At 43.0% G+C, this 274,189-nt stretch overlaps 14 protein-coding genes across 23 annotated transcripts; 8 read left to right on the top strand and 6 right to left on the bottom strand.

Moving 5' to 3' along the window:
• Nucleotides 1-6,408: 6,408 nt before the first annotated feature.
• pyurf (PIGY upstream open reading frame) lies at nt 6,409-7,887 on the top strand (the record flags this gene model as incomplete). Its single annotated transcript, XM_080874250.1, has 2 exons — nt 6,409-6,687; nt 7,752-7,887. Exons 1-2 carry the CDS (start codon nt 6,485-6,487, stop codon nt 7,885-7,887), a joined length of 339 nt encoding a protein of 112 aa, XP_080730376.1. The 5' UTR covers nt 6,409-6,484.
• Nucleotides 7,888-8,070: 183 nt separating this feature from the next.
• Nucleotides 8,071-8,562, top strand: LOC308391596 (phosphatidylinositol N-acetylglucosaminyltransferase subunit Y-like; the record flags this gene model as incomplete). The annotated part of the gene is made up of 1 exon (XM_080874251.1): nt 8,071-8,562. One exon carries the CDS (start codon nt 8,071-8,073, stop codon nt 8,281-8,283), a length of 213 nt encoding a protein of 70 aa, XP_080730377.1. The 3' UTR covers nt 8,284-8,562.
• Nucleotides 8,563-11,285: 2,723 nt separating this feature from the next.
• tat (tyrosine aminotransferase) lies at nt 11,286-33,096 on the bottom strand. Of its 3 annotated transcripts, XM_080867328.1 has the most exons (14): nt 32,795-33,096; nt 29,117-29,256; nt 27,728-28,689; nt 25,803-26,107; nt 25,596-25,700; nt 25,393-25,460; nt 25,053-25,211; nt 24,475-24,613; nt 24,332-24,384; nt 13,835-13,987; nt 13,568-13,696; nt 13,283-13,366; nt 12,076-12,174; nt 11,286-11,985 (listed from the first exon to the last, which is right to left on the bottom strand). In XM_080867328.1, exons 3-14 carry the CDS (start codon nt 27,730-27,732, stop codon nt 11,845-11,847), a joined length of 1,440 nt encoding a protein of 479 aa, XP_080723454.1. In that variant the 5' UTR covers nt 27,733-28,689; nt 29,117-29,256; nt 32,795-33,096; the 3' UTR covers nt 11,286-11,844. The 3 variants fall into 3 exon arrangements, with proteins under 3 accessions (XP_080723454.1, XP_080723456.1, XP_080723455.1); XM_080867330.1 differs by lacking the exon at nt 27,728-28,689; XM_080867329.1 differs by lacking the exons at nt 27,728-28,689; nt 29,117-29,256 and having other exon boundaries at nt 32,795-33,094.
• A 919-nt stretch (nt 33,097-34,015) lies between these two features.
• Nucleotides 34,016-44,560, bottom strand: LOC308392178 (uncharacterized protein). 2 transcript variants are annotated; one of them, XM_080875095.1, is made up of 9 exons: nt 44,219-44,560; nt 42,288-42,409; nt 41,848-42,071; nt 41,643-41,744; nt 40,323-40,424; nt 39,476-39,589; nt 39,097-39,205; nt 36,869-38,829; nt 34,016-35,464 (listed from the first exon to the last, which is right to left on the bottom strand). In XM_080875095.1, the coding sequence occupies exons 2-8, from the start codon at nt 42,391-42,393 to the stop codon at nt 37,313-37,315; spliced, it is 2,274 nt and encodes a 757-aa protein (XP_080731221.1). In that variant the 5' UTR covers nt 42,394-42,409; nt 44,219-44,560; the 3' UTR covers nt 34,016-35,464; nt 36,869-37,312. The 2 variants fall into 2 exon arrangements, with proteins under 2 accessions (XP_080731221.1, XP_080731222.1); XM_080875096.1 differs by lacking the exon at nt 44,219-44,560 and having other exon boundaries at nt 42,288-42,542.
• On the top strand, nt 43,663-47,319 carry pdf (peptide deformylase, mitochondrial). The gene is made up of 3 exons (XM_080875101.1): nt 43,663-43,808; nt 44,588-45,198; nt 45,299-47,319. The coding sequence occupies exons 1-3, from the start codon at nt 43,804-43,806 to the stop codon at nt 45,454-45,456; spliced, it is 774 nt and encodes a 257-aa protein (XP_080731227.1). The 5' UTR covers nt 43,663-43,803; the 3' UTR covers nt 45,457-47,319.
• A 140-nt stretch (nt 47,320-47,459) lies between these two features.
• Nucleotides 47,460-51,304, bottom strand: spata2l (spermatogenesis associated 2-like). Of its 4 annotated transcripts, none has more exons than XM_080875097.1 (4): nt 51,169-51,304; nt 49,685-50,034; nt 49,309-49,602; nt 47,460-49,003 (listed from the first exon to the last, which is right to left on the bottom strand). In XM_080875097.1, the coding sequence occupies exons 2-4, from the start codon at nt 50,030-50,032 to the stop codon at nt 48,119-48,121; spliced, it is 1,527 nt and encodes a 508-aa protein (XP_080731223.1). In that variant the 5' UTR covers nt 50,033-50,034; nt 51,169-51,304; the 3' UTR covers nt 47,460-48,118. The 4 variants fall into 4 exon arrangements, with proteins under 4 accessions (XP_080731223.1, XP_080731224.1, XP_080731225.1 ...); XM_080875098.1 differs by lacking the exon at nt 51,169-51,304 and adding an exon at nt 50,701-50,836; XM_080875099.1 differs by lacking the exon at nt 51,169-51,304 and adding an exon at nt 50,696-50,834.
• LOC308392181 (peroxisomal trans-2-enoyl-CoA reductase) lies at nt 51,197-58,671 on the top strand. Its single transcript, XM_080875102.1, has 8 exons — nt 51,197-51,317; nt 51,465-51,598; nt 52,349-52,632; nt 53,785-53,892; nt 55,834-55,973; nt 56,103-56,199; nt 56,792-56,916; nt 57,798-58,671. Exons 3-8 carry the CDS (start codon nt 52,548-52,550, stop codon nt 57,972-57,974), a joined length of 732 nt encoding a protein of 243 aa, XP_080731228.1. The 5' UTR covers nt 51,197-51,317; nt 51,465-51,598; nt 52,349-52,547; the 3' UTR covers nt 57,975-58,671.
• A 6,917-nt stretch (nt 58,672-65,588) lies between these two features.
• vps9d1 (VPS9 domain containing 1) lies at nt 65,589-93,856 on the bottom strand. The gene is made up of 17 exons (XM_080876382.1): nt 93,699-93,856; nt 91,710-91,782; nt 89,705-89,902; nt 89,369-89,540; nt 89,046-89,157; nt 84,971-85,033; nt 83,685-83,737; nt 82,929-83,016; nt 82,473-82,555; nt 81,373-81,521; nt 80,787-81,155; nt 80,555-80,684; nt 78,282-78,487; nt 77,079-77,163; nt 73,329-73,433; nt 71,253-71,369; nt 65,589-67,391 (listed from the first exon to the last, which is right to left on the bottom strand). Exons 1-16 carry the CDS (start codon nt 93,789-93,791, stop codon nt 71,258-71,260), a joined length of 2,091 nt encoding a protein of 696 aa, XP_080732508.1. The 5' UTR covers nt 93,792-93,856; the 3' UTR covers nt 65,589-67,391; nt 71,253-71,257.
• A 1,450-nt stretch (nt 93,857-95,306) lies between these two features.
• LOC308389187 (aldo-keto reductase family 1 member B1) lies at nt 95,307-102,365 on the top strand. The gene is made up of 10 exons (XM_080870396.1): nt 95,307-95,689; nt 96,726-96,902; nt 98,009-98,125; nt 98,767-98,844; nt 99,124-99,240; nt 100,891-101,003; nt 101,581-101,668; nt 101,734-101,817; nt 102,078-102,160; nt 102,233-102,365. Exons 1-10 carry the CDS (start codon nt 95,600-95,602, stop codon nt 102,264-102,266), a joined length of 981 nt encoding a protein of 326 aa, XP_080726522.1. The 5' UTR covers nt 95,307-95,599; the 3' UTR covers nt 102,267-102,365.
• Nucleotides 102,366-102,421: 56 nt separating this feature from the next.
• Nucleotides 102,422-107,898, bottom strand: klhl36 (kelch-like family member 36). 2 transcript variants are annotated; one of them, XM_080870374.1, is made up of 9 exons: nt 107,425-107,898; nt 106,895-106,972; nt 106,273-106,467; nt 105,995-106,117; nt 104,772-104,993; nt 104,381-104,686; nt 103,962-104,189; nt 103,714-103,871; nt 102,425-103,608 (listed from the first exon to the last, which is right to left on the bottom strand). In XM_080870374.1, exons 2-9 carry the CDS (start codon nt 106,970-106,972, stop codon nt 102,885-102,887), a joined length of 2,034 nt encoding a protein of 677 aa, XP_080726500.1. In that variant the 5' UTR covers nt 107,425-107,898; the 3' UTR covers nt 102,425-102,884. The 2 variants fall into 2 exon arrangements, with proteins under 2 accessions (XP_080726499.1, XP_080726500.1); XM_080870373.1 differs by lacking the exons at nt 106,895-106,972; nt 107,425-107,898 and having other exon boundaries at nt 102,422-103,608; nt 106,273-106,888.
• Nucleotides 107,899-110,537: 2,639 nt separating this feature from the next.
• cotl1 (coactosin-like F-actin binding protein 1) lies at nt 110,538-123,964 on the top strand. Its single transcript, XM_080870407.1, has 4 exons — nt 110,538-110,970; nt 111,840-111,922; nt 117,914-118,071; nt 122,443-123,964. Exons 1-4 carry the CDS (start codon nt 110,894-110,896, stop codon nt 122,551-122,553), a joined length of 429 nt encoding a protein of 142 aa, XP_080726533.1. The 5' UTR covers nt 110,538-110,893; the 3' UTR covers nt 122,554-123,964.
• A 22,546-nt stretch (nt 123,965-146,510) lies between these two features.
• Nucleotides 146,511-160,057, top strand: meak7 (MTOR associated protein, eak-7 homolog). 3 transcript variants are annotated; one of them, XM_080871900.1, is made up of 10 exons: nt 146,528-146,579; nt 148,077-148,191; nt 148,949-149,101; nt 149,377-149,640; nt 149,718-149,862; nt 149,963-150,174; nt 153,921-154,107; nt 156,260-156,378; nt 157,223-157,402; nt 159,277-160,057. In XM_080871900.1, exons 3-10 carry the CDS (start codon nt 148,955-148,957, stop codon nt 159,400-159,402), a joined length of 1,380 nt encoding a protein of 459 aa, XP_080728026.1. In that variant the 5' UTR covers nt 146,528-146,579; nt 148,077-148,191; nt 148,949-148,954; the 3' UTR covers nt 159,403-160,057. The 3 variants fall into 3 exon arrangements, with proteins under 3 accessions (XP_080728025.1, XP_080728026.1, XP_080728027.1); XM_080871899.1 differs by lacking the exon at nt 148,077-148,191 and having other exon boundaries at nt 146,511-146,579; XM_080871901.1 differs by lacking the exons at nt 146,528-146,579; nt 148,077-148,191 and adding an exon at nt 148,733-148,836.
• Nucleotides 160,058-168,476: 8,419 nt separating this feature from the next.
• plcg2 (phospholipase C, gamma 2) lies at nt 168,477-219,844 on the top strand. Its single transcript, XM_080871889.1, has 33 exons — nt 168,477-168,837; nt 185,999-186,190; nt 187,365-187,514; nt 187,843-187,936; nt 188,866-188,913; nt 189,702-189,786; nt 189,906-189,986; nt 190,080-190,123; nt 190,224-190,296; nt 195,735-195,836; nt 196,109-196,227; nt 196,341-196,426; nt 197,407-197,524; nt 197,785-197,953; nt 198,042-198,137; nt 198,544-198,630; nt 199,068-199,237; nt 201,517-201,717; nt 202,466-202,588; nt 202,878-203,058; nt 203,693-203,761; nt 203,861-203,970; nt 206,322-206,418; nt 206,513-206,585; nt 206,835-207,007; nt 207,912-208,014; nt 213,239-213,442; nt 216,633-216,772; nt 216,912-217,020; nt 217,506-217,670; nt 218,430-218,518; nt 218,604-218,767; nt 219,175-219,844. The coding sequence occupies exons 2-33, from the start codon at nt 186,007-186,009 to the stop codon at nt 219,215-219,217; spliced, it is 3,750 nt and encodes a 1,249-aa protein (XP_080728015.1). The 5' UTR covers nt 168,477-168,837; nt 185,999-186,006; the 3' UTR covers nt 219,218-219,844.
• Nucleotides 219,845-221,346: 1,502 nt separating this feature from the next.
• On the bottom strand, nt 221,347-267,505 carry cmip (c-Maf inducing protein). The gene is made up of 21 exons (XM_080861631.1): nt 266,513-267,505; nt 243,570-243,695; nt 240,358-240,408; nt 239,053-239,214; nt 238,872-238,913; nt 238,440-238,502; nt 238,254-238,334; nt 237,590-237,693; nt 234,816-234,920; nt 233,353-233,808; nt 233,192-233,257; nt 229,767-229,793; nt 229,625-229,673; nt 229,418-229,525; nt 229,205-229,321; nt 228,034-228,174; nt 226,632-226,679; nt 226,394-226,540; nt 226,185-226,290; nt 226,023-226,093; nt 221,347-224,760 (listed from the first exon to the last, which is right to left on the bottom strand). The coding sequence occupies exons 1-21, from the start codon at nt 266,834-266,836 to the stop codon at nt 224,707-224,709; spliced, it is 2,448 nt and encodes an 815-aa protein (XP_080717757.1). The 5' UTR covers nt 266,837-267,505; the 3' UTR covers nt 221,347-224,706.
• Between the last annotated feature and the right edge of the window lie 6,684 nt (nt 267,506-274,189).

Here is a 274,189-nt window from a genome sequence, read left to right on the forward strand (position 1 = left end):
ACCCTTATCGTGCTGTGTGATCTGTCTGTGTATGCTTAGGTTGTAGTCTCAGTTTTGTTACCCTTTTGAGTTAAAGCTGTTTAAAGTCTGCACTTTGGGTCCTTTTCCTGCCTGCACACAGCCGATTCATAACAGAAGATCGCGACCAGAACATGGACCCGGCAGACTGTTCCACCTCGGACTTTAAGACTGAGATGAAGGGGGTGATTGATTTGCTGAACCGCATCGCTCAGGCCGATAGCTTACAGGCTATGGCTGTGGGACTGAGCGCGGTGGAGGCAATGAGTATAACCAACCCCCAGCTTCATCAGTTCTCCATGGACACTTATCTGAGCCACACCATAGCCGCGTGGAGGGAGCACGTCAGAGCCACCGAGCTTGCTATCTCTCTCTCTCCCCACACCAACGCAGCAGCAGCAGACGGAGCTCGCTGTTACGCAGCTGCGTTCGCCACAGGACGGCATTTCTGCTCGAGGTTCTGGAGAACCGCTCCTGTGTGATGAGCCAGAGGATTTGCAGCCTGTCTTCGCTGGAGGGTCCGGGGAACCGCTTCAGCCGTCTGTTCCCGCTGGAGGGTCCGAGGGGCCCGTCCAGCCATCTTCCGTCTCCACACAGCCGTTTCATAACGTGCTGTTGTGTTGTCCGTTTTGTTTTTTGTTTTTCTTTATATCAAAAATCTTAATAAACATATTTTTAATAAATAAATAAATTATGATTTTATTTGTTCTTTACTTTTGATTTACTAAAACAAACCACTTCAGTCGCTCCCTTGTGCTGTCTCGGTGAGCATTCAGTGAGTGCATCTTCCTCTTTTTAAACAGTAACTTTCTGACTGCGTGCATATACTCATATGAAAGTCATAAGTATAAAACACGAAAAAAAATGAACCTGGCTAACAGGGTCCCCGGCAGAGCCCTGCACTACTTAGAGTAATGAGCGTAAGTGTTCCATTATGTGACGCAAGCCTGTTTAAAGGTGTGCAGCCTTCACGGATTCACTGTATCGTTCTTAAAACTGTGCGCTCACCATGACAGCTACTTAGGAGGAAAAAATGTGAGAAATAAAAGAAGCATCATATATCACCACTGAGCTGTGAAAGCTCTGCCGAGTCTGTCGCTGTTCGTCACTCTTAAACCTCCTCCCGGTAAAAAGACAGACCGTCTGAAGCAGCCACAGAAGATATCAATGAGAACTTTGGTGCACAGGTGAGTGGCTGTGGTGAGTTCAGAGGAGGCGTGGGATTGATGAACGTTCAGTCAGCCATCGCTGGGAGGATCAGGTTTGATGAAGAAGATATCGTTCAAGTTGTGAAATGGCCCACGCTTTGATGCCTTTCAAGCACCGCTCTGTCCCCCACTCGCAGGGAACTGCAGAGACTTGACTGTCTCTGAGGATCTCCTTTACAAAGAATGCACACCTCTGGTGAAATATGTCGCAGCCAGTCTTTCAAACTGGGAAATGTGACCTTATGCATGCAGGAGTGAAGGTCTAATTCTGCTAGCCACTTCAAGGTGAAGTGTTGAGTAGAGAGATTACGAGAGCTCTTTTTCCCAGGCCAGAAAGCTTCGAAGTTATTAGCGTTGTATCAGCTCTGGCAGGGACCCGTTAACTTCACTGCCAAGTCTGCGCTGCCTTTTGGTGAGGCCGCTGTGCTGTCAGCGGAGAAGCGCGAGGCCGTTTTTACATCAGACTCCAAGGTTTTCTTTAGAGGATGCTTTGATTGAGGGCCTAAAATCAGGACTGCCCACCGTGTCGCTGAGGTCCAGCTGTGAGGTCAAAGCACAGGCATGTTTTATTCAGCAGCCACCCAGCATGTGCAGCAGCATGATTCTGGCAAAGGCAGCTGCAAAGATCACCTCAGCTACTGGCCTAATAGAGACTCTTCAGGCCAGAAGCTCAGGGCTTGCTCAGCAGATGGATTTACTGTCGCTCGCTGTTAATATCAAAACATCAGCTGATTTAGACACCGCATGGTTCGTCCTCTTCTGACCGATCAGCTGTTGCCCAATCTCTCCAGGCAGGAGTAAACCGAACAAAAACTCAACTAGCCCTGACAACTTGTGGCTTTCTTACTTTAAGTTTCAGACTTAATTTTCAAATGTGACAAACAACACTTTCATCTCTCTCTGTCTTATATCTGACTCTCTGGCAGTTCCACTCTGTGTGTCACTGAGTGTTATTTGTTTGAAGTAGGCATGCAAAGCCTCTCGGGAAACTGTAAGAGAAACAAAGCACAGATGGTGTGTGCACTGGTAATGCACTGGTGAGCTAACAGTAAGTACAAAATATATTAACGCAAAACATTTGCAAAGAAGGGGCTTCTTAGATGCCTTCTTTAAACTCCTAGTACACTATTCCTATTTTTAGGTGGTTTTTTCCAGCATCTGTACAGATTCAAAAGGAAAGAAGTTAAATGCACAAGTTGAGCAGAGTAAAAGTATATAATCCAAATCTTTAACCCAGGCTAGCAGGCAGTCGATAAAGCAAACAGTCCAGGTGAGGAACAGAGACCTGTACTATGAAGCAGGATTAGGGGCTTATCGAGGTAACTCCACGTTAAACATGTTTTCAGTGCTGCGAAGGTCCACTTCTGTAACAGCATGGATTACACTGCACACTGTGGAGCGGGTTATGTTTGAGATTAGACATCAACATGTACAAGAACATCGCTGCCTGACCACTATCACCACTCATCACTTTACTGTAAAATCGTGTCATTGTTCCTGAATGATGCCTCAGACGTCAGTGTGCAGGTGTCAGAGACAGTCCAGTGACTTCGTCTTCTTGTGACGAGCACTGAGGTACACCTTGCTCGTACTGGACTGGCTCTTTGCCTTAATTCTTCATAGCATCAATTTAATAACGTGCTGTAAAGGTTTTCGTCCATATCGGCATTATAGCATCACACAGTTGCTGCTCTTTGATTCACATTTCCTGTTTCACCACATCCCAGAGGGACTCTGTTGGACTCCACCTGAGTACAGTCGACTCACTGTCATGTTCAGGTTTGAGAAACCCTGCACCTGTTTAACTGCTTATTATTGCAAGCATCTAATCAGCCAATCACATGGCAGCTATTCTATGCATTCCGGCGTGTAGACATGGTCGAGACGACCTGCTGATGTTCAAACTAACAATCAGAAAGGGGAAGAAAGGGGATTTGAGTGATTTTGAATGTGGCGTGGCTGTTGGCCTGAGCGCGTCAGAAACTGCTGATCTGCTGGGATTTTCCCGCACAGCCACATCTGGAGTTTACAGAGAGTGGTCTGTAGAAGAGAAACTATCCAGCGCACTGCCGTTCTCTGGGTGAAAGTACTTTGTCAATGCCAGAGGTCACAGGAGAATAGGGAGACTGCTCCAAGCTGATAGGAAGGCAACAACAACTCAAATAAGCACTCGCTAAAACCAGCGTTGCAAAGAGGCATCTTTGAATGCACAACATGTCAAACCTTGAAGCAGATGGGCTACAGCAGCAGAAGACCACACCGGGTCCACTCCTGTCAGCTAAGAACAGGAAACTGAGGCTACAGTTCACACAGACTCTCCAAAACTGGACAACAGCAAATCGGAAAAACGTTGCCTGGGGATCTGAATGTTGTGTTAAAAAACACGAAGTCATCCTGCCCTGTATCAGCAGGTCCATGTAATGGTGTGGGGATGTTTTTGTATCACACTCTGGCCCAGCTGAGCATCATTTAAATGCCACAGCCTACCTGAGTGTTGTTGCTGACCGTGCCACGTGTGTGTGTGTGTGTGTGTGTGTGTGTGTGTGTGTGTGTGTGTGTGTGTGTGTGTGTGTGTGTGTGTGTGTGTGCTCTGTTATTTCCAGGTGAAAACACAAATGCCAGATTAAAAACAGAAACGTGATCATTATCAAAAATAATCTGTGGAGGATCAGAGGAATTCCTCTTCTTCCAAAAAACATCTCATGACCCCTCAGATCAGATTGTTTCCTCGTCCTCTATATTTATACCCAAACCCTGTACAGTCTTGGCCTCATACAATCAATAGTCTTTTCTAATGGTGTTGTATCTTTGCCTCTTTGCCTTAGTGAGAGCGTGTGGTTGTCTCACTCTGTGTGTTAGTCCTGTCGCAGATCGGCAGCCTGTCCAGGATGTACTCCGCCTCTCGCTGGATGACAGCTGGGATAAGCTCCAGCCCCGCAGTGTGGCTTTGTAGCCACTGTGCCAAAGATGTGTTGACACCTGTTATTTCAAAATGGATATAGTGTGAAAGCGAGATATTTCGAATACCGCAGAAAATCGGTTAAGAGATATGAATGATGTGTTATGAGTGAGGCCCACTCATAAAGGTTAATGAACCTTTAAAACATTATTTTATTTATTTATTTTACTTCCTACATTACCTTGGTCCATTTTTTGTTTTCTTTGTTTGCTTGTTACAATTTCTATCCTTAAAAATTCATAAAACCTATGAACTGAATTGATGACAGAATAGATGATTCTCCCACCGTGGGAGAATCCAGCTGCCACTCGATGTGAGCCAAGCTCTCACTACAGTCCTTCAGGGAGGATCAGATCCCTCATATTCCCAAACAAGACTATATCTAGACTGGTTGGGCACACGCTTCTATACCTTGAAATATGTATGAGACAATAAAAACTGAGACTCTGAGATTTAACCAGTACACGGACTCTCCAGGACACCATGAAGTTGGAATACAGCCAGAACCAAAGGGCAGAGGGTGGTCAAAGGATCTCAAATGTTTTTCTCTGATTTTCATCAAGTGTCTGAGTCCACACGTCTCAGTTGGAAAAAGTAGGAGTTCTGATTGTGTCACATCAAAGAGTGAGGGAACAGTGGAGCAGGAGACTGACAGACAGATCTGTGCAGTGTCGGCAGTAATGTGGATCATCCACATGGAAAGGATCCAGTTGCGATGGTTCGGGTATCTGACTAGGTGAGGTGTTTCCAAAATTTCCAAGCAAGAGAAGATTCTGGGTCAGGCCCAGGATGCACATAAGAGAACATGTCTTTGGGAGAGATTATGTCCCCCACAGGAGCTGGAGGAGGTGGCTGAGAGGCACAGGGAGGTGTGGCCAACTCAGACTGCAGCGCCCCTGCTCTGTGTCGAGCACCCAGAAGATGGATGGATGTGTTACACTGAAAATGTCAATGTGATTTTTAATGAGATTATTTTCTATTAAAGCAAAACACAAACTTTTAAAATCTGAGTCTGTTCATTCATGGTATAAATAACCTCATGCTCCTCCCAAACAGCTCTGTGAACCCACATCAGCACTTCAAGAGAAATGTTCATTTAGAGCAGGATGTTGGTGGCATGCCGGTCATGTCCAGATGTTCCCCAGAATTCATTAGGCAGTGATTTTTCTGCTGTCAGCAGACATCTTTAGTGTGATCTCTTTGATAAATGGGACATTTTGAACATCAGAGCATATTTTCTTCTGTATTATTTTCAACATGTCTGCTTTACTTTGTTGTTAAAGACCAATAATGACAATCAGCCAGTCATGTGCTGCATTTTGGCTTGAACAGGTGTCGACCTTTTTCAGTATCATTTCAGCCTCAGTCTGTGTTAGAGATGATGGATGCTGGATGCCTCTCAAGCAGGCCCATCTAATTATATATATATATATATATATATATATATATATATATATATATATATATATATATATATATATATATATATATATATATATATATGGGATATATTACAGCTAGAAGCAGTTTTAAAACAAGTTGGTTGGGGCCCTGCCAACAAAGTCTCAGAGCAATATCTTCAGCCACATGGATGGGAGGGAATGCATTCTGCCCTGGCTGGCACTGAGCTCTACCACAATGTTTAATATTGTATGGCTCTAACCTGCTGGGAAATCATTCCTGGGACATCTACGGGGCTTAAAAGAAATCAGACTCCAAACAGCAACTGTTGCAAAATTCACAAAATGTGTATCTACATTAGTTTCCTTCACTTAAAGCCACTGTTAGGGTGGCCGTGACTTTTATTATTCTAAGGATATTTACCACAGTATGGTGGGCAGCATAGAGATCTCTCCTTATGGTGATGTGGTGTGTAGTCTAGCTGACCAAATCAGTGCTTTTCACATTCATTTAATGTTTATTGTTTCTTTGTATGTTTTGTCATTATTTTATTTCCACATCTGGTCAAAGCCCACACACAGAATACGTTTGAATGAAATTAACACTGGGGCACTAACAGTGGAACACTGCCACCATGCGGGCAAATGTGGAAACTGCGCGAACAAACGTTCACCAAATGACATGTACGACTAGCAGTGGTATCTACCGTGTTAAATATAGTATGTTAGTTTGCATATGTGAGCAAGCCCGTGGTAGATATTTTTATTGAATAAGTGAAAAAGCGGAACATTTTAAACCCGAAAGGGCCAGGGAGTCACAGGAAGCGGACTGATTTCACGGTTACACGCGTACTTATGCTTCCTGTAGGAGACTTGGACGCGGTAGGCACTTTGTGGTCATGTTTAAGAATGTTTTGAGCAGATTGCTGACTGAAACCTTCTTTGTTGAGCGTAATGTGAGAAACACGCCGTTATTACGGAGGGTAGCTGCCGTCTCCGCGCCGGTGAGGAGCTTTACGGACGTGAAGGACGAAGCGCAGCCGCCTTTCGACACCGCCCTGCTGGAGGTCCTCGTATGTCCGCTGTCCAAGAAACCGCTCAGGTAACACACACAGACCTGTGCTCAGGTTATTTACACGCTCTGGTTTACTCTCACTGTATTCTGCTTTTTTCTGTTCCTGTTGTTCAGCCGCGTTGCTCTCTAGCAGGACAAACGGCACCACCTCACACGCACTTTCTAATGTGTAAAACAGTTTGAGCCTTTTAAATTGTTCAGTTCTTGTCCAGTTTGAAGACGCAACACTGCGATGTACTTGCTGATTGGCTGGCTTATTAGGGTCTGTCATTTGCCTTCGCAGATACTTTACATCTGTGAAAACAAATGGAAATTATGCCTGAATCTGATTTAGCTGAACATCTGTGTGGCTCTCAACACAACCCCTCACTCACATAGACAAACACAACACCTACGCCAGGAAGCTCTTTGTGAACTACGGCTCAACATTTAACACCATCACCAAACAGACTGGAGTTCAGATGAACCTGGATATTAGATTTCCTCACTAATCGCCCTCAGATTGCTGTTAACCACGAGTTTTGGTTGTTGTTAAGTTTGCAGATGAGATGATGCAGTTGGAATCTGCCAACAGTGATGATACAAACAGCAGGAAGGAGGTTCACAATTTGACCCCATAGACTGATGATAACCTGCTCTTAAACACCACAAAGACCATTACAGACTTCAGGACCTTATGTGTATATACTTCTCAAACTTTATACTTTGTAATACATGTCAGTAAATTGTATTATTTAAGTACTGTCCGTATCCTCCACTGAATCTTTTTTCTGAAAAGTTCTCTGAGATCAGATTTAGATTTTTAGGTTTATCTCCTAAAACTTTTAAATTAATGATCATCGAGCTTCCTGTTGTTGAGTTCCTGAGGACTGCACACGAGCACATCTGTGCTGGTGTTTTTTACACACACCCATTGTGGGCAAATGCTTACATAAATATGATAACATAAAACAAGCATTGCATGTGTGTGTCATGGTTTTATTAAGTTCAGATGAACTACAGCTGCTACTGCTGCTGCATTCACAGTTTGTAGGAAATGTCAGCACTTCAGTGCTATGAAAGACTTATTCTGCTATGTTATTCCTCCACAGATACGAGCCTAAGACCAACGAGCTGATCAACGAGGAGCTCGGCATTGCCTATCCCGTCGTCGACGGCATTCCCAACATGATCCCTCAGGAGGCCAGACTCATTCGGAAAGATGCTTCAGACACACCTGCACAGTAACAGAAAAGCCTTCACTTTGAGTTGACCTGAGCAAAAACAAACTGGACGCTGGCTTTAAAAAAACTGTTTGACTAAATAAAATTGAGGTGTTGGATTCTTTCAGTTGTATTTTGGCATTCTAACCAAAGCGCACGTAACACATCATCATCCGGCAGCGCGTTACCTCCGAGCCCATCTGCAAACATGTTGTCCCTGTCTGTGATGGTGGGACTGGTCCCCATAGTGTCCCTCTTTGGTTTGTTCTACTCTGCGGCGGTGGATGAGAACTTCCCTCAGGGCTGCACCAGCAGCAGCAGTCTGTGCTTCTACAGCCTGCTGCTGCCCGTCACCATCCCCGTCTACGTCTTCTTCCACCTCTGGAGCTGGATGGGGATCAAGCTTTTCAGACACAACTAGGCTGGCAACTCAACACAGATGTGTTGAGTTGCCAGCCTCACACAGTTGTAAAACATCTGTGGCTGAAGTGGCTTTCATTTCTTTAAGCCCTTTGGAGGAAGGTAAAGACGGATGGTGCATGGATGCTTTTTAAAGCTGAAAATATTTTTGTGTCTCATTTAGAGTATGAGACACAGTATGTTAGTCAATACAGCTGTTAAACAAACCCCTGGATATCATTTGCACATAAAGTAGAAGGCTGTATATTTTCTGAGCAAATAATAAAAATCTTTATGCAAATCCACTGTTTCCATACTTGAGTCCTGACTTCACAAAACGGGAACATCTACTCGTTTTAAATGAATGCATTTGAATATATAACAGACTACATTTGTGCAGAATCGACTGTGCTGTGATCTGCAGTGTGTCTCAGTTTTATTGCATTCAGAAAATTCACAAGCTGACATTTAAAAGTGGAACTCAGACAAACTTGCCTGACAGCTCAAACATGACAGAGCACCCAAAACTTTTAAGTCGTGCTGCACAACACCGTCCTCATGTGTTTTTCTACCACAGTTCATGTTGAACTCATGAAAGCGTGATTCCTCTTGTGATGAATGTTGGGAACGTTCAGCAGGAGCCTTCAGCGTGCATCATAGAGGGAAACGCGATCTGACAGCATTAGAGCTGCTGACTTTCTGCTCAAAGTCTCGGGTTGAGCTCGAGGTTCAGGAGCAATGCAAATTTGACACACGCTGCTCTTCACCTGAAGCCACGAAAACTGAACTGGTGTTGCAGAAATGATGCAGTGTCTGCTGGAAAAGTTTTGGGAATGCACAAACTGTGACGTCTAAGGACTTTTATCTGAATCAAGAGTTACGATGGAGGCAGGTCGGAGTGTAGAAACCTAAAGATTCCTGCTTTTGAGTTTCAAACTTTGATTTTAAAGTTGTTTCTTTTCTTCTGTGTTCTCACAGTCATGCTGTTTCTTCTCGATTTTCTTTCCTCACAGCTGCTCATCCTTCTGTGAAACAGAAAGAGACAGGTTGGTTATTTTATTGAATTAGCGTGACTTAGTGCTCTTTTGGTATGAGCAGAGACGCCCAGCACTGAGCTGCTGACGGTCATTTTAAGTTGGAGAAAGTTGAAAAGAGTCACTGCTTGTTTGATTTGTCAGTTTTGCAGACAGCAGCACACAGAGCACTTGTATCATCAGTCATGAGCAAACTTCCACTGGCTCTACTACGTATATATCAAAACAAAACAGAAATTTGATGCCTGTGATATTCCAGAGAAAGACCTCAGGCTTTATGTGGCCAGGCTCTGTGTAGTTTGACATTTTACTGAGCACATATGTGCACGTCTATCCATAAACTGGATTAATCATGCAAACTGCACGAACGTGAGATCCACGTGGCTGCATGAGGAGCTGTCAATGCTACGTTTGGTGCCTTTAAAGTTACCCTTCAGGATAGATATTGCTTTTATGACTTATTAGTTTCCCAGGTGAAATATGGATATGGCATCCTGCAGTTGCACCAGCAGCACAGTGGCCAGCAAGGCTTGCAACGCCTGCCCTGACCTCATTCATTAATGAATCTGTGGAGGATGGTCATCATTTCCTCCACAGTGCTTTTGGTTATCCTGCACAGTGTGGCAAGAAAACAAACCTTCCCATCGCCCAGTAGGAGGCTCCACAGACCAGCCAAAAGTTATTACCAGCTGTGTCACGGCTCCATCACTGTGGGCAGGCAGATGGAGCAGCATGTGAGTGTTGTTGATAGTCTGAATGCTGGTTTGAGATCAGCTTCAGTGATGAAGGAGGACATTCGGTGTGCATAAGGAGATTAAAGGCAGTCTTTAGGTCCCAGCTAGCTCAAACATGAGATAAAATACGCTGCACAGGTAAACTCGTGTTTTCTTTCTGAGCAAATCAGTTAAGCCAGGACTAAAGTTAAGCTTCATAACTGCATGAATGTAAGTTTTATATTTTACTGGAGCAGTGCTAGTCAATCCTTTCTTTTTTATTCCCTAAATATAGAAGTGTGTTGTTTGTTGTAATCATTTGTTTTGCATCAAATATTTTTAAAAATATTTTAATCCAGAGACAAAACTCGGCTTCTGGAAAAGAAAAAATGATCATGTTATGAGTCCTAATATTTGTTCCACTGTGTTGTAAACACAAGTTCTCCAAAATATTTATAAGAATTGATAAGAAACGAAGATCACTGAAACTATTAAAACCTCATTTTAACATGTTTTTGTTCAATAAGCCTCATAAGTTATGGATAAACCACATGAACCTTGTGTTTCTGTCATGTAGTGACTGATGCTGATCAACTGTATTTGGCTTTGCAGTTGTGCAAAAGTCTTGAGTCACCCCTCGTTTCTTTATATGTTGCTTCCTAGGAATCAGACAGACTTTCTTGTTGAGCAGCAGTTCTCTTTCTGAATCTCTTTTAAAGTTTTTCTTTGTTAAATCATTTACACTGATCTATGAATCAATTTTGCATAAAAAATACTCCGAACCCAAGGGATGAAAAGGGGTTGTGTAGATACAACTTAGCAAAGAACCAATTTGAAATTGTATGTTTACACTTTGTTACTAACTGCCTGTAGCAAAAATATCATTTGTTCCAGTTTCTTTAGTTGAATCTCTGCAAAATGCCAAAGATAGCACACTTTGAACTGAGGACTGGTGGGTCTAAAAATACTGTCTGCAGCAGATAAACAGTATCTGAAAGTCATGAGGAAAACGTCCTGCAGAGACCCGACAGGACCTGAGGGATGCATTTGGATGTTCAGCTGCTCCATCTACTGTTCACTGAAGCCTCATCAGAAACGTTCTCCGTGGAAGAGTGGCTGTCGAGAAGCCATTCTTAAAGAAGGGAAACGGGAAGAAAAGGCTGTGAAAGTTACGCAGGAACTGGACTGAAATCATGGAAACAGGTCTGATAGAGCAATGAATCCAAATGTGAAATTTTTGATTCAAATCATCAGAGGAGGATTATTTTGTTTCTGTTTATATTTTATTCTGCGATTTTTCTTTAACATTGAATATTTATCCTTTACTTGTTATGTCAGTACAGTTTATTATATTAACTGTTAACAATGGCACAAAATGCTGTGTCTGAAAATAATGCACAATATTTATACTTCGTCTATCTACATAGATAGATAGATAGATAGATAGATAGATAGATAGATAGATAGATAGATCGAGCTCATGTATGGAGGTGATTATCAGTATACAAGGCTTATAAAAATAAACAAACACATTCACTTCCTCTACTTGTAGCTCAGGAAAAAAAGCAAGCATAAGCTAACAAAGAAGCTAGCTGCAGATTATATCAAAGAGGTGTGTAAGTGAAATACAATGTATATAAATATACAAGTACAGGTTAATACAAGCTGTCAGTATAAAATATAAATATCACATTTGTTCATTTCTTAAGAGTTTACATAAAAATTACACCATTAGATATGCTGTTGCATGCTTTTTGTTGCCATGGCAGCTTTTGAAAAAAAGATTTCAGGGTAATGTTGTGGTGGGACAGCTGTAAGACTGGTACAGCCCCTGCATTACTGGTCCAGGTCATTGCTGTCACGGCTGGGGGGGCGATAGTGGCTCTGGCAAAACTCCCTGATCCGAGCACAAGCCTCCAGCATCATCTCCTCCGGGACTGTCACCACAATGCGGAAGAAGTTGGGATACTCAAACGCCTGTGAAACGTCAGGAAGGATGGAGTTTAGAAATATGTCGGTGTGAGGACCGACGAATCAGCAGTGAGAGGAAAGGTGATGGCGTCTTACCGAAGCAGGCAGACAGAAGACAGACTGCTCAGTCACCAGCCGTTCGGTGAAGTCCACATCGTTCTTAAAATCTGGGAAGTGATCCATGTCGATCCCAATCTGGAAAATGTAAACACCATGGTTGGTCTAACCTCTGAACTCTGAATGCTGACATCATTCAGACTCCTTTACTGTGTGCACGCTTCATTTGTAGTTTCCCACCAGTCAATGAAATCTTTCATTTTCAAAGGTATTCAGACCCTTTTAGTGGTTCCGACGTGTTCTCAGCTGTATTCCATTTGCCTGAATCATCCTTAATCATCTGACTGGAGAGACTTGAGAATTTCTCACATGGGATATCAAATCCCAGGATTTTTATTTCACGTCACCAAAACTTTATCTCTTTGATAAAACTATGGTGAAGCAGAAATCTGCCAGCAGTGTCCCCGGGTGCTTAGCGGCCAAACTTTGGGAGAAATTTAAAACCATGAGGATTCTTCCTACATCCGTCAGTCTGGCCAAACAGAGTAGCCAGGCAGGTAGGTCCTTGATCACAAAGGTGACCAGGAGCCCAAACAGTCGCTCTGATAGAGTTTCAGAAGTCCTGGAGAACCTGCTGGTAGCACCACCATCTCACCAGCACCCCATCAATCAGACTTTTATGTTATGGGCAAAGAGAAATGTAAACTATGACAATCTGTCCAAAAGGCCATAATGTAACTATTTGTTGCCATAGTAGAAGCACTTTGTCCATGTATCTACATCTCACATCTGCACATGGACACGCCTAAACTCATTATAAACCCCAATACACTCATTACCTGCTGACACTAGCCCCACAGAGAAGCACGGCGGTGGTATCATCGTGCTGTGGGGTGCAGCAGGTACAGGGAGATGAATGATGAATGCAAATAAATATAAATATTGTAGAGATTACCTAAGCTGTAACTGCTGCTCAAAGACCTCATTCAAAGTATGAATTAAAGGTCTAAAAGCTTCTGTAAAGTTTCTGTTTTAAACTCACAAATCTGATTTTTAAAGTCATTTAAATGGTTAAGTGTGAGTCATTTGCAAAATCCAGACACTGTGGAAATTTCCCATAAAATGTGATAACCTGGGCACAGAGCACAGTTCACTGCAAAAATGATGATGCTAAGTAAACTAAATGTGACTGAGAAAATGATCATGGCACAGAAATTTGAATGCAAACCACACGTTCAACACTCACCATGATGTACATGGCTCCTGAAGGCATGACAGGGTTCAGGCCGGGGACTGAGGACAGCTCGCTGAAGCAAATCTCTGAGTTAGACTGAGGAAGCAAAGGATGATAAACCGTTCACACAGTGTCATGTGATGCATATTAATGTGCATTACTATGTGATTTCAGACAGAATTAAGACATAACAACAAGAATCTGGACTGAAGGAACAAAAAAGGAACCAGGGTCAGCTACTGCTACTCAAAGTTAATTATAAAGGTGGAATATATTAAAACAACTTCTCTCCATTACCTTAAGGAAGCCGATGGTGTTGTTGTAGAAGCTTTGAGGAGTGCTGTCGAGGATTTGCTCCAGCGCCCCCTGAACGATGCTGCAGGCTCCCAGAATACGCTGGCTGAGTTTTACCAGACCCTGTCGAATCTGAACGAAGAAACGTGTCAGTCGGGTAAATGTAATGTGCAAATTATTGTATATCATTGTGTGTTTGGGTTTGAGTATTGGAACAATCGGTCAACGCTTCCCCCATCAGGAACTGTAAAATAAATAAATAAAAAGTACCTCAGTTCCAAATATATCATCCCTGTCATGGATGAGGATCCATCCCATCCTCCAGCCAGGCACCAGCCAGCGTTTAGCCAAACCGCCACAGGACAGGATGGGAACATCACTGCTGAGGGATGCCATTGAAGGAGAACTGCATCCTGGGAAAACCTGAGGGCAAAAACAAGAATAAAAACTTTATATTACATATGCAGATATTTGACGTTTACAGATGTTTCATTGAGGCAAACTGACGTGCAGCCGTTTTAATTCATATGACTTAAAAGGAGAAAATCATCATGCTGTTGTTGTTTGGATCAGTTTGGGTTTCCCACAGACTGACACCACAGTGAAAAAAACGAGAGGGCTTGGAGATAAGCGGAAAAAAATCATAGGAATTCTTGGTCATTTTGAAATTATGTTATTAACACGAAGGCTCGGTGTTAAAGAGAGACCAAACTTTCTCAGGCAGATCAGAGGAAGGACGGGAAGACCCAGGGCTGGAGGTGGGTTGCAAAGCAAGTTGCAGATGCACAGCAACTATTGCTGACTGAAGCAGCTCAAAGAGAGCACTTGCTCAAAGAGATCAGCTGATGTCTTATTTATTAATTAAGCATTTCTGTAGTTATGCTTTCTTCATTTCAACTTGTGTCTGATGCCCTCCTTAAAAAGAAGAGGAAACAAACTTCTGTCATTTACACAGCGATGTATAGTCAGAACTACTTTCATCCTCATGTTCACTAACAGCATGACAGCAGCTGTTTACAGAGTAAAACACAGCAGCGAGGAAAGTGTTAAAAGACACAAACAACAATTACATCAACTTTTTGCATAATCTTGCATAATCTTCTTCCTGAAAGTCTCACAAAAATACCAGAGAGAAACAAAAGGAAGAGAGTTAAAGAGGGAGGCCGATGCTGAGGTAACCACAAAGAGAAACGTTTCACCCACAGAAAGCTGGTTCTTATTAAAGCTGCGTGACATGGAGAAAAGACACTACCCCGCATCCTATTGGCCAGACTGAAGTGAATGACATAACAGCAGCACTAACGTGATTGCATAACTCGTTTTCTGGCACATAGAGCTGGGCGATATGAGATTTTTTCATATCACGATATGTTTTTTTCATTTCAGGCGATAACGATATCTATCACGATATAAGCCAAATAACTATATTTGTAAGATTTAAATGTGCCGTTGCTCACAAGTAAAATGTGAAATAATCAGCAGCTTGTTTTTATTTAAATATTTATTTCCCATAATAAGTTCAACAGGGTAGATGTACTTAAGGAACACGAGACTTTTTCAGATAAATAAAGGCAAATATTGCAAACTACACAAAAGGCAGCCGCTAAAGCGTTTAGGTTTCAAAATAGAACAAACGAAACAGACTAAATTGTCAATTCCACTTAGAAACAAAATATTAATTCTAAAAATAAATCTTAGTTTGTTTTACAGAATAACAGACAAAACTGACTAACTTTTGTCAATATCAAATAAACTGAGAACTAAAAGGAAATTCTCAATCTCTCCTTGTTGTATAGCTGAGCTTTTCAAACAGTTTTGTGCGGTCAGTTGTGCGGTCAGCTGAGCGCACCATCCGCTCCGAGCTCCCTGACCTGCACTCAATCTACAGCAGGCGGTGCTGGACCAAGGCCAGGAAGATGGTGAAGGACCTCAGCCATCCCAACAACAGACTGTTCTCTCTGTTGAGGTCAGGAAAGCGATTCCGCTCCCTGAAGACCAACACAGAGGGACTGAGGAGGAGCTTCTTCCCGCAGGCGATACGGTCTCTCAATCACACCACCACACAGTACTGACCCACACATATGGTTCTTACACACACACTGGACTTTCTGGACTTTGGTTTTGCACAACACTGGTCACTATATTCTTCATTTCCGGTTAATACTTGTACAGCTGCTGTTAGTGTGTATATATTTATTTATATTTAGATTTCTTCATACATTCTTATATAGTTCTATATTGTGTATTTTGTTGTACAGTTATTTTATTTTCAACTTTAATTTATATATTTTATCTTATTCTTCCCAGTTAAATTTACCCTTCATTCTAATTTGTGTTGTACAGTTATTTCATTTTTAACCTTAATTTATATTTTATTCCTTCCTAGTTAAATTTACCCTTTTTAATTTTTCATATTTATTTCCTATCTTATTCATAGCCTTTTCCTTTTTTGTTTTCTTTAGGTCACGAGCAGTTGTCCAAGCATTTCACTACATATCGTACTGTGTATGACTGTGTACGTGACAAATAAAATTTGAATTTGAAATTTGAATTTGAGTTTTAACAGTTACTTTAGTCTGACAAAAGCCGAATGACGAATTAGTGCTTCCAGTCAGAGACTGAGGCTACGTCCACACGTACACGGGTATTTTTGAAAACGGAGATTTTCCGTTTTCGTTTTAAAAAATAATCCCGTCCACACATAAAGGCAGAAATGAAGGAAAACGCTGCTATGAACATGCCAAAGCAGCAGGTGGCGCTAGATTCCTAACCGTGCAGAAATGTTGGCCAATCAGAAGTCTAGAAGCCTCGGTGGGAAAAAGTAAACAAAGCTGGGGCATAGAAGCAGAACAGAGTCGTATGTGTGGAGGGACAGTAACTGTGTGTATATATGTAAGCATTTAAACACTGCAGAGAGTAGAATTAACAGTAACAGTATTGTAGAAATTCATTTCACCGAAACAATAACGTGGCGCACAGTGTGACGCATGCACCAGTTTATTGTATTTCCAGACTTGCTTTCGGCACAATTTACAGTGCACGCTACTCTGTTTTTTGTCAGACTTGAAATAGCCGAAATACCTTCACCCTACGGAACTTCTATGGCTCTTCCGTTCGACAATCTCTCCGGCATTGGAACCATCATCTGTTTTCTCTTCGGTCACGCTCGGTTGATTTTTCTAGTCGGCACACTCATTTCCTCCATTACGCGCTGGCTGCTTCCCAAACAAACACACGTGCGGCTTGGCACTTGTGCTGAACAAGTCACGCAACGTGACGCTGCGGCTGTGATTGGTTCGGCTCTGCGCTACTTAGTTTGGATTGGCTGACCTTTTTTTAAAAAATTTTTTTAATTTTTTAATTTTAAGAGGACAAGAGCGGCGAGGTCTATCGCGATAGCTTAATTTCTCTATCGAGTAAAAGTTATATCGCGATACATATCGTTATCGTTCTATCGCCCAGCTCTACTGGCACAAATGTCTTAAACGCCTCTCAGATCAAGAGGAGGACAAATGTAAAGCATTGATCAACATAGATGCAATGAAAAGCTTGATGGAGACAATGGAGTGAATGCATGTGCAGCTGTGTGCATGGCTTATAACTGTGACTCATAGGCAGGTCAAACATCTCCACAGAGAGCATGTTGACTGTTATGTTGTGGCAAGGATTTGTCCACCAGGGGGCAACAGTGGTTGGGGAGCTTTCAGTCTGTGGGGGCGCATGCCCCGGTTCTCTTAATAAAGAAGCAACTGTGAGCTAAACATGGTCTCCGTGGTTCCTTGGTCTTAGGATATCACATATGGCGACGAGGGTAAAAGCCAGGTTTTGCTGTGAAGTTACACCGTGCTAAGTGACTTATGAACTGAGGTTGGCAAGTGGTACAGCGCTAGCATCTGTGGGAAGTGGAGCGTAACCCTCAGTGTGGAATAATGGCTACCACTTTGGGCTCGGTGGCACCGTTCGACAGCGAGCTGCAATCCTGGGAGGAATATTGTGAGATTTTGGATTACTTCTTTGTGGCGAATGATATTAAGGAGGAGGAGAAGAAGCGAGCGGAATAGAAGGCCGGAGGAAAGTGTGGGCGATTATGTAGCGGAGCTGAGGAAGCTCGCACAGGACTGTAACTTTGGTGACTCCCTGACGGTGATGCTGCGGGATCGTTTAGTATGTGGAATAAGCGACGACAGAATACAGCGCAGATTGTTAGCAGAGGATTCGCTAACATTTGAAAAGGCGCTGAAGTTTGCTCAAGCAATGGAGGCTGCTAACAGAGACATTGTGGATTTGAAGAGCATGACAGAACAGTCGCGATTCACTAAAGGATTAGGAGCCGTGAACAAGATGGAGGACGGCGGCTCGACGTCACAACAGGTTGTCAGGAAGTGCTACAGATGTGGAGGACTAAATCATGTGGCCAAGGACTGCAGGTTTGTTTCAGAAAAATGCCACAACTGTGGAAAGGTGGGACACATAAAAAGGGTTTGCCGAATGAAAATGGAACAAAAAGGAGGGCGTGGCAGACAAGGTAAACAAGCCCATTTCTTGGAAGAGGAGAATGTGGAGAGTGAGGAAGAAGGAGCTGAAATGCACCACATAAAGGCAAGTGTGACTATGTATAATGTGCATGAGGAGATTAGCATCCCAAGGGAAGAACCCATCAGACAGAAGCTAAAAGTAAATGGACAGAATGTGACATTTGAAGTAGACACAGGCTGTGGTTACACTATCATGTCGAAGGAGTCATTTAAAAAACTTTTTGAAGGCAGTAAGGCGCCCAAAGTAAGCAAGTGTGGAATCAAACTGAGAACGTATGGAGGCCACAAGGTACCCGTGTGGGGAGCAGCCCAAGTGCAGGTGGAATTCAGAGACAGTAAGAAAACACTGGATGTGGTGGTGGTTGAAGGGGCTGGAACTAGTTTGATGGGTCGGGGATGGATTAAGGCCCTCCAATTAGACTGGCAACCTGTACATAAGATCGAAGGCGGAGAGGATGCCTTACAGCGGATACTGGCCAGACATGAAACAGTGTTTAAGGATGAGTTGGGAACGCTGAAGGGGTTTGCAGCAAAGATACATGTAGCCAGTGATGCCAAACCGTGCTTCTATAAGCCCCGATCAGTTCCGTTTGCTATGAAAAAGAAAGTGGAGCAGGAACTGGAGAGACTGTTGGAGGAGAAAATCATCCAACCAGTGAAATTCTCAGAGTGGGCCGCACCCATTGTACCCATACTAAAGCCAGACTCCAGCGCCAGAATTTGTGGTGACTACAAACTGACTGTTAACAAGGTGTCGCCTGTAGAACAATACCCCATTCCACGAATGGAGGACATGATAGCGGGGCTGGCGGGAGGAGAAAAATACACCAAGTTAGATATGAGTCACGCATATCAACAGGTTGTACTTGATGAGGAATCTAGAAAGTATGTCACAGTGAACACACACAAGGGTTTGTTTACATACACCAGGTTGCCATTTGGTGTGAGTTCAAGTCCTGCCATTTTTCAGCGCACCATGGAGAGTGTGTTGCAAGGTCTGACCAATGTCGCAGTGTATCTGGATGACATCATCCTGACGGGAAAGAATGACAAAGAACATCTTCAAACACTGGAGGGAGTGCTGCAGCGCTTGGAGGAGGCGGGCCTGCGCTTAAAAAGGAGCAAATGTCAATTCATGGAGAAGGAAGTGACATTTTTAGGACATCGGGTGGATAAGACCGGTTTACATCCAGTGCCGGCAAAAGTGAAAGCAGTGCAGGAGGCGCCACCCCCAAAATCAGTGACAGAGCTCAAAGCTTATTTGGGGTTGTTGAACTTCTATAATAAGTTCTTGCCAAACTTGTCCACACTGTTGGCCCCACTGCACAAGCTTCTGAGAAAGGGGGAACCATGGTGTTGGGGACCAGCACAGGAGAAGGTTTTCGGCAAATCAAAGGAACTGTTGCAGTCAAGCAGTGTATTGGTACACTATGATGAGCAAAAGGATTTAATTCTTTCTTGCGATGCGTCCCCCTATGGAGTGGGAGCAGTACTAGCTCACCGCATGCCAGATGGTCAGGAAAAACCCATTGGGTTTGCATCGCGTACCCTGAATGCAGCAGAAAAGAACTACTCACAGCTGGATAAAGAAGGATTGGCTGTGATATTTGGTGTACAGTATTTTCATAAGTACCTGTACGGCAGGAAGTTCATGATTATCACGGATCATAAGCCATTGATAAGTTTGTTCCATGAGTTGAAGGCCGTCCCTCAGATGGCGTCACAGAGGATCATGCGATGGGCAGTGTTATTAAGAGCCTATGAGTATGTCATTAAATACAGAGAAGGCAAAAATAACAGTAATGCTGATGGTCTGAGTCGTCTCCCTCTTCCAGAGAACCTCCCTAAAGAGGTGGCAGCTGAGGACCAAGTGTTGATGGTAGATCAGGACCAGGAGGGCGTGATGACATCTGAGCAGCTGCAAAGATGGACAACCAAAGATCCCATACTCTCCAGAGTGCGTGAGTATGCTATGAGAGGATGGCCCACTACGCAGCATCCTAATTTTCAGCCCTACAGACAGAGACAACAGGAGCTGAGTGTGCAGGATGGGTGTGTGCTGTGGGGGGCGAGGGTGGTGATACCAGAACGAGGTCGACGCCCCCTTTTGGAACAGCTACATCAGTCACACCCAGGAATGAGCCGCATGAAGGGCCTGGCCAGAAGCTACATGTGGTGGCCGCATATGGAGAATGACATTGAAGACAAGGTGAGGTCCTGCAGTACATGTCAAGAACATAGACACAGGCCACAAGAGGCACCGCTACACCCCTGGGAGTGGCCAGAAAAGCCCTGGAGAAGGATACATATCGATTATGCTGGCCCGTTTTTGGGTAAAATGTTCTTAGTAATAGTGGACGCCCACTCCAAATGGTTAGATGTGTATACAGTTCCATCCGCTACAGCAGCTGCAACCATAGACTGCCTGAGAAATTGTTTCAGCACGCACGGCCTTCCTGAGATGGTGGTCTCAGATAATGCCCAGTGTTTTGTAAGTGCACAAACTAAAGAGTTCATGGCAAAGAACGGAATCACTCACGTCACCTCCGCTCCATATCACCCCGCCTCCAATGGGTTAGCAGAAAGAGCAGTGCAAACGTTCAAAGAACTCATGAAAAAGAGTACTGGAGACACACTGGCAACCAAGTTAAACAGGGCTCTGTTTAGTTACAGAATCACACCACAGTCCACAACAGGGAAGTCTCCCGCTGAGTTGATGATGGGCCGGAAGTTGAGGTGTACTCTTGATCTCATACACCCTGACTTGAAACAAAAAGTGACAGCAAAACAAGATAGCCAAAGACGGTATCATGATAGACATGCCAAGGAACGCATGTTTGTTATTGGAGACACAGTATATACCAGAAACTATGGCAGAGGACCCAAATGGATACCAGGACTTATACAGGAGATGACGGGGCCTGTTTCCTACTTGGTGATGCTGGGCAATGGGACAGTGGTGAGGCGTCACGTCGATCAGCTGTTTGCCCGCCTGGAGCCGTGCCTGGCAGCAGGAATGCCTGAAGGCCACCCAGGCGAGCCCCCAAAGGCAGCCCCAAACATCAGCGCTGAGACAGGAGACGAGGATGAGAGACACATAGAGGTGCAAGTTACACCAGTGGTGAAGCCACATATGGAGAGTAGTGATTCGCTGGAATCACCTGCCACTGGGTTACGGCGATCGCAAAGGACCAAGAGAAAGCCGGAGCACCTGAGAGACTTTGTGCCGTGATTACGGTGAACTGTTATAGGTTAACCTAAGACTGTTGGACTAAAGGTTCACTATTCCGGAGTGAAATTTCAATAAAGGCTGGGGACGGGGTTGTTGCATTTTTTTTATAAAGGTGAAGTTTTTGGTTATGGGTATTTTCTGTAGTGATTAAAACTACAGAGTAGTTCCAGTTTAAGGGGGGAGGAATGTTATGTTGTGGCAAGGATTTGTCCACCAGGGGGCAACAGTGGTTGGGGAGCTTTCAGTCTGTGGGGGCGCATGTCCCGGTTCTCTTAATAAAGAAGCAACTGTGAGCTAAACATGGTCTCCGTGGTTCCTTGGTCTTAGGATATCACAGACTGTGCAGACGTGCCCCATAAAACCACAATTTATCACTGAAGGGCTTACAGAGGTGAGGAGCAGGGGCACTGACCCACTGCCTGAAACGTCCTAGGTGTTGCAGCTCACAGTCGCCGCTCACTGAAAAACAGGCCTCACCAGTGCACCCTGAGGCCACGTCTCCACCCACCACACGGCCCCCATTCCTCCCCAGGTTCTGCGGTAACAAAACCAGACAGCTGCAGTAATTGCAAGCACATGCAGCCAAAAAAGTGCAAAGTCATTCTGGTCTGCACATGCTCATTATGGAACGGTCCAATGGTGGCGAGGTGGTTTGTGGAAGCACCCAGTAACCCCGACTTTAAACTATTACACTCACAACAGCTCCCACAAAAACAAGCTTTCAAAAGTTGTTTTTTGTTCAGCTTTAATATCATCAAGCAGGCGAGTCAGCAAGTCCACTGCGACACAAGGCCTCCCAGTGTTTTTCCACAAAAGCACACATCTTCATCTCAACTCCAGAGCTGAGATGAAAACGTGTGAAGATGGCAAAGGAAATATCACAGACGATGCAGTGTGCAGCATGCATGTACTAAATGCCTCTTAAACGACTGATCGATCGATTGTTTTAGTTTGCACTCATTAGACAGACCAACACATTGTAAAGTGCAAAAGTCAAAACAGCTCAGATGTAACAAAGGACTGGAGGGAATAAATCCGAACAAGACCCAAACTGTCAACTTCAGCTGAGACAAAGATGATCGGAAACTCCTCAAAACGAACCCCCACGAACTAAAAGATGCTAAAGCATCATAGTTACTGTCTACTGCTACGTGAGTTTTATTTAGCAGAGACATGCCTGGAGGATAAAGGTGAGGCAACAAAGAAAGAAAGAAACGAGTGTAAGTTCAAATATTTCGGGAACCATTTATGTCAGAGGTAGAACACTCTATATGTACATATCATTTTTAAAATAATAGTTAGTATAAATGCATATGATGCACTTATAGCCTATAAAAAGGAAATAAAGGTGTTCTTGCTGATCAATTTGAATTCTCAGTGGAAAATTACTGCACTGTTGCCTCATCTCCATTTGTTGCGAGCTGACAAACAATATGATGGCTGCCAGAGAGTGTGTCTGCTTATCTGTGGACATATTTGCATGACCTTCAACTAAACTTTGACCAGTACAGATTTTCCCAGACTGATGGTAAATGGCCTGCATTTGTATAGCGCTTTACTCAGTCCCTAAGGACCCCAAAGCGCTTTACACTACATTCAGTCATTCACCCATTCACACACACATTCATTGTTATAAGATATGCATGTTAAAATGTGTTGCATCACTGACGGTTTCAAGAAGAGTTGCAGAATAAGAACTTTTCACATTTTATGAGCGGAGATCTAATTTTATTACTTTCAAGTGCGAGAAAATATTTTAGCAAATGTGAGGACAATAAGCTTGTCCTCATAAACGTTACGTTACATTATTATTCTTATTATGAGCAAATGCAATACTGCTGATAATGAGCAGAGAAGGATTTGTAACTGGAAGGTTTATATAACATATTTAGTTCTGAATATAACAATATTTAAGACCCTATTATCCTTCGATGTACAGTAGACATTGATTGGTTTTAATATGTTGGAAAAGTTTTGCTTTTGAAAAAAATATCTGAAAGAATCTTGAGAAACAGGAATATTTCACAGTTTCTGATAATGCAAAGCTGATGAGCAATCAAACTTTTGAAAGAGCTCCACGATTACACCCACGTGTTCAGAAAAACAGTGTGACTGGTCCAGTATAGACCGAGCTGTCACTATATACTGATGATTTAATTCTGTTTATTAGACAAAAATCTGTTCTAGCTTTATTCCATTTAATCAAACCTGAAATCTTTAAAGAAAACCTGTAAGTCACTGGGCCTAGAAAAACAGACCACAGTTTTGCTGCATAGTTCTACTGGAAGTCTGTTCCTGTTAAAAGGCAGGTCTTTCTCCCCACCATCACCAAGAGATGTTCAGAGAGGATCGTCTGATTGCTCGGGTCTTTACCTCACTATTTAAGGTGCCCTGAGAAAACTGCTGTAAATTGGAATGAAATGTAATATTCCACACAGGTGAACAAACCATACACTTATTAGATAATGTCAACATAACTCCTTTTGGAGCAGTGCTGGTTATACAATGCTAGTACTATTTTGTGAGTGTACACTCGATACTTGTTCAAATGTTCAAATCACATGTTTTTGCTCCTTTTTGACAAAAGTTGCTTTAAATGTCCAAAAACATTTGTGTGACAATTTGTGGCTTTTACAGTTTTTACAACCAACATGACAAAATGATAAAATAGAAACATGTGGGACTTACCTTTTATATTTAGTACTGGACTGTATGTTTTAACATGCATGCGGTCTCACTTTAAATCTTTATCTATCCACTGCTTGTCCTTGCTGACCTCCCGGCCACTGGCCTGCACAGAGGCACTAATCCCCCCCATGTGCTGATGTGAGGTTGTGCACGCACATCAGCACATGCAGAGCCAGGGCAAATGCCACCAATTGGAACAGAACATCTACTGTCATTGTGGTTTAAAACAAAAAGAAAGTGCCTCGCTGGTGTTGCACGAGCCAAGCCCACCTGTGCTGAGATGCAGCTTGTGTCGACAGCTGCTACACTCACCATATCACTGTAGATCTCATCAGCCAGGATGGGGACACAGTGTCTGGAGGCCACTGGACAAAGTAAGAATGGAATTGTTTGAGAGATGTTGTGTTTGTTTGCTTACAAAACTGGAATTCTTCCCCACTCTGAGTGCAGCCAACCTTTGAGGATCTCCTGCAGGTGCTTCTTGTTGAAAACAGAGCCACACGGGTTGGATGGGTTGGTGATGATTAGACAGGAAGTCCTCTCATCAATCAGGCTCTCCATGTGCTGCAGGTCAACCTCCCACGACTTCTCCGGCTGTGAAAATAATCATAATACATGTTTATGCACCGATGAGTGTTTATTATCATTACTTTACTTGGATATTATGTTCATGCCACTTTTACTTTAGTAACTTTACAAATTACATGCTCATAAAATCTGATTCTTTGATATAAATGAATCCAGTTAACAGAAAACATAAATGCTGTGTGTTCCACAGCCTTCACCGTCACCAGCCTCATTCACATGTTTCCTGCTCTGTTGCTCCTTTGAGATGTGGTCATTAAAATATGTGAAATCTTTCTGGGAGAAATAACAGATAAGCTGAGTGTGGCAGATCCATTTGAGTTTACCCATGATTGATGTACTTGAAAAGATGATGCCACTAAAATGTAATAATCATAACTGTTCCAGCCCAAAAAGTGTTTAGTGCTTAGGCCAGCATTAAAAACAGAGAAACTGTCCCCACACTTACAAGCAGGTTGTAAAGTTTGACCTCGATGCCCATGGAAACAGCCAGAGTTTTATATAAGGAGAAGCCTGGGCACGGTACCAGGATATTGTCTCCTGGGTTGCACAACACACTGATAGCCAGGTCGATGGCCTGACTGCATCCGCTGGTCAGAATCACATCCTGGAAGAGAGACAGGGTCTTCTTTAGTTCGGAGAATCTGTTAATTTCACACAGGAACTCAAAACAATCCACTGTAACAAGCAGATTGACGCCAAAGCCATTTGCTACTGAGTTTTTAGTAAAAGTGTAGTTCACATTTCAGATTTAGGGGCAGACGGTAATGTGTGTGAGGAGTGAGCACCTCTGCCTCCAGTGGAGCCTCAGGGCAGCTGTAGAAGTTTGCCACCGCCTGCCGACTCTGCAGGTAACCTGTCAGTGGACGCAGAGAAAGGATTCATGATTGTATATGTTCAACAGTTTCTTCTGCGCTTTGCTGGCTCTTAGAAAAACATATTCATCTTTGCATCTATCTTTTCACATCATTTCACTTTAGGGATGGCTCACCGACAGAGGGAGCATAGCCGTTGTATTTTTGGGAGTCTATGGCATCCTTCATGGCCTGAAGCACTGCACCATCGGTGGGCAGGTTTCCAAACACGGTGGGATCCCCTGAGGAGCAAAGGTGAAGGTAATCAGCAGTTAGAAAAAACAAAGAATAAGCATGATGCAAACCCCCAAATCTAAAGGGAATTTTACGAGGAATCTCCTCACCGATCGAAAGTGCGATCATGGGTTTTTCCGGGTTCGGGGTGAGCTTCATCCCATCCACGATGGCCCTGATGGGGTTGAGCGTGTTGTTAGCCATCTCCGAAGGCTTCACCTCCCACCTCTGCCTCCGGCTCTTAGATTTGATCGGGTATAAGGCGCCTTTGATGTTGACATGGTGGACGCCATTCCCGTGCACCCCGTTTCTGTTCACTCCATTTTCATTTAGGGTTTTTCCATTTACCGTAGTTTTGCCACAAACTCCATTCCCGTTCATCTGAACCATGTAAGACTTGGTCTCCATCCTGGAACTAAAGAGTCCAGCACAGGATTAACAAATGATTCATTTAATCAGACTCAGTCTTGTAATGTGCCGTACTTTGTATCTATACTCTCCTAGATTGCAGAGGTGTCAATTTCATATACAATATTTATATATTAAATATATAAAAATATGTATTGATATTTATCATATTTATATCTGTAACTGTATTACAGACATATTTATTAATATATTTATTTAATGTAAACGTATGTATTTTTATTTATTTTTCCCAGTTTCTGTAAATATGTAAATTGATACAAATGCATATAAATACCAACGCAGAAAAATCCTAATTCTATAAATTCATTAGTTCCTTTGTTTATTTTATTATGACTGATTTCATCATCAGTGATTCCTCTGCATTATAGAATGTTTATTTATTTCTATTTATTTATTTGTTTAGGTATTTACTAAAGAGAGAGCTCTGAGTGTTTGTGATGGTGCAGTCACCAACAACTAATAATATATAAATACATACATGCATACATACATTTACCAATTAATACATAAAGTATGTCAAATTAAAAATTTATTTTAAAAACAATTAAATCACCACAAAAATTAATTCAAATGAATACGAACATTTTACATTAATTAGATTAATTAGAATCTTTATTTGTATTTTTTATGCATTTAATTGCTCTTTGTGTTTTTAGTACAATGACATAAGTTGAGTCCAATGAAATAGAATAAATGAATTAATCTGGGCCTTTGGGTTCGCCTTCTGATGTTGATGCATTTAGTTCCTTTCTATTAAATACATTTAGTTTATTTAATTGTTCAATTCTGTTTTCATTTCTTTAATTTGGCTCCGTCATCTCCGGTATATGAACAAAGGGCTCCAAAAAAAGGGGGGGGAGGGGGGTTCTTGGTGTTTATTGGGCCTGATTACTCCTGCTTACTTCCAGCTGTGTGAACTTTGTGTTTGGAAAATACTAAAATAAAATACTAGAAATACTAAAAATCTTCCACCGACAACCTTCATACATCAGTATTATCTATGGGGTTTTTTTTTTTTTTAAAAACGAATATATATATATATATACACACACACACACACACACACACTCATATATATATATATATATATATGTACTATACTATATATACTGTAACAGTTGTTAATGGTCTCACCTACATTGTGAAAAAAATCTTTTTCCTGAGGTACAAAAAAAAAAAATTTGTAAACTTTAGGTTTTGTGCGTAAAAAAAGAAAAAACAAGAAACAATTTATATATTTTCCTCATCAACGTGAATTATTGATCTGCTCAGATTTTGATCTCTTTTGCTGGATTACACTTTAACTTTCAAAGCTTTTCTGTTCAAGATTGTAATAAATGAAAGTGACCGCATTCACAGGTTAATATTTCATTGATAATTCATTCATAGATTCATCGGTCTACAAAGAAGCTGAGGTTTAGTATTAAGTGGTTTAAAGCATAAAGTTATCCAGTCGTAATAAGAGTGCTGTAATGTGTAATATAAGTCTTTGAAAACTTGTAATTTATCAGGATGACACTCAATTCATACATGATTTTAAATCTGCCAATTAATGAAATTACATAATTTTTTAAAAAAAGAAAGAAAAATAATGTTGTTTACTTACCTCATGATTTATTCAAAGTCTCCAAAAAGCAGCAGCGCAGTTTAATCGCTCTCAGTTAAATTAAAGAACAGAAGCCAGGATGTACAAACCCGGCTTTATAGCGAGATCCCTGAAAATGGGTGTTGAGCCCTGCCCATAATTCCATTGGTGGAGGTTGAGGGTTGTACCATCACACCCCTCTAACATCACTAACCAGAACCATACGACCACAAAACCTTAACAGCATCAATCAGCATGTAGGAGCAGTGAAAGAGAGGAGCTGGCCTCACGCACAGGGAGACCGCCTCAGTGCGTGACGCCAGAATCAGCTGGGGCCAAAGCGAGGGTCTGACAGCAGGGCAGAAATCTATTGATCGTGAAGGCAAATATGAGTCCCACAGCCGGGGATATGAAGGTCTGCAGGAAGTGAAAGTCATCTTCATCTCATGCCAAAACATTACTAACATTTTAATGCTTTTAATGACCTAAATACACTTTTGTGTGTGTGTGTGTGTGTGTGTGTGTGTGTGTGTGTGTGTGTGTGTGTGTGTGTGTGTGTGTGTGTGTGTGTGTGTGTGTTGTGTCCTTTACATATTGTTGTGATTTACATTGCTGTGCTTGAGAGTCACCATCTACTGGAACCAAATTCCTTGTATGTGTTTGTGCATGTACTTGGCCATTAAACGCACTTTCCATGGAAGAGTCCTTCTTCCATGGAAATGAATGAGTCTAGTTTCCAGCACTGATCAGAGACCATCCAGATCAAAGCTTTTCCCAGGAAATATCAAAGAGATGTCATCACCTTCCACTGCTTCCTAACTTATAAACAAGGTTTCTTCTTTGCTTTATGCACATAAAACCATAAGACAACAGAAAAAATATGAAAGAAAATTGTGAGAAAACAAACTAGGCTCTGCCTGTGAATCACAGTCTTCCTCCTTCCATCTCCTTCTCTGGTCTTTCACTCTCCACTTGCTGTCCACCTGAGAACGAGGCACAATCTGCTATTATTTAATTATCCACACTTAATAATAATAATGATGGACTGGATTTATACAGCGCTTTTCTAGGCACCCAAAGCATTTTACAATGCCACTATTCATCCACACACTGGTGGAGGCAGCTACAGTTGTAGCCACAGCTGCCCTGGGGCAGACTGACAGAAGCCAGGCTGCCATATCGCGCCATCAGCCCCTCTGGCCAACACCAGTAGGCAGGAGGGTAAAGTGTCTTGCCCAGGGACACAACAACCAGGACAGAGAGCCCGGGGATCGAACCGGCGACAGATGCGCTTCCTGACCCCCTGAGCCACGGTCGCCCCACTTAACAGCTCTTGCACCTAATCCATAATAAAGTAATGACAGGAAATGTTATAGAACCAAGAAATTGTGTTTATTATTGTTTTTATACCTGAATACCTCTGCGATGCAACAACTGATGGGTGTGTTATTGTGACCTGTCCTGTACTCCAGCTGCTGAGGGATTCACTGCTTTAGCCTCACACAGCTGCTTCTGTCACTGTTTCCTCCTCGTGTCCTTACGGGGCATGTCTGGACAATAATATAACATGAGTAATAATTTTAAAAAATCGATACACATAAAACACACACACACACGCACATGCAGTGATCTCCAGAATACTGTATATACTGTATGGCCACAAGTTTGCATCATGGTGCTGATCCATAATCCTTCCCTTATTGGGCGATCGTAGCTCAAGAACTGGCAGTTCGTCTTGTAATCGGAAGGTTGCCGGTTCGAGCCCTGGCTTGAACAGTCTCGGTCGTTGTGTCCTTGGGCAAGACACTTCACCCGTTGCCTACTGGTGGTGGTCAGAGGGCCCGGTGGCGCCAGTGTCCGGCAGCCTCGCCTCTGTCAGTGCGCCCCAGGGTGGCTGTGGCTACAATGTAGCTGCCATCACCAGTGTGTGAATGTGTGCGTGACTGGGTGTGTAAAGCGCTTTGGGGTCCTTAGGGACTAGTAAAGCGCTATATAAATACAGGCCATTTATTCCTAGTGCTATGATAATAAAGTAAAAATAAACAAAGTAAAAATTATAAAATAATGTATTTATGATGATTCAGTTTGTTTGGCTGTCCACCCTGTGCAGGCAGCAATCTGACTAAATGTTTAAACTAAAGAGATACAATCATTTTGCTGCTGCAGCATTTTGTCATATTTAAAATATAAATCTAATCTATAATCTGTTTACAGATTATATATACAGTGTGTGCGGTTTTTTGAATATCATAATTATAATATTATAATATTCCATATTTATGTGGCAGGGAAAAGCCCTGTAGCTCTTCACGACCTCCTTCCCGGCTCGTAACCGGCACACACTGCTGTCAAGGGCGAGCATTGGTTAATGGACATCATGTGACTGATGCAAGCCTTTTATTTAGCAAAATTGTGAATAATAGTTAAATGTTTTTGTTGAGGGGCACAGGCAGGACTCCACACGCACACACATAGAAGAAAAAATGCCTCAAGAAAAGGGCACTTGGGGCACCCAACGTGCTCAAGCCCCCTCCACCCCCTCTGCACGTGCCTGGCGTGAACACTAAACTGATCATCACGTCTTGTCTTGTCAGGAAGCTGGTAAGGAGTGTGTTGTGGGAGCGGAGCTTTGCTGTAAATATCGAGTGTTGGATTTCCACCTTTCACACCACGGACCACAGAAGGAGTCACACTTTTGAAAACTCTTCAGACTCTCTGTTCATTATTCAGTGTAAATAAACTGACTGTCGCTCACCGGAACTACCTGGTTGGATTTTATAAGACTTAAATTTATGGTTGTGCCCTCTTTGTTCCAGGCCCTGGATACATAAATCATAGTACAAAACACAGGAAGATGCAAAACACTGGGTCAAATGACCCAGGACCATGACACGCTCAGCCTTTCTCGTCCTTTTTAAAGGAATGAAAATGTACAAGTCCAACCTTAGTGATGTAAAGAGTGTGAGCAGCAGCCAGATGCTGTCTATCAAATGCACTAGATTATCTGATCATCGGTAAGTGATGAGGTCCTGGCAGAACCAAGAAGGAAAGACATCAGAAAGTGCTGCTGCTCATCCATCTCAGAGGTCATTTCAGAACAAGTCCATCATTCTATAGCAAGAACTCCCCAACGAATTCACCCCAAGGTCAGACTACGCAATACTCAAGTAAACAGCAAAAAACAAAGCACAAAACTTCTGGAACAGACAAGACCAAAGTGGAGATGTTTGTCTATGATACACAGCAGAACGTTCGGAGGAAAGGCCTCAGAGCAGCTGTCAGCACAGTGGAGGAGGAGTGATGATTTGGGCTCTGTGTGCTCACTGAGTGGTCAGTAGAGCTGGGCGATATGAGATTTTTTCATATCACGATATGTTTTTTTCATTTCAGGCGATAACGATATCTATCACGATATAAGCCAAATAACTATATTTGTAAGATTTAAATGTGCCGTTGCTCACAAGTAAAATGTGAAATAATCAGCAGCTTGTTTTTATTTAAATATTTATTTCCCATAATAAGTTCAACAGGGTAGATGTACTTAAGGAACATGAGACTTTTTCAGATAAATAAAGGCAAATATTGCAAACTACACAAAAGGCAGCCGCTAAAGCGTTTAAGTTTCAAAATAGAACAAACGAAACAGACTAAATTGTCAATTCCACTTAGAAACAAAATATTAATTCTAAAAATAAATCTTAGTTTGTTTTACAGAAGAACAGACAAAACTGACTAACCTTTGTCAATATCAAATAAACTGAGAACTAAAAGGAAATTCTCAATCTCTCCTTGTTGTATAGCTGAGCTTTTCAAACAGTTTTGTGCGGTCAGTTGTGCGGTCAGCTGAGCGCACCATCCGCTCCGAGCTCCCTGACCTGCACTCAATCTACAGCAGGCGGTGCTGGACCAAGGCCAGGAAGATCGTGAAGGACCTCAGCCATCCCAACAACAGACTGTTCTCTCTGCTGAGGTCAGGAAAGCGATTCCGCTCCCTGAAGACCAACACAGAGAGACTGAGGAGGAGCTTCTTCCCGCAGGCGATACGGTCTCTCAATCACACCACCACACAGTACTGACCCACACATATGGTTCTTACACACACACTGGACTTTCTGGACTTTGGTTTTGCACAACACTGGTCACTATATTCTTCATTTCCGGTTAATACTTGTACAGCTGCTGTTAGTGTGTATATATTTATTTATATTTAGATTTCTTCATACATTCTTATATAGTTCTATATTGTGTATTTTGTTGTACAGTTATTTTATTTTCAACTTTAATTTATATATTTATCTTTATCTTATTCTTCCCAGTTAAATTTACCCTTCATTCTAATTTGTGTTGTACAGTTATTTCATTTTTAACCTTAATTTATATTTTATTCCTTCCTAGTTAAATTTACCCTTTTTAATTTTTCATATTTATTTCCTATCTTATTCATAGCCTTTTCCTTTTTTGTTCTCTTTAGGTCACGAGCAGTTGTCCAAGCATTTCACTACATATCGTACTGTGTATGACTGTGTACGTGACAAATAAAATTTGAATTTGAAATTTGAATTTGAGTTTTAACAGTTACTTTAGTCTGACAAAAGCCGAATGACGAATTAGCGCTTCCAGTCAGAGACTGAGGCTACGTCCACACGTACACGGGTATTTTTGAAAACGGAGATTTTCCGTTTTCGTTTTAAAAAATAATCCCGTCCACACATAAAGGCAGAAATGAAGGAAAACGCTGCTATGAACATGCCAAAGCAGCAGGTGGCGCTAGATTCCTAACTGTGCAGAAATGTTGGCCAATCAGAAGTCTAGAAGCCTCGGTGGGAAAAAGTAAACAAAGCTGCGGCATAGAAGCAGAACAGAGTCGTATGTGTGGAGGGACAGTAACTGTGTGTATATGTAAGCATTTAAACACTGCAGAGAGTAGAATTAACAGTAACAGTATTGTAGAAATTCATTTCACCGAAACAATAACGTGGCGCACAGTGTGACGCATGCACCAGTTTATTGTATTTCCAGACTTGCTTTCGGCACAATTTACAGTGCACGCTACTCTGTTTTTTGTCAGACTTGAAATAGCCGAAATACCTTCACACTACGGAACTTCTATGGCTCTTCCGTTCGACAATCTCTCCGGCATTGGAACCATCATCTGTTTTCTCTTCGGTCACGCTCGGTTGATTTTTCTAGTCGGCACACTCATTTCCTCCATTACGCGCTGGCTGCTTCCCAAACAAACACACGTGCGGCTTGGCACTTGTGCTGAACAAGTCACGCGACGTGACGCTGCGGCTGTGATTGGTTCGGCTCTGTGCTACTTAGTTTGGATTGGCTGACCTTTTTTTAAAAAAATTTTTTAATTTTTTTATTTTAAGAGGACAAGAGCGGCGAGGTCTATCGCGATAGCTTAATTTCTCTATCGAGTAAAAGTTATATCGCGATACATATCGTTATCGTTCTATCGCCCAGCTCTAGTGGTCAGTGAACTCCTCCAAACCGAACCACCTTAGAACGATTTACAGTCTCTGCAGCTCCTGCACATCATTTACGCTTTTACGTCACGTACCAAGACAAAAAGTTACTGGTTCATGGAGGCTATAAAATACTAAGACTGACGTTTGACTGAGAAAAACATGTTATGCATTCACGTGTGCGGACAGCCAGTCACTGTGTTCTCAATCAATAGCCGACAAACAAACAGAACTTCAAACCAAACACACTTAATGCTCGACAGCTACAGTGAGCACTCTGACTGGCTGACAGTGAAGAGGTGGAAACTACTCTTTATGCAACGGCCCATCAGTCAAGCATCATGCAGTCATTTCAAAATAATGTCAATGAAAAGGAGACTCTCCTCTAGCTTTCAGGTCTGAGAGGTGAAGCCAGCGTTCTGCCCACTGACCAGCAGGGAGTGACTCCTGTTTACAAAAAAGCAACAGCCTCTGCCCCATCTTTAATCTGCTGCTGTGCTGTGGATGGTTTTGTCCTTTCACAGAGGGTGGATTGTTTTTGTGGTGGTGATCTCCTCCATATGGAGCTATGGGCATCTGAGTGGCGTCTGACAGAAGCAGCTGTAGCAAACGAGTTTTATTGAGGGGACCATGACGTTAATTTGTAAATAAGATTTTTCTGTGGCATCTGAATGAGAAGGAAAGCTAACATGACAGTGGCAGAAGCACTCAGCAGGAGGTTTCATAGCAGGACTTCACTAACCAATGAAAGCTACAGTGGCTGCCTTTTATTTTCAGTTCAATTCAAATCAGTTTTATTTGTATAGCAACAAATGACAAGAACAGTTTACTCAAGGTGTTTTATACTGTGAGGTAAACACAATTTACAAATAATAGAATACTTTAAAGTCTCAGCAGGAAGACTGAAGAATGCCTTTTCAATGTTATTGTGTGACTTCTGTTTCTCTTGTTTTTGTTTCATGCTTTTGGGGAGATCCTGCAAAATCCTGCCTCCTAATCTGAACGAACTCGATGTGTTAGTAAAAAAAAAGGTTTGCAAAGTTGGCAAGTTCTTCAAATGTCCTGCCTCAAAATGCTAAAAAACTAAAACTGTGTTTATTGGCACAAACAGCCAGAAAAAAAACTGTTTTCCCTGTTTAATTTCTATCTATGTGAGGAAATGAGCCAGATAAATCTATACTTGTAAACATTTATAAAACCCTGTTTCTTGTTAATCCCTTTAACTCACAGATAACCATAAAAAATATTGTTTGAGCAAATAAGAGAAAGAGTTACTAACCAGATATTTTGGCTTCTTGTGTCACCTTGCAAAGTTTCGTGTGGCTGTCGATCAACAGAAGGCCAAGAAGAATAGCCGAGACCATAATCCTTATTTAAATAAAGAAGAATTACTAAATTCATTTTCAGCAGGGATGCACCAGCATCTGGTGATATCAGCCAATAGACTGATGTGAGTGCTTCATATGAGTCGCTTTATTTTAACATCAGCAAAAGCTCAGAAAGTTAAAAGATGATTAAAGAAGCAACAACAACAATGAAAGAAAGGACTTAAGGTCTTATGGGAAAGCTCAGAAATGACCGTCTCTGGGACTTACATCAGACACACGCAGCAAAATGAAAATAAAACAGGACGCACTGACAGTAGCTGAAATCATCATCATCGTAATAACTCCGCTTTGTTTGTAATGGTGAATAACGGTTACTGTCACCTCGATGTGATTTAGATTGTGTTGTAGGTGGTAACAGGTCACATGCTGATCTCTGTGGCAGATATATTGGATTATAGAAGGTGGCAGCATGAGGCGTGAATGTTTTCTGTCTCTGTGTTTGAGGCAGCAAAACTGAACCGGTCTGTTTGAAAAGGAGCTCTGCTGCCTGTCCAGTATGTCCAGTATGTCCAGTATCCGTCATGGAACAACACTGTCACGTCCTCTCCACCACAGGGTGGAGGGTACCAGCTCTCATCATTTTGGTGCACACACTGAAGGATCTTAACTTCCTTAGGAAGTAGAGCCTACTCATCCCCTTCCTGTGCTTCTCCACATCACTGATGTCAGTAAACTCTGTGTCTGTGTTGGCCTTCATCTCCATACAGAAAACACAAGGAAGAAAGAAGCACGTCTGACATCTGCAACCTGTTAGCTTTGCAGGTTCTGATTTTACAGGTTAAAAAGCCTCTGGGGGCGGCGTTTAGCTGCACACAAACTGTGGTTAAACCACATCACAGGGTCCGAGTTCATCACGTGACGTACATCTCATCTTCCTTTGTATCCTGTCCTGCAAAGACCTGTATTCAAGCACAAACGAATAAAAAAAATCACATTGCAAAAGATAGTTACTGACAATTTCTGAATGGCGTTTAATTATATTTCACAAAAATGCAAAATAAAGCAAGTCCGTGATCATTTCAGGCTTTCATCGTTAATGGTTTTTGAGATATACGAGCACAAATGTGCAAAAGGAGACGACTCAAAAACCACAGAAGAAAGTAGCAGTTCCAGGTAACACTGCACTAGCTGTTTGCTCTGTTTATCTTTTTATCCTGGCTCCATCATTCAAGGCCAGGATGAGTTAAGCTAGTTAACAACGTCCTCATTTTACCCCCACCATGACGCTGCGCTTATTTACTGTTCCCTCCAATAGACCTGTGTAAATACGCATCTGCAAACAGAGTGGGTGGGACGATGGTTGACCTCGGTGCTGACCCGTGACTTGTAGATGTCCTGCAGAGGAAAAGTATACACGACTACCAGTGATTGGTCCTTGGAGTACGGAGAGGAAAACCAACTAGAAGCAGTGCTGGCAGTGACGCCAGGCGATATAACCAAAAGCACTACAGCACAGCTCAGCAGTAATACTGTTAAAGCCACACGACACCACCAACCAGCAAATATTCATCTGTTTTAGTCGCTCTGTCATCATCCTGCAGTGGTTTGCACTGTTGCCTCGCAGCAACAAAATCCTGGTTTTGAACCCCACGCAGGACCTTTCTGTGTGGAGGTGACATGTTCCTCTGTGGGAGTACCCAGAGAGTCCAGAGTCATGCCGTTAGTGGGGTTAGGTTAATTGTGTGTGTGAATGTGAGTGCGATTGTCCGTCTGTGTGTGTTAGCCCTGGACAGACTGGTGTCATAGCTTAAACAAAAATACAACATAAAAATAAAGAGGTGTTAGGAACCAGATGAGAACTGGGAATACAACTGGGTTGTACGCTTCTCTGTTCTTCCTCCAAACATAAGCAGCGTCTCTGTGGCCAAAGAGCTCTAGTTTCACCTCATCTGAACAAACGGACGAGCTTCCAGTCTGCGCTATCTTCTCTTAGTCTGCAGCCTCACAGTCCCTTCCTGTGCATCAGCTCAAAGCTTCCTGAGCTTTTATACTGTGTGTAAACTGAAGATAACCCTCAGGTGTAACTTGATTTTACAGCTTTGACCATCAGAGTTAGAGCACATCGTTACACAGCAGTGCTCTGTGCTGTGGCTCAGTGAAAAGGTTTGCACTGGTGCAAATAGAAGTGATGTGTGCTTTCTATAAGAAGCTGGTTCCCCACTTGGAGAACGTTTTGAGAAAAACTTTAAATTTAATAGGGGGTTAAAAAAAAAGCGTGTCCTTGTTTTTATGTCGTGTGAAGTGAAAACAGGAAGCCAAAAGTTAGCTGTGCAAATGGAAATTATATAATCAGAAACATTTACCTCGGTCTGGACTTCCAGGTGGGGTAAAAGTCCTGAAACGTTGGACCTGCCGACGGAGCCAAACAAAACACATTACGAAAACACAACGATCCCCTCTGTGTTGTTTATTCTCAATTATATAATCAGAGACCTGTTATGATAAACCCGAACACTCGATACACACCTGCTACAATAAAGCTGCACCATACAAACGTTTACAAGAAGCTTTTCTTTCCTTTCAGTTGAACGTGTTTGAGTGCTACCTTCTTCACATTTTAATAGGGAGACAAATCTATTTAAAACAATTCTATGTTCTGTGTTTTGCACATCTACATTCAGTTAGCGTAGAGGAACCGTGTTGGCTCACAAGAACAGACAGATCATTAGAGAGCACTGATGGCTGTATCTTCACGCGGCATCTAAAAATACTCTAAAAACTCGAGTACTCGAGTAGGAGAAATTAGTTCAACTGCTGTCACCGTGACTGAGCACTCTCGCATTTTCATACTCTAACAGAAGTCTTTTCTTTTTGATGTGAGGTCTATAATCAGGGTCACGGTCAGGTGACTCCTCTCCGTCACTGCTTGAGGAATCAGTGGAGTAAAGAGCGTTCACATCGAAGGAAGAGTCTTCCTCCTCTTGCTTCCTCCTTTCCTCGCCGTCGCTGCCTTGCTCCACGGGCTCTTCCGGCCCGGCTGAGGCTTTCCTTCGGGTCAATAGGTGACACTGCTCAGAGCTCAGCCTGGTAAGACTCACGTAGGGTTGTAGCAGCTTGGAGTGCAGCAGCACACCCTGACTGGGCAGCGATAGCCTCAGCTGAGCTCTGAGGCCTCGGCTGGTTTTGTCCCTGCCTGCGGCAGAGGAGGAGCGTGAGGAGCGCCGGGCGGTTCCTGATCGAGGTCTGCTGTTCTTTTGTGGCTGACGATGGCGAAGAGAGCTCCGAGGGACGACTTTTTTAGATGACTTGGAAGATGGTGTGATTTGATTGGCAGCACAGGCGGAGAACAAACTCTCTGACTGAGCACCTTTCTGAGGAGGTCCAGAGACACTGATGTCACTGGCTGTGGCTGGAACACCCATCTGAGAGGTACTTGGGTCCTGAACAAGCTGCTGGGGGGTTTGAGCAAATGCCTCCAAATCCTCCTTGTGTCTGTTGGTACTGCAGACCCGTCTGAGCTTTCTCTGTTCAGTCGGGGTTTGACACCAGGCAGAGCGAGATGAACTGTTTTTGTCTTTTACGTTTCCTGAGGTGTGATGGTGTGGAGAACTTAGCATCTCCGAACTGGAAGAAGCTGCCAGAAGAAGCTGCTTTGGTGATGCTTGCTGGTGTTTACAGCTCGTCCCGAAGGAGCCGATGTTCACCAGTCGGACCACCGGTGACAGCAGAGCAGGCAGCGGAGAGCCCCGAGCAGACGAGGCCTGAGGCAGAATTTGTGCTTGTGAGGTGTCGCCTGAGGATCCGAGTGACCCGGAGCTGCGCCTGTATTTGGGTTTTGCTGTTCTGGATGCTTGGACTGCTGCCCGAGGAGGGCTGGGGGTCTGCGAAGGTGGCTGATCGGACGGACAGGGGATGAGGTCAGATGGTGTGAGGTCCTGCGATGAAGAAGTAGAAGACGACGACGGGAAGAGCAGGGGAGATGAGGAAACGTTCGGCTGAAGGAGAAGCTCCTCCGAGCATCCCCGCAGGATGCTCTTCACCCATCGCTGGTGTTTGGAGCAGAACTGAGGGGTGGGGGCCGCCTCCTGAACACTTGTGCTGCTTCCCTGACTGCCCTCTTCCTCCGCTCTCTTGTTCACCTCATCTTCCTCCTCTGGTTGCTGATGTCCTCTAACGTCTGAGCTCCTGTCCGAAAAACTGAAGCCGTCTTCGGACACGTCGCGAGGAGCCTCCTCTGGATGAACATCTGGATTAGTTTGGCTTAAAGCCGACTTAAAGAGTTGAGGCGACCGAGATATCGACGACTGACGACAGGAAGCAGCATCTAAAGAAAGAAAACAGCGACACGCTTGATACTGATAACAGTGGATATTCATAATTTCACACAAAGATCTAATCCTGCTTGTGTCCTAACAGTAAAAATATACAGTTTAAAAGGAGAAAATTACATAAATAAAAAGAAACAGCAGAAATGGTAAAAGCCACGACTCAAAGCTAAAGAAATCTACCCTAAAATAAAATAAAATATAAAGTTATTATCTTTTTATGATGTAAACTTGAGGTGAACTTTTCGTGTTGAGCTGTTTCTTACCGCAGTGCAGCAGCTTCTTCAGGGTCGCAGCTATGGTGGTGGAGTCAGAGCTTATCACCTCTAAAAGTAGCTTCTCCTCTTCAGTCACAGGGCTCTGTTTCTTCAGGATCTAGTGAAGCACAAATGTTCAGTTATCACAGCGAGACATTCTCACTGCTGGCATTTCTGCTCGTCTTCATTTCCCTCATCAACAATCTTAAAGGAAACTTGTGGAGTTTTTGACCACATGAGGTCGCTGTAGAGCCAACGGGACAGTTTATCTACATTCAAACTCTCATTTTTACAAACACATCTTTAAACCCTGCACACACACACACACACACACACACACACACACACACACACACACACACACACACACACACACACACACACACACCTTATCAATGTAGGTATCTCCTTGTAACACAGCATCCAGCTCATGGAGATAATGCAGCAGCCTGTCCTCGACTTTCTGGGCATACCGTTCCCCATACTGCTCGTCCATGTCATTCTGCAAGACAGACAAAAGGCATCATCCCATGAAATTCAGCATAATAAGTGCAAAAGTCTTGAGCCACACTCCGTTTCTACGTCCAGATGGGCAGAATCAACTTTTTGGGATTTCTTTACCTGGATGACTGAGCATGCAATCATGAAAGACGTGTTTGGGAATCACTTTGTTGGTGCAAAAATATGATTTTATGTCTGTCAAACTGCTTGAATGATTCAAGCTAAGTGTAAAAAAAAAACCATTCCTCTGGAAGTGGTGCGAGGACTGAGAACGAGCAGCCAATGTCCAAAGTTCTAGCACATTACTGTTCCTCCACGCTTGATCACTTTTTCAGGTTGGCAGCCCTACGACTCTGCAGCTCACGGAAAGATTTTGTACATCGTAGCTCTGCAGCGCACCCTGCTGGCCACAGTTAGGACCGCTTCATTTTTGGCCCAGCTGGGATGAGTTTTTCTCTACTAAGAAATCTAGTTGTACAAATACATGCAGGGTTGCCTTTATGATAATTCCAAACATTCGAGGTTTGATCAAACCCGACTGATTATTGTGAACAGCACTGTGTCTCAAAGCATAACTTTGGGGAAACTGCAATGCCTTTATCCAACAAATCCCAAACTGTATGATTTAGAAATGTGCTGAATGTGCATGAATCACGTAGGCCATGAATATATTGGGACTGAAATGTATATAGAATATTCTGGATCTGTCTCATAATCACTTACAGGAGATTTACCTTAATGTAATGTTCAAGTTTGTCTTTGTCCATAGCAAGTGTTTGCGCCAGAGTCCTAAAGTCCAGGTGGTTCTTCCTCATGAGGAACATTTCTCGTTGGCTCTGTGCAAAAAACACCAGAACACATAGAATCACCTGTTGATATAAGTAAAGTTTTTCATGCAGGCAACTGTAACTGTTCCCAAAAGCCAATTCCAGGTATGCTATCACATTTTTCAATATGCAACAACACAAAATGTTATGAACGATTTACTTTATTCACAGAATAAAAGTGCCTCGCTCGAGGCTTCAGAAAGAGGACTGAAGGAGAAAGAACGGGTGAGGTCACAGCGATGAAGTACATCTATTATATACAGTCTATGACAGCACACCACCAGTGTGCCATCTGTGAGGAGGCAAAAACTAACAAATAGTTCGATTCAGTTTTATTTATATAGCGCCAAATCGCAACAGCAGTCGCCTCACAACACTTTATGTTGTCAGGACAACATACAGAGAAAGCTCCATCAGTCAAACAACCCAGTATGAGCACTTGGCGACAGTGGGAAGGAAAACTCCAGCAGAGCCAGCCTCACAGACTGAGGGAGGGGCGGCCATCTGAGCAACCGGTTGGGGGGTGAGTGGAGGGAGGCAGGAAAACCCCCCCACAAACTATGGAAGACATCCAGAGCTTGATGCTTCCTGTCTGGTGTCTGAACTTTTCCTTTACCTTTCTTGAATATTTATTATAAAAATGTATCATTTATATTCTTAATCCTGCTGTAACACAATCATTTTCTATGTGGGATCAAAAAGTATCCATCCATCTATCTTTCTTCCTGATGTCTAAGGGGTTCATTTAAAGGAAACAATCGATGCAACATGTATGAGACATTTATGAGAGCTCAATCAGCCACAATAATAAAATCATTGACAGGTGAGGTGAACAACAGCCATCACTGTGTTCCAGTGCTGAGTTCTGCTGGGAAACCTCGGTCTCGACATGTTTTACCACCCAACCAAACACCGCAGCGGACAAAACACACTCCAACGGACAACAACACTGCTCAAAGGTAGCAGCCTCCCTCAGCAGGACAAGACAGCAGCAGCACACACAAGCTCATGAACATAACAAAGCCTCCGACTGGACGTGCCAGGACAAGTCCGATCCTGTAACCCACTCAGACCCAACAGGACACCCCCGGAGGCTTTGTGCCCCAGTGGTTCGGAGCTGTTCGGTGAGTTATGCATAATATAAGGCAGGTACTTTTAACTCAGTTTTGGTCTCCACCAGTTCAACAGTGGCTTCCAGTTAGTTCCGGTGCAGGGCAGGTCACTTACACACTGGTCTTGGTACTCGGGGAGTTTGCTCGGGAAGAACTGGCCAATTTTTGACACGGTGTCAACCATTCCCCGGCCCTCTTTGAGCATCCACATAATGACCTGGAAGGAGACACAGGAACCACCAGGAGGTGAACGTTCACGAAGAAACAACCCCATTTGACATTCCTGTACATGCTTACTGGACCACTACTTATTTCCCTACCGTGGTCTTGAGGCCAAACATGATCTTCATGTGTTTGATGGCAGGAATCAGTCTGGGTAGAAGTCGGTACGTGGTTTCCAGAAACCCTATCACCCTCTCAAAGTGCTCCAGGTCCCTGCTCTTTATGATGGAATAGACCTGAGCAGAGACGACGCGCAGCCTCCACGAGTCTTCCAGACTCAGAGGTTGGGAGTCCACATCTGGCCAGCTGGACAGGTCCAAAACTGTGAGCACACAAAATGAAGCCAGCATGTCACAAGCAAACGCAAAGGCATGAATACTTTTGTTTCTAAGACTTTCTTTATCTCTGCTGTTTGAGATTAGCTTTGCAAGTTTCATGTATATGTTTCTTCTACATCAGTATAAAAAACACTCAGACAAAGGAGTTCAATAAAGTTTTTGTTGTGTTAAAACTTTTTATTAAAATCCCCAGAACCAACCTTGTTGTATATCCATCATCTTGTGAGTCCAGACATGCTCTATGATCCACACAGGCAGCTTAGAGAAGCTCTGCATGCGTCCAGCCCGCAGCTCCCCTCCGTCCATGGCTCAGCTCCGCGGGCTGTGTGGAGGGAGACGGAGGAGAGCATCAGCCCGCTGCACCTCCTTAAACCCCCGAACCACCACAGCTGGACATGTACCGGCAAGTTGAGGATGTCACGCATCTGAACATCCCCGGCTTTTTTTTTTAAAAAAATGTTGCAAATAACTTCCTTTGCATGCCTTTATTTAGCATTTCAAAATAAAAGCTTAGGAAGCAAGAAACCCCGTCTCTCTCTGTAACACCAAGTGTGTCAAATTTGCTTCATGTTTGAGTTTTTCAGACTTCGTCATCGGTGTTATTTTTTCCCTCCTCGAAAAACTAATAGATTGCACAAAGATTCAGCAAACATGATACCAGGTAACCTTTTAAAACCTGAACCATAAAATAACAGCCAGAAATCTTTCGTTTTTTGATAATGGAGTGTTTGTTGAACCTTTAGACTAATATATCTAAAAATATATCACATTTTAATCTGCATATATGAGTTTTAATTTGTATCACATTTGCTACATTAGCCGTATGTTTGCAATTTAGGAATTAAAAATGTGTCATGCAATTTATATCATTTTTTGAGGGTAAAAAAAGTCACGCTGATGATGTAGAAGTCTCAAAAACTCACAAAAACACATGTATCAAATACGATATGCTTGGCTTTAAAGGGTTAAAACTCAACTACAAGTTTTTTAAATTGTGAGGAGATTCAATTCAACTCGATTCTAAAATAAAAAGTATCATTATTATTTGTCAACTATTTAATGGTTCAGGCTTTAAAGGCCTAACAGACATTTACCAGTTTGAGATGAATCTGCTGTAAAGTTGAACACAGTACAATATGAAATAAAAAGGAGAAATAAATGTTAAAGCAGTATATGGATATATAGAGATATAAACTGATGAATATTATGGTGTTCCCATCTTTCTTCAATAAGTTTATACGTTATTAAATTTGAACTAACTAGTTAACTGTATAAAAATTGCTCAAAATCAGTCATCAAGATTTAATTTCCTATGATAATTAATATCTATGCAGCCAATAAATGTGTCTATTGATTCTATTTGTTTGTTTTTATTACAAAACATGTTTACGTGATGCAATCATCTGATCCGAGCCACGGTCTGAGTAACTCACTCACACATGCACTGTATACTTAGATCAAGTCCTTTGCACTACTTTTGAGCACTTTGTTCTCCCATGTGTGCCTTTTCTATTGGCCATAATTGGCCCATATTTCGTTGTACATGCACAATGACAAAAAAGGGCTGCTCTATTACATAGGTAAGCACATGGACTTTTATTGTGAAAGCGTGGTTGACCAGGAAGAACTTTACCGGAGCCGTGAATGTCTCTGCCCTGACTTCACCCTCCAAACTATGCGGTCTTGTCTAATCCACAGCGGAGCTCAGACGGTTCTATGAGGTAACGGGAAGCTGCAAGGCTTCGTTTTTGTTGCGCTCAGTCAGTGCTGACAGTTATCTGACTTTTTATTTTTATTCATTGTTACATCAACATGCTAACGACCTAGCTTCAACAGCTCACGGTCGCTCTTGAACTGGCGCGCATGTTTCGTTGCACCTGGACAAACCGCTAGGTGGTGTCTGACTTAACGCTAAACAGGTGTTTCTCTAATTGATGTGTGCTGAGGGTAATATTAAAGAGCGTGATGTAAGAAATCACGCGGCGATATAAACAAGTTCAAGGGTGGCTGGTAATGCTAGCAGCAGTTTGTAGCTCTTGGGTATAAGCTTATATTTCAATGACAGAGCTAACCATCGAGCTCTCTGCATCAAACGGCGATGCTTGAAAATATAGAAAGCCATAAGACTTACCGGACGTGTTAGTTGTAGTCATTAAAATAAAAAGGGTGTCCACTAAACACTTAAAAATATTTTTTAAAAATTCCAAGTTGCGGCCCTCTCGTGTTAGCCGGTGTCCGCCATCTTTGTTTTGGTTCGGAAACACAGGTGCGACTTGGGAAATTGAGTTTTGCTGTATGGTTTGAAGATGGTGGCACTAGCAAAAACAGGCATGGGGATGCTAGAGATGCGGTGGCAGATGTGATGATCTGTGGTGACCTCTTAAAAGAAGAATGAGCAGTATTTTAAACCTTCTTACTGATGGAAGTCAACAAAGTGTCAAAAGATGTCTTTGCTTTCTCTGACCGACCTAAATGGCCTCCTTTTGTCTCTTTGTCTCAGTCCCACCATGAACACGTCCTCAGTGTCTCTGCTCCAGCTCTCCTGGACCGGGCTCAGACTGTATGCATCTAAAGGCCATCGCTCTGGAGCCCTGAGCCTGATGGCAGCAGCTTCCACCCGTCTTCCACACACCTCACCCTGTAGACGCTCCTTATCCAGCAACGTCAAAGTGCGCTCCTACCTGCAGTACGTCAAACGCAAGATCATATCCCCCCCCAGTCCTCCGTACAGCCATGTGTGTCAGGTAGGAGACCCGGTGCTGCGTTCACATGCAGCTGCTGTGGACCCTTCAGCTGTAACAGGACCTGAGATCCAGCGTGTCATTAAAACTATGGTGGCAGTAATGAGGAAGCTTGAGTGCGTGGGACTGAGTGCGCCTCAAATTGGCGTGCCACTCCGGATCCTGGCTCTGGAATATCCCCAAAAAATGTTTGAAGAGAGCGCGCCTGCCACGAGGGAGGTCCGCGGTCTCTCCGTCCAGCCCCTAAGGATCTTTGTGAACCCACAGCTGAGGGTGCTGGATGGTCGGACGGTGCTGTTTCAGGAGGCCTGTGAGAGCATCTCGGGCTTCTCTGCCACGGTTCCCCGCTACCTGTCTGTGGAAGTGTCTGGTACGCATGCTTAAAGCTCAACAGTGACACGTCTCATTTAAGAGTGTCCACATTTGTAAGGTGTGCCTTTGTCTCGGGCTTCTGTCTTCTCACCCTGCAGGTCTCAATGAAAATGGCGAAGCTGTAACGTGGCAGGCTAGTGGCTGGTCGGCCCGGATCGTCCAGCACGAGATGGACCACCTGGACGGCGTCCTCTACGTCGACCGCATGGACACAAAGACCTTCATTAATATCAACTGGCAGGCACACAACGAATAGAGTGAACACCTGCTCAGGGCAGACTGGCTAACTGGCGATGCACATGTGAACGTGTCTTCTGGTTTCTGTGGACCACAGATCTGTACTTTGACAATAAATGCTGAAAGGATGCAGAATGGATCTTTAAATGTTGTTGCCTTCCATCATAGTGAAGAAAGGATACGATTGGGCAGGACTCAGTTAAAAGGCTCCAACAGCTGGAACACCAAAACACTGATGTGGGCTAAAATATTGCTACCTTATAAAGCGTGGAAACTGCTTTTCAACACATAAGCAATTATTTGTGTCATTAAAATGTTAATTATAGAAGTTATGAAAGCTGGTTTTTTGTCTACAGGATACCTGAGGGCTGTGGTACGAAGCAAGATGAATGATTTAGCCAGCTTCGTCAAGCTTAAAGAGTTTTCTGTGTCACAAACTTCTAAACCACCGTGGTAATGATGAACACATAACCTGAATTTCAGTTTAAAATGAACTGAATTTGAATTAAAATGTGCAAAAATCACCAACTTTCAACAGTTTAGCATTTTACTGTTATATTTTTATTTTCTGACAACATCCCTGTTTGGAGTAGGGCAGCGGTCTCCAACCTTTTTTGCGCCACGGACCGGTTTATGCCCGACAATATTTTCACGGACCGGCCTTTAAGGTGTTGCGGATAAATACAAGAAATAAAACTAGTACCGGTACCGAAAAAAAGATTCATAACACACGTGAAAAGACCCAGGAAAACAGAGCTAACGATGACAAAATAACGCTGAAAACCGATAAAAACCCTGAAAACTATACATTTCACACCTGAGCCTCAACTCTCGCGGTCCGGTACCAAACGACTCACGTACCGGTCCGAGGCCCGGGGGTTGGGGACCGCTGGAGTAGGGGACACTCACAAGGATCATTATGTGGAGGGAGGAGTCACATGACCCCACAAACTGCCCCTTATTATGTGAGCACGCATCAAACCCGAAACAAAAAGGCTAGCTTAGCAAAGTGGCTAACCATTGTGTTTTTCCTTCATATCTCAAACTGAGGTTTCAGGTTTTGTTGAGCCAGCTAAGGCAAAGAAAGCCTGACTGTGTTCAACTTCATTCTCAGGCATTTAAAAATTTAAAAGTAAATGTGGGTAAATGCCAGAAGTTCCTCTAATGGCCACTGGGGGCCGGTTCCAAAAACGAGTCGATCCATGATGTCATCTGCTGTTAAAGCAGCGGCACCAATGTGAGAGCACTGTAACATCATGACATCAACACCACTGGACAATCCTGGCTGCTGTAGATGAGTTAGCAAAATATAATATCAGAAAAAATGATCCTAAAAAACATTACAACTATATCTATAGTTTATTTAAGTGTGCTGTGAAGACATTTGGGAGTGCTTGAGCACCTGAAAAAGGACGAAGCAGCACCAAGCTCTGGCTACTGTGATCTTTGTCCAAATATGAACATTTTTGGTTCCAAAAAACCCCAATAACAAATAGATATAATATCACTTTGAACCACGAGATGATGCAAAGTCCAATCTGCCCTCAGTCATCATGAGATATTCTAACATTAGTAACTATGTGCTAACGCAGCATCTGTCACAGTACAACAGCAGGAATGGTTATAAAAAACAGACTCGGATTAGTTACAAGACGTCTTTAAAGACAGCAACACAAATTCATTTCAAACAGAAGTAAACATAACGCTCAGTGAATTACTGCAGGAAAAGTTTCTGGTAGAAGGCTGACCGGGTGGTTACAAAAGGTTTTTACAGAAAGAAGTGTTATCCTTTTGTTTTTGCACCGTGTATGAATATCACACAGACGCATGACCGCCGCCGAGGTCGGCGCTGCCGTGCAGCTACATTTCTGGGAAGGGTGCATGTCAGGCTACATTGCAGCATTAGCAGAGTACAATGCAGTTTGACAAACATTTGGTGTAAACAAATGTTTGTCCTAAACGTGGAAAGACTCCCTTAAAGTGTTCCTGAGATGTTGCATTAAGGCGACAGTGGAAAAGCTAGGAAAACAAAGCTTCCAGCTGCCACTGACATTTCAGAAAATGTGCTTTAGACAACAGTGAAGTCACCTTAAAGGCAAAAACAAGCAGATTTCAGCACTCGGCCAAATGATTACTCGAGAAAATAATTTCATAGTTACAACAAACGTTAGTTTCAGCTGTTTTTACCTTTCACAGCAAATTACAACAAAAGAAAAGAAAAGAAAAAAAATGAGGAAAGCCACATAACCTGCCAAAAAGTAATATTTGAAAACTTCTCTAATACAGAAAAATGAAGGTTCTTAGTGTTAGTTATGAAGCAATTACATTTTAAATGCTGTGACTGATTTTATATTAAATCATACCCACCACACCCGGTGATCACGCCAATTCATCCCATGTTACACATGTTTACCACACATACACTTTAATGGCACATTGACCCTTTTACTGCAGTCTGCTGCAGGACACAAACATAAAACACTTGCTTTTGCGTCATGAGTTACCGCAAAGCAACCTGCGAGCGCAAAACCACACCACACAGAGGCTGTTACATGCAAATATCAAATAAATGGCACAATGGCAGAACTTCAAGGCAGCGTTTTCAGTTCCAGTACGCAGATTTAAGTCACTGTAACTTTTGCTAAATGCATCTCGTAAGTGCAAAGCTTTTCAGACCTTTATCACACAGATGTTGACTGGTCAAATGTTTGGCCGCAGCTGCATGCAAGCGGATTTCTGAACCAACAGCCACTACAATATTCGTTTCCACAGTATCTGCACAGGACCAGAGGCTTTCTGGAGCACCACTTTTTACAGGAGGAGCACTTTCCCAGATGTGTGCTGTGATGGAGTGACAGGCAGCATTTCGCCATGTTGCAGGATTTCAAGTGGAAGACTCTGCACTCGTGGCACAGGATCTGAGGGTCTGGATTGTTGAGATCGCAGCATTCGTGGTAGGCGATGGCAGGAGGGAGTGCAATTATTGATGCGGGGTCTTCACTCAGAGGTAAGGAGCTCACTGCTGCACTGCTGCCAGTGAGAGTGGGTGATCCGAGGCCTCCACTCTGCATTTTCTTCACTTGTTTCACGTTGTGGAGATTCTTTCTGCAAATCTTAAGGACTACACAGGTCTCATCGTGCAGGGTTTTGCATTCAGAGCAGTAAGAACAAGAATCTGAGTTCTGGACGCACCTGCAGAGGTTGTGGTTGCCATCCTCGCTCTTCAGAGCCTCGATTGGATCTACCTGCAGACTTTGAGGCTCAGAGTTTGTTTCACCCAGCCTCGTAGCACCAGGGGAACGCCAGCTTGGCCTCTTGCTGTCCGCGGAGTTTCTGCCGGTGAGCGGCTCTCGCGGTGGGAATGATGCTGTTGTTCCGTTGCTGTGTGTTTTGACAGTGGTGGGTGATACGTTGTCCGCTGTCGTCCAGATGAATGAGCAGGGACTCTCTTCCTTGTTGACAACCATCTGCGGGTCCCCTTCATTAACCGGATCGGTGTACAGATCCACGTCTCCATCGGGCTGCTCGCCAACCTCCAGCATCTTCTTGGTGTTCTCCACAGCAACCTGTAGGGAGGTATAAGTAATAAAGTCAATTAAGGCATTTCATATCCTACTGTTGCATTTATTAGCAGGAAGAAAGAAATCATACAATTGACACTTTTCTTTGCTAAACATTTTGCCTCACAGTACACCCTCCTGGACCAAACATAGTACGACAAAGCAAGATTAGTGGGTTAGTGAGGAACGTTTTCTATGATTTTAAAGGGTGGAAGTTAAAAACAGCTTGCTTGAGGCAGACAATGAAGCGATTGGCTGCACCAAGGCTGAAAGAAAACAAAACAAAAGATCTCAGCATCAGCGTCACATACCTGCAGGCCGTTTCCTCGCTGCCTCTCCATCACTGCGCTCAGCTCCCACTGGGTGTCACCGCAGTGCTTCCCCAGCGCTGTTGTAAGAAAGTGGCACTCGCAGCGGGCCAGGAAGAAGGCGCAAGACAAACAAAGGAGGGTATCCGAAGAGGTGGAGTTCACTCTGTGCGTCTGGAGATGGAGCTGCTCAGATGATGACGCGCTGAGCTCGTAGCCCAACAGGTTGAACAGGTTCTCGATCTGAGCCGTCGACAGCACCGGGGTGATGTAGTGCGTGAACGTGCCGGAGTACATCTGGGACACAAAATGTGAAACTTTAAAATCACATTTGATTATTTTAACTGAACACATGAACTTTTTTCTCCTTCTGGCCCACCTGGATTACAGTGTACTCCTTCCTCCAGGGACCCAGGTACAGGTTCAAGGCTGCTTGCTCCAGCACCTCAAAGGCTTTGGCCAGGCCTTGCAGGCCTCCTCTGGTTCCAACTTGTCTGCTCCATCCTGCTGCTGTGACTGCCTTGAGCGACTCCTCCATCACCCTCAGTGGATCCACACCCAGGCAGTGGATCTCCTGAGCATTTCCCTCCTTCATAAGTCCCTCCACCTTTCTCCACAGCTCCTCATCTCTGCACGGCAGGCTCGAGCCCTGTTCCACGATTTGGCGCTCCAAACTGCGATCGTAGGCGCCCGTGAGATCTACGTCTCTCTTCCGGGAGAAGCTCATCTCTTTCATCCATTTATAAGAGAGAGAGACAAAAATAAACCAAGATGATCCTAATAACTGAGTCACACCTTTTTTTTTTTCTTATTGCTGTGCATCAACCTAACAGTGCCCACTGGCAACGGATGTCACTGAGGGAGTGTCCTATGAATTGAATTCCACCTCATTTCACTCCAATGGGATTGACTATATTTCTCTGTTCTGTTAGTAACTATTCAATAAAGAGTTACAGTGTGACTAAAGTTAAACACACACACACACACACGTGTTTTCCAGGCTCCTGCTATGTCTGCAGCACATGCTGACGTAACTGTGGCCACTGGAAATATAAAACATTTCGACCTTTAGCCTAATTAAATAGCACACTCTGTATCAGCTGCGACTCGCTTTGAGCACATGTTAATAACGAAAGTGAAACTTTGCCATAAGTGAAAATAAGTTGACTCACTTTGTTTTTTTTACATCTACCAAACTTTAACGTGTTTTCAGGGAACATCTGGGAACTTAAAGCTCATCAACGAGAAAAACGAGAACCTTTTTTTTTTAACAGCCCCACTTAGCATTAGCTTAGCCGCGTCTACTACGTTAGTTACCCAAGAGAACTTACGGGTCGGACAGTGAACGCACCCCCCGCCCGCACATTGTAAACCGGCTTGTTTTCCTTACTTTACCCAGTTTGCGGTGAAGTGGCGCAGGGAAGCTTGGTACCGAGCTGTTCTTCAGTTCGGCCGATATATAATCCGTCGACGAAAGCGAAATCAACTTTTATCAACCTTCCAGTGTGATGTCAGGCTCAGTCTGTGTGGGAAAATACCCAGGAAGTGCGAGGAAGCGGCTGAACCTCCCCAAGGAAGATGTACATTTTTCATATTAAGAAGACATCTATGTCGTTTTGAAAACACGCCGAATTACACGTACGCTCCCGATAAACTTGTAAACGTAACGATTTAAGTTTTAAAATGTGTGTTTTTAAGCCAAAGCGCGAGGCAATAGAAAACCGGTATAATTTGTAGGAAAACTCGGACTGAGAGAACATGAAGGTATGTTCGTAGGTATGCGAAGCTAACGTAACGCAGCGGGCTACAGGTGGGCGAGTCTGGCTTTGTTCGATATAAAACGTGTCTGACACACAGACTCACCTGTTCCTGGCACGTAATCAGCTGTTTTGGCGAGTCCGGCCACACGACAATCTGCTCGATTATCTGGGTAACGTAAACATTGTCACGTGGCACGGGATTTCCAGTTTATACAGGGTGTGTTTGGCAGTTGTTCCTGGATGTGCCGTTAGGTGGGTGGAAACAATGGAACAATTGCTTTAAATTAAAAGAAAAGTGATGTAAAAACGGGCTGAAATACAGAAAAGGTGGAAACAGGAAGAAGCTGCAAAGTGTGCTACCGAATAAATCGATTAAATCAACAGTTTTCTTGCGTGTAGTTTCAGCCACTAGATGGCAGCATTTCACCTGCTGCGGCAGCCTCACCTCTGCATGAACCACTGACACGGCACACGCAGACACACAAACACACGTCTTCCTGTCTTTGTGAGGACGTTTACTGACATGATCACAGGTGAGCAGCTAGTTTAAACTCTTTAGCAGAGTTTTTCTGGTGCGATGGGAACATATCCATACATTATACAAATAAACTGTAAAAGTATTTGTTCTGTGGTTGTTTTTAGGGCGGATTTAATGTGTTTCTGTTTATATCTAGTTCTGAGCAATAGATTTGTGAGAAAAGTATAAATGTATTGCACTAACGAAATATAATTCCTGATAATATACCACAAGTTCATTACCCAAAGTGACAAGAGGTCACAGAATGTCCCAATCAAGGCTGTAAATTCTCTGTCAAAATCTTGTAACACTTTCGGGGTTTTGTTTGTTTTGAGCCCATTTGATGCAGAGTTCAGATTAACATAGACTGTATATAACAGATGGATGTAACCATAATCTCTGGTTTACAGAAACCTTTTAGTGAAGCCTTGAGATGAATGTTTTTGCTGCTCCCATCTTAGTTTGCCACAATCTGACATCACACACGGGGCAGACCTGACTGCACACTCATAAAGCGGTGTACTTATGAATGAACAGCCAGGCCCATCATGGAGCACATGCTGCTTTACCACCTTTCTAGATCATTGTGTGCAATATTATGTTGAACTCAGTAGTAACTTAAACTGGTCATCGAGCCAATAAACTGACTGCCTGAATTAATGGTCACAGATCTGAATTTATCCTCACCCCTGAAAGGTGCCCTCACGCTCAGTACATGTTCCCACTTCCCACATTTAAATCTCTCCACCGGTCCTTTCAAATTTAGCCGTGCCGGGATACACATACACACGGAGACAGAGTATGGGCGTGGCTTCAGTGACCCCGTAGACAAGGGCGGACCCGTGATCCTTTAAAGCATCCCGGTCCGGCCAGGATGCTCTGCACAAGCCAGCAGCTTCACTTCGCATCGACAGAGTCATCCTCCACCCTCCATCCTCCAGCAGGTCTGTGCAGCTACAGTCGGCATGTCGAACTCGGACAGGGTTGTGTTAGCTCTCGGAGGAGCGGGAAAAGTGGGCTCCGGGATCGTTAAAGGACTGCTGGATAAAGGTAAGCTTCTCTGTAGCTCGAAGGACATTTGGCAGGGAAAATAAACTGAGTGAAATAGAGGAGGACAAATCTTTGGGGCATCTATGCGTTTTTACGCGCAGGTGTCTTTCCCCTGGGCTTTTACGCGTGAGGAACTCCATCATTATAAACCGCACTGTAAACACTTTATGGGGATTTTTGTGCGGTATGGCCACTTTTAATAAATACAGTTATTACTTATTTATACTTTATACTTATTATTGTTTTATTGTGTCTGAATTGTTAGACAATTAAATAATGACTCGCCATAAGTCATCCGCCCGCGTGCGTAAAACACTGTATTGGGCTTTCTATGCCACGCTCTACACCGACAGGTCCGCTTATCACATTTTTATGAGGGTAAAAATAAATTTGAGCGCGCAATGTGACAACTGATCGACCAAAAATCCCCTTCCACTCTCATAAAACTAAACTGCAACACAAATGATCTATAGTTGATAATAAAATGTTGGATTAATAATCATAGACGTGTCAAAAACAACAGGCTGTTCAGCCTACTGTACAGGCTCCTTTAATCTTCCTTTAATCAAGACTTAGGGGGAGTTACCAAAATGACACAATGGAGTTCTCATAATAATGCTTCATTGTCAATAAAAGCATGTCCCATCAGGAAATCTTTGGAACAGTAAAGACAGAATAAACATTCTCAGGCAGTTGTGTGTGTGTGTCATTGTGTGTGTCATTGTACAGTTTGGCTTTGTCATATCTGGGATTGCTGTGTGGGTGGTTTTATCAGCACAGTCTCATAAAATCATATCGAAATTGATCTGAACTCCTATCATCATCATCTTAAACTAAATTACAGTTTATGGCGAGAGTTAAAAGAGCATAATTTCAGTTCAGCTTCATCCCTGTTTGGATTCTGTTGTGTTCTTAAAGCTGAAATCTGTTGTGGGCATTTACCGTTCTGTGCCTCCAGGAAGGAAGAAGCTGAGATGAGAGTTTATTGGTTGCATGCTCACAGCTTCTTTGTTTGAACTGAGCAGTAAGTTACTGTCGACATCCCGGTCAGATTTCACTTTCTGATGACCTTGACAGAAGCAGCACAACAACACAGGTTCACTCCATCCTACTGTCTCTGTATTAAAGGTCTCTGTGTGTTTGTGTGTCAAGGTTTTAAAGTTGCAGTGATCTCCAGGGACAGCAGCCGCCTGGAGAAACTCCGATCGTTTGTCTCTCCCAACACAAAGGATAACCTCACCACTATAGTGGGAAATGTGGGTAAGTCAGGTTACTTATCCTGCCCGTCTCTGCTCTGAGGATTGTTTGCGCTTGTCCACAGCCCTTATCGCATAATTACTGATTCCCCCCCGGCAAACACTTTAAATACAAATCCAAACTGTGCAAAAGAGAGCCTGCAAAGTATGGGAGTGGCAACATACTGCACCAGAGCTGCACTAAATCTGTAGAAACCCTCACATGTAGTGCAGCAGTGAACTTAATGTTGCAGGGAAACCTTTCTCAGGTGGATACAAGCACCATAACTGGCTCATTTACTCTTTTATCAGAAAGCCGGTTAGAGATCTGAAAATGAAGGACTGATTTTCTGTTTTGGTTGTTTTTATTTCCAAGATGGTCACCAACTCTGATGAGAAAATCTCATTTTACCATCATTCTTAGTATCAGGTTGTTTGTGTGTATGAGCTATCTTTAGAAAATACTCAAAAACCTCTTTGCGCCATTTTTTAACAGTGAGCTCAGGAATAAGGGTGTAGAGGCAGTACTTATGTTTCAGCCACATCACCTGAATGAACTCCAGGCACTCCTCATTACTAACTTTCTGTGGGGCCATAGGTGAGAGTTAGAGCTGATCATCTACTCATCAGAAGGTGGGTGGTTCAATCCTGGCTTTTCCAGTCTGCATGTTCAGCTTGGACTAAAGCCCAGATTGCCAAATTGGCACGTTCCACTGTTTGCTCAGTAATGGAGGGCAGACAGCGTCTTGTGCAAGTTCACACTCCGCAAGTTAGAGTTTGGTTCATGCAGGTTAAAGCGAAGCTGCATGAACCGAATTCATCATTTAGAAGTCTGAACTTTACAGGTAAAAAAGCAAAGCTTCAGGAACATTCACCATAGTTGTTCATGTGCACTCTCTGGTAATGAGTTCTTGTTATCATCACACACTCTCAGGTCAGGTATTTCCTATGACTCCAGTGTGACCCTTCAAATTTGTGCCAAGTGGAGCTGATGTTGTAAATTCTTATTTCAGACTCGGGTCGTCCAGCTTGCAAGTAAATGTAAAAGAGTCTGCACTCGTTCACTCACACAGTCTCCAACTGCTCATAGAGCAGTAATGGTGCAAAGCCTGTGAGCTAGTTCAGGCAGGCAACCTCAGGCACACCAACACACCTGCCTCTCCTCACGTCCAACACCAAACACACCCTCTCTGTTTGGCGGCCAATTTAAGCTGCAGAATTTTCCATCTGAGCCTCTGACATGTCAGTGCTGCCCTGCATCACCGCCTGCTGGTTCGTCCCCTCGTATTTGTACTGAATAATCAGCTTAGAGACATGACACCAAACTCTAACTAGAACATTTCAAACTGCTGTAATTGCACAGTGGTAGTGAGAGGGGGGGATTAAACCCAACCGACCTCCTGTCTCAGAAGTCTGTGGGCTTGTATTCAAGTACAAATCCTCCACCGTACAATGTGATAAAGTTCCCATTTCTTCGGTCATCATTTGTCTGCATCTTAGCGACTGTCTCAGAAATGATTTACTGACCTGATAACTGCTTGTTTGGGTTTAGCAAAAGACTGCACCTTGGGGTAACGAACATCAGCGACGTCCACCTCTGCCGTAACCTATCAAGTGTGCGTCCTGTGCAAAAAGGAACGTTAATGGTGATTTGTTATTTTCAGATTTAGTCAAATTATTGTTTTCAGCTGCTGATTTATTAGGTGGAGGTGCAAAAAAAAATCCTGTATTTTTTCCAGTATGGAAAGGGCTTACACCCCATAAACACACCAAACATTATTAAGAAAACTTCAGTGATAGTTGAGATGACATCACAGCAGCAGGTGAGGAAGGTGTTTATCTTCTACTGCGATGTTTTGTTATTCCCCAGTAGGGCTGAAGTTCTATATCGATGCCGATCTCAGTGATTCATTAGAGAAAACAAGTTTGCCTGTCCTCTCCTGAAGTCCAGCGTCTCTGTGTTCAGGCTCAGAGGAGGAAGCCGAGCAGGCGAAGCAGGCCCTGCTGAAGGAGGTGGGGAAAGTCACCGACATAGTTTCCTCTCTGGGCTTCAGCTGGTGGCAGGGAGGACCCCCACACACCCAGTCCCTGAAAGATCTACACTGGGTCAGTACACACACACTTTCCAATATACTTATTTAATTTCTTCTCCCTCACTTTAAACTCATGCAGCATGTAAACACTTGCAGGAGTCATTGGGGTGCTGTGATGTTTTCTTTCCTGTGAAATCTGCAGGTAATTGAGACGTTGCTTTTCAGCACATTTGTGTCATGGAAGGCCTTCTACCCCCTGGTGAGGGACGACTCCAACTGTACCTATACGTTCATCACAGGTGAGGCATCGCAGACAGCACCCTCCGTCGCCACGACGTCCACATTACAGAGAAACGCAGTCGTATTGCTGATGTCGCCTATGTCCTGTAGTGAAGACGTGTGTTTGCTCAGTGGGATGAGGCGGTGTGTGTGTGGCGCAGTGCTACTTTGCCTTTGTTCTGCCTCTCTCTAGTAGTACTGAGGTAGCATCTGCCAGACCTCAGGGCGACGTTGCTGAGCTCTGCTTCACCGATGCTTCTTCTCTCTCTCTGTGACTTTGCTCAGAAGTGATTGGGTAGCATGGAGACTGTTTGTGGTTAGTGGTAGCTGGATGGTATTACCATCTTTGGAACGATAGATTCAGATTCAAATTTACCAAAAGGATGAGAGAAGTTTTTAGTCTGGCTGAGCTGTTTGGTTTTCTCTCTTTATTCTCTCTGTCCACTTGGGGTCAGCAAAACAGCTGCCATGTTATTTTACTCACTGCATGTTCTCCGACTCTGACAGACTGCGTCCGTGGGTGTGCCCTGCCTCTCGTGCAGGGTCACCTGCGATAGCTGCTCGCCTTGCATTCCTGGTGTGTTTATGTAGTGTTTTGCTGCTTTGCCACAGGAGGAGCAGGAGAGAAGCTGCTGATGCCTGGTACAGGCTTCCTCACAGTGGGCGCTGCCAGCACCCTGGCTTTCTGCCATGTCCTCCGTGAGGAGTACCCCGAGGTGCCCTGCAAACTCAACCAGGTGAGATATTAATGGGATTGCACAGCAGGGCCTCAGATAAACTGCACAGAGTCGGCTAACATGACTCATGACCCTTTAGACCTGACCAAAAGAAGTCAGCTCACAGCTCAATTCACATGCCTGCCTCCACAATCATCTACGTATGTAATTCTCTCTGCTTTCTAGTGTTCACATGCACAGCCCTGAATTTCTTTGGCATTTGCTCACTCGGGGGAAATCTGTAATACTGACACCACTTTACCACCCATGCAGATTCAGTTCTTCCTCGATGCCTTTGTGAGAACCAGCTCACATTTCAACACATCCACATTACATAACCTTATTCTGTAATCTTGCATGACAGAAGTTAATCAGGCATTTTATCTAAATAGTGCATGTGCATATTTCTGCCTTTGTGCAAACATGCATATTTAGTCAGGAATATGCAAAAAGCTTCGTGAACTTGGCTGATAGAAAAACAACTTTGATGAAATCAGCCCTTATTAATCAAAACTTTACCTGATCTCCTGTATAAGATCAGATCAAACTAGATGAACTGCTCGTCTCTACCTCCACGATGTCTCTGAACCTGATGCATCAGATGTTTTCGTACATCTCAGAAATCGCCTTTGGAAACTGTTGAGAAGTGGACAGGGACTTGTGAGTTGTGAGATGATTGGATGAGCCATTTCACAGCTAAAACTTGATCTTACTACCAGTGCTTCCTCACAGGACGCTGACTAATCTCCCCACAGCTTTAACTCAGAGGTTGAAACCTGTTTTATGAGGACAGGAGGAGCCAAAGCTCGAAGCACAAACCCCGACATAAGTAGACGACCTGCTCTACATCCTACAGTCATCCCTCTATTGCATTCAGCCCCTCTCCTCTTCTCTTCTGACAGGTGAAGATTAACACAGGTGTAGCCACTCCTGATCACATGGTGCCCGGCTTCCTCAATCATCTGGACCTGGGCGAGGCTGTTGCCGCCCTGATCGAAAGACGAAACACTGCCCACAACGTTTTCACCATCAACTGCCCTGCAGACTTAAAGAGCGTCCTTCTGGAGAGGAACCTTTAGACTCCAAAAAAAAGACCCCACCTTCCTCCAGCCTCACCTGGACAGGATCGCACTGCTTCTTCTCCTGCACTTTCCAGAAATAGTCTCCTTTGGTTTCCTGTCATACAACTCTGAAACCTTGCTAGGCGTTGCATATTTTCCTGCCTGTTCTCACATCGTTAGCAAGTTTTCTCTCAGCATGTGCTTTTTATAGGATATGTAAGAAAACCAACGCCTTCTCCCTATTATCTGTTTCTGTGTGTTGTTACATAGTCTGTTCTGCCATCAACAGAAGACGTGACACACAGCTCCTTCTGCTAAATATTTTTGGTATAAGTAGACGTCTTAAGGCCAAATAATCAGACAGAGCAGGTAAAGAATGACTTCACATTGATAACGACTGTAGCCAAGTTAGCCAAGATCGCAACAACTGGTCCAAAATGTAAATATATCTACAGACAGAGACTGTACTGAGTGGAAGTTTTGACCACTACGAGTTTAACAGAATAATGTTTTAATAAGCTAGCTCTACAGCAGCATGCAGGTGGCTGTTACTACCAACAACGCCCCAATGTCCAAACATAGCTGTTAGGAAATCGACGCAAACATGCAAATAGCGCAAGACAAAAATCTTCTTTGTCTTCAACGAGGTCGCCGGGCCTCAAAGAAGCACTAAATGTAACTGTGTTTCCATGGCAACACCTCCCGGTACAGTTAAAAAGCTGAAGAGAACAAACTCTCACACTTCAGCTGTGGATGTATCTTGACAGACTTTTATGGAAGCCCGTTTCCGCCACTAAATAAAAACAAAAAAGCTAGTATCCATAACAAGGAAATGACGTCATTCACGTAGATTACTGATTGGCAGCGCTAACTCGAAATTTCGAGTTGCTTTTCTCAAAATTTTGAGTTAATAAATCGAAATTTCGAGTTAATATGTCGAAATTTCGAGAAAATAACTCGAAATTTTGAGTTATGGATCCTTTCTTTTTTTTTTTTTTTAGTGGCGGAAACGGGCTTCCATAGACTTTAGGAGTTCTGTATGCTTGAAATTTATCATCCACGACTAAAGAGAACGTGTTGCTACATGATCCCAGTGGTGGCGTTAAAAGTTTACCATCGCTGCATCCACTTTCTCCCTCTCGCTTCTCTGAGAGCTTCAGTGTTTCCCGCTGGTGTAATCGCACTTCACTCTGTGAAGTTTCTGCATTTGTTTTAAAGGAGTGAGAGAAAGTTACATCACATCTTTTTGCCACCTCTGTAAATCATTTCAGAAGCTTTTAGATCATCGAGGAGACGCTTTGTTTGCAGCGTGCTTCAAATGAGCAAGTTCATACAACATGTCAGACTGTTGGTTTTGGAAAGCTCAGATACAGTCAGATGATCCATCCAAGTATAGCAGCTAAACTGGATGAAAATTGCAACATTTGCCTGGTTACAGATTCAGCAGCTTGAGCAATTTCAGCCTCTTTGTAGCGCAAAAATAACGTTTTACAAACACAAATAAACAAGATATAGACAATACTGCTGACCCTGTGTACTTTGTTTTCAGGTGTATCACTGCTCAGAGGCGTGGCGTTCCCTAGAAAACTTCCCTCAGCACTGGTTAGCATTGTGGCTTGTAGGATGTTCTGCTTATCCAAACTCTCCGGTTCACCCCATAGTCCAAAGACATGTACAGCAAGTTTTAGTTATTGTAAACTGCTGTAGGTGTGACCTGTGGTTGCCTCTTACTCACTGTTAATCATTATATGGAGCTCAGGGTGTACCCACCTCCTGTCCAGCATCAGCTGGGACAGGTTAAAGCCTCCCATGAACCAAATCATCGTAGACGGAAGATAGAAGACCTGAACAGACTTCTTGGGGAATATCATGAATAGTTTCTGACACTTTCTGTTGGTTACAATTGGTATTTTCTTTGAACCCTGACTTGGGTAAAATCAGTAAAGTAAAACAAACCAGTTTTAAGCCTGGGGTTGGACTCATCAACGATGATGAGTTTAGACCTTTAAGGCAGCATTTTTCACATTTGTCCACCATGATCGGTGAGATGGCATCACACCCATCTGGTTTATTCGTTTTAACTGGCTCGAAATCACAAATGTTTGTGTCCAAAAACCTCTCATTTAGATTTGTCAGTGCAAAACTTAAAAAACAAAAGTAACTTCCTGTGTCCAGTGTCTTTCTTATTCTCCCCTCTTACTCTTAACTCTCATCTAATTGTCAACACCATTAACAAAACTGCCAGAGACAAAAAAATGAGCAGAAAATAATATTTTTTCATTTTAATTTACAGACACAGAATATCAACCAAAAGTTTTGTTCATGTCACTCAGTTCGATAAAGAAAACCTGTCTTAGTACTTGTTGGAAAAACCATTGTTGGAAAGCGCAGTGTTTGTTTCTTGTAGTGGGGGCAGGTCGGTTCACATCTCAGGAGGGAGTTTGGTGCTTTACAGAAACTCTAAATCCTTCAGGTTTCTTGGCTGCTGCTTGGTGACTCAACTTTTCAGCTTCTTCCACAGATGTGTGAAAGGATAGATGTCTGGAGACTGGTTAGTCCACTCCATGACCCTAATGTGCTTCATGCCAGAACACCCATCCATGACCATCTTCAGTGTCCTGGCTGAGGGATGGAGGTTCCACGGTGGTGGGAAGGTGGGAATGGAAGATTCTGTGCAAAGGTGTGCTTTCTACATCTAACAAGTTGAGATCAGGAGAATCTGTAACTGATTTCCACACGAACACACTCTGTGGGAGCCAGAACCGTGGCATGATCTGAAAGCATGAAAACCTTTATGTAATGTGCTTTTCAGCATTTTGGGTCGAGATTCTGCCTCCGTCCATTAATATGAAACTACCATAACATTTAGAGACTGTTCATGTCTTTTGTAAGTGAGCAAACTGAAGTATGCAAATACTTCAAGGCATTTGAGTTGATGCTAGGGTGGGGCGGCCAGGACATATTTACATCAGGCCTAGCGTGACTCTCTGTCCCGTTCACAAGCACCGGCTCGACCCCCTGTGGCCCCTTTATCTGCCAGCCATTATTCCAGACAGTGTGTCCCTTAAATAAACAGCGGATTGCGAGATGGCATTGTTGTCTTGTATGTCGTCACGCAGACATGCTGGCTCGAGAATGTAAACTTCTCATGCAAACAGATTTTTGCCAAGGATAACTGGAACTGGACCAGGAAGCAGAGAGAGGAAAGTGAGAGTAGGGTAGTAGTAGCCTCTGGAGGGGGCGGGGAGCCAGTGCGCCACAGTTTTTGTCATGAACTTGTCGGCTGACGGCCCAATTAGGCCAAATTATAATTAAGCAAAGGGAAACTCATTGGGCCCCATCTCCTCTTCGAGCTCCCTGCTTTTCTCTCCCTTCTGAAAAGGACAAAAACGGTCAAATACGCCAACGCAAACGGCCACGTTTGCTCTGCCGGTGATTCACGTCAATCTAATAGAAGAAGAAAACCGGCTTTTGTTTTAGGGGGACGAGGGGGTCACAGTCTTCTGGACTGAGGAGCGGGCAGAATGGAAATGTGGGGGTAAAGATTAGATGAAATGAGGAAATTTAACGAAGGAGATATTTCAGCGGTGGAGCTGAACCACTTTTAGTGGCAATCATGTGGTTCATGATGAGACCTCTTGCTTAAGTTCACTTGAGTTTGGGGACATTAATCTATGCACAGCATCTCAGTCAGGTCAGGTCTGGACTCTGACTGCAGCACTTTGATTCTTTTCTTCAGTTTGCTCCAAGCTTCAGCTGTGGGACAGAGTTCATGGTCCACAACTCATCATCCACCCACCACCAACATTCTTATCCTCGAGTCAAGTCGGAAACAGTCTTCCTTCTGTAGGGCACATGAAATCACAGCCCATCCAACCCTTTCACTGTCAGAGGATGTGCTATAAACCACAACACGCTACAGTATTTGCAGGGATTTTTATTTTTTGGCTGTGGTGCAGGAAGTAGAGCAGGTACTAAGTGAAAGGGCGGTGGTTCAATCCCCGGTTCCTGTTGTAAACACCGGCACCGATGAATCCCCGAGAGTGTGTGGTGTAGAAGCACTTCAGGCAGGGACGGGAATGGGTGAGCTTGCTTTAGTAAAAGCCCTCTGAGTGCTCAGCTAGAGCAGAAAAGCACACAGTCATTTGCATTTTTGAGGATAAAAATGTTTGAATGATAAATGCCGGATAAATAGATTTATTTCAATAGTGCTGAGCTGAGCAGGATAAACGGTTCCAGAAAAGCAGTTTGGTGGCGTGTGTCAAACTTCCCATCTGCTTCTGATTAAACACTGGAGCAGCTGAGACGAGAGGAATTAAAATTTTATATCAGAAGTTAAAAACAAGCCTCGATCTTGGCAGCGCGCTGCTCTGCCTTTCGTGAGAGCGGCGAGACCTCACTGAAGCAGCGCTGCAACTTTCCATTTTTGACAAACCGACACACCGCATGTTGACTCATGGGGCGACACCGTAGGCTGATAGTTTAGCTGGAGAGGCAGGTTTTTCCCTCCTGACATATCATCTCTCCCTGCCTGAGGAGGCACTGTGGAAAACAGGGTCAGAGAAGTCACCAGCCCATAAACACAGTGTCTGTGCAACAACAGCTGTCAGCATGCTCGATACTTTGGAAGTGATTAATATCGGTTTACTCACTGCAGAAGCTCGTGTCGTATCGGCGGCCAGCTTTGAGATGAGGGGAGCAGAGTCGTGCTGTCTCCACCGGAGCGTGCTCCACAGCAGCAGGACGCAGACGCTGCAGCGCGGCAGCGCTTCATATTAACCGTCTCCATTATGAACTCATTGGTTCAAAATGTGGATTGTTAAAGCGGTTTACAGCGTGACAACAGACTGAGAGAACATCTCGTGACAGCAGCCGTGTTTGGTGGAGTCACTTAGACCCAGATCTGTATCAGGACCACAGACAATGATCACGGCGGGTTTTTACTCAGTAAAACATTCACACGAGAAAATCTTTTGCTTTGGGACCATCGCACTTTGACTCGAGGTGCATCGGTCCCTGGACCTGGTTATGTTTTGGGATTCTTGTTTTGTGACTCCTGTTCAAGTTTGGGATTTTTATGGTGAAATCTGAACGTATATAAACTTGAAAGCCAGGCCAGAGCTGTTGTAAAATTTCGCTTTTTTCATTTGAGGCAATGAGCAAAATAAAGCCCATCTTATCAAAGCGGCTTTTTGAGACAGTAATCCATGCCTTTGTTACATCTAGGCTGGATTATTGTAACGTACTGTATTGTGGGGTTAGAGATGCGTCCATTAGGCGTCTGCAGGTTGTGCAAAATGCTGCAGCACGTCAAGTCTGAGCACATTACTAAGTATAAATTTAGAGGTGACCGTGCTTTTGCTGTAGCTGCTCCAAAGTTGTGGAACGATCTGCCCGTGCACATTAGGCCTCTTCTCTTTCTGAGTTTAAAACTCTTCTTAAAACATTTATTTGCTGAAGCCTTTGGCACTCTTTACGGGGTTGACTCAACTTGTTTTATCAAATTGTTTCATCGAGGAGCTCGCTGCCCTTGTTGTCTTGTTGAGTTGCAGAGTAAAAGTTACGATTCATGTTCTGATTTTTTTATTCTTTATAGCGGAAGTGAGCAGATTAGAAATGAGAATATCAGAGGGACGGCTCAGGCCGAGCAGTTTGGAGACAAAGTTAGAGAGGCGAAGCTGAGATGTGCAGAGGAGGGATAGTGGTTGAAGATGGAGCTGCCAGGGAGGAGGACAAAAAGAGGAAGACCTCAGAGAAGATTTATGGATGCGGTGAAGGAGGCCGTGCAGAGCGAGATGGACGAGGAAGCTGGGATAGGGTGAGAAGGAGGAAGGTGAGCAGCTAAAAGAAGAAGAGAGTAGTCCCGTAACATCCAGCCCTCGACATGCACAGGCAGTCCTCTCTTTTCTTGGTCCTTTCTGAAAGCCTCCCTGACATTCGACCCTGGTTTATCATTTACCTTCTTTAATCTGGACACTTTAAAATGGTCTAATAAATAATTTCACTTTGTTTTCTCTCACACATGCTTTAGTTATTCCACCACCAACAATGTTAGTTAACCAGGGAAGGGTGCAGAAAAAGGAAAAGCACTAACGTCTCCCTTTTAGCTTCAGCTACATTTATGCTGACAGTCGTGTTTGTTTGCTCTTCATGGGAACAAAATCCCCAAAAGGTTCAAACTTTTTCAGACACGACGTGTGTAACACTGCTGTTCTTATAAACGCTGCTCTGATCTTAATGTTCTCCACACCTTGAGTGAGAGCGAAAACAGCAGAACACCGGCAAGAGAGAAAACTTAAAGCGAGTGCATGCGCTCAGGTTCATGCAGCAGCGTCAGTGATGAGCCACTTGTCCTGGGTCAACTCTGTAAATGAATTGGAAAAGGGACAAAAGACACGGAGCGAGGATGGAGGGCATGCTGGGTGCTGCAGCGGCCTCTGATTCGGAGTGGCATGTTTTTTCCTCGAGTTTACAGGCTTCTGCTGTTATTCAGCCATGTGCCCATCACATCCTCCTGCTCGATCCAGGGTTCATCCTCACACAGACACCCGAACAACTGAGCGACTTAAAAACCAAACTAGGAAAAACACATCAGTGACTTTTGTTTCCCTCTGTTAATAAAGACCAGACATCTTCCAGGTTGTATCACTGATTAACGGATCACTAATTAGAGGTTACCAACCTCCATATGGCTTCTTTTTTAAATTGCAAAAGCAGGAAACTCTCCTGCACGATAATCAATAGACCAGATGTATGAAAACACACTGATCTTTCAGCTACACTTTGAACCTGCTGTGATAATCATCTGAGCTCATGCACACTGCTTAAAGAAGTTAAAAGGAACATTTTAGGAGATGAAAAAATAAATCATGCTGGCCATCTTTACTGATATGGACTCGATGTGTTAGGGATGAGCAGATGGCACATCACTTGATGGAAATGAAAATTATCAACCTACAGAGGGCCCAGAATTCAAAGTTAAAAAAAAAAAGAAAAAAAAAAAAGAAAGATGCGGTAGGTAGGCTAGTCCGTTTTGCCAACACGCAATTGCAGCAACTCAAAATAGCTCTGCCATGCTTGCATGCATGCCAGGGCGTGGCTCCTAGTTAGGAGACTGATGGTATCCTGGGGGATCACCTCTCAGGTGTGGACCAGGGCATCACTGAGCTGAGGTGCAACCTGACTGATAACGTCCCAGAGGTGTTTTATTGGATTAAGGTCAGGGAGAGGGGGGTTCGTACAAACGCGTGAACTCCAGAGAGGTTCTTTTCTATCAGACTGCAAATGTACTTATTAATGTTGTAAACTTGGATACTTGAACATGTGAAACCAACTTGCTTCCAGTGGTCATCAGAGGAACTGCAAGTTTTACAGCTTCTCCTGAAATTTTATACATTTCAGATCTTTTGAAGTTTTACTTCAACAATTTCAACATGTTGTATTCATACACAGTCAAACATCTTTACACGGACAGAAAGGGAAGTTTCACTCGTCTGGCACACTTAAGATAAAAGTCTGACATCGTTGCTAGGCTCGGGGTATCATGACTCAAAGTCAAACGCATTTTGACCATTTCATTTGAAATGTAGTTTTCCCTCTACAGGAACAAAAAAGAAAAGGAAACAAAACAAATCAACATTTCTTCTCTTTATTGTCTAATTTGTCCAACACATTCATCATTTTTAAAGTTTCACAGTACAGCAGTTCAATAAAACCGTGACTCAGTGGACAATAAATCATTTACATTAAATCGACGCCTTAGTCGTCTTTACAAAACACATTCTGACATTTTTATTAACTGTGTAAACGTTACAGAGGCAAGTCTTTATGTAATTGTCAGAAATTGTAGGCAGTAGTAAATTCTCCCCAAAAATGTCACATGTTTTGGGAGGATACAAAAAAGGGAAAAAAGATACATCCAGTAAACTGAAGTGTAAATGATTCAAACAGCTGAAGTGTAGCTCACGTTATTTGACCTGCACTGAGGATTTCTGGGATTTAAAGAGCTACTGGTTTCCACCAAATATGCAGGAAATTAATCTAAAGAAGAAAAGAAAGTGGACCCAACTGATTCTCATCCCAGCACTGAAGACTCAGCTTCCAGAGAAAAGACAAGTATCTAATATGTGTAGATGTGAGGGGAGGAAGGAGTCAAAATAAGGTTTAAAACTCTATGAAGATACAAAAAAAAGCTATGAAATAACCTGGATAATGTGAGTGTGCAGGAAAACATCCACATGAGGAGAAAAGCAACCCGAGTGCCTGCAGTTAGTAAAACCCAACCTAAACACTGCAGAGCTCCTCCTCCACTACATCTCCACCAATCACTGAGTCCGTCTGAACATCCAACACAACCTCACCTCTGAATGCCTCAAAAACACACACAAGCATTCAAAAATTATAAATGTGCGTCATTCCTTTAAAAAGAGTTTCTCTAGAACAGATGACTTTCCAAATCTCAGTCTAAGCACGCACACCCCACACTGTAAACTTCAGTAGTGCTTTTCAAATCAAACTCCTTCACATTTTAATCGTTTCCTGAATCAGATGATTAAGTTTTGACACATTATCCCTTTTCCTCATTAAAGCCCCATTCACACTGCTTTTCTTTGATGTCGATGCGACAGTTTTATTCGTCTTACTGTACGTAAACATCACTTCACTCCAAGCCTCCTGTGGATAAATGCTCAGCCCCTCCCCTCTGGAAGCAGAGGAAGCTGAAACACCAACGTGCAGCTGTGCTGGGGACTTGTAAGTCGATGAGTTTAGGAAATCTGAAGTTAAAGTCATTCATGCATAACTGGAATGTGAGCTACAAACAGCAACTGCTCTTATTAAACTGCATTTTAATAACTACATACTTGAAATAGAGCAACAATTAGTCCAACTGGTGCCAATAAAGGTGGAAATCAGCATTAGCAACGCTGTTTTCTTTCATCAGCTGGAGAGAGTAAATGAAGCCCACGGTAATTATTCTCAGTAACATGTTAACACATGAATATTTGCTTTCTGTTACAGCATTTGCCTCAGACATAGTTGGAGGAGCCTGTCAGTCCCTGCAGGGAAGCGGTCATCGTGCCGCGCTCAGGTCGCGGACACAAAAAGGTCAAAAACATTTGAGATGGAGAGAAGTAGTAGTTCAATCCTTTCTGCAGAGAAAGGCGTGTCAGAAGAAGTCTGGACAGCAAACACAGCAATCCTTGGATAAGTCCAACTTCAACCAGTCTGAAAACACAACAGGTCCCAAAGCAGGCGCTGATGGGGTCAAAAAGGCTCACCGGCACCAGTTTAGTCCCTCTGGTTGGTTAAATGTAACGTACGTCTGTATGTGTGCAAGAAAATATGCATATGCAGTTTCAGGGAGCTGCAGGTTCAGCTGGAGCCTTTATGTACTGCAGCAGGGGTCACGGGGTGAACGGAAGGATGTGCAGCAGCCTACAACACACAATGGGGAAAGATTTTACTGGCAATACATTTATAATATAATATCTACACTGCATGAGCTGCATGAGGCCATTTCTGTATCCTCCCGGATCTTATTGAAGAGGATCAAGGAAACAAGTATCCCATCTTGCAGGGGGTTTGGGTGGTGGTGGGTATTACCAAAATTCATAATACACCTTCTGAACACCAACCAGGTCAGCGGTGAGTACTTTCAGGGTAGGGTTAGATTAAAATACAAAACACAAAGCTACAAAGCTTAAATATACACATTAAAAAACACAAGGAAACAAACTAGTAGTTAAGCGTGTGCCTAACATGAAACGGGTCACTAGAGGACCAGCAGACGTCTTCTGATGAACACAGATTCATCTTTCACACTGATGAGCTAATAAACGAAACTTGTTTTGTTGCTTTCATCAGGGGCCGACTGCTCCAAACACAGTGACTGGAAACAACCAAGTGAGGAAAGGCCAAAAGGACTCTTCATTACTCTGAGCGCCTCAGAGCAGACAGCGGCAACAAGTAGAGCCATCACGTCGTTACGCATCCTCGATAATCCAGAAAAGGAGCGACTACAATACCCCATCGGCCTTTTATGGTTGAAGGGAAAAAGTACTGCAAGTAACTACAAGCAGTCTTTTATTTTAAGTTGACGTTTAAATTCAGTCAGATAATTCAGGCGTAAAGCTGTAACCACAAGGGGAGCTGTCAATGCAGACTGCAAGTCATCACGATGTAAAAAGCGTTGGTTCGGTCGTCTGTTGAAGTCCACAGATCTGGAACACACTGTTCATTTGATGCTTGCGTCTTCAGACATTTTGCTGCCGTTTCCAACTGTTTGATCTCATATTGGTACTGATTGGTTATTCAGCCTAACCAAGGACAAGGTCTGCATATTAGCTGCGGGTAGAACTACGTGCACAGTACTCACAAATATATCAAAGCTTATTTGTTATGGAAGTTTCTTTGAGCCAATTTGTGTTGCTGATGTTTTTACCAGCTTGGTGGAAACAATCACAGGTGGTACAGCTGCTCTTGGGTGATGCCTGCAAATGCAGGAAGATTGCGACTTGAAGCTCTGCAGTGATTGGTCGATAGGAGGAGCAGTAAGACTCGGGGATGAAGGAACTCTGCATTGTTATTTTTGAAATGCACGTTACAGATTTTTGAGACGGCTGCCGTGTGAAATTCACTTTGCTGCACAGGATAAAATGTTTGTAATGTTGCAGTAACATGAGTAAGCTACTCTGCAGCCACGCTAACATTTCAGTCCGGGTCAAAAACATGACGTTACCATTTTAAATCAACCGTCTGCCGTTGCCGTGTGAGCAAATTAAACAAGTATTTAACAATTTTTTAAAACTGTCAAAATCAAACTATTAGGTATTGACAACCATGAATGTACTGGTACCCACTAACACATCGTGGCATGCCCAGCTACAGTAATGTGTCAAACAGCTGCTTTTTGGTAAGCCAACATTGTAATTTGTTAGGCTTCTTGCAACAGTCGCCTAAACTCGCTGCACATTAACGATAAGTCCTCCAGTTTCCTCTGACCTGCACTTGATGTTTTGAAGGTCATATCTGAGTACAGAGAGAGACGGGCATTTGACCTTTTCAGCATTTTGCTGCAGATTGATGACTTGTAAGTCTGCTTCGTGGTTGTGTCTCTGCTCCACTGTCAGTGTTGGTAACTTTGAGTGACTAGGATTAAATACGCAGTAAGAATAACTGCTGACAGTCAGACATAACGCATGTCGACTCGTGTTTGATGACCGTTTCTTACTTCAGAGGCGGTCTGGGATTTCTATGGTACATTATTAAAAAGAAGCATTCAAATACCAATCTGAACTTTGATCATCTTTAAAGCCAAAGCCACGGAAAAGCATCTACACATCATATATAACCAGACATTCAACCTAAATCTGCTTCTCCGGCACAGAGCTGATTGCGGTTGCTGACAGCTCTGTGCAGCGCAGCAGTCCGCAGAGTTCAATACTTGGCTGTAGTGGAATGATTGTGTCACTGGGAGTTTTGGGAGACGCCAGTTGAGAAATGTCACATTTTGTAACGTGCAGTGTCATCACGCCCCATCCTGCAGAGCAGCACCTTGGGTGCCAGACAGGCCATTCAGTGACACTCTCATCCCTCGGTGTAATGCATCAGTCTCAGTCTACTTCACTCCGGCTATCGCTCCATCTCAACGACCTCTTTTCACAACTGCATCCACACTTCAAACCTTCCTCCAGATGAGCTTTTCAGAACGATGCCAAAACTGGAAATGTGTTCGCTCGTTTAACAGCAGATCAAAACACAACAAGAAGTATCCATCGGTCTGCTCGTTCAGATGAAACTGCATCATATATTTCAGGATCTGCACGTGTGCGGCACTTCCAGTGTCAGTCAACTCAGACGGGTCGTGCTGCAGCATTTTGCTGTGAAATTGGCGGCGTTCTCATTTTTCCGTGACCAATAGCACTGAATTCTGTCAGAGCAGACTTCTCTAATGTTTGTGTATAATTTTTTAAAAACTGTTTACAAACCAGACTTCTGCTGGTGGCTGACACGCAGTCCCTGAGAGCACACGGTAAGCAGGAGACAAACGGCACAAAGGAGATTTGGTTGAAGAAAAACAAAAAATAAACAGACTGGAGTCAATTTGTTCATCCGAGTGGTTGCAGGGCCTCCTGCTACAGACTCAGGTTTTACTCAGTTTTGGGACGTGAAGGCTAAGTGAGGCAGAAAGGACTTCTCACAGAGGGCTGCAGAGGGGCTAGCAGTAAAGGCTGACTCCCTGGTAAAGCCACGACGCTGAGGATGAGCTATAATAGACACAGACATGGCACTCCATAAATCCACTTTTCTTCTTTCAGTGTTTGCATGGCTTCTAATGCAGATGAAGTGCTAGCTATCTAAAGCAGAAAACTTCTGTCACGACTGGATGACTTGAGCTAATTCATCCAAACTCACAAGTTTGATCAGCCTTGTAAATTTGCCAGGCTGACAACTTCCTGCAGTACGAGCTATGCAAGCTGGAGGCAGTTAGTTGTAACTTGGCTAGCTATCCAAGGTTGCATTTGAGTTCAACTTTGTGATTAAACTAATCAGAGAAACCAGTTGTTTTTCAAACTCTAAACACCGGTCAGAGGTCACAGGTATAACGTGGTTATTAACTTTTTGTTAACCCAGGTGTTCTGGTTCAGGCTCTGCGTGCACTCACATAAAAGGGGGCAAATATATTTATTTTACAGTGACAGCTGCAAATAAACTGCACGCAGTTCAACATTAAAGGTTACTCAGTATGTTCAGCGCCGACTCTGCACCAGTCTGTGTGTTTTAATCTGTATTCTTGTAGCTGCCACAGCAGAAGTGTCAGATTCAGTGTCAGCGAACTGTTTTAGCGTCACCATCTGAATGGAGGCAAATTCCAGTGACACTTTGCACTGCTGTAACTTTACAGCTGGGCTTCATTTGGCCGCATCAGTCAGGCATGGCTCAACAGTACATATGTGATAACACCAAGATAAATTTTTACATGATTTTAATAAGTTGCTATACCAACACTATGTGTTTATGTTCCCTAATGCACACAACAATGAGACGAGCCCAAACACGTCTGACTGTCAGAGGCACGTCAGGCTCTGATGTTTTACTTGCAGCTGACCAGGTTGCGTTCACAGGTTACCTCACTGACCCATTAATCTCACTGATGCATCCCTCAGGTAGATGGTAATGAAAAGCTTATTCTCTGCAGGATGTTTAAGTCACTGTGCAATAACACGAATGTCACAATAACCTTTACAGAAAAGCTCATCTTCAAAGCATCCATGTTATGTATGGATATCCCCTTACCTGTTTCATATAAGCTTTCCCGCAGGAAGCTGAGCTACGCCGGGCTGCAGAGACTCAACATAGGCCAAAGCACTCTGCATGGAGGTGAGGCAGTATCCCTCCTCTCCTATCAAATAGCTGAAACAGAGAAGTGGATGATAGTAAAAGGTTTTATAGTATTACACTAACAATTTTTCTCCACTTTTGGAGTTATGAACACATTACACGGTGAGCAGGCTGAGCAAAAGAAAGTCATGGATGCTATATGAAAAGATCAAGTCATAACCAAGGAGGTTTTTAGAGACAGCAGACGAGATGCAGACGAGGCCAGGACTCAACTCTGAGTCCGGGGCTAAGAGGATCGAGACACGAGAGGGGACAGAAAGAGGAAAGCGATAAGATGCTTATCGCTCAGCTGTTATCTGGAAATTCTGAACAAAACGTGCATTTGAAGGAAAAAAGGAGAAGAAACATTTTGTGAAGCCACTACAGTTAGCGGGATTTCTGCATCAATTACTCATAAAATGCTCTCCGATCTTTATCCAAGTCACAATCATAGACAAACTGATCAGGGTAGCGGCGCACAAACAGTTGCACTTTCATGTTATCAGTGAACACAGCGTTTAATCCTTCACACTGCAGACTAAAAACTAAGTTAACTCCTTAATTAATGAATTTACAGTCAGCTTTTTTTCCCTCAGATGAAAATATCAGAGACATTTGTGGCTGAGTTTAAAGTCAAACTTCTTTTTACTGCTCTGATTTGAGTTAAGTGTACGTTGTGATTCGAGGTCAGTTATTCTTTTAAAAACCCATCTTTCTATACTTTTCATGCAGCTTTTACTTCAACGCATTTCTGTGAGAACGGGAGTCTCTCCTCTAACATGAATGATCTAAACTCAAGGACTTTATTTGCACTTTTATAGAGAAGAAAACCAAATCCCAAATATCCTGACATTCCTCAGCCAATGCCAGTCTAACCAACCGGCTTTTACAATCCACTCTTTTTGGAGATATGACGAGACCTTTTGGGTGTGGTGTGTAAACTCACATGCTACTCTGCCAAAGACGTATGGCTCAAGCAGAACAGCACTTAGCTGCTTCTGGTGACATGAGCGTGCTCTGCACCGATCATCATCAGAAAAGAACAAAACTTCAGCCTGAAAAACATTTGATTTGGATTTTTAACCCTGACAAAGATGAAAACTGGAAGCACTGCTGTTGCTTTGTGTTTATTTAGATCTGCACAGAAGACCCAGTGTCAGCATCATTTCTCATGGTCAGTGTGTTTGCTATTTATTGTCACGTTTGTGTCTCCAGCAGACATCGAGCAGTCAGATTCTAATCAACATAATTCTGAATTCCGTTTTATTTGATGAAATATTTGTGACTTCGATAACAATAATGTTCTCAAGTAAGGATATTTTTAGCCAGCTAGCTCTAATTTAGCTACTCTGCACAAACAGGGCCAACGTTAGCTGCCCAGTTTAAAATAACCATCAGCAACTTCTCAGATGAGTCTGAATGAACTAGCAGGCTAGCTAGTCTTCAGTATCATTAGCTAGAAGAAAGAAATTTGGTTTAGATTTGATTCCAAAATCCAAACTCTCCCTCCACATAAAGAATATACAGCCGATGCCGACTGCAGTCTTCACCCGAGGGCCTGAAACGCTACAGCCAACTATCAGCCCCTGTTTGTTTGCTCACTAACGCTGTCACTGGCACCACCTGAAGCCACAGTGTTTTCTTGTCCTTTTGCGGTGGTGTGCTGGTTGTCGTCAGTGATTGGCTGACTCTGATCTACCTTTAGCCATTGTTGCTCACTGCTGGATGGAAGCGCGACGCAAAGCAAAGCTTTAGTTTTGTCCTTCATATAGAATCACTACAAGAGGCAACTAAGAGAGCTGAGGAAGGTCTCATTACAGCCTTTCAGACAAAAAGTTTCTTAATTTTAAACTTGGGAATAAATAAGATTTTACTGAGCGGCAGCATGTTAACAAAATACTCACGTTTTACTGTTATTTTATGTATTTATGCACCAAACTGTAAGTTTATCTGCTCCCAGGGACATCATCACTTTCCATGCGGATGACTCACCCTTCATGAATGAACTCCTCCAAAGCAGCACATTCAGACACCAGCTGAGGACACTGACACCGCAGAGCCACGTAGGACAGGATGGGTAACAGGTCGTCTGCACCGCTGTCAGAGGAAAGGAAGGAAGGAGGCGGTAAGTTCAAGTAAGAGGGAAAAACAAAAGCAAATAAATAAAGATGAAGGGAAAAAAAGAGTGACATTCACAGAGTATGACTGCATGCACTCTCCAGGGGACTGAAAGGAAACTAAATCAAACGTAGCTCTTAACGGGATGCCTGTTCGGGGATGGAAATGATAAAGCTTTTTTTCCTCCCCCCTCCTTCCCCCTTTGCTCCCTTTCTGAGATCTGTTGGGAGGACAAATTGCAGCCTGGGAGATGATGACAGCTTGATAGCATTTTCCCTGTGTGCAGACAGTGACCATTTGTTTATCAGGACTCACACGCAGGGCTAACTGCTCGTTTGCTAGTTTGCGTGAGAAGGCAGGTTGCTGGCCCTCCACTGACCCGGTGCACATGCAACTGGATACTCTCCTCCTGCGGGTTCTGGAAGGTGTGGACGAGCTCATGTAACCGCTGGGAGCCGGACCTCACATACTCACACAATCGCAAGCCCTGAACTCTAATCTTCAGAGTTCACTACTGTAAACATACACATCGATCGCTCACACGAAAACTGGTGTCTCTGCATTCCAAGGATACAATGCAGTCCAGCCACATGCACAAGTACTGATCTCTCAGGGAAGATTAGGCCACATTATGGCTTTGCAGGGCTCTTTAGTGGACAACAAGTTTAAAAATGCAAACGGCAGAAGCAGAAAGACAGAAAATTCCCCGATTAAACGGATGTAGAGGGAATACAGAGGATCACAATAGAAGAGGAAGGAAAAAAAAGGACTAGATGGCTTTTCACAGAATAAAAAGACGACAACTAGTACAAAAAACAAAACAACAAACCACCAACTAAAACTAGATTCTAAAGAGTAAGGGTAAAGGCCAGGAAAAATAATTCTAATTTGGTTATACAAAGAATTTATTTTACAGTGAAAGCAAAAAATACCCCAAAGGAAACCCGTCTAAATTCTGAGGGAATATTTAATTGAACTAGTGTTGTTGGGTCAATGATCAATGAAAAGACCAACAACATTCGGAGGGATCTCCAACAGCCTGTTAACGATCATCCTGAATAACAGCCAGAATCATTTTTTAAATATATCTGCCACACTAACATTTCAGGTCGTGTCTGGTAATATAAGTGAAGGAGACGTGAGCCAATATGCGCACACGGCACCATTTGAAATTAATCCATGTGTGGGTAGCAGCTACATTAGTCCATCATCAGCATCTCAAAACTAAAGCAAGAAGAACAGAATGAGGATGTTTCTGTCTGCTTTGATTTTAAAGTAGAGCTTAACGGGCCTCCTCACTTGCAGAGACACTGGTTTGTCCAAGATTTACTGGTGAGAGATTCCACTGTGTGCAAGGGGTGGGTATGGTGAAAAATCAGAGAGGCAGGTGAGCAATTTTACAAATACACAGTAAAATCAGACTGAATCACTTCAGGTAACTGTGGACCAAAAGTAGAGAAGAGCCTGGAAAATGTTGCGAGGTACTAGCACTTAAACTGTTAGGCTAGATCCTTTATTATATGTGAGCGAGACTCTGTTGGTATAGCACACCTTCGCCTTTATCACACTGGAAATGGGAAACAGTCCCAACCCTAATCCCAGTGCGAGTCTGGGTGAAATAGGACAAAATGGCTATGATATAAAAATATTAATTTTTAAGGTAAAGCAGGAAGCGCCGTGATGTGAAGTTTAAATTACATTTTGTCGCTGTATTTTTCTTAAACAAATTTTCTATATACTGAACAACAAAACACCAGCTAAAGCCAAAGCACACAAATAGTGACCAGATGCATCTTTGGAAGACAAAGCTGGGGGACCAGTCAGGCACCGAAACGCTGCAGCAGATCAATCCATACGGAAACACGCAGCGAACAATAAATAGTGCGCTTCAGTGTTGTTGCACTGGTGTACTCGATATACACAAGGAGAGATAAATATGCAATATAAACATAAATATTAACACATACACACACACTCTGTCTGTGAAACATCTTGATTAGATTTTTAAAAAACGACTTTCCAATCTGAGTCAGGCCTTGGATTAAAAACACCCACTCTGTGAGTCACAGTGACATCCACAAAGGCAACCTGTATTTAAAAGGGACTAAGAAAAGCAGTCACATATGGCCCTGCACTGAGCTGCAATCAGCAAAGAAAAACATGCCAGCGCTGGCAGTCTGGGGCCAAAGTCCAGTCCAACCTGGAGATTTCATCTTTACTACAAGATGGTAACAAAGCTCTGTGAAATCTAAAATAGTCACCGATTGAAATGTCTGCTGTGGCAGGACACAGCGTGATTCGTGTTTCCACATAACAAGTGCAGCGTGATTAGGTTTGCATTTCTTGGAGAGACATTTGTTGCCCAGTTGTTTCTTTTAGCGTCGTGAGGGTACACATCAAAATCCCTCAACGTCACAACTTTTCTGGATCAAAAGCTTTGAGAAGTGCTGCGCCCAATCAACTCTTCCACTGCCGTGTCTCATCACGTCACAAGCGCTCCGATGCAAAGAGACAGATATGGAGCAGGAGACACTGCCTCAGCCGCTCAACAACAACAACAACTGGAGTGTACAAAGAAGAAAACGTATCCAAGAGCTTTCTGAAGGAGGAAGATGTTTTCCCCCTTGACTCTTGGAGCAAACAGGATTTTTACAAGCATTAATCACACATAAAACCCATTTAAAAGCTGCTGACATATCCCCCCTAGGTTTTGAGTCGACTGTTACGAGTCCTATTATAAAACGTCTAACCTTAACTTAAGTGTGGTCCTTTTAACAGCCTCATAAATGCTCTTATTCTAGGACTATGATCCCCACCCATTCAGTAAAGGAAATCCAGCGTCTGTTTGTTTACTTGCGGTCACTAGAAGTCTCAGTCTCTGTTTGCATAAATAATAATGCCAAAATACTGTCAGCCCAAATTACAGATGAAGCCCAAACTCATGCTGATTTTAACACGTTCTCTAGCGGATACAGTTCAGCGATAATACGAAGCCACGATGAGAAATATGCAGAGCTCGGCTGCCATTTATTTTACAAAGTTTTGGTCCAACTCTGTCAACAAAGAACGCGTTTAATTTGCTGAACCCTATGCATGCTACAACCTACTGAGCATTTGTCTCTGGGTATCACTGTTCAGTCCACAAAACTCCATCCCTTTTCATTTATTCCCCAAACCTCCTCACTGGACCATGGTGTGTTCCAGGCTCAGCCAGGACGACCCACTTTTGGGCCTGGTCAGGAAGAGGCGCTCTACAGGAGGGTAACAGACCCAAGACAGCGCCTGCTGTGCCAGACCTAAATGAGCAGTGATGAGAGCTGACAGGGCAGCTACCAAGGCAGGGACCCCTTAAATGATGTTTGGGTACTTATGAGCGGATCTCGGAAGAGTCTTTCCCTTCCTATTAGGAGGAATATGCAATGAGGAAAGGGCTTTCATTTAAGTTTAATGAGGTGTACTTTATAGCAATTCAACTAAAAGAACAATACACCACTGTGTTGTATAACTGTTGCATTGTTTCTCAGTTACATTTGTCATTTTTGTGTGTTAGTGAAAAAGAAAGATTGGTCAGTGCAGTACCACAGTAAAGGCCCAGATACTTACTGGAGCTGATCATTTACTCACATGGCCGCTGTTTTGGGAGTCGCGTCCCCTTCATGAAGACACCTGTAATCCTCGGCACAGGCACAGATCAGGCGTAACGTCCTCACTGGAACAAAACACAAGAAACGATAAAACTCATGGAGCACTGCAATACAGACTGAATGCTTCAAATATAATATAAGATATCGAAGTATTGACCCAGTAATTAGAGATAGCAGCCAGAGAAACAGGTTTGGATGCAAAGTTGAGAGGAAAGAAAAAAACAAAGGGCGCATTGGGACATTAAACAGATGCGTTGGGACAAAGTGTTACAGACAGATGAATCTTATTTGGAGTTTGAGGTATTCTGATGAGAAAGAACGTGCTCGGAAATATCTGACATGTTACATGGAGCAGGTGTGAACGCCTCGGGCGCTGCAGTGGAGGGAACGGCCATAGACCTCGCAGGCTATTTCCCCCTACAGCAGGACAATGACCTAAAGCAGACTGTGTGACAGGAGCAGGCAGTAGGCTGATATTCTGTTTATAATGAGTCAGCCCACACAGTCATTAGATTTCAGCTGCTGTGAGAACAGACCGACTGTCAAAGGTCTGTGAGACTGACAAAAATGGATTCAAAGCAAAGTTTAAGGTACAAAATTATTATTTCAATCATTTACTGAACAAAATGTTTTTTTCTGGGTTTAGTGCAAATACATAAATGCTGGTTTAGAGTGACATCAGAGACCATCTGGCCAAGAACTGTTTATCTTTAAAGCTCACAAGAAGAATTGACTTATGCCTTCTTCACTCTGAGGACGTGCACCTAACGGCTGGCTGCCCTCACACTTTACAGATGCAGAGAGCTTTTAGTAAAGTTTAATGCTGATGAATAATAACACTTAGTTTTCTATAAATGTGAGGTCTTATGATTAAAAACAGACTGAATTTAAAATTCAAAAGGACACGTCACCAGTCACCAAAGAGTTTCGAACAAACATGAAACCCTTCTAACGAAGCAAAATTAAATGTTTTTTGTACCTTTCAAAACCTGCAAATACTAAAATAAAAATTAGCGTGAGGAGGTTAGAGGCAGAGCAGTACCAAGCCTCAGGCCATGGTTTTCTGCCAGAAAAGGGTGTATTTCTTCTTTCAATTGGAATTAATCCTCTCTTAAGAGCAGCTTTCCATCCCAAAACTCTGCCTTTGTGTAAACGAGAATAAAAACAACACAATCTGACTCACCAATGCATTCCAGTTTCCTCTGTGGACATCGGTCATGAATGAGAAGTTTGAGCTCCTGGATAGCAGACCCGTAGGGGTAGGAACCTTGTGGGGAACCGGTATTTTGGGGAAACAGTTTCAAGGGAATGCCGATATCTCTAGGTGAAACATCGCTGTACAGCTTCACACTGGTCTCGTAGGCCTCCTCCCTTTCTACATACACCTTCCTGAAATCAAAGACATATGGCTCCAGAGCGAAATCCAACAAACGGACAAATAACTAAATGATGGAAACGGAGCAAAGAATGATACAAGTCTGGGAAGCGTCACATGAAAACCTGGTAGTGGTTGTGTAGGGGGTACATTTTGGATATTTAAACTCCAGGTTATTCCTAGTCGATGGCAGAATGAGGAATAATTTTTTAAAGCTTTCCTGGAAACTAAGCTGGATAACTGTCACAGACTGAGCTCCTGCTGTCTAATTGATTAAAAACATACCCTAAAGTGGAATAAAAACCCCAGAATCAAGAAGCTTTTCTTATTTCTTGACGTGGTTGTTAATATTTAGAACATGAGCACAACACATCGCTCTTCCACAGGATCATTGTCTGACACCCTCATACCTGCTTAACATAAAACTCAACAAAAATAGTTCCACTTTAGCTTCTAGCTAAAATTAGGGCACATCACCACGAGACACTGCAGAGCAGAATTCTTGCTATTCCACTTCTTATTTCTGCAATAAAGTAAAAAGTATAGCAAGTTGATGCATAATTATTAGTATCAATAAAACTTAAAATTCTCCTCCGTCATTCAAGAAACGATACAGCTTCCATGTGGTAACAGTGGACTGTATATAAAGGATGAACACAGCCATGGTGATGCAGGTGATGTCACCTTTCTGAAGTCTCCAGCTGAGCGTTCGTGTTTTGAAATCATGCATCAGCGCAGGGCGGGTCTGACCGACAAACACAGGGATACTGCTGAAGATCGGATCTCAAATTCCTTTCAAGCTGTTTCTGACATAAAATCTTTAAACTCTAATTTTCTGGCTTCTTGCAAGAGCTTTTTTAAATTTTATTTTAAACATATTTTTTATATTTATCTTAATTATCTAAATCACCCAGCTCACTTCAGTGCCACGACACCAACTACCACTGAATTTGTTTGAATCCAGCTAAACTAAAGGTTGAGTATAGGAAATGCGGAAAATTAATGGCACAGCACACAACTGGGAATCAAATATAAACCACAATAATGTTAGAAGTACCATCACAGTCAACTACAGCGAAATCTGCAACACAAACAAGTTGAGAACCCAACCAGAGAACAGCAGATGAGGGAAGCTGAGCAAAAACAAGAGCAGCACTGCCCCATGCTGGTCAGAGACCTTGACCCACTGGTTAAATGAACTTTTTAAGTGTTTTTACACAGTCTGAAAGCTACATTTGTAGCAGCCTTTTCCATCCAGTTTAAGCAGACAGCATAACATACGTCTAAGACTCATTTCTCTCTGCATGCAGCCTGTTTTGATCCATTTCTCTACTCTGCAGCAACCTTTTAAATTCAGGTAAACGTTTTCACAAATTACCTCTAGATCTGAACCGGCACGTGCACTGCACCTGTGTTTTCCTAAGAGCACCGTCTCACACCCTACACTCTGTGACAGAAGAACATTTTGCTAACAGTAAGTTAGTGAGTTTAATTAAGGCTGTAAAAAGCTAAAATTGTGTATTATTATTTGCACTAAGTAGCAGTTTGCATGACTGCTCAACAGTGAAGTCATTACTATACAGTATTTGTCACATTTCTTTTACGTGACAATAAATGACTCTTTGAATTTTGTTGGGGATTTAAAGATGTCACCAACACTAATTAATGCCTCCTAGTGTTTCGTCCCACACTAAAACTTAAATTTAATAAATATGGGTGATAAAGGGACAACAATGTTAGAAACATGTTAACTTGTTTTATCTTATTTTTTCTTCACAACCTTAAAAATATCTGTTTTATGGGAACTCAGACTTTTAACGACCTGCAGGAAGCCAAGCTTAAATTTCGGTGTTCAAATCTGGATGAATAATCTATTAGAAGCAGTAAGGCAGTTACTTAATAGTATGTATAATTTAATATTTAATAGGAAAGCAGTTTCTATGCACTATATTTCTCAAGAATTTGGTTACATTTGGCCATAGTGGATTATAAGATCTCTATTATCTAAACAGCTCTTTGATTATTGGTGTTTCGGCACCTTTGTGCCTCTGGCACAGAACTGAGGATTACAGGTGCACTACCTGAAAAGAGCCACTAGGGCGCTCCACAGAGGTGTGAAGAAGGCTTCCTCAATGCTGGCGAGACACAGGTCCTTAAAGCTGGCAGTGTTTAGGCACTCAAAGGACAGCAAACACAAAGACAGAAGCTGATCTGAAAGACAGAACACAGCCGTATCATTTAACTCCCATCAATGAATGCAAATGTCGTGACAAGAGAAGAGTTTGCTGTTCCAAAACAACAAGCTGTGCTCACCGATTGCAATATGAACGTCCTTGACGACAGCTTTCAGGTGTTCTTTAAGCGCTCTCTTCTCCAGCTCCTGGACGTGGCTCTCATCCTGCTCCAGCGGCACAGAAAAATCGCAGACCGAATCTGAATCCGAGGCAGTGTCGTCTGTGCTGCTGGGGGGTTGAACCCAATCCATCTGAGTCACAAACTGCTCCAGATCTTCAAATGAGTTCTCCCGGTCCATTGTCCCCTGCTCGCTGGGCTCCTCCGCCTCTTCCTCCTCATATTTAGGGATGAGGTTGTGGGAGCGCGAGGGAGAAATCAAGGAGTCTGTGCTGAAGCTCTTTACACTTTGGGTACTACATGCTGTCCTGACTGGTCTCTTCGGAGTCTCTGTGTGATTCAGAACATGTCACCATTAACGTAACTTGGTTCACTCCAATTAACAGCATCACGAGTCCAGAACCTCTAAATGCTGCCCATACAGAGTAGAGCTGAATCCAGTGTTCTGTCTCAAATCCTCATTAACAAAAATTTAAACTAGTTTGCACAAAAAAGAAGCCAAGAGAACATAAATATGAACCCACTGTCTTCCAAACCAACCCCTTACCTGGATGAAGTGGGTTGTGAATGCTGTGACGTGGTCTCAGTGGCATGGCGGGACTCTTAGGGAGACCTTTACTAACGATGGGGTACAGCCGGTTGTAAACTCGGTACTGATGTTTCCTCAGCAGCTTCACAACTGGGTGGTCGGACCGGCTGAGGACACAGTTAAGAGCGATAACAGAATCCACTGACGATGCAAAATCAGAAACGGCTGTGGGATAACACAATTTAAAAACTTTCCAAGTCCACAGATTAATAACAAACTGTGCTCCAGAAATCATTAAAGATCATTAAATGACTGAACATCTTTTAGAAGGTTCATTATCATTCATCTGTAAATACTCTGCACTACATTGTGTTTCACTTGTCTTAAAATGGATTAGAGCTGAGTGTTTCTTCATTAAAGGCATGCAGCTCTCTTCAGACTGCATTCGTTCTAAACTCTGACAAACGTGTTTGCTTTGTCATCGCGCGGTGCTGTGTGTGTACACGCATATGAGCTCCTCTACCAGAAGTCCAAACTACTCTCAGTGAAACAAGTACATGCAGGATTAGGACTGCCTAATTCTGTAGCACAGTTAAACCATCTGAAGCAAATACACAACCGTTTATGCATATTCTATAAAATCTGTGCTGTATATGATTTATTATTGTGTTTAACTTTACTGTAAATTTGATAATAATAAGTGAAACTTTTATTAACTACATGTCAAACCAAAGGACAAAGAGAAAGTCAAATCAATCCTCGAATTCAGCTCAATTTCTCTGGTGTTGTTGAAGTCGTGGCAGACAGTTTTTTGCCTTTATGCATATTTCCCTATTCGTTACTTTAGTTTCGGCTTACTGCCTGGTTTCGTCTCTTTGCAATTCTCCAGACACTCAAGCCAAACTACCCTTCTGATTGACAAAACACCACTTAAACACCCCAATACTTGAATAAAACCCAGAAAGGACAATCCTGAGCAGTCACAACATTTGAATGCTTTGACTGTGTCTTGTTGTGTTAAAAAAAAAAAAAAAAAAAAAAAAAAAAGCACAAATAAATAGCACAGGTATTTCTCCACACAAGAAAAATAAACCGTTTTCCACCTTGTTGTCAGTTACCTGAGCAGGTAGGAGACCAGATTTGACACTAACGAGACATCAGGAGTCTTCTTCATTTTGGCTTTCCACTGTTTGGGCCAATCCTAAAGAGGCCAAAACAAAAACGTCATAAACACATATATAAAGGTCTATTAAGTGATTAGTCATTAATTAACCAACATAAAACTCAATACTTGAGAACTTGTGAAAGAAAACAGAGGGGACTGCTGAAACGTGGGCTGCCTGTAACTTGCTGTGCATCGACACTGCATCAGTAGAAAAACAACAACATGCAACTGTGTGAGATTTGGAACAAACTAAGATACTTTGCTGGAAACTGGAGATTTGAAGAGGAAATAAATATGTAGGTCCAGAGTTTGCCATCTTGTTTACTGTACTTGAATTATTTGCTGCTATGCAAAGTCTTCTAATCTTCATTTACACCTGCCAACACTTTTTAATAGCATTTAAACTTACATGGTCCTGTTCATATTCCAGAACATTGGTGTAGAGAATACGCTGCTCTCGCTCCTCTGGAGTCATTGCCCCAGACGCTGCAAATCTCCTGGAATGACGAACGCACACACAGGAGAGGTTACTGAAATTGTATGCCTGCCAGTGATCGCTAATTTTGGAAGCAGATCCCCTTGTTGAGGTTCCAACAGCCACTATGTTTTTGTCCTGACTGCAAAACCCCAGCAAGAAACCTGCAATCTCTGGTTTATTATGCAGTAGGTTATTTACACAGTTTATAAACACTGTAATTTGGTCAATAAATGCTATAAATAACAGCACAGAAGTTATACTTAATACAGGATCACTGTCATGTCTGGTTAACCAAATGTGCAAATAGAAGAAGGAATTAATTACATGCAGGTGTGAAGAAAAGAAATGAGAAATATTATGGAAACCTATTTATAGCTACAGAGTTCAATCTGTGCATTAAAAAAAATAAGTTATTTACAGAACTTTTAAAAAATAATTTTCAAAAGTGTGTCCAGTTTTCCTGACATCTGTGATTTATTGCAGGGACTTTATACTTCTGTATGAAATTCACAGTGCAAACCTATCGGTCATCATATAACACCTCCCTAGAAATATAACTTCCTGTCCCAGCTTGCATCAGGCATGAGCACAAAGAGGAGTGCACAGCTCTTATACATTTACATTTAAGGTGACCAAAACAAAGATGCTTTAGTTTAATTCACTGTGTTAATGAAAAGCTCACTGTACCTGTTGGCCTCTTCCTGCAGCCTCAGTCTTCTGTCCTCCATCTTCCGCTGTAGCTAATGTCAACATTAAGGAAATCTCCAAACCATTGCGTGGATAAGACGTGAGTATATCCTGGGAAATCTTATAAAGTTCATTAAAGCTTTAGAGAGTTATACTACTCACATGTTGCCACTAATGTCCAAACCAATGGATTTTTCTTTGATAAGAAGCTTGTAACAACTTTTTAGTATTACAAGTATAAACTTAATCAGCAATCAGTAACTGATTAAAAGCTTCAGTCATTTTTCAAGCAAATGTAAAAGAGCTTTACAAAAAGCTGTACGACCTACAGATCAGCTGATGAAACACAGGTGAGCTGCATTATCAGTGTCACCACGTTTTACATTTGTACGACCGTTTAACCAGAGAGATTTCCAACACACTGGGAAGTCTCATTTGAGTAATATGGATCAAAAATCTGTTGGTTTTTAGTCTGAATGTAAAATGCACATCTTTGCATTTTCTGCTGTAGCAACAGGTCAACTTTACAAGTCATTTAAAAGCAGCTGGTTACTCAGAACTTTCAATAAACTTTGTCAAAGCATATTTAATATCTAACAATAATAACAACAACGATTGTGGGTCAGCATCACTGACTGAGGAAAGTGAACTTCACTGGGAAAGTGAAGCCACTACACTCCACCAGCCTCCACTGACAAAAAACACTCAAATCACCTTACACAACACAGAGTTTGGCTCAGCAAGTTAGTTTGCTATTGTGTGATTTTGGTGTTTTGCAGTGTTAGTGTGGATCCAAACTATCCACAGCACTGAAGCCACACCGTGGCTGGAATCTAAAAGTACTGTTTATGCCAGTGGAGTGGGTGATTCTGCAAAGAGTGATTTCTTTCTTAGTGTGTTGTTTCCACAACTAACTCTGCAATTTAAACAAGGCGATCCAAAAAGGACCGCTTAACTCAGAGAGCATAAAATTTAGGATACATCAAACAACAAAAGCAAAGCTTATTCAGCTAAAGGATGAACGTAAAAAAAAAAGCAAAAATCAACATTCCTAAATCAGAAATCCGAAGTTTAATGTCCTTTTCCGCTTTAACCATTCTCTCTTCTCCTGGCCCAATTCCCAGCAATGCACCACCTACTTCATTGGCATTTGAACATAATGCAAGCATCAAGGCGGGGATTGTTGCTCAAAATTAATACACATCTTTGTTTTTTTGCATTTGGATTGCTACAAACCTTAAAGCCCCATGCAGTAAATCCAACTGTTTACCATATTCAAAGGATACAGCATCCTGCCTGGCTTTGGCTATGATGAGGTTCTCCATCATCTGCCGCTGGAGAGAGAGTGTCTGAATGGGGAAAATGGAGAGAAGGCTATTTACTTATTACTTTACTTCACTGTATGCATCTGTTCAATAAAATGAGATCTAATCTTGGACTCTACTAAAAAAGCTTAACATAAATCAAAGTTCAAAATATTCCCCTGGGCCTTAATGCGGCCTTTCCTCTATTTGAGAAAAAAAAATGATAGCAACCATTGATGAATCTTTCTGTAAATAAAACAACCGCGACTCACACATACCTTAAACTCAGATTTCTAAGTACTAGAAAAATAAAGGTTTTTCCTGCATCGACTCAGAAATGTGGAGGCACATATGGGCCAACAGGGGACAAAATCCACACCAGAAATGTCAATGACACTGCCAACCACCACTTAAAAAACTACAGGATGCATCATCCAAGTTCCACACAACATGAAAGTAAAGTATTTGTTGGTGATACCAACACAAACTAGTTCCCTCCACTCCAAGTGTGCAGCCACAAAACTCTTACTTTACTTTACAACTATATCATGTTGTGGTTCTGTATTAAAAGGATATCTCCTGGTTTACATGTTTTGTAATAGCAGTTACATTAAAAACTATTTAAGACGCCCCACGTAGTTTTAATACCATTCTGTAAATAAACGTTAAATATACTGGGAATCCCTGATGTGCAATTTAAAGTGCAAACCTTGAAAATACTTCACCTTTTTCCATAAACCACAGAGCATTTTCAGTTTATTTATATTGACTTAATTATTATACTGTGTATTTTAAAACACAATGCCCTAATTATTTGCCACGGTAGTGTCATTAAAAGCTTGTGGGGGGGACGCGTCAGTGGCGTTAATTGGCTAACAAAATTAGCCATTATGACTTTACCTTTACAAACGCCTTCAGTTTCCTCCAGAAAACACGAGGCTCCGCAGACTGTCGAAACATATTCCGCACCTAACTGACAAGTTAACGTTACTTTAAAAACCTACAGCTCAAAATAAAAAAGATCTCTACAGAAAAAGAAGTGTTAGCCTACAACCGAGCCAATTAAGAAAATAGCGAGCTAACCAGATGTAAGCTAAACTTGGCGGCATTTTGCTTACCATTATATATTATATATTTTTAATGTAGCGAGTTTCCCACTAAAATTATAAAAAACGACGAGAGAAAGTTCTGCTTTGTAGCTCACACGTTACCCGGCTAAAATAAAACGCTCTCAGGTAGCCTGCTCCCTCCGCCCGTCACACTCACCATTAACAGCAGCGGAACCGCGAACCGGAAGACCAGAATACAAAATAAAAGCACAGGTAGCGCGCTTTAATCCACCAGAGTTTCCATTATTTTTGATTACCATCGCAGAAAATGATTCAGTACTTAAACTGAGGTCAAAGTTTGTGACATTAAATACATATTAAATACAACTATTAGGCGAATAACAGAAGAAACTGAGGATATTTTATTCTAAATCAATAGCACTTAATCAATGTTTACCACATCTCTGTAGTAGAATTGCATTATTTGCATTTGTATGATAAATGTCCCTAGATCTTAGATTAATATAAACCACTTGTAGATGTCAGTATCCACAAACCAGGTGGTGCAGCACAGAGAGGCTTTGATTAAGTATCTACACCCCTATGTAATTCATATTTCTATTTACCAACTTATTTGAAGCATTAACTTTAATTTCAATGGTCACCAAAATGTAAAAACTATTGGTAGTAATACATCCACCTGTACATTCACCCACCAGCTGGTGAAAACTTCTGTCTGCAAGGGGCAGCCAATCAGAAGAAAGCCTTAAAAAGAAATGAGCTAAATCTAAGTTTTAGACAAAACAAATGAGAATAACAGGTCCTTTTAAAGAAGATTCAAAGTGCATGAGACTAATGTCTACCAGGCAGTCAAAGAAAGTTTAATTTACAAATGCAAAGGCAGAAAAACATTTTACTGACAGGGTGAGCGACCACAGTCAGGGAAAAAGTGTGTCAAATTTCTGTTTAGGCTGAGCAGAGACAAAAAAGAAAGAGCAATCACATAAACACTGTTTTCCCACAACCGTTCCCACACTCACTAATACACGTCATTTAAGGATTTACATTTTGGCTGCTGCCTGAGCTTTTGTTTGGAGCTGATGAAATACATGATGTAATGGAGCATTATGAATGTGAAGAGTAATGCTGGGAAAACAATGAGATGGTGAGTGAGTCTGGCATTGCGATGAAACTTGACTCGGCTAGCTGCGTTTAGTTCGCATAACCGAAATAAACACTATTTTTGTGCAACATTAAACTTTTATTTTGATAAATTCTTTCTTTGCCTCATTTACAGGTAACAAAATCAAATCAAACACAAACGTAAAATGTGAATATGTGTGTTCTTATCTTTAAATTACCTTTGAATGTACATTCACAGCATGCTCATATGTTAATGTTAAATACTTAAAAAGCACCACTCTAATGCTGCTTGCCATCAGCTCTGACCTGTTCTTTGGCATGCTCCTCACATCTCTGTTAGGGTGCAGCACCCTGCTGAAGAGCCCATTGCTGATGAGGGCGTTACATTAAGGTGGAGGAGTTTAGTAAGCGGGAATATATTGAAGTAGCATCAACATGAAGGTGAATTTCTGAGATTTACACTGAGCCCTGTACTGCCTCCTCAGGCCTGCCTTCTTCTGGTTCATTATGGAAACTTTGGCTCTTCTCTCATTGATGCACACTATAGACAAGTGTGAGCAATGCACTTACCAAGAGCTAATCCATCTAAAACACGCCCAGCCTGATACTGGTGACAGTGACAAAGATGTCAGGAAAGACGGACCAATCCTGCGCACTGAATATGTCACCTGCACCGTCCGTCAAGCATAGGCCATCTTTTCAGTAGGAGAGGAAACACTCAGAACCACAAAGTGAAACTAATTAGAATAAAAACCGTTTGTCTTTCTTTGTCTTCCCTTTTATCAAAATATAATCTTCACTGTTACTATGAGGAAGTGACTGGGTAAATATGCTAGCATAAAATGAAGGTTTTACAGTTTAAAAGGTTATATTAAGATTGATATAAAAGTGATTAAAATTCTATTTATTTTTAACTTTGTTGAAGTTGAAAGTTGAAGCACATTTATGAATCGCCTCCTGTTTTAACAACACCTTGTATAAGTTCTGGGACTGAAGGTTTCAATATGTGAAATATAGAAGTCCGCATGAAAGTGTAAAACCTGTATATGTTCCTCAGCATCAACAGTATCTTCACATAATCGCGACACTGCCATCAACCAGAGCTTAATAAAAACCCAACAACAACAGAATTTTACATGTTTTTAGATATCGTCACAGGCTGGGCTCTGGCCTCCCTCTCACACTTCAGTTAAAACTTTACTGTTGCCCAAATTTGAAGTGTTTTCAATAAACTTTACCTACCAATTTTTAGACCCTTTTCCAAAAAAAGCCCCCCTTTGTTTCATTTGTGCCACACACATGCAAATTGAGTGTGCTGTGGTCATTTAGTGACAGGGAACAACAAACTTCAGCGAGTACGGGAGACAGAAAGTAGCAATCAGAGCGTGACCATTATCATTAAGTTATGTCTATGATAACTCTGTCAGATGACATCACGGCAGCCTCGTGGCTTTAGAGGGGGAAAAAAGATTAAGTGTGATTGAATATCCAGGCAAATCGGACCAAATATGTATACACATGCTGCAAAACTGGAAGGAATAATATCAATAATTGAATCCCTTCTTTCAGGTGAAACTCTAAAAACCAGTGGGATGTTTGGACCGACTCTTCCTCAGGAAGTTTGTCCTCTGGCTAAGAAAAATCATCTACCTGTTATATTCCACATGCAAAATAAAGGTGCAAACAAAAAATACTGTTAAACAAATTTTTATATATCACTAAAATAAAAAAATGTAACATTTTTGGAAATCGTTTTAACAGAAGTTGTCACGTCTTTACATTTTTAAATAAACTTGTGCTCAAACAAGGACAACAAAGTAGCGTATGTGACAACAGACTGAGACGAGTTCATTTCCCAAACTTACCAAAGATGTCTTCTGGTAGGCTTGACCAGGTGTGAGTCTCGCCAGGCGAGCTTCGTAATTAGCTTTCAGCTTCTGGTTCAAACGTGAGGCTTCTTCGATGGGTGTCAGCTCCCTGCAGCGCACAAACGCATAAACAAACAATACATGACTCACGGCGCGCGTCAATTTAGATAACAAATCGACTGCAACACGTTTGCTGTTTCACTTGAAAACACTGTGCTTTTACAGGAATCCAGAGCAACTACTAAGTCTGTTCTTCTTTGTTTGTCCAGCTTCTATCACTGGAGCAATATTTCCTCTCCTTGATGAAAACCAGTCTTTACTTTTTGCCCGTGTCCTGCGACGCTTCTGCTTGTAGTTTGTGGAAGACTTCGGGAGGCAGGAAAGGTGAGGGCTCCTCGGCTTCGTCTGACAACAGCCTGCTGCGACCGCTCACTCTGGGACTCGAGGATTTATGGTCTGTGGCCACAGGAGCACCACCCACAGGTACTGTGACTGCAGTCAAACAGAGACCAAGAGCTCAGGCTAAAGACACAATGAGATGACGTAACACTGTGCAGCAGGTGACATCTCACTTGTGACTCCTGGCTCCAACTTAGCAGTGACTGACCAGTGTGTTTACAGAAGAGATGCTTCTGATTGGAGGAGAACGTACTCACCAGTGTCTGCAGTGTGAGAGGCAGGGACGACCGCAGTCTGATGGGGCTCTGGTAGGCCAGGTGAACCCGAAGAGAAAGCAGAAGCTGACAGGTCGGGGGGCTCGGTGCTCTTCCCTACAAATGACTTGGCTCGCTCCAGACACTGCTCAGCTAGGGTCAACATCCGAGCCACTTCCACTGACACCATCTCCTTTTCCACTGAGGCCAGAAAGACACATATCACGCCATGAGATGGGATTAATCTCTCTACTATACACAGGTCATCACATGGCATGAGAAAGCTGATTGAATTTCACAAATGGTTGATTAGTTCAAGCCTTGATCGGAATGATTAACAGTGTTGGAACAAGAGGATTACTGAGTAGCAACCCTTGATTGGTCCGGGTCACAAATCCATCGAGTCCAACACGCTCACATTCAGGTGGTACCCTTATGGCTTGCAGATAACACTGCTTTTTGATTGATCAAAGCAGCCACACAAACAGGTCATGGTGCCATGATTGCTGGTACACTGAGGCTACATCCGCACGTACACGGGTGTTTTTGAAAACGGAGATTTTCCATTTTCTTTCTTTTTAAAAATCCCGTCCACACGTGCAGTTTGGAAAAATATCTCCGTTCACATGTAAACGCCAAAAACGCAGTCAAACGTTGTCAAGAACGTGCCAAATCCTAGCCGTGCAGAAATGTTGGCCAGTCTAGAAGCCTGGGAGGGAAAGAGTAAACAGGGTTTTATGCAAACCTTCAGGACAAAAGCTTTGTGTTTTTCTGGAAAGGCAGCTAATTTTGTGTTACTTTTCAAGTACCTTCATCATTTCAAATGTTAATAACCAGAAACAGGATTTCGGCTGGTGTAGACTCACAACTTGGGAATGAACTAAATGCATACAGCATGCATAAATTTTAATTACATTTTTTGTTAATTTATTCAAAACTGACGACGCCTCTGCCTTTCTGAATGGATGGACAGTAACTGCATGTGTAAGCGTGTAAAAACTGCACACAGAGTAACAGCAACAGTTTTTTGTCTCATTGTAGAAATTCATCTCATGTAAACAATAACATGGCGCACAGCGTCACGTCAAACAAGGTGCACACCTTTGAGCTTGCGTGAGTAAATCTCCGTTTTCTGCGTCCACATGTAAACACAAAAACAGAGTTTTTTGAGAATCTCTACCCTGGCAGGAGTTTTTAAAAATCTCCGTTTTCAGTGATCGAAAACGCCGTTTTCATGTGGACGTAGCCTGAGATGATGAACAGATGAGCCTATCTGCCTCATAAAAACAATCAGCTTTAAACCCACAGATGTTAAACCGAGTAGAGCTTTGGTAACTGTGGCGGCCACAGGATATGATTTACCAACAGACTCCATATAAAAGATTCAATTATTGGCCATTTTCATGTTGTACATTTTTGGGCTGTAGCCCTATAAGTCCCCTATTAAATCTGGACTATCGCACAGCGATGAAACTGCTCGGATGTATCCATGAATAACAAATGCTGAAACATTTTTGTTCCATTTTTGAGCATCAAAGATGTAGTACCTTTAAGAAACATTAATGCAGTTACATTTCATACTCTGAATGAGCTGCCACTTTCACATGTTGTGCACCTTATGAGTCCACTGCTATACAAACATTTTAAAGAGTTCTGAAGTGCGGGACTGCGGGAATTCTTTGATAATAACAAACAGCACTGATTTTTGGATCAGGAAGTGAGCAATGCTTTTTCCTGCTCTGAAGTTGTGGGCCTGACTCACTCGAGGAAGCACTGCTCCAGGAACTTTCGGTACGTCTGTATTGTCAGAGGTTGCTTCTCGTAAGGTATTAAAGGAACAGAGGAAACGGTCAGGAGGGTAGTTCTGCTTGTAAACTGGTTCATGTTCCGTGTTCAGTGTCTGCTTTAACAAGCACTGGACTGTTCGCACACTAACAGGTAAACTGAGCAGAGACCTTATACCATTATGCTCCTTCATCATCAGTCACACATTTCCTTCAGCTCTTACTCTGTGAAACAGCTTCCTCCAAAAGTGCATGTGATATGTAGTGGATGGTCCGGAGGTATTCACAGTAAGCTTCCTGCAGAGAGACCACAAACAGGCCATCAGTTGTTATAAGTACACAGGCTGCTGATAACCTCACACACTGGCATGCATCGCATTAACACATTAGTTGCAGTTTTTAGTCCCTCCAACTTTGATAAAGAAAGAGTTTTGTAACTCAGGAAAGCAGTTCAGCTTTGGACTGGTTACATGTGGTGCTGAGGATAATCTGTTTTTAGAGGAAACATAGTTGCACTTTAACCAGTACAAAGGATGCCCTGGGTCTAAATTCACACCTACTGTTTCTGTGCACCAGGACAGAGACAGACAGGTGACAGTGCCTACAGATTAGGTCACTGCCAGCTATGGTCAGGGGTCACCTCAACCCAACCAATCAAAACTTATAAACAACAGCGTTTATTTTGTTCTGCCAATAGAAAAATATATCACATGCACACAAACAGACTCCAAGGAACATATTAGATACTGCGCAGAGCCCTCAAACTCGCAGGCTTCCTGTAAAGGACCCAAGTTTGAGAACATCACCATAGAGGAAAATATATACGCTGATCAATCACAACTTTATAAACACCGACAGGTGAAGTGAATAATTATCTCTTCATCAAAGAACGTGTTAGTGGGTGGGATATATTACAGAGCAAGTGAACATTTCGTCCTTAAAGGTGACGTTAGAAGCAGGAAAAATGGGCAAATGTGAAGATTTGAGCGAAGGGCCAAATTGTGACCCAGAGCAGCTCTCTGATTTTTAAAATTTAAAAACAAATAAGCTGTTGTGGGGTGTTCCTGGTCTGCAGGGATCGGGGGGACAGTATCTATCAAAGTGGTCCAAGGAAGGAACAGCGACAGGGTGATGGGTGGCCAAGGCTCACTGATGCATGCGTGAGTGACAGCTGGCCTGTTCTGCTGGGAAACCTTGGATCCTGCCATCCACATGGATGTTACTTTGACAGGTACTGCCTACATGAGCACGGTTGCAGATCATGTAGACCAGGGATGGGGAATGCCAGGCCTCGAGGGCCGGTGTCCTGCAGGTTTTAGATGTGTCCTTGATCCAACACAGCTGATTCAAATGGCTAAATGACCTCCTCAACATGTCTTGAGGTTTTCCAGAGGCCTGGTAATGAACTAATCATTTGATTCAGGTGTGTTGACCCAGGGTGAGATCTAAAACCTGCAGGACACCGGCCCTTGAGGCCTGGAGTTGGACTCCCCTGCCCTACAGACTCTCTGATGGCTGGAGCTTCTTTCAGCAGGACAATGCGCCCTGTCACAAAGCAGAAACTGTTCAGCAATGATTTGGAGCAAAACAACGAGTTTAAAGTGTTGACTTGAGATGGGAGCATCTGTGGAATGTGAACAAACAAGGCTGATCCACGGAGGTCCCACCGAAGAGCTTACAGGACTTAAAAGATCTGTTGTAAACATCTTGGTGCAGACACCAGAGTGCAGACCAGCTTCAGGGTCTACTCGACGGGTCAGGGGGCCACACGCAGGTGGTCACAGTGTGATGGGAAAACGAAAAAGAAACCACAATCCACAGAAGAGTGTTTGTTTCCTCTGCATATTTTAGCTCGACGTGTTTTGAATAACATGAGTGAAAATGCCAGGTTTGTCTCTGTTTTTAGACGCAAATATTCTTTATTATAACGCATCGTAAACACTGGTGTTATGCGTGTACAATAAACTTGATGACAATGCAGCAAAAAGGCGCTTTCATAGGACAAAACACTGAGGTGAGTCTCGGGATGGCAGTGAATAAATATCATTATTAATTAAAGGTAGTTTTGCATGTATAGATTAACGAGCAGGTTAACGTTATGTGGCTAACCACTGACAGCCTCCGCCCCCTCCCTCTGTTTACATCCCCACCCGCCGCTTCCTGTCCGCTTCCCGCTGCTGTGTCCGTGCTGTCGGCCCCCGGGGCTCACTGACCTTGTGTCTGTTCCCTCCGTCCAGCTGTATTGCCACTTTGGCCATTTTCATGGCATTTTGTAGTGGTTTCGCTCCGCTGTCAACTTTAGCCATGGTTACCCTGGTGCCCCTTCTTCGTTTTACGTTGGTTCCGCCTCTTCTTCCTCGTTTTTACTGGGTAGGCCACACAGCGCCCTCTACCGCTTCAGACTGTTTAGGCACAGTTCAGTGTTAGTGTTATCTAGTGAGACCAGGACATAGTTCCTGGTGTTCAAGGCTATGCACGAATGTGTCCTTCTGCATCAGACAAACAGTCTGCAGAAGGACGCAGTTTTCTTCTTCTTCCGGCTCCCTTTAGGGGTCGCCACAGTGCATCATCTGCTTTCATCTCACCCCAGCATCCTCCTCTGTCACACCAGCCCTCTGCATGTTCACCTTCACTACTTCCATGAACCTTTTTCTAAGGTCTTCCTCTTTTCCTCCTGCCTCTCAGCTCCATCTTCATCATCGTTTGCCCAGTACTGGCCCAATTATTGTTGATGCTTGTAAGATGTAATACACCTCAGTGTAAAACACAGAGTTTTTATATTTTGGCTTATCTACACATTAAACTTCATTCTGCTCGATAAAGTGTTTTATACATAAACTGTGGTGATTGTATTGCTTTACGCCATAAAATAAACCCATCGTCCCCATATGGGAACATGCGTTTAAAAATAATTCCTTTTTTTGTGCTTATCGGGTTAGACTAAACCAAAAAGCATTTAGAAATTAGAATTGCATGCCAAACGAGAGCTTGGGTGCATTGCTTGGTTTTGGTTTTTGAATAGGAAAAACATAAAAAGCAAACTGAAACCATGCGGAGTGCAGTCATGTAAAAACAAAAAGCACAGCAGATGTTTTCATCATATTGAAACAAGCAAACATTTGAGCCTCTTTAAAACAGAACCTACTTGTTTGATTTACTTGAACAACACCAAAAACACCAAAAACCTGTCAGGTGTTAAAATTCTGAGTAAACGTAAGTACACCTCTGAAACTACTATAGGCTCTTTAGCATACAGGCTCAGATATCAGTTTCTGAAAATGTTGACCACTCTTCCAAAAACAACTTTTATGAGGTGGATTAGAAACAGGATTGAAACTGGGGTTTGAAATATCAGGTACAGCAAATGTAATTAGACAAAAATTACATCATGAAATTAAAACAAAAGTTATATTAAAACATGAAGTTGGTGTCATAAAATCAGTTTAATCCAAAAGTGAAATTATAAATGTAAAAAAAATACAAGCAATTTTAAAATAAGAGAACCACTAAGAAACAAGCACAGACGTGAGGAATTAATACGATGACAAATTGTATTAAATACAAAATGACATTAAAATCTGAACTTACAATAAATGACTTAAGAAATGTAAAATATATATAATTTTCATTTTAAAAAATGTGGCTGCACAAACCGGTGATACAAGATCGCCATCTAATGTGGAAGCGGGAACATTACAGTGGATTTGTTTTAGTGCAACTAAGGCAAGGTGCATGTGTGTGCATGCGTGTGTGCATGTGTGTGCATGCGTGTTTGTATTGCTATCACGATGGGAGAAGTGACCTTTGCAACACGTTCCTCCTCACTTACTATTTACAGATAAATACTACATGCTAGTGAAGTTCTCTGCATGTTGTCCAATAATTAACTTGTGGACTGATAGCACAGAAAGAAAAGGAAATGAGTGGGTGGAAGAGAAGAAAACCAAGTGAGTGAAGGTCAGAAACATGAGCTAAAGTAAAATCAGCAAAGAAAAAGGAAGGACACTGACTCAGCAGAAGCACTCTGAGGGGGAAAGAGGAAGAAGAAAGCCGTGACAGTGCGCGGTTGTGAACTGAGAGGCTTTTTTGTTGTTTTTCTCTTACGGTGGGGAAAATGTACTCTGTGGAGGACACACAGGTGGCCAGGAACGTTGAGCTGAATGACGGCTCTCGAATGCCACTGCTGGGTCTTGGGACATGGAAGGTAGCCCCATTTCTTCATCTGCATTTAACTTTGAGAAGTTGCTCAGTGTTACTGTGTTTTCTCATGTATTGTTAAGAGTTACTATATGTTTCTAATACATGCATTTAAAGGCATACTTATTGATATTTGTGAAGGGAGGTGATTAGAAGGACTTGATTGTGATTGGCAGACATCGATCACTCTTTCAGGTGGCAGAGTCAAGTTTAATAATAAGACACATGCATCCAAACAGTGGTTTCAAAACTTTAGAGGTCGAAATTAATATTCGGACTTTATAATTACATATGAAGCCAGTAACTGGATCAAAGTTTTATCTTACATGTGATTTAACACATATCCAAAAAAGCCTTACATCAGGCAAACACCAAGCTCAGCCGTCATCGAGTGGCTCAACAGACACATTTCTACAAAGCAAACTGATGATTCTTGTATTATATGATTTGCCACTTGAACCATTAACTATGGTTATCAGCAACTGATGTACATTTGCACACCACTTTGCTATCAAGCAGCAATCCAGATCCTCCATCCTGCTGTATCTGACACATAGTGGCGTGAGGTCACCCATTATTAGTATCTTAACAAGAAGTTATCAGCTAAGGTTAACATGCTTAGTTAGCAAGCTGATAAACAGCAGGGGTGCAATGCACGGGTAGAGACAATTGGTGCTAAGTAACTAATAAAGTAGTCCAAACCAAAACTGAAGCCAAATCTTCTTGGTTTGTTTGTACCGCTTAGCATGCTGTATCATGCTGTATCATGTGTGAGATAATCAATGGAAAATGCCCATAAAAGCACAGTAGAGAAGTTCAGTTTAGTGACCTGCTGAGAAGAGGCCTATCAGACATTGGCATGACTGTCACCAATGGTGCTGCTTGACTTCATGTACATCTGTGATGTTATTTTGACCCTCTCAACTTTGTATTATCTGTTGTATTATCTATCTCACACAAATTCTCTCTACATTGATGTAAATGTGCCCAGGAACCAAGAGTAAGGTTAGCAGACACTAACTCTACTGTCCTGCTTGTTGCAGTCCTCTCATTTGTCCCCGACCTCGATCCAGGGTGCAGTAGAGACTGGCATCGCGGCTGGATACCGCCACATAGATACTGCCTACAGTTATCAAAACGAGGTGGACATTGGAAAGGCTCTGCGCTCCAAGATGCAGCAGGGCATCATCCGACGTGAAGATATGTTTATTGTCAGCAAGGTGGGAAAGTAGTTGGTGTTAGAGGAGGAAGAGTCCGAACTTCTTATTTGTCCTTTCCAATCTTTTTCTTTTACTTTTTGTCTGTTAGATTGACCAGAAATGTCCTTCAACGCACATATTAAACAAATATGTAAGACTGCTTTCTTCCATTTGTGCAACATCTCTAAAGTTAGAAATATCCTGTCTCAGAGTGACGCTGAAAAACTAGTTCATGCATTTATCACTTCCAGGCTGGACGACTGTAATTCATTATTATCAGGAAGTCCAAAAAACTCGCTGAAAATCCTTCAGCTAATCCAAAATGCTGCAGCAAGAGTCCTGACAGGGACTAGAAAGAGAGAGCATATTTCTCCTTCATTGGCTTCCTGTTAAATCCAGAATTCAAAATCCTGCTCCTCACATACAAGGTCTTAAATAATCAGGCCCCATCTTATCTTAATGACCTTGTAGTACCATATCACCCTATTAGAGCGCTCCGCTCTCGCTCTGCAGGCCTACTTGTTGTTCCTAGAGTATTTAAAAGTAGAATGGGAGGCAGAGCCTTCAGTTTTCAGGCCCCTCTTCTGTGGAACCAGCTTCCAGTTTGGATTCGGGAGACAGACACTATCTCTACTTTCAAGATTAGGCTTCAAACTTTCCTTTTTGCTAAAGCATATAGTTAGGGCTGGACCAGGTGACCCTGAATCCTCCCTTAGTTATGCTGCAATAGGTGTAGACTGCTGGGGGATTCCCATGATGCACTGGGTGTTTCTTCTTCAGTCACCTTTTTTTTTGGACCCACATTGAGTTGATATTTCATTAGTTATTATTAATCTCCGGCTCTCTTCCACAGCATGTCTTTGTCCCATCTTCCTCCCCTCTATCCCCAACCAGTTGCAGCAGATGGCCCCGCCCCTCCCTGAGCCTGGCTCTGCTGGAGGTTTCTTCCTGTTAAAAGGGAGTTTTTCTTTCCACTTTTGCCAAAGCACTTGCTCATAGGGGTCATATGATTGTTGGGGTTTTCTTTGTCTGTAAAAATGAATTGAATTATTATTTCAAAGTACCCAGATTTATGCATCACACTGCTGTATGTTAATGTTTATCTCACTGTGCTTTAACCTTTCTAGCTGTGGTGTACCCATCATGCCCCAGAAGACATCCCTGTGTGCCTCAATAAGTCCCTAAGTGATCTCCAACTGGACTACCTGGATCTTTATCTTGTGCATTTCCCTGTTGGCCTAAAGGTTGAGCAGAGATTTCCAATTCTGACAGTTTCACTGTCCTTTATTCTGCCATTCTTCATTTGGCTTTGACTTAAGAATAAGTTCATCTTCTGGAATAGTCGACCTTCAGGAGTCAACCTTGTATTCAATTCCCATTCAGGCAAATTGGAGATAAAAGCAGAGACTCCAGTGCAGTATCCATCTGTTAAACTCACTTTAACAATAAAGACATTCTAGGCAAATTTATTCAAGGAGCTAGGTGCTGGTAACCAAATCAGCAAGCATGAGCACCTCTGTAAAAGAAGACGTTGTGGAAGTGTGCTGGTCTAGAATATTCAGGTGTGTGTTTTAACAAATGCCAAAGAGGAAAGATATCGGCAGTGATCTTAGAGGAGGAACTACCCATCGATCTGGGAAGGTCATTGCTGCTAAAAACAGCTGAACGAGCTTCTGAAACGTTGGATGCAGTTTTTCTGCTTCTGCATCCTGGCTTAGGTTTTGTTAAATCGACACGGTGTAATGTGTCAGGAGTTGTTGTTCATGTCAGGTTGTATTTAAAAATACACTGCTCAAAAAAAGGAATGAAAGCCTTAGAACTGAAAGAGGGTGCACTGTGGGGAAAGATGTGCCATCTGTCTGATGGACTTTTATTTTCACTGCAGAAAATGGGTGATGAGCTTTTCCCAAGGAAGGATGGAAAGATGGTGACCTCTGACGTAGACTACGTAGATGTGTGGAGGGTAAGAAGATACAGACTGTATGCTTGTTTGAATAACAGCACTGAATAATCATATGAGTAAATGTTAATGACAGATAAATGAACCATAAATGATAATAAAATGGTCAAAGTAAATAGTTATGACCCAGATGTGAACTGTGAATCATATAAATACAGCTCCATGCATCATTTAACTAAATTCTTATACAATCTTTTACATTTTTATCTGTGATCTAACTGATATTAAAAGCTGATTTTTTTCAGGCAAACTAAATTGTAAAAACTTGTCTTGTGTTTGCAGGGGATGGAAGCACTGCAAGCCTCGGGGAAAGTAAAGAGCATCGGTGTGTCCAACTTCAGCATCCTGCAGCTGGAGAGACTCCTCGCTCTGTGCAGGGTTCCCCCTGCGGTCAATCAGGTACTGCAGATGCGTCCATTTACATTCGTTGAAGCTGTGAAGGCTCATTTCCACGAGCTCTACAACATCTCCTAGTTCATTTTGTAATTAACTGGTGTTTGTACAAAGATGTAGCATGTTCCCAGAGGTTTGTTTCTACGGTTACAATCAATCCCATTATATGTTATAGATAAAAAAAACTTTTCCAAAGCTTTTGCACCTAACTAGCCTCAGACGGTTCATCACAGAAACACAGCTTTAAGGTCTGAAACACGAGGCTTGATTGCACAATGTGTGCTTCTACAGTTTTGGCATAGGTTAATCTCTCTCTGTTACACACACACTCATTATCTTAGTGAGGACATCTCATTGACATTATGCTTTCCCTAGCCACTTACCCTAACCATCAAAAATGAATGCCTAAACTTGTGGGGACCAAAGTGCTGGTCCCCACAAGTTTAGTAGCCAATTTTCTGTCCTCACAAAGAAGTCTAAATATTTACACACACACACACACACACATGTGGTTGTGTAAGACATTTTATGAGTACCATTTCTATTCATTGTCAGTCTGTTTGAGCCAGTTATTAATTGCTAAGTGTAACAGCTGCTTAACTGATAGCTGATTTGAAATCGATCACTCTGATTGGTGGTTTTGGATTTCCTTTCATTTTCAGCCTATCCAGACCAACATAGCCTTCGTCCTTTGTGTGTGAGGAACAAGTTCAGATCATTGCAGTGGTAGCACACTGCTGCTGAGGAAATACATTAGTGCTGTTTGCCTCCTCACATCACAATCCCTGCATTTATTTTAAATCAGAGCTCTTCATTTTTTTGTATTTTGCATCACTGTTGTAACACACTTTCCTAGAATTTGGGGTAATAAATGATTTAACATCTCTTATTTTTTCAGCTAGCTGTATATAGAATGTAGTCATCGTGGTAACTTTAACTGCTTTTAATGACACAGATGGAAGCAATTTAAAGTTAAGGAGATATGGTGCATTGAAATTTCTGCCTTGTCCTCTCAGACAGTCTGTCCCTCCTGACAGTGACAGGAGGGACTTGAGGGACTTCCATTAATAAAGTGGAGGGTTGTCCACTTTATTAATGGAAGACAAAAGTGCTTCAGGTTTTGTAGAATTTTTGAAAAAAGAAAAAAAGTCATCAGTGGGTTATTCAATTTGATCAGCGCTAAGATGCCTAAAAACGTTTATTTCACTCTTTAAAGCCTTTTAACAGTATCAGCTGCTAACACCATTAGCTTTTGTAGCTGACCAATCCAACCACCAAATAACAGGCTAGGTCCAGCAGCAGCAACAATCCCACTGCAGTTTCTCCAGAAATCAGTCCTGTTTAAGTCAGTCACTATCAGTCCTGAACTAAGTTGTCAGACTTCTTACGACAGTGCGGAGTTTTGGAAAGCCGTGTTTAGTAAGGACTAGTAAACATTTTTTATTTTCAATTTAGTTGCTCAAAGTTGGACTTTGTTTTCCTGCATTGGTGAATCAGTCCGGAGCTGAATTATTATGATTGTGCAGATTCTTCCGGTGTCGTGTTCTTTTTCTTGTGATAATGTCACATGTGTTTTCTGTAAAGTGAGAAATTGTGAGCTACTGAAACGTTTTAGAGTCTCGACTCGACTGTTGTACGTTTACATGTCGTCCACAGGTGGAGCTACATCCTTACCTGATCCAGACGGATATGATGGAGTTCTGCAAATCCAAGAACATTGCCTTGACAGCCTACAGCCCCTTCGGTTCACCTGGGAGACCCTCAGAACTGTACGAGGTCTTGCCTCATGATCCACACCGACAACCAAATCAGAAAAACAGACACGAAGAACTTTTTGTTCTTTAAATGTTTGAAACCTTTATTATATATACAGATATATAACATATCTCAAAGTCTGAGAAGATAAAAAAGAGATGTTTTTTGAATATTTTTAAAAGTTCGGCCAGTAAACTGACTCATAGGAAGTAAAGGTCATAACAAACTTGCTGTGCAGACTCTGGATCTCATTTTGATGAAGTGCAAACTATTTTATGGAATTCGACTATTGGGGTAGGGAAAAATAGATGTAAATATATCCTGATATTTAGGATGGTTTTCATGGCACAAACATAAACACATGCACTATTTATAATGGTGTGGTCCTCTTAGGTTGCAGATATATTTTATCTCAGTGGTTCTTTTGTGTCCCCATATTAGTTTGTCTCTTTCCATTTGGTAGAGCTAACTTTATGTCTCTTTGTGGTCTGCATCTTTTAGATATATGCAGCTAACAGTAGCTAATAGCTACATCCAACAGAGGCCTTGTTCATCTCTTAACCCGTCTTCATAAATCCTTCCGTGTCACAGGTTAAGAGAAGACACAGATCCATATAAGCTGCTGGAGGACCCAGTCATTGCTGATATCGCCAAGAAGCACAAACGCAGTCCTGCACAGGTCAGGTTGATAAAGTGTGTGTGTGTGTGTGCACTCATTAGTTAGTAACAGTGAACTTGTCTCAGGTCCTGCTGAGGTACCACGTGCAGCAGGGTGTTGCAGTCATCCCCAAGAGTGAAAAGCCTCACCACATCCTTGAAAACACAAAGGTAAGAAACCATTGTCGCTCTGGTGAGACAAAGATGCTTACCACGATTTTCTCGGTGGGGGTATTAAACCTGCACTCTTTTTAACGACCACTAGGGGGCAGGCCCTCTGGTTGACTCACTGCACCATTGTGTGGTACAAATTGTTATTACACAAAAGGCCCCAGTTCAATTTCAGTTGACAGCGCCTCAGCAATTGTATAGTTTTAGTTCAGGAGTGTAGTGTAAGTATATTTAGAGCCTCGTTGTCGGTTTCCCTGCAGATCTTTGACTTCAGTCTGACTGAAGAAGACTTGAGTGCTCTGAAGGGACTGAACCGAGGGTGGAAGGCCTGTGAAATTGAAGAGTAAGTCAACCACCTTCCTGCTGTAGCTGCATTCTCCAGCATCAAACCAATGATTGCTCTTTTGTCTCTCAGAATCAAGTCTCACCCGTACTACCCCTTCACCTGAGAGAGAAGACGCCACAACGACCAGCGCTGGAGCATCCATCAGTGACCTGTTTACTAATAACGATGAAATGTTTAGAATGATAAGAGCCAATGATAAGCTCGCTTTTCTCTTTTAATATTTTTTTTAATTAAAGAAAAAATGTACAAATGCACAGACGAATACTTCTGAAAAATGCAGTAGTAATGAATGCAGCTTTTGCTTCAAAGGCAGAGATGACATCTTTTAAAAACATTCACGTTTAATCCTAAAAGCAAGAACAAAAAAAACCTCTTTTAAATGCAGCTTGTTCTGTTTCCTGTATTTAGAGGAATATCAAATCTGTGATTCTTCCCAAATACGCAACTTCTAGAGAACCTTAACCGTGCACAGTTTTATCTGTTTTAGTAGTCGACAGCTTAAATGTCAACAAATCAGGCTCATTAGCAGACGACTGACGTCTTGTTCCACACGCTGCACTCACATTATTTACAGTCCACATTTCAGTGAAACTACAGAGCACCAAACAGCTATGCAGTTATGAGACAGTCAGTGGCAGCAACAGATACAACACTGATTAAGTGTCAGATGCAGCAAGAAAAGGAGGAGGGTTGCAAAGCGGCATCCATACTCAGAGATCTATTACATGTGAATAAAAGCGTCAGCTGCACCATGAGGAGGTGTTGGCTGCCACTGAGAGTAGCTGATCTGCTGGGATTGTGGCTGAGCTTGACTCTGTGGCCTGCCTGCACTGTAAACAGACTGGAGAGTCGCAGATCCGCTGGTCACCGTGTCAGTCGTAGTACAGAATAATGGCTCCTCCATTTGGTTTCTGAGCTTCTGTGGCGAGGCTGACAGCGGCGGAGGCTTCACGGTGCACACGCATGCCGAAGCCCCTGCTATACATTTGGGCAGGTCGGGCCCTCTGGACCACGCCCCCTTGTCTAGGTCGTATACCTGTGTGGCTCTGGAGAACGCCATGCTCTCCCAGCTGAAGCCCCCGAGAACATAGATCCTACCTGCCCACACAGCGAGCCCCGCCTCGCTGTTGGGCAGCAGCAGCGGCGCAATCTTGGTCCACTGGTCGCCGCGTGGGTCGTAGGACTCCACCTGCAGGATGTCGAAGCGTTCCGAGGTGTCCTCGTGGTCATCGCTGCCTCCGATGGCATAGATTAGGTTGTCGAGGGAGGCCATGCAGTGCCAGCCCCGGGCCAGAGACATGGGTTGGCGTTCCACCCACACATCGCCATCCCGCAACGGATTGTAGCTCAGGACGTCCCGGCGGTATGGGCCGATCTGATAGTTGTGACCGCCCGAGATGTAGACGACGCCACGGTGGACTGTACCAGCGTGACCGTAAGTAAGCCTGCAAAACACAAACAGTTTTTTACATGTGTGGAGTGTAAACGCAGTCCTCACAGCTCAGCTATCAGAGATATTCCTCAATCAAAGAGGCGGAGTCAGCAGTAACCTGGGCAGTCCTGCCACGTAGGACCAGCAGTCCTCAGCAGGGCAGTAGACCTCCACTGACGACAAAGCTCCGGTATCATTCCTCCCTCCCACAGCGATCAGGTACTCTCCCACGGTCCCCAGGTAGAAGTCCACTCGCCGCTGGTTCATCGGGGCACCCTGCAAAAACACGCTGTTCGTGAGTCTGGGCTGCTAAACGACCTCAGACTATCAAAGCGGCTGGAGGGAGGGGACTTTTCTACACTCTACCCTGGTCCACTGGTTGTGGCGGGGGTCATATCTGTACAGAAGGTTACAGGCAGCGTCTCCACCGTTGTCCCTGGACGAGCTCCCGCCGGCGGTGAAGATGAAACCTCCCAGGACCGCCAGGCAGTGGTGACTCCGCTGGGCCGGCAGCTCAGTCTCCACCTTCCAGCTCCCTGTTTCAGCGTCCAGACAGGAAACGCTAGCGCTAAGCTCCTCCCCACGCTCGGAAACCTCAAAAAACAAGAGAAGTCTAGCTGTGAAGCTTCCAGGTTTCACTTTTCAGACAGCAGTGGAGACACGAGCCTCAAGATTAAAATACTAACACTGAAATCATATCACAGTAAGTGTCAGGTGTGAAGACATCAGATCTAAAGCAGGTTTAACATGATGTTCACGTGAAATCATGAAATCAGCTTCTGTACCTCTCCTCCAATGAGCAGCAGTCTCTCCACTCCCCCCCTCACTGTGGTGCGTCCAGTTTGCAGGAGTGGTTGAGCGCTGGTCCTGGCGTGGTATGCCAGCGCCTCCTCCACCAGGGCCTCACAGCCGGCCTCCTCGGGCAGCAGAGCTCGCACATCTGGAAGCACCCTGCTTATGAGGTCTGCCACCGGGATCAGAGGGAACCGAATGTGGGAGAGGAGCTGCCTGGCGTGGGAGGTCCGCTCGGGCGTCTGGCTGAGCCACTGCAGCGAGGCCTGGAGAAGCGCCTGCTCGCTGTCGTGCTGAACCTGGCGATGAAGAAAGGGGCTCTCAGAATGCTAACCGTGCTTTTGATTTCAGCTCGTCTGCTGAGCCGTGGTGAGGACGTCTCACCTGGCCACTGGAGAGGTAGGAGTTGAGTTTGTGGAAAGGAATGTCGCGCAGGAAGTCCGGGGTGAAAGAGAGCATGGAGAAATGTTTGAGGATGAAGCGGTCGACGAAGGCGCTGAGTCGCTCCAGGCTGTAGAGCAGCGCCAGCTGCTGCAGGTACAGGTAGTTGTCCTCGCTCACCTCTGTCTCCAGGAACTGGCAGCAGAAATCCACCGCTCGCCATACCTGAACAATGCATGAGTTTTTATAGGTAACATTAATTATCACCACCGATTGATTTTTAACAGTTAAACAGGTGATTTTAACAGGTGATTAAACCTCTCGCACTACAAACAGAAATTCTTAGAAATATTATTTTCCTGATAATTTAGTTTAAATGCTCCAAAAGGAGAAGTTCAGTCAAACAGGTCACCCCTCTAACTTTAAGCCTTAACAGTATCTAAACTGATGAGCTATAAAAAAAAGTATATTTTTCATGAAGAGAAAACTACTCGTGGAGATGAAAACCATTTTTGCATCAGGCTGTGTAAATGACCCAGATTATTTGTTTATTTGATATTTTTCAAACAGTTAAATCCCTGAACGAATTATACTTTATAATATAGATTAGACTCTTATTTTGAAATTCGGAACGGGCAACTTCCGGGAAGGAAGATCGTACCGCAACTGCTTGCCGCAGAAAGGATTAATGAGAAGGTTATCGTTTTCCATCCATCTTAAAATTAGCATCTAGCTGGAAGGCGAACAGGTATGTTTGTGTGTTGTACTTGTTGTTTACATTTCGGACAATTTGTAAATGTATTACTTGATTGTTAATAAGTTTATGAGCGATCTAGCAGGCTGATGCTAGCACCTCCTGTGCCTTTTCTGTGAATTGATTAGCATAACAGAAACGTGGTTATATCAAGTGAATGTTTATTTGTTTTATGTTATGATTACAGCTCTTACGATGTGTCTATGGCAATTTGTGAATAAATGGGTTGGAATACCCCACCATGGTCCATCCGTAATGATCATTGAGTGCATCGTCTGAATAAAGTCCGGCTGGAATGCTACAGGCTGTAAAGTATTTTTTTAATATGGGAGTCTACTGAGATTGACTCACTTTTAGGGTCAGCCCCAAGTGGCCATCAGAGGAAGTGCAGTTTCTGGCCCTTTCCCTCATCAGCCCCAGAAGCTGCCGCTTGGCCTGCATCGTTAAACCTAACAGCTCGCTGGTTTCTTACCTGCAGGAGGTGAGCAGCTTCCAGCACATAGTCAATGTTTCCTCCGTCCAGTGGCAGCTCGCCGCTGTACAGGAAGTCCACCACCGCCTTCAGACCCACGAAGGACATCCCGACCAGCTCCACCTGCAGATAGGAAGAACACATGCGTGTACTCTATTCCATTTACAACTTCAGTACAACTAAGATAGAAACAAAGGCTCCCACAAACGATCCACATTGATTTTAATATATTATTTTACGTACATAAATAAGCTAATTTCACAGCGTTGCCTGCATACCTCCTGCTGGTGCTCCTCCTTCATGCCCAAAGTAAACATAGCATTGAAATACGGGCTGGAGACCGCCAGCAGGGCTCGGTGAGCGGGGACGCGCTCGTCTTCAGCCACGAGGACCACATCGCAGAACTGGCCGTGCTGCCGCTGCTCGTTGAGGCCCTGCAGCAGTTCAGCAGCATGATCCACGCAGCGGAAAACCTGCAAACACAGCACAACATCACCCTGACCACAACTCCTTACTCCAAACGGCTGTGTGCCCGCTCCCAGGAGCCTCCTCAGAAACCTTGTTGATAAGAACCAGGCTGCCTTTCTTCTTCTTTTTGCCTGCTTACTTTTGCACATTCCTCCTGATTCACACCCCAGATAAAACCAACTGCTGCCAAACTTCAGTTCTTGGCACTCGCAGTGTTACTGTACAAGCAGTAGCGAGAGATCTGCAGAGATTTTCATTGTCTGATTTTGTCTCTCATGCTAGAAATGAGCTGACTTCTCAACTTACCAGAGGGATGAAAACAGTCCCCAGATCCTCTGCACTTTGGATAGACAACTGTCTACAACTATTAGTCGATTAACCTGAAGCTACTTTACAGACCATGCGATAATTTTTAACAATAATAACACTGACCTTAGACGATTCGCCAATCCGCTGGGGTCGACACACTCGGCTCGATTTGTCCATTACATCCCCCCAGGAAGGCATCATCTAAAGCACACGCACACAGGTTTTACTGTAATTCTCTCACAACTATTAACTAATTAATTAAGTTACTCAAATAATGCATCACATTGTTTAACTGATTCAGTTATTTTCAAGAAAAACTGGAAGAAATGTTCTATTTGGAGTTATTAGAGTCAAACAAAACAAGAGATCTGAGGATATTCCCTTCAGCTTTGACTCTGATGTTTGATTTATTGCCCAGTAATAAAATAAAAATCGTTCATGTTGGTACAGGACTTGTAACAGTTCATGAGATCAACAAGTCTTTGGTGTTTGGTGTGAGAGTTGAGTCTCATCTGAAATATGAGCTCTGATGCTTTAGATCACAGATATTATGAACCACATTCAGCTGAGGGTTCACGGCCCTTCCTAAACACAGGAAGAGGAGACAAGCTAGAGCCGCGGCTCTCGGGCCTTTAGCGAGATGAGGTACATACAGCTGAAAAGCCCAGACGAGAAACCGTGTCACTGCCGCAGAGCCACTGACAGCAGCGCTTCCAGGCGGACCTGAGGCGGGTCAGAAGGCGGCTCTTCTGTTATTCCGTCAGCAGCAGCATCTAAGGGTCCCGCAAGACAGCCGAAGAACAAACTGCTGCATTTTGTCCAGGAAGCAATAAAAATTCTTCAAACTTCGCTCTTCGTCCACCGTCTTCTTACAGAGACTTATTACCGGTGACACACGCTGTATTGGACCACAAAAACAGCTGGAGCAAGCAGCCAGGTGGAGTTAGCTTAGCCGCAGGTTAAACATCAACTGAACTTCCGGTTTGAGTTTTCAGAATAAACTCTTGCATGTTTATTTATTGGTGGGGTTATGTTTACAAGCTATGAGCTTACAGATGAATAGAAAATATATGTTTATAAACATTTGCTAATTTTTGTTGGAAGGAAAATATTTGCTTATTTTGTGTATTGAAAAACCAACGGTCTCTGAGAAGCTGAATAGATATTGAAATCTTTGGAAACTATAACAATAATAACAATAATACAACAACAACAATAATAATAATAATATTATTATTATTATTATTATTATTATAGTAGTAGTAGTAGTAGTAGTTCGATTTACCAGACAAGATTAAAAGCTAAACGCAGTGTTCAAAAATAACTTCTCGAGGCTTTGTTTTATTTTGAAGTCAACGACTTTAGGCCGGATGTTGTTATTTACATCAATACATTATGAAGGCCATTGAGTGACCAATAACAACGCCAAACGGTACTGTGCACAAGTCTTGCGCCACCCGTCTTTTCTCTACGTTATACGAGCATATCGGGAAATAGAAAGAAAGGAAACAACGTTGCTAAAGATCACCTTCAAAAACATTACAAGTCTGACTCCTTTGAAACAAAAGGAGGTGGTTCAAGACTTTTGCACGGTACTGTAGATAAACAGCTGCTAAATGAATGAATGAATATATTAAAGAGATAAACGGAGGCCTATCGGTTTTATGATACAGTTAACCTCGATTAATAATCTGAAAGAAAACAATATTAGTTAAACAATGTGGGCCTGGACAGGTCACCAGTGCAGCACACTGGTAACCTGTCCAGGGTTTACCTTGCCTCCTAAATTTGTCAAATAAAGTTTGTCCCGTTCAGGGAAAATGAGTTACACAGAGAAAGGAAGTGGACTTCTATGAAAAGCCCCAAAAGCTATTGATAAAAGACATGATAAGATGATTTATTTTTATTCATTTATTTTTATGAGTAATATATTTATTTTGAATATGTTTGGTACACAGTTAAAACATGGAGCAAGTTTGCCTCTTTTACGTCATAGAGTTGACTGCACATGAGCTAACTGGAGACCAGGTAGGAGCAGGGTGCCCTATGGGAGGAACACGAACAGGTGGATGAAGTGCGATGCTGTGGGGAATGCTTGGCTCAGAAACTTGGCTCCTGGCTTCGGTGTGGCGATTACTGTGATGGAGTAACTCCCATCACGGCAGCAGTGTTCCTTGTGCAATAATGTTTAGAGATGCTAACTCTAGCTTCCTTGTCCACAGCAGCCACTTCTTTTTTTTTAACTCAGTGTTTCTGGTGCAAAAAGTAGCTTCTGTAGTGAAATGCGAATCTAAGAAAACTCTCCGAACTGTGATGTTTTGAAGTTAAGGCTAAAAAAAGACAAAAGTTATGAACAAAGCACCATTTTGTTTGGACAGCTCCTTAGTCGAAAGGCTGCTCTGAGAACAGAGGACTTTAAATACAGTTTCTTTTGCAGTGGAAAAAATGGAAGGAAGCAGTTCTGTCAGAAGGCCCCACAAGCACGGCCTTTCTGTGATTAAAGTAAGGACACAACATTTATCAAGCTGTCATATTCATATTTAGGATGTTTAATAAGGAGAGAACATCCTCTCTCTCTCTCTCTGCAGCCTGCATGTAACAGCAGGTGCAGACTGTGAGGCAGACAGATGGAGATGAGGCTGGAGAGACAGAAGACATAACCAGCCCCCCTCCTGCAGTCTAACATAGTTATTTGTGTGGTTATTGCGGACCACTGAGTCTAAGTTTGCAGGAAAGATTGATGAAAGCTTGTGACCGACAGCAGGTCGACCAGCAGGTGGCAGGATGATGCAGGCACAAACAAACCAGGAGGTACAGCTCAGTTGGGCTTATGCCAGTGTCAAAGAGGAGGGAGATGACCTTTGACCTCTAGCTAGCCTATTTGATCAGTGGATGTTTTAAGCCCACCTCGTGGGTTTACGGTGTAGTTTATGTGAGTGTAATGACCAATGGCTTTGTGTCAGACTAGTACCTGTTCCTCAAATTAATTCATCTGCACTCTGCTGTGTAAAGTTGCGCTAGTAGGTAAAAGAAAGACCGGAAGTTGATCGTTTTAACTTAAGAATAAAAGTATCTAATTAAAATAAAAATGAGCAAATGCCAAAAAAAAGCAAAACAATTGCGCTCATTCTCATGTTATTGTATAACATATGGCATATGTATTGCTTCAATTTTTACACCTTTTCCTTTGTGAAAGTTATTTTTATTCTGCTGAATCATTTTTGATACACTTTTACTTTTTTCATGTTTCTGACAGAACTTTGGCTGTCAGTATTGATAAACAGAGCCAATAAAAATAATCATTCACTGTAAGAGCAATTAAATAAGAAATGTCAATCTGGAATCAAATCGCTAAAAGATATATAATGTGTAATATTAGAATGAGAGAAAGAGAATTCATATTTATTTATTCCCTTACTAACAGGAAGAAATCTTCAGCACAACCAGGCTCAGAACCAGGATTACTGCCCACGTGATCCTGAAATATACAGAATTATAGAAACAGAAAGTTTCTGTTAATTCAAAGAAATTCAAAGAAAATCTCTTGTCCGCAAAAAAGGACGTTTTACCTGTAGTGATTACTAATAGAAACCTATAATAATATTATTATTTATAATAATAACATTTCATGGTAATGCAGAATGTAAAATGGCTAAATTTGGTTTCAAGTCACTTTTGAGAACTTGCTGCTTTTGATTTTGTTTAGAAAATCCCTGCCGGAAAGTGTCGCTGCCTGTCGCCGTTGCCTTGACAGCGCTTCTTTTGCTAAATGCTCATTGACCAGGAGGAGGTGAACGCAGCGTCTGGGGGAGCTTCTCTGTCTGTCTGCTGGCAACCTGATTGACTAACATCACCCACGCCCATAAAGTGGTAACATACAGGAAATGAACCGAGCTGCTAGAAGAACAGCCGTCTTTTCCCGCTGAGTCTGACCGGCTTGATTGTTCCAGTGCAGTGGTCGTGATTTCCGACTGAAGCCCGCCGTGAAACGCTATCGGTTCTAGGTCTGATGTGTAGCATCCACTGTGCAAGTTAGCCGCTTTAGTACCGTGTAGCTGGCCCTCCCTGGTTCGGACCCATTCAACGCTCATTTTGCCTGCCTAACACTTCTCAATCCGAAAAATGGCAACCCAGATCGATAAAGAGGCTTGCAGAGAGGCTTACAACCAAGTGAGGGACGATAACACTGACATCAATTGGTGAGTGTGCGGGCACGGTTACTAACCCATACTCCATTGAAGATTGTGACTGTTTTATATTAACGCTAAAATTACCGAAAATGAATGACACGCGTGCATAACCCTGCATCTGTCTGGTGGTATTCTAGCAGTTATCCACTTCGGCTACCATTAAAACACCAAATAGAGTATTTATTTGATGTGGTGTTAGTTAAAAATTTATTTCTCTCTGTCTGTTACCGCCCACTGTTCCGTCTTTTCAATGAGGAAGAGCGCAACATGAAGAGACGGACTTGCTTTTGAAAAAGTTGAAATTGTGTTTAAATAAGCGTCGTTTGAATAAGCGGATACATGCCGAATAGCACACTAACTAATAAAGGCCAATAAAATGTAATCAGCTGTATGTTTGGTGGCGTTTACTTGTGCATTTCTGCACCAGAACTTTAAATTACCCTATGTTCCTATGCAGTTACGCCTGCTCATTGCGAAAACGCGCCAGAACGGCACATTGCGGACTGTTTCTTTAGAAAAACTGGCCAAAATACACGCAGCGTTCGCTGTCCTGTCCCTCGGATGTGGCTGATCTGTATTCTGACTGTTCAGCGGTCACACGGCGCACTGTTATCAGGCCCGGCGGGGCAGAAGTAATTTCCTTTGTCCTGTATTCAATGGGGAAAATGTTATAGTGGTGACACTTGCAGATGGCTGATACACAGCTGCCACCTTGCATGGGCGTCTCAGGCATTTTTCTGCAATGGTGTGTGTGTGTGTGTGTGTGTGTGTGTGTGTGTGTGTGTGTGTGTGTGTGTGCGTGCGTGCGCGCGCGCGCGTGTGTGCATTATGCAAACTCATGTGATCCAACAGTAATTAACCCACTGTGGTCCTTCCAGGGCTGTGTTTAAATATGAGAACAACATCATCGTGCCTGGAGGACAAGGGACTGACTATGAGGACTTCAAGATGCTGTGCACAGGTAAGACTGGATCAGTTTTAAACGCAGGGCTGTGGCTGTGTAGCTGGCTGCTGTAGATTCTGTAAAACAGCCTATATATCAGGCAGCTTGACTTGGCGGGACACTAATCTTTTAAGACTCTGTGCTCCATCACCCAATGAGCCTTGAGCCTGTGACGAGGCTGTCAGAGCACTTAGCTGTGTATTCATTGTGTTGCATAATCTGGTTCACAATATCTCAAGTTTTTTTTACTACAGGGCGGCCTACATTTGTCTATTGGTGCAAACTACAATGGAAATATGTTAACTTTTAGTTTTACTCCTTCAACGAGCTGATGTTCATTAATATTTCACCTGCCTCTAACAAGAGAGCCTCCAAAGCACCCATCGGCCGCTGTGGTGTAATGACTTCCAGTGCGCAAACCTTTTATGTATAGATTTCAAAAAACCCATCTCACTCCGGTTCCCCTTTAGAGAGAGCGAAGCATCTGCTCAGATGATGGGTGTGGCAACTGCTAATGCAAGCTCTTTAAAGCTTCAGGGCCTCCTGTGTCTCTCTACTTCCTGATGTCTAGAGCTCACATTCCTATGTTGAAATCACTCCTTTACAACAGTGCTTTACATGTAACCGCTCAGCTGCTGCGTTCGCTATTAGTTCCTGTTCAGTGATGACACGCACATCTCCCTCTGTGGGCTCGTTTGCCTTATTTAGCAGTGAAGTTGTAACCTGCAGAAAAAACCCCTCTGCGTGCGTGCGTGCGTGCGTGCGTGCGTGCGTGTGTGCGTGGGAGGAGCTGCCGCAGACTTGAGTTTAGTGAGTTCAGATCAACTCTTGTAGAATATTGATCTTAAACTTGTACTGCAGCAGGAAGTGAAAAAAGAAGATGCTGCATGCTGGGGTATTGTTTCACCAAGATCTGGTTCCTCATTTTTTTAATGTAGTTTAAGACTTTTTAATCCTAGTTTCTTCTAAGAAAATGTAACTGCAATCAATGACTTATTTATTTAGAGGTATATATTATTGAGTAAACTCTTCACCATGTTGTAAAGGAGACTTTCACTTTTTAAGTCGTCCAAATGTATATTTTAAAAACAATCACCTGTAAGCCAAAATGAATGCCCATATAACCACCAGACGATGGATGATTCAGAGATGTATCGACTTTTCATCTTTCTGTGCGTTACTGTGCAGTTAAATTCAGGTGGTTCTTGTTTTCAGAAGATGAATCCTAACCAGCTTGTTAGGTGAACTTCCATGAAATATGGTTCAGACTTGTCAGGTTCCCCTCAGGATGAATTATAAGCACAGGGTGATCTGTGCCCAGGCATAAATTGTTTAAATATTGGATGCATTCCCATAAAACATAGTTCAGAGGATACATTTTACTGGGTTTAATGTCCAGATTTTACTGTAACACCTCCAGCTAGCCAACACTTTTACATAGCCCTAAAATATTTGAAGACCTGCTGACTCAACTCGGAAAAAGGTCTAGTGCAGACATTCATAGCCCCCAGGGGACGAATCAGAATTTCCCTGTAGTTTTCTGGACCTTTGATCCGTCTATGGATTTTTATGGATTGCTGTTTTAAAACTAAAATAAAGAATTCTATTTATTTATATATTTCCACCTGTGTCACGGCGGTGCAGCGGTGTCGCCTCTTTACGAGAAGGCTGTGGGTTCAAATCTGTCGCTAAGCACGAGCTTGCAGCTTCCTCCCACAGTCTGTAGGCATGAATGTGAAGTTAACTGGTGAGTGTGGATGTGGGTATGAATGCTGCTTTCTCTCTGTGATGGCCCTTTGATGCCCTACCCCACATGCTGCCACGTTTCTTCTGGAAATAAACGAAGATGCACATCTGTACGTTTTTAGCAATTTCCAAACCTGAGGTCTGATCTTTTTAATCAGTTGTGTACAAATAGCTTAAAGTGCTAATTATAAAAGGTGGTGTGAGCTCATTAGGAGGAATCCAGCTGCCTTGACCTCACCGCCCTCAGGCCTCGCTGTTAGCGTAGATTAAAAACACCAAATTTGGACACAGTCGACATGCTGGTAACACCACTCCTTGCCTGATCCACCTGACACCGTCCACAGGAGACGGCTTTGGTTGCTTTCAGAGGGGACGGGTGGGTGTGCTCGGGAAGGCAGGGTGTCGCCCGACAACTGCTGAAATGAAGGCACTTAATGCAGAACAACCTCTGTGCCGACAGGTCGCTGTTCTGCATCCTCATCGTGTTGTAGTTTCAGTGCAGATTTGTCTGCAGAGTCAGCATGGCTTTAAAGGAAAGATAAACCAGGAAGAGAAAGGCAGACGGAGGAAGTGGGAGGGTGTGGTTCAGCGCCAGGTCGGGTGAGGATTTGTCTGTACTGGTTTTCTCTCTGGTGGCTCAAACAATGATGAGAGCCATGACAAAGAGTTCATTAATCGCATATAGCAATATTTGGATGTGACAGAGATTGATTCACAGACATGTCTGAGTCAGGTGACTGCTTGTGCAGTGAGGTGTTGACACGAGGGATGTCCTCTGTGGCTGATAAGACTGTTTATAGTGGCTGGTCCTGTCCTGACAGCCTGTATCAGCTGCTCCAATGTAAAGATAAGACGTTTCACTGTGAAGACTTTAACGCAGCAGAGACTTAAAATAAGCCAGTTTACATCTTCAAACCAAAGCCACTGAATTTCCTGCTGAAATGCTTCCTCGTCAGGACATCACAACTTAATAAACCTAAGATAAAATCGCTTAATGTTGTGTTTTTTCCAAATAGTTGATTGAATACATCAGAATGCACATAAACAACCTTTTCCACTTGGATTGGATTCACATGTCTGTACTGTGGCTTTGGGTCGATACAGAATACTGATCAGGCACCAGTGTTAACCCTAAACTATGTCCTTCACTGGAAATCATTCTTTTATATATAAGGTAGCAAAATATAGCAATAAATATGGAAAAGGACATAATCACATTCAAGTGCAGTTACAGTTTCCCAGCACGTGGGTTAAAATAACCGTATCCTAAATAAAGGAATGGTGCATCCCAGCAGTACAAGGAAGTGAAGAATGACCTTTCAGCTCTTTGTCACAATAACTTCACACAGGCCGTTATAAGCACCACGTGTGAATTTGTTGATATCAGCCAACATGTCTGACATTCAGCCAATATATCAGTGCAGCTTTTTACTCTCCAACTTCTTTCAGAGAACCGAGGTGTACGTCAGGACTTTTAATGACCCATTTTAAACTTTTCATTCGAATAGAAAATAGAGTTTAGCTTTTTTCCTGATGACAGACTTTTTTATAAAGCTGTTGGCATCCGATACTCCACTCCACTGGTGACATTTCCAAACCAATAGATCACAGGTGGAGAGTGGAAAGTTGGCAGAGCTGCAATAACAGGAAGTTGAAAGAATCAGAAAACTTTATTGATCCCACAGGAAATGATGAAATTAAAGTGAAATTTGAGGATGTGGAATTCAAAGGCACTGTGAAATATTAGGGACCTTTACTTTTCTGGCACATGTACAGATGCGGTGCCCGGTCGTCACAGAAAGGGGTGACGTTAAAACAACTTGTAGTGAAAGGCGAGGAGCCCGAGCCAAACCCTCCCTGCAGCCAGCGGCACTCAGACCCGGGTGGAGGGACGGTGCTGTTGATGCTTCAGGGCCGTGTTGCATCTAAATGCTGCCTGGTGGAGCTTTTAATGTGACACTGAAATATTTTGGCTGTATTTGTGCCATAATCTGAGATTTGTGTATCGAATGCTTCCATAAGTCTTTGAACATTAGAGGTATTCATTCAGCCTTTATTTGGTTTGCAGCTGAGTCTGTATGTTTGCAGTGCAGTTATTCCCAAAATGAAATGGCTCTTTGCCCTGCAGCCCACAGAGAACAACATCTGGAAGATGGTAATGAGTAATCTGTGGAGCACCTGAAGGCATGGCGGGCAGGAGTGTGTTTATTGGACAATGTGTTGACATCCTGCAGGCGTGATAAGGCATCTGCACTTTCCTTAAAATTCAAATATAAGTCCTTTCCACGTTTTCTGACTTCTTAGACCAAACAAGGCTCCAGCAGAGTGGTATGCTGGATTTATGCTTCTGCATTGTTGTTCGCTTGTGGCTCTTTGGGCCTTAGAGAGGCATTGTGGGAATTCAACCAAAGCAGTTGCTGCACAGACGCGCTTGGTGTGCAGTTATTTCTAAAAAGCAAACAGCAGGTCAGCTGACGGTGACGATGCTGTGGTGCTGATTGGTTTGAAAAGTTGCTTTGAACAGCAAACGAAGACTATTTAGTTCCCCACAAAGAGGAAGAGAGGCTTTTTTTTTCTTTTTCTTTAAGCACGTAAAGACACGTTTCACTACTAACAAGTTGTTAATACTTTCTGAATGCTTTAGTTTAGCCACTAGCATGGAGAACAAAGAAGATTAGTCGTCATTAGTGGTTCTTCCACATTTTTTTTTCGATGCTGTCCCCTTTTGACTGCACACGCCTACAACATGTAGATGTGGGTCCCACAGCTACAACAGGGGTGGGGAACTCCAGGCCTCGAGGGCTGGTGTCCTGCAGCTTTTAGATGTGTCCTTGATCCATCACAGCTGGTTTAAATGGCTTTATTACCTCTTCAATTTGTCCTGACCTTCTCCAGAGGCCTGGTAACGAACTAATCATTTGATTCAGGTGTGTTGACCCAGGGTGAGATCTAAAACCTGCAGGACACCGGCCCTCGAGGCCTGGAGTTCCCCACCTCTGGTCTACAGCATGCAGATTTGCAAAGGAAAAACACTAGTCTTCTCCATATTTAGGTTTTGCTATTTTTTGTGGTAAGAACAGAGAAGGCCACCTTCTGCCAAAAAGCAAAGGAAGCATCTCCAAAAACGATATTTGTAGAAGTCTTCAGATGCTTGTGATTTATAAACCAGGACAGAGAAGTTCCTGTGAAAATTACAGATCATGTAGCTATATCACTGGTCTCTGTCCATCAGCTGTCTGCAATCATTTTGTAGGTAACAATGAGTCCTAGCAGTCATTCTCAGTTGGTGTCTTCAGAGTTTAAATAGGTTTAACTTTGTATTTAAATCACTAAGCTTCCATGCAGTTACGGTGTCTGTTTATCAAGAGAGATTACGCTCTGATAGGTGGTTTTTGATTGAATTAACCAATTTCGTTAAGATTTTAACCACCAACATTTATACTTGATCTTTATTCTTAGTACAGAAATTCTGAATTGGTGCATGGCTGAAATTATTCATCCATCTATTCAAATTAAGTGACCGTTCCTTAATCTCTACTCAGAATTTTGAGTTAGCAGATGAAGAGCACATTCAGGATTTTCTTAAGATTTGGTGGAAAGCTGCATCTGAGTGGAAACCCAGGATCCCGAGGCGGCGCGAGTCGGACAAAAGAAGCAGCAGAAATGTTTGTTCGTTCATGTCGGCGCACTTGTTTGTATTCGGGCGTTATTCTCAGATTGCAGTGGACCACCGTGACAGTGACGGGCGTGGTCACTGGGAGGTTTGCGACACAACCGCAGGGCTCACAAACGATTTTACTCATCTAGTCTACTGACCTGAATACTCCCCGGCTGCACAGACGCGCTCTCACAAAGCGTCCCTCTGGTTTGGAGTGCTGGGACTGTGCCACTGGGACAAAAGCACACAACTCTGCACAGCAACACTTAAAATGTAAAACTGGTGATCAAAGCACAAACTCTACAGTTACAGTTTTAACTGATCGATGGTGGCCAGTTCTGAATAGACTAATAAAACTTAGTGGATAGCATTGGGTTGCATAAATAAATATCCAGCGATGTGTTTGCAAATATGAAAATAGCAATAAGTTATGTCCGCATGACAACAGCCCAAAATCTAAAGACAATTAATGCTTAATGTGTTGTATTTCTTTGATAGTGTTTTTTATAACTCCATCTGGTGCCATCCTTTCTTCCTCACTGATTGGTTAGTCGATGTGTTCGGCTTTAATCTGTCTTGACTCGTGCATTCCCGTCTTCCCTCAGACGACGCTCGTCTGTTTGGCTTCCTCCGGATCACGACGGGAGATGCCATGAGCAAACGAGCCAAGTTCACCCTCATCACCTGGATCGGGGAAAGCATCAGCGGGCTGCAGCGTGCAAAGATCAGCACGGACAAGACGCTGGTCAAAGACATTGTGCAGGTCAGTGACTGGAGAAAGTAGCAATTAAAGTAATGGTTCCTTTGGGGAAACTGGTGGCTTTGCATTCGCACGACACTGGATTCAGAACAAAAACAACGGAAGGATAAATGTGTTATGGACTCTTTGTATTTCTGAGGCCATATTTAAAGGTGGACACAGGCACTCTGAGGTCACCCATCGGTCAGCGCCCCACAGTTTATCAGCCAGTGTCCGTTTTGACAGATATTTAGATTTTAGTTTCAGTCATAATGTAGACAACTGAAGTCTCTTTGCTTCAGTTGACTAAATCAGCGGCCCCCAACCCCCGGGCCTGGGACCGGTACCGGTCCGTGAGTCGTTTGGTACCGGGCCGCGAGAGTTGAGGCTCAGGTGTGAAATGTCTGGTTTTCAGGGTTTTTATCGGTTTTCAGCGTTATTTTGTTATCATTTTTATCGTTAACTCGGTGTCCCTGGGTCTTTTCACGTGTGTTATGAATAAATCTTCTTTTTTTCGGTACCGGTACTGGTTTTATTTTGTTGTATTTATCCGCAACACCTTAAAGGCTGGTCTGTGAAAATATTGTCGGGCATAAATCGGTCCGTGGCGCAAAAAAGGTTGGAGACCGCTGGTCTAAATGGCATGAGACTGCAGTCGTCCAAGTCTAAAGTTGATTCAGCTCAAAAAAAAAAAAAAAGGTGTAAAAGTTTATTATGTACGGTGAGAGTTTACAAAGGTCACAGTTTACAGATTGTCTTATTTTGCTTGTCCACACATCTCTTCCTCCCATGTGTTGACATTTTGTTGTGTTGTCAGGAGAAACGGGGAAGATGGGTGCTAACTTACTTAAGCTAATTAACTTAATTAGCTTTGATTTATATTTGAATCATTGACAAAGTGTCAGTACTTGTCATTATAGTTTTTGTCCTCATGCATAAGATTTATTTAGCTGTGTCAGAAGAAAGTGTGCCCTGTTGGGTCCTATGATGAATTATTGGTCAACAAAATTAACACTGTTGTTAGGTGAGACTATCAAACATGACATACGGCTGCAACGTGAAAACCTTGGATGCCCGCTAATGACCATTTAATTAGTATCAGACTAATAAAGTTCTTGCATTTAGCTCGAGTTAGCGGTGGTGAAGCCTAGCAAGTGACCTTTGGACATAATTAACGGTACATGTGGAGGTTTGGTTTCTGATAGAGACGGCACGATATCACTTTTTAATGTCCGATTCCGATATCATAAATTTGGATATCTGCCGCTATCGATATGAATCCGATACAGCGCATTTTGTAATCAATAAAACTGTTTTTTGTAAATATCTTGCTGCATTTTGTATAAGTTCATACTCAAGTTTTAAAAAAACAGGAGACTGAAGCTATTCTGTTATACCTGTATGCAAAAAATACACTGCACCCAAAACATTTCATAGTTCAGCAACACTGATCACTCTAATAAATTTAAACCTACACCATCCTCCCTATTCTGGTATTTTAAAGAGTACTTACCTACCTCACTAATAGGGTTGCCAACTCCCAGCAAAAATATTAGGGAACCACCCCCCGCCCTTAATCGATGTAATCAACTTTAATTTAATGCATGTGTAAAACAAATGCACAGAAATCAATTATTTTTCTACAATATTTAAATAGATTCAACATCTTTCTTCAACAGAATTGCAGACTGCACAGATGGTACCAAAGGAAAAAGTACTATAGCTTACCTGGGTGTATATTAGACTTATTAGTTACTATCTACAATAATGGATTTCTATACATTTAATCGGATGACCACTTTTGTTGTAAGATTCAGATAATTATTTATTCAAAGTTGTTAAATGACATAACAAAGAAAAGTGTTTCTTTGTGCCCCCCTTTCCCTGTTAATGCCCAACCTGGCCCCCGACAAAACTTTGCTAGACCCGCCCCTGCACAGTTACCAGCTGTCAGCTGCTTAGAAAAGGATCCTGGTGTTATTTGTCTCTCAGAAACAGTTCATAACTTCCCTTCAACTCATTCATGTCACCTAAAAGGTAAACCTGTTTCTCCATCACCTGTTCAGCTCTAATGATTCAGTAAGGACATCTCCTGGTTTCATCTTCATGTTTCCCTCTCACCAGATATCCAAACCAACATCATGACCAGCAGCTTTACAGCTGTGGCTCCAGCAAACATCAGCTGATACTAGAAATTAATATTAAATACATTCTAACAACAGCTGATCACTTTTAAACGTGCTGCTGTTGTTTATCCGCTGGTCTCCTCTTTCTAGCGCAAAGTGGGCGATAAACAAAAAAGACGGATTTGCGGCAGAAAAACCGATCAGTTGATCATTGATCAGTTTCATGTTTGAAGTAATAACGGGAGAGGGAGGGGGAGTGAATGAGAGAAGTAGATGCAACTGCGCAGCAAAGACAGAATAACTCCAGCTTTGTCTATTTTTTAATTCTAGCTGAAGTCCGGGACAAATCGCTTCCTTTTCACCTCAGTATGGAACTCCGATGGCCAGTCCAGCTGTGGCTCAATATATCAGTTGTTAAGCTTAACATGGAAATACTCTGCAAACATTCAGGGATGAACTTACACACTTGCTTTACTTCTCTGGGATAGTTTTCGCCGAGATGAAATGCTGCGGTTAGGAAGCATGTAGCGAGGCTCCAAATGCTTCAACAGACCACACAGGTGTCGCAGACAACAGCCGCTCTATCACGTGACACATACTGCCCCGATGCGCCGAGCTGGGTTACGGCAAGTAGCGCGTTTTGTGAGGTCATTTTGTGATACTTCGGATCGGATTACATTTTTTTATTTCTCTCCGATATCCGATCCAGTAATTTAAGTCAGTATCGGTGCGATACGTAATATCGGATCGGTCCATCTCTAGTCTCTGACTGTTTTTCAATGTAACCTTTATTCGGCTTGTGTCATTGGGGTTAAAGATCACTTCTGTGGGGAAACCTCCCACCAGAGCAGGATGACAGTCAGTCCATGCAAATGAAATGATGTTGAAAACCAAGTGATGACAGTAAAATCAGGAAAATGACACACAACAAAGACAAACGATGAGGTTACAGGATACGGTCTGTAAGGGATATGCAAAAATAAATGAAGTCTGCATAAACTTTTATAAACCACAGAAGAAATTCAGCTCTTGCCATCAGATTTCTGTAGTATCAGAGTAATGTAGTTAAAGCTATCCGTGCATTCATGAGTTCTTAAGAAACGGCCGTTTCAACGTGACAATGGTGACAAAAAAAACAAAGAAATCCAGTGGACTAGAAATGCTGCACTCACCTGCAGCACAACAACACAGCACAACATGAGCTTAAAGAGCGCGGCTGCATTTACCAATTACCAAATTACCAAAGAGGCTTATATGTTGGTGTTAACAACGTCAGAGTGGCCAAAACGTTTTTAGCTTTGAATTCACGCTGAGCTGATAAAACGCGGCAGGTTGCTCAGGACGAGCAGCCAGTTCGTTGGCAAACAGGAAGTCGATTCAGTTGTGGTTATTACTGCGGAGGAGGTGAAGAATTACAGGATTAAAACCAACAAAGTAGTGTTGAAATAACACCTCGGTTCAAAAATAATATGGCTTGCTAGAACATGTGACTACCTCGTGCTGATGAGCTCCAGCAGTGGAACATGCTGCATGACGGGTTTTGGATGCAGAAGACTGTATTAGCTGTAATAATACAGATAATATCGGTGCCTAAATTAAAGTTGTTGGTGACACTTGCAAGAAATGAAGCGTAGCTTCGCCCACCTACACAGGAGCTGATGATAACTCACCGGTAGCCTGTCTGCAGCTGCTGTAAGCTGCTTTGCAACCCACCTCCACCCCAGAACCTCCTTTAAATGCTGTCTCAGACTTGATTAACAGCAGCTGCTTTCCCTCCGCTTATGCATTCAGTACATCTTCATGGAGGGGCAAATGTCAATCAATTTGTCACTAACTTATTATGTAATTTAATTTTTCCCCCTATTTCCAGTTTACCTTTTAATTTGTATTAAACTGTGAAGGAGTTTATTGAAAGCATCCTCATAATGCGCATCTAAATACAGGCTGCTTATCGTAGGGATGCACGCCTGTAATTAAGCAGATGATATGGTGTTCATTATTGTCAGCAGGTCATATGTATGATGTGGGCTATCGCCAAAATTATTTTAGACATCTCCAGTATCGTAGCAGAATTTCACAATCGAAGCTTCATGTTTTTAGAAGATTTTAAAGAAAGTTGTCTCTTGGATTAACTGCTGGACTGAGCAGAGAGAAGTATACATGTGGTCATAAAGTATGCTCGAGTAAAGTCCTGTTAGCTTTGAGTGTTCTCATGTAGATGCATTCTGGTATCGCTGGTCTTCTCTGATCTTCTCTTCTCTCTGTGCAGAACTTTGCCAAGGAGTTCATGATCAGTGACCCGCGGGAACTGGATGAGGACTACATCCGCACAGAGTTGAAGAAGGCCGGCGGAGCCAACTACGACGCCCAGGCCGAGTAAAGAAGTGCCACTGGAAGGGTCGGGTCAGGGCGGAGCGGAGCGGAGCGGCTGTGGGTGGCGGGGTGGGCTTGGGTTGTCTAAATGGGGGGGCGGGGAGTGTTGGGACTGGGCTGCTACCTCTCGGGGAGAGGGCAGGGCAGGATGGAGAGGGCACTAGTGACAAGTAGACCGTCACAGGAAGCTGAACCAGCTTACTGAGGAAAAGCCTCTTTGGATGTGTCCACATCTGTATCAGGGTGCTTCTGTCCTCGATTTGTAGGATAAACAGCTGGAACCAATGCAGCTGCATAACAGAATATACAGGTTAACCACCACAAACGTGTACTTAAAGCAAGCATATAAGCACTCTTACAGGTGTCCTCTCCTTTCTGACACCCTGCCCTCTCCCCAGTCAGCTCATGGTTGGTTATCTACTGTGCTGTGCGTCATCATCTCGCGCTCCTCCTCGTCTCAGCTGTCGTCCGGCTTCAGCGCCATCCGACTGAAAGCGAAGGAGGAAAATGTGGAAAAACTGGAGGGCTTCACTTCAAAGATGCCCTGAGAGCGGCTCATGTTATTAAGACTGTTCACCGATAAGAGCACAGCAGACACCCCTCGCTTGCAGGCATGTGTTAGATACCAGAGCATGCTCGTAGTCTTAATACACTGTACCTCCAGGTGGAAGAGATCTCCATTTTCCCAACAGTATCCTCGGTGATGGTTGGCGGCTTGTTTTGAGCAAGCTTAGCATTTCTGCTGAGTGCACATTTAACTGCCTCTTCATCTCCAGCCAGACAGCTGTGTTTGGATTACAGCTTCAGAGTTCACTGTAATTGACCCTCCTCTGAGCTGTGGAGCCTTCTTGTCCCTCTAGTTTCTGTTTGTCTTTATCCGTGTCAGCTGAGATGGCAAACAACCATGTTCGTGGCTTTGGCCTGTATTTTGCTATAGAGGCACAAAGGAATGACTAATATATTGATCTGTAAGCATCCGTTGCAGTCGGCTATCGCCTGTTCGCCTCAACCTCAGAGGATAGTGAAAAATGGAGGTCTTTTCTTCTGGTGTCTCATCTCATCATCTACCACTGAAAGGTATCCATGCATACTGTAACCTACTGTGTTTGACTGCCTTAGTCTCCCATGGAGAGAGGGTCATCATGGGAGCTTGTGGACACTACACTGTGATTGGCTGTCTTCTTTTACATGTGGGCGGGATGTGGGTCTGAGCCCGTCGTCCCGACCCAGGAGCAGCCACGTCTCGGTTGTAGCATCTGTTTTTATTTAGGTTCAACCCTCCCTTCCCCCCCCTGCTAAAAAGGATAAAATAGGATTGTATTTCTTTGTACTTTTCTTGCTTTTGAGATGAATTTTATTTTCTCTGGAAAGTTTTACTTGATCATTTGTTTTGTTTTGTTTTTTGTTTTTTTTTTTTTGTTGTTTTTTTTTAACATTGGAACAGGAAAAAAAAATCATGCGAAATTGAAATAAAACAGAATGGGCACAAGACCGGTCATTTCAAAATAAAATTTGATGTTTTTTCCAACACCTAGTGTCTCCAAAGTGTCTTTTGTGTCTCTTAACCTCCATTTGTATTACGACAGTAACCCAGCAAACACATCTATGTTGGCCCAGAGTCGGTAGGTGTGGGTCAGCAACAGGATTGTGCGTGGAGGGCAAGACCACACTCGTCAACTTTGCATCCTCCTCCATGTGTCACCAGCACCAACATCTGTGAAGGCCTGGTTGTTTCCTCAATGATACACATCTGCCCCGTTCAGGTGGCCTCCTTTTGTCTTGCTTATTTCAGCAAGATGATGCTAAAGCGCTCTGTGCACGTGAACCGTTAGCCTACGTAGGCTAACCCGGCGTGCCTGCAGTCCATACCAGTCTGCATCCGGCACATTATGAAATTAAAAAGACAAAACGGAGCAAAGGCAACTGAACAGCAAAAATATAATATGATGCAAGAATGGGAAAATATTATTCTTTCAAAAATGCTGTAATGAGTCTGCCCAGTTCCCAAAGACTCTTTGAGGTAACGCAACACAGTCCAAAGATGCTCCTGCCTCAATCAAAATGAGCTTTCCCAGTTTGAACTTTTGATGTTTAAATGATTTAAAAATCATCATGTTTATATAAGTTTTACACACCTCCCCCCTCCGCTTGTATTGGTTGCTCTTTATCGAACATTGCTTCGTATTGATTCAATCCTCGCAGTCTGCAGTCATGACTTGGTCACATCTAGTAAGTCAGCATGTTAACGGAGAATATCGATGCACATTCGCACATTATCACTTTCAAAAGCAGGTTTGCAGCCAGAGTGACAGCTGCTGGTGTGTAATAGGTCAGTCGATGGCTCCCGGCTGTTCCAGCCCAAACACTGTCTGCGCGTGTGTGTGTGTGTGTGTGTGTGTTGTTTGTCCTGTTACAGCTCCCTGTTGAGTGGATGACTGTTTGTTTGCTGCTGATCAAACACTGAGTGATTGTGCATACAGTAGGCTGGTGCCTGCCTGCTGGGTGGTTGCAGCAGTGTGTAAAGACTAATGGCAGGTTTCGTAATGACAGAGCTGTAAGGAAGTGAGTAGTGGATGCAATTTGAGATGTTTCACCATCAGTGTGTGTGGGAGTTTGGGCGAGTTGAGACAGGCATGCTGGGACCACAGTGTTGAAGCTGATTCTCTTAAGATATAGATTAATTTGCCTTAAAAATGAGTGGATGGGCCTTTATCACAGCAGACTTGTTACAGCAGGTCAATGAAGTCATACAAGGAGGAACCACATGTGTCTGTTGTGTAGTGCAATAAAGTTTCTTCCTTTATTTTCAGTTCTCTTGCCCACAAGGTTTTAAACGGTTGTCAGCGTTTTCCCCACGTCTCTGTGTGAATGCTGCTTAAAATAGACCCAACACAGAGGCTGTGGCGCTGCTTTAAAGAGGACCCGCTCTGCTCAGCGCTAACTCCATACAGGGATTCTTCTAGTTTTGTAAATTCATAGTTTAGTTTAATCTTATGCTGGTGCTGGGTGCAGCCCCACAGTTCTTCATGTGTCTGACATAAGCGATTCGAGCTCCTCCCTCTTTAAAGGGCCCTTAAATAGAAGAGGGTGGGTGGGGCTTCTGTGCCACAGACAGGAAATCACCTCTTAGTGACACCATACAGATCCAAGAGTAAAAAAACCAGTTTGGATCTGTGTGTTTGGTTGGTTTAAAGGTTTTGGTTTGGTTTGGCGGTTTAAAGAAGGTGATTTTGGTATTTGCTGATTTGCTGGGGGATTTCCCCCTCTGATCCTCGGCTGCTGGATTATGTTTATCCCCACACCCCCAAGAGATTTCCAGACATGTAGGTAAAAGAGTCTCGGCTGCAGATGACCCCTCCACAGGAACATTCACACCAACACAGCAATAAATAAAACAAGCCTGAAATGAGTCAAACATTTCTCATTCGGAGCTTTTGTTAGAGACCCACAGCACAGCTTTATGCACAAATACCGGATCATGGACCGGAGCGTTTATGGACTTTACTCCTCCGGAGAGCTCCTACTTATCCCCCACAGTGCACGAGAACCATGACCCATTCCCTTTTAATTAAAATCTTCAGTCCGACTAATTAACAACGCTCAAATGAAAAAAGAAAAACAGTTTGTTAGAATTGCACTGGTTCAGTTTTGTGCACAGTGACTTCCACAGTGGTGTTGCGATTGTTGGCCTCTTCTTCCTTTCACTTTTGTGTCTCGCATGTTCTGACAGCTCCAAGCGGAGGGGGCCAAAGGTAAAAGCATGCACAAGCATCTATCGCTTTCTTTCAGAGAGGGATTTTTTTTTGTGCGTGTGTGTAAATGTTCCTGTAACCAGGAAGTACAACTCCTTTTCTGGAGTGTGCCTGGCCAAGACAAGCAGCGTTAACTGAGGATATTTTTGATAACAGGAAAAGCCGGGGCTCTGCGAGAAAAGCTGCACAAACACAGGAGAAGCTGCAAACTCCACACAGACGGGTCGAGCTTGAACGCAGCTCTCTCTTACTGTGAGCAAACTGCTAAGCACTGAGCCACTGTACCAGCATGCAGGACTGTAGGAGTCTGAACAAGGACCGTCAGATCAGTCCCTGCAGAGCTGGCACTCCAGTCCTTCCTGCATTCTTCAGACCTCCTCAACACAGCAGCCCACACAAGTCATGTGCTCTGAGAGAGAGAGAGGCAGGAATTGTCCTCCACTCACCCCACATATCTAAATGTTTATGTCATGATGCTGTTGTCTCTTTGAAAATTAATTATTCTTTAATTATTCACCTCTTAAACATCAGTTCCTGCCTTTTAACAGCTCAAGTAATGATTCAGACTATTCCAGTGTCATAACACTTCATACTTTTATGTTTTGGAACATAATAAATAAAAACAACCTCAGACGAGTTACAACACATTACATATTTATTTATGTATTTCACAAAAACTAAATCAAATTGCAGAAGCAGGCCATGTCCAAGCATTCAAGACACTTGGCAAACTTTCCAGAAGTGGACGTCCCAGCAAATTCACCCCAAGGTCGGCCTGTGCAAGGAGCTCCATCTCAGGCCTCAGTTAGCATGTTAAAGGTTAAAGTTCATGAGAGTACAATTAGACAAAGGCTGTACAAACATGGCTTGTTTGGAAGGGTTACCAGGAAGATGTCCTTCGGAATGTCCTTTGTCCCTTTGGAGAAAAGTAAACACCTCATACCAGCTGTCAGCACGGCGGTGGAGGGATGATGAGTTGGCCTCCTTGCAGTCACAGTATACCAAAGTGTCAGATGTGAGGCCGCGTGTCCGGCAGCTAAAGCTCAGACCAAACCGGGTCATCAACGGGACAGTGATCCAAGCTCAGCAGCAGATCTCCAACAGGACGGCTGAAAAAGAAAAGATGGTGGAGCCAGAGTCCAGACCTCAACCTGACTGAGATGCTGTGTGCTGCAACCTTCAGTGAACTGAGCCAACAATGTAAAGAAGAGTGGGCCAAAAATCCTCCACAACCATGTGACAAACCTGCAGCACACGATTGTTATTTCTGTCCTTATATGTAAAACTTTAGAATCGAAACTTTTATTTTTAACATGACTGCACATTAAACAGGAAAGTGAGAACAACTGAGATCTGTCTCTAACACATAATGTGCGTATAAAGTTTCTTTTGAATGAGTCATAAGTTAATAGTGCCTGTCAATTCGTCTCATGTAGTAAATCATCATTATCTGCTGTGTAGTTATCCATTAGGAATCAAACTAGCTCCCAGTTTGTTCTGAAGTTGTTTAACAACTACGTAATCATAAAAGGGAACTTACTGCGTGTTTCCTTGTTTTCTGTCACGCTCATATTTTAATAAGGAATCAGGTCACCGTTTGTGCGGGTAATCCCTCGGCCTCTTTTTCTGTTCAGACAGGTTTTTCTCCTTTTGGACGGGATGGGAGATATCCATGATGTGGTTATGTGGGGAACTGCAGTGTGGAGTGGGAGCCCTTCAGAATAAAGTTGTTTTAACGTGAGGGTGAAGGAAGCTAAAGCAGTGTGTTCAGACATGGACTGAGGCACCAAGACCCTGCATATGAAAGTTACAGTGTATCATGTGAAACCACTAAGAACAAAGGTACAGAGCTAAACAGGTCCCCCTTAACTAATGATTAGCTACTTTACATCTGGATACATTTTTATCAGCAGTTACTGATTAACTAATAATTAACTAGAAGTTTCTCATTTGTTTCCTGCTTATTCCCAGGTAGCTGTGGTTGCTGGTTATTTTAAAGGGCTGCTCTTAAAAACAACCCAGCTTTAAATTTAAACACACCACAAGCGTCTCTGAACACTGAAAGGCTCAGACGGTTTGCATCAGTGCGGATCTCAGACTCAGAGAAACTCTGCGAGACATTTAGTTTGAAGTTTTCCATTAAAGCTTTTAACGTTTGGCTCCTTTTGTCCCAGTTTGTTGTAAGTGCTGCTGGACTGATTGAACATTTGGTTCGTCACAGCTCGGAGGCCTAAATCCAAACAGACTCAGATGCCTGTGTGATAACATCTGAGAGAAAGAGGCAGGCAGGGACCCTGGGAGAGAGAGGGAGCTCGTGTTACTCCCGATGAACTCATCTGCTCTACACAAATCCTCATCTCAACTCATCTTCTGCCACACCACATGTTTTATGCTTTCCATCGTTTTAAAGTGGTGTCAGTGTTTCCAAATGTAGCCTCAATCAGTAATAAGTGTAGTGATAACTCTTATTAGCAGCAGGATCCTCACAGCTCTGTCACTTTCATGTTCCCATTGTAGAAGCCAGCAAGTATTTCCCAGGAACACCGGAAACCAACCAGCGTTCCATAGCTGGAATACCAGTTAATTAACAGATTTTAAAAATGTAATCATCATTTGAAAAGCTTTTTTAAGGACAGTGCCAAAAATGATAAATATGAGATGTTCCACTGCAGGGATGAGTCAGAAACTGGATATGTGGCTCAGGATTCGGAGACTTTCTCAGCCCCCTGAGGGTCATAAGTCTGCGTCTCTGCAGAACTCTGATGAGTGATCCTCAGTCAAAGTAACTGTGGTGTTAGATGTGGCTGGGCTACATTTGGGCCAATGTAAGTAATTCCAGCCGACCACATCTAACAGCTGACGAATGCCTGCTTGCGGTCTACAGACAATCTTTGGTCTTGGATCAGGTGGTGCAGCCCTTTACTTATACCCAGTGATCACTTTTGCATGTCCGAGACTATTATTTGAATTTCAGATTACAAACATGAGACATTCCAACCTCTGAGCTTTTCTTTTTCTTTTTGGTTTCTTGTCACCCAAGAACGGCCTTTCTGGAAGCGTAAATGAAATATAGACCAGGAAGATGTTGGAAACCTCATCATACTGAGACGAAAAGAGGGAAGAGAGATAATGGTTGGTGGGAGGCCGAAGAAGGGGGGCGAGGGGAGCATGGAGATCGAAATTTACACGAGTGAGCAAAGCAAATGGGGGTGGGAGGTGGGGCGGTTCTCTTTTCAGATTCTTCCAGGCCATGTGAAAAGCGAAGACAGGGAGACAGAGGGGGGAATGCGAGCGTGAATGAGTCTGTCCTCAGACCTACTGTGTGCCAGCGCTGCGCGGCATTGGCACAGAGACATCTTTGTCAGAGACTAACGAGCTGAGGGCCGCTTCATTCTCCCACCTCAAATGAGCATCTGTTTACAGAGGGCCTTTACACTGAACACAGGCCGACAGTCAGGCGTCTGTTTGCTGTGATGTCAGTCTGTTGTTGCTTCTCTATCACCACCGATCATCAGTTCATCACCTGTCACATGACAGGCAAAAATACAGTTCCAGTAATTATTATGATATAACAACTCTGCTTTACACAAATAGAGCTTAAAGCACAAGTCATGACACAAAGACAAGGTGGTGAAACCAAAATATATGAAAGGAAAAATTTAAACAGATTGTTGTTATCGATGGAGATAGTCAATATTCATTTCATCTTTATGAACTTTTTTTTTTTTTTTTTTTTTTTTTTTTTCAGAATCAGAAAGGTTTTATTGCCAAATGTTGAGCAGGTTTACAACATAAGGAAATTGCTGCGGTGCTTCAGTACAAACATACTGTCATAAAAATATAAAATAAGAATAAGAATTAAAAGTGCTAAGTAGATAGATATATACATGATATATACATGAGTGCAGGTGGTGATCAGTGCCAAACATGAAATGATGCAGTGAACACAGCGTAGGGTCATGTGTTAGTGGTGGGTACAGTCATACGGTTATTGTTCATGTGTCCGACAGCAGAGGGGAAGAAACTGTTCTTATGGCGAGAGGTTCTGGTGCGAATGGACCGGAGCCTCCTGCCTGAGGGGAGCAGGTCAAACAGACTGTGTCCAGGGTGAGAAGGGTCAGCTGAGATCCGAGCTGCACGCCGCAGTGTCCTGGAGGTGTGCAGGTCCTGCAGAGATGGGAGTCTGCAGCCAATCACCTTCTCAGCGGAGCGCACAACACGCTGCAGTCTCTGTTTGTCCCTGATAGTGGCTCCAGCGTACCACACGGTGATGGAGGAGGTGAGGATGGACTCGATGATTGCAGTGTAGAATTGCATCATCGTCCGTGTTGGCAGGTTGAATTTCTTCAGCTGCCTCAGGAAGTACATCCTCTGCTGGGCTTTCTTAATGACGGAGGTGATGGTGGGCTCCCACTTCAGGTCCTGAGTGATGGTGGTACCCAGGAAGCGGAATGAGTCCACAGAGGTGATGGGGGTGTCAGTCAGGATGATGGGGGGGAGTGGAGCTGTGTGCTTCCTGAAGTCCACAATAATCTCCACTGTCTTCTGGGCATTCAGCACCAGGTTGTTGTGGCTGCACCAGGACACCAGACGTTCAACCTCCCTCCTGTAGGCAGACTCATCCCCGTCCGAGATGAGCCCAATGACGGTGGTGTCATCTGCAAACTTGATTAGCTTGACAGACTGGTGGGTGGAGGTGCAGCAGTTGGTATACAGGGAGAAGAGCAGAGGAGAAAGAACACAGCCCTGAGGGGAGCCGGTGCTGATGGTCCGGGAGTCCGAGACATTCTTTCCCAGCCTCACATGCTGCTTCCTGTCCGTCAGGAAGTCAGTGATCCACCGGCAAAAACAAAAGAAAGAATGAAAAGAAAAACAAACGACAAGTTGGGGAAGAAGCTAACACAAAAAAGAAAAACAGAGGGAAAGAGGGACAGAGAGAAAAGACACTAAATCAGCTGCTGGGAAAAAAAGAAGAAAACGAGCAAAAAGAGAACAACAACCAAGATAAGCACAAGTTACAGTAAATAATAAATACTGAATGTTAGTGAGCAGCACACAAGACCGATAATGCACAATATGCTTAGAGGCAGCAGCTAAGATAGTGTGTATCTGTGAGTACCTGTGTGTGAGCGCGTTTGTATTCAAAAGGTTTCTCCATGTAATTATCTTTTTTTTTTTTTTTTTTTTTAATAAATAGGACAGGGGGAATGAATGAGAGAAAGAGGGGGAGAGAAAGAAAGAAAACCAAAGGGGAGAAGAGACGGTGAGAAGGGGGGGGAAGAGAGAGAAAAAAAAAAAGAACTCCTGGGTCACCTGTATGGAGAAAAAAACAAACAAACAAACAAAAAAAACAAACAGAGGAGACAGCAAACAACAAAGAGCAACATAATAATAGAGAAAACAAAGCACCATCACAATAAACTAGCTAGTCATAGATATCAGTATTTACTAAGTAATAAACGATATTGTGCAGCACGCAAGATAGACAGCGCACAGTGTGCTTTGAGGCAGCAGCCAAGAAAGCTTTAGTCCGCGTCTGTGAATACCCATGTGTGCATACCTGTGTGGATCAGCATGCTTGCATTCCAAAGGTTTCTCCATGTAATGATCTGCTAGGGAGTGTGGGGGGGCCACAGCCCCGTCCTCCAGGGTGTGAAGCGGGTATGGAGGAGATCAAAACTCCAGACATCCAGAGGCCCCCAGAACACAAGAGACCAAGAAAGACCAACAGAGGGGCAGCCGCGCCACTGTCCCAGAAAGAGCTGAGGAGAGTCCCAGATGAGGGCTCACTCAGCAGCCGCGGAGCAGAAGCCAGGGGGAGTTGCAGTGACGCGCCCGTGAGCTCCGCCGGCCCCCAGCTGTGCCTGAGTGACCGAGCCCCAGGCCGAGAGGCCGGGGGCACCCCACCTCCAAAGGGGCCCGAGCGAGCCCCAGGCCCCAGGCCCCGACAAGCGGCCGCCAAGGAGTGAGCCGGTGTGTACCCGGACGCCCACCCCCAGACACAAAGAACCACCAACACACCGACACCTGAGGGAGTCCGCCACCGGCAGGGGAAGTGGTGGTGGGTGGAGATAGGCCTCCAAACCTTGGAGGGCCTGAGGTGTCCCCAGAGAGGTGGCGTCTGATACCCAACCTGACATATAGACACAGACATACAGGCACACACAGACACAAACATCCATTCCCACCCTCATGCTCTCATATGCACTTACTCCACACTCAACCAACGTGGAGACAGACATAAAGAGACGCTGTACACACGATCACACTCCCCAAGCGTACTCTACAAACCGGGTCTAGGTACCCTTGCCCCTGGAGGGGGGAACTGCACCCAGACCCAGGTGGTGTTACCCTTTTCCCTGCGGTGGGGAGAGGCAGACCACCCCGACTCCGCAGCAGCAGGGAGGCCCCACACTCCAGACCGCAGTCGGACGGCCAACTCCTCCTACTAGCCCTCCCGCTCCAGCAGGCCGCAGAGAATGGGCTTAAAGCAGAATGGGAGGCAGAGCCTTCAGTTTTCAGGCCCCTCTTCTGTGGAACCAGCTTCCAGTTTGGATTCAGGAGACAGACACTATCTCTACTTTCAAGATTAGGCTTCAAACTTTCCTTTTTGCTAAAGCATATAGTTAGGGCTGGACCAGGTGACCCTGAATCCTCCCTCACTAGCAAAATGTGAGCAAAATCCAGTCTGATTTACAGAAAACTAAAGAAAAAGGTGCAGATTTGTTACACTTGTTTCTTATAAAATTTAGTTTGCTTTTCATCTCAGTCACAGTTAAAGACAGCCACAGTAGACAGCTGGGCAAAGTAAGCAAATGTCTGTTGTCATTGTCACCAAAGCTGCTTGGAGTCAGGCGTTCCACGTAAGGAGATGTGTGGATTAGCGCTGCTCCTCGCTATAAACAAAGTCTGGATGCAAATTTTGGATCACTGATCAGCCTCCAAAAGACCTTTTGTATGAACATTTAATCAGGCTAAAAAATATACTGAAGGAAAACGTTTTGAATCTGAGTTAAAAATTTACGAGTGCACGAGTAATGAAGCTTCTTCAGCTTCATGCATTCCTGTATGTGCTTTAATAGCAAGTGTATGTGTCAGACGACTCCACCAGGCTCCGCAGGAAGGCAGGAGTGTGAAAGAAGCTGAGATCTTGTTGAGTTTGCCAGCAAACAGGTTAACTTCACAAAGTCTGTCACCCTGGCAACTGACCTGGGATTTAAGTTAGCGCTACTTCTTTCAGTAAACTGCTTCTGCTTTCTGGAACAGGTCCGAGGAAAGGCTGGTGGGTGAAAAACAGAAACGAACAGCACTGTCCAAATCTCCTTAGGTACCCCCTCATTTCTTTGTATTTCACTTCCAAGGAGCCAGACTTTCTTGTAATGTTTTTAAAAAGCGGCCTCGAGCAACAGTTCTCCAGTTTTCTGAAGGTCTTTCAGAAATGTTCTTTGGACATCAGCTGCTTTTTTACTGATTTTCAGCCCAGACCTCGTTCCTCGTTTGCAGAGGAATGTCTTCTTTTGTTTGTTAAGCCATCTACTGACCTACGAATCATTCAAGTAAAAACAGAAAGAAAAGCACCTAACAAAGGATGAAAATGTGAAAACCTACAAGAAATCAATTTTAAATTGAAAAACACATCATTTGTTCCCATTTTGAGATGATTCTACAGAAAACACCTAACACAGCACACTGTCACAGAAATAAAATAGTATTTTTGCACCAACGAGGTGATTCCCAAAGAGCTGTTAGCAGAAAACTGAACAAGGGAAGGACAAAAGAAGAAGCAGCTGGTGTAAAAACGATCTACAGTCGATACATCTGGACTCTCAGCTGATTCAGTTCAGTTCAGTTCAATTTTATTTTATTTATTTATTTATAACAATTGTCCTAAGGTGCTTTATACTGTGAGGTAAAGACAATAATACAGAGAAAACCCCAACAAGCAACCAATCCCCTCTGAGCAAACACTTGGCAATAGTTGGAAGGAAAAACTGTTTTTAACTGGAAGAAACCTCCCAAAGAACCAAGCTCAGGGGGGACGGCCGCCTGCACGACCAGCTGGAGTTGAGGGGAGGGAAACGGGACAAAGACACACTGACCCTTCGTAAAGAAGGAAACAGGGAGAAAATGCTGAGGTATGCCTCACTACACAAGAACTGGACTTAAAATCAGTGTCAGCAGGTCTGACAGAGCGATGAATTTAAATTTGACATGTTTGGTTAAAATCAGGGCAGCACGGCGGCATGGTTGCCTCACAGCAAGAAGGTCCTGAGTTCAATTCCACCATCAGGCTGGGATCTTTCTGTGTGGAGTCTGCATGTTTGTGGGTTCTCTCTGGATACTCCGGCTTCCTCCCACAGTCCAAAGACATGCAGTTAGTGGGGACAGGTTAATTGGAAACTCTAAATTGCCCATAGATGTGAATGTGAGTGCGAATGGTTGTCTGTCTCTGTGTGTTAGCCCTGCGACAGACTGGCGACCTGTCCAGGGTGTCCCCTGCCTCTCACTCCAAGACAGCTGGGACAGGCTCCAGCCTCCCCAGGCAGTCATACCAAATACTGAACTCTGTGTTTGCCTTACAAACTGTTTTTCAGTGTATCTTTTCTCATTTATTGCACCTATTCCCCATTTTCCTAGTAAAACATAAAGAAATGCGGGGTGGCTATACAGAATGTTTTTCTTAATACTCAGTTAAATATTACCTAAACAGCCCTGCATGATGAAGCAGGCGAGTCCAACAACAAGAATAGAGATAAGAGCCCAAGAAAGACAGAGGATATAACTAATAATGGACAGGTAAACCTAACCAGACTCTAATAAGGGCAGGAAATGAACAAAGTAGGAAGTATAAACACAGAAAGCCTCATGAGGAACTAATCTCCAAAACAAAACAGGAAGCAAACTGAAGAGCAGATATGTAGAAGCTGAAGAGGCTCAGAAACACGGGGACAATACAAAACAACTATTAAGACTTACAGCCAGCAATAAACAAGAGATATGGCAAAGATTATGATAAAGAGAGTCATTTCAGTTTTTCTTTCCACTGCTGCATTTCTAGGAAGCCCCTGTTAACAGCTGAACATGAATTGAAACTGAGCAGACGTCCTTATCTGTGCCTGTGTGTGAGGAAGTTGAAATATGTAGCTGGCTTCCTGCTGGAGACGCTATTTCAAAGAAGGCTGACCGATCTACACCGAGCAGAGGAAGAGATGCAAAGATGCAAAAGCCCAAATCTGATGAGGTTAAAATGGTTAAACTTTACAAAGTCTTCAAATAGTTTAAGAAAAGTCACGAAATATTAATCTCCCGGGAATCCTAGAGGATGCTGTAGAATGTAGATTAAAACAAACAGGAAGCATCGGCATGTTGCTCTTCCCTGTATTCAGCTGGATTCCCAAACTAGTAAAGCTGTTTTCCTGACTTGCTTGTGTTTTGTCTATTTGCATGTGTTCATTTCAGAGTGTCGAGCTTTCTAAGCCACCCTATATAAACAATTTGCATCCAAAACAAATAAGGGGAATTCTTCTCCAGAACTTCAAATGCTGAAGTCACTGTTTACTGTATACAAGTGCTACCATTCAGTCAGATCTCCAGTCTAAAGGCCCAACACAGATTCAAAGAGACTGAAAACAAACTGTACCGTTATGAAAATGAAAGCTCACAGCGCTCATAAAAGACAATTAAACAAACCCATCTCTGAAACATTTATGTGAAAAAGTGTTAACTTTTCTTCAGATTTCAACAAACAGTTCCTAAAGAAATGAAGTATTTATGTTTTATAATTTGATTAAATAAAACACATTAGAAAAGTAGCTTTGTGAACTCATACATTAAGAATTGTGGCAGTGATTTGAACCTCCTGAGGGAGTGGCAGGTACAGCGTGTCTTATTTAAGCCTTTAACAAATTGGCTCTTCTGTTGTATTTGCTGCTGACTGTGGAGTCAGCATGCAAAGATGTGAAAGTCTTCATCGAGGCCTTCATCAGAAAAGGTTGTGGATGCCTGTGCCTCTGGCGGGAGATTAAAAGCTATTCAAATGATTTCAAAATAATTGTTACGAAGCTCATCTGTCGTTGGGTTCAAATGTGTCGGGACAAAAAGAGGCTCCGAGGACATCGAGGATATCGGGGACTCTTTGTTGTCATTCACATGAAGAACAAGATCCACTTACTTGGGTCTCTGTGCCAATAACAATTAGAGTATGTGTAGGTGTGGCTGTAGCTCAGGAGGTAGAGGAGGTTGGTGCTTCGATCCCTGGCTGCTCCAGTGTGCACGGCTAAGCATTTGGGCAACGTCAGATAGAAAAACGCTTGTGCATGTGTGAATCTGTGTGAATGGGTGAACGAGTCAAGTTGTATTTAGGCAACACGTATCTCTCCCCCTCCAGTGTGTCGAACCACAGCATCATCTCACATAATGCTGCTGCTGACCCGCGTTCTGCCGTCTCCCTCGGTTCTGCCTCTTCCTATCGCTCCAGTCGCTCATGTGGCGTCCACGTCTATTTCCTTTTAATTAAACCATAACTCTCGCCTCTTCGTGGATCAGTGACATCTGCTAAAGCAGTTATTCATTTGTGAAGGCCACAGAGGTCACAGCGAAAGGTCAACTGCCTCTGTGCTCTTTATGAGACGGATAGGAGTGGCTCTGCTCTTTAAACCACATCGATTACAAGATAAATTTTTTTGTCTTTCGTTTTTTTTTAATGTTAAAATCATTCATAGCTTCACACAGTGATCTGTTGTAGAGACCTCTTTTATCTCAGCCTCTAAAAAGGAGCATTTGATCATTTCGTGCATAACCAGCCGAGTCGAATATGTTCTTTATATCCTGCAGCTCTGCTGCTCTCTCACTCTGCAGATCTTACACCTGCTGCTGAAATCAGACTGTAAACATAGTTTCTGCTGTAAAGTCTCTCGGGCTTGAACACAAACTGTATACAAAAGATGGCTACAGCCCTTGTTATTGTGCTCACTGACTGTATTCTGATGCCCCCAGTTATCATTTTGACCACTGCAATGTTCCTGGACAGTAAATGGACAGTAAATGTGACTCTATACAGCACGGCGCAGTAATGTATAGCCCTTGTGCACTGTGTGGGTGGTGGTAACCCCTGCATAGCTAAGATCTACCCCTCAGAAGGCACGGGGTGAATACGTAATAAAGCAACAGACCTTTCAGCCCAATTCTATTTTTTCTCCATAATCCATCATTTAAAATTGAATCAAATGAAAAATTCTCTTTTTAAAACTTGTTTTATTAGTTTTAATCTTTTAACTTTATGCATCAAGCAAAAATTAAATTATATGCAACATTCTTTGACTTGAAGAATTTGTTTAACATTTAAACCTATTTCCTGCAGATTCCAACACATAAAATAAAACAATGGTTTGTGTTTACACTCAGTCTTTCAAATAGATATGAGTAAAATAAATAAAATCAAAGACTCAGCAGCACTGAGTCCTGTCGCTCTTAAATCTATTGTCACCTGTTTAGCACGAGTGGGACGGGTGGAGGTTTGCCCGGTGCAGCAGCCGTCATGTCAGTGGGGGGATCCGGGGGTTTCTCTGTGAATGTCACATTCCCGTGTTTGCTCAGATTTGAAGTTTAATTTTTCGCTGTACCAACTCCGGAAGACGATCAAAGCAGCCAAACGTGAGTACAGGGACAGGGTGGAGCAACAGTTTGACAACCCTCGGAGTATGTGGCAGGGACTAAACACGATCACAGACTTTAGAGGGAAAACCAGCACACCGCAGACCACGGCCTCTCTGTGTGAGGATCTAAACGTATTCTACGCTAGATTCAACACAGCGAACACCATGAGACCGGACAGTGTGCGCACCGCGGATGACGTCAGTGCGCACACTGTGTCTGAGGAGGATGTGCGGAAGTGCTTCGGGAAGGTGAACACACGCAAAGCTACTGGTCCGGACGGGATTCCCGGCCGCGTCCTCAGGTCATGCGCGGCTCAGCTGGCTGGAGTGTTCACGCACATCTTCAACCTTTCCCTCTCTCTGTCTGTAGTCCCAGCCTGCTTCAAAATGGCCACCATCGTCCCTGTACCCAAATCCTCCACCATCTCCTCATTGAACGACTGGCGACCTGTAGCCCTGACCCCCATCGTAAGTAAATGCTTCGAGAAGCTGGTCAGGGACTTCATCTGCTCTGCACTACCCGACTCACTGGACCCTCTACAGTTTGCATACCGCCACAACAGGTCCACTGATGATGCCATAGCCCTGACACTACACACTGCCCTGTCACACCTGGAGAAGAGAGACACGTATGTGAGGATGCTGTTTGTAGATTACAGCTCAGCATTCAATACCATCGTTCCCTCGAAGCTGGACAGGAAACTGCAGGATCTAGGACTGAGCAGCTCCCTCTGCAGCTGGATCCTTAGCTTCCTGTCTGACAGACGCCAGGTGGTCAGACTGGGCAGCATCACCTCATCCCCCATCACACTGAACACTGGTGCTCCACAGGGGTGTGTACTGAGCCCTCTCCTGTACTCACTCTACACCTACGACTGCACAGCCACTAACAGCTCCAACATCATTGTGAAGTTTGCGGACGACACTACAGTGGTGGGTCTTATCACCAACAGTGATGAGACAGCTTACAGGGAGGAGGTCAGCGCCCTGACCCACTGGTGTCAAGACAACCATCTCACCCTCAACGTCGCAAAGACAAAGGAGTTGATAGTGGACTTCCGGAGGTGCAGAGAAGTACACACCCCCATCACCATCAACGGCGCTGCTGTGGAGAGAGTGAGCAGCTTCCGGTTCCTTGGTGTACATCTGGCTGAGGATCTTACGTGGTCAGTACACACAAACAAAACAGTGAAGAAGGCGCAGCAGCGCCTCTTCTTTCTCAGGAGACTGAAAAGATTCGGCATGAGCCCCCGCATCCTCAGGACCTTCTATCACTGTGCCATTGAGAGCATCCTCACTGGATGCATCACCACCTGGTACGGCAACAGCACCGCCTACAACTGTAAAGCTCTCCAGCGAGTAGTGCGGTGCTCTGAACGGATAATTGGAGGTGAGCTTCCCTCCCTCCAAGACATCTACAGGAAGCGGTGCCTGAGGAAAGCGGGGAGGATCATCAAGGACTCCAGTCACCCCAGCCATAAACTGTTCAGACTGCTTCCATCAGGAAGGAGGTTCTGCAGCATCCGGTCCCGTACCAGCAGACTGAGAGACAGCTTCTTCCACCAGGCCATCAGACTGCTGAACACGTCATAGACACCTCAGCTTCACTACTGGAACTTTAACATTATGCACTCCATACTGTATATAAATGCCACTTGTTTTGCACATATTCAACTCTGTATATTTTATATATTTTATTATTATTATTATTATTATTATTATTATTATTATTTATTTATTTATTTTTACTATTTAATTTGTAAAAATGTGTATACACACACACACACACACACACACACACACACGTAGGAAAATATTTAGTATACACATCCAGAAATGCATACACTATTATATATTGTACATATATTTATTAGTTTCAGGTTGGCCATTCTTGTATTTTGCTCGTTTGTGTTGTTGTGTTTGCACATCTCTGTTGCTTGTGGGGCTCGCACACAAGAATTTCACTCGCATGTGCTGTGCCAGTGTGCCTGCACATGTGATGTGACAATAAAAGTGATTTGATTTGATTTGATTTGATTTGTAGAAAGACGTTTTCTTCCCACGCAGTGAACAGCAGACGCTAATGTTTTTGTCACTTTTTAAACAATAAACTTAAAGTAATATAAGTACATCCACACTTTAAACGCTGCATGGTCGTATTCTCTCCTGCACTCCATATTATCCATTGGTGATCTGCACACGTCTGTTACCATGGACGTTGCACGCTCGTACGTCACTGTCATGAGACACTCTCACAAACAAAATCACGACGGTTTAGTAACGCAGCATGCTTACGGAAATGTACTGGAGTGTAACAGTAATCTAATTACTTTTTTGCAATAGTAATCCCTTACATTACTCGTTACTTGAAAGAAGTAATCAGATTACAGTTACGCATTACTGCCCATCTCTGCTTGGGTGCATGAGTAGTGTATCTGGAAAGTATCTTTGGCACAAGAGTTTGGGGTTCAAATCCTGACCAGGGCACACATCTAATAAGAGTCTTTAGGATGAAGCATACCGGTTTGGACGCTGCCGGGATTAAAAAGGTCTGTGTCGGTTTTTGAGTAAGTAAGATGTATTGATGAGAAGCAGGCAGTTGGAATGAGTATATGCAATGTGGATGGATGGATAATTTTTCAATACTGAATAGATAATGCTACATCTTTTAGGATGCATCACGCAGCTGGGAAAACAATCTCCATGCTGCCTAATGTCGGCCTGGTCGGATCGTGCAGACAGGGACAGAGTTGTCGCTTGACACATGAGTGTAGTGTACATGAATGCTCACCATTTTCAGGTGCATTAAAATGCTTACCTGTGTGGAAAATGTTGGCGTTTCAATGCACTGTTTAAATACGTTGTGCAGGTAACTTTCTTGTATATTTCCCAATCTGTTGTGCGTAGGCTGATCAGATTCCCCCAAAAAAGAAAAGAAAAAGAAAAAAGAAATGGGTGCAAACACGATGTTTATGTGGGACAACATCGGACATGTCAGCAATGCTAGCATGCTATGCTAACATAAAGATAAACTAAAGTATGGTCTTTATACGCTCCTGTATTCTCTTTTATTTCAGTTCTTCCAGCTGCGTTTCTGTCTGGTAATCATCGCTGGATTTCAATATGGATGAATCCATACATTGTTGTATATTTTATAAGCCATATCTGACAATTTCAGCATTTTTTCAGCCAGCTATGATGTGCTCTGCTACTCCATGCCATTTTTTGCCTTGTGTGAAACCGTAGAGACAAAAACTGCATTTGCCAGTGTAAACTGCTGATTCATTTCTTTGTGATTGTTTCCATCTTATTTATTAAAAACTGCAAACCTGTGACTTTTGGTGACTTTCCCATTAGACCGACTGTATTGCTTCCTTTACATGCACCGGGTAAAAGCCAGAAAAGTGCACATCCTGCAGAGCTGGTGAAATGTGGGACACTGTCTTGATATATGGGGGCAGGGGGACAAAGGCATAAAAATCTTGTGCAGTCCCACATAAAGAGGGACATCTGATCACCCTGGTCATGTGTTAGTCAGCATGGGTAGGTAGTTGCTTCAGTTACTCACCTGAAAGCTGAGACTAGTTTAACCTGCTTTGCATTCGCCTGTTGCTGTTTGAGTTGCCGGATCTTGTTGATAATCTGCGGTTTTTGTCCATCACATCGCTGATACCGTCGTCCTGTCTGTATGTGGTTAATTACACTCATGTATCCACATTTCTCTGTAGTTGTTTTGCTACTTCATGAAAATAATTCTTCTTCTCTTTTAGCTTTTTTCGTCTTTAGTTTTAGAAACTACTGGAATCGTGTGAATCCCCCTCGCTTTCCAGAGTAAAGAAGTTGAAGGCCGTTTGGTGACTCTGGGCTCATAGCTAGTCTTGTAGGATGAAAAATTACAGCCAATTTGCACACTGCTTATGTAACATAGTAGAGTACTGGACCTAGTTACACCTGTGTTTGACAAGGTCAGTTCATCTACACGAGCAAGCGCAGAAGAGCGGATAAATTTGAGAAATTCAGTCTTTGCGAGTGTATGGTGTGTGGCTTCTTTTTTTTCTAACTTGGTAGTCAAATGATAGATTTCCCGTGCAGTCACTCGACAGTGACACTTTTACCATATAGGGACTGAGCTCAGAGGACGGGGCAGAGAGTAAAGGGAAACAAGTTCAACATGCAAAAGTCAAGCATGCGATTTTTTTTTGTCCCCTTGAAAGGTCTGCTGCCTCGTGGAACCGGTGTTCTTCTTCTTCTTCTTCTGCTTTTTCACAAGGTTAAATTTTACAGTGAAACCGGCACGCAGAAGTCGCCACATAAAAGACTCAGCAGCATCCTGATTCTCTCAGAATGAATCGAGAGCTGCAGCAGAGACCAGAATGTACCGAAATGAGGAAGCTGATTGTAATTGCAATGAGATACGATTCTTCATAAATGTGTAGGTATATTAGCCTGGTGTTAACGCAAATACTCACATAAGTGACATTTTTGCCAAGGTGTCATTTCTCTCACAGCTCTGAGCTGGCACATTGTGGTCCGTGCACACACGCACAGGAAGCTGTCAGAAACAAACCAAAATCTCATTCAAATGCTTTGGATGCAAAGCAATCAAGAAGACTGTTTGCACGGCAAACACACAGTTCCCTTTTGTGTTTAAACCTCAACAGAAAACCTCTTCAGGTGACGACTGTTTCCTGCTTGTATGAATGAAAACTTCATGGGAGCGCTGTAACTTCTGCACAAAGTACAAGCGAATCCAACAAGCGCAGAACAGCAGATAAAGTTGAGAATTTCAGTCTTTGCGAGTGTACAGTGTGTGGTTTCTTTTTTTCTAACTTGGTAGTCAAATGATAGATTTTCCGTGCAGTCACTCGACAGTGACGCTTTTACCATATAGGGACTGAGCTCAGAGGACGGGGTAGAGGGTAAAGGGAAAAGAAAAGAAGAACTAATGAGGCTCACTTCTCAAGTCTGAGCTTGCTGACAGCTGAATCAGTACAGATGAGTGAACACGCAGGCTGCCAGAGATAGCGATCAAGCCATGTTTTTCTTTTTTTTATCGGAATGTGTGCAAATATATGAACTGTGTGTTTCGCTGGTTCTGTTCGTACCTGCTTGAGGTATGAGGCGGATGAAGTATGACAAATGAGGAAACAAAACAGAAAATAAAAAGAGCCAAGATTATAAATTGTAATTGGTGTGGTTGTACCTGCAGGCCCTACAGCTCAGAGTTCACTGAAATCGCTCTTCATGTTTTAACTCCGAGCTCAGAGTGACCTGATCCAGCTGTAACTATTGGCTTTATTAAAAAGGAAAGTTTTAATCTTCAAATTGTAATGAGTCAGTGGATCAACGACCCTCTTAAGGGACAACTCCCACTAGGGTTTAAATACCAGGGACTCTCCACCATTTGGTCTAAGAACCGAAGAAGCTTCTCGGGTGAAAAGTGAAACATTTCTTCAAGAAACTTAAAGAAGTCCAGCTCCTTAGATCCAATCTTCAAAGTACAGAAACTGGGAGCTGGTTCCAAAGTAGAGGGCCGGCCTCCTAGTCTACTTTTAGACCCAACAGCAGCTTGTGGGGGACAACAACAGTCATTTTGGGGAAAATGAAAACTTCTGTCAACATATGAAAATGAAACTGTTAAAAAATAAAAGGCCACTGCTATCACACCCATCCCCTTCAGCCCAGTGAGGCCTGCTCTGTCTAGTGTCCCTCTTTGGCAGGATTGATTTGGTCCGAACCACTAACAGCCACGAGTTTACAGAGAAAGTGTACAGACTTGTTTGATACTCAGTTCAGGAGAAATGAGAAGTGCGAGCCATAAACTGCGACTTTATGTTCAGCTTGTTTCCTTAAACTACAACACATTCTCATCCCACGGCGTAACATCCCCTCGCATGTGATAAATGGTTGAGCGTTGGGAATAAGAATGCTCTGTAAAGTCTGACGCAGACTGAGACTTCCTGACTTAAACAGGTCGTACTGAAACAAATGAGTACATGAAGTGATTTTGCTTAAGCAAATCACTTTTTCTTTTTCTTTTTTTTTATTAAATGCGTCATTGTTTGTATTATCCTTTCATGACCCAGGCCTACAATGTCTCCTGATCCTGCATCACATTAAATGTCTGTATATTATATTTCATATATTTCTATAAGAATCAATCACAAAAACACTTTTAGGTCCAAGAAGATATTTCTGAAAACTTTCCAAAAGACAGTTATTCCTGCAGCTTTTCTGTCTGTGTTTGTGCTTCTGTTATGCATATAAGAGTACATATATGCGTACATGAGCATGCATATAAGAGTACACAATCTTTACGGCCTTTGCACAGTTTAAGGTAGTATTTCTCTTTGCAGATTGCTGCCTTAAATAGCTGCTGTATAAATTCTAAACAAGACTTGGACTTTGCCACTGTTCCCTTTATTAGAGGATTATTTAGAGAACTCTGTCTGCACTGTTGTGTTGAAACACAATAAAGAATGACGCAATACACATGTTGTAAGCCCTACTTGATCAATCAGCTGCAGCTACAGGGGGTATAATACAGTTTTTGGTTTCCCCTGTAGAAACATGGATCATGTCGTCCAAAGATTATTTGAATTTATAATTAATACTTATATGTTTATTTGTAAGAGTCTTCCTGACTGAAGTTCACCTCAAAATCAAACTTCTCTTTCCAAACATCATGACTGTAAAAAGATCCACAGACCCCGTTAACTTTGAAGTACAAACTGTTTTCTTTCTGCTGAACTGCGCCCGCCTAGAAAGAAGCTCGCCCTCATAGACATTACACAAATAGGCGTCTCCCTCGGCTGAGCTGTAATGTGAGCTTGTTACATGCTTCCTTTGATTGGTCGATGTAGAGACTAGAAAGCAAATACTTCCTACTTGAAACTGCTCACACCAAGGGTTTTGGATTTTTTTTCCTGTTCTTGAGAAACCCAGACACAGTTTCTGGAGAAAGACTCGCTGCTGAGTTTTCCCAAATGTGTTTTTGCAACTTTAAACACTTTATGGCAGGTGCCGTTAAGTTCCACTACAGTCAACAGAAGTTCACACTGTGAATGTGTGTGGGTAGGTCTTTACTATGAAGTAGAGCAATGCAGAATCAAGCAGACATGAGAGCAAACTTGCAGAAAGACTAAAAATCTGGAAGGTGTGGTTCTAGGACTAAGCAAAAGCCTAGAGGCAGTGAGGTTCAAATTCAGATGGAGGCAGGTGGAGGTCCACCAGAAAATGTGCCTAAGAAGCACTTTAATTCATTTTGCTGAGCTTCAGAAGAGTGATGATAACTCCATTTAGTATTCGTGCTACCAAAACTTCACTGAGTCATTCAGGTTTATGACCCAGTTATCTGTGGCTTTATTGCAGTGGATGCACTCCGGGGTTGGTCTTCTAACTCTCAGGTTCTTCTTATACTGCACTCTCTGCTTTGCCACCATATCCTGTTTATGTGACGCAAGCAGATGGCAATGCGTCACCTTCATATTCAAAAGCCCTCATTACAATGCGACACATCCAACTCCGAGCACTCACACAGCAAATCTTATGCCCTTAAAAGGCATTTTTCCAACTGCCTGCTGTTTCTGCAGAGGACCTTCCCGTCTGTCTTTAGTTACTCTCGTGGCCCCTCTACTGGCGAAAGAGGGGACGGGAGCATGAAAACAATACAAGCTCTTTATGAGGGCTGTACTGTGTATGAGTCACACATTCAGGTTTGAGACAAAAGTACGAAAACTGGACAATAAATTACTATTTGTTTCAGTTTTTCAGGAAGAGGGAAACTACAGAAACTGCAGAATGAGTTTTCTTTTTTTAAAAAAATATATCCTTGAGACCTTTGTATCATTTTCTTTGTGGGTATTTTGAGAGTTTAGAGTCTCTTTGTAGTTGTTTTTCTTCTTCCTGTGGTTCTTTTTTGTCTTTATGGGATTGATTATCAATTTTAATAGTTGTTTTGTGTCTTGTCATCGAGCTGTGTTACTTCATGTATATTCTAAAAACCAGGAGCCCTCTGATGTGACGGGCCCCAGGATCTGAGTGTGCTGAAAGAAATGAGATATGATGCAAGCCGATTTATGTGGTATTACAAAGTCTTTCCTTTCATTTGATAAAGTCACATTCACAGTAATCTCCTGCCTATGAAATTATGACGTTTTTTCAAGGATAAATATGGCCTTCATTGGATATTTTTTTTAAAACTCCACACATGGTTTTTCATACAAATTTTACACTTTATCACTTCATATGCACATATGACAAATGCCTGCTAAAAATAAATGTTTCAATATTATTATACCATGTCACTTTATGTAAATATTAAAAAATGATGTACGTCGTACAAATTGCTCGAATAGTATTTATAGTATACCATTTATTTTTGAGTATATAGTATTATCTATCTGATAATCATGTTCAGAAATATTGTATGAATACAACTGGTATTCCGGTATTTCAGTATTGTACCTGAGACGCTTTGAACGCGCCCAGGCTGCTCACGCGCATTGTTTCCGCCCCCTCCCTGGAGCGCGTGGACATTTCGTTCTTTCATTGGCTGTTGCTCCTGCAAGACCCGGAAGTGTTGCTGTCACAGGATGGAAAGCTTTTAGCAGCTTTTTCATTCAAAGGTTTGCGCCTCACGGACACATTTACTGTTATTGTCGGAGACCGCGGTGCATAAAATCTGTCTTCGCTAATCAAACACGACGTTTTCGGCGAAGGATAATCATGAAGCAGTGCTGGGCTCTGTTACTTTAACCCCAGCATTCATCCAGGTGTCAGCTAACCGCTGATGAAAAGTAGCCTGGCTAGCTTCGTTTTAAACGCTAAATCACCTCTGTGTGTATCTTTAGAATAGCCAAGGACGCCTCTAATCATCGGGTGGAAAAACTTTCCTGTCAATGCAATGATAAAGAGTAATTTTGTCCTCCTTCCCGGGTGCACCTGCGATTCCTGAGTCCAAACAAAGATGGCCGCGTCCACAGAAAGAAGTTAAAACTGTCGCAGGTTACTCGGTGAAGCTGCTGTTTTTTATTCTCGGATGGTTGGATGAGTTTTTCGGGAATCTAGAAACGCCTTCAGAAAGACAAAGATTTTAAACGTGTTTTCAGGCATCAGCAGCTGATTAAGACAGAAAGAAAACACATGTAGGGCCATCCGTCCATGTGTGCTGGACTACATTATAAAAACTAGCGTTTCTGCTGTTGTGTCCTTTCCATTCATATTAATCGGAGGGGCATAATATACAGGCCACTATGGAGTCACCACTAAATGATAAAGCTTAATCAGCACTGGGAGTGCAACGTATTCACTGAGCCAGTTAGTGAGCCCACAGTGGCGCTTTCACATCTGCCTAACCAGGAGAGATCTCAGGAGACGCTGCTGTAGTGAAGCAGCTGAACCTAATGTTTTATTAATCAGACAATTAAGTTCATCATAAAGCATCTAAATGCTGCTGCTCATTGTGTCCCAAAGCCCTGCAAACCGGGTCCAGACATGCCTGTCACATGTGTCGATGTTCACCGTTCAGAGGTCATCCTGGTTAAGATAAGATAAGATAAGATAACCTTTATTAGTCCCACACGTGGGAAATTTGTTTTGTCACAGCAGGAAGTGGACAGTGCAAAAGTTATGAGGCAAAAATTAGAATACAATAAGAATAAATACAGTACACAACTGTACAGAATAGAATAAAATAAAATACTATATACAGTAGAATAAAATAAAATAAATATACAATAAGATAAAAATAGAATACGAATGCTATATACAACTGAGTAAAAATACAACGATGACAGAAAGGATTATTGCACTTAGTATTATTGCATATGTATGGATGTGTGTGCTTGTTCAGTTAAAGTCTTTATTATGGAGTCTGACAGCAGTGGGGAGGAAAGACCTGCGAAATCTCTCCGTCCCACACCGTGGGTGCCGCAGTCTCCCACTGAAGGAGCTGCTCAGTGCTGTCACAGTCTGCTGCATGGGGTGGGAGATGTTGTCCAACAGGGATGACAGCTTAGCCGCCGTTCTCCTGTCACTCACCACCTCCACTGGGTCCAGAGGGCATCCTAGAACAGAGCTGGCCCTTCGGATCACCCTGTTCAGTCTCTTCCTGTCCCCAGCAGAGATGCTGCCGCCCCAGCAGACCACGCCATAAAAGATAGCAGAAGCCACAACAGAGTCATAGAAGGTCTTCAGGAGTGGGCCCTCCACCCCAAACGACCTGAGTCTCCGCAGCAGGTACAGCCTGCTCTGCCCTTTCCTGTAGAGGGCGTCTGAGTTATGAGTCCAGTCCAGTCTGTTGTTCAGATGAACACCAAGGTACCTGTAGCTGTCCACAGCCTCAATGTCCATACCTTGGATGTCCATACCTTAGAAAGAACTAGGAACTTGCCCAGTCCCCTCCCACCTAACTTGGTAGTCTGCCCCCTTTTATGATGCCTCTGAAGACTGAGCCCATAAATTCTTCAGAAAGTGTTTAATCAGGTGGCTTCATAAGGGAGCAGAGTATGATTTTCCCTTAGACTTCTATGCAACCAGAAGTCTTTTTGCAACCATGGGAGTCGCCCCTGCCGCCTTTGCAGGTGCACATTTGCTTCACTATTTAGGCTTAGCTACATTTTTGTCTTTGGTACAGTATGTATTCTTCTTAATTTCTAAACTTGATTAATTTGCTCAGCTCACAGGAGGTTTAAAAAATTTATCATCGAATTCTTTTCATTTTAGCTTCTTTAAGCGAGCCCATAAACTCATCACCTGGTTTCGCTTCTTCGACTTTTAGCCCTGTGACTGCCTGGCGACCTGTCAGGGTGTACCCCGCCTCTCGCCCAGTGGTTAAAAAAATAGCCGTTGCTCCTCTTTTCATTGATATCGATTTATCTTTAGGTTGGTTCAAATGTAATATTGCTTTGCTTTTCTTTGAATTGGATTCGATTGCCTGGCAGTACGTACACACAATGATGATTTCCATTCTGCTGTACTTTGTGTGTGACTGCAGAACATCATGGGTAACGCTGAGAGTGTGGTGGTGCAGAAGCGGCTGGCCCGTTTCCGTCCCGAGGAGCGACCCGTGGTTGAGGGGGTTTTTGACAAGCTCCAGGGTGGTGCTGGGGGCGCCGCAGGGAAGACCATAACGCTGGAGATGCTGCAGGTGTGACTGTGGAAGCAGTACTAAATGTTTTCAAAATAAGACTTAAAAGTGTGTCAGCAGGTGGAACAGGTAAAAGCCTGAATAATAGTTTCTATGTAACATCACGACTTCATTACATCAGGTTTCACATGTTTTAAGAAGTCCAGTTTTCCATTTGTACATCTTTAAACTTTTCCTATCAGGCAGGATTTGTTTTTGTGACTATGATGCTTTGACTACTTGGTGTAGAGGTGCTTTCTGTCACCGGGTTTCTTTAAACATTTTTTTTCTCCCAGTCATCAGTGGGCAGCGTGGCACCAGGCTCGATGGTGAGGAGGGTCTACCGGTGCATGTCCAGCATCGACCCTGGACTGGCAGCTCCAGCAGCCACGGGGAAGGCCGGATACGCCGGCCCCTCTGGAGTCAGCCGAGAGCAGTTGATCGTCTTCCTTGCAGACACTCTGCGGGGAACTGCAGAAGAACGTGCCCCCCTCGTCATGGCCATGTCCCAGCATGCGGCAGGGGCGGCAGCGGTTGTCACATGTGAGCAGGTGCTGGAGGTGAGTAGAGTGTAGTGTTGGTTTCTGCAGCATTTGTTGTCTGTGCTTCTTACAGCACTCCTGCTCTTTCACTAAAGTTCCTCCAGGACCTGGTCTCTGCTGTAGTTCAGATTTTGGTCCACAGAGGACGCCTGCAGGGCTGGAAGCCAGAGAGGATGGGTGACATCTCCCTGGGTGTAAAACTCCTGGCAGAGCAGATGTGCTCTGAGCTCAAACCATCAGGTAGAGCTGATTTGGAAGTTCTTGAATATTTTAGAAACTCTGACTTCTACTTCTCTGACTTAATCTACTTTAAATCTACTACTTCCCCTTTTCTCATTAGATGAGGGGGATTGTGATGTTTCCTGTCTGGAAGACTGGATCTTCAGGGTACAGCAGGTATCACAGTACCTGGAGCTGCTGGTAGCTGAGGGACTGAGTGTGTCTTTGAGCAACCGGCCAGCCCCGACGCTGCTGCCCCCCTGCAGGGAGACGCCTTGGAATGAACTGAAGTGTCTACTGGACATCCCCACCCTCATGTTTCTGGCTCCACAGGTCAGTATATACCAGCATATTTTTGCTTTTTTATGGAGTCAAAAAAACCAAAAAACTTTCAGACACCCTGAAACATTTTGGTGTTACACTTCTGTTTTTGCCTGCTTAATGAGAACTTAGTTGTGTTACTGCAGTGCGAACAGCAAACATATAAACTGTATTCAGGTGCTCTAGTTTTTAGAAACGCAGCGATCCAGCCGATTCTAGTTCCAACATGAGACCTACACCTTGACATCAGTTATCTGGTGCTGCTTCAGATGTCTCATACCTGTGTGACATTAATAAGCTGTTTCTCGGTGTGAAGACGACAAATCTTTCCTTTATTTGAATAGAATAGAATAGAATAGAATAGCCTTTTATTGCACATGTATGTACACAGTACATGTACAACGAAGTGTAATGCTGTAGCTACACTTGCAGTCTATGTATGTATGTTCAGTAAGTAGGTCTTTTTACTGGCTGCACCTGATGTGGTCTGTACAGGTGGGTGCCAAGCAGTGTTGGCCAAGTTACTTGAAAAAAGTAATCAGTAACTAATTACTGATTATTTCCCCCAAAAGTAATCCTGTTACTTTACTGATTACTTGTTTTAGAAAGAAATTAGTTACTTAGTTACTTTTTAAAAACACGATTTACAACCTGAAGAGGTGATAAAGCGATAGATCTTTCAGCCCAATTCTACTTTTTCTGCATAATCCATCATACAAAATGTAATCAAATGGAAAAGTCACTTTATAAAACTTGTTTTATTGGTTTTAATCTTTTAATTTTATGCATCAAGCAAACATTTAATCATATGCAACATTCTCTGACTGGAAGAAATTAGTTTAACATTTAAACCTATTTTCTGCACATTCCAGCACATAAAATAAAATAGTTTTTTGTGTTTACACTCACAGCAGAAAATAAATAAAATCAAAGACTCAGCGGTCCTGTTGCTCTATTTTCACCTGTTTAGCAGGAGTGGGGCAGGCGGAGGTTTGCCCTGGTGCAGGTGTGCCGCAGCCGTCATGTCAGTGGGAGGATCCGCGAGTTTCTCTGTGAGTTTCCCATTACGTCGTAGCTACTCGGTGCTTGCTCGGACGTTTAGGGGTTTTTTTTCGCTGTAAAAAGAAGTTTTCTTCCCACGCAGTGAACAGCGGACACTAATGTTTTTGTCACTTTTTACAGAATCAAACTCAAAGTAAGGTCAGTACTTCCACGCCTTAAACGCTGCACGCTCTGCCGCACTCGATATATGATCCATTGTTGATCTGCACACAGCTGTTGTCACGAACGTCGCGCTCGCTTACATCATTGTGAGGAGACACTCTCGCAAACGAAATCACGGTTTTAGTAACGCAGTAACGCAGCGTAATCCCTTACTTTACTCATTACTTGAAAAAAGTAATCAGATTATAGTAACGCGTTACTGCCCATCTCTGGTGCCAAGTAAGAGCAACACCAAGACATTATTCTCTCATTTTAGGATTTTTGTCATCCTAAATCAGCAAACTCATATCAAATGTAGCCAAGTCAAATTAACGTTCACAAGGCTCCAACTATCCAAAGATGTTTCTCCAAACTTTCATTTTTCTCAAGTTGCTTTTGTCAGTTGGATAATTAACTCTTGAAACTTTGCTGACTTGAATAACACAGGTCTGCAACCAAAAAAACAGAGCAAAGGCTCGAGCGAACTGTGAAACTAAACACTCTTTAATGGCCAATCTTTACCTGGTTAATCCTCTCGTCTTAATTCAGTTCAATTCAATTTTATTTACACAGCACCAAATCACAACAACAGTCACCTCAAGGTGCTTTATATTGTAAAGTAGACGCTACAATAATACAGAGAAAACCCAACAATCATATGAGCCCCTATGAGCAAGCACTTTGGCGACAGTGGGAAGGAAAAACTCCCTTTTAACAGGAAGAAACCTCCAGCAGAACCAGGCTCAGGGAGGGGCGGGGCCATCTGCCATTTGGGTCGATTTCTTTATCAGTCTCCTCTTAGACGAGACTGATAAAAAAAGTTACAAAATGTTATTGTTAGTGTGTCATGACAGCTTTTAGAGATCGAATCGGATCGCTGTTTTTGCCATAGACTTCCATTAAGGTTTTGCAGTCACATGACCGCTAATCATGTAACGTTAACTTGCCTGTTTGCATCTAAGACGCTGTAAGGTCAAGTCACGCAGGGCTTGAGACCGAGCCACCGACCAGGAGCGAGTGTTTGCAGACATGCTGGCATCTTCCATATTTTGCTGTAATGTTGTTCTTCATGTTAGTAAAACGGGAAAAACATTCAAGTAGTAAGTTTAGAGACCAAGACAAGCAAATAGCTCTGACATTTGGCTTCTTCCTTTTTATTCTCTTAAGTCTTTTACAAGCTGTTTTTCTGTTGATCGGAGAAGGAATTACTTGATTAAATATTGCAACTCTAATATGAGTCTCTGGTATATTTATGAAAGCTCAGGGTGCTTTCATGTTCAAACAAGGAAAAGCCTTCTTTAAACCATTAAAACAGAAAGTAGCTGCCTACATAGTGTTCCTTGTAATTAACCAGAATCTGTAATCAGAATCAATGAATCGACTAACTATTGCAACACATTTATCACCACCAGCCTATCAGAATTTGCTCAGATGTCTTGTATTGTTTTACTGCTTTTACTGATATTGATCAGAGGTAAACATGTAGCTTTAACACTTACGACCCATATGGAAAAGATATATATAAATCTTATGAAGTTTGTATCTGTCTTGTATGAAACTTGTATGAAAAGCATACAAGAGTGAAAACAGATATAAGATCCCTTGAAAAATTATATAAATGAAACTTGTATGTTTTGGATACTTACTAAAACAATATATGAACGCTTTCATGAGTAAATCATAGAAGCCTTATATGATTCACTATATGAAGTAGGCCACATCTGAGTCTTTTCCATATGGGGGGTTCAAACAGAGATCGATGCAGGTGAAAGAGGCCTGTGTGCAGAGGCAAAATCACAAAAGGTGCATCACTGTCCAAATGTTTACAATAAAAGATGTACTCGCTGAATGTGTGTTGTTCTGGCCGTGCAGAATGGAGAGATTGTGGCTTGCAGCTTTCTCAAGAACTGCTCGCCTGCTCACGAGTGAGCGATTGAAGTAGTTTGTCACAGGAAACCAAAGACAAAAGCAAGTGTGTGAACCTGTGTCTCTGAGAACTTGTTTGAGCTTCAGACAATCAAAGATATGAAATGTTGTAAAAGAAATTCGATCAACTCTCATGTTCGCACGCCTTCTGAAGGGCCTGTTTGAGGGCTAAGACTTGGTTTTAACTTCTAGGTAGAGTTAATTTTAGGTTAGGGAGAGGCTGGGAGTGCATTAATTTAAATGAATGTGCCAAGCAACCATGCTTTTGTATTTATATACTCTACTACAAACAGAGTGGAGCGGGCAGTAGTTGCTGTCTTTGAGTGGGGTTGGTCAGTGGGTTTGGCACAGCATTTACTCGTCTTTCCAGCAGCGCACATGCAGAGTGCGGTGAGAGCTGCGAAGAATAGGGGGAGTGTTAGTGGGATAACAAGAACTAAAAGCACTGAGTCATGCAAAGTGGCGAAACAAGACATTCAGTGATCTGAGTAACAAGAGGGGAACAGGTTCTCCGTCACCTTTCAGACTCCCGATCCACCTCCTCTGTTGTAGTGTGATTTTTATTATAACAGCAAATCATTCATCAGATGTCACACATATTCTTCCACACGTCACTTTAATCTCACCAGCTGCCAGATGGCTACAGCGCCCCCTGGAGGCTTGTGTTTTCCACTCGGCTGCACGGGGAGAGCTTTACCAGGATGGTGGCCGGCCTGATGAAGCAGGGGCCCACCCTGCTGCTTATCAGAGACACCAAGGGGCAGGTCTTTGGGGGCTTCGCCTCCCACACCTGGGAGGTCAAACCTCAGTTTCAGGGTAAGTATGCCACAGACTAGTGCTCCCACTGCAAAAGAGCTGAAGTCCACCTGTTGTGCTCATTTTTATTCTTGCACTGTATTTGGGTAGCTTTGCATGATTCACAGCTCGAAATGATCCTTCTTTAAGTGGTATTGTCTGATGCAGCCGCTCAGGGAGAATTTAACAGTGTGGTGATTTGGGAGTTTCTGTAATCAGAATCATATAAAAGGACAGATGCATATATGGTTTGCCACGATGTTACTTCATTAATGTCATTTTTTTCTCCAAGCTTTCCTGTTTCCTCTAAAATGTAAAAAAAAGGCCACAAAGTGAATATTTTAATATTTTATTCTAACATTTAGCCAAGTGAAATAAATCATTCTGATTGTGGTCCTACAAGAAGGGACCGCACAAATCACAGTGACCTGTTTTTGAGAGCTGCTGGCACTGTTGTAAAACCAAGTAATACATCCAGATTTAAAAGAAAAATCAGTGAGTGTTTAACTTCGCGGGTTCGAGTCTGTTGCACAGGCTTGAGTGGCCGAACAGGAAGTTACTTTTTTTAAAAGAAAACTAAAAGTTCTTTGATGCTGTGGTTTAGACACGATTCACATGAAACAAGCCACACATAAAAACTTTGTTTCTAGCTGAATTTCTTCATCTTTCTGAAGCCCCTGTTCTCTAGTCTAGAATAGAATAGAATATATTAGAATCGATACTTTATTGTCATTCAGAGCATACACCAGTTAGTGCATATTAAGCGTGATTTAGATATCTGTGGAAGATCTACATCGTGACTTAATAAGATGTAACCCCTCTTAGCCCACACCACAACTTTCCACACCATCCAGCCAGAAGGCATGATGTCGATTTCTCTGTCAAGTATATTTCATTCATTAGAATTACGTTTCAGTGCACTGACTCACCTGATTTTGCAGGTCTTTGCTCCCCACTGCTGTCACACTCCACAACAAAGACTTCACAGCTGACCAAACACACACAACAGTGTTATTGCCGTATGTGCAATAACACTAGGTGCAATTCTTTTTTAACAACGTTGTATTTTACTCAGTTGTATATAGTATTTTATTTTATTCTATTCTATTGTGTACAGTATCTTATTCTTATTCATATCATCTCATCCTATTCCAGTGGGTTTTTTTATTTTTGCTATGTAACTTTGCACTGTTCACTTACTGCTGTAACAAAACAAATTTCTCATGTGTGGTGAAGCTTATCTCATCTCATCTTAACTGGACTGATACAATATTTGAAAAAAACACAGCAAATCTAAAAATTATAAAACGTTAAAAAAAAGCACCTAAGATAATTTTTACAAATATTTATACATATTTTGTTATATTCCTTTAATATTTTATATGTAAATATATCAAACACATCTCTGCTGGCGTGTGGATTTTAGCATCAAAATGACAATGTGGATTAAATGGATGCATAACTTTCTCTCTGGTAAAACCATTGGTGCTGTATCAAACAACGGGCCGTATTACTTGTCATCAGTAAAACAGCTCCAGAAGGCACCAACATTACAGAAATTATTTCTTTAGTCTGCATTTTAAATGTTGTGGATTTGGGCAGTCTGTGGGCCTCGACTCATTTTGAAGTCTGCATTAACGAGAGGAGCTGCAGTTCTTCTGCATTGGCTTCATTTTTCTGACCCAGAAGCTGCTGCTCGTTTGGAGCAAAGAGCTCTTAATAAATCGCTGCGTTACTGTTTATGCTTCTGAGCCGTGGCTGCGTTTTAAACGCAAACCTCTTTGCTATTCATCCTTTGCAGAACTTTTTTTCTGTGCATATCTTGAGACATCTGTAAATGTCAAATCACTGAAGCATCATTTGGTTTTTCTCTAAGGTGCTCCACAGCAGTACGTAATCGGATGAGATTTACAGCTCAGTAAAAGATTAACCACAAGAAAGAAAGTGTGTCGGCTCTAATAGATACAAATATGTCAGGCAGCAGGTAGAGACTCATCTGAAAACACGGATGAAATGAAACACTGAGGAAGTAACGCCACTGCTTTGAATACTGTGGGCTGTCCCTTGACTTTCCTCTCACATCTTCATAATTTGTATATTTGTGTGTGTGTGTGTGTGTGTGTGTGTGTGTGTGTGTGTGTGTGTGTGTGTGTGTGTGTGTGCGCGCGCGCAGGTGACTCCAGATGCTTCCTGTTCACTGTGAGCCCCAAACTGAGAGTTTATACAGCAACAGGATACAACCAACACTTCATGTACCTCAATCAGAACCAGCAGACCATGCCCAACGGACTGGTGAGACCACACTCGTTCAGCTGGAGAGAACTTATTAATGTTCCTCAGGGCCTGTGCTCATCACAGATATCCTCACACATGACCTCTTACTTTTACCAGAGCCTTAATATCTTTAGAGAAGCTGTATGTGATTTAGGGAACATAGCAGACTGTGTGAAAGTGAATCTTAAAAAGCTTTGTTTTTTACCCTTTTATCTAAGAATTCTCCTGAGGTGTGTGCTGAGCATGTTGGTTATCTCTGACCTGATGGTAGCAGTGTTGGCTCACTGATCCAACAGCTACACTCAGTGATATCAGTGTCACCTGTTGTTGTCACAGTGCAATGATGGTGTAGTATCTGTGCTTCAGGTGTAATGTAGAGCTGCGCTGTCTTTGACATTTGAGGGTCTACAGATGATAGTAAACAGAAATCTGCCAATTATGACTCGAATAATTGGACAGCAGAATTAAAAAGAGTAAAAGTTTCGATTTTGTCCAGAATCAGAAGAGTTTCAACAGAAAGTCCCACAGAAGTGCAGGAATATCTCATCATCATCTCAGCGGTGCAGTAAGCAGGCTGTAATACTCAGGAGCATGTGGCTCTGTACCTCATACAGCAGCTATGTTCAGCCTGACCTGACAAACTAAGCACATCTTCTGATCATTTAGAAATCATTTGAACATTTCATACTTTCACCTGCTGGTTAGATTTCAGCATAGAAAAGTACTCGGTTGGTTTCCTGAACACAGCGGCTAAAGAGACGATATTTATTTATTTGCCCCTGAGTGGCCCCCGAAAATGATTTGTTTTGTGTGACCTGCTTGTGTTAACTGACATAAAGATGTGTTGTCTGGTGTTCATCAGGGGATGGGCGGTCAGCACGGCTATTTCGGCCTGTGGCTGGATAGTGACTTTGGCCGCGGTCATAGCCGGGCACGACCCAAGTGCACCACGTATGGCAGCCCTCAGCTCTCTGGAGACGAAGACTTCACCCTGGACTCCATGGAAGTGTGGGCTGTGGGAAAACCCCCAGAGCCCGAGGAGGTCAGAGTACTTGTTCAAATTCTTCTATAAACTCGGCAAAATAAAGACCCGTGCTGACCTAGAGTCAGAAGGTTTACACTGGGTGTTAGTCGGTGTACCTGGAGCCAACAATGTGTGGCTGTCTGAACACAAACAGCCAAACAACATCTCCGTCAAACGTTGAGTTTAAAACCAAAGAAATACATGTTTGCATTTTGTGTGATTTGGGCCTTAACTAAAGTTTCTCTTTAGAGCCCATTTTTAGTGTTTGCAGCTTTTATGTCTAATCAAAAGAAAATTGCTGGGATAGTCGAGCAGGGCGACATGAACAAAAATATTTATCATGATATACATTTGAAAATTTGCGATAACGACATAACTGACGATATAATTGACACGAGACAAAATACTTTACAACTCCTCAACTTTATTAGTGCAAAAAAAAACCCCATCAATGTATTTTCACTTAAACAAGCAGCAGTTTTTTATGTCCATTAAAGTTATATAAAATTTCACAGTGCAAATGCAAATTCCTCGCTGACAGTTTAACCAAAAGGCATTTCCAGTGGGAACTGGCCGACACATCCTCAGCATAACCATGTATAATATCCACAAAACTTAAAAAGAGGTTAAACACACACAATATGGTAACATTATGTTGAAGCACAGTACGTATCGCTCCGCCTACGATAGCCGTAATGCTCCGACAATCCATCAAGCGGTGCGGCTTCGTAGCTCAGCAAAGTCGTACTGAAACATCTGACAGATTTTCGAGCGCCGTGCACATAAAATCGTTTCCAGGTCAGTAACACAACCAGAGTTCATACACAAGGCGCACGGGATTATAAGGGGCTCTGTCGACTTTCAGAAAGTCGACAGAGACACACACACTCGGATGCTCCAGAGAGGACAAAGAGGAAACATGCATTATTCCTTCAAAGTTCCTGACTAACAGACAGAATCTCCTCTTTAGTATCCCTGCATACAATATTGTGCAAAAGTCTTGAGCCACCCCTCATTTCTTCATATTTTATTTCCAAGGAGCAATTCCTTTTAAATTCAAAGGACTCCCGAGCAATCGTTCTCCAGGCTTTTTGAAGCTCTTTCAAATGTTTTCTTTGAACATTGGCGGCTTTTTCTGTCCACTCCCTGTACCTGATCATTTTCACAGTTATTCTTTAGATTTCTTTCAAATTAAATGCTTAAATTACATTTTTAGACACTTTGCCACTAGCAGCCTGTCATAAAACACATCATTTGTTCCCATTACTTCTGTTGAATCTACAAGTAATACCAAAGATAGCACAGTTTGACAGAAATAAAATAATATTGTGCAGCAACAAGGTGATACCCAAACAGCTGTTAGTCAGGTGGCTTTGTCATAAACACGGGCCTCTTTTAGGTCTCTCTTATTCTTATTTCTGCCACGCCCACCACTGTAACCAACAGTCTCTGTGTCACAACACAGCTCAGCCTTACATGTAAATGTATGCAAAGACCTCCCATCAAAACATCCCCCTAAATAACCTTTAGGGATCAGTAACTCTGCAGGTTTAGCAGACAGACCAGTTTATCGCCCAGTGTGCTAGTACTCCACAAATCTCACTTTATGTTACTTTCCTAAATTATTTTTCAAGGTAATTAATATGCACAGAGCACTAACTTTTTGTGCAGTTGTATATTGCATTAATAATATATGAAAGTACAACATTTCACACAGCAGAATTTGTCTAATGGCAAACTCACACTGAGGAGATTTTGTTGCACTCTAATGCTGATCAGTGCATGCACAGAGCATGCACTGCACCACGAGAGCTGCAGTTCTTCTGCATGAACCTGCTGTTTCCTTTAAAAACTGTGTTTTTATTTTCTGTACCTATTATTTTGCTTTACAGGGTGAGGAGGGCGGAGCTAAGAAGAGCATCCTGGATGTGGATCCAGAGGCCCAGGCCCTGATGGAGATCACAGGGAAGACCATGCACAGTCAGGGCCTCAGAGAACCAGAGGATGACCAGGAGTGACTGTAAACACACCCAGCTATATATCGCTTCCATTCATGCCCCCCCCAGTCTACCCAGTTACTAATTCATGTGGATTAAGCTTAAAGGTGGTCTGCACAGTGTGGTTTGTCACCAGTGTGCAGGTTTCAGGCCTGCTTTACATCAGTGAGAGCACGATGGACGTGTTCACATTTGAGCTGCACTGGAGTGAATTCATTTCATCACTATTAAAAAACACAGAGTGAAGAATCAGACTGAAGAGACGTAGCTTGGAGGAATAATTCAGGGAATTTACAACACTGGCGATCACAGCTTCTTTTTCCTTCCTTTTTCCTTCCAGTAAAGTTCATGAAGACAAGAAACAGAAACTTTGATTACCTGTCTTACAAACTGGACACATTCCTGGATTTACTATTCCTTACCAGTTAGCACAAAGTCCAAATCCTGACTTGGATTCTGGGCAGATAAGCTGAGTAATTAACAGCTTAAACAAAGACTGTGGAATGCTGCATCACAGCAGGCCTGTAGCGTCTGTGCAGATGTGATACTGTGAATTTCATCTTTTAAGTCGCGTGTGATTTTATGCTTCAGTGTTTTAGACAGATGAGCAGGTCTGTGGTTGATCAGCAAGAGGATCAATAAATCTCTATTTAATCTGTATTATATTACTTATAAAGTGAAATATTTCAAGCCTTTTTTTATGCTTTACTTTTGATTTTTTTGGTGTTATTTTCCTTCTTCCTCATATGAACAGCAGAGTGAGCTGATCCAGAGAAGCTGCAGCACTTTACTTGTTGCACTAACTGGCTGTTATTCATTTAAAAGGCTGTTTTTGCAGCAGTTTACAGCAGCAGCTGCTCTGCTCCGGTGTGAAAGGTGAAGCAGTGTGTGAAGATGGGTGCTGCTCGCTACTTTAAATGCTTCCATGGTTGATTCTTCGACTGTATTTAAAAGATAGATGTAGCTGAAGTGTGTTAACCTTGCATTCTGTCTGATGGCCGGGCAGGGTAAAGTCTCAGAATGACGTCTGCAGACTGTAGAGGGAAAACATCCTCCAGCTCCCTGGATCTGTGTCCTTACTAAACACTTCCGATGTGTATTTATTGTCTCAGTCACTAGTTTGAGCCCCTAATAAATAAAGCACAGTCATGGTTCCCAATAAGCTCGCAAGGAATAATAAAGTACGGTGCACTCTACCATGTGACTAAGATGCTTCTTCAGAGGTTGCCACTTGGCAGACATCTATAAATTTTAGTCCCAGGACTGTCGGGATAGTCAGTTATTGCGACCACACCACAAGTAGGTTTATGGGTGCAGCTTGCTATCCAAGAATTAGCTGATAGCTTATCTTTCCACCCACAGTTGGCAGCAGACAAAGGCTTTGAGGCTTCAAAGTTCAGACTCACCATTGGAGCCATCTTCGAGGGGCCACGAGAGGATCAGCAGAGAGTTTTCGGCATTTCCATTCTGGCTTCTTTTATCAGTCCTGTGGGCGGAGCTTGTTAGTTCTGCTCACAGACTTCATTCATGTGCTGCAGAATAAGGCGAGCGTTGTAAATGTTCAGGTTGTCTAAAGATGGAGCAAAACTAGAAGTGACACGTGTCCTGCAATGTCATGCTTGTGATGTCAGCTGCAACCAAAATGATTGCAGGTTTGAGCCGATATCGCCTGAAGTCGCCCGTTTACAAGACGCGCTAGCTTCTCTTTGGCACAGTGCAAGGAAGTGGTGACATATCATCCATCTTCCATCATCCATATTTAGGCAGTGCTGCAGACCTTTGATTGAGCAGCTCTGGCACTGACTCGTTCTGTGGTTACGCTGATAAAGATCAGGATTGCAGAGTCCAGGAAACCTTTTCTTCACGTCGCCGCCAGCTCATTGAGCTGAGGTGGTGTAAACTGAGAGACTATTGGGATCTCTACATCAGGCCCACAAGACAAATGAGCCACTGACTGAGCTCAGCTGTTTGTTAAGCGAGCCAGTTAATTCACACCCGCTTAACTGAATTGACATTCCCAAAAAATGGCTGGGTCTTACCATCAGCAGCCAGACATCTGGCTCAGTTGTAGACACAGGCCTCTTTTAGGCCTCTCTTATTTTTGCCACACCCCACAATTGTAACCACAGTCTAGTGTGTCACAGCTCAGCCTTACATGTAAATGTAGGCAAATGCTTCCCCTAAAAACATCCCCCAGTATAACCTTTAGGGATCAGTAACTGAAGAACTAACAGACGTGTTGTACAGAGGTGCAGCTGATAGCCTTCCTCTGTCCCAGCACTCTGTAAATCTCACTTCACTGAACAGTTTATGGGAAACAGCCCTCAACCTTTTATTTTCAGCTCAGGACAAACACAACCTGTCTTTTCGTCGCTGTAGAGCCACTTGATCCACGAGCAGCTTTAGGAAATCCACTTCTGTTACACACCAGTCGATATGCTGTGTATATGTGTTAATATAATGTGTTCATGTGTTCAGCTGCACAAACAGGAAATCGGTAATGTTGCATTAATACGGTTGATGGATGTGAAGACACAGAAAAGCAGCTTAATGTTATTTCTTTATTAGTGACCACAGAGTTCAGTCAGCTGTTAAAAAAGTGCACGGTGCAGATTTTGTTCACTCAGCTGGAACAAATTAGACTGTGTGAGTTAGCATAGCAAGTGTTAGCAACATGAGCTCTGAAATCTGGTGTATTCATTATTTATTGGTTATTTTCTGTATGTACACTTTATTGTAGCTACTTTGACCCACTTCTCACTTTTGCTCGAATGTGACTTTATGTCCGCCGGCACGACGCACAGACGAATAACTGCTAATACAAACAGCTGATCAGTGGCTCTGTGTTCACCTCCTCCCATCTCGCCCGCTCCTCTCTCGCTATCATGCAAATTACTGAGACAAGTTACACATGCAAATCTATCAGATAATCTGACAGCACTTCAAACAGCAGCATGACGGCTCTGGGCCCATAAACATTTATGTTTATTGTATTTGTGTAAGGAAAAGATTTAAATATTATATTCCCAGAAATGAACGTAATCTGGGATCATTTCATATTTTACACTCTTTGGAATATTTTCTCCAACTTGGGCGATTAAAATGTCCCTGTAGGCTTTGTAAAATATTTGACTGTGTCGTCATATTTTCTAAAATATTCATCTTTGTAGCTTTTTCTTCTTTGTCTGGCAGAGCAGGGTTTTTATTCTCTTCATCCTGATCCGCACACATGCTGACTTTTCTATAGTTCTGATGTCACCTAGTAAACCTCAAACTTAACTTGCTATCAAAGGACATATTACATTTACTGTTTTATTCACTTAAAAGGAAATTCAGCTGTAAATAATCATTCTTTGCTCAGAAGAAGCAGCGGGAAATTTCCTCTCTGAAAATAGGCCGACTATAAATGCAGAGTAAAGGAAATGAGGCTGTGCTGCCCTTTTTAAAAAGATATTTATAAAACATTTGATGAACAAATGCTTCCAGGACGTTTCAGCGAGTGAAAATACTCATGATCCTTCTTTGGAGTTTGGAACTATGACTAACGCAGGTGAAACAAATGCCTACGACATCCCGGGTTTTTAATAATTTTTCACTCACATCCGGTGAGCAGCCACTTCGTCAGATACACCTGTTCAACTGCTTTTTAAGACGACCAATCAACCAATCACATCGCAGCAACTCAGGTGTGCTGACATGGTCAAGGTGACCAAAATGTGACATGAGTGTTGGTGCCAGATTTTTCCTCACATCCTTCTTTTATAGAGGAGGTTCACAGAGTATCACCTGAAGAAGGTAAAAGCATCCAGTGAGCGGGTGTAAACACCTTGATGTCAGATGTATGAGGAGAACGCTTTGAGCTGACTGGAAGGCAAAAATAACACCAATAAAGATTCTTTACAACCAAGATGTGCAGAAGAGCATCTCTGAATGCACAAGACACAGCAGCAGAAGACCAAACTGAGAAACCGAGACTACAGTTTGCACATTTTCAGTAAAATATTAGTACCAACTGAGCATCGTTCAAACACCACTGCCTGCCTGAGAATTGTCGATCATGTCCATCTCTTTACTACGACCGTGTCCTCTGATGACTGCTTCCAGCAGGATGACATACCGTGTCACAGCGCTCAGCTACCTCAAACACAACATTGGGTTCACTGAACTCAGATCAGTCCAGCAGAAAACCTGGGATGTTTTGAAATAGGAGATTTGCATTATGGGTGTCCAGCTGACAAATCTGCAGCAACTGTGTGATGCTAACATGGCAACATGGACCCAAATCTGTGTTTCCAACACCAGCCCAACGTGTGGCCAGCGTGTATATAAGATGTTTAAAGCAAGAAATGAAAAAACGAATGTACTGTTACAGGGGTTTAGATAAAGAGTAAGATTTGTGGTCTGTAGCTGCAGAAACAGTCAAAAACGATTTTTCATGATGATAAAAAAAAAATGCCTGCTTTGCATTTCACAATCAGACTGTTGTGGCTAGATTCCACTTTTATTTTAAAAATGTATGCTAGAATAATATTGTCACTGTACACGTGTACAATGGGATACAGAGCATCTCCTACTCAGTGCAAACATGTGGGAAAAGAATGAGGAGGTGCACAGTTCTGCAGCACTATATCCCACATAGCAGACAGGCCTGGCCTGGATCTGGTGTCAAGCCAGCACTGCTGGCTGACTGGTGGCATGGTAAGTGATATGTCATCCAGATATGGGCCAGGCCTGGTGTAGATGGCACTGTTTATGTGATCGTATGCCACATCTGGCCTGATTGTGGTTTGGTTTATGTAGCCCAGGCTCATAGAAAACAGGTCTGGTTCGGGTCCGGCATCAAGCTGGCACTTCTGACTGACTGGTGTCATGGCAGGATGTATGTCAACCAGATGTGGGCCAGGTCTGGCAATGCTCCACTATTTATGTTCCTATTTTAGTTAGAAGACCCAAATGCCATGTTGCAATACTATACTGCTGTGGTAGCCAACGTTTCAAATGCAGTTTTGACAGGTTTGTGAGTGTACACTTTATCCAAAACCTAGTGACGGTTTACTCATGTTTACCACTTGGTGGCTGTAGCTCAGGAGGTAGAGCAGGTCACCTACTGATTGGAAGGTTAGTGGTTCGATCCCTGGCTGCTCCAGTCTGCATGCCTGCAAGATACTAACCCCAGTTGCTCTCTGGTGCATCCATTGGAGTGTGAATGGAGTTAGGAAGCACTCAGTTTAGAGAAAGTGACTAGGGCATGTTCTATAGAGTGCTCTGGGAGAGTAGGAAATCACTATATAAGATTCACAGTCTGAGCAGAGTTTTGTCGTGTTACTTTTGCACTATTATATTTCAGCAGTATTATTTGATATATTGATATAATGTTAATTCTGAATTATATAAATCATTCAATTCAAAATAAATTTGCTGCATTACCTTTTGTGATGGACCGAGTTGAAAAACAAAGTTCAGACTCACCATACAAGTGGAAGCATTTTTAATGACAAAACGCCATAACCTGATAATGTGGTTGTATTTTTAGGCAATTTTAAGTGATCTGTGCAGGAGACCTGATTTAAATCAGGGTGTGCACGTTATTTTAGTTCATGCCTCTTTCTCAAGTGTGCCAGACCATTAAAATCACAGCACCATAACCCGTAATAAAGTTCTATCTAATCTAATCTAATGTCAGTATCTTTAAGTAAAGCACATTATGAGAACAATACGTCCTTATATATATGAGGAGGGAGACGAGGAACCATCATGGAAGGACAGGCCCCTGCACAGTATGTACCACCGGCAGATAGAGGAGGTGGCTGATATCCAGAAATCCTACCAGTGGCTGGACAAAGCTGGACTGAAAGACAGCACAGAGGCACTAATCATGGCAGCACAAGAACAAGCTCTGAGCACAAGATCCATAGAGGCTGGGGTCTATCACACCAGGCAAGACCCCAGGTGCAGGCTGTGTAAAGATGCCCCAGAGACAATCCAGCACATAACAGCAGGGTGCAAGATGCTAGCAGGCAAGGCATACATGGAACGCCATAACCAAGTGGCCGGCATAGTGTACAGGAACATCTGTGCCGAGTATAACCTGGAAGTCCCGAGGTCAAAATGGGAGATGCCCCCAAGGGTGGTGGAGAATGACCGAGCTAAGATCCTGTGGGACTTCCAGATACAGACGGACAAAATGGTGGTGGCTAACCAACCGGACATAGTGGTGGTAGACAAACAGAAGAAGACGGCCGTAGTGATCGATGTAGCGGTTCCGAATGACAGCAATATCAGGAAGAAGGAACACGAGAAGCTGGAGAAATACCAAGGGCTCAGAGAAGAGCTCGAGAGGATGTGGAGGGTGAAGGTGACGGTGGTCCCCGTGGTAATCGGAGCACTAGGTGCGGTGACTCCCAAGCTAGGCGAGTGGCTTCAGCAGATCCCGGGAATAACATCGGAGATCTCTGTCCAGAAGAGCGCAGTCCTGGGAACAGCTAAGATACTGCGCAGGACCCTCAAGCTCCCAGGCCTCTGGTAGAGGACCCGAGCTTGAAGGATAAACCGCCCGCAGGGGCGTGCTGGGTGTTTTATATATATATATAGATATATATATATATATATATCTATATATATATCAAAAATAATCAGTTTCTTAATGTATTTTCTTTAAAACACTCTTTTAAAGAAAAAAAAGAATATGATAATTATAATAATGTGTGTGAATATGCATATTAGATAGTTTTGGTGAAATATAAGCCCTCTACAAAGGAGGGAAAGCCCCGTAACTTCCTTTGAAACTAAATATGTTCCCAATAACAGTAGATAGAGCTACAGAGCCATGGCACCCTTACCCAGTTAGCTACCAGATAATGACCAGCACTACTTGTGCATCAAATAAAAGGACGAGTAATGTTTGCCGCACTGTTGCACACACAGCACGCTCATTTGTTTCAGACAACTTGCCAACGTGTACATAATAGCCTAACACTCCTGTGTTATATAGACTATAGTGTACACCCTGCTTACTGGTTTTTGTTGCATCAGTCTGCGTCTCCCAATTAATTTGTGTGTGCCCAGGCGGCAAAAAATGTGCATGCTCTTTGCAAGCTTGTTCCTGGCTCCAGGTGCCGCACTCTGCCATCAAGGGCGAACATTGGTTAATGGTCCACAGCCTTTTTTCTAAACTGAGCACCTGATGGCTTTGAACTTTTCTTGTCCATCTTCCATTGGTTTTAATTTTGCACTCCAGTATGAACACAGATCCCCCAACCCAAGCATCACCACAACATGATCTAACACACCTACACCTTAGTTCACAGATTCACTTTGTCTAGGGTGCATTTCTGAGATTTCACACAACCCAGGATTCAAATCATGAATACATGATGGGCTTGGATTTACATCATTATGAATGAAATGTGCTCTATTTGGAAGCAGCCGGCCCCCCTCCCCTTTCGACAGGTTGTGTGTGAGACTTTAAATCATCAAACTGTAAATTATGAATTTTAAATTGTTATTGATCCTTTACCCCGAGTCCTAAAGTGTATATTTATTTTCTTACTCATTTTATATTTATTGTTTGTTTACTTGCACTGCTGTAACTGGAGCCTCGTCATCTCGTCTCTCTATATACTGAACTGTAGCGGAGATGACAATAAAGTTTACTTTGACTTCAGCAGCGAGCAGGCGCACCGAGGGCTCTCGCGCTCACTTTTTGTGTATAGAGTTTCAAAAAAACATCGGTGCAAATTATAAGTCTGTATTATAATGTCTGGTGTTTTCGTGTTTGTTGGTTTGTTTTTATTTTGTTTTATTTTGCGAGTTGGTTATTAGATGCTGCTCCAGCCGGTCAGAGAATCCCCCGCCGCCCCGCCCTCTCCTCTCTGCGCTGCAAGCAGCAGGCGCACCTCGCAAGCGGGAGGGCGCCCTTACTCCCAGCAAAAGGGCGATAGAAAACTGTTAGGATGCCTGGGTCGTTGACCCAGGGTTTTTGAGTTTATTATATTATTTATCATTTCTAGTCTTTGGTTTCTTTGAGTTCTGTCTTATGGTTTATGTCTCTGTCTTCTCTAGTTGCTCTGTCTCCCCTGTCAGCTGTATCCCCTTGTCTAGTTGGCGTCTCTGTGTATCCTTAGTTGCTATAACCCCGTGTCCAGTCAGTGTCTGTCTGCCCTGGTCCCATGCCTCTGTTCCCTCTGTTGCAGTGCCTGCATGCGAGTCTGTGTCTTTAGCTCAGTCTGTGTTATGTTTCCTGTTTTACTTTGAAAGTCTGTGTCTCATGTAAATGCGTCTGGTTTTGCTCCCCTTGTCTCGTTAGGCCTGATTTGCCCCAGCTGTGTTTCCCTCCTGTTACCCATTCCCTGATTGCTCCCTCTGTGTATTTAAGCCCTGTGTTTCTTTGTGTCTGGTTGGTGATCTACCGTCGTCTTGCTGTGTAAGTTTATTTTGGCGTCTCGGTTTTTGTTACTGTTTGAGTTTAGCATTAAAGCTGTTTTGAAGTACACTCTTGCCTCTGAGCGTCTGCGCTTTGGGTCCTCCTTACCACCACTCCTGTCTGCACACAGCCCTAACCTCACAAAAACTGATCGGTGCCAATGCCATTCCCAATATGCACTGGCTGACGTCGGGGCAGCACAAGTACGAGCATTTATTTATTTTTTGCCGATGCCCGTGATGCCGCCCCCCACCACGATGCCACCCTGGGCAACCGCCCGTGTCGCCTAAAAACCACTACTGCCCGTAGTACAGAGTAGACAAAATCATTTTGTCTGGAATTAAAGTTCAATCCCCAATAAGTGTATCCAGACAATTGAAATCTGATGCTAATTTTTTAAAACAAAGGCTTGCTAGGTGCCTTCCTGCCGTTACGCCCTGGTAATCCCAGCGCAGTAATTTTCTTCCCATTATTATTCCCATAAATCTGTGAATTTTTAAACAGTTTCCACTTTGTTTGTTTTTGTATTTATTCTGATATAATTAATCCCCCCCCCCCCCCCCCCCCGCGCATCCCCCTGTTGTGCCACCCGTTAATAAAAAACCTGGAAACGCCCCTGTTAGTTGACACTCGTAGGTCAAACAGCTGTGTGCGTGTTTACATGAGCGCGTGAGACTGTGAGAAGACTCCAACACACAGAGAAACGTGTTATAAACGACCTTTTACGACTTTTATGTGAAAACACAAGCCTGAGCATCAGAAGCGCTCATCCTGCAGCTCACTGCCCTCTCGTACTTTGCATAGATACCGTCCTTGCTTCCGGACTTTTTTATAACTTGCGGGCTATAATGCAAGTTAACTTTTACTTCCTTGTACACTCACGCGGATAGAGGAACTGGCCGTTTTGCGGGTGGCCTTTTTGTCAGCGCTCTACATCCTCTCCTGTTTCACTTCAAAACTCTCAAATCATGATTAGATAGAAAACAAACGAGCGGCGACTTTGGGAGCTGTAAGGAATCGATTTCACTCACAAGGTAAGCCGGACACTTTACTTTTCTTTATTTTTTTTCCTTCTTTTCTGTTTTTGGTGTCAGTTTTCTAGCGACCGCGGTGTGACACAGTTCAGCTAGCTGAGGGGAAATCCGCTTTTTGCTGGCGGCAGCTGCAGCAGTGTGTGCAGAGGATGTGTCTGACCAGGCGGCTCAGCGTGGAGGCAACTCCGTGTCAGAGCGGGACCGGTACCTCCGAAAGCCTTCACGCACGGCGCACTTTACATTTCTTCTATGGGGAACTAGTTTTGAGGTGAACCGTTGGGTCCACGTGGAAGAGTTTCACCCATATTTAATTCCAATACTTCAAACTTCACTGTGTTGGTCAGGATAATAGACACGGGGCCCTCTGCGGCTTTAGTGTGGGGCTTTGTGTAGCTGTTGTGCCATTTTATTGTAGTTTTGCGCCACTTTTGTGAGACTTGTTCTATTCCATAAAAGTCGTTTTTGTGTGATATTGCATTTCCTTGTTGTTGCTTCTTCTCCTGCCTTGTTTGGGGTTATTTGTGTGCTTTTTGTCTTTGTTGGTCGTTTTACGTCAGTTTCACTGCTGGAAGGTTAGTTATTGAATATTAAGAGGTCGCAGATTAGTTGCTCTGCTAAAAATGTCTTGCATGAATAACTGTAATGAGATGATCTCATAATGTGGTTGTATTTTTAGGCAATTTTAAGTGATCTGTGCAGAAGACCTGATTTAAATCAGGGTGTGCACGTTATTTTAGTTCATGCCTCTTTCTCAAGTGTGCCAGACCATTAAAATCACAGCACCATAACCCGTAATGTCAGTATCTTTAAGTAAAGCACATTATGAGAACAATACGTCCTTAAAAAACTGTCAAATAACTAAAATATTGTTTTGGTTTTTTTTCCTCCTCAAGTTAGCAATCCATCTTTAAAACAGGAGTAATAGCGTCTATGTTTCCCACATTCAGTGACTCTGCTGTCTTTGGATCTCAGTGGAAAGGCACAAAGCTTTACATCTTCACCATTCAAACAACTAATTCACAATTCAGGTCTTTTCATGCCTGTGTGGCAATACTGGCATCACCACACCAGGAGCAGTGTGCTTTTTCTTTTCTGAAAAGGTCTTTGGCACAGGATTGTGTTTTCTGCATTAGATGTTTCCTCAGCAGCACGTTCACTGCTGCTAAACAAGTTTTATTCTATTTAGGGCCGATTTCTGATTTTAAATGGAAAAAAAAAATGTTGAATTTCCAGCTGTGCAAGGCACTCGTGTCAGACAACATGGCCCCTGCTTGGTGTGGTTGGCTGATCACAGGCATGGGCGACTGAACTTGCTAAGAGCATCACTGAGGCGGTGCAAATTCAAACCAGAGAACTGTTCAGAATCAGTGCTCAGACTTTTACTGGCAAACCTGTGGGGTCTGTAGATGCAGAGGGAGCTCCTTACAAAGACTGTTTTGGAGATCTTTGGCTACGTGGAGTGAAGAATTACAGGAATTCAACCAGCACACAAGCTGCGGGAAATACTTGCACACACTCTTCCAAAAAGCCAGCGCAGCATTGCCTTCGTTAAACGCTGATTGGCTGTAAAGGTTAAACAGGAAGGGAACGACCATAGAAGACTTTACCACAATGATAAAAAAGCACAAAAAACAACAAAGATCAAAGAGGCATGGTTAGAAGCAGAGACGGTGGACAGTTTCCACTGTTTTCAGTTTCACAACACCACCAAGGTCTCTGTATGTCGTGACATTTATCTTCTCTGTGGCAGGGATGAAGCTGAAGGACCAACAAGTGCACAGCACGAACACGAGTTTCTCACGTTAGTAGCTGTCCCTCAGATCTGTATCTCTGCCCCTTTGTCCACAGCGACAAGATGTAGACGTATTTCTGTAAATCCCAGTTGTGCTGGGACCATTTTACCCCTGATGGTGTTGCACTCAAATGTCCATCTTGTCCAGAGTTATGTGAATAAAGGCTTTCCTGCATGGGAAAAGATAAAAAACAAACACAATAAACCCCAGAATGTGAGTTCTACTGCACATTTTCAGCTCATCACAGATGCCGTCCACCTGTCCAAAACTCACAAGAATCGTTATTTGTCCTACAATATGGGTCAGAATTGAATCAAGTTTGCATTCAGTGTTCATGTAATGGGTCTAACACGAGGTCACCGGTTTGTCTCTGTCATTCTCTCTCACCAAACCTAAAGAACGCATCACTCTCTGTTTGTGCTTCACACATGGATCGTGAGCCAGATGAGCAGCGACATCTAGATTCCCCTTTATGATCACCAACGTTTGTATGAGGAGTTGTAATTTAAGGATTTTCTGAGCAACTGAAGTTTTCTTCCATTCTGTTGACTGCAGAGGTGAAGTATATCACAGACAAATTTGTCACATTTATTCAGGAATCTCTAAACATAATTTTCTCTTCAGTTTGCATCTTGATCATCATCTTGTGTCTCAAATTGTTTCTCAATTTCCTGGTTCCTTTTCTTCCTCTTTGCATTGCTTTTGATCAGTTTGAGTTCACACTGTGTCTGTTTTGTTTTTGGTTGTTGTGTATTGCTTTAATTATTGTGTCCATCTACGGTCATTCTTTGGCTCTTTGAGGGTCATTTTGCATCTGTTTCTTTTTGTGTATCATTTGTCATTTTGTGTCTCTTGCTTTTGTGGTTTGAAGTCCTTTTTGCCACACTGTGTCACCTTTTGCCCTTTTTGTATTTCGTTTGGGTCTTTTTGCCTCCTAATGATTTTGTCTGTCCTGTGTCTCTGCAGTTTTGCTTCTTTTGTCTTTTTTGTCATATTAGTCTATTTTTCCTCATTTCGTGTCTCTCTTTTGGGTCCTTATGTGCAGAGTTGCTATGTATTTTATGCTATTTGTTCATTGTGCATGCGTTGTGGTCATTTTTGAGTCTTTTGTCTTTCATTCTTCTTGCTCATAGCGCGCCTATTTTTGTATAAATATAGTATAAATATCCAGATGGAGACACAAATCATCTTCTATGAGAGGCAAATGACTTCAACAAGACATGAACAAATTCTAAAGAAATTCAAGGACTGAAAATAAGATTTCTGTTTGGGTTGCCATGAGAAACAATGAGACACCAAATTACCAGAAAAAGACTCAAATGGACCATAAATAGCTGCACGTTGCCTTCATTCAGCAGACGTGTGTCCTACAGCTCGTAGTCTCATAACCTTCCTTGTCCTTTTCATTTCACTGAAAAACCAATGCAACGACGTAGCTGTAGCTCTGTGGAGCGCTAACACAGCCGTCTGTGAAAGTAAAGCACCTGCAGAGACGTTAAAACTAAACGACAGACCCCAGAGTCACCGTATCTGTATCGCTGCTTCTTTTAAGGGCAGATATGCGGAGAACATTTTCATGCACGTCCTCTTGATCGTATTGATGGGGCTAACGGGTCTAGCCTGTTCTCTTGTTCCTTTTTTCTCACAGCCTTTGGCCGTAGATGTCTGTTGAAGTTGAATGAATACATTGTTGGCTGGCAGGAGGGAGATGGCGAAATGCAAACAAACACCAACAGTAATGTTCGCGTCCACCTCGTGGATCTAAACTCACTGTTGATGTTCACAGAAACACGCTGCTCCAGCTGCTAATAATCATTTTACTTCACTATGGCAGTGTTTGCTTAAATGGTTAATATTGATCCTTATTATTCACTGACACCGTCCTGTGAACTGTGTGCGTGTAAGTGTGTGCAATCGGTTTGTAAATACTGCAGCAAGTAATTACCTGGAATATTTAGTTTTTTTGATATTCCAAATAATTTCCCAAATATGTGATGAGCAGTAAAACAGCCGCCTTGAGTCAGTACTTACAACATAATGTAAAGTGTTTCATCAGGTTAACTGGAAAGTTTAAGCAGACTGACTAATCTCAGTGTTGTAGCTAAATTTGTCAAAAAGTAAACTTTTTGCTGTTTGAAAAGTTCAAATCTGTGTGGCAGCCGTAGGAAATGGCTCTGCAAAAGATTTCTGCAAGAAAAATAGAATTTTTAACGCTTACCATTTGTTCTCTGCGTGAACAGAGAGGCCAGGCTTCAGTCCCCCGGTCTGCCCCGATTACCCACACCGACGACGTCCTGTCCTTGAAAGTGTTCGCACGTGTGCGTGCAAGTCCATGAAATGTTTTGAATGACTTCTGATAAAATTTGGCTTCCATCCATGGAGATCTTCACGGCCCGCTCAACGAGTTATTGGTGGAAAATTTACAAAAAGCCTTTTAAATTAGAAACTATGATCCTTACAAGATCAAAACTGCGTGGACAGAGCAACATGTAGGAAGCACCATAAAAAGATTTAACATAGCATGTCATATTTGACCTTTGACCTCTTCTTCAAGGTTAAAAGAATGATCTAAAAGTGATAATAATGCTGTTTGGAGCTCTTTAATATGGAGATACGTTTTCAGATCGACATACGTGTTAGCATGGGATACTTACTGAGTACAGCTGATTAATTTATTATTGTGACTTTGTTATCCACCTTACAGTAACAGGTTATTACTGTTCAAATATATAACAATTTAAATACATGTGAAATATTACTGAAAAAGTTCCTTTTTTTTAGTTTTAGAAAAGAAAAATACACTTTTTAATTTTTAATATTAAAATGTAATTCAATAAGGTAAATAACTGTTCAAACTGCACTACAAACTCGTTAAGGACGTTAATGTAGAAAAAAGCCCCCAAAATGAACAAACTGTAAATAATTTGTTAAATCTCGTATCAGCTGGTAGCGTGATGTCACATATTTATTATCATTTATGCAGATGTTTGCAAAAAGAAAAGAGCAAAGTAACATTCTGCATATTTGGTGGGTTTTTTTCTTTTCTTTTTTAAATGCATTTTAAAACTGTTTGATCCAAAGTTCATATATGTGTAATTGTTAAAGAAGCAATGAGCTAAAAGAGGCTAAACCACAGGTGTCCAACTCCAGGCCTCGAGGGTTTTAGATGTGTCCTTGATCCATCACAGCTGATTTAAATGGTTAAATTGCCTCCTCAACATGTCCTGAAGTTCTCCAGAAGTCTGCTAATGAACTGATCATTTGATTCAGGTGTGTTGAAACAGGGTGAGATCTAAAGCCTGCAGGACACCGGCCCTCGAGGCCTGGAGTTCGACAGCCCTAAACAATTTAGCAACTGTGTGAGGAGATAAATAATAATAATATCAAATCTCTTTCATGTGTTTATCGTAAAGCTTCAACAGTTAAACTTATTTGAATAAATGAGTCGAAATTAAGTTTTTTTTGTTTTTGCCGCTTCAGCTCTTTAAAATCAGGTTTCATATATATTGCTGCAGTGAAGCGAATGCCATTAGATCTGCACTGTTAGTCCTCAGACTAAACAAGCTGAAGATGTCAGTTTGTTCTACTCTTTTCTTAAAAAGATGCGTAGCTAAAGTTGTTTTCATTACTGTTTAAATGGGGTTTTTGTTTCTCTGGTGCTTTTCATTCATATTTGGGTTGCATGTAAACAGACTCATTATTCTAACTTTCTTTTATGGCACAAGTGAGTGGATTAAAGTGAGCCACAGACTCAGTAATGCAGCCAAATTATGAATGCATCACCTCTGCGTAGGCCTGTGGGGTTTTGAGGAAGATGTGAGATAACGTTGTCCTATACTGCAGAAATGATTTGACTTGTGATAAATACCCAAATATTAAGACAATAGCCATACAGTTCATGTTGGGGATAATTCAATCCAGTAAAAACGCCGAGTGTAGAGCTTAGAAAGACCGACGGACACGGACATCTGTCCTCCTTCCTCTGCTGCTGCGGCGCATTCACTGCCTGCAGGTGTTGCTGCTAGAAAGTGAGAGGAGGCATTTCTCAGCCTGCAGCCAAGTTAAAAAAAAACTGCTAGATTTGAGAGTGTGGCACATTAAGCAACCAGCTGTTCTATATACATACATACATACATACGGCTCAGCGTTAGCTCAGTCAGAACAAAACTGCACTCTAACTACGAGCAGAAAAACACCAAATAAGAAAATAGACTGAAGCTTTTTTAGATTCTAAATGACACTTCTGAAGCGAAACGTTGCACAGGCAAAAATGAAACTATTACAGAGACAACAATCCTTTTGTGGAGTACAAGAAAAAAGCATAAAGGAAGTTTGACGTCTGTATGATTTAAAGAGCTGTAGCGCGTGTTGCACCTCACCCAGCACCTCAGGCTGATGTGTCATCTTCAAGGTGCAAATCTTCATGCTCTTTCTGTAACATGCATCTCTGTATATCTGCTGTTAATCACCCGTAAATGATTCTTTTGTTCCACAGCATCTTAAACAAGTTGCTTTAGACTTTAGCTGGTACCTCACTGCAAATATTGATATTAACCAACACGTCTTTGCTGAGGATGAGCTGGATCCTTCAGCCTCTTCAGTGCACGTGCTGAACTCAGCAACTTTCTGAGTTGCTGAGGCCACAGTGGCCTAGTTTACAGACAACCACAGACTGTATATAAAAGATGGGCACAGCGACACAAAGCCACATATAGGTTTTGGGACATGGCGGTTGCTGTTCTGGCTGCTGCTCTGTTACTTTTTGGAGCCAGAAGCTGCACTCGTAAACTGCACGAAGGACACATACATGATTTGTTGTTTTTGTAGTTTTGCCTCTTCGCGCCACCGCAGTGGATTTTAAATCAAACAATCGATATGTGATGAAAGTGTAGACGCTCAGCTTTAAGTCTTAAATACAAGGGCTCATTAACTGGCCACTCATTTTCAGAGGCTTAAAAGTAAATTACTAACATCATTTTCAATTTAAAAATGGATGAAAATCATTAGCAGTTCATAACTGAGCCCGTGGACATCCCTACATGCCGTTTCCCCCCCGAGATGCTCTGCCAGGCTTTTGCTGTGGCTGACTTCTCTTGCTTCATCTGTTGCACAGGTTGCTTTCGGCTCATTGTCCATCTGAACTTTGAAGTCTGTCCACACGGTTTTGCAGCATTTGTGTGAATCTGAGCAGAGTGCAGTCCTGTCCACAGTTCATCATGAGCAGTCACATCATCAGTAAACACCAGTAACACGGCCTCCATGACCTGTTCGTTACCTACTTCATACTTTTGTCATGTCGTTATTATTATTTTTTTTTTTAGTATTTTATTTATTTATTGTCATTGTCAAGAACAATAAAATTGCGTTTGGGGCTTCCATACAACCCAAAAAAAAAAAAGAAGAAAATAATAAATACCCCTTAAAACCCAAGTGTACATATTTAACCCAGTGTGACTCCAATGCAATAAGACAATCCTTAGCAATAATGTTCGTAGAAATTCAGACAAAGACCTGAGAAACATGACAAAATACAACAATGCAACCCATTCAATATTGGGTTATGTCGGTAAAAACAGGTTAACCTCGGTTTAGTTAGTTCAAAGAGGCTTGTTTGGATGTTTAATCTGCTTCTTTTAAAGCCTGGGCATCTCTTGATGACAGCGATACTCCTTCCTCCTCATGAGTGTTCCTGACTTGGTTAGATGTTGTGAAATAGTTTTTCCTTAACCATGGAAATAATCCTGTCATCCACTTTAGTTTAGTCTTTGGTCTTTCAGTCTGTCGGTGCATTCCTTCTGTTTATGAATGAATCCGATTGTTTATATGGTCAGTTTCTGATATCTTTCTAACCGGTTTATTTTTGGTATTTCAGCCTGATGGCCTCCCTCACATGTACTTATATTGTTTTCAGCTCAAAATTACAGTTAAATGCGATAAAGAAGAGAAAGTCTGACTCTATTGTTGCATTATAGCTTTTTTAAATTTAAATCTTTTCTATAGAGATTTCTGAAACAGGTATAAATTCTATAAAAAGGTAGGGACCTTAACCCAGCGGTTCCCAACCCCCAGGCCATGGACCGGTACCGGGCCGCGAGAGTTGAGGCTCGGGTGTGAAATGAATGGTTTTCAGGGTTTTTTTAGCGTTATTTATTCATTTATTTATTCATTTATTTATTCATTTATTTCTTTATTTTACCATTTTTATCATTAACCTGGTTTCCCTGAGTCTTTTCCCGTGTGTTATTAATAAATCTTGGGTTTTTTTGGTACCAGTACTGGTTTTATTTCTCTTTGAAAATATTGTCGGACATAAACTGGTCTGTGGCACAAAAAAGGTTGGGGACCGCTGGGTTAACCAATCCCAAACCCCACCCATGACCTGCTGACCCCATTCACAGCAGTACAATGCTTAGCTGCCTACCATCCTCTTTAGCCAATACACTGGCTATGGAAGCATGTCATACAAGCCAAATATAAAAACATGCAAAGTATCCCTGTAAATAGCAGCTTTGTGTTTCTATGAATGCATTCCTTTGGCACCAAAGGTGGTTTGGCTGAAAGAAACATCACATCCTCATTTCACATAAACACAAATCTTCCTGAAATGTTTTCCATACAGTCGTGCAGGATGTTCACCTGACTAAGGCCTCAGTTTGTGCTTAATAAGTATGAGGAAATTTGTTAATGTAAATAAGATCCTTAATAGGGACTGTCCCTCACTGGACTTCAGTAGGAAAAGCAGGGGCATAGTGCTGTAATTATGTCAGTTAATTATTCACCTTTCCTCAGAACACTGAAGAATGCTCAGTGTTTAATGTTTCAGCCGTATTCACAGGAAAGCACATCCTGGATTTTTACACATACAGACGTACTTTTAATCATATGTAAAGATAAAAATGGCATTTCTTCTTAATCTATGCTCTGTTTTGACTGTAACTCTTCACTAACATTTCTTAATGTACTGTATTCAGTGTTGTGACACACTTCACAAGAGGTAACTCAAAGTTTACGCAGCTCAAAGTGAAATCTTTCATGTTGGAGGCATGTTCAGTCTCCAAGTGGTTTATTTGTTCTGTTTTTTTTCTCCTTCTCTTCACCCAACCCCTGACAAACAATTGTTACAACTACTTCTACTCAAAGAGCTCAAAAATATTAGACACATTAACAATGTTATGCTGAAGTGCATGATAGTCACAGTGTAAGGAACTTTCAAAGTGTTACGTTTTTGTGGAAAGGTTTTCACAGTTTCTGTGCAGTGCTGTGAAAAACTGAATCATCTGAGACTCTACAGGCCTCAGCTGGCAGGCTAAGTGTTAAAGTTCATGAAAGGACCATTAGAAAAGGACTGAAGTACGGCTTTCTCAGAAGGGTTGCCAGGAGGAGGAAGCCTCTACACTCTAAAGAAAAAACGACAGTCAGGTTTGCAAAGCTGCATCTGAACAAACCAGAAGACTTCTGGAAATATGTCCTTTGGACAAATAAAGCAGGATGCAGCAATGCTGCAGTGGTGGAGTCCTGACCTCAGCCTGACTGAAAGCTTCAGAGAGCTGTGAGACTGATGAAGTCATACAGAAAACAATTACTTCTTGCTGAATCATGAGGTGTAATTAGTTTTTCACAGGGCTGCATATTACAAGGTTGCTGCCTTAAAAACCTTTCTTTTACGGTGCAGTTTTAGCTCCCGAGAGAAACTTGTTAGAGCACTGTTGCATCACCTTCATTTGGGTACTTGGTCCTAGTGCACATTTACCTCACAGTGTACTGACTTCACCTCATTGCATAGTGAGTTGATAGCTTCTCCGCTACATAATAACAAGCTTGTTACGTTCCCTCAGAGTGACTTCTTTAGCTCAGAGTTAGCTGTTGCAACTTTGAGTTTTGTTACACCAGCAACAATATCCTCGAAAGGCCTCACCACCATAACTGTCTCCACCTGTGTGTCTCCAACCGTTTCAGTAGCGTACAGCTGCATGTCCCATCCTCTGCAGTGAGAGTAAGACAGAAAATCCCCCCGTGTCATAAATTTGCTTTATTTCCTTCGTGAAAACAAAAATAAGAGAAAAACTTTGTGATATTTTTAGAGGAATTATTTCTTTTAGGTGATTAACATCATTAACTAACATCATTCACTTGGCATTTGTCAGCATCATCAGTGAAAGTTGTGGCAACAGTGGAGATGTTACTGCACCATCCTGGTAGGTGTTTGCTGGATCTTTGTAACATCTGTGTAACAGCCAGTGTTGGGTAAGTTACTTTAAAATAGTAACTTAGTTACATTACTAGTTACTTCTCTCAAAAGTAACTCAGTTACTTCAAGTTACTCGTTACTTTCAGAGTAACTAGTTACTAGGCAAAGTAACTTTGGTTTTACTCAGAATTCTCTTGTTAATGTGTTGCTTCCATAACTTTGCCAGTCTTCTAGCTTGCTTACTTGCCACAGTGCACTGTGCCACCTACCAATAGAAAGGAAAAAATAATGTGCACATTTCCACGAGAGAAATCCCACGCCTGGACCGTCATTGACTGCTGCCATGATTCTAGCCTACGTCACAGCGTCATGTGCGCCTTTTACATCAACACAAAAACTGCAGTCGTGGTGCTTTGACTGTACTCAGAACTCGGAAATTCTGCCTTCTGAATAGGAAGATGTAGGTAACACCAGACTGCAGATGAGCTGCATACAGGGCTGGACTGGGACAGAAAATTGGCCCGGGCATTTTGACTAGAGACCGGCCGCCATTATAGGAAAAATCATAAAGCCTTTGAATGATAATAAACACTGACTGTTGTGACAGTGATGTTCACTGTTTTGATGGTATATATGCATCAATCTATCAATCGTTTGTTGTAAGATTCAGATAATTATTTTTTAAAAGCGAGACATTTTAAATGAGAATAAGAAAGAAAAGTATTTCTTTGTGCCCCCCTTTCCCTGTTAATGCCCTACATGGCCCCCTGGCAACACTTTGCTAGATCCGCCCCTGCACAGTTACCAGCTGTCAGCTACCTAAAAAAGGATCCTGGTGTTATTTGTCTCTCAGAAACAGTTCATAACTTCCCTTCAACTCATTCATGTCACCTAAAAGGTAAACCTGTTTCTCCATCACCTGCTCAGCTCTGATGATCCAGTAAGGACATCTCCTGGTTTCATCTTCATGTTTCCCTCTCACCAGATAACCAAACCGACATCATGACCAGCAGCTTTACAGCTGTGGCTCCAGCAAACATCAGCTGATACTAGAAATTAATATTAAATAAATTCTAACAACAGCTGATCAAGCTTAAACGTGCTGCTGTTGTTTAGCGCGACTGGTTTCCTCTTTCGGCGCAAAGTGGGCAATAAACAAACAAGAGAGCCGATCAGCTGATCATTGATCAGTTTCATGATTGAAGTAGAAACAGGAGAGAGAGAGGGTGAGAGGATGAGAGAAGAAGAGGCAGCTGTGCAGCAAAGACACAGAATAACTGCAGCTTTGTGCCTTTTCCATTGTAGCTGAATTACGGGACAAACTGTTCCTTTTCACCTCAATAAGAAACGCGTAATATTTTCTCTGAATACCAGACGGGACGGTTGGCAACTCTAATAACTTATGAACAAAATAAAGTTCAACATCAGTAACATAGCACCCACCCAGCTGTATAGAAACTCCGTCATGCTAGCTAGCACGCAGTACGGAAAAAGTCAGAATAGCGAAAATAAACTTCACCTAAACCTGGTTTATATCTGACCCAGAGAGACTGCAGGTCATAACTTCTTACCTGAAGTTCAGTTCACACTTGGACCGGCGGCCGCCTCGGGTCTCTTTTCCTTCTGCGTCCCTTTTCCTTCATCCACCTGCTGCCTCCACCACTTGCTAATGTTACTGAATCTGTGGAAGCTCCGCGACAGCCACCACACGAAGTAACGAGTAACGACCCTATCTAAATCCCAGTAACGACTAACGCGTTCCTGATTTTGGCATAATAACTAGTTACCGTGCTCGTTACCACAATAATAACGTAGTTACTGTAACGCGTTACTTAATAATGCGTTAGTCCCAACACTGGTAACAGCGAAGCCTGTCGACGTTACAGTAGGTTGCAGTTAGCTGCAGTACCAGCAGAGGGAGATATTTTATTTTAAGCCGATATGAAAATAATGAGTTTAAACAGACTTTACTAACACATGTAAATGCATATTAGCCACCTAGCTTAATCGTTCCTGGCATGTATTTCATACCTTCCTTGTTCACTAGCGATTTCTTGGCTTTAAATGTATCATCTCCCCCTGCAGGTGGGCTGCTTGGACCGGCGTGTCTGTTACGTGCTTTCCCGTGAAATTAGGTTGCTTGGAGACATTGTTTGGCCTGACAATAACAACAACAAAAAAGAATAACAAACAAAAGCTTTCAAGCTTGTCTAAGTTTGCACTGTGTCATGCACACCAACAAACCTCATGCTTCTCATACTGACCACACCCTCCCAGTTTGGTGATTTCTCTGATGTGTCAGTGATGCTGCCTGCAGCCCAGGCATGCAAACTCTAATTGTAGTTTGCTTCTTAAATGGAAATGTCATTTTAAAGCTTTTGAGGGTAATGGTATGTAGATGTTGTCTGTCCGTCTGCAGGCGTCTTGAGTTAAAACTGAAAGACGTAACCTTGGTATGCAGGACTGAGATAATTGTGATTAAAAATCGAATCAAATTGAAAGCGAACAGATTTTGGACAGTTTATAGACTGTATTTTTAAGATGGCACAGCATCTTCACACAGTGATTTCTGGAGGCTTGGGGTTTACACTTTGACCTTCTTTTTTTTGAGTTAGAAGTAGACACTAGATGAGTGTAATGGCGTACAGGTGCAACACACAGGTACACATATGCCTGCTAGTCGAGTTTCAGGAGTGGAATTAGCGGCGCGCTAGCTGCTACAGCTGCCTGGACCAGCACACATGCCACTCAAAGCAGCTTCTCCCTAACTTAACACAGTTGTTAGGAAGGGGGAAATGTTCGGCAGAGGTCAGTTTTTTATACTAGTCTGCAAACATGCATATTTGTGCTGCAAGTCCAAGCATTTAACTGTGGGGATCTGTGGCCGACTCACTTTGGAGTCAGCCTCAAGAGGCAGCTAGAGAAACTGCAGCTTTTTGCACTTTGCGACATGAGTGCTTATGTAATAATGTACATGGGTTGAAATGTCAACACACTGACCGGAGTTGCAGCATGTGTGATCTCAACTTCCACTTCCTTTTGTATTCTGCTGCCTTTCTGTTAGCACACCCCGCAAATGAGATGAAGATATGAAAAAGCAAAAATAGAAATGGTGCCAGATGTGGAGTTTGGACGTGGACCCACTCGTCAGAAAAGACGTGGGTGAGGTCAGCTTCCCATTTCAGGCTAAAGTAGAATCCAGATATAGTGAAAGAATTAACGTGTCGTCACACGGCTCAGAACATGGACATTCCTGTGCAGTGACCTGGATTCAAGTGAAACCATAAAGTCTGAAAACTGGGATGAGATGTAAATGAGTGATTTCTGTTGTTTGTCGTCAGCACCGTGTCAGCCAGAAGGGTCTGAAGCGACATGTGGCTATCGCAAGTCTCCCAAAGCAGCCAGATGACTGTAAGACACGCAGAACTACCACAAACCACACGGTCATGTTGCTATAGTCGTTTTGCTTCACCGGCTATGTATCATGCAGATATTTTGCATCTCCTAGTAGTTGTTTTGTGACTCTCACTGGTTGTGTTATATCTGTTTATGGCCAATTTGCATCTCTTCCTATCTTTGTGGTCATTTTGCATCTCCCAACCTGAATAAGAAGTAAAAGTTCACACTATATGGCTCGTTGTCCTGGGCAGTAATCCACACGTGCATTTATTCACTGTTTTCAGATCAAGTATGTGCATTTATTATTTTTTCTTAATCGTATGTGTTAGTAAAAAGCATCATACATTTCTTGTCTGAAGAAGGGACACATCAGTAGGGATTCTGAATAGACTCTAAATATCTGTTTCGCCTCCTTGTGAAACCGTTGTGTAGTTCAAAACTATTTTTAGGCTCTTGTGTTGTGTCATTGAGGGTCTTTATTTCCTATCAAGTATTCTCATTACCTGCAGATCTGCTGTGTTTTCCTTGCACCCCCTTCATGCCACTCCTAAACCGAGGGGTTCCACAGAGTTCAATCCTGGGTCCATTATTATTGTCTTTACATTAAATGATACCTGCTAAAGACTAATCTTTTAATTGCATTTATTATCACTTTGAAAAACACTTACTTACAATAAGTTCATTTACAGAAATGGCTCACAGAAAATTGTACTGTATGAACCTGTTAAAGGAATACAGAAGAGTAAAAACAAAGGAAACAATAAATGTCTTTAAAAACGATTTAATGAAACAGAACTGGGATGAAGTGTTCAGAAACAGGATGCGAATGGTGCTTATGATGAATTGCTTAGAATATTTACATTATTGTATAATACAAACTGTCCAATAAAGCAATATAGTAGAAAACATGAATATACGGACTGTCCACGGATAACAAAAGGTCTGCAAAAGAAGGAAAAATGCACTATACAGAGATTTCTTAAGAAAGAGAACCAAAGATACTGAAATTAGATATGAAAGATATAAAAATAAGTTAATGAATATACTTAAATATAGTAAGAAGGAATTGGGTAATAATAGAAATAATATTAAAAGATCATGGGAAATACTGAACAGTGTTATAAAACATGGGGCTGGACTAAACAACCATCCCACGTATTTCAGTGTTTCAATGAATATGAAGAATATAATATGGATGTTGTAGCAAACAGCTTTAATCATTTCTTTGTAACTGCTGAAGCAAATTTAGCAAGAACGATCACTGATCCTGGGACAGCAGAGGATAGACAGAAATCCTTATTCAATATTTCTCACAGCTGCCGATGAAAATAAAGTTTTTTAAATTGTCAAAAAATGTGAAAATCAGAAATCCTTGGATTGTAATGATACTGATATTCTTTGAGGGTATTTTAAAACCATTTACTTACATTTCAAACTAGTCGATTTTCAGAACGAATGAAAATAAAAAGTTATAGCTCGGGCAACAAATACCGATTCACAAACTACAGGCCTGCCTCTTTACCTCAGTTCTCAAAAATACTTGAAAAACTGTTTAACAACCGACTGGAAAATGTATAGATAAACTACTCACCGAGAGTGGGTACGGCTTCAGATGAAGAAGATCAACATCATCGGCACTATTAGATCCAACAGAATACATCACAAATTCCACAGACAAAAATCAATATGTGGCCGGGTTGTTCATAATCTTGAGAAAAACATTTGACCCTATAGATTAGGATATATTAATAAGAAAACTGGAACTTTATGGTGCCAGAGGCGTCGTTTTAAACTGTGTTCTGAATTATATAAGAGACAGGAAGCAGTTTGTGAAATGAAAGGGTTATTGCTCTTTATGTATGGGCATTGCTTGTGGTGTACCCCAGGGCTCAGTTTTGGGCCCATAATTCTTTAACTTATACATCAATGACACCTTTAAAGTGTTCAAAGTATTACAAATGTCACTCTTTGCTGATGATACAAACATTTCCTGCTCTGGTGATGATCTGGGACAACTAACCAAATAAATGAAGTTCTTTACAAAAACACATTGTCATTAAATTTGAATAAAACTAAACTGTGTTATTTGGTAATAGCAGTTTAAGTACAAATGTTAACATTCAAATGAATGAAGTTGATACTGAGTGAAAATACATTTCTTGAGGTAATAATAGATGAAAAACTTAACTGGAGAGAATAAGATATGATATATAACATATAATCATTCCAAAGTATCAAGAAGCATTGCAGTACTAGTAATACTATTGCAATGCTAGTTGCATTACTAGCATTGCAATACTAATCCAGTCCAATGCTGCTAGTATTAGACTGGACTTCATATTTTCCACTGTTCACTGGTTTCACCTTACGTAAGCTATTGTGCAGAGGTCTGGGGCAATAACTAAAAAACAACATTGCATTCACTGTTTACTCTTTTTACAGTTCAAATCATCCACACTGCAGGTTACAGGTTATATACACACTCACTACTTTCTCACTGTTCTTTTTGAGAGAAGGAAGTTATAACTTAAGGTGTTTTTGTAACTTCAAGCTGTGACTGTGTGATACCGGGAACAGTCTTTGTGTTTCTGTGCGTGCAGTGAAGCTGTGGACCAGTCCGAGTGTGGAGTTGAGGCAACGTCCAAACATAAAGCAGTTTAAAAAGAGTTATAAAGAAAGAAAAATGCTGAAATTCAGTGAATATCTCTGTTTAGCTTATGCTTACTGTATTATGCAATTAACTTTAAAAAGTGGAGGTATTGGACGGTGGGAGGAAGCCGGAGTACCCGGAGGGAACCCACGCAAACACGGGGAGAACATGCAAACTCCACACAGAAAGACCCCGGCCTGATGGTGGAATTGAACTCAGGACCTTCTTGCTGTGCGGCAACAGTGCTAACCACCGTGCAGCTTGTGGGGATAGGTTAATTGGATAACCCAAATTGTCACTAGGTGTGAATGTGCAAATGAATGTGAGTGCGAATGGTTGTCTGTCTCTGTGTGTTAGCCTTGCGACAGACTGGCGACCTGTCCAGGGTGTACCCCGCCTCTCGCCCTATGACAGCTGGGATGGGCTCCAGCGCCCCCCGCGACCCTGAAAAGGATAAGCGGAAGTGAATGGATGAAGTGGAGGTATTGGTTTTGTTGTGTGGAGTCACAGTTTACTGCAGATTATATCAGTAAGGAAGCTGATTAAATGTTGACTGATAACTTCTGGCGAAGGGGTGGGATTAGATACGTGTGCACGTATCCAAATATTAGCTCTATTTTTGTGGCATTTTTTCTAAATGAACTTCTGTCTATTGTTTACATGATTGAAACAAACAAACAATACTTTTTCTCTAAAGGCAGACATTTTCAAATTAAAGACCTGCACATTTCAAAGTAAAACAGCAACCAAATGTATTGAATAAACACAACATTAATAATAAAACATGATTTTTTTTTTCCTGTCATCATCGTATTTCGTAACTTAAATAAAGGCAGGATTGATTGAGTGATGCCTTCTGGAGTAAAGGATGATTTATGGAGCAGGAGGAGAGGTTTGTTTCTCGGTGAGTTTGTGGGAAAAACATACGCTCTGCTTTAAAGGCTATTGCAGGATTCATAAATGTGTCACAACAGGGAGGATTTTACTCTAGTATGCACCAGCTGCAAGGTGCCTGTGATGACTGATGGGTTAGTTGTTGTTTAAAATAGTCTCAGCCAGCAAAAACTCATGTTTCCACGTTTTCCTAATTATTCAAAAGTCACGCTTCGGCTTTCTCCCACCCTGTGTCAGCTGCAGAGATGGCTCGTTTGGGGCAGCAGGGCGAGATGACTGAGTACAGGAAGATCGTGATCAAGCGGGACCTGGAGATGGGCGTGGTCATGACGGTGTTTCGGCAGAAGGCAGAGCGCCTCACTGTGCAGGTCATCATGGAGACCCGTCAGGTGGCGTGGACACGTACCGCGGACAAGACCGATGGCGTCTGTAAGTATTTGAGTCTCAGTTGTACGACCTGAGGGTCCCACTGTTGTTTCCTCTGTAAGGCTTGTTGTCATACACCGTGATGCTCCAGCTCAGAATCTGTCAGGTTTGGTTCACAACTTTCAAAAATGGGTTCATCTGAAGCAGGATGTGACATGTTTTAAACCACACCATCCACACTCCTTTCTCTGTGACCTTATTTCCCGTTTCCTAGTATCTATATAGCGGATGTATGTAACCACGGTAACGTCCGCCAGTGTTTTGGGCATTTTAAAGCCACAGTGTTACCATTTTGGTCACTGCCTCATTTCTGTTTCTTTTCTGTGACCCTATGACTAATCACAACATCCCTATAAAAACAAATATCAAACCACAGCTCAAAAAGCCAGGAGGCACATTAGTGTATAAGAGGTACCACAGCACATAGAACAGTACCTGTTATCTCCTGCACTTCACTGCTCATTGTGTAGTTTTGAATATCAGCTTCATGAAGCTTCAGAGATGACTGTGGCTAAAAAAGGAAGTTAACCATACATCATATACTCCAGTTTATAAAACAATGTGCATGTTTTGTCTAAATTTCTCCTTGATTGTGTGATTTCACTTTATTCTTGTATATGCATTTGGGGTATTTTAACCTTTATTTGATGGGACAGTGGAGAAAGACACAGAACATAGCCTCGAATCCTTATGGCATATGGGTCACCTGCTGAACACAGGGTGACTCCACTTTAAAAAGGAAATAAAAAACGAGTTTATCATATCTGTGCACAGAGGCCTGATATCTCATCACATGGCTCTGGGGAAAAGATGAGTTAATTATCCTGTTTGTGCGATATAATTGGTAAATGGGGTGGCTGTAACTGAGGTGGTCAGCTACTAAGTGCAAAGTTAGTGGTTCGAACCCAGTCTGCATGCCAAATATCCTTGAGCAAGATACTATGTGCACATAAGCTCCACCCCCTGTTTGTAGTAGGTTTGATAAAGGGGAGGATGAACTGAGGGGCCCAGTGTTAGTCCAAATCAAACATTTCTACTTTAGTAAAGTCTATGAATAAAGTCTAAGTTTGGAAATATGCATTAAAGGTCTCCTTCGGGAATGATGATGGTTGTATAGTTAAATCACATCCTTTAAAAACTGTAGCTGCTTTAAAGAAACACGTGTGCTGCGTTTCAGTGGACCTGTCTGAGATCCGGGAGATCCGTCCGGGAAGGAACTCCAAGGACTTTGAACGCTTCAAAGATGGGAAGGACAAGCGCGATGAGAGCACCTGCTTCACCATCTTTTACGGCTCCCAGTTTGTTCTCAGCACCCTCAGTCTGGGAGGTGAAGCTTTATGGATGTTCCATGCAGTGTTTATAACAGAATTTAGTAGCATCAGAAATATGTATCTGCTGCACAACAAACTCGTAGTTGCCAAGTGGATTTGCGTGATGTATTTGCATCTTCTTTTCATTTCCCACGCTTGCTGTTAAGTTCTTTTGAAGCTTTTCAGTGCATAAGTGCACCTGTTGCTCCAGGAAGTGCCCAGTGCAGGCTAATTTGTTTTAGGGGTAAACGGTAGTTTTGGTGTTACCTATGTAATATAACCAAATCCACTGGTGTTTTCACGAACACATCTTTGAGTAATGAGTCTTTTTTTCTCACTGTGCAGCTGATTCTGTGGATGAGGCGCAGAAATGGCTGGTGGGACTTGAAATGCTGAGGGAGGAGACTCGGGCATCACCAACCCCGGTGCTCATAGAGAGGTAGCCGTGCACGCTGCAGTGTTTACATCACCTCAGACACTGACATTTATTCATTCTGTGAAGATGTCCTCCAACCATAGCTGCCTCGAATTTAAAGCAAAACATTACCCTAAGGTAGCGGTGTCAAACATGTGGCCTGGGGGCCAGAACTGGCCTGGAAAAGACCAGCCTGCCAGACAGCTTTGGAAAATGTAAAAGATGGCAGAAAGTTTTGGACTTTTAACTGTATTTTTATATGTTTTGCAGCTTTTCCTGCTGATAAACACCTCCCCCGAGCCATTTCATCTGACACCGAAGTATTTAAGTGACAGATAAACATTTAAATGACAGGAAAGTTCCTGTTTTTCACTGTCTACTATATAAATTGTGGTTTTAAAAAAAAAAGAAATTTTTTTTTGCAAATACAGCACATTGTGACAGTGAGCTACCAGAAACCTTATCACGTAGAAAAACTGAGAGGTGCTCCACTTCTTTATCTTATATTAAGATATTTCAGGGTTTAAATGTGCAGTCAAGCATCTTTAGAGCGACAGAATGTGAAGTTTCACATGTTCGGCCCACTTAACTTAACAAAGCGGGCTTTAAAAGTAAAAATGTGAACTGTTTGAGGTCTTTGTTTTTCCATGATCTAAACATAAACTACACTTTTATCAAGTCTTTGCTTTCAAATGTTACATTATACATACTGTTAGGATGCACCTAACAATATGAGTCATGCAAACACCTACAGACACACACAGACACCCAGCTGTGTTTCCATGACTTAACAGGAGACACACACACACACACACACACACACACACACACACACACACACACACACACACACACACACACACACACACACACACACACACACACACACTTCCATAGTTATTTGTGGCTGTGCTGCTCTGATCATTGCTCTCTCTGTGTTATTGCCCCTCCAGCTGGCTGAGGAAGCAGATGTATTCTGTTAATCAGACCAAGACAAACAGGTATGCTGAATATAAAGATTACCTACTAACTGTTTAGTTTATGATACTTACTAATATTTCTTTTTTTTTTTACAAAATAAATCCAGTGGTTTTACCAGTGTGCTGCAGCCCCGATCTCTGGTCCCACCAGCACTAGCGCCTGTTTGCCTTCAGCCACCTGCTGTGTTTAATATGGATTCTTTAAAAATGAACAGAAGCTAAATATTCCAGCTGGCTATATTTAACATGTAGCTAGATGTCTCGAGCTGAAGAGTTAGTGAAGCAACAAACTGTGGAGAGAGCATGCTCAGTTGCTGCGACTCTGTGGTCCACGCCCTCCTGCATGCTCAGAGCGTGAAATGACTGAATGTCCAAACTGTTGTATGGAACACATAAACAGCACTTGACTGTGTTCATCATGTAACAGGATGAGAAATTAATTGGAACAAAGTTGAAATCACGGCAGGACATAAGTCTGGTAAACCTGTTCATGCTGATCCGACCCTTTAAAGTTTACCCATAATGCACTTAGCGATGCAAGCTTCTGTTACTCTGCAATGCGTCACAGATAGTACTACCCTGTGTTACTGATGCTGCGCCTTTCAACCTTGGAAACTTTAAAATTTCTTGTGGATGTAATCTGGATCTCAGAATAATTTCACATTGCGTACACTTGTAAAAAAATCTGTTCTATACCTGATGTTAAGTGGGCTTTTTTCTGCACACACGACAGTGTCTGAACATGCTATAACCAGTAATAATAAATGGTTTCCAGTCTGATCACACTGGGTTTTTTGTCTCATATCCAGCATCTCCTTGAAGGAACTGAAGGCACTGCTTCCTTTGATGAACTACAAGGCGCCGAGCTCTCGCACTTTGAAAGAAAAGTTCCAGGTATTTCCACTTTGCGGATGCATTTTTAAAAACATAGTTAAACCCCCTCAGAACACAAAACAGTCATCTGCAGCTGCTCCCGTCAGCTTGATCACAGTTTTCATGCTCTGCTTTCGCAGGAAGTGGGCTCGAAGAAGGATCGCCTGGACTTTGAGCAGTTTCATAAATTTTACAACCTTCTCATGTTTGAGCAGAATGAGGTTTGTATGAATGAATGACATCACATAATATCACCAGACACAGGTTCTTGTTTTTGTAGCCCTTTCATTCATGCTGGGTTTGTTTTTTCTCAGATTCTTGACGAGTTCAAGAAAGAATCCTGCGCCTTCATTCTGGGGTGAGATCCCGTTTCCTCTCGTGTAAATAATAGCGATCTGATGAAGGATGCTCTGACGGCATCGTGTGAATGTGTGTTCCCTCTCTCCTCCGTCCTGCAGTAACACAGACAAACCGGATGCTTCGGCCGTTCTCCTGCACGATTTCCAACGATTTCTCATCTATCAGCAACAGGTAAACAAGCTACAAGGAATAACGAGCATGTCGGACAAGCCGTGACTATATTTAGGGTGAGGATTATGCAGGAAGCAGACACGGAGCAAACCTGGCACTCGAGGAATCCTGAGTAGAATTTGGAAACTTTGAAGGTGGAAAAGAGCCAAACAGATTAAATATAACCAATCATCAGTGTTGGGTAACTTAGTTACATTACTAGTTACTTCTCTCAAAAGTAACTCAGTTACTTCAAGTTACTCGTTACTTTCAAAGTAACTAGTTACTAGGCAAAGTAACTTTGGTTTTACTCAGAATTCTCTTGTTAATGTGTTGCTTCCATAACTTTGCAGTCTTCTAGCTTGCTTACTTGCCACAGTGCACTGTGCCACCTACCAATAGAAAGGAAAAGATAATGTGCACATTTCCACGAGAGAAATCCCACGCCTGGACCGTCATTGACTGCTGCCATGATTCTAGCCTACGTCACAGCGTCATGTGCGCCTTTTACATCCAACACAAAAACTGCAGTCGTGGTGCTTTCGATTGTACTCAGAACTCGGAAATTCTGCCTTCTGAATAGGAAGATGTAGGCAACACCAGACTGCAGATGAGCTGCTTACAGGGCTGGACTGGGACAGAAAATTGGCCCGGGGAATTTGACTAGAGACCGGCCCACCATTATAGGAAAAATCATAAAGCCTTTGAATGAAAACAAACACTGTTGTGACAGTGATGTTCACTGTTCTGATGGTATATATGCATCAATCTATCAATCGTTTGTTGTAAGACTCAGATAATTATTTTTTAAAAGCTAGACATTTTAAATGAGAATAAGAAAGAAAAGTATTTCTTTGTGCCCCCCTTTCCCCGTTAATGCCCTACATGGACCCCCTGGCAACACTTTGCTAGATCCGCACCTGCACAGTTACCAGCTGTCAGCTGCTTAGAAAAGGATCCTGGTGTTATTTGTCTCTCAGAAACAGTTCATAACTTTCCTTCAACTCATTCATGTCACCTAAAAGGTAAACCTGTTTCTCAATAGCTGATCAAGCTTAAACGTGCTGCTGTTGTTTAGCGCGACTGGTTTCCTCTTTCGGCGCAAAGTGGGCAATAAACAAACAAGAGAGCCGATCAGCTGATCATTGATCAGTTTCATGATTGAAGTAGAAACAGGAGAGAGAGAGGGTGAGAGGATGAAAGAAGAAGAGGCAGCTGTGCAGCGTAAACACAGAATAACTCCAGCTTTGTGCCTTTTTCATTGTTGCTGAATTACGGGACTAACTGTTCCTTTTCACCTCAATAAGAAACGCGTAATATTTTCTCTGAATACCAGACGGGATGGTTGGCAACTCTAATAACTTATGAACAAAATAAAGTTCAACATCATTAACTTCATAGCACCCACCCAGCTGTATAGAAACTCCGTCATGCTAGCTAGCACGCAGTACGGAAAAAGTCAGCGTAACGAAAATAAACTCCACCTAAACTTGGTTCATATCTGACCCAGAGAGACTGCAGGTCATAACCTCTTACCTGAAGTTCAGTTCACACTCGGACCGGCGGCCGCCTCGGGTCTCTTTTCCTTCTGCGTCCCCTTTCCCTCCTCCACCTGCTGGCCTCCACCACTTGCTAATGTTACTGAATCTGTGGAAGCTCCGCGATGCCACCACACGAAGTAACGAGTAACGACCCTATCTAAATCCCAGTAACGACTAACGCGTTCCTGATTTTGGCATAATAACTAGTTACCGTGCTCGTTACCACAATAATAACGTAGTTACTGTAACGCGTTACTTAATAACGCGTTAGTCCCAACACTGCCAATCATACTGCAGCCAGCACACGTCCAGGACCAGCTGAGTGGTGGAATTCATCTTTCTTTTCACTGTCATAGCAAAGATATGGGTAAATGTACTTCTATTTATTATAATTGTAACTAGTGTGGCGTTGGTTCATCTGGTGTGATGAACAGGGATACTGTACATGTCTTGATGGGTACTTAAGTGAAGCTGTAATGTGTTTACGCAGTGCACATGTGTGTGAGAACGACAGTTTGCAGGGATAAAAACGTTTAAACGTTATTTGGAGGCAAAGTCAACAAAACTTCTGAAGCTTTTAGAATTTTCTGGTGATTCTATGCATGCAGCTTTAAGTCATATTATGAATCAGACTCATGACTCCACGTGAGGCTGTAAAATAATTGCCTGGATTCATCCTAACATGCCTGCTGAGGTCTTTGCTTACAGTTACACCCACTTAAAGGACATATATGTCATCATTTGTCATGATCCTGGGTCATCTTACCCAGAGTTTGGATTATTGAAATATTTTTCTTTTTCAATATTGTTTCATGTATTTCCTCCTTTATTTATGCCGGATACTAGTTTCCGAGTTCATTCAGACTTGAGTTCTCCCCGCTGTTCTGTCCTCTTGTGTCAGTCCTCCTGTATTAAGTTCATTCTTGTCTGTGTTCTCTCACTTCCTGTTTTATTTTGATAGTTAGCCATTCCTTGTGCTTTGCTTTCAGTTTTGCTTCCCTTGTCTTGTCCTCTCATTACTTCCTGCTGTGTTCCCCACCTGTTTCCACTTGTCTCATCACCTCTTGTTGCTCCTGGATTTTGTTTCCTGATTTCAGCCTTGACCTATTGCAGCATAACTAAGGGAGGACTCAGGGTCACCTGGTCCAGCCCTAACTATATGCTTTAGCAAAAAGGAAAGTTTGAATCTTGAAAGTAGAGATAGTGTCTGTCTCCCGAATCCAAACTGGAAGGTGGTTCCACAGAAGAGGGGCCTGAAAACTGAAGGCTCTGCCTCCCATTCTACTTTTAAATACTCTAGGAACAACAAGTAGGCCTGCAGAGCGAGAGCGAAGTGCTCTAATAGGGTGGTACTATGATCAGGGGTGCACATAAGTGGTCTGCAGGTGCACATTCGCTGTCAAAATAAAAGATGCGCACCAGATAAGAAGTTGCAACGCACGTTTGCGTACATAAGATTTTCTGGAGGAGGACAGACATTTGTTTAGAACTCCTCAAGATGTCGAAGAAGCTCCTTTAAGCAATTACTGTGGTGTTCCTCCACCTCCAAAGAAATGTCAGGAGTCCGAACCGCAAAAGAAGCACGTATTCTCGGAAAAGTGGTTGCAGGAGGTGAGCTGGCTTCAAACAAATGATGAACGCACAAAGATGTGGTGCGGAATATGCTGTGAAAATCCCACTCTAGCGGACGAAAACAGTGCCTTTTATATGGACGCAAACGCACATTGCAACTTCTTATCTGGTGCGCATCTTTTATTTTGACAGCGAATGCGCACCTACGGGCCACTTATGTGCAGCCCTGACTATGATATCAGGTCACCAGCGACTCGTCCAGGTGTAGGGGTAAGGTTGGGGTTTCTAAACGGGCACATTTTCAGAAACTAGAAAATGTTCATATGATATCATTCATTATTGACTTCCTCGCTGTGCAGAGAAGTTTATCTTGGTTTTGTTGCCCTGTTTTAGCCCTGCAGCTGTGCACTGAACTCGCCTCTGGTTTGATTTTTAAATGAGCTGCAGTACTTAAATCTATATGTTAGCAATATTAGCTTATTGCTAACAGAACGCACACTGAAATGTAACTCTTGTGTCGACAGTTGTATATTACAGAAATATATGTGGCTGATGAAGCTATTTTGGGCTGTACTAAAATGGTTCAGAATCGGTGTGTGTTTGATTTGGTAGATTTTATAACTGTGCATCAATTTGTTTTGTAATCTGGCTGTAACAGCAGCCACCTGAAGGCCACAGAGTGATGACCGAAGTGTCTCGCTGTCTGCCGCTGGTCTCTTTGAATGTCAGCACAGGGCTGAATGTCTCAGATGGAGCCTGCTTGGCCCCCCTGGTCAGCTTTGGCCCAAAGACAGTTTGTAGATTGCTGACTAGGTGGTTCCCAGATTCACCACAGTGCAGTCATCAACAGCTGGGACCAGTTATAGAATTTACTGTTTTTCCTTTTCTTCCTTTTCATTTATCGTGCTCTTACAGCAGAAGAGTTCAGTGTGCTCGCTGGACCGATATGCAGATTAAAAACACTCCCCTTCACACTTAAAAGGACCTAAATTAACTGTACTGTGGCCAGTGTTGTGAAGGTTACTTTTAAAATGTATTCCACTACAGATTACAGATTACATGCCCCAAAATGTATTTTGTAACATATTCTGTTACGTTACTCAATGAGAGCAATGTATTCTGAATACTTTGGATTACTTAATATATTATCATGCTTTTTGCAACTACATGAATGAACTATTGCTGTGTGATTTATTACTATTGCTGACGGTTACTCTCCATACCAACACCAACTAGATGTTTAAATCTTAATATAAATGAGTAACAGTAGGTGGACATTAGGTAAGGCTGCACTTTTTGCAGCGATCTCGTATATAAAACAGGTCCGCGGCTCCGAACTGTAGTAAAGGGACCTCTGGCTAATACGTCCGGTTCGTGTCGGGCTCGTAGCTGAAAACTAGCTTTACTTTGTTGTCTGGGTCAAGTTTGCTAGCGAGAGACAGAGAGAGGCGTTGAAAGGCTGCTTACAAACACGAACACAGTGTACAGTCGAGTCTTAACAGCTTACTTACAGCTGGGCTCGTCAGGCACTCTTCTTGGCTGCAGTGGTTATTATTATATTTACATGCTTCCAGCTCCTGGTTCTGCTCGGTGACAGCTCCTACTTTTCCTTTTTCTCCCTCCTCGCTCACAGAAACATCACGGGTCCATTCTCCCTGCAGCACGGACTACACTGCCCATCAGGCTACATTCTTTGGGCCGATGCCTGTAACACTCTGCCTATTGCCTTCATATTAAATCATTTTGTGAATAATTTTTTAAAATATTTCTTCAAGTCATTATGCGGCGTGCAACTAGGGGTGACATGGGCCGCGAGACTGAGACACAGACATTAGAGCCTCTTAATGCGTGTTTTGTGCATGGAATTACCAAAACTAGAGAGAGCAAAGCTGAACATATGAAACAGGAAAAGACTGCCGTGCAATCCATTTATCAGAATCAGAATACTTTATTGATCCCTGGGGGAAATTATTTATTTCAACAAAGTAACTGAATACCACCTTTTCAAACAGTAACTCTAACAGAATACAGTTACTCATATTTTGCATTTTAAATACGTAAGGGCGGTACATTTATTCCGTTAGTCGCCACTGACTGTGGTGCGGTTACTTAATTTACACTCTATCTAAAGCAAGCCATGTAGTTCCCCTCCTCTCTCTAAAGTCTGCTAAGGCTTTCATCTGATTTCCTCATATACAGAGAGCAGCATGTTTATGGATTTCCTCTTTCGCTGACATCACACAGCTCTGGGACTAGAAAAAAAGTGTTTGAAATGAACCGTCGCAGTCTGATGTGTGATTTTTAGTTATTTATTTATTTATTTATTTTGGCCCTTTCATCCATCAGGAAACTTGGGCCAATGATCTGAACCAAGTCAGAGAGCTGATGACAACCTTTATTGATGACACCATGAGAAAAACCAATGACCCGGAGTTCACCGTGAGCGAGGTATTCAGCACCAACATGAGTGGACACCATCTTCCTTCTTCTGCACCAAGTTTGACAATCGATGCTAAAACTGAGTTTTGGCAGGAATGCAGTTGTGTTAAAAAACTTGCTCGAAATTCTGATCAACAGAAAGCAGTCTTTAAGTTTTTGGAGTGTTTAAGTGAATACACAATCATCCCGTAGCAGTTCTACAGCGTTGTGGAGTCTGCAGGGGCGGGGCTGGGGGAACGGGTTAGATTACTCTGAAATCTGAAGCGTTTCTCCTCTTCCAGTTCCTCGGCTTCCTGTTTTCCAAGGAGAATTGTATTTGGGATGAGAAGTTCTCAGACATCAGCAACGTGGACATGAACAACCCTTTGTCGCATTACTGGGTCAACTCCTCACACAACACGTCAGTTTGACTCCGTCACACATACTAATGATGCTCAGTAATATTTCCACATACTGTTGGTTTAAATGTCTCTATGTGTGAAAGATAAAATGTCTCCTGTTGCTCTTCAACAGCTACCTGACAGGTGATCAGATTCGCAGCGAGTCGTCCACAGAGGCTTATGTCCGCTGTCTGCGTCTGGGATGCCGCTGCGTCGAATGTTAGTATCAAACTCCCGGCGTGTGCTGCACCCGAATGACGCCACTGTTCGGGCCCGGCATTAGCATGCATCCTGAGTGATTCTGTTGCAAGTGGACAGCTCAAAGACGGTGACGAAGGAAGGAAGCAAGCAGTGACGTCTGATCATTCAACCCAACGTCTCAGCGTAATCTGGGCTGACTGGGCTACGGCCGCATGCTTTTACCAGCGTGTGTAGATGTGTCCTGAGCAAGGCTGCCGATTTTAATACAATGTCCAAGTGTAAAAGACACTAACAAGTATTGAATAGTCGATAAAGTCTTTTGTACGCCTTACAGACCAGCGAGCCAGCTCTAACACTCAGTAATGCTCCTGCCCCAATATCTCATTCATCAAATATGCTTCCAAAAAAAAAAACGAAAGAAAGTTGGCTGGTGCAGGTCAGAGCGACTGCTGGGGTCTCCACGTGTTTGCCCAAAAACTCGCGGTTAACGTCACAGTCTCTAAGTTGTCGGTTCTCTCTAAGTGCACGGCTGCTGATTACACATTTGATCTTTGAAAATGGAAACTCTGTGCATGCTAGTTTGTATCAAAGTGAGCAAGAAGTGATCGCAGGCCCTCGTCGAGATGTGAGAGCAGAACTTTGATTTTGAGCTGTCCACTTTTGATTGGCTCCCTCAAGACACATGTTAATGTAGGCAGAACAAAAATCAGTGACTGAAATAAGATTTATTTTAACTCTTGTCTGTCTTATATGGTTTCTAACATATAAATTAACCACCCCGTCCACTCGATGTTTTGGGGCTTTTCAGCTTAATTTGGCCAAACTCTTATTTAATGCTTAGTAACGTTTGACGTAAATGTCACAGAACCACAGTTGATTGCTTTAACTTTGGACATGACTCATACCATTACATGTAAAACAAGAGTTTTTAATAAGAGTTTTTTTTGCTCACTCAGTGTGTTCACAGTGTCTCTTTGTGTGTTACTGAATGCAAACAGTGGACTGCTGGGAGGGCCCCGGGGAGCCAATCATTTACCATGGCTGGAGCAGGACGACGAAGATCAAGTTTGAGGATGTGGTCAGAGCGATAAACGAGCACGCTTTTGTCACCTCAGAGTAAGAATCAAAACAACCAGACGTGTTACTCAAAAAATGCTGCCTTTGACTGCTGTTAGATCTGAATATAAGCTGATGATGGATCCAGATAAATCAACATTGCAGTTCTGTGAATTCAAAGATCTGAGCTAAACTGCAGAAGCAGCGATTCAATGTGATGATTTAAGAACTTTTTGTCAGCCTCTTAATTCATTGGGAAGGATTCTGTTTTTTCATTGGACCATTCAGAACATCTCGGTAACCACGTCTCGTTGTCTCAGGTTCCCGGTGATTCTGTCCATAGAGGAGCACTGCCCTGTAGATCAGCAGCGTCAGATGGCTCGTACTTTCAGAGAAGTATTTGGAGACAAACTGCTGATCGAACCCGTGGAGCACCTGGCCGAGCAGCTGCCTTCACCCACGCAGCTGAAGGGCAAGATCATACTCAAGGTAATGTGGTCTGAGCGCATCCGCGCGTCAGTGGAAACGATTTGTCATAATTCCTGAAAACGGTGCTCTCCTTGTTTTCTTTGAGCAGCACAAGAAGATCAACATGGAGGGAGGATTCACCGTCAAGGATGTTAGAAAGGGACAGAAAGAAGGAGACCTGGAGATCTGGGACCCTGTGGATCAGGTATTACCCCACATATCAGTGTGTGCCATTGATGAGAGAGGTTTGAGGTTCTGAGATTAAATGTGTTCAGTTATGTCATTTAAATGTAGCTAAATCCAGTCAAATCCAATGAATTTCTCTGGATTCAGGGCTGACAGTTCTTGCCACTTTTTGCCTCTATTATGATAATATAGTGTTAAACAGCTGCGTTAGTACTGTAGCGTAACAAACGGACTCGTGTCTGCGCTATGCTGGGTGCTCATGTGCGTCTGCAATTTTTTGTCATCTCTCTGTAATTCATTGACCTCACTGAGCGAAAGCAGCGCCCGACGCTTTGTGTCCCTGTTGCTCTTTGAAAAGCTTCCTGAACAAGTGGCATGTTTTGCATGGGAAGGTGGAAATGTAAATGTTCATTTCTCTTTGTCAGCGCTGGAACAAGCACTACTGTGTGATCTCTGACGACAAGCTGTACTATGCAGAAGAGTACGAGGATGAGGAAGAGGATCCCAGGAAGGTAAAAACCAAAGTTTAGTAGCAAACTTCAAATATCAGGTTTATGCATCTTTTTTGGACATGTGGTGCAATGAGCTGTAAAGAAGCAAAAAGGGGATGTTGAATGATGTCTTATATTAAAATTTCAATAGATTAGTTATTATTTCCAAAGTACAACGATACTAAAGTGAAAGTACTAAGTATATGGTTTTAAAACAGAAAAATAGCTCCTCCTGATTCATTTGATTCTTGTTACTCTTGTAATAAAAAATAGCATTTTATGATTATAGATGACTAAGCTCGAGTTTATTGTAATATTCATCTTGTGATAATTTCACTCGTCATTAGCGAGAAATGCTGGAGCCCTAACCCTGACTCCTTCAGCTCCAAGTTATTAACAGAACTTTTACAATAATTTAGAAAAGTGTTGATAGAACTTTTGTTTTTGTGACGTTTCAGTATCAGGACCTTCACTGCTCGGAGCCGTGGTTCCACGGTCGCATGAAGGAAGGCAGGCAGATGGCCGAGCGGCTGATCCAAGATTACTGCAAAGAGACCAGCGGACGAGACGGCACCTTCTTGGTCCGACAGAGCGATACCTTCGTTACAGACTATACGCTCTCCTTCTGGTACAGTGTCCCATGTTTTTTTTTCATCAGATTTACACACCAGCACTAATTTCTGTTTGTCCTTCCCCCTCTGTGTTCGCTTTCTAAGGGTGGGACCTTGGCGTCATGTAGTATAGGAAACGAGAAGGGCGAGAGATTTGAGAATGGGGCTCAGAAAAATGTAAAGTTTGCTCTGCTGTGAGAATGTGTCTTGTAGCGTGTGCTATACTACTATCTGACCATCACATCTCCTACTCCATGGTGGAAAGCACAGATGCTGTGTGGGATTTTTAAGAAATATTAAGAAATTATATAAAAATGTGCACTATATAAAACAGTCAGTAAATCAACAATAACTAAACACTGAAATACACAATAAAGATAAGCCTGAAGAATTTCTTCCTGTTTAGGGCTCATAGGAGGCATCTGTGTTCAGTAGTTTTTGCACTTAAACAACCTTCCTCGAGGTTTCTGTGCTCATTAATGATGAATAGGAATATTGACTTTATACAACATAACTAATGTCCTTACCCACTAAATGATTTCCACTAATAAAATCATCATTTACATGAAGGAATATGAAAAACAGAAAATTCAAATTTTCCCACTTTAGTTAAAATAGGATTGTTGATTATCTGCAGTAATTTGTTTGCCAGCAGTGAGATCACACATCCCTGTCCTTCCATGCGCTTTCACAGAGGTGGGTTTCAAAGCGGCTTGCAGAGGCAACAGCAGTTGTTAGCAGGCTAAAGCAGTTTAACTGGCACACTCTATATCAGCTGCCAGGATAGCTAACTGAGCTTAGCTTCACGCTGTGTTCAATTTGTGTGGTTCAACAAGGATCTATTATTATTTTTATTCTTGTACTTAATCTACCTTTCCTCAATTTAAAGTTTAATGTAATGTGACATTAATGTAAGGCACTGAAATCATCCTCTGTGTGAAAGAAGCAGTTTTAGCTGATTGGCTGCGCTTCACAAATGGAAGGTTTGAACAGCAAATGGGCGGGGCTTCTGTGCTCACAGCCAGAGCTGTGTGCCTTAGATAGATGATGCTGGAGAGATCCTCTCTATCATACATAACCAAGAGTAAAAATAAAGTGTCTACTTCCTGGTGTGTCACAGTTTGCATTAAAGCTGCACCTAAATTTAAACCAGAGAGGAAAGGAAAGAACAAAATGAGAGCGTAGTTGAAAAGCTGGTGGTAATGTCTATAAAAACCCAACAAAAGGGTGAAACATCCAGGGAATGAAATTCCAACAAAATTCCTCAGCTTGAAGATAATGAGGGAAAACTCACAGCAGTGAAAACAGACCATCCAACAGAGACCACGGGGAAGACTGGAAACACACAATAATAATGGATTGCATTTATATAGCGCTTTTCGAGACCCTTAAAGCGCTGTACAATTCCACTATTCATTCACACACTGGTGGAGGCAGCTACAGTTGTAGCCACAGCTGCCCTGACAGAAGCGAGGCTGCCATATCGCGCCATCGGCCCCTCTGGCCATCACCAGTAGGCGTTAGGTGAAGTGTCTTGCCCAAGGACACAACGACTGAGACTGTCCGAGCCAGGGCTCGAACCGGCAACCTTCCGGTTACAAGACGAACTGCCAACTCTTGAGCCACGATCGTCCCACACACACTCTGTAGTGGGGATTGAACACAGGAGTTTGGAGACACAAATGAAACTGTTAAGGACAACGAGACAACAGGAAACCAACAATAGCCATAACTGAAACAAGGAAACGCTGAAACATGAATGAACTTCTAGAGGAGGAACATGGAAAAGGGAAGCGCGTAGGAGATAACTACAAATAACTACAAATACAAGAACCAAAAAACACAACGGACTGAAGTCATTCCTAGAAAATCACGACGTAAACAGAAACCAGACACAAACCAGACTCAGTAATTTAATAAGGAAATAAGGTCAGTAGAACAATAACGAAATAAAAACTGTAATCCAAACGTTACACTTTTGAACAGAAAATACAAACTGAGGGCGCCGGTTCAGCTCGGTGGGATAAGCAGCCGGTCTGGGCTCCAATACGACCCTCAGCCCTTTGTTGGATGTCTCTCCTGTCAGGCTTCACTGCATCTATCAAAATAAGGCCGAAAACACGTTTAAACTCAAATGGAAACTCGGACTAGAATATATTCAATTTGAATTCAGTTAGGGTTAGAAGCTGAATAGGTCAGCTGTAAACACTTTGGTAGCTTCATGTTTCTGCTACACTGGAGAAGAAAGCTTGATGTCGATGTCATCATTTCGGTCATTTGTTTGCACGTGTTTCAGGCGAAGCGGGAGGGTGCAGCACTGTCGCATTCGCTCCGTCACCGAGGGCGGACACACCTCCTTCTACATGACGGCAAACCTGCACTTTCCCAGCGTGTACGCCCTGATCCAGCACTACAGAGACAACCCACTGCGCTGCCAGGACTTTGAGCTGCGCCTCACCGATGCCGTACCAAAACCCGACTCACATCTGCAAGAAGGGTTTGTTCCACAGTGCTAAAATGCATCACAGACATCACAGGGTGCTGAATCATTTTGCAGTGTGGTGAGAAATAACGAGTTAATCATTCACAACTTCTCAGCTTATAATAAAAAACCAAACCCTTGTTTGATGCAGGGCTCCACATCGATGTCCAGTTTTAGTTGTGTTACTGTAGCTAAGCTTACATCTCACATTCAGTCCCACACACATATGCATAGCTTCTGTTTCTCACTTTCACACTTTCACACATGCACACCCACGGACGGGTAGTCACTGCCCTCTCACTTCTTTCAGCCTTTTTTTTTAAGAGCATGGAAGAAAGAAAACTCCTGTTTCTGTCAAAGCCAAGCCATCATCTGATAAACAGACATGCCACATAAATAGAATAGAATTCAACTTTATTGTCATTGCACATGTCACAAGTCCAGGCAACGAAATGCAGTTTGCATCCATCCAGAAGTGCTTTAGCCATGAGATAGATACATTAACAATTTCCTATCACTATAAGTATGTACAGGCTATGAACAGGATCTAAATATGAAACTATACAGAAATATGAACTATGCAATTTATAAACAGTTGTAGAATTAAAATGATCGTATTGTACAGAATGATTATTTATACAGCATTTACAGTAGTGCAGTTAAGATAAGTGAGATATGTGGATAATTTCTACAGAGGCTATATAAAGTGCTAGTGGTTGTGAATGTGTAAGGGTGTAACCCTCCTTGTGTTTGTGTGGAGCAGGTGGTTCTACAGTAACCTGAGCAGAGGTCAGGCAGAGGATTACCTAATGAGGATTCCCAGAGATGGAGCCTTTCTCATCCGGCAGAGAGAAGGAGAACCAGACTCCTTTGCCATCACATTCAGGTACCGTGCCAAAGGAAATTCAACAAATGTGTCTCCACTGAAATGTGTCATTTCATAAAGGGTGAAATAAAGTTGATGACCCCTCATTATGTAACTGTAATCTCCATAAAAACTTTCCATTAATTCAGACACTGATCCATTAGTGACAAAGTTGGGCTAAAATGTGTGTTTTCCAACCTAAATCTGATGATCGGGGTGACAGAGCCAGAACACACTGCCACCGTGAGCATCTGCATAACGGGTTTAGTACTGCAAACATAACTATTTGTTATCAACTTCTGTCATTCAGAGGTGACGGTAAGGTGAAACACTGCCGCATCCAGAAGGAGGGCAACATGTATCTGCTGGGCACCACTACGGAGTTCGAGAGCCTCGTGGAGCTGGTCAACTACTTTAGGAAGAAACCGCTGTATCGCAAGATTAAGCTACGTTACCCGGTCACGCCCGAGCTGGTCGACCGCTTCAGCACAGTGAGTTTCAAGAGATTCTGCCACTGTTGCAATAAGTTTGTGGAAACTAGTGAATCATTTGCGCTTGAGAAACAGGTAATTATGGTAGCCCCAAGAGTTCAAACACACTAACAGCTAGAAAACTCAAGGAAACTCACTGTTTTTGGTTTTTGCAATAATGCAACGGAACAGCTGCGGACGTGACAAGCTAAGAGTAAATGGCTGTTAGCAAACATGTCTCTGCAGTATTTTATGAATCGTGTGATTAAAACACTCATTACCTTGCATCTTTGTCTGCAGTGTTACATCCTCACTGCGTGCGACTCCGGAGACTGTGCTTGTCCTCTCTGAGCTACCATAGAATTTTCTAAAAAAAACAAAACACACACAAATAAAAGGAGAAACAAGAATCAGTATTTGATCACTTATTGTATTTACTGCCATGTTAGTTGTAGAGTTCCTGCTCGTCTCTGACTGTAAATTAGGAAAGTTTGTGGCAAAGCCATTAAATTCCTCAGTGTCAAAATACATGGTGATCAGTCTGAGGAAGGTTTATCATTTTAAACTCAGAACATTTACTGTACAGTTTACTACAGAACATTTCAGGTCAGCGTCAGGTCATGATATCCTCCTAACAGTGCGCTGTGTTTCACAGGAGAAGAACTGTGCCTCTTTATATGATGTGAAGACGTATGTGGAGCCCAATGAGATCGAGCCCTCGCTGGTGTGTATGCAGTCAGATTTGGTCATGTGGTGTGTTGTCGAGTATTCTTTGATTATCGTTCCTTTAACGTTCTCAATTCTATGTGTTTGTCTCCTTTAGCCTAAAAATACTGTCAAGGCATTATACAGCTACCAGGCGAGGAGGCCAGATGAGCTGAGCTTTCAACAAGGAGCTTTGATACACAACGTGTCCAAAGAGGCTGATGGATGGTGAGTCCACACGCAAGTTTGTGTCTTTGCATGTACGTGGTTGGCATGGCCACGGACTGATTTAGTGACACAGATGTGGAGAAGGCCCTCCGCCCTCAACAGTAGAGATCGGACTCCAATTAGAAGTGACATGAAGTGGCTTTTTGTCTTTGCTGATGTATCTTAATGTAACAACTTTGTGTTGATTTTTAGCTAGTTTGTGTATTTCTTTGGGCATCTTGGTGTCTTCTTATTTCTGTCTTTTTGTGCTTTTTTTCTTGTTGTGTCTGTTTTAGATGTTTTGTGTCTCATTGTAGCGCATTTGGTCTATTTGTGGTATTTACCAATGTTCCCCCTAAGCTGCGCGCGTGCACAATTGTGCACTGCTGGCACGGTCTCTGCGCACAAAATCTGTGTTGCGCACAAAAATAATCTGACCTGAATTGAAATTAAAATTAAAACTTTAACAATTCTGTTTTGCAGTGTTAGTCAGTGAGTGACTGGCTGCTCCCGTATGGGATTAGAACGATGCCGCCTTATCCCACAGCCAATGATGCGATTCACATTCGTATATGTTTGGTTTTCTTCCTGAATACTGTCGTTGGTTATATTTACTGCGGGACGAAACGGTAAAAACGGCGTTTTATAAGGAAAACGCTCGAAAGCGTGAGAGCAAAAACAACACCAAACCCCTCCCCCTGCCCTTTCCTATTGGTGGAAAAATGTACCATGTCGACCAATCAAAAAATGATATGGCAACATGGCATTTAGATGTTTAGGGAGGGGGAAGTTTTAGGAGTGACGGCGTGTTTGAGACGTGAGAGATTTGCGACGTTTAGCGCAAATCTTGTGTAGTTAGTGTGTAGTTAGTGTGTAGTGTGGTCAATAGTTTTGTTGTGTGTGTCAGAGCAATGAGGAAACTGCTGAATGTTACAGGTGTTACAGCAGTGACACATCTCCTGTTGTCAGGCCTGCAGGTATCAGGCTGTTGTTCTCCTTTATCTCATAGTGTGTGTGTGTGTGGGGGGGGGGGGGGGGGTGGGGGGTTGTTTTTTTTGATTGAATTTACCAATGAAATGATTCTAACAGTTACTTCAAACCCTCAGTAACCCTTACATAAACATGGCTAATTGCAAACACGGGACTTTTCACATCAACTTACACAGAAGTATCATTAAGGACAGCAACTTTATTATTTAGACTCTTTCTCTCCTACTGAGCTCTAAACTAACTTTAATAATGAACTCTGAGTCTGTTAGACTCCACGTCTTACCGTTAGTGCTTTTAAATTTGATTAGTTTGACTTTATTAACAGACTACATACAAACGGACTTTCAGGGTGGATATAATAAAATAATTAGAAAGCCATTTCTTGGTGCAGCTGTCTCGTAATTAGAGACCAATCTTTAAGTAACGATCTCCTTCTGCTGGCCTCTGACAGTGGACTTGTCTGTGTGCTTCTATTGTTAGATCTGAGTCCTCGGTGCAGCATTTGATGCTGCTGACTGATTATTACACAGTGTAGAAGACATCATCAAAATGTATTGTGCTGGCTTGAATAGTGTTTAGCTGACAGATTCCAATGCGTTCATGAGTCTTCCTCACTCGCAGAAGTTATGTGTCAGACATGAGCTACATGGACTGCTGTAATTCCTTTATTCTCATGTTGTTTTGAAGGTTGTCAGAAAAGCCTTTAGTTGCTCCAAAATACTGACAGGGACTAAAAATAGAGCCCATATATTTTCTATATTGGCTTTTCTTCACTGGTTCCCTGTTGAATGCAGAACTTAAAATTCTTCTCCTGACAAACAAAGGCTTGAAAGATCAGGGCCCATCATATTTTAAAGATCTTAGCACCTTATTGTCTTAACAGAGCACAATGTTCTAAGACTGCACATATTAAACAAATATGTAGGACTGCTTTCTTCCACTTGCACAGTATCTCTAAAATTAGAACCATCCTGTCTCAGAGTGACGTAAGATCCTTCTCATCACATACAAGGTCTTGAATATTCAGGCCCCGTCTTATCTTAAAGACTTCGTCGTACCGTATCACTCCATTAGAGCACTTCCCTCTCACACTGCGGGCTTACTTGTGGCTCTGGTGACCCTCAATCCTCCCTTTGCTGCGCTGCACAGCACTGAGTGATGCACTGAGTGTTTCTTGTTCAGTCTGCTGGAGGTTTCTTCCTGTTAAAAGGGATTTTTTCCCCTTCCCACGGTCACCAAAGTGCTTGCTCATAGGGGGGTCGTCTGGTTTTGTAAGCTCTTTGCCTCACAGTATAAAGCACCTTGAGGCGACTGTTGTTGTGAGTTGGTGCAATATAAATCAAACTAAATTGAACTGAAGTGACTCATTCTGCTCATTACAGGTGCAGAGGAGACCACGGTGGCAAGTTACAGTTATTCTTTCCTGCTAACTACGTGGAGCCAGTGTCCAGCAACACCGAACCTGTCATCAGAGTGCAGGTAAAGATTAGAAGTCAGGTCAGAGTTCAACTGTACTGTATCTGTGTGGAAAGTGACTGAAAACGACCTCTATTTGTGATGTCTGCTAAAACAGGAAATGGAAGATAACCCACTAGGTGAACTATGTCAGGGCGTCGTGGACATCTCCAAATGCAACATTCAAAACTGTGAGTACTCGTTATCTTGGTGTGTCACACAGTCACAATGGAAAAGCACAGTTAATATACATTACACAGCAGCGTCGTCCAGTTTAGTTCAGTCCTGAGCATTTTTCTGTGGCTTTAACTCAGTTTGGACTAAATGTGTCATTACTGCGTTAGGGTTTGTATACACGTCGACTAAATCCTGATTCCTCAAAGTTTGCACAAAGTTTGGGAGTCAAACATCACTGGGCCTCTCTGTCTTCCTTTTTGTAGTGAAGAATGGTAAATACGGGAAGCCCCACGCAGTGACCTTGCAGGACCAGGATGAAGACAGTCTGCAGTTTGACTTGACTGCAGGTTCTCTGGAAGAGCTGTTTGAATGGTACAAGGTGGCATGGGACATTATTCAGAGAACGGCGAACCAGCAGTACAGCAAGGATCAACAGGTGAGTGCGATATGCTTCTGTGGAAGCAGAGCCCGCATCATAAAACCTGTTGGGATGCGATTGCTGGAGGTTGCAGCAAAACCAGCAGCAACCACAGACTTTGGTCACCTGCTGATTGCCATGGTTGCCTGTAGATTGCATGGAAGACATCAACTTGTATGCAAACAGTTGGAAACTAACCACCAAGCGTTAGTGAAACTGGAAAAACTGCAGCACAAAACAGAACGTTTGCATCCAAAGTTCTGCCTTTAATGCTGAAACCAACCAATGCAAATCTCACTGGTGATGGGAGGAATCTGCCCGCGACCAAAGCAATCACAAGCAGGTCTTTGGTGCAGCAGTGTATGCATCTTTGCAACCAACCCGTCCCTAGCAACTGGGGTGTCAACCAATGTTCTCTAGGCTTGTGTGAATGTGACTTTAAACGAGATACAAAGTGACTACAAGTGAATACAAAGTTACTTACTAACAACTACAACGACAAAAACTGCTACAGTGAGACACAAAATGCTCCGTTCAGTCAGTGGGGCTGGTTCTACTGGTGCTCTCTTCCTGTTAAAAGAGAGTTCTTCTTTCCCACCGTCACAAAGTGCTTGCTCACAGAGGATCATGTGGTATCTTATCTGATACCACAGATACGATGTAGGGCAATTTAAGACAAATGTTGTTGTAATTTGAAATCATTTAAAAATATACAAAATTAATGTAAAAACTAATAACTGAAGAAACTATAACTGCAAAGAAATGATGTAAAAGAGCATCATCTGTGTGAGCTTACGGGAAGGTTGTGTATTGACCGAAGCAAAGTGCAAGATGCAAAACCACATCGGCGTCTATATTCATAGGTGGTCTGTCCACATTACAGTGCAAACAGGAAGTGACTTGTTTTTCTGTTCGATATCAGATGAAACAACAGGTGGAAGTGGAGAAGAAGGCAGTGGTCGCCACGGAGATGTCGGAGGTGGTGGTCTACTGTCAGCCACGCAGCAAAGAGAAGGACCGCTTTGGTAAATACGTGTCAACTCACATGTCTAATGCAGACAGGCTGCGCTTGAAGCTTTTGCACGCTGCTTTAAAATGAAACCTTGCCTCACTTATTTAATCTGAGGTTAAGAATCGAAATCATTGGTGAATGCGGTGTTACCTTTGTAACTCCATGTCACAGTAAGATGAATTCAAGCTTTGTGTTTGAATCGCTTTTCTCCAGACCTCCAGTTATAAAAGCAACGTAGTTATTGTACAAAGTGTAAAATAAAACCACAAATACTCACACCCAGCCTTGCAGGATTAAAAAAGCATGTTTAAAGCCGGCAATGACAAACTGTCTAGCTTGCAACAACATTGTCCTGATCGGTGGATTTATTGATAACTCATCTGTTTAGTAAATGTCACTGATTGACTTTGGTGTGCCACAGGGTGCTCATAACTGTAAAAGTGCCTGACCGCTGCTAATCGGGGTTACTGTGTTTGGTGTGCTGGGCCTGTTATGTAGGCCACACACGGCAAACAGAGGGAGGTGACCTTTACGGGGCCAGCTGCCAAATTTCAATCAGGTATCATTTTTACCTTTTATAGGTGCAGTCTCTGTGGTGTCTCAATGAATAAGCAGATACCTTCTTCTTCATTTCTGACTTTTAGATGTTATTTTTTATGTTAGTTGGCGTCTAAACTTCCTTTCAATGACACAATTTTAAAAATATAATTGCAGTCACAAAAGCGTTTAGATGCTTTTACTCAAGAGCTGGTCCCATCCTGAAATGCACGTCCGTGACTCCTGTAACTACACAGTTTCTAACATTGATTTAAATGAGTCCTTCTAGCCGAGGAATTATTTGAGCTGAGGAAACTCGTCGTGTTCAGCCACAGGTTGTTGTACAAACAGGATGTGACCAAGAGGAAAGATCTAAAGACAGACGGTTTCCTGTGATGCACTGTCTCAATCTGGAAATAGATGCTAAAACTACATTCGCACCACAATTGATTTCTGTAGGTTCAGAATGACTCGGTGACATTTCCAAATAACAGATCTGCAATATCAGCTTCTAAACCAAATAAGCATCTGAAGGGAAAAAACGCGGTTAAATCTGAAAGCGTCTATAAACCTTTATCACTAGCATCCCCAGGCTTCTACCTTTCTACCTATAAAACCCGGAGAGCAGTCAAATGGTGGAAGTGGAAGCTAAATTGGCTAGTCATTCATATGTATATTAGGCTGTTAAGTAGGAATTCTGGAGGGAGGGGAGTGGGGGTGGGGGAGTGGAGTGTTTCAGTTTGCCATCTTAGGGAGAAATCAACACACATGGGTGTATGTCCTTTGTTGCTGACATTTATTGATAAAAACAGTACAAAAAACCAACCATTTGTACACATATTTACAAATAATAATAAAAAGTGAGTGAGTACAATTCAACATTGTCAGCAATCACTCACAATCCTGGCACTGCCATGGTACCTGTAGTCTGCATTTACCACATGTGTATCTTTTGCAGTGAACACATCGCACAGTGGCCTGATTTTTCTTGCATTTGTGTTTGACCTGACACGTGGCTCTTTTTCCAGGGCTCGGTGTGGAGGGTTCTGCCCGAAGCAACTGATCTTTTCTTGCCTTCTTCGCAGCTACATGAGAGTGAGCCAACTCTGTTGCAAGCTCCACCAGGAAGTCCACCCGTCTTTCCTTCGTCCCGGTGCATGCTTGATACAGCACATGTGCATTCAGTGCTGCCATGTCAATCATGTTATAAAACACGGCGACTGGCCAGCGCCGTGTTCCTTTGCGGACAGTGTACTCCCGAACCATCTGGTCCATCACATCCACGCCACACTTTGTTTTGTTGTAAAGGGTGACAGTGTTTGGCTTTCTTTTGGTGGTGTTATCAGTCTGAACCACGCTGTGCATGCTGCTAAGAATATAGACTGTCTTCTTCCGTTTGGCCACATACGCCGTCAGCGTGGCAGCAGAGGTTGAAAACACCTAAGAAATAAGATAAATTGTTATTTCCATAGCACTTTTACACACAATGAAACACATAAACATAGAACCACAAAAGACCTGCAACATACCTGAGTGGTGAATTCATTGCGATCTGTCTGTCTAGTGGATTGAGGAATTTCCCTGCGAATCCTGTTGACTGTGCCGAGGATGGTGGTTTTCCGTCTAAGAAGTTTTTGTGCCAGTGAAAGCGATGTGAAAAAATTGTCCGTGGTAACATTTCTGCCCTTGTCTAGGAATGGTTCCATCAGCCTCATTACTACATTTTCAGAAAGTCTCTCCCCAGTGGGACGACTGGGGTCCTTGCCAAGATATGGGAAGACATTGCAAATGTACTTGGATTTTAGGTCCATCAAAGACTCGGTGCTGTTTCCTGCAGAATATTGCAAGTAAACCTGACAAGTTTGGGATCAAGTTTTGGGTGGCTTGCGACCTAAAATCCAAGTACATTTGCAATGTCTTCCCATATCTTGGCAAGGACCCCAGTCGTCCCACTGGGGAGAGACTTTCTGAAAATGTAGTAATGAGGCTGATGGAACCATTCCTAGACAAGGGCAGAAATGTTACCACGGACAATTTTTTCACATCGCTTTCACTGGCACAAAAACTTCTTAGACGGAAAACCACCATCCTCGGCACAGTCAACAGGATTCGCAGGGAAATTTCTCAATCCACTAGACAGACAGATCGCAATGTATTCACCACTCAGGTCTGTTGCAGGTCTTTTGTGGTTCTATGTTTATGTGTTTCATTGTGTGTAAAAGGGCTATGGAAATAACAATTTATCTTATTTCTTAGGTGTTTTCAACCTCTGCTGCCACGCTGACGGCGTATGTGGCCAAACGGAAGAAGACAGTCTATATTCTTAGCAGCATGCACAGCGTGGTTCAGACTGATAACACCACCAAAAGGAAGCCAAACACTGTCTCCCTTTACAACAAAACAAAGTGTGGCGTGGATGTGATGGACCAGATGGTTCGGGAGTACACTGTCCGCAAAGGAACACGGCGCTGGCCAGTTGCCGTGTTTTATAACATGATTGACATGGCAGCACTGAATGCACATGTGCTGTATCAAGCATGCACCGGGACGAAGGAAAGACGGGTGGACTTCCTGGTGGCGCTTGCAACAGAGTTGGCTCACTCTCATGTAGCTGCGAAGAAGGCAAGAAAAGATCAGTTGCTTCGGGCAGAACCCTCCACACCTAGCCCTGGAAAAAGAGCCACGTGTCAGGTCAAACACAAATGCAAGAAAAATCAGGCCACTGTGCGATGTGTTCACTGCTACAGATACACATGTGGTAAATGCAGACTACAGGTACCATGGCAGTGCCAGGATTGTGAGTGATTGCTGACAATGTTGAATTATTTGTAAATATGTGTACAAATGGTTGGTTTTTTTGTACTGTTTTTATCAATAAATGTCAGCAACAAAGGACATACACCCATGTGTGTTGATTTCTCCCCAAGATGGCAAACTGAAACACTCCACTCCCCCACCCCCACTCCCCTCCCTCCAGAATTCCTACTTAACAGCCTAATATACATATGAATGACTAGCCAATTTAGCTTCCACTTCCACCATTTGACTGCTCTCCGGGTTTTATAGGTAGGAATCCCTAAAATGATGGCTCGCGGGGGTTTAAGTTGTACAAACAGGATGTGACCAAGAGGAAAGATCTAAAGACAGACGGTTTCCTGTGATGCACTGTCTCAATCTGGAAATAGATGCTAAAACTACATTCGCACCACAATTGATTTCTGTAGGTTCAGAATGACTCGGTGACATTTCCAAATAACAGATCTGCAATATCAGCTTCTAAACCAAATAAGCATCTGAAGGGAAAAAACGCGGTTAAATCTGAAAGCGTCTATAAACCTTTATTTAATCGCGTTGTACCTGAAACTCGTTTTACAAGAAGCTTGTGTGTAGCATTTATTTGATACTATTTAGGTTCATTTTTAAATGTGTTACTTTCAAAAACAGGAAAAGACCGATTTGAAGTGGGCACAGTCACATGAAACAACGCCACGGCCACTCATGGTTAGAGCCCCAAAACCCACAATCATCGTTTGATGACCACCACTTATCATGTGGAGTGTGGTTACTGAAAGGAAAACAGTAAGATGTGCTGCTGTGAGCAGGATTTGTATCTGATGGACCAGCTTCAATGTTCTGTGCTTGTTGCTCATTTTTGTTGAGCATGACATCCAGTTCAGATAAATTCAGTTAAATTTTATTCCTATGGAGCCGATCAACATCAATAGTGAGAGAAAATGTTTGCTGCTGTGTTTTTGGTTAAGTTAAAACCTTTAATGGATCAATAAAGTCACCGAACAGTGAATTATAACACAGCAGCCTGAGACAGCTCTCTGGCTCCTCTTATTCAGCAGCATTGCACATCGACAAGTAATCGAGGGCCATTACAGTTTTTATATGGCAGCGGACTAACTCGCCCGATGTTCTTGAGACTGTGCAAACACAAAGTGTGCAGTTGCGGTTTTTGTCACTCTCTGATCAAAATTGACTGAACCAGCAGCAAAAGAAGATCAAAACTATGCTTCTCGTTTGATAAACAACATCATTTAGTCCTTCTTACTTTGGCACTTTTGCTTCCACCACGATAAAATCACACTTCCTGTGCAGCTCTTTCTGTCTCTGTGTACTTCAAGACCAGAAATGTAAACTTTTACAAATGATGCCAAACTGCTCTCAGCCGTGTCTCTAATAAAACCTCTGTAACTTTGCTCTGCTTCACTTCAGCAGCATCAGGTAATGTTCATATGTTGATTCATGGTTTTCTTCTGTTTTTGATCTACTGCAGAATATTTAAGGTTATCTGCTATAAAAAGCCAGAACAGGAAAATCTGCTTCATGTTTTTGTTTTATTCTCAGTTACTTCCACAGAAAAGCATCTGCTGTGATGCTTCCACCTCTGATAAAGTCTCACAACTGTCAGCTTTGTTTTTATACAAAGATCTAAAAATATGGATTTGTGCTGATAAATGATCAGAATTATAATATTTCTGACTGTCTGAGTGAAAATGTGTGAGAGGGTGGGGTTTAGATGCAGTTTAGACATGCATCCTTTCACAGTCTAGTCCCCAAACAACCATCCCTCTGAAATAAATCCAGTTAATTTGTTTAGCTCACTTTAACTAAATGTCAGCTCCCTCTCTTAGCAAGCAGCGAAGGTGAGGTGGCTGAACCACTGAACTCCTCCCCTCTCTCCTGCTCTGCAGACAGTTACAGCTACAAGGAGGTCCGCTCCTTCGTGGAGAACAAGCTTCCAGGGAAGAGCCGCACCAAAGACTTCCTGCAGTACAACCGCAAAGCTCTGAGTCGTATCTACCCGAAAGGCCAGCGCGTCGAGTCCTCAAACTACGACCCTTACCCGATGTGGGCCCTCGGCTGTCACATGGTGGCTCTCAACTTCCAAACAGCAGGTACAGCAGTGCTCATTTATCACACAGCGGAGGACAAAGGAGACAGTTTTGAGGGCTTTATATTTATCTTCTTATGACAAGAAAACATTCAAGTGAAGCAAAGTACAAAAACACGCTAAAATATTTGTGACAGAATATAATTATAAATTTAGAATAAACCTCCGCCTGTAGGTTGAGCAACACGAGGATCGGCACATTGAAAGGACATGAAAATGCAGAAATAAATAAGTCTGAGGAAATAAAAGTGTGAAAATGGGAAATAATAGAGGATTTAACACTAGCATCCCCCAGGCTTCTACCTTTCTACCTATAAAACCCGAGAGCAGCCAACTGGCTGGTAGGCTTTTAGCTAAGCTTTAGCTTCAGCCAAGTGGAAGCTAAATTGGCTAGTCATTCATATGTAAATTAGGTCGTTATCTGGGAATTCTGGAGGGAGGGGAGTGGGGGTGTGTGATTGAGGGGGTGGGGGAGCTGCTAAAAGCTGTGAACTTCCTTTTGTGTTTCATCTTGATGCATTCTCAATCATCCAGGGAAATAAATCTCCAAAAGTCACCAACTTGGAGTGTTTCAGTTTGCCATCTTAGGGAGAAATCAACACACATGGGTGTATGTCCTTTGTTGCTGAGATTTATTGATAAAAACAGTACAAAAAACCAACCATTTGTACACATATTTACAAATAATAATAAAAAGTGAGTGAGTACATTTCAACATTTTCAGCAATCACTCACAATCCTGGCACTGCCATGGTACCTGTAGTCTGCATTTACCACATGTGTATCTGTAGCAGTGAACACATCGCACAGTGGCATGATTGTTCTTGCATTTGTGTTTGACCTGACACGTGGCTCTTTTTCCAGGGTTAGGTGTGGAGGGTTGTGTCAAAGGCAACTGATCTTTTCTTGCCTTCTTCGCAGCTACATGAGAGCGAGCCAACTCTCTTGCAAGCTCCACCAGGAAGTCCACCCGTCTTTCCTTCGTCCCGGTGCATGCTTGATACAGCACATGTGCATTCAGTGCTGCCATGTCAATCATGTTATAAAACACGGCGACTGGCCAGCGCCGTGTTCCTTTGCGGACAGTGTACTCCCGAACCATCTGGTCCATCACATCCACGCCACACTTTGTTTTGTTGTAAAGGGAGACAGTGTTTGGCTTTCTTTTGGTGGTGTTATCAGTCTGAACCACGCTGTGCATGCTGCTAAGAATATAGACTGTCTTCTTCCGTTTGGCCGCATACGCCGTCAGCGTGGCAGCAGAGGTTGAAAACACCTAAGAAATAAGATAAATTGTTATTTCCATAGCCCTTTTACACACAATGAAACACATAAACATAGAACCACAAAAGACCTGCAACAGACCTGAGTGGTGAATACATTGCGATCTGTCTGTCTAGTGGATTGAGAAATTTCCCTGCGAATCCTGTTGACTGTGCCGAGGATGGTGGTTTTCCGTCTAAGAAGTTTTTGTGCCAGTGAAAGCGATGTGAAAAAATTGTCCGTGGTAACATTTCTGCCCTTGTCTAGGAATGGTTCCATCAGCCTCATTACTACATTTTCAGAAAGTCTCTCCCCAGTGGGACGACTGGGGTCCTTGCCAAGATATGGGAAGACATTGCAAATGTACTTGGATTTTAGGTCGCAAGCCACCCAAAACTTGATCCCAAACTTGTCAGGTTTACTTGCAATATTCTGCAGGAAACTGCACCGAGTCTTTGATGGGAAAAGCTGTTCATCAACGGTGATATGTAGACCAGGGTTGTAGCACGTGATGCAGTTGGTGACCAATGATCCCCACACACTGGAAATTGCAGCGAACTTATCAGTCTTTGCTCGATTTGCTCCATTGTGGCATCAATCAGACCACTGGTATAATGTTGAAATGTACTCACTCACTTTTTATTATTATTTGTAAATATGTGTACAAATGGTTGGTTTTTTTTGTACTGTTTTTATCAATAAATCTCAGCAACAAAGGACATACACCCATGTGTGTTGATTTCTCCCTAAGATGGCAAACTGAAACACTCCAAGTTGGTGACTTTTGGAGATTTATTTCCCTGGATGATTGAGAATGCATCAAGATGAAACACAAAAGGAAGTGCACAGCTTTTAGCAGCTCCCCCACCCCCTCAATCACACACCCCCACTCCCCTCCCTCCAGAATTCCCAGGTAACAACCCAATTTACATATGAATGACTAGCCAATTTAGCTTCCACTTGGCTGAAGCTAAAGCCTAGCTAAAAGCCATTTGGCTGCTCTCCCGGGTTTTAACATCCCATTAATACAAGAAATCTTCTATTTGTAGTATCTGAAAGCTTATTTCAGTATATTACTCCACTTATATGTAGTATTTTGGCTATGAATAGCTTTATAAACCCATATATTATGTGTTTAGAGACACTATGTCTTTGTCTTTTGAGCTTAGTTACAGTCACGGTAAAGAGAAAATACACTATCTGTACATTACTAAGAATTTAAGTGTCAGGACAAAGTAAAAAAAAAATCTAGTCTTTAGCAGGTCGTACATTTGGGTTCGTATGAGCTGAGATGAACAACAACACCTGACGCTGTGTCATTATTTAGTTAACTAGGGCTAAACCAACATGCAGAAGCAGTGCGTCCACCCCATGGTTCTGTAGCCTGTGCAGTCTTTCAAATACCTGTTCTCTGTGTGAGGTTAACAAACATGTTGGCCTGCTCTTCATTACAGTGTTGCTTCAGTTCGTTTGTCCACAGCATCTCAGTCGGGCTGTGGGACTGATGGGCTCACATCTGACTCCAGAATACATGAAAGGCGTTCAAGGAGTTCAACGTTTTTCACACGTTACGTCAGCACCTTGTCTTAGTTTTTGTTCAATAAATAATGGCACAGTGCAACGTGTCACGTGTTGGGATTCATTTAAAGTTACATTTACCTCATTTTAAGGCCTACTGAGGACCAGGTCATTTTATTATGTCCTGATATTTAAAGATATGCTGATGGGTTGCCAGTGCATCACTCTGCACTAAAGCTAAACTCAAACTGCCCTCTTTATGTTGTCTGTCATGTCTTTGGGGGATATCTGTCTACTCCAGCTGAAAAAATAACACAGGTTACACTATCGAGTCTACCTGTTAGAAAATTATCAGGATTTGCCTGAAGGAGAAGTGACACTGTGAAGTTATTCAGGTTCTTGTGTCCACCCAGATAAATACATGCAGCTGAACAACGCCCTCTTCAGTCTGAACGGACAAACGGGCTACGTGCTGCAGCCGGAGTTCATGCGTATGGATAGCTACGACCCTCATCAGGACAAGAAGGAAGTCAAATACAAAATTGTGGTCAAGGTGTGCCGCCACACGCACACACACTCTCTGTGCCTCTGTCATGATTATGAGTCACGTTCAGGGTCCACTTATGTACAAAAATGCACTTTGGGCCTGATTGTGTGCAGAGAATAAGAGCAGTTGTGTTCGTCCCTTGCAGGTGATTGGTGCCAGGCACCTTCCGAAGCCAGGCCGCAGCATCGCCAGTCCATTTGTGGAGATCGAGCTGTGCGGGCACACAGAGGAGAAGTACAAGACCATCGTCTATCGTAAGGAGATTCTCCAGCAACCTTTCTATTTTCCTCTGTTTCATCTAGTTTTTCTCTAACTATTAAAAATGTAGCTTGTGTTCGTTGTTTCAACGCTTTCTGCAGGAATTAGAGATTTGAAAGAAGATCGATGGTAAAATTGTAATAAGGTTGTGTTTGTTGTGTATCTATATCAACACTGAGATTTGCCTCGTCTTTGTGGGGCTTTCGATCTCACAGTGGAAAAATTGTGGGACGTGGGGGGCTGGAGCCTGTCCCACCTCTCACAAGGCAAAAGGCGGGACGACCCGGGAGAAGTCGTCCATCACAAAATATAATAATAATAATGAAAAACCTTAAAATAGTCAGAGCTCGAGCAGCTTCGGCCTTAGCTGCAATTCTGCGGGAACTTTTATTCTTTTCAGCTTGAGGTTCTGGGGACTTTTAATTTAATGGGGACTTGAGGCTTCACAGGTTAAAGCTTTGCACGTTTCTGCCCCCTGCAGGTGACAATGGTCTGAACCCAGTGTGGAAAGGCTCAGAGCGCATAATCTTGAGTGTGTATGAGCCTGAACTCACCTTCCTGCGCTTCATCGTCAACGAGGAGGACATGTTCTCAGACCCCAACTTTCTAGCTCAGGCCACGTTTCCTGTGAAAGGCCTTCGCTCAGGTGGGAATTCATACACGCAGCTTCTGTTACCGTCACTCTCAGGTAGTGCTCGTTATCATTATTGCATGAACTGAATGTTACTTAGAAGCAAGATTTAATGCACACTGAGAATACTTTCACCTGAGAACTATATCATGTGGAGCTCAAGTTAATTTCCTCGTTCACCAGTTTTCTCACAGGTGTGCTCGCTTTTGCTGTATTAACTTTTTGTATGGGGCTCATATTTTAATAAGAAGAGACACTCCACGTCTCAAATTATAAATAATGAAAGAGGTGAAACAATCCTGAATCATTTGATATTTAAGTAATGTTAGACAGTGGCTAGCTCATGTCTCTTGTATCCTGGCCAAACTTTAATGTAAACTTTTAGATTCTTCGTAATCGGGGAGTTTCCACTCTGAGTGTGACGCAGCTTTAATATCTAATTTTAGCAGGCTTTAGTATTTTGAAATTCCACAAAAGACTGACACCACACACTGAAGTGACCTCATTTGGAAGTGAAATTAGGTTGTGACTCATTTTAAGACTTTTTAAGTTTAGAGGGAACACAACTCACACAGTCACGTTGAAAACAACGGTTTTTTTGTATTTCTGTAAAAACTAAACTAGGTCCATCGTTACTGCTTAAGATTAAAAAAAATGTAATTTTTAAAAGTGATTTTAAAAGTCGAAATGAACACGAATGAATCAGGTTATAACACAAATCAAGGTGATGTGAATAAATGAAGGAAATGAACTGTTTTGGGTTTGCTTCCACAGGTTACCGCTCTGTCCCTCTGAAGAACGGCTACAGTGAAGACTTGGAGCTAGCTTCTCTTCTGGTCTACATCAGTGTGCAGCAGGCCGGGGTGAGTAACGCACCAGGAGCGCATCGACGTTTATGTCACTGTGGCGGGATTTCTGTGATCTGCTGACTCGGCACGTATCGTTCAGAAAGCGGAGGAGGAGCTGTACTCGTCTTCCAGCCAGCTGAAGAAGAAGCAGGCAGAGCTGGGCGAACCCTTCCTGTACGACACACACAGCAACCTTCAGCGATCCTCCCTGGCTCAGCCCACCAACAACCTCATGAGGAAGGGCAGCACTGGTGAAAATCCAAGGTAAGTCTGAAAAGTGCAGGAATACTCTAGCAGCGACAGTCTATTCACGGAAAGGACCCCGTTCGTCCGCTGCTGTCGTCTTCGGGTCTTTTGCCAAGCTTAGTGATATTTTGGTTGATTTTGCTGCCGCTAACATCCCGCCTATCTATCAGACTAATTTCATTGCCGTCAGCGGATGGCCTGCTTCACTTCAGTTGAGGTCCTTAGGCTGCCACAGCTTCCAAATTTCAGTGGCGAGCTCAGAATAAACTGATTAGGAAATTCCATCCATAAAACAGCTTTTTGGTGGATTATCTAATTTGCATTTCATGGTGCATACTGCAATATGTACATATACTGTAATATATGACAACTAATTTGTGATACTTGTTACTCTCTGCTCTCAATCTGTCCGTCTTTCTCTCCAGGTCAAAAGAAAAGAAGATAAACAACAGTAAATTTTACTCCTGAGGACTCATTTGTCTAACCTGTGTGAGCAGCAGGCTTCAAATCTAGTATCAATGTTTGCTATGGGAGCTGTGATCTGGAAGAGCTTTTTTTTTTTTTGCCATCTTTCCACCGAAGATGGCAACATTCCAGTATCCCGAATGGTTTTCTATTTATTTAAGATTGGAAAAAAATTGTTCCTAACGTTTTGGAGTTTTTGAAATATGGAATTGCTGGAGGAAATGTAAGAGGCCGTTACAACGGTCCAAGTAGCCAGCGTTGTGCTTGATATGTTTGCATTCAGTCTGTTATCAAACTGCATCGTGTTACACTGATGGTATTTATTTTTCATTAAAGAGCGGAGTCTGAAATAATGACGATTTCACTGCAGTGGCTGTTCTGCTGCCAGGGAGCTTGTGTTTAATTCATTTTAGTCATTTTGAATGTGGTTTTTTTGTGTTTTTTTGCTGTGCAGTTTCACCAGTGTGACGTTTTTCTTCAATGTTTGTTTGATATGGAAATCCGATCTGTAATCTCATGCAGTGAGTGTTTCCTCTATTTAATATGAAGGCAGATTGTGGTTATAGCTGTCCCAGAATTCCTCTGACTTCCTCATGAATCGAGTCAATAAAGTATGCTTGGTGAACGACATTCTTTATCTGTGTTTATTGCATTGTTTTCTGCTCCACCGCATTTTAAAGTAGGCTGCAGGGACAGCAGTAGGCCAAACGCTTGAAGTGAGGAGCGTAGAGAGGCCTCGAACAAAAGAGCAAGTCCTCCATCAAACACTGGGGAAATAATTACCTGTAAGTTTGCTCACTTACAATTTTTAACAAAACATATTCCATAAAGGAATATACTTCAGCCTGTGGATCTCCAGCTTCTCTGAAGACTCATAGGCTGAAGTACAGCATGGAGAAATATGGAAGTAATGAGCCTGTAACCCTGGTAGACAAGAGCAGTGCAGCTAAACCAATGACAGATGCATCTACTGAGCATGAAGCGTGTGGCTGGACTCGAGACAGAGAACGAGTCCCCAGCTCGTCTCAACACAGGAGATGTTTGCAACACTGCCCTGTGCTCCATCTCCACTACCAGCATCACTGAAACCACTACTGCTCTACAACCACTTGGGTATAAGATCAAGGATGCAAGCAGAGGAAGACAAAGGCTGGAAAGATGTTGATGCGAGTTGCAGAAGGGTGTCAAAATGAGGTACAGCAAGCTGTCCATAACACAGGCTCTAGATGCTACCAAACAAAGGCTGCAAGCGCTGAGAAAAAGGCTGAAGAGATATACCAGAGAAGAATAAATGGCCTTCTGGCAAACCTGTGGCGTCCAGGTATCATCTCATGCAAGCAGCAGTGACTCTGACTCCAGCTAAATGAGAAGAAACTGTCCAAAAAGATGAGGGAAACGTGTCCACCTGCAAAACCATTTGTGTTTCTTCTGTTTTCTCACTAACAGCTAAAGCTTCATGTTTTTCCCCCATTACACTGATATAATAACATGAAGAAAAGAAAAAACACACCCGGTTGATAACATATTCACAGACAATTTATTTTTGATTGAAATTATTTCACATCATAGTTGTTATTTTCCTGTTGAAGATCTTTTGTATTTTTATTACAACAGCCACAGAGCAGCAGCAGCAGCAATAATAATAATAACTCGGCAGGAGAAGCAGATCAATGCGACCGAAAGACTGAAAAAGAGAGAGAAACATGATGGGCGCCCCTTTTCCAGCTGCCAACAAAATGATTTTACTACAAGGAATGGGAAATAAAGTTGAAGTAGTTGCATTTTTTCAGTCTGTCAGGTTTGTCTGACCCTGTTCCTTCCATAACAATGGTTAAGACTCGAGCACAGCTGTACATGACGCAGGTGTGGTAGAAACTTTACAAAAAAATGTTTTTCTTATTTAAAAAAGGTGACAGATGAACGGGGAGGAAAGCTCAGTGAGCTCCACAGGAAACAGGAGACATGGCCGAACAGGAGAGACGGTACTTTTCAACCAGCACGTTCTATAGTAACACTTAAAAAAAAAAAGAGAGAGAGAGAGAAACATAATCATCTCAACATGCTGGACCCCAGGCTCACAGTTTGGACAAGTCAGCGTGGCCCAAAACAGCCCACTGTGGGAAATGGGCTCATCTGCTTTCATGCCAAGTTTGATGAATTACCTCTGGGATTAAGGGTGAAGCTACAGCCAAGCTCGTTACCTCAGCCAGTTTCCCTACTAGTACAGTCTCTGGAGGAAAACGATGCTACGCTGCACTGAAGCTCAGTGTTGTGTTGCAGGTTGCTTGTAGCCTAAAAGCTGCATCACAACCTGGAGACCACCAGGTGATGTTTGTTTTTCTGCTTTCTTATTTTAATGGCATTAGTCATACACCCTGTAAAACCCCCCATAAAGGCCACAAGCACACTGGTCTAGCAACAAGGATGTTTAAAATAATAGCGTAGCTGGAGTTCTGATCCATTTAGACTTCTTCCCCCGCCCTTTGTGTGCCTTGGAAGCAGTGCGAGAAAACCCTTCTAGTCTGTTTTAGCTCCTCCCTCCTCCAGCATGACATCATAAAGACCCTAGACCAGAAAAAAGAAACTCGTGGATTACTCGCACATACCTCATTATCTGAAACTCTGTACTGGAAGGACTATTTTACCTTTCGATAAAGTCAAGGTAACCATTTCTCCTGATACGCTGAGCTAAGCAGCCGATGGCTGTGGCTTCACGTCAACCAGATAAACGTGATATTGGTATCAGGATTCTTCATGTCACTCTTAAAATAGAGTCAAACCGTTCATCCTTCAAAACCATCGGGGATAAAAACAACTGCAGTAAAATCAGACTGAATCATCGGGTCGCTGATGTGTGGAATCACCAACTTTATTTAATATGACCACAGTCAGCGTGATCCTCATACGATACGACTCGTGATATAAAAAATGGCCATCGTTTAAATGATTAAATCTCGGCTTCAGTCCAAAGGCGCCAAGTGTCATTGGCTGTTTTAGAAAATCAACATGAATAAAGCTTTAACTGCCTCAAACAGCAGGCTCGTGGGTAGATCCTGGCTACGACCAATCACAAAACAGCCGGATGGGATCTCTCCATTTCAGTCCTCAGCCTGGTGAGATAGTGATCAAACCCTTTATGGTATTTTTACAAAACAAAAATTACAAAATAACGAAAAAACATATTCGATGACGCGGCAACATTTACGTGCAAAAAACCTTAAACAACAAAAACACCGGAAACAAATGTTTGATTAAAGTGATCGAATGAGAGAAACATAAAATATAACACACATTGAAAACAGTTTTTTTAGATTACAGAGCACTTTGTGTGAAAAGAAGAAAAACAAAACAAAAACAACCACACACATTAAGATGAAGGCAACAACAGCCTGCCGAAGAAAAGGAGGCTGAGAGAAAAACAGAGAGGAGATGAAGAAGGGCGAGGATTCAAAAATGGTTCAAAGAGAGAAAGGAAGGAGACGACTATATACACTCATATGTACATCATACAGGATATGAAAAAGAGCACGATGTCCTAAAGCTAGACCCGAAGATGGCCGTACACAAACCGCACCTACAGGCCAAACAGAAACCTGTCGTGGCACCCAATAAATAGGAAACAAAGCGCTTCGTAGCGGACGGCGTCCTGTCCTCTGATTCAACAAGCATCTGGAGCGTTGCCCAGGTCGACACGAATAAATAAAATGGATGGATGCAGTTGCGCTTGCCTTGAGTTTCCAAGACAAATCCGCCCAAACCACGCGCACACGGGGAGAATAGATCCTGACAGACTTGCAGTGTGTCAGGGCAGTTACCACATCGTATGAAACGCTGCCACAACAAACAGGCAACACTTTGAGGGAATGTACACAGGCAAATAGAAGGTGCCCCACCCTCCCCGATTACTCGTCCCTTATTGTGATCGAATATGTACAAGAATTTTGTCCCATCCTCTGATAAGAATTAGCCTAAAAATGTCATCCACGTGATATGGCGTAATATAAATACAGCAGAGTGATTCAAAACAGGTCATGGGACAGGTAAAAAGACAAGTGACTCATCCGCTAGAGGCACTGCGACTCCTCCGCTCAGGACAGGGGGTCGGAGAGGCAAACGGCATCAGGGGGGCGACACCACGCTCAGGTTTGCCTCAAAAAAAAACAAAGCAGAGGAAAGACGTTTGGCGAGTTCTTTGCTTCAAAAGCATCCCAAAGCACCTGCACGGCGGGGACCAAAAACGAGAGGGGGATATGAAAATATACAACTCTCAGCTGGTGATGGGTCTGGTTCAAACAGGTCCGATTTCAGAAGTCCACTCTGAAGTTTGCCACCGCGGCTTTGGTACATGGACGTCCATGTGCGGCGGCGACCTGCGAGGGCTTCTTGGATAATGCGATGCAAAAAACCCCAAAAAGCTGTGTACTTTGATACCTCCCAACGAAATCCAGGAAAGACAATGTGTCAGAGGTTTTAAAGACAACTTATAAATATCAGTCAGTCCCAGACCACCCAGCTACTGCTACACAACTGTCCTATTAAATAGAAACAGGAGAGCTTCAGCACGCACACTGAAGGCAATTTAAAAAGGACCAAATATTGCCATCACCCTTGACATTCCTGCAAAGCTCCCAAAATGTCATCGTTGGGGAGGTGATGGGGAGGGAGGTGGGCATCTCCTTATGTTTTCTATAGAAAGACAATATATGAAAGCACAGATGTCTGGAAAAATATGTTAATTCAAGTTGATAAAAACCGTTTTTGTTTTCTTTTTCTCCTTTTCGCGAGTTGTACATGAGGAGTAGGCACAGTCTTCTTTTCTCTGAGGTAGCACCTCATTTTCCCAGTGAAAGATTGGAAAAGGCCGGAATTTGATCCCGAAAACTGACAGCAAAGAGAGAGCGAGGACTCGATAACAGTTGACCGCGTCCGTCGGGAGAGCTACATCGTGGATCGGATCAAAGACGAACTGGAAGGCGAGCTGCTGCGTCCGGCCTTCGTTCCATGAGGGGCAAACGCCAGCGAGAGGCTCCGGGGAGGTGGAGCCTTCCTCGATTCTGGATTTCATTATGAGGTGCACACGCAGAGAGGGAAAAAAACAAGAGTGATTATGAAAACTGAGAGACTACGTATGAAAGGACGAGGCAAAGGGTAAGGACAGAGAGAGCAGGGTTCCAGTATTTCAGTACATCGGGTCCTCTCGTTCTCTGATGTCGTTTGTAAAAAAACAAAAAAACAACAAGGGCCTTCGAGGTAAGAGGAGCGATGAGTTTCACAAAGTTCCTTCCCGGTGACGGTGTCACTTTGTGGGATCGGTGATGAAACTGGTGACGGCTCCTCCTCATAGCAAGCGTCTAATCAGACGGGGTGATCCTCAGGCCGGGTGATGTTAGGGTTCCTGGTGTAATGATGGCGTCGATGTAATGTGTGAGTTTGTGTGTGATCGTGCTTGTGTGTGTCTCGGCATGTAAAGGGGCTGCTGAAAGCTTGGCCGATCACCATGCTTCAGTGTACCGAACATCAACATCCTTCAGGTTAGGCAGTTTGGCCTGGAGAGGAACACAAACAATATACACTTCAGTTGAGATCAGTTTTATTTAAACAGCAACAAATTCAAACAGGCGCTTTAAATTATAAGATAAAGGCCCAATAATAAAGAAAAAATCCCAACAATCAAACAACCCTCCTATGAGCAAGCACTTGACAACAGTGGGAAGGAAAAACTCCCTTTTAACAGGAAGAAACCTCCAGCAGAACCAGGCTCAGGGAGGGATTTCATTCATAACTGTGCTTAAAGATTCAGTGGAGGGCATACAATAACTAACTAAAGCACCAAACAACTGATGCAGATGCACTGATGTGTTGCATGAAAAACACCAGCAGAGAGCAGTCTTTAATGGCGATAAGTGCAGCTGAGCTCAGAGAGCTGTGAAACACGGAAACAGGAAGTAGTACACCAACTATTTTAACAACTACTGTTTGTCAATATTTTAGCATTAGTCCCAGTGATAAAGGTGAGCCAGCAACATCGACAAAGCTGTGTTTAAGCTCCTTAGCATGCACAACAACAACGCAAGCCCAGACATGTCTAAGAGCGAGAGCCACGTAAACACTAAGCTACCTAAACACCCTTCACGGCATCACAATCACTGGCAAGAAAACTGTTCCTACTAAAAGGTGAAAACAACTCGTTTCACCACTGGTGACAAAAACACACTGCTGAGTACAGCCAGGCTATGAAGGCACACAAGGAGGAGATGCTAGCAGCTGCTGATGTGCTGCCCAAAAGTAAACAAATGACCCCTCCGAGCATTGTTATTGCTCGCTAGCTGCACTCCATGTGAGAGGAAGAATAAACAGTGGATGGAAATTTCTGGTGCAGTTACATAGTGGAAAAGCAGAGCTTTAAGCAGCTGGTTAAAAAGCTCAGCCAAGAATCAAAATCAAAATATTCCTCAGATTCAGTTTTATTATGTGACGATACTGCCTCGACCGCCTCGAGGGATTGTGCAGCTTAATGTTAAATGATCAAATTGACTTTAGCTGTCAGTTAAGCACAGTTTAGCCATCATGGGGTTAGGTGTTGGTGGCTTTGTCAAAACCATTTATTTTCACTGTATTAATACAAAAAATATATATATGCATCTATCAGTCCATTCAAAATTTATCTGTGTAGACATCAGATATAAGACCTCTCTTCAAAGCGATAAAGGTCCCGAGGCATGCTTTTTTCCATTCATTTAGCATTAGGTGCCACACAGAAACAGAACAGCAGGAACCTTTAAAGAACCTTTAACACTGACTGAATTACCTTGAGGTCCTCGTATGTGTCTGCTGTGAGCTTGGTGCTGTTCATGTTCAGACTGCACAGACTCTTCATGGCTGAAACAGACATTTGCACTTAGAGTTGACACACACACTATCAAGGACATTCACCGTGTCATAAAAATGCTTCCTATGCAAGATGTCTTACAACTGAGCGCCAGGAGACCAGCATCAGTGACGGGAGTCTCACACAGGTTCAGAACCTGAAGGCAGGCCAGATGCTCGGATAACAACCTCAGTCCTGCATCCCCAAACTGAAGCATGGAACAAAGCAAGGAAAGGGCAGCTGTTAGGCATCTGTAGACTCATAGACAGTCATGATTTCCTTGTGCAGCTGTTTGTGTTGGGTCCGTTTACCTGTGTGGACCAGAGGTTGAGCTGTTTGAGTGAAGGCAGCTTGATGAGCTGCTCAGCACAGGCACTGGTGACATTGGTGAAAGCCAGGCTCAGGTTCTCCAAGTTCCCAAAAGAACCTGAACTGAGCAGGCGGGCCAGGTCCGCATCCTAGAGAGGTGATGACAGGTTATTGTAAGAGTCAAATCAAGAGTTTTGCTTCTTTTCTAAGACGGTGTCTGTGTCAGCAGTGTGATCTCACCGTGGACTTGGAGGGCAGAGTCAGCCGGGTAGGGCCTCCTTTTCTTTGCTGAGGAGAAAATAGAAAGAAAGATGGCGTCTGAGCTTGAGGCCTTGCAGGAATCGTTGCTAACAGTAGATGGCACGTGTGAGCAGCTGCAGGCGTTTCCCACTGAGGCACGTCTATGATCACCTCGTGTTTAATTTCAGTAATAAGATGCTTTAAAAATGCTTCCCATCCTGCTTCAGTTAGAACCACTGATAAAAACTTATTCTCCTACAAAACATAAACGTGGTGTTTCTGGGGCAAGATTTTGGCCTGCACAGTAATGACCTGCTGATGAAATTCAGTTCTGCGTCATCAATTGGGAGACAGATTATTACGTTTTAATCTTAAACGGCATTTTGTTTTAGCTCTATTCTCTCTCCTTCACTCACAAACTCTCCTTACATCCATTTTATTCAATTATGTAACACTGCATTTCGAGTTTATTGAGAGATAACGGTGTACCGCTGTATTGGTGTAATAAAGAAAACAGCTGGTTACTGGGAAGGCCTTTTAAATAGGAGGCGAGATAAGTTATGGAATATAGACATGTTTATTTGAATTGCAAATAAATGGAGTCTACATATCGGCGTAAATGACGTATGTTAAGCAAATATTAGATAAATGTGTTGTTTTATCGCTTATTTTAACAACTATGGCAGCAGTAACAAGCAGACGCTTTTTTTAATATAAAGTTGTTAATTTTACAGATTTAGACTGCTTTGCTTCCATAACATGCCGTCTTTTTCAGATTTTTAAATATAAAATGTGCGTTGTGTAAATCGTCTCAGGAAATGTAGTGACATTCATATCAAATATATACTAAAAAACACAAACTTTTATAATTGGAGAAGAGTACAAGAGTCTAAACTTTACTGTGAATTTGAAAAGTGTGTGACAACCATACATTGTAAGCACACTGGCAGTTTCACATGCATGTATTTTCTGCAGATTCTAGCTATCATTATTATTATCATCAGGTTCTCCATCACCCGTCTCTGCTGCTGCTCTGAAGGAAGGAAAAAACTACAACCTCCAAAGATTTTTAGAGTAAACGGCAGGATTTTATATCCAAACGTGTTCATACACATAATATTTAACATGTGGATGCGTGTAAATGCACCTTATGTCTTCCTTTTGTCCCTAATGTGTGCATGACCTCTCAGACTGTCAACAACCATCACCAGTGTGTTAGAATTGCAGACTGACAATTATCTACAGCCAGGTCACATGCGTTACTGACGACACATGAATTTGCAGTAATGAGAAGCTGGTGACTTTATTTTTCCGTGCGCCGCAGCAGTGCGCCGGCAGCAGCGGCTGCAGGCCTCGGCGCTCCTACTAAATAATGGGAGTGAGAGGTGGAGTTGGAACTCACCAGCTCTTTGAGCTCTCTCTGTCGGTCGCAGAGCTGCTCGTACATGCGGAGCCCCACCTGGGTGCTCTCCAGGGTGGAGATGATCTGCAGCTGGGTGTCTTTATTTTCAATGATGTTGTACTCCAGCATCAGACACAGGATCTGGAAACATGTCATGCACAAGTTAAAGCTGCTGATATACTGAAACACCAGAACATGCGATGAAACCAACACGTAGTGCAGCCCAGTGTTGGTAAATGGATTTTCTACTCTTAATCACCTCAACCTGACTCATTCACAAATTCACACAAGTACTTTTTTCTATGTCTAAGACTCACATTCACCCTCCAATTAATCCTTTTAGAGCAGCTTGGCATCCAGCATGTTGTCCAAGGATACTTTGGCATGCGGACTGGAGCAGCCAGTGATCGAACCACCAATTAGTCAATGACCTAAACTACCTCCTGAGCTACAGCCATGCCAGATAGTAATAATAAACTCCCAAACTGCACATGGGTGGACTAAACAGAGACTAAGGTGAGAATAAAATGACCAAAATGCCATGCAAAACAACCGCAAAGAGTCAAAATGTCCAAAATAATGAAATGATCAGAAAGCGAGATGTGGAGAAATGAACAAAAACAAGACAATATAGCAATAAATACTAATTTTAAAAGAAGAAATGATTAAAACGAGACTGGAAACATCCACATAAAGAGGTAAAGTGACTTAAAAGTGAGACAGATATGGCCACAGTGTGGCCAAAAAAAAAGTTACTAGAGTGAGGAAACGACCGGAAAGTGAGGCTGAGGAGCAACAAACCAAATGTGATGCAGAAAATCTATAAAGTGATAAAGACTAAAATAAAATCTGTACACAAACTACTGCGGTGACACTAAATGACCACAAACAAAAACAAAGAGATAAAAAAATGGCCTCAGAAATGTGGTCAAAAGTGTCCACCACATGAGCAGGATGACCAAAATGTGAAAACGTACAACCAGAAAGTGATAAATTACAGAGATGTGATGCGATAAGACCAAAAAGGTTAGAATAAAAACAACCACGGAGCAGTGTAGAAACACCCCACAGTGACCCAAAGAATCCACAAAAAGACACACAACTGCAAAATGTGTATATATTTAGGAGAGCAGGACATAATTCATGGTTATAAGGTAGAAAGATCATCCACCTCCACCATGGTTTGGTTTCCACGGAGGGCCAGCAGCATGCAGGGGCCCAGCTTATTTTCAGCCAGAGAGAGGAGGAACTTCTTGGTCTTATAGCAGGAGCCCATCAGGATATGAACCTGGAGGATAGAAGGAAGAGCAGGAGGTGGGTCACGTTACAGTTCAGCATGACTGTGTCGATGCTTACGTGTGTGCATGTGTGTTCATACACTCACCATACTGGCAAAGAGCTCTCCGTCGTCATCACAGGCCACGCCTCCTGGACTGTAGAGCTGGAACCAGCCATCTTTCCCTGAACGCACGCTGAGCAGGCAGGAGTGGACCTGGAAAGCACACATACAGGGTGACTCTCCTTTCTTAGGCTTAAAGCAGAGATCAACCTGAACACACACACACACACACACACACACACACACACACACCTCCTGCCGAGGGTCCTCTGCAAACCTCTGAATGACATATTTCAGCTCCCTGTTTAGAGACAGAAATATCAAGACACAAAGGTCAGTTTGTTTGAAAGCTCGAGTTCACCTCATTTATCAGGAGCACGTCTCGGTTACTTACTTTGTGAATTTGGCATGTGCAAGAGCCCTGCAGAGAAGACAGAGATATGTGAGGTGTTACAGCCTTAAATACAGGAACGCATTTTTACATGCAGCGTGACTCAGAGCTGATCTTTATGGCACATCCGTGCCTTTCTGGAAGCTGACATCACGTCTGCGCTTTCTCTAACGGTGATGTAAAGCTGCTGACACAGAGGCATGGTGTTACTTTGTGTTGGTGGATACGGTCCACATGCAGAGGGAGTGCAGAGCTCATTAGGACTTTCCCTGCACTTGTACGCATGACTTCTATGAACTGTTTGTTATCAGTGATTCCCAAATGGCGTGCCGAGACACCCTGGTGAGCTGGGAGATGAATCCAGGGATTCTGGGACAACTGTGCATTTTTGTTACAATGCACAACTGCACAGAAAGTCATGAATGAATTACTTGACTCTGTGTGTACTTCGCACTCGTTTCCTCTATAAAAATATGCCACAGGTTCTGATCTGCAGAGTGGATCAGATTCTTGTGAGGAGCCAATGACAACCAGAGACCATCTGTAAAAGATGGAGCAATGCTACTGAACGTCCCCCCCACTGTTGTCATAACAATGCAACCATGGGTGGAAAGTACAGGGAAGACACGGAGGGCCATTTTTCTAGGAAAAACCATGTTGGTGCTCATCAGTGCGTCACTGTAAATATACAAGCACAGTAAAAAGAAAGCACAAACTTTCTATTGGAAGATTTTTACATATCGACACTTAATAAATGATCTAATCCTTAACGGGTCTTAAAATTAGGAAAGTACATCCAAGAAAACCTGACATGTTACACTGTGCCAGCATGTATTAAACAAAATCTAATTCAAATGCTTTAGTAATGTAGTAATGTAATCATTTTCTGCAATGTAGCTTTGCAAGCCTGAGCTATGCTGCCATGTTCTTCAGAGAGAAGAGGCGTTCTCCTGCAGGCCTTCCAAAGAAGCCCGACTTATTCAATTAACTGTATTTTAACCTTTTATCTAAGCCTTTGAAGATTGCCTTGGATTTTTTGTCATGAATCTTTCTCACTGTACAACAATGGATTACAGATTATAACCTTTCTGAGATTGATGCACAGCAACTGTTGCTCCTCTAAGATGATGTCTTTCTTCCTTGGCGTTACGTTAACACACACCTGACTGCTCCAGAACTGCAAACTGCCGATGCCTCTGCTTTAATGGAGCCTTAATCAAGTGCATCTGATGTCCTGATACATAAATCCTTACAACTGACAGTCTTTTCTTATAGCCATGACTATAATTAGCTGGTGCACAATAACATGGAATGCACCGAAAGCTCGTGTTTACATATTTGTTAGTTTTTACAGCATAAAACATCCCGTTTCCACCTTATTCAACAGATTTCACAGAGAATGTTTCGTTCTCATCTAAGTCATGTCTGTGACTGCCAGACTGCCACAAACATTCACTTGGCTCAAGGATGAACGATTAGATCTTGGCGGTCAAAGATAAAGGTTGCTGTGACCTCACAAAACATGTTTTGGCTAGCAGTAAAGAATTTCGATGCTGGTCACTGAAAAGTGTCGAGTGGAAAGAAGCGTCACCGGTTAACCAAACAGCTTCCGTTGCTTCGTTTGTCTATCACAGAAGCTTTGGCTGGCAGACCGCGGTGTTTCCAGACGTTTTGAAACGGTGGGAGCACGACTGAAAACACAGCAAGAAGATCCCACAGTGAAGCAGTTCAAATATCATTTAAAAGTATTATTTAAAAAGACTTCATATAGCTATTAAAAAACCCTCTTTGTTCGTGGCATTATTCATGTAGTATGGGATGATAATTATGGAATCATTAACGTGTGAATAACAACTTGTCATGTGTTAATTAGTCCTCTGCATGCATATGCTTCTCACTTTGTACGAGATGACTCACTCTGTCCAAAGCTAAAGGGTTCTGGGGAATATTGTTGCTTTTCCTAATGACGCCTGAAGACATCAGCCAGGTAACAGTGGCGCAGGTGGGTTCCCCAGTTAACGAAACAACAAGTTGTTGTCTAGTTGCCATTAATGAAGCTCGGGATCAGGCAGCCAATTACAAAGACAGCTCTGGGCTACTTATGCCTAACAACAGCGGGCTCGCTGGGGGTAGGAATCCGCCCCCCACCCTAGTCTGCGATCCTTTGGGAAGCACGGTAATGTACCTCACCACGTCAGCAGTGACACCCCCACGGGTCCTCATCAGAAATATGTGCACACCCTGAGAGACAGCGACAGCGCGTCTGTGGGGACTGGCTTGTTTTTGGAACCAGGCTCAAGTGGCCACAACAGGAACTGCAGTTTTTGTTGGGCTTCCGCACAGCTTCACTGTTCAGCCCCAGAGGCACACGTTTGGTTTTAATTGACGTTCCCACAGCAGGAACCCCAAATTCTCTGCTGTTTGGAGCAGTCCCCAGTGCTCTGTGTAGTGCAGCGGTCCCCAACCCCCGGGCCACTGCCCGGGCCGGTCTATGAGTCGTTTGGTACCGGGCCGCGAGAGTTGAGGCTCCGGTGTGAAATTTATGGTTTTCAGCGTTTTTATCGTTAACTCGCTTTGCCTGGCTCTTTCCCCTGTTGTAGCTGCGCGTCTTATTTTGAAAGAAATATTTACGCGTTACCATAGCGACCAGAGAGGAGGATGTTACTCTGAATGTCGTTGGCGCATTTTCAGGAGGACGCTGCTAATAAAGTTACACAATTACACAGTGAATTCACTTTTATTATTATATTTACAAAATCCCACAGTTTGTCTCGGTCGTATCGTTTTATTTTGTTGTATTTATCCGTGGCACAAATGAGGTTGGGGACCGCAGGTTCAGTGGCCTCAATGAACACAAGGTGCTTTTTGGTCTTTCATCATTAATAACATAAATGATATTATCCAGCATTCTAACTCATACAATACTTTTTGATAGTTCGACACATTTTTAATAAGAAAAAGACGTTTTTTGGAGATTTTTCTCCAAATCCGAGTTCTGTCCTTTTTTTATTGGTCATTCAGATTAAGATGAATGACTGGATGAGTGAGTAAATGTGAATATGTGAAAACAGAGGAAAAATGAATGCTCTGGTACGAAAAGGTTTGGTGTCTGAAGGCAAAGTGATGGTGGGTGTTTTCATCAAACTGGATACTAAAGTTGCTTTAATCTGCTGAAATGTGGAAGTGTAGTCTTCACTGTCTACGCTGTCTTACCATCGCTAATTCCACACATAAAAGAAGTTAAATTCCTTTTTATTAGTCTGTCATTTAGCCCCACTCAGCTAATATGTGTCTGTGTGTTTATGAATGGAGCCTGCTCAAGCCATTGGGTGACATCATGGTGGATTTATCTGGTTTTTTTAAATTTGCATATCCTATTATATTTGCAGCGTGCAACATATGCTACATTATCTATGATGAACACTCACTCTTTAGGGAAGGGGATGGGCTGCAGCAGGCTGGCCAGAGCAGGTCTCCAGTCGTCATAGTCTGACCTACAGTCACAAAGCAAGAACACAGAGTCAGTGTCACCCTGTCAACCCGGAGAAAAATGGTTTTGGCGTGCTACAGCACTGACGCATTAACTCACAGCATCTTGAGGATGAGAGCGAAGCAGCCCAGCACTCGGTCAGCCTGCGCCGGCAGCTGGATGGAGAGCGTGTTGACGGCCGGGCTGACCAGCAGACAGTCGATAAGGTTGGGTTCGCTGTCGCCCCTCGTCGGCCCGCCCTTCCGCTTGGTGTTTGCCGAATTGTTGTTCCGCTCTAGCTCCACCAGGATCTCGCTGGAGTTGACGACGGAGGGAGGAGGAGAGAGCGGCAGGGAGGACGTCGGAGAGGAGATGGGGATGGTTGGAGCCACGGGGTTAGTGGGGGCTGGGGGAGGTGGCTGAGGAGGACTGGGGGTGGTAGAGAGCGGTAGGATGGTGGCAGGAGGTGGCGTTGGGGGTTCGGGCCGCAGCAGGCGTAGCGGCATCGGGGGTTTGCGGTCGTTCTGCTGTTGACAGCCGTTTCGGATTTCCTTCAGGCTGGGGGAGTTGTCCCGACTGCAACGAGCAAGAGAGGAAAACATCGGTCATGCTGGAGAGCGTGCATGAAAAAGCGTAAGCGCAGATGAGAGACGCAGGTGAGGTGCAGCTGGAGGCAGAAGCGATGTTTCCTGGAGTGACAGCTCCTTCGTGGGTTAGTGCTTTGGAAAAAGTGGCTCCTCTCTGGGGTGAACAGCGCTAAAGGGATGGTGATAATGAGCTGAGAGGGCCCGTCAAACCACCAAAGAGTCCAGATGGGAAACACCAGAAAGACACATTTCAAAAAAATAGTTCTAAAATAAATAAAAACCAAGTCCAAAATGCTGATGTTGAATGTTAAATCCACACACCAATGGCTGATGCCACAGCATCCACAAGCACTGAGCTGCATTTAATAAGAAGCAAAACTGGAAACTGTGAATAGTCCTGCAAGAACCCAACAAACCTCAGGTTATTCTTCTTAATAAACATAATCAGCTTATGTATTTAATTACTTTCCATTTATTCTTTTGTATATAATTGCTCATGTATTTCTGTGGCACTCTGGAACATTGCAGATTAGTTTAGGGCTATAAATGGCATAATGTGGTCTGATGATCGAAACAGTTACCGTCTGCTTTCCTGGTAACATCTGCAAATTGGTGTTTGTATCGTTTCCTTCATATTAGTCCTACAAGATGTGGGAAATTACCAGTCATGTGTTTGTCTAATCAATGACAACGTGAAGGCAAACAACAGAATAACCCTTCTGCCGGAACAGCAGCAAAAAGGAGCCTTAGAAGCAATGGTGTAAATACTCTCGATGAATGCTGTGCAGTGAGCTTTCTCTAGTATAAAAAGTGCAAAATGAAAACTCTGAGATGATGCAACAACAAGCGTACAGGCTGAGTGAGAGTTGGAAAGAAGAGAAGGACGAATGTGAAGGTGGTAAGACGAGTAAGCGTTTATTAAATGAGTTCAGGGAAAAGACAAGAAGCAGAAGAAGAAGCAGATACTGTTTGCGTGTGGATATGGGCGTGACTGACCTGTTGATGAACTCCTCATAACAGGAATAAATGGCAGCCAGACACACTGCCACCAGGTTTGGCAGGACACGTGGGTGAGGGCACTGGCCTGTGGGCCCGTGCATGCTGCAAAGCAAACGTGCAGGTCAGAGGACGACTTGCAACTTATCTAAATCCAGTGTGAGTCTAACGATACTCGTCCTCTAAGCTGATGCTAGAGGACTACAGGGAGTGCAGAATTATTAGGCAAGTTGTATTTTTGAGGAATAATTTTATTATTGAACAACAACCATGTTCTCAATGAACCCAAAAAACTCATTAATATCAAAGCTGAATGTTTGTGGAAGTAGTTTTTAGTTTGTTTTTAGTTTGAGCTATTTTAGGGGGATATCTGTGTGTGCAGGTGACTATTACTGTGCATAATTATTAGGCAACTTAACAAAAAACAAATATATACCCATTTCAATTATTGACTTTTACCAGTGAAACCAATATAACATCTCCACATTCACAAATATACATTTCTGACATTCAAAAACAAAACAAAAACAAATCAGCGACCAATATAGCCACCTTTCTTTGCAAGGACACTCAAAAGCCTGCCATCCATGGATTCTGTCAGTGTTTTGATCTGTTCACCATCAACATTGCGTGCAGCAGCAACCACAGCCTCCCAGACACTGTTCAGAGAGGTGTACTGTTTTCCCTCCTTGTAAATCTCACATTTGATGATGGACCACAGGTTCTCAATGGGGTTCAGATCAGGTGAACAAGGAGGCCATGTCATTAGTTTTTCTTCTTTTATACCCTTTCTTGCCAGCCACGCTGTGGAGTACTTGGACACGTGTGATGGAGCATTGTCCTGCATGACAATCATGTTTTTCTTGAAGGATGCAGACTTCTTCCTGTACCACTGCTTGAAGAAGGTGTCTTCCAGAAACTGGCAGTAGGACTGGGAGTTGAGCTTGACTCCATCCTCAACCCGAAAAGGCCCCACAAGCTCATCTTTGATGATACCAGCCCAAACCAGTACTCCACCTCCACCTTGCTGGCGTCTGAGTGGGACTGGAGCTCTCTGCCCTTTACCAATCCAGCCACGGGCCCATCCATCTGGCCCATCAAGACTCACTCTCATTTCATCAGTCCATAAAACCTTAGAAAAACCAGTCTTGAGATATTTCTTGGCCCAGTCTTGACGTTTCAGCTTGTGTGTCTTGTTCAGTGGTGGTCGTCTTTCAGCCTTTCTTACCTTGGCCATGTCTCTGAGTATTGCACACCTTGTGCTTTTGGGCACTCCAGTGATGTTGCAGCTCTGAAATATGGCCAAACTGGTGGCAAGTGGCATCTTGGCAGCTGCACGCTTGACTTTTCTCAGTTCATGGGCAGTTATTTTGCGCCTTGGTTTTTCCACATGCTTCTTGCGACCCTGTTGACTATTTTGAATGAAACGCTTGATTGTTCGATGATCACGCTTCAGAAGCTTTGCAATTTTGAGACTGCTGCATCCCTCTGCAAGATATCTCACTATTTTTGACTTTTCTGAGCCTGTCAAGTCCTTCTTTTGACCCATTTTGCCAAAGGAAAGGACGTTGCCTAATAATTATGCACACCTGATATAGGGTGTTGATGTCATTAGACCACACCCCTTCTCATTACAGAGATGCACATCACCTAATATGCTTAATTGGTAGTAGGCTTTCGAGCCTATACAGCTTGGAGTAAGACAACATGCATGAAGAGGATGATGTGGACAAAATACTCATTTGCCTAATAATTCTGCACTCCCTGTACATGGTAACTGTGTACGAGCTTTCTGGGGGTACAGCCTCACCTGCACTTAAACAAAACACTGTATACTTGAATTCTTTAGGAATGCCAGTCACTAGTGACCTAGCTAGGAATGCTAGTGATTCTACTATGAGTGTAGCGGGCTACACCTGTCACGCTGGAGATGATAAGGACAAGACAATGACGGTGTTAGCTCAGAAATGCTACCGATTTGGCTCAAAATACTAGTCGGCAGTTCCAGGAAGTGTAGAGGTTGGTAAAAGTGAGTGGCTTGTCTCACGCAGTGAGGAGAAAGGTCATGCTGGCCTGTTACTTTGAACTGCTGGCCTACCGCTCTTTGGTTTTCACACAGATTCAGTTCCTCCTTGCGTACGGGAAATATCTGCAGTGTGCTGCATTTTATCCAACAGCCTTTGGCTTCAAATTATATTCACTTCCTCTTGGATTGTGAATCATTCAAATAAAAAACTAATGTGCTACTTATGTGTTATTATATTGTCTATTATGAGATTTCAAAGAGCTTGTAGAGTTGGTGCCCAGTTCCTACCACGAGGACAAGTGGACAAGAAACACACACCTCACACACACTCAGTGTCATCAAACTCGATGTTATATTATTGATAAAATAAATAATAATAAATAAATAACTGTCCAAGTGTTCAGGCAAATTACAATCTGATGGTTTGGCAACATTTTTCTCTTTTTCTTAAAACTTTCATCTCAATAAAGCTCAGCTGAACACACGGCCTCTCTCAGGCTCGCCGTAGCCTTATTTCTGGTTTCCAGTAGACTGGTCTGGCTTTGGTCTGCGCAGCATGTTTACCCAGTATTGAAGGCAATGCCCCAAAAACGTTTTTCCCCCTTTTTAAACATCCTGCCATCCTAACCGCGAGCTACAGCTGTGGCCTCCAGAGCAATTAAATCCCACCTCACTGCATCTTTAAATAGAGGCTGTAGTCTGAAGTTATTGAGTCACGGATTACAGATTTATAGCAGCACATGCTCACCTGTGAATAAACTTCTTGACCACCTCCATTCCACCGTTGAGCTCATTAAGAGCCAGGATGTACTCCTGAGTGAAGAGACGCAGACGAGGGCACTTCCCGAAATCCTGTCAGCAACAGCCAAAAGCAGAGTTAGGAATATATCATCCAAAATACAAAATTGAATGATGAATAAAGGATATGCAGAAATAAAAACTTTTCTTATTCTCATTAGCTACTGCATACACGTTTATTAAAGACAACTAGAATTTAGGTTTCTCTATGAGAGCCACTGACAGATGAGACTCACACTGATTACATCTCTCGTGCTCTTTCTACTTAATCACCATTTCTATCTATTAAGTTGCTGCTCATGAACCAAGGGCTTGTACAGGACTTTATGGACACTTGTGGGAACTTTACATGGCAATTCATTCATTCATGCTTTTTAAATTCTCACAGAACTGAAGACAGCAGACGGATTTAAACTCTCTCATTGAGCAAAATGCGCGTCGTCATGGGCTACGTGGAACCAGTAAAGATTTTTACAGCAGATCTATCGTTGCTGGGAATCACTGGTCTTGCAAAATCTTCTGCTTCCTAAAAAATTACTTTAAGAATTCTAAAATAAGAAGAAGATAAAAACGGCGCTGTGCAGAAAAGCGGTACTGGACTCAGCCGATCTCACCATGTTGTGTTTGAGGATTCTCTGAACCACAGGAGTGAACACTTCGATCACAACGCTCGACCGCGGTCGCTCCCGACAGTGCTGCAACACACGAGATCGACGGGCGTCAACAAGGAAGCGCTTTTAATTATTTGCAATATTTACGACAGAAGAAACGTGTTCAGCATCCGATGCACAAGAGCTCACCTTACAGAAGAACTCGCACAGATCAGGTGGAGGGTGGTTGTTTTCCAGAAGAGGAGCGATGGCCTGCACAAACACACATGTACACACACAAACGCACACATACAGGTGACTATTTCCATATCATATCTCTTATTTACACAGGCCCAGAGCCAGCATGCTGTCAGGTGAAGGAGCTGTGTGAAAACAGGCCACAGGTGAGCTACACAAACATTGCAATTTCCCTAAGCATCAAGCTCCCCCTGCTCTGCCCAGTTACCACCGCGTGGGTATCGACCGCCACGGTCGAAAACACACAAATAAAAAAAATCTAGCATAAAGAGAGACACGGGGACAATCTATATTCTTCAGTCTAACGAGCAAAGCAACTGAAGCTTGTTAACGATTAATAAACTTGTTAAATATCAGTTTAGTGCACAGTGACAGCAAACTTACCACGATGATGTTTTCATGATCCTGAGGACTGAGGTTTGAGTTCTGCAAAGGAAAAAATCAAAAATAAGGAAGAACTAATTATGAGTACGGAGTTAACAATACGTCTAACGATGGAAGCTCTCCACCTTAAAGGAAACGACATCATCACAGCAATGTCACGCAACACGAGTGAGTGTGCTACCTCAGCCAGCAGGGTGGAGATGATGTGCAGTGGAGCTTGGTGGATGGATTCATCCTGCAGCGGTGAGGTCAGAGCCATGTCCACCAGCGCTCTGATCTCCTTTAGCGCCACGTCCCAGCGACTCGGGTTGTTTAGGACCTTGCGATACTTGTAGATCTTTTTCTGCAGGAGAAACGATGCGATGAACAGCTGAGCACCGGCCCAAAGGCCGCAGGACTGCACATGACACATCAGGGTGCTGCGTTTGTGTCTGTTTGCACAGGTATTTGCCTTTGGAGGGCCCAGGAAAACTGCTTGTGTACAATGCTCCAACAAAGAAAAAACAGCCACATAGCTCGATGATGTAGCTGAGTGACAGCTGAGTTTAGCACAGACAACAGAGCAGCGAATGCTTTTTATCGTTTTTAATGTTCAGTTTAACTTCAGCTTTTTCTACATTTGAACTTCGCTCTTCTGCAACTTATTGACCCACTAAAGCACAAGCGACACCAACCCACAGATGGTTGTTTGTGCCACTGTTGGTGACAACAAACAGCTACTACATGTTGGTGAAGGTGCGCGAGGCTGTCCGCAGGCAAATACTTATGCAAATGGATACAAATCCAAGACCGTAAATCCACCTTTAGACAAAAGGAACCGCAAAGATATGCAAAGAAAGAAAAAAAACTAAGCTCACACACAAAAAATACACAGAAAGAAAACAACTGTGGAAAGACACAGACCGCAAAGAGAGACAGAACAGCTACAAAGAGACAAAAAGTTCCTCATAGTTGGATGGAGCCAAGAAAAAAAAGGAAAAAATGTACAAAACACCTAAAAAAAAAAGCCAAATAAACGTATGACAATGATAAGCAAAGCAGACACAAATCATTAGGAAATAATATAAAAGTGGTTTTTGTCTCGTTGGTCCTCCTTTGTCACAGTTTCCTCCGTGTTTGTGTTGGACTTTTATTTTAAAGGTGTCCCAGGAAACGTGTGTGTCACACACTAACCTGAAACATTTGTACAGTGCAGAAGTCATTGCAAGTACTAAGGCATACTTCCTTGTACAGCTTTATTTAGCTCTGTGAGCACAGCATGGATTCAGACCTGACAGGTTTAGAGGTCTAAATGCTGTGTGGGGTTGGGGAAAGGTGTGCAATAATAAACATCCATTTCTGATGTTTTGAGATGATAATTCTGCAGTAAATGTCACCGTGTGTGGTAATCTTTACAAAGTGGAGGACAGGGTGAAGGCTGCAGCTTTAATGAGGCTGAAGAAATGATTGAATTCATAGTTAAAGAAAGAAAAAACAGTGACCTTACCTTCCACTGCAGGGAGTGAAACCACTGGTCCCTCAAGTAGCTGTTTGCAGCCTGCAGCAACACACACACACACACACACACACACACACACACACACACACACACACACGCAAAATGTCAAATGATTTCGAGTATATCCTGAGACAAACTTTTGCTGCTGTGCAAAAAGTCACAAGTTCACCTTTTAGCCAGCATTAAATGACCAGATCTACAGTTTTATTAAAGACTCCTGCGCTGTGAAGAAGAGAAACAGATTTAATGCACCCATGAAAGCAAACCTGATGGTCAGAGAGCTGCTAAAACAATATCAAAAACTTGCAGTGCTGCAACTGTCAGATGCACAGTTAATAATAACAACCACTCTGTGCATCTGCCAAGAAATCTCTAAGTAATCAAAGTAATTGTAATCTTAGTAATCTAGTCTAATTTAAAGTCTTTTAACTAGAATAAAAATGTAATAACTGGACATGTCGGACTTCCTGATAAAGTTGATGGCGTCCACAGTGAGACCGTTCCACTCGTGTCTTTAGAAACAGAGCCGTGGCTTCAAATCGCAAATATTTTGCTTGGTGATATCGTCTCAGTGGAAGGACACCAAATATGGATGTTTTATTAAATAAATTAAAATACTCTCATCTCGTGCACCCCCATCGTGACACATCGCACAAACTCACATTAAACCAGCTCAACTGACAAACCTCCAACAAATACGACACAAAGAATCGTCGCCTAAGCTGTCATCCCTGATGGTCATTAATTGCTGTATTATCAGAAACTGATTGCATGTTATTTCCAACCCCATTCCATCGCAGTCTGATATCACAGATTGATATATTGACTCTGTCTTATGGCAACACTTATGGCAGGTTTTAGCAACAGTGTTGACAGCCTGACAATCTCATTTAACAGGAAATACATAACTGCAGTGAGATAACTTTATCTTATTGGATAAAATAGATATTGACAAAAAAGTCAAAGGAAAAAAAGGTGATAAATACTCAGGATATCACGAAACGTTGAAACGCCGCCGTGCTTGCAGCAGCTTAACGTGAACGCGGATGAGCTCCGGCGTTGGATTCATCTCTACGCGTTTAGAAAGAGTTCAAACCTTTTTTAGGTATTCGACTTACACAATGTGCCGACCCAACCCATGAGCGACTGTTACGACATTATTACTTCAAACTACTTTGTTAATTTGCGCAGCGCTATCATGCTGTGTGCTACACAAACTGCCTTTGTGGTTGTTCCTGGTACAGTACGTACCAGGAACAACCACAACCACATACAACCGTGTGTGCGGTTGTATGTTTAGACAAACATACAACCGCACACACAACCAGAAATCAAAAAGATCACGCACAGAAACACTGCATGCAGCGCAACATGACCACAAAGAGATGCTAAACAACAGTTAAAGGAACAGTTTCTGTGCAGTGAAACAGCTAGGCTTTCAGTTTGTTGATTTTGTATTAAAAGCAGATGTTGGGGCAAGTCAAGTACTAGAGTACTTAAATATAGTAAAGTACAGTACAATTACAGCCTTTGGTGCTCATGAGTACCTGCCTGCTTCAGCTTAACCTACAATATAGCGTCAGGTTGGGGTTTCTAGTCATCAACTTGACCTTCAAATCTACCATCCATCCACTAAACACTAAATGCACGTCAGTGTTCTTTACATAGCTGAAGATTTATTCCAGGTTTGCCAGCGTTCCACGACCAGCAAAGCTTCAAAGTGGGAGCATCGGGCGGTGGTCCAAAGAAGGCCAGCAGGCACAAGCAAACACAGCTGAAGAGGCTGACATTCACTGTTGACCCCCAGCACCAATCATAGGCCGAGCTGTGTATCCAAGGTAATTGGGCTAATGGGTAACGGTACTAAATGTGCCCCCTGAGCGGCTCTGGTTAATGCTGAAATGAAATTTTCTCAGAGTTCAGCAGGTACATGGAGCAACAGGCCAAAGACAGGACCTTGTGTTGTCCCAAGCCAAAGCAGACAGACAAGCTTTAATAAGTTAAAGATCGAGGTAAATTCAGACTGCGTAAAACCGTAAAAATACTCATTTAACAATGCTACAAACAAAACAGCATTTACACAATTATCTGCAATTATTTAACCTTTTGTCACATTCCAGCTGTTCATAGAAATACTTGCTAATAATGAAACTAAATAAATGAAAATCAATGTGACGGGCGCAAACAGAGTGATGCTATTCCAGCTTTAAACATGGCCGCCTAATAAGAAGAAGGATCAATGACCTGATGATAATTTTTACCGTTCTGTTGTGTAACAACAACAGTGACCAGAGCACAGAGCAGAGAGTCTTGATCCAATTATCCACTGGACGCCACATAAGCCACCTCTAAATGTGGCTGCTGCCCACAGAGGTGTCGGCTCCCAGGTTTGTTCCACTGTAGCTGGTCTGGAGTCACCGGTGTCGCTTTGTAGTCATTTAGTGAAGTAAGCGTTGTATTGATGTACAACTGTGATCAAGTTTAAACTTAACCTTTAAATAAGGATCTGTAGTAGGATAGGGCAGATCAGATTTGACAAGCTGACGCAACCAGATGTGGAAAGTGTGTTTTGACCGTGAGTTCCTGGAATGTGCAAATCAAGCCACAATGTTTTGATCTAGTTTCAGAAACTGTCTAGTTACAGATACGCTCCGAAGGAGACAAAGAGTTACGTTTTCATGAGACTTCAGCTGCACGGAGGACTTTGCTCTTAGTAATTTACTAATTGTGCTGAACACAAGAGGTTAAAATTATTAGAGCAACAATCAGTGCAACACTGAAAACATCCACTAACCTCTCTGGACAGCATTAACATTTGTGAGAACAGTTTTCTACATTTTCATTCTGTTGTCTTTGTTTTTAAAGTATTTATAAAGTTTGCAGCGCTTTTGCTGTTTGAAACCTATTTAAATATACACTCTGTACGTTTTTAAGACATGTCAGGTCGGTAACTTGTTGTTAAGTCTGGTTAAATGTTTAGTTAGAAATATGAAGTGTATATCTACATGCTGACAACATCAACCTTGTTTCCAAATGTTAAGTCTTTTTCTCACTTTTTGACCAACAAATCGTTCGGCCAACCTCGAAGCCCTCGGTGTGACGGATCGTTAACACGACCCTGCTCACAGCTCACACATGCTACCAAAAACATAACCTCCCTGGCGGAGGCGAAAATAGTCGTAATAATGATAATGAATTACCTGCAGCAGGACGGTGCCACCAGGGAAGCTGAGCTGCACGCAGTACTTTGGGGCATTGTCCCAAGAGAGGAGCTGCAGGTCCTCTATGGAGCTGTAGGGCAATGATGTCTCCATGTAACCGGTGGGCTGGGGAGGAGAGAGGGAAAGAGCAAGAGGATATTAGTCTGCCACTGTCTAACATTTACAGTACATATTGTATATTTAAACAAAGCAGGAGGAGAAAAAGGCATTTATTTTTTACTGGCAGTCAGCTGGAAAGACAAAAAGAAACATATCCCAGGCTAACCTGCCCTGGGTAAACACGAGGCCAAACAAAACCTCCAAATACAGCCGAGTGGTAAATGCTGTGAAAACAGTACACAGAGTAATCTTTATCAGCTGTGGTGACATTTGATTTAGTTCCAAGTAAACATTCACCGAATGCAAGAGCAAAGTGGAAAATCAATTTAGCAAAAGCCATTAATCACGCAAATACACAAACATCAGCCAGAAAGACACGACGGCGGAGCTTTAACTCAACGCGCATGCAGGAAAAGGCCCTTTGGTGCGATGGCAGAGCTCTGATCGCAGTCTCATCGCAGTGCACACGAGTAACACGCCACAACCCGTTTGCTAGTCTCAAAATGATTACAGAAACGCTGACAAATGACCACAAGTTTCCGGACTCAGGAACAGAAGAGTCTTCAGAGAAAGGGAGGCGGGGGGAGCCAAGCAGATAAAAATAACGAGGCTGAGAGAAAGCCACAAGGAAACCGAGCCTGTATATCTTCTAACCCGCAGGAGGAGCTTGAAGAGAAATGTTTAATGCCACTCTAAAATAAGACGAGTGTCGGCCAGCACTGCAGAAACAGCAGCAAATGAATCATCAGCTGATTTCCCAGACGCCGGCGTCACTGCGTGATTTTCGACCAATTATTGTCGATGGCAAGATTAACTGTATATCCACACAAATGGCCCGAGTGGACGTCATCTGTAGTGGCTTTCTCTGCATAGCTCTGCTGGAATTATCGTCCTTATTTTGCTTTTCATTTTTCTGAGGCCATTTCCCTTCAGAAACTTTGGAAAACACAGAGTGGAGAGGCAACATTTTCTCTCAGGGCGGCAGAGCGAGTGTGAAAAGTTTCACTGGGAGCAACTTCGTCACACATACAGGAGGTCCCGCTCTGAAAGCCATTTCTGTAATCTGTGAAACTGTACAGATTGAGTTTTTATGCCAGTGGTTAAACACAGATAACACATTACAACTTCCATTTTGGCTTTCTCGCGGTGACTTGATTGCAAAACACTGGGTTTGCAAAAACGTCATGAAGTTTGGCATCTAAAGAGAGAAGTGACTAAAGTGTCGTAGCTGACCTGCTTTATTTGGCGTGTTGCTGACTGAGAATGAAACTGGGAAAGAACCACAGCTGATCTGCTCCGTCAGACGTAGGTTTAATAATGCAGTAACCAGGTCTATGTATCAGTAGTAACAATGTAAATATAGTAGCACACATGTAGCTGCCCACCTGACTGAGACGGGCTAAAGTTAAGGACACCCCCTCCTTTTTTTCCTGTTTATTGTATTAATAACATAAAAGTGCAGGCGGGCAGATACAGGAAGCTTAACTCGAGCCACCTTTTCTTCTTTTAAAGCACAAATAATGCAGCAGTTAAACTATTCAACCATAACTGAGAAACGCCACATAAACAGACATCGTTGGTGGGCAGCAGAAGCATTATTCATTTCATTTCAGCGCTCACTGGAAGAGTAAATCTACACGTTTCAGTTCAGGCCTCTGCGAGCGCCACATCTGCCCCTCAGATAATGTTTCTGATGAAATCCCAGGAAAATCTGCTCTTATCTGATTACAATAACACATGCTTTGGTATCAGTGTGCTCGTAACAACTTGTGACAAAGAAGCCTTTTCCGGATGTCATCAACCTCCCTGTAGTCATCTTTAGGCCTTTTTTGTCATCCTTTGATTTTCAGGTGAATTTGAACCATACGCCCAGGCCACTGTGAGACCTCCCATGATGCTCTGAGCGCTTTCAATCCGCCCCTCGTTCTTTTACAAAGCACTACTGCGTGCCGTCGTCTGGCTCCTCTGTTCTCTTTCCTGCTTTGGTTCCAGTACAGGATCTTCCCGCCTGTTCATTTGGGTTCTGTCTCCAGTTGAAGTCTTTAAAGCACCTAAGGACGAGCGCTGCAGTGAACAGGCACAGTCTAAATAAAACGGACTGAATGAGCTGAACATGTGTAGCTTTGTGGCGTTTGCCTTTGCAGCTGTGTTTTCACTCTTTCTGTACGTGGGGCCTCTCGCTCTCTTTTTTTAGTGTTCCAGAGACATTTGTTAACAGTGACTTTAAAAGTATACAAGGCCCATCCTTCCATGACTCCACTGCATCTTCTTCCCTGCGTGTGCTTCCACACAGATAAACAGCACGTCTGCAGCTCCAGTAAACACAAACACATCTGAGCAGCTACACGAGAGCAGCAGCAGCAGACGCCTGGCGTCCCTCTGCAGCCCGCTCGGGCAGACAGGTGGTTCTCGTCCATCTCTCTCTATAGAGCAAACAAACAGCTCCGCCAACCCCACCCTCGGTGAAGAACGTACATGCTATTCCTTTATTTACACCTCCCTCCACGACCGATGGGTGAGCTGGCTTCTCGGTGTAACCCCGCCTCCCCGCACACAGGATACCTGTTGTGCGCCTGCACCCGTGCGGGATTTTCATTACAGACGACGTCCACGGCAAATATTGGTTCTGGGCAAGATGTCTCATTTCCTCGGAAGAGTAAACCTCAGCCCCTGCCTCTGTCCATCCCTCCGCCTCTCCGTCTGCATGTCTCAAAGCTGCCAAATAGTGTTTGCGGTGGTTTTTTGCACGCACATGACACACTAACAAGATGAACTGCAACATTAAGAGGAGAATATGAAGCCGGGAGCTAAAGGAGACGATAAATGCATTTCTGAATAGGCAGAGGGAGAGCAGAACGGAGACAAACAGAGGAGACTTCAATTTTCTGATAACCGGCCGAGGTTACCATAGATACTCCTTCCTGCACAAGAGCGAGCACTGATTGCCTCTCTCTACCCTTTCCTCTCCCTCTCCTCCTCTTTCAGTCCTCCTCTTTCTTTTTTACATCTTATTCCCAAACCTCTCCTTTTCTTTTTTTTGGCTTATTCTGTCTCTTTCTGTTGTGCTTCTCATCACGGAGAAGGGCTGGAGGAGGCTACGGCTCCTCATCTCCTCTCCGCTCTGCTGCGTTGCTATAGAAACAAGAGGATGGAGATGTATGTTATGTTTTTTTGTTTCCAGGGAGAAGCAGACAGCGAGCAGTGATGGAAGGAGAACGGAGGAAATAAGACACAAAGAAAGAGACCGTGACGCATGAACTATATTTTACAGTAAAACGTTCGGCTCATCTGTGCTGATCACCTCTGCATCACTGGCAGGATTATGGACAGATTTCCATTCAAAACCACCAAAATGTAAATCAGTAGACTTTAAACACCATTTGTAGCGATGCGCCCGTTTATTGGCTGACCATTGGTATCTGCTTTTGTCTTGTTTACAGCCATCAACAAATAAGTAAACAAGATGACATCACCGTGGCAGCGGTCGATGTTGATCTGTTGTCTCCCATCGGTTTTGGCATCCAGTTCCTTGAGTTGGCGATGTTGAATCTGTCCTCATTTAAAAAGACTCCTGATCACGAAAAACAATTTGAACGGGAACTGGAGCAAACAGGTGTTTGGGGCCGAGAACGAGCAGAAAGGGATGTTTGAAGTGTCGCTCCAAACAAGACAAAAAGACAACAGTCGAAACCTCCCCATCAGCACTGGGAAAGGAGGTGGAGGAGAAGTTAAAACCGGGAACAAAGATCGTTTTTCTCTCCAAAGATTTTTCCAGAAAGTCTTCTGTGCCGATGTATCATCGAAAACCAGAACGATCATACTTTTGCATTTCAATCCACGGCACCCGCTCGAGGTTACAAAACCAAGGCGGTGCACGACTGCGTGGCTCAAAGGAGACCAAAGTGTGGCTTGTGACGGCAGATGTGGCGTCACTTTTGCCATGTGGCACTGTTCAGGAGTGCGGCAACGTCAGGTACAAGCTCTGCTGTAACAGCTGGCTATCGGCCACATTTTTACATCCCTAAAAATGTAACACTGTGGATATGAAATGATGCTCGCTCATGTGAAGAACCACATCTCTTTCCCACATTTCGGTAGCGAGGCGTGGGTACATGCATGCGAGTACCAGGTAAGGAGGTGCTTTGCTCTCTTATATGACGACGTCATTAAATAACACATGATCTCAGTTTCTCCTCTGCAAGTATCCGTGCCAGCTCAAGTAAAGGCTCGAGTTAGCATGGAAGCGTTGGCTTTTCTGTGCATGCAACAGTATACATAAGCACAGGGTGTGGGGCGTGCCTCCTCCTTTACCTTTCAGGTGTGGTGTGACCTTGTGTCAGCATTTGTAAACCCTGACTCAGTCCTCTACAGCCCTGACAGCTCGTCGATACACTGAGTAGAGTTTGCAAAGCGCCGCATGAAGGAGGAGTTTTCTGTTTTTTTTAAACGGCGTGAATGATGAGTCAAAGCAGGAAGCGCATCAGCAGCCAGAGAGAAAGACAAAGAAAGAGAAACCGGAGGAGGGTGACAGAGGAAGTTGCGGGCGACTCAAACAGCTGACTGAACGGGTGTGAGGAGTCACCTGGCAGGTGTTTCACAGGCCAATGACAAAGGCCAGAGCACTGTAGCACATTCACCCCTGGAAGAACTATGAAAGCTAATGTGAGTCGTCAGCCTGAGCAAATTAAATCCACAACTCAACAGGATATTAATACGTAACTTTATATGTAACCATTTATTTTAAAAATGAAAATTATTTGCTCTTCTCAAAGGAAAAATTCTAGATAAAAACCTCAGATGCAAATTTAACGTCGACTAACATTATTTTTCCACACATCTACTTCCTGTTTTACTCCTTTTACTTCCTCATCCAGCGATACTTCCTTCCTTCCTTTCCCCCCTTCCTTCTCATGCTTCTCCTACTTCCTTAAGCTTATTTCTCGCTTCCGTCCTTCAACTCTTTTTTCAGTTCTCCTCACCTTTTGGTATTTTCCTCCCCCTTTAGTCCACAAATCCTCATGTTTTTCACATCCTCTCACCATTTCCCCAATTTACTTCCTTCTCTTGTGTCTTGTTTCCCAACTTGTTTCCCCTTTCCTTGTTTTCATTTCCTAAAGCCTTCCCCGTCTCTTAGTTCCTTCACAAAGCCCTCTTCCTACACTTCCTTCACTTAACATCTCATTCTTTACTTTCTCTTTGCTTTCTTTTCTTTCCAACTTCATCCATCTTTAATTTCTCCTCCCTGACTGAATACTTTTGTCCACTTCCTTTTACCTCGACCACCTTTTTCTTTTACAACTCTCCTTCAACATCCTCCACTGCTCCTTTCTCTCTGCCTTCATTTACGACACAATACATTTTTTCTAGATTTCATTCTCATCGGTTATTCATTTACTTTCTAATCCTTCTTCCTTTTCCTTCCTCTTACTTTTTCTCTTCACTGGATTGGAACCATTTCACCTACTTTCACCACCTCCTTTTGACTCCTTTACCTTCTCCTCCCTCTCCCTCACACCTTCCTCTTTTCACTTCATGTTTCTGCTGTTCCACGTAAGTCATATCACTGAGCGTACTGACAACAGATGAGGACAAACAGAGGATATAATGACGCAGGATGTCAGATATGTCACCGTATCTAGAAACACTGAGGAAACTGAGAGAAGTCTGGTTGGAGAAACTTTATTGGCGTCTTGCAGTCAACACCATTTGGTGCACTACACACACTGACAACCGCAGCCCTCCTGCTGGAGACAGATAGCAAGAGGAAAAGCAGGCTTTGGAGGGCTGCACATTTCTTCCTGTTCCTGTCATCGTGCAAACATTACCCTTTCACATCCTGTGTTCCTGCGTGCTCTTATTTACCAATAACAGCCTTTCCCGAGCAGATGGACGTTCAGCGGCGACCCAGATTTGAGGGGCGGCTACGGTAACGGAGAGACCCCCGCTCAGCGTGACCAGCAGGTTGATCACACGCTAACATAAACATGTCACGTGTTCTGTTTAAGGGCTTAGTCACACAGCAGAACTCGTGCAAAGCTGCTCGACTCAAAGCATTAGAGTCACTTCCCTCAACGATAAGCCGCTGCACTTCTCCATTTGCGAAGGAACGAGCAAACTGCAGCTCGTAAACACACCCGCGGCGCACTGTCAACAAGCCGGCCGGCCGGGCCGCCCCAGCGTTTGGTGCGCTGCGGCTTGACACGGTTCCAAGAAACGTTTAAAGTCAAGGAGCGCTTCGGCCTCGCTACAGCAGGAAATGAGGAACCCCTCCAGCAAAGACAACGCGGGACGGTGCATGTGGGGGAACAGTGTGTGCACACAGCAGCACCAAACTCACTGAAGGTGTTAATATTTACACGTGTAGCTTAACGCTGCACTTGATTAATGCAACTCGCAGTGTTGCAGCAGAAAGAAGAGCAGAGCTTTGCATGTGCAGGACTGAGGACGGAGACAGAGGGACGTCCACTTCCTGCTTCCAGCATCAAGACGAATCGCATTTAACAAACATGACTGATTCAAGTCGTCATAAATCTTCATCGTTTATGTTAATTGTTTTATTTATATAGCAACAAATCCTGGTATTACATTAGATATATATTTGCAGTCTTACAGGTCTTTGATATCCTCTCAGTATACAATATACAAAAATAATAAATTGCTAGTTTAAATAATTTCGAAGACCAAAAAGTCAAAGGAGGAATGTCAGTTTTCCAAAACAACTACACCGGTTTTTACTGCCACATTTGTGCCCCTGAGGCTCGGCTAAAAGCACAAAATGGGTGTAAACATTCTCCACAAACCACAAGTTTTCTTAGAAAAAGAGAGAAAAACGAGCACATTCTCTTCTTTTTCTTCAGTAATATTTAAGTTTACAAGAACAGGAACGGGTTAGTGTCACTTTAAGTTTGGAGCATATGTTTAGAAGTTTTACAAGCCGTTCATTTTAGGACGGGACAGCGACCAGAACATCATCTGTTGCCACATTTTCAAATACAAGCAGATAAAAATAGATCCTGGAAAGCTGTTTCTGATTTATTCCTCACCCTCATTCCTGCGCTAACAGTATGTGGAATGTGCTCAGCACACAAATGATATGATTAGCCTTTAATTTGAAAACTAAAGCGGTATTAGGGAGTGTGTTTAACACCAGCGAGACATCAGGATATACTGACCAAAAAGCAGCAACAACTAAACAAACAGCACAGTAATAATGGGTGTAGCGGTTCCTGGCAGCGGTTCCGTGAGCGGCTCGACTCCGGCTCCAAACGGAACGTTAACCCAAACAAAACTGTAAATCACACTCGAGAAGCTCACATGCACACGCACACGTTGCTGTGACTGTGGAGGAAGGTTGCTGTGGAAAACAGGCCTGCCGTGAGCTGTCGTTATTCCCCGCCGCAGCAGGTCGACGCTCGGTGTTGTGACACACAACAGACCTGAGCGCAGACACGCAGTTACATCAGACAGTGTGAAAAGCGTGGCTGAATATCCTTCTCCTGTTCAGGTATTTAATGGAAATACTGGAGCAGCAGAGCGAGCGATACGTCAGAATGCAGATATGATCGCAGTTCACTGACAAGTTGTTTAGCAGGTAACATGTAAGACCTGCTTAACTGCACACACAGCATCCCTGCGACAAACTGCAAACTTTCTATCATTGCACCTCGTTACCTGCTGGATGTAGCAGCTATTCCTCACACTAAAGAGTCTAAATACTTTTCATCCACTTTCTTCCGCCTACTCAAGTCATGGTCAGCTGGAGCCTATCCCAGCCGCTGTGGCGCAGGAGGCAGGGTGCACTCTTGTACAGGGCCGCTTTTCACATAATGCCATCTGTATGAATGCACAGGGCTTCACGTGGCACTGAAACTGTCCTGTAGCGACTTTGATTTCTGGCTGAATGTCAGTGCTAAAGCTCCGAAACTGCAGCAGCTTCAACCGTCACCCAGAGAGACTAATGAGTTTGTTGCTGGTTACGTTGTGGAGGAGATGCTACAGTGATCTCTGTAAAGTCAATACACTGAGGTAAATGTGCAGCAGGCTACACACCCTATGAACAAAACCAGCATGTGGATGCCGAACTCAGAGGGCTGTTTATCTTTGGCAGCGCAGAAGTGCTCTGATGACTTCTCCGTCTCTGCAGGTAAAGCAGCAGTGTAACCGAATCCCTTTTTATGGCTCTAATCTAACATGGCAAGTAATGTAATATCATTAATGACGACAACAACTTAAACACTGATCAAACACATTAGAATTCCAGCCTAACACTTATCTGTAAATATCCTAACACACAGGATTCGAAGCTTCTTTTATGACCTTTTAATGGCATCTGAAGACGTGCAGACAAACTGAGGAGTAACGTCATTTCGTATATAAATACGCAGCGATTTAACTGCCTGACAGTCTGTTCTGAACCAACACTCAAATTCACTTTAGCCTTCAAGGTTTTGTTCCCTTGGTGGTGTTTTTGTGTTTTAAGATTAGATTGCGATACTGCCCCTGACGTTGAGGCCATGGCTTCACTGCTCATTGTGGTCTGGTGATGAATGAGCTCAAGACGTCACCAGCAAGAAGGCCAGACAATACATCAGGGGCATCGGGCACCGGTTCTGACCCCCCAAACACTAAACCAAACTGCTGCAGTCACTTCCTGAATAAAAGCAGTGTTGAAACGCATTCGTCCCTCCACTTTTTTGTTTAAATATATGCTTTTTCAAATCAAGTTGCCATATATTGTGAAAGTGTAGCCTGTGATTTGTTTTTCTGACTCATCAGGTTTCAGGGCTGATTTTTTTCTTATATGAATAAAAATCTTTCATATCAGTGCAGATGATTCAACAACAGGAACATGCTTGGTTGAAGCTTTGTAATTAATGTATTATTAATTCAGAAATACGTACAGTACACAGCACCATCAATGCAACAAACACTACCGAGGTTTTCTTTTGCTTAGTCACTCATTTATTTCTGCTGAAGATGCTCCGAGACCACCACGTGAACTACTTGATCCTGCGTATTCTAAGCATTTGGCGTTGACAGCACAATAATGGGATTTCTTGCCTCCTGCCATTCACAAATAAAAAGGAGGTTAAATAAATCTTGAACGCTACTTTAAATGTTTTCTAAATGTGCGTCACGTTTCCACGTCTCGGTTGAAACTTTGAACCGAGGTCTGCAAATTTTGTCATTAGACGGCGAGCGTGAGGCTCTGAATGGGCAGCTTTTTGTCACTCCAGCTGTTCACGTCCACAGCGGAGCATAATGTAAAGTAATGGCAGATGAGGTCAAAAGGCACCAATGAGAGGAGGGCAGTGTGTTCATTTTAAAGGCGTCACGTGTGACTCCTGCTTCCCACACGGCACCGTAGCCCCAGTATTGTTTTCGTCAGCCTCCTCTTTGCCAGCTCGTCCTCCACATCTGCAGACGACACTCATCGCTTCTATGAGTTTGACACAAACTTGTTCATGAGGTCACGTGACCTACAACTCGACGAACAAATGCTTGTTTGGTCGTCATTCTGTATGCATGCGTGCTTTTCTTACTGTTCTGGTTTCTGCAGCCAAAAACAACACAAAGAAGCAACAGCTGTTTAGAATGGAAAAACTGATTTTTTTCCTTTTCCTGGGCTTTTAACCAGACTTCTCACCAGTCATTTCATCTGATGTTGGCTCCAAATAGCTAGGGTCACTGCTGACGGTAAAATACTGCAATCTTAATGCACTCCAGAGTTTTTTTCCCCCCTCATTAAAAACACATGCTTATTTTTACATTATTCTTTTTTTTTTTTTATTTAGCCAGAGAACACTGTACGAGCGAGGTAAAGAGATGCAGAGAGTAAACTCAGAGGCAGTTTATTAATCAAAGAAATGACTGGCTTGTCTCTGGTTAGTCTATCAATCTGCCTATTGGTCCGTATCAATACATTTAGCCGTTTTACTGTCTTGTTTTATTAGATACAGCACAAGGAATCCAGGCTACAAAGCACAAACTCTGCATCAGCACCTTCACACGATGCACGGATACGTTGGCTGATTTATTTGCACTCGTTTCCTTTCATCTCAGTGTGGGAGTCTTTACTGCATGCTCCTGTCATTTACCGTCACATTGAATCCACTTTTCCCTGCTGTTACTATGTTCCACACACACGTGAAGCTGGAGACGGACGAATAAAGTTAAAAAACAACACGTGCATTAAATCACACGACCGTTTAAGAGAGGATGAAGTCGATGAAAATGTCATCTGAACTTTTCTTTTTCAAATTTTGGGCAGTTCAGTCAAAAACTGCCGCAAATGAAAAGAAAAAACACTGCCGGGGTAGCAGAAACAGCTCCAACCTGCTGACTCTTTGGTGTTAGCCTCTTCAGTGTTACATTAGTCCTCAGTCACGCAGGGATCTGCCCCCTGTTGGAAAAATGCACATTCCCTATCCGGTTGGGGAGTGGTTGCTAGAGGTCGCTAGCAACCAGTGTTGCCAACTTAGCGACTACATTTAGTGAGTTTTCAGACCCCCTTAGCAAAAATTTTCTAAAAAGTGACTAGCGACAAATCTGGCGACTTTTGCTGGTGTTACTGGAGACTTATAACGACTTTCTGACGTGAAAGCAAGTATCGCTCTCACACTCAACAAGCACGGGTGCTGCCGTGGGCACCTCGCCCTTACCAAAGGCAGCAGATAGTCCTCAGGCAGCAGTCCCCCCCCAGCTGCCATCAGAGTTCACCCCTACACGTTCAAACCGCTAATGAACGGTGCATTAGCGAAGCCGCTGCTCCCGCGCTGATTGTAATGCAGGGTGGGAGCAGCAGTAAATGTACAGTTTTCTTTGTCTAAAATAAATCAACTCCATCTTGTACATCCGATTTCGACTAACGCTGTTCTGGTGAGGTTTGCTATGACCATTTTGATTGTTAATGTAGTTTGTTAACAACGCTATGGTTAAAAATAGTCTTCTTTCACTGTTACTTTTTGTGGATCAAAAGTTTTAAAACTACTTCATCATCATCATCATCATTTATTTATTTATATAGCACTTTAAAAACACACCTGGTAGACCAAAGTGCTGTACAATACTAATATGCACATAGTAATAGACATAGCAATAAAGTTAAAAAACAATAAAAAAATAAAAATAAAAATAAAAAAATAAATAAAATTAAATAAAAATGTCAGTTACCCACAGAGTTAAAAGCCAGGGAATAAAAATAGGTTTTTAATAAAGACTTAAAAACTGGCACTGATGCAGCCTGTCTAATATGGAGAGGAAGGTTATTCCAAAGCATCGGCGCGGCAACAGAGAACACTCGGTCTCCTCTAAGTTTCAGCCGTGACTTTGGGACCGAAAGCAGCAACTGCTCAGCTGACCGAAGGGAACGAGTGGGGACGTGGGGCTTCAACAAATCAGACAAATAAACAGGTGCCAGACCATTTAGAGATTTAAAAGCCAATAAAAGGACTTTAAAACGGATCCTGAATTCAATTGGAAGCCAGTGTAAAGAGGCCAAAATCAGAGTGATGTGATCAAATTTTCTTCTACCAGTTAAAAATCGTGCCGCAGCATTTTGCACTAATTGCAAGCGTGACAAAGTGCCCTGCCCAACCCCTGTTAAAAGAGAATTACAATAATCTAAACGTGAGGTAATAAAGGCATGAATAACACTTTCCAAGTCACGCTTGGAAAGAAAGGGCTTAACCTTTGATAAACGTCTGAGGTGATAAAATGCTGATTTTACCACCCCGTTTACATGGTCATCAAAGGTAAGTGCAGAATCAATTTTAACTCCGAGATTTGTGATCGAACTCTTTAGTTGGGAAGTCAAAGCTGCAAGATCAACATCCAGAGTATGAGAAGAACGATTTGGGCCAAATAAAATTGCTTCTGTCTTCCGATCATTAAAATTTAAAAAGTTGTTTGCCATCCATGCTTTGACATCAGTAAGGCAGTCAAGCAGAGGTCCAGTTGGGAGACTATCAGAATGACTAAGAGGTAAGTAGAGCTGGCAGTCATCTGCGTATAGATGGAATGGCACTTTATGCTTTCGGAAAATCGCGCCAAGGGGCAAGAGGTACAATGAAAACAATAACGGCCCAAGAATAGATCCCTGTGGAACACCCCAAAGCAGAGGGGCCACAGAGGATGAAGCCGACCCCAACTTAACACAAAATGTCCTATTTAAAAGATAGGACTTTAACCACAAAAGTGCCGAACCAGTAATTCCCACACCGTGCTGTAAGTGGGAGATCAGCAAATCGTGATCCACAGTGTCAAATGCAGCTGTCATGTCCAACAAGACCAGCACTGCATATTTACCACGGTCTGTCGCTATCAGGATGTCATTCATAACTTTTACGAGGGCTGTCTCCGTGCTGTGGAATGGCTTAAAGCCGGACTGAAAGATTTCTGACAATTTAGAGTCATTCAAGTAGTCCATCAACTGAGTATAAACAATCCTTTCCAGAATCTTACTAAGAAAGGGAAGCTTAGAGATCGGTCTAAAATTTGATATGACTGAACTATCTAAGCCTGGTTTCTTAAGTAAAGGATGTATGACTGCATGCTTAAATTCCCTAGGTACTTGACCAGACAAAAGACTAGTATTAATAATGTTCAGAATATGTGGTCCGATGATAGGAAATACCTTTTTAAGAAAACGGGGAGGAACAACGTCATTTGGAGAGCCACACGGTTTAGCATTCAACACAAGTTTCTCTAAATCAGATAAAACAATTGGTAGAAAAGCAGAGAACAGACTTGAGCAAGAACCATGCATGGCTGGGTCAGCAATAGGTAGAGTCGGAGGTCTCAAACTAGCAACCTTTTCCACAAAATAATTAAGAAACTTATTGCACATAACCGCAGAAGAGTGCAAAAGAATATAGCCTTCCGGATTAAGTACAGAATTTATAGTGTTATATAGAACACGAAGGTATTGCGAGCTGGCAGCAATAAGTTGAGAAAAATAGGAGTGCTTGGCAGCCTTTACTGCTCTCTGATAGACTTTCCAGCTAGTCTTAAGAGCTTCCATAGAGACGCACAGCCTATCTTTTTTCCACCGTCTTTCACATCTTCTACATTCTTTTCTAGCGGCTCTGGTAAAATCAGTTAGCCAAGGACTAGCCTTTGGCTTGCATTGTCTGAATATAAAAGGAGCGACAGCGTCGAGGACAGATTTACAAGCAGAATCCAAACAAGAAACTAATCCATCTGAGATGGACAACTCAGGAGGATAAGAAATAAATTGGTCAAACAATATGGAAAACCGCTCGGCAGTATCTGAGCCAAAAGCACGATAACATCGAGCAGGTACAGCACGCTTAAGAACAGGATTAAAAAGAACAATATCACATAAAATAGGCATATGGTCAGAGAACACCGCATCCTCGACAAGTACGTTTTGGACAGATAAACCATGTGATAAAACCAAGTCCAGTGTGTGACCACGTTCTTGAGTGGCACCTTTAACAGACTGAATAAAGTTAAAAGAGTTCACTAAGTCCAGAAAGTCCTTAGCCAGGGGCTTCCCCGGGCAGCAGACGTGTATATTAAAATCACCAAGTAAAAGGATCTGGTCATACCGTGATGCACAGTCAGCAAGAAACTCTGAGAACTCGGATAAAAACTTCTTGTTATATTTTGGGGGCCGATAAACAATCGCACACAACAGCGAAGACGAGTGGCCCAGTTCACACAAACAGAGTTCAAAACTGGTGTGGCGTGTTGATGGGGATAGCTGCTTAAAGTCAAGATGTGCCTTAAAAACAACAGCTAGCCCTCCTCCGCGACCAGAAACTCTCGGAACACTAAAAAAGGCACAACCAGCCGGCAGTAATTCAGAAAAGGCACTTAACTCACCGGGTGGAATCCAAGTTTCAGTCAAGCAAAGAAAATCCAGTGCATGGGAAGCGAAAAATTCCTTCAAAATGAATGTCTTATTTGCCACCGATCTGGCGTTAATTAATCCCAACCTGAGAGGAATTGGCTCGGGAGCTTCCGAGGCAGCAACAACCAGATCCACAGGTCGGAGGTTTGTTTGGTCCACTCCACGCCAACGCAGATGTCGGAGAGGAGAGGGTTTTGCAGAACCCTTCTCGAGAGATCCCACAACAGGAACCAAGCAGGAGTCCACCGGGTCCAAAGCACGCAACGGCACCAAGAGTAGCGGGCAGGATCGACAAATTGAGCGAAGCTCATGAGGAAAACAAGAGATCCTGAGTCTCAGTTTGACAAGGCTGTAATGATAGTTGCTATTGTTGAAGCTACCCACAGGGGGCGCTCTGGAATCAATAAGATATACAGAATAGAAGAAGAAGTGATCGTGGTAGAGGGAATAATAAACAGCTAGCTGAAGCTAGCACCAGGAGCAATTCTTGATGTTTTATTCACAGAGGAATAAGAACATTACAAAGGCGACCTCCACGGTTACCTCGTCTCCTGCGTCGCTTCCGCACATCCAGTGGCAATGGTAAGGAGCGCCAGTGAGGTGGCACTCAAAAAAGAAACTCCGCCAGTGCCTATTTCGGGTCACCAATTATGCAAATTAGGCGATGAGGTCATTTAGCAACTTCTAGCGACTTTTAGGACAGCCAATAGTGATTTTCCTTATTGCTAGCAACTGATGCTGCACTGAGAACTAGTGATGGGATTTCCGGCTCTTTTTAGAGAGCCGGCTCTTTCGGTTCGGCTCACTAAAAAGAGCCGGCTCTTTCGGCTCCGAACCGGCTCTTCAGGTTGTTTTGTTGCTTTAATTAATTTATTATTAACAATAATATAAAATTATGCACAAAAGGAATTACTAACGTAAAAACAAGTGGTTTTATTTATATATGTTTATATATAAATATATGCGGTGGCCCCTAGAGACAAAACACGTACAAACTCCAAAACACATTTCTAGCATGAACTGAACTTCCAAAGCAGAGCTACTAGATCACTTAAATTACACAATTGAAAGCATGTGTGTATTGTTTGTATATTTATACACAATCACTCATATATATTCAAATAATTTAAAAAAAAAGTTCATTTACCTGTTACTACCACACACCAAATCCGGTCGTTGGTACTTGCTGGCTTGTGTAGCCACAAGATAACAAAGGCTCAACACTGCGCCCAGCATCCTGGAGCACTTCTGTTGTCTTTTGTACGTGTTTTGAGTTTTTATGTGCTTCTGAGTTTTTATATGCTTCTGAGTTTTTACGTGCTTCGGAGTTTGTACGTGTTTTTACGTGTTTTTGGAGTTTTTACGTGTTTTGGAGTTTGTACGTGTTTTTACGTGTTTTGGAGTTTGTACATGCTTCAGAGTTCGTACGTGATTTGAAGTTTGTATGTGCTTTGTCTCTAGGGGCCACCGTAAATATACTTTTATTTATTCACTCCACATAAAATGTAATAAATAAATCATATAATACAAAAATCAACTATTCACATTTCAAGTTTTAACTATTTAAATTTTCAGCTTTTTCCTTTCACAAATTTAAAGTGAAAAGAACACAAAACACTGCAAACCACAACACAATTAAATATAAATTATAATATGAAAACTAAAAGAACATGCATATTCTCTGTCATATGGACCTGCATGAATAAACTTTCTCAATCCTTTATCATCTGCAACCGAAAATAGTTGTGGATGATTACTATACCTTTCTAATGTTGTTGTCCCTGCCTCTCTTTCTCTCTCTCTGGCTCTGTTCCTGTGCTACTGAGTGTAACTACCGCCCCTCCCCCCTCTGCCCAGCGTAAAGCACAAGGCTCGCGTGCAGAGTGAAGCGGAAAAAAGGTGCGAGAGAGAGGCTGAGAGAAAGAAAAAAAAAAAAAAACCCACGTGACGGCTCGCGATAAGGATCCGGCTCGCGTCGTTCACGTCAAAGAGCCGGCTCTAAGAGCCATTTCGTTCGCGAACGACCCATCACTACTGAGAACCTCCTCACAATGGTTTTGGCCACCAGCAGCACTCATGGTCTGGTTGTAAACTTGGGTAAACTACTCAAACAGCGCTACGGTGAAAAGTGTGATGGAAACGTGTTAATGAAAAACTTAGGCTGAGGAAAACTTGACTAAAATGTTGACAGCTCAGTGAGTTAACTTAAAGACAGCTGCTACACAAAGCTATGCTAGTACGGAAAGTATAACATGAACAATCCATTAGCTCTTGCTTGTTATCTTGTGACACATTTGTGCATCAGCCACTAAATCATGCAAACGATTAGACAATGCGCTGCTGTGTGACATCAGAGAAAGCTTAAAATGCAAACGGGCGGGGGGGGGATGTAAATTTCAGTTGAGGTGGAAAACAAGTTTCACAGCGTTTGGCTACAGAAAAGCACTGTGTGCAACTTCCCACTGCCCGAACTGACTACAGCTTCTTCTTCTTTTTCTTCCCCAGCTGCCTTAAAAACAGCCCACAGTTTTCCTGAAAGACACGACTAAAAACAATAGAGAATAACTGCTGCTTGGCTGCAGTCTACATTCTTTTTTCTCCCTCCTGACAAACTGTCGTTTGGTTTTCTCTGTTTTCCTTCACTTTATCCATCACTCGCTGACACACATAACAAGGCAGAATAAGGGGAACGAGTCCAATTCCAATCCATTCTAAATATCATAAATCAATATGGCAGGGAGCACCATCATTCCTGACTCCAAGTCAGATCTTTGCCTAATGGCTGCATTGTTCAAACACAGACTGGGAGGATCCATTTTTTAAAGTATGAACACGTATGGTGGCCTGTCAGGGAGGTCTGCTCAGACCTGTTTGGGACTCTCTTGCCATTTTGTATTATCAGAACTGCAAAAACAAGATCCTTCTGCTTTTGGGAGCAAAACATGTGACCAGCTGATCTGGATGTATACTTTTATCCTCTACTCTCCTGCACAAGCTTTCTTCACCACCTTCAGAGTAAAAGCTTCAGGATTGGCAGCGGTCACGTGGTTAGCAGCGTCACCGCACAGCAAAAAGGATCTGGGCCCAAAACTGCCGGCCAGCTGGAGGCCTTGCTGTGTGGAGTTAGCATGTCCCAGTGCCTCGGTGGCTTCTCTAAAAGTACTCCAGCTTCCTGCCACAGACCAAACACGGACTTCTTAGGTTAATCGCCGATTCTAAATTGGACACAGCTGTGGATGCAAGCCAGGTGTAGAGCTTAAAGACGGTACGATATGTTGCTGCGTGAAAAGGAGTGCAAAACTTTTGAACTTTTAAGGAAAAATCCAATTAAAAGTTCAGGATTTTCAGTCCTGCAGGTCAAGACTGCGTCTGGATGTAATCAAATCTATCGCTGCAGAAGCATCTCTGAAAACAGGGGCACATTTAAAATGGTTCAAGATATCACTTTTGAGGCTAGAGCAGAGTTTCCTGTCTTTGTACAAATCATAACCAATCAGCTGCTGCTTAGACCTACTTTAGAGATGGTGGAGATAGGTGGCTTGGCGTTGAGGCCTGCTCTATGAAGTTGAATGACGCATTAAGCAACCACATCAGGAAGTCTAGCTGACTTTTCTTTCCTTTTTTTAAAGAAACTAGGGGAGTTCTAACAGCTGGGCTGAAACTAAAAGCATCAGTGATGTGACACTTTTAAAAACAATTTCTGTCCTGAAAATGAAAACTAGAATACTATGAACGCATATTTTCTCAATGTATAATCAGCAGCTAATTGCTGTTTTCTAATTAGTGAAATGTAATCATGTTTACCTTTAAACTTTTACACTGTAAAATGGATCTGAGTGCAGCAGAATAGGTCCTCTTTAGGAGTTTTGGAATTGGGCTTGCTTCACTCATGGAGGTGAATCATTTATATTGTCAGTGTAAAGCTACAGCAGGTCCTAATACTTCTTTACTGTGAGCCTGACTCTGTGTTAAGAGCTCTGTTAGCATCTCACTAACAGCTGCTGAGCTGCACACCCACAGCTCCGTGCAGTGCAGTTGTGTCGTCGAGGATCAGTTTGATCTACGTCTTCTTTAAAGATGCAGCTCTGCGCCGTTTCTTCTGTGCTCCCTCAAGTGTGAAACTTCCACGCCTCCCACTTGTCCCACACGTGACACTGCTGGACACCTCGGCGTGAAGGAGTTAGGTGTTACAACTCAAAGTTAATCCGAAGTGTAACACGTTCAGCAAGGTGACAATAACACACGGGCTCATCCACACAGTGACTGAGAATAACAGGCACGTGTTTTCATTAATGTGAAACCTGTTTGTGCGACTTCAGCCGCTCACACTTTAGGATTCGCCACACAGCAAATCACCTGAAACCACCTACAAGACTAGTTTTCTCTTAGAGAAACAGGACGTCCCTCAGGTCTGCCTCTGTCCTTTTGTTTGTTCTTCAGACACTTAAAAATGACTAAAAATGTCATTTACAACATTTTTGGTCATCTTTTGCAGTCTTTTTGAGGCTGTGGTCATTTTTCATCTTTTACGGTCCTTTTTGCTCTTTTGTCGCGTGTTCGTGCAGTCATTTTGAGCGCATTTGTGTTCATTTTCCATCTTTTGTTGTTGTTTTTTCTCGTTCCATCAAGGAAACATGGTCTCCAACGCTCCGACTCAATCAGTCCAGCACAATGCTGTGAAAAAATAAAGTTCCATGTAACCAGTTTATCTGTTCTAAAAGTGACATCATGGGTCACACCAACGCACACCAAGATAGATCAGCGATGTTGCTTCTTGCTAAATATTTCACCTATAAGGACATGCGAGATAGCGATTCTTAAATGCCAAGTTCAACCTCACCATCTAAAATGAACCCAAAATAATCAGGTTCCTTTCATCTCTCGCCTTTTGTGAGCGAGACGTGATATAGGAAGTGCTTTCCTGCACTTTGCAGCCTTCTTACATAAATGTGATGTAGGTTATGCTTCTGAGCACAGCCGTGGCAGGAAGGTCTGTCGAAGCAAGGAATGAAAAGTGAGTCACAACCCTCCCTCCTGCTACTCAGCGAGAGACAGAAAAAGCATTTAACAGATGAGTGAAAGCCTAAGCGACTGCAACTGTCTACACTTGTGTACGCATGAGAAGGAGTTTAGAAAAATGGCAACCACTTTAATTTAATTCAGGTGAAACCCTCTTGGCAGCGGCGCTCAGTTTCACAGAGCTTTTTGTCCTCACAATCATCTCGGTTATTTGCAGAGCGTGGGGATGTTGTTGGAGACGCAGAGTCGACGCTCTGTGGAAGCAGCCCTGCTGGAAGAGCGCAGAGCAAATGGGTCAGCATTGTTCGTCGGCCCACATACCGGCTCCGCTTGACGCTGGGCACAAAAACTCCACTGAGGACGTGCACATTCACGCTCCCGGCCTGAATAAAACCCTGTTTGCTCAGATTTCAGCCTCTACGGGGGCAAAGAATAGGAGACGGCTCGCAGGCGCACCGCTGCTGCATGAGGATTTCTGAATAAACGCCACATGTGACATAATTCAAAGCAGCATTAACGTCACACGGTAGATTTCCTGAAACGAAGCAGGCTAACAGACATTTTGTGATAAATGACACCACTTGGTATTTGCAGTATGGTAAGAAAATATGCGGTGCTGAGTGAAGGGCTGTTTGTTGCTGAGCGATTTACAGGATAACATATGAGACATCAGCCAATAAGCTTCTAATATGTCATATTAAAACAGACGACACAGCATGCAGTCAGGAGGTTTGTCAGAGCAGGACAGAAATGTCCAAAATGAACTGACTTCTAGTTTGCAGTTTTAAAAGATTCAATCAGAAAATTATTGTTTTTTAATGCTTTTGAAAATAAAACTAAAAAGACTGCATGAAAAGGTGGAGGCTTAACTGATACCTGCAGGTTGTTTTTGCATTCTCAGCTGCAATAGTTTCACGACTAGTGTTCACAAAGCACGAGGGTCACAGACAATGACAATGACCCCTCAGTGTGGTTATTTTTAATCAGTATTCTGACGCATATCCAGACCCACCCAAGCAGAGATGCCCAGACCTCCTCCAGCTCCTCTGGGGTGGACACTGAGGTGTTCCCAAGCCAGCTGAGGGACACCTGTCCAGCGTGTCCCGGGTCTCCTCCCAGCTACAGGTGCCCACAACACCTCACCTACGAGGCCTCCAGGAGGCATCTTAGTCTGATGCCTCTGCTTGATCCCTTCGATATGATAACGATACATGGACTGAACCCATTTACGCACATTCATATAGGCACTTCTTTTCTCCATCTAGCTGCTTACTGTCTAACATTCAGACTCCAATCAATGCATCAAGGGCAACTCGGGGTTCAGTTTCTTGCCCAGGGATACTTTGCCACATACACTAGAGCAACCAAGGAATTGGCTCACCAATCCTGCGATTAGTAGATGGCCTGCTCTACCTGCTGAGCCACAGCCAGCCCATTATGGAGCACCTGAAAGGCCGAGCTCCTCACCCCATCTCTAAGGCTGAGCCCAGTACAGAGTGTACTACACATTTATAAAAACCGTTAGTTTTTCATTTTCAAATATTTTTTGATTTCAAGTGTTGTTTAAATGTCTTTGTTATCTTTAAATTAATATATACAAGATATTGGATAATATGGTAAATGGCCTGTATTTATATAGCGCTTTACTGGTCCCTAAGCACCCCAAAGCGCTTTACACATCCAGTCATCCACCCATCCACACACACATTCACACACTGGTGATGGCAGCTACGTTGTAGCCACAGCCAGCCTGGGGCGCACTGACAGAGGCACCCCAGGGTTGTTGGAACTTTACAATTTGCAAAGTCAAAAACTGAAGAAATCCCCCCCACACACCTCCCAGCTACTAAATTATAGTTTATACAATTACTTTAAACTGCAAACATTTTCTGAAGTTATCAGCAGATTTTAAAGAAACATCTGCTATGGCTTTACATCCAAAATACCAACAAAATATCAATTTAAATTAAAATAATTCAAGTGGGGCCAATATAGCAGCGCTCTATCAGTATCTGCATTTATAACAGCTGATAAATGAAAATGTAAAAAGTAAAGAAGAGATGAAAGAAACACCCTTCAGCCATGTTGTAAGTGTTGATGTTACATCTTTTGCCCACCAGGGGGCACTCTGCAACTTCCCTGTCAGGAACAGAGGGAAGTTTATGTGACAGTAAAATTATTTTTTTAACTGCATTGATCAAAATATCTTAATTACTGGTAAATATCTGCACATAACAAACGTTGGGAAAATGTGTTCGCGATTTGTGTCTTGCAAAGAAAAGAAAAGGACAACGTATCATTTCATCATCATACATCAGTACCGTTCTTACAAATCTTGTATTTGAGGCTACAATGAATAAATAATGATAATTACAAAAAAAATATGGGATGTATTTTTGTGTAATCCCACTTTGAACCACAAGATGGCACTGGGTATTTAACCTGGCACACCGTTAAGGACATATTCATATTGGTGCCCTGGAAAGGGGCAACTCTGATGTTAACAGTAACGTGGTAACTTTGAATTAACCGCAATAATTGCTTTTGCAGAGGCTGGTTACACAAATAACTACGGAGTCGTTATCAAAAGAGCTGCACGTTATTTTTCTATTAATCAGCTAGTTTCATGATACCTCATCCTGTAAATGAAAACACTTGCATATAACCCCTGATTCCTCGCACATATCTCAGGGTGTCACGGACTTGCTGTGTTACGCCCATGAGATAATGCAAAAAGGCGACCAACAATCAGTGTAAGGCAAAAGTTGAGCCGTGACGTATATATATATATCCATTTTCCCTGAAAGCTCTACGATTTCTCGAATGTGATATTTTGCATGAATTCAGAAAGTCATCAACTATATCGGAAAGTCTTTTCTGAAATAATAACAGCTGCCAAGGTGTTGCACACTGCAGCAAGCAGTTCTGCAAACTCCTCCAGCGTGGGTGTGATAGGCAGACGTCCAAAGGGCCTTTAACAAGGTGTGCTGATAAAACACGCTTTGAGGAAAATGTCACGAGATGATAACAACAGAAGGGGGAAATCACAGGGTTTAATTGTTCTGCTAACAATTACAACTGATCCCTACTGACGCGGGTCCTGTTGCAGTTAATGCTGTAATTACAGAGTGTGTGATTCCTCCAGGCTCTTCAGCTCCTAAAATAATGGCCATGTTGTTTCTTTTGAAAGGGGGAAGCTGCTGGATTTCCTCCTTTATATCTACTGGTTAAACAATCCCATTAGATCCCATCCAGGTCTGTTTTCATTGGCTCAATCAGCTGATTACCAGGACCTATAGGCCTGCACATCCGCAGAGGAAAGAGCCTCCATGTGATCACATGACCAAAGAGACGTCACCCCGTCAGAGCATCCTCTTTCTCTTGGCCTCCCTCTGACAGGCAGGAAGCAGCAGCGCTTTGTTTGGTCAGGTTGCTGGAGTAGACCTTCAGCTGGTTTCATGTTACACACCTAAAGCCTAAACCCCCCTCCCCCACAGATGGCTTTTATTCCAACACATTAAAGGAAGAAGATCTTAGCTGTTAATATTTAAAACCCAAACGCAACAACCCCTCCCGGAGTCAAAGGACGAGCTCAAAGCGAGAGAGAGGCACCTGGGAAGCCGGCAGGGTCCCGGGAAGGTGAGGAGAAGTGATGGAGGCGTGGCGGGGAGGGGTTCCAGATTAGGAGCAGGAGGGAAAGCAGTGACAGGCTGCCTTCTTCCAACTGCGTCAACAGCAGACTGTGCGTAATCTGGGTGCGCGTTCAGACACGAAAAGGCAAACAGCAAAACTGGAATGTGAAACGCAGCATATTATGAGGAAAGTGTGTGTGTGTGTGTGTGTGTGTGTGTGTGTGTGTGTGTGTGTGTGTGTGTGTGTGTGTGTGTGTGTGTGTGTGAGAGAGAGAGAGAGCCGGAAGGTTCCTTACCGTGGCCGAAGTCAGGCTGCTGTCCGCGAGCGTGAGGTGATGCGGCTCCCATCTCCGCAGGAACTTGGAGGTGAGGATCTTGCTGAGGAAGGTGCGGGGGTGTTTGACCACGCACACCTGGATGTCCCCCTCATGGAGCAGCTTGTATCGCATCCCGCTGCTGCTGCAGTGATGCAGGGACCTCTTGCACGGCCCCGCGCCCAGCTTCGTGTTGTTATTGCTCTCCGACATGTCCGCCAGCAGAGGCTTGTTCTCCTCGCACTGGTAGAACTGATTGTTGTGCGGCTCGCTGCCTTCAACGCCGCCACCGCTGGTGAAATCCATAGTTGTCTGTAATCCAACAGTTTCTGCTCTCAAGGAGGGGAGAGTGAGCGCGTCGCCACGACACGACAATCCGACATGAATATGTAAAAAACCAATATTAATAATAATAATTTTTTTTTAAAAATGAGGTCGTTCAGATCGAGCTTGGGGGTGGGGGGTGAGGGGGGTACCTACCTACCAACCAACTGCTACAACACGACCTCGGTTACTGTAGACAGGCGCAGAAACGCCACCGATCAGTGTCTCAAGGCAGGAGATCCAGATGTGGGGAGATTTTCGTGACACACTGCAAATAATCCACCATTTTCCTCCCCGCACAATGCCCCATAAATTGTCTCCACGGTGCGCGTCTCGCCTCCCCCTCCACCACCGCCACCAACGAGCTACTCAATATGTTAGGGCCATGGCCTTATCCATTCCGTCCGCCCTGGCTCCAAACGCAATAATCCACAGCGAGAAACGTGCGGGATTCACGAGGAAACGGGACGAGTATCCAATGGCGGCGACCGTGGGCTCCTCCGTGGGATTTTGTGGTCATTACAAGCTAACTGGCACGGTTTCCTTTTATTCAGTCTTTTCCCCCTATCTTGGTGTAAAGCAGCCAGCACTCTCCGGCAGCGCCGAGCCGATTGGTCCTCGCTCGTTCATGTGACACCGGACTGACGTCAATGGGGAGGTGAGCGGATGAGCCGTGTGTCTTTTGCGCTTGAGTGTCTGCCGAGGGCGCACGCTCGAGCTTCGCTCACCCTCCTCCCCCGTGCGCGCAGAAAAATGGAGGAGGGCGCAGCGACTTCAGGCGAATCCTCATTTTCTTTTCCCAGTTCTGAGGAAATGATGCAGCGTCGTCACTTTCCAGGGAAGGAAAAGACGATCGCTGGCGGGCTGATGCGTGCAGGCGACGGGCAGTTTACACAGCTCCGAGCTGCTGATCGAAATCTGCCCCCACAGCCAGATTAGATGCATCTGCCATTTGCAAAGGCAGAGGTTCGTTTTCTGTGGCTCTCAGAGACAACTTTGTGAACAGAAATGGGGAACAGAAAGGAAAGGGATTGATTTTTTTTAAAGTAATATACATTATGTACATAAAATGAAGAAATTTGTATTTACAGGCCTATATGTTGGATATCATTTGTTATAAATTCTGAAACCAGATCGGACAGAAAAGTAAATGATCCCTTTAAGTGTATAGACTCAGCAGTTATGATAATATGACAGCAGCTGGGAATGATTATTTGAAAGCAGAACATAAAGCCTGAGAGCTTCACTGCATTATATTCCAGTATGTGTTGAACCTGAATCTTTTGCAAAAATGAATCAGTATCATGAAGAGGCTGCGATGAAAGCTGCAACCACCAAACACCTGCAGAGGGTCAGATAAGTCCTGAAGAGTCAGCTGCATGGGAAGAACAAGATCTGGGCAATGAACACCTAAGCCCTGCCGGTGATCAGGTACCCTGCTGGGATAATAAGCTGACCAAAGGAGGAGATAGGAGCCACTGACTCTGACTGACATGGGGGCTTTCTCCCCAGATCCAGCACCCTGAAACTGTGTGCTACGCGGAAGAAAGGTGGCTGAGGACTAGTGAGTGTCAGAGCCGCTGTCCAGGAGGAAACAACAGATCCATGAGTAGCCTACATCTGGAAGATGGCCACAACTGATAGTGTGCTTAGTGAATACCTCAGGCAGCAGCAACCTGAGAAAGGGGAGCACAGCATATCTGATAGAAGAAGTGACTAAAGTGGCTAATAATTGAGAAATCCTACCAGTGGCTGAACAAAGTTGAACTGAAAGACAGCACAGAGGGACTAATCATGGCAGCACAGGAACAAGCTCTGAGCACAAGCTCCATAACATAAAATAAGTATACATAACAGCAGGGTGCAAGATGCTAGCAGGCAGGGCATACATGGAACGCCATGACATGGAAGTCATTCTCGAGTGATCGAGCGGAGAAACTGGTGATGGCTAACCAACCGTACATAGTGGTGGTAGACAAGCAGAGAAAGATGGCCGTAGTGATAGATGTAGCGATACCAGATGACAGCAACATCAGAAAGAAGGGAAACGAGAAGCTGGAGAAGATGTGGAGGGTGAAAGTAACAGTGGTCCCAGTGGTAATCGGAGCGCGGGAACAACATCCGAGATCTCTGTTCTAGGAACAGCTAAGATACTGCGCAGGACCCTCAAGCTCCCAGGCCTCCGGTAGGACCCGAGCTTGACGGATAAAAGACTGCCTGCAGGGGCAAGAGGGGAATTTATATATGTCAGCAGGTGCAAGCTGAAGGCTTTCCTGTGGCCCTAAGAGTCCCTGAACCGAAACCTCATCTAAAATCTGTGCATAGCCTCAAAAGCATGCAAGACAGACGAAGACAGACGAAGAGTCTCATCAGCAAGAATGTGACAAGCCACCACAAAGGAGAACTGAAAAACCCAACTGCTACAAAAAGCATGTACATTTACATAGGTGCCATAACATCTGTCACATGTGCTGTGTGACTGGCATTTGGACGTTTGGACGTCATCCTGTGCTCGTGGAGTCTTATTCTGACAATTTGGTCAGAAACCTGCATCCAAGTAGCCCACTCAAGGTCATTTTATAGGGCTGTGGCAGCGGTCTCGCTGCTCCTCCTCTCCCAAAGGAGCAGATACCAGTCCTGCTGCTGGGTTGATGGCCTTCTACGGCCCATCTCCCATTATCTCTCCCAGACTCTTGAGGCTTTGGAAGCCTGTTGCCTCCACTAAAAAAAAGTATCCATAACTCGAAATTTTGACTTAGCGCTGCCAATCAGTAATCTACGTGAATTATGTCATTTCCTTGTTACCTGGAAGCTAAAGCCCTCAGCTACAAATGTTACAACTAACCTACCAGGTCATGAATGCACAAATTGCTGAGTATTTTCAGCATGGCTTCACAAATGATGAAATCCTTCTGTTATTAGCTGAATCACATGGCGGAAAATAACTTGAAATTTCCATATGAGGCTGTTCTGCAAGACATAGCAAACTTTGCATGATCTTATAAAAGTCTACTGGCTACGATATGACAAAGACACAGACAAAAAGGTAAAACTAGAGAAACATGAGTGAGGTGGGACAAGATGAGAGCAATGGTACGTGGAGAGCACTTGCAAAACTATCACTCGTTGGATGTTGTTTTATTGTTGCTTCTTCAGTGCACATATGTGTCTGTGTCGGTTCTCAGTCATCCAATCATCCATCTTGATTGTTTGCAAAAAGACAGCTTCCAGTTATTGTTGTTTATCAAGTTTTCCCTTAGTTTTTTTGAGAAGCCTAGAATAAATAGACTTTCTCAAATTAAAGTTGACCCCTGGTATTCGCAGGGGTTAGGGACTAAAACCGTGAACACGTGAGACCTGTCTAAAAATGCTAGAAACTGCCTGTTTTAACAGGTCAAACAGAAGATATACCTTAAGGTATCATCCTAAAAACACTTTGCAAATGCCAGCCAATAGGGTTTAAGTAGCATTGTGCCTATTTCAGCTTCCCAAAGCTGCATTTTCTTTCCCGGAAGCTTTGTGTTCGGAATTTCCACATAATTTTTTAAGAACAAAACCCAAACATTTTATTGCTATTTTACTGTGTTTACATTAATATATTAATATTTGAAAATTAGTAAATAATGATTTTTATCATTCAAAAATGTATTTAGTCATGAAAATACTAAATATATTTTTGCCCCAGCAGAATGACTAACCAACAGGATTATGTCCACATCCGAAGGAATGTAATGAATGCTGCAGCCGTCAGAGGATATTGTATATCTTTGGTTTTACTCTCGTCCATCAAAAAAGCCACCAGAGCAGCTTTGGACCCCGACAGGTTTATTTTGGATCGCAAAGATCAACTTGCCACAACTTGCTAATGTCCGTCATAGATGTCTCATCCAAGCGGATGTTGAACAATACGAGCCCCGGAGTCATGCCTTCCCAGCCACTGCTGACAGTCACCGTGACTCATGTTTCCACTTACTCACATACACAGGTGGGTCATAAAAAATGCTTCCCAGGTAGATGCTTTACATTAAGGCAATGGCTGATTTTCCTAACCCTCTGTGCATTTCAGCTCTGTTACCTGTTTAGTCACATTCATGGCAGAACTTCTACCCACAGAGGCCGTTTATCTGTGCATCATACAAATCAGCAGAAATACAAACATGTATTTGAATGACAAATGCACAGGTGATGAGGGGGTGGCGATATTTATCCATCATGGGTAATCTCCCTTTGATTAAGTGTGATCTCTGTGGTTTTTCTTAAGTATTACATTCAACATCCTGAACATATCACTGATGAAAATGATGAGAAAAAAGGCATAAAAAACAGAGAGTGCCAAGCCCGATTGTGTTCTGTGTACTTAATGACATCATGAGGCTCCAAAGTAAGAGTAACTACGCATTTGTTACTGGACAGTGACAGAACTCAGTTTCAGCATTGAGAAATACAAATAGATGGAATTTAAAGAGAAAACATCAGCCTATCGAGATGCAATATGATGCAAACAGACACGTAAAAAACATAAAGTTAAAATAACAACAAAGACAAAAGAGAAAACGACCCCACAGAGATGCAATGTGACCACAAAGAGACACAAAGATACTAAAAGGAGCTACAAAAAACCACAAAGAGACAGAAAGTTATTACAGACAAAGCGACACCAGTCGCTTCTGTGTTTTTACAAACATGTAAGTGTCAGTGAGAGCAAAGGTTCAGAGAGCGTTTAAACTCTGCCGACATAAGTTTGATTTTACTGAACAAGCTATAGGCTGTGCAAGCCTGTACCTGGAAAAAAAAGATGTTAGATGTCCTAAAAATGTGGGAAATAACCATTTTTTCATCCCTCAAACACTTCAAAGGGGGATCACATCTTCATATATACACAGGGAACAAAAAAAAGGTTTGGGCATGAGAAAACCTTATTAGGATTGGAACATGCACTCCACAGATACTTTATTATGAACACATTGCTAGTGCCGGGCTGGACGCCCTTCTTCACAGCACAGATTCAAGGTGGTGAATCCTCAGAGATTCTGGTCCGTGTTGACATCACACAGTTGCTGTAGATTTGTCGGCTGCACATCCACGACAGGAATCTCACGTTCCACCACATCCCAAAGGCGCTGCGCTAGTTTGAGATCTGGTGACTGTGGAGGCCATTGGAGTGCAGAGAACTGGTTCAAGAAACCAGTTTTGAGATGCTTTGAGCTTTGTGACGCTGTGTGCTGGACGCACCCATCAGAAGATGGGTACAGTGTGGTCATAAAGGGACTGACACGGTGAGCAATAATACTCAGGCATGCTGCTGCATTTAAATTATGCTCATTTATTTCTGAGGGGCCCAAAGCATGCCAAAAAAATATCCCCACTAATCTGAACCACAGTTGTGCTGTGTGTGGGTTATCTTGTCTGGGCCTCCGTACCTGTGTAAAATGTAGGGCAGCTCACATCTATAATGTGGGCATACTGTGGGTACGCCACGGGCCCTCACTGTGAGCCTCTCTCTGTTTAGTGTGGGCTGTCCACACTAAACAGATTTCACACCTGTACTGGGCCATAGTGGGGTCTGTTCATACCCCGAGTGGGCATTTTGCAGGGTTTTCACCCAGAATTATCGCTTACTGTATATTTCTCAGATTATTCTCAGGTAACTCTACACATGATTAATTAGATCAGCAGTTTCTGAACCACTCAGCCCATCTAGCACCAACAATCATGTCAGGTTAAGAGTCACTGAGATTACTTCTCTATTCTGATAGGAGGTTTAATCTTGAAATACGAGTTGTTGCCATGTGATTGGCTGATTAGATAATTGCATGGTGTACCTAACAAAGCAGCGAGTGAGTCCTTATGAAGGAGAAAGGCTGTTAAAAGAGAGAGCAGGAGCTTAAAATCTCTTCCCAAAGGTCCCAAACCACAACGCCTACCTCAGTATCACCTCTGAGGTTTACACATGCTTCCCCTGGGTCATCTCACCTTTCTTGTAGAGACCCCACCCCTACCATACTGCCAACAGTGCCTCAAAAGGAAAGCTCATCCTGTTGCAACACCTCGGGCCCTCCGGTGAGTGTTGTTCAGGAGACGAGTTATAACAGGCAGAGTCTACTGTAGTCTTATTGGAAATAATTTCCCCTTGTGGGACTAATAAAGGTATATCAAATCAATTCAAACAAAATACAAAGGAAATGATGCAAGTTCCATCAAGGATGGAGTTTGTCTCGGCAATAATGAAAATAATCTTGAAATAATATCTGACGACCGTTTCCACTGAAATCGCACGAACTGTTTCAGGAATTACAGCCATTCTGTGCTCTCACTGCATTCAGGATCGTTTTTTCCCCAATGCCTGACAAAGATGTTCTTACTGGGCTGAGATCAGGTTACTCGCTTGGCCGTGTAAGACTATCCCATTTCTCTGGAAATTCACAGTCATTACAGATTGTGAAAAAGTAAAAACAAAACAAAACAATGAAAACGTAATTTTTACCCTCCTAAATTAAACTAGCCCTGCAGGTACCAATAGTTGAGATTCAGTGGCCTGAAGATAAATAACAATGTAAAGTTGGGGAGTTTACTATAAAATGCAGTTGCGTGTAGGTTTTGCTGAAGCACATTAAACAGAGGCTCTGAGCTCATACATGTCATTTCCTGCATATTTTTGTGCATCAACTTCTACCTTCATTAGCATCCAGGTGTAAGTTGTGGAGGCAGCAGTCTAAGCAGAGATACCAAACCTGCCTCTCCTCAGCCACTTCCTCCAGCTCTTCTTGGGGGACACCAGGCCATCCCCAAGAGGCACGAGCCCCCCAGTGTGTCCTGGTCTACCCAGGGGTCTCCTCCCAGGTGGACATGCCTGAAACAGCTCACCTTGTAGGTGCCCGTGAAGGCATCGCGGTCAGATGTAGCGGGCCTACTTTGAGCTCATTTCCAACACTTTTACCCACGATCTTCTTCGGTCATTAATCACAGCTCGTGGCCATCGGTCAAGCAGTAAATCAACAGCTTCGCTTTCATGCTCAGCTCTTGGTGCAGCATCCACATTATGAGACCTTCCGCTCTTTGGCTGCGATTCTGAGCGAAGCTGCCGACAGAGAGCTTCCCCGAGTAGCAACTGAACAGAATGCTGGTAAGCAAAGCAGCGAGGCTCTGCAGATTCTCTGTGCTGCTTTCAAATAATATTTCCCAGCATTTCTCAGCTGAATCAGCACATTTACAGGCATAATTCACCCTCCCGTCCTCCTTGGTGCTTGTTTGTATTGAGAACTCTCACGAACGGAATGCGGACAACTTTGTGCAAATTCGAGCACGTCGCACACGTCTGTGTTTTAGAAATGAACT

The sequence above is a fragment of the Rhamphochromis sp. 'chilingali' genome, assembly GCF_963969265.1.
Source record: "Rhamphochromis sp. 'chilingali' genome assembly, chromosome: 2".
Taxonomy (NCBI): Eukaryota; Metazoa; Chordata; class Actinopteri; order Cichliformes; family Cichlidae; genus Rhamphochromis; species Rhamphochromis sp. 'chilingali'.

Excerpts from the sequence above, each read along its gene's own strand:
- vps9d1 (XM_080876382.1), bottom strand. The coding sequence starts at position 93,791 with ATGGCTAAAGTTGACAGCGGAGCGAAACCACTACAAAATGCCATGAAA. Across the intron at positions 91,783-93,698 it reads ACGGAGGGAACAGACACAAG|GAAGCTTACTGTGAATACCT; the intron begins GTCAGTGAGCCC and ends GTCTCTCTGCAG. Across the intron at positions 78,488-80,554 it reads GCCCTAGTGGCTCTTTTCAG|GAAGGTGTATGTAGAAAGGG; the intron begins GTAGTGCACCTG and ends CTTTGATTTCAG.
- LOC308389187 (XM_080870396.1), top strand. The coding sequence starts at position 95,600 with ATGTACTCTGTGGAGGACACACAGGTGGCCAGGAACGTTGAGCTGAAT. Across the intron at positions 98,845-99,123 it reads ACTACGTAGATGTGTGGAGG|GGGATGGAAGCACTGCAAGC; the intron begins GTAAGAAGATAC and ends TTGTGTTTGCAG. Across the intron at positions 101,669-101,733 it reads ACAAACGCAGTCCTGCACAG|GTCCTGCTGAGGTACCACGT; the intron begins GTCAGGTTGATA and ends AACTTGTCTCAG.
- pdf (XM_080875101.1), top strand. Across the intron at positions 45,199-45,298 it reads CCTGTCTGTGGAAGTGTCTG|GTCTCAATGAAAATGGCGAA; the intron begins GTACGCATGCTT and ends CTCACCCTGCAG.
- cmip (XM_080861631.1), bottom strand. The coding sequence starts at position 266,836 with ATGGATTTCACCAGCGGTGGCGGCGTTGAAGGCAGCGAGCCGCACAAC. Across the intron at positions 240,409-243,569 it reads GTGGCACCGTCCTGCTGCAG|GCTGCAAACAGCTACTTGAG; the intron begins GTAATTCATTAT and ends GTGTTGCTGCAG. Across the intron at positions 226,291-226,393 it reads TCAACCTCTGGTCCACACAG|TTTGGGGATGCAGGACTGAG; the intron begins GTAAACGGACCC and ends TCCATGCTTCAG.
- klhl36 (XM_080870373.1), bottom strand. The coding sequence starts at position 106,611 with ATGTGCAAAAGTAAGCAGGCAAAAAGAAGAAGAAAGGCAGCCTGGTTC. Across the intron at positions 106,118-106,272 it reads AGGAGGAGCACCAGCAGGAG|GTGGAGCTGGTCGGGATGTC; the intron begins GTATGCAGGCAA and ends TCCTATCTGCAG. Across the intron at positions 104,190-104,380 it reads TGCTGCTCATTGGAGGAGAG|GTTTCCGAGCGTGGGGAGGA; the intron begins GTACAGAAGCTG and ends TTGTTTTTTGAG.
- cotl1 (XM_080870407.1), top strand. The coding sequence starts at position 110,894 with ATGGCAACCCAGATCGATAAAGAGGCTTGCAGAGAGGCTTACAACCAA. Across the intron at positions 111,923-117,913 it reads CTTCAAGATGCTGTGCACAG|ACGACGCTCGTCTGTTTGGC; the intron begins GTAAGACTGGAT and ends GTCTTCCCTCAG. Across the intron at positions 118,072-122,442 it reads TGGTCAAAGACATTGTGCAG|AACTTTGCCAAGGAGTTCAT; the intron begins GTCAGTGACTGG and ends CTCTCTGTGCAG.
- meak7 (XM_080871899.1), top strand. The coding sequence starts at position 148,955 with ATGGGTAACGCTGAGAGTGTGGTGGTGCAGAAGCGGCTGGCCCGTTTC. Across the intron at positions 149,641-149,717 it reads CATGTGAGCAGGTGCTGGAG|TTCCTCCAGGACCTGGTCTC; the intron begins GTGAGTAGAGTG and ends CTTTCACTAAAG. Across the intron at positions 157,403-159,276 it reads AACCCCCAGAGCCCGAGGAG|GGTGAGGAGGGCGGAGCTAA; the intron begins GTCAGAGTACTT and ends TTTGCTTTACAG.
- LOC308392178 (XM_080875095.1), bottom strand. The coding sequence starts at position 42,393 with ATGGACGGAGGGGAGCTGCGGGCTGGACGCATGCAGAGCTTCTCTAAG. Across the intron at positions 39,590-40,322 it reads AACTTGAACATTACATTAAG|AATGACATGGACGAGCAGTA; the intron begins GTAAATCTCCTG and ends TCTGTCTTGCAG. Across the intron at positions 38,830-39,096 it reads GAAGAAGCTGCTGCACTGCG|ATGCTGCTTCCTGTCGTCAG; the intron begins GTAAGAAACAGC and ends TTCTTTCTTTAG.
- tat (XM_080867328.1), bottom strand. Across the intron at positions 24,614-25,052 it reads TCAAACTTTACAACCTGCTT|CCGGAGAAGTCGTGGGAGGT; the intron begins GTAAGTGTGGGG and ends TTATTTTCACAG. Across the intron at positions 11,986-12,075 it reads TCTTCTGTCTGCCTGCTTCG|GCGTTTGAGTATCCCAACTT; the intron begins GTAAGACGCCAT and ends GACGTTTCACAG.
- LOC308392181 (XM_080875102.1), top strand. The coding sequence starts at position 52,548 with ATGTCGAACTCGGACAGGGTTGTGTTAGCTCTCGGAGGAGCGGGAAAA. Across the intron at positions 53,893-55,833 it reads CACTATAGTGGGAAATGTGG|GCTCAGAGGAGGAAGCCGAG; the intron begins GTAAGTCAGGTT and ends CTCTGTGTTCAG. Across the intron at positions 55,974-56,102 it reads CCCTGAAAGATCTACACTGG|GTAATTGAGACGTTGCTTTT; the intron begins GTCAGTACACAC and ends TGAAATCTGCAG.
- spata2l (XM_080875097.1), bottom strand. The coding sequence starts at position 50,032 with ATGAGCTTCTCCCGGAAGAGAGACGTAGATCTCACGGGCGCCTACGAT. Across the intron at positions 49,603-49,684 it reads AGGAGTACACTGTAATCCAG|ATGTACTCCGGCACGTTCAC; the intron begins GTGGGCCAGAAG and ends TTTGTGTCCCAG. Across the intron at positions 49,004-49,308 it reads AGCGAGGAAACGGCCTGCAG|GTTGCTGTGGAGAACACCAA; the intron begins GTATGTGACGCT and ends ACCTCCCTACAG.
- plcg2 (XM_080871889.1), top strand. The coding sequence starts at position 186,007 with ATGGCTCGTTTGGGGCAGCAGGGCGAGATGACTGAGTACAGGAAGATC. Across the intron at positions 202,589-202,877 it reads TCCTTTGCCATCACATTCAG|AGGTGACGGTAAGGTGAAAC; the intron begins GTACCGTGCCAA and ends TCTGTCATTCAG. Across the intron at positions 216,773-216,911 it reads AATACAAAATTGTGGTCAAG|GTGATTGGTGCCAGGCACCT; the intron begins GTGTGCCGCCAC and ends CGTCCCTTGCAG.